Source organism: Ambystoma mexicanum, chromosome 3q (assembly GCF_040938575.1).
Source record: "Ambystoma mexicanum isolate Mex_15411 chromosome 3q, UKY_AmexF1_1, whole genome shotgun sequence".
Lineage (NCBI taxonomy): Eukaryota > Metazoa > Chordata > Amphibia > Caudata > Ambystomatidae > Ambystoma > Ambystoma mexicanum.
This window is the reverse complement of record NC_090926.1, coordinates 988,085,478-988,373,835: the sequence shown is the minus strand read 5'-3', so window position 1 is coordinate 988,373,835 and position 288,358 is coordinate 988,085,478. Positions and strand designations below refer to the sequence as shown.

General features: G+C 46.6%; 1 protein-coding gene across 1 annotated transcript; it reads right to left on the bottom strand.

Moving 5' to 3' along the window:
• Window positions 1-118,185: 118,185 nt before the first annotated feature.
• GPRC5C (G protein-coupled receptor class C group 5 member C) lies at window positions 118,186-240,664 on the bottom strand. The gene is made up of 5 exons (XM_069655135.1): window positions 240,099-240,664; window positions 202,616-203,657; window positions 166,048-166,142; window positions 124,339-124,458; window positions 118,186-121,292 (listed from the first exon to the last, which is right to left on the bottom strand). Exons 2-5 carry the CDS (start codon window positions 203,622-203,624, stop codon window positions 121,260-121,262), a joined length of 1,257 nt encoding a protein of 418 aa, XP_069511236.1. The 5' UTR covers window positions 203,625-203,657; window positions 240,099-240,664; the 3' UTR covers window positions 118,186-121,259.
• Window positions 240,665-288,358: the final 47,694 nt, after the last annotated feature.

Genomic DNA, 288,358 nt, shown 5'->3' with positions numbered 1-288,358 from the left:
GGAAAAGTTCCATGCAATCTCCTTCTGCTTTTTCCGGAAGACCCAGTATGCAGACATTGTTACGTCTCGATCTGCCCTCACTCTCATCTGCTCTTGATTCCAGGAGCTTTATGCGTGCCAACATGCCAGACATCTGTCGGTTCACCCCGCGAAGGTTGTCCTCGGTTTCGGAGATCCGCATCTCCGCTTCCCCGGTACGTGAGGTCAGCTTCTGCAGATCATGTCTTAGCAAGGATACATCCGCACCAATACTGTCCATCTTTTTCTCCATGGAAGTTCTAGAACTGGCAATAGCACCCATAATGTCTCTGAGGGAGATATTATCCTCCATGCAGTCTGAGTCTTGTTGCGTTGGCCTTTCCGGGGAGCGAGTGAGTGGTGTGGTTGTGTATTGTTCAATCCTGCTTTGTGTGGAGGTCTTCCTGGGCCTATCCTTCCCCATTGCAGGTGTGGTAGGGAGGTGGTGGTAGAGGTTCACCCGGGGGGGTGTTCGTTGGAGGGCAGGAGGGTGGGCGTTATTATTCGGGGGGGGGGTTCGGTTATGGTAGCTCCGCACTTACGGCTCTTCGAAAGAGGAGCTTCTACAGTCCATGTGCACGCATCTGGGTGCGTGTTGGGGGAAGACTCCAGAGTTGGGTCTGGTCCGGCCGAGGGATCGAAGTCCTGTGCACCGCGACTGAGTGGGTGCTTCTCCCTGTATCGCTCGTGACGATGTGTGGGTGCGCCTCGAGTGCGCCGAGGGAAGTTGGCGCCGATTGTTTCCGAGGATGTATATGGCGGGTGGTTAGACGCAGTTCTGGGTAGGCTTGGGGGCTCAAGGGTGGTGGGCACACATGGCCCGGCAGGAGTGGCGTGGATTGATCAATGCCCTTTTCTGTGCAGCTAGAGGGCCTAAAATCACTCGCCGGCAGGAGTATCTCTCCGGGGTCCGGAGCTTCGCCTAGGAGATGCCACACTTACGTTTGGGCCCAGAGTGTGGTGTCAGGGTCCAATCCCCCGTCTCCCCCTCTCCTTACCGCTAGTCCGGGTCGCCAGCGGCGTTGTTTCAGTAATCTTCTGATGGATCTCACAGGCTGAATACTGGGTTGGTAGGGCCCGTTCTGGGCCGTGCGTGTGCCACGTGTCAGGAGGCGAGGACCACCTCCCTACTCCCTCGCCTCCTACCTCGGCGCTTCGGCGGGGGAGGGCGCCTTCGTATTGCTGGAGTTGCCGGCGATCCGGAGGGGGGGAGGATAGTTCTCGTTGATCCTCTGCCCTTCGAGCGAGGTGGCGGTGTCGGTGTGGTTCACCCCAGGTTCTCCCCCATGATCTGGGTACTGGGTCTCGTGCTCTATGTGTCCGCCCGCAGCCGTCCGGATGTGTTTTTGCGGCGGTTGGGACTCCCCGTGGGAGCACCCGTTGCCGCGTCGTTCAGTCGGCGCGGACTTGTCCCCGGGAGGCGAGTGGACGAAGGCTCCTGGCGGTCGCCTCGCACTTCGCGGCCAGTGCGTGGGTAACCACGCGCACTTCGTAGTTTCCCCGGGGTGGCTGCAATTCAGGGATTCTCTGTCTCTCTCTCGGTCTCTCCCTCGCTCGTCCTCAGGCGGCCATCTTGGTTGGTGATTGCGGTCCGCGGCTTGTATGCATTGAGGGCGATATTTCACGAAGCCCGCACCGATTCGGGTCCGTGATGTTCCGACTCGAAGCGGCAGGATTTCAGACGTCGCTGTAGTATTTTAAAGCTTAATATTTATATTTCTAAAGGCAGGATGGATGTAGGATTAGGCTGGCGGCCGGGAGCAGCGAGGAATCACGTCCTCATCCTACGCCTGCTGGCCACGCCCACCCACACTTGCATTTTTAACCGAAAGGCCCTATCATACTTAAGCCAGCCTTCACCTCCCTTCTTTAAATAAATATCCTGAATGTAATGACAGTAGGCTTACATAGCTGAAGCATCCTGGGGGTGCTTTTCAATCATTATAGAGGTATAAATCAAAAATGCTTTAATCCAATTATGAATGGACGCCTCAGTTTTGGGTGTCTCCTTCTCCCTCTTCTCCTTCTCTTTTTCAGATAATTCTTTTAACCCGTTACCCAGAGGCTCCATCCCAACAAATTCCAGGATTTCCACAAATTCTTTCCTCCATACCCGTTCTTTTACTGACATTGGAATATGCCATGACAGAGAGTTCACTGACACCCTAACTGGTGCAAAACCGGGCATAGTTCTCCCATACTGTGTCATAATGCCCACTGTTCCCCCCTGACCAATGACGCCAGTTTGAGGTAGCCCCAGGTTAGCTAAACCCTGGCCCCACCAAGCGGCTGGCTGTGTTGCACCGCCGGCTGCTGCATCCCATTGATTCCCTGTGCTGTTCCCTCCCACTGGGATCCCAGCACTGGTAGGTAAAGGAGGCTGTTCAAGAGGAGCCTGAATTGCGGCGAGATTAGCCATGACCCCAGTACCCACACTTTGGCCCATGACTTGTTGACTCCCCCCACTAAAAGTAGGCGTATTCGGCCAACCTCCTGGCCATTGTACCCCTGGACCTGGCAACACACCCGCCGGGAAGCCACCCCCTATTTGACCAGTCCCCGTGGCCCCTGTCGCCGGGACAGGCGTCACTTCCTTCTGTTGATTTACATTTGCCCCATTGCCCACTTGATTAAAAGCATTAACATTCCCACTTAGCATTGTGCCATTGCCCCCCTTCCCCCATGCTTGCATACACTGTAGCACCATACCTTTCACCACCTCCATGCAAGGTGGTCCATTCTCCATCACTGCCGCCGTTCTGGCTTCAGGCGTGCTGGGTGCTACCTGGGACGTGGAGGCTGGCATAATTGTAGGTGCCGGTACGGCTTCAACCTCTTGCGCCTGCACTTTGCTTCTAGCGGGCGCTGCCTTCTCCTTTCTGCTGCCCGCTGCTTGCTCCCTGCTTGCCTTCGCCCTCTGAGTCATCACCCTCTTTCTCTTCCTTGTAGGTTCTTCCTCTTCCTCCAGCAACCTTTCCACCTCCTGTTCCTGTAATTCTTCATCCTCTGCGAACATCAATGGCGATTCTGGCCTGTTGCTGGTGCTAGGGTGATTTCCCCTTGGCTGGCTCACCAGGGAGTGCATCCAGTCGCTGCCATGCTTAGCCACGACCACCTTGGCCATAGCCAGGAATGCCTCCATGTCCATGCTTGCTCTGGTTTCCCCTTTGCAGCACACCTCTTGTCCCAGAAGGCTTTAAGTCCCTCAAGCTGCTCACAAGACTTGGCTGGGACACGTGTAGTTTCTTCAATTCCTAACACTGCTAGCGTGTTTTGCTGTACCCCACCGAAGTCTCCCCAAGTTTACAGTGCTGCTCTCAGGCTCTTTGTTCAGCTTTCTTTTGGCAGTTTGATGGTGGCCCACATGCAGTTCCTACCGCTCCCGTACTGATCGTGTGCTGTGACCCCTGAACACAGTTCGCTGCGTGGTTGCCTGCAGTTCGTGTGTGCCCCAGATGTACACGAAACGGTGCCTGCTCACAGCTGAGAGCGCACCGTAGGACAGCCTTCAGGCGGAGCCGCCCTCCTGCAGCAGCTCACCGTCGACGATGCTTCCGGGTATGAAAAACAGCTGATCCGGTCACCTCCGGGGGGCCCGCTCTGCGATGACGCACCGCCTTCCCGCAGCCGCTCACCGCCGTCGATGCGTCCGGGTGGAAACAGCTGATCCGGTCACCTCCGGGTCCACGCTGCGCCGAAGCACCGCCTTTCTGCAGCCGCTCACCGTCGTTGATGCTTCCGGTGGAAGCAGCTGATCCGGTCACCTCCGGGCCCGCGCTGCGATGAAGCACCGCCTTCCTGCAGCCGCTCCCCGACCGTCTGGGCGAGAGGCTCCAGCAGCTGATCCCCGCACTCTCTAGGAAGTTCTTCCAGCTCCGTCGGCAAAGGTAAGTGAGCCTGTAATCTTCTCCAGCTGGCGCCACAACGGTTTGCGAAAACTGCAGCCGCTCGTGTAGCACGCCGTAACGTAGTCCTTCCCAACGAAGTTCTCCTGGCAGCAACGAAGTCCTCGAACCAAATGAAACCTTCCGTAGTCCACGAGCGGGGGTCCATAATTGCAGCTGGATGCTGCCTTCTGTGAGAGCCCCCGCTCCCTATAAAGGGGGAAACCCCTCCCCTTTCTTTTGTTTGCCCTTTCGCAGGCTTTCCCCAATAGCTGCCACGCTTACTGGTTTCGCAGGCTTTTCCCGCTTTTGGCGCTCTCCTTTTCGCGGGCTTCTGCCCGTTTTGCCGCCTTGTCCCCGCGCCTCCCCCATTCCGCTGAAGGGAAGGGGGAGGGCGAGGGACCCACCAAGGAGACACTGCCCAGGTTATCGGGGGTGCCTCCTCCATTTTGCAGGGCTTTTGTCGTCGGCCCTTGCATCTCCCACCGTTAGTTGCAGATACTTGAACACTGTAGTACTGGGGGAGGCCGCTTGGATAATGGACCTGGCAGTGAACCTGCTCATTTTTGCAAGTATGATTGAGAATACGCTGCACTACTTAAATTGCATGCAAGTTCTGGCACTGCATGTGCGGGTCCCTGCTTGTGCATATCATTTATTTAAATGCACCTTGCTCTGTTGGAACCATCCCTTACCTACTTGCAGAGCAATAAAACAACACTCTGCACAGGAATCCAGTCAGGACCGAACAGAGGGAACGTGCCATCATCCACCTCCAGGGTGCAGTGCTGAACAGGAAACCACCACAACCACAGCAGGGAGTCATTTGCTCTACAACAACTACTATGGGCCCAGTGCCCAGACTGCACATCCAAAGGAAAAGGGAAGGACCAAACACGTGGTATACAGGCCCTAAAGCCATCCAGCATATTTATAATGCGCTTAATAAAGTCTCCAAGTGCGTACCCGGGGATCTAACCTGTGTTGCTCTGAGTCGTGTTGTTTCCAAGGCAAGCACAATGCCGTGAGCTATCCTCCTGAGCCAATGAAAGACCATGAAATGAAAATGAAGGACATGCTGGCACGCACTGCACAAAAGTGTGTGCCAGTCCAAAACACTCCTTTGGAGAATCTGCGGCGCCCTGTTTTTGACCTGCAGGCTGTAGTCATCAACAAGAATCACAATTCACAAGTACATATTTTGCACCTGATCTAGCAACATGGCGGCTGAGCATAATGAAGCAGACCTCACATACCACACAAAAAACGCCACAAATGGGAAGGCACACTTGATGTAAGGTAGCCATATTTTGCATTTAGCCTAATTGTGTAAGGTAGCCATACCTTGCTTTTAGCACAACTGTGTTAGTCAGCACTTTTTGCATTTAGCCTAATTGTGTATGGTAGCCATATTCTTGCACAGCTAACCCATTCACTCCCCTCGCACACCGCACCTTCGTAACGTATCAGAAGGCACGGGCTCATAACACAAACACACCTGCACAACACCTCTGCCATTTGAATGAAGCTACCTTCAATGTCAAAGATTGGAACTGTAGCTTCTCACATAATTCTCAATCTCCTCAAAAACAACCCATCCCTGTTTAGGTAATAGTTTACCTCTGCGGCGCCCATCCACACACCGTTCAGACATGGGTGACTAGCATGGTCTTGGCCACCCTCTCATAACTTTAATGGCTGAAATGCGCACACACATAGTAGCACCTCCCAACTTCTCCAAAACGGCCTGCCAATGACTGGTCCCACTGGGGGCGTTCAACCAACATCGCTTTGGGATCATAATTATGGTGAAAGGTGCAACAAATGACAAAATAAATGAGGAAGTCAGAAACTCGGTCACATGAGATTCCACTCACAAATTAGCAGCATCATATGTAACATCCTATGCTAACAACATGTAATAACATGCTAACAACATATAAAGATGAATGAACTATTTGCTATAACTGGTAAGGTTTGTCCTAACTAACTACTTATCTAACTACTACTCATAAATCCCGCAAAAAAGAATGCTGGCAACATACATAAGCAATACATGTAACATTTGAAATAGCATGAAAGCAGATGAGATGGCCACCATAGGTAACTACGCGTATAATACAATGTCCCAGACACAAATATGGGGACAGCATGGCCACTACACACTAACTAAGGCGGCACCATACCAGGAGCCACATCACACACCTAAGGACCCCGCAAAATAAAACCAACCCTCCACCTAGTGCACCGCAGAGAATGGCTAGAGTAGATCAGTACCAGGCCCACTAAGACATTCACCTGTGAAGCACACACTACAATGAAACACAGCTTTAATCTATGTGCCTCCACATGTCACCTAGGAGTTTGTCATTATATAGTGTTTCCAGAAGCACGGGCACATTGCCAGTTCCGGTTTAGACAATCACTTGCTCAACTGAATAAATGATTTGTAATGTTTGTCACACTTTTGCCAGTTGAGCACGTTAGACTGGTAAAATGTAATTTCTACAGCAGCTAATGTTTTACTGTCATGTGCACTCACTTTATTGCGGCCCTCATAATTTTCATATACAGAATTGCTGGCAGTTAAGTATCTTCAGGAACAGACCCCTTACTCTTTGAGGCAAATGTCAGGAAAGAAGGTTGGAACACGCTTCTTTTAAGTTGTTCCACTCCTTAATGTTGCACATCTCTCCACCCATATTCACTATTTTGGCTCTAGTGAGCCAGGCTTAACAAAGTGTTAATTCCTATGAAGTAGCCTGGTCTTTCAACTCCAGAGCCTCATCTACGTTTTTCTGAGGATTGAGACCCACAGCAGTAATGTCGTGACCTAAGTAATTAGGCTTAGTCCAACACCACTGCTCCTTTCTTCTGGAGATCTCGGCCTTTGCATCGCGTTAGCACATATATGATTTCTAATGTGTTCCTCCACAGATTCACTATTAAAAGGACAATATCTACACAAGTGAAGGAGCCTCTTTCCATCATCAAACATACACTAACCTGAACATCCAGTGGGGAATGCAGGGATCGAGGTAATTGGAGGAAATCCCCATCACCATCAGGCCCACGAGATCATGTGGCCAAAGGGAAAACCTCAGTTCAACGGAGAAAAAACCCTTGCGCGCCGAGGTGAAGGCTTCGGTGTGTGGCCGGTAAGCAGCGGGCATCTCTTGATGCACGGCACGATACAGTGTCTCCTGATCCCGGACAGCTGAAGTCTGGACGGTCAAGGCACAAATAGTGCTGTAGGTTAGCTGACACGCAGGCGAGTAGCCGGAGGAACCAGCAAAGGGGGAATTGCGCAGTCTATGAACCAGGCGGAAAGTAAGCAGGATAGATGGCTGGATACAGGAGCGAGGTACAAGGCACGGGCAAAGAAGAAAGGCGAAATAAGCAAGAATGGTAGGTGCGAAAGCTAGCATGGTATAGAGAGATAGCACGTGCCGTCCTACCTTCACGGTATCCTTTTCTCCATGTCAGCGTGTCCTGTGAGTAGCGCCGCGGAACCCAAGCAGGCTTCAAAGGTATTGCTGAATATTTCCTCCTTAGTTGAAGACACAAGATGATTCGGGCACCGTCTTGTGGAAATCCTGTACAATAGCAGTGATGTTCACCTTGTGGAACAGGTCCCCAGTTGACTTGTTCCAAAAGGTCCAGGAGGTATGATGGATCCTGACACTTTCCTTGTCATAAAACATTGCCTCACAACCGCTATTTACTTCACCAACAATGTTGTTGATTTTGAAATGTAAGATGGTGACACCCATTATCCAGAAGTAGAGGTCGATACATTTGACCCTTGGATCTGTGTCATCCCTTCCACAATGGTGGGCAGAGTCCACCTTGACAAATGTACCCTCTTGTTGAGTTTCCTGAGCTTTATACACACTTTAGAAAAAAGCTGTTTATAGGTGCACTCCTTAGGTGTAGAAACGATGTATTTAGGATGGACTTAAGAGTGTGGGAGGGTGCAGGGGAGAGGTGAACAACCCTGGCACTTGAAGGACCGATTAGATCACCACGGCAACTAGAACTGTTAAGGTAAGCGTTGCGCTCATAAGCCCCGCAACATACATTTGAGATGAATGGACCTCCTGGTCTATTTATACTATTACGTCTTGTGTTCTAGAGGTGCATATCGCTATCTATTCACTCCTACTCCTTACTGATAAGGAAGCGTACTAGAGCTCGGATCGCATGTAGCGGAACAAGACATCTGCAACTAATGCCAAATTCTATTTATGATCGGGCTGAGCAAGCAATACATTGAAAGCTCTCTGCTGTTTGTCATCTTTTCTTAGAGAACCTGTTGTACGCCTAGTGACCCCTATCCCTGCCACTTTCAATCCGGAGGAAGAAGAAATAGATTTCCTAGTCCCCTAATCACACAAAGTCAGGTGCGTTGTCATTCCTCCCACGTTGATCACACATCCATTCCGTAGTTTTAGATACATTGTAATCTATCCCTTATTGATACTTTAGGTCCCATCACCAGCCTCCTGCCACTATTTGAATAGAGGTTATCCTCCCCAGTGCATCTACTGCAGATTTGTACCAGATGAATATCTGATCTGGTCACATGACAGCCATTGTAGACATAGAAACATGATGTTTAGTAAACTGCGAATCATCAGATTAGCTAATATGTTTACCTTTTATCTCACACTATAGCTCACTGGGAATTTTTGATTTAAGTAGGATAGTGGAAATTGTGCTCCTGATTTAGGGAATGTTGTCCTGAAACACGTTGGGCAACCATCTGTATATGAAAATATTTGTATTTGATGAAATGCAATGAATTAACTGTAATGCGATTTAACCATATATGGACAAACTTTATATTAGATTTACACTTACAAAAACATTGCTTTTCCTATGAAAATTGCATGATTGAGTTTTCTACCTAAATTGTGTGCCATTAATCAATCGTAACTACCGTTTATTTATACAAACGTACTTGGTGTGCAGTGGATGCGAGTGTTCCACAGCTTGTGGACTTTGGTATATACACACATTTGCCACAGATCATTTATTTTGAGAAGGAACAAGAATAGGTTGCTGCAGGTTCAGAGATTCTGATGCATGAGCCATCAAGATTCTACATTATTTGTCATTGTGGATCATGATTCAAGAATACCAAGTGTAACCAATCGTGTCGCACATTGGGGCATGGGGGCATTGTGGCAGTTTACAACTGGTGACTGTGTCCACAGTTAGAGAAATATCTTGCTAAGACCCCCAGAACATCTGTGAATATTTGTCACAGTTACTGTCTCTCAGCCTCTCGGTTGAGTTTGCACCATGAAAATCTGGAAGAACCTATGGAAAGCTTCTGGCTGGGATGTTTCGGAGTCCTATTGTTTTATGACATGGAATCTCATAATTCACCTGGACTATTATGGATTCTTCCCTCTGGATTGGATAAATGGCCTCATGCGTCTTTCCGTCTTCATTGATGAAGCCTTCTTGAAACCTGCCTAGAATAGGGATGACCAGATCATGTCTGTCGTATTGGTTTCTGACTGCCATTCCATAGTAGCCACTTTTGCAAAATGGATATTGTAGGGACCAAAATTGTATAGTAAAATACAAAGAGACTTATCATTAGCCCTTACCATGGGTTTGGGATAGAGGACTAGGCCTTGCTGCTTCAGGCTTTTCTTTATAGTAATAACAGCATCTGCCACAGCAATATTATGACCTTTTCTGATGAGTAGGTTTTGGGGAAACTGACTAGAATAGGCATAACATGGCAAGCTCTTTTCTGAAATGCACCTCAGCAACACATAGAGATATTTGAACAGTTTTGAGATCATGTTTTGTTGTCTTGGAAGATTGCAGGATTCTCTCCAAGGCCAAGGCCATTGTCTCGGGAGGATAGCTCAGCTACAACGTGCTCGCCATGGAAGCAAGAAGACACCGAGCATCAAAGGTTTGATCCCCGGGTCCGCGCTTAGAAACCTCTGGGTATTAAGCACATTATAAATAACCTGTCCTATCATATCGCAGCTGATTGTTGACACAATCAATTGTAGCAGCCTCATTTGTGACACAATTCCGCTTAGAGTTGTGGATAATCCGTATATTTTAATAGATAGTCATATTTCTAGTGTTTCAGTATGCAGAACCTAAATTGGGCTCATTTACATGGATCACCCGTTCATTTCCCAATGCAAAATAAAGCAAGACAATGTTTCATTAATAAATCTCTCTAGTTTTTCTGCAGTTTTCTGCAATTGAAGGTTGTTGGTATTTTCCAGCACCGGCAGAAACCTGTTTAGCCATGATCTTGAGATATCAAAATATGTAGAAAATATACATAAAAGTAGGTTTCACTTAACCCATGTAGAAACCGGCAGTAACCAGAGATTTGCAGAATGAATGACCCACCACATGCCAGGCTCCTGGTGACCTCATTTGATGAACCACCGTTTGATACTTGAATCGTTCGACGTCTGCTTGGATTCACAGTAATTTAGTGTACTTAGGACCAATGCTATTTGATGCTACTTATTGTTTTGTCAAGGGGTGAAAGGTCAGTATGTTTCCTAATCTATCAGCATTATCTCCCGATAGACGTAAAAATTAGTATTGTAACACCGAGCGCTGCTGAACTGTAATATTGAAGCGTGTTAGCTATTTTATGAGCATTAGGTAGCTTGCCAACATATTTCAGAAAGTAAGCAGTTTCTTATTGCGACACGTTTATTTTCTTGTAAACAGCACTAAACTTCGGGGGCAAGCCAACCTTCACCGGTCCTCGCTGTGACTCGACTGCAAGGCCTCTCTCGCTCTTCAAGTCCTATACCGACTCGAAAGTACAATCCTAGATAGGCATAATGATAACACAACAGAGAAAGGAGGCTTAAGTGGACATTTTTCTCCCATCACGCCCCACGAGGAGCCAAAAATAGGAATGAAAGAGACCCTCCCGTACAGGAGGAAACGGCCAGGAGACCTATGCCAGCCCCAACCACAGATGCCCCTGACAACAGAGTGTCTACACTGCCCTATAAAAAAGCCCAACATGACATTAGTTTGTCACATACCCAGGAAGGGGCAACTCCAAATGTACTCAAAATTGCCCTTATTAATACCCGTTCCCTGGTCAAACAAGCACAATACATCCATGATTGCACAGAGTACAGCAAAACAGACATCCTATTGGTGACAGAGACCTGGCTTCAGGAGACCAGTGGCCTTTAATCTCTCTAGCCTCACCCTTAGGTTATACATTTTATAATGTGGTTCACAAAGAGGAACATGGAGGAGGGGTGGCCATTATAGCTATATCCAAATTAGGCCTTTTCCCTGCAACAATGACCTGCACCGATTGTGAGATTTTGCATCTCAAAATGACCCCTTATGATCACCAATGTGTGAATATTGTACAAGTGTATCGCCCTCCCTGCAATATGCCAGGCTTTAACGATGAAATACTGGGACTAATTAACAACCTTAGTAGTCCAAATTCATCTACTCTTCTCCTGGGTGATTTTAATCGATGGAAGGGAGGCATAGGTGACAAGGAGGCAATACTCCTGGAAGCAACATTGGTAGATAGTGGCCACAAAATCATAAACAATGACCCCACACTAGGAGACTCTCGCATCCTGGATTGGGTGGTCACTAGAAATCTTAAAACCAAAGGCATTGACACCACAGCATGCATTGGGTCAGACCAATCCATGGTCAGTTTTACCCTGCACATCCCAAAGCCAATTGTCATACCTTTAAACACAATGAAATGTGTTAAAGGCCATAACTTCAAAAAAGTGAGCACTATTGATATTCAGTATTGAATTGAAGCCATCATGGCCAACTCTAAACTGACTGACCTTGTTGATCACATGCTGAATAATTTTACTAACACGTTCACAGAAATACTAGACAAAATAGCTCCAGTGCAAACATAAACAGTTAAAGAGAACCCCAGACATCAAAGATGGTTCACTCCAGAAATAGACAAGTTGAAAATGGAAAAAAGGGTGCTAGAACTTACATGGATCAAACATCCTTCTGACACCACTTGGCGGGAATGGAAGAGGTGCAACAAAGCATATACAGCCTTAATCATGGAAACCAAGAAACGCTTCTATAATACACAGGCGGAAATATCTTCCAGTTCCATGAGAAAACTTTTCAGTATTTTAAAATCACTGGAAAAACCCAAAACCTCAGAGCTCCTTATCTTAATCACTGATCAAGATTGGGCGCAAATAGTGCAAGTCTTTGAAGAGAAAAGCAAGGGACAAAATCCTAGCAACATAGAGCCCAGCAATGGTATTAGCAGCTATCAACAATCAGAATGAAATCTCTTTGATAGAGATGACCTCTTTACTGTCCTCTATGAACCCCACCTCTTGTCCTTTAAACCTTTTAGCTTCCAAACACATATTGAAAAATGCTAACTTATTCGTACCGTTCTTAACACAGTTTGTAAACACATCTTTCAGAGACCAACAGGTACCTGCAGACATCAAGAAAGTCACCAATACGCCAATTCCCAAGAAATTGAATTTGGACGACACTGACCCTAGCAACCATAGTCTCATAACAAACAGCCAATTCCTATTAAAAACACTTGATAAGGCGGCCACTCACCAAATGCAAGCCTTCATAGAGAATAACAACAATCTACACAGCTGGCAATCAGGCTTAAGGCCTCCTTACACTGAGACCACATTAGTCGATCTCAAAACCCATATGCTTGATATCATCGACAGAGGGAAAGCTGAGATGCTGATCCCGATAGACCTGTCTGCGACATTTGATCTTGTCAATCACGAATGCATCCTGGAATGGTTACAAAAGCAAGGAGCCTGCTCGGAGAAGGTGGTCAATTGGGTTAAGTCCTTCTTATCCAATCATGAATACCATATACAATTGGGCTCAGCCATCAGTGGTCTCTTCGATAAAATGTGGTGTCCTCCAAGGAGCTTCAATATCGCCACTACTTTTTAATCTGTATATGCGTTTGCTTTGCACCCCACTGGAAAGGTAGGGGTCTTCTTTACCAACTATGCCAATAACATGCAGCTTGTCATCTAGCTAGGCAGTGATTACCAACAAGACACATTAACATTAAAGACCCTTACAATGACATCGAAAGCCGGTTGTCCTCTAATTAGCTCTGCATGAACGGCAATAAGACTGGGCTAATGATGTCTGGCTCCTCCCAAGCTCATGCTAAATTAGACCCCACATATGCTAACTTCATGTTGCAAGGCAACAAGATTCTGACCCAATCTAAAGTGAAGACCGTAGGGGTTGTACTAGAGGCCTCCCTGAATTCAGACGCTCAGGTACAAAATATCTGCAAGACATGCAAATATCACCTGAAGCTTCTTCGAACTAGCCAAACTTTTACAAACTGTCGGGGTGATTATCCCTGGGTCGGCTGAGCCGTCCGCGGACCTCCGGGCTGGGAGGCCCCAACTCCTCCCGTGTTCCCCAAAAAATGAGTATGAGACAACCACAAGAAGCAAGGCGGTTCTGCTGTTTATTAAAACAACGGCAGGGATGGGTCTAGGATCGTACGCGTCCGTCCAGACTCTCAAAATTCGTGGGGCTCGTAGGCCCTTTTTGCCTCAGTATGACGCGCTACTTGCGTCACCTGGGAAAGTTAGCGAAAAATCTATTGCCACTCTGGATTGGTTCCTCGAGTGGTAGGGTTAGTATAGCATACATATAGAGAGCAATATTAGTGGTTGAGGATGAGTCAGGTGGTATACTTGGGTTGTCCCTTCTATTAGATAGTTGAAAATTGTTACACAAAGACCCCTGATGATTGGCTAATGTTAGTGGCGTCAGTGATGAGTGCCCCCATGTTCTGATTGGTCCTCCCGCGAGCCCCCCAGTCTGGGACCATCGTTGTTCCCAGCTCGCGGTGTACCTGTCACTAGCAACAATGTGTAACTATGTGTTTGTGCGGACAATGTGCGGATTTGCTCATAGGCTTGAGAGCAGGCCATTACCATCGCTGTAGGTGTCCATCTGGTCATTTCATTGTTGCAACCTGTGTTCCAGACGTGGGACCCAGGCGACTTCTCCCTCGTGGGTCTGGCACCTTGTCAGGTTGGCTTGGTCACGTGTGGAGAAACCGTGGCTGGGGCAGAATTCTGCACATTTAAAGTTGTATTTTGCTTCTGTGTGCTTGGCTTTGCTTACAGGTGTGACCTTGGCGCCGGCTGGTAGCATACGAGTTGCAACATTGCCCCCTTGGCTGTGAGCTCTTGCTGGGCTCGTTCTGCGGGATCAGCACTTGTACTCTCGCTCATTCAGTGTTCATGGCGGTACTTGCTTGCGGCCTACTTGGGCCTGGTTCATGGGTGGGGTTGTGTTGTAATGCACGGCACCTGTGTTGCGGTGTGACATGGCTTCATAGGCAGTATTACGTCTTCGTTATATTCTCATCACGATGCGAGGGGTGGGAGAAGCGTCAGCAAGCGTATACGCGAGTGCTTTATGCGTCTTGCGTTTCTGCATTACGGAAAAACCTATGTGAAAAATAATAAAGATGCGCGTCAGTGGGAGTATCTGTCACCTACGTCATAGCACTGAATATATTCTTTGTGTGGGTTGGTGCGTGAGTGACCAGTGTGCATGGTGGCACGTGTGTTCTTGGCAGTTGGCTAGGTCGTCATGGCATCTCTAACGATGTGGGTGCTTGTTGTTGAGGTCTTAGTCGAGTTCATCCATGCCGCAGGTGTCGGCTTGAGTAGGGCAGGCTGGTGGGCATATCCTTATGTTCTTGAACCAGGGTATTTGGTCGTCTGGTAGATAGACGAATTCATCTTGTGGTGGGGTTCTGGGCCGCGATCCTCTAGGCCATGGTCGCGAGGAGATTTGGGGGAGCTTTTTCTCCCATTCTCCCACTTCAGTCCCCCCTCTGGTCGACTTGTCGACCACAAACATATCTTTTTCTTTATCTCCTCTTACTCTCCATATTTTGGTCACTCCTCCCAGGTGTCCATAGTGGTTGACATGGTCTTCAAATGACCAGTACATATATACACAGCTCCCTCCCGGCTTGCAGTATACCCATCTTCCGATATAGCTCCTCGGGTTTCTTGGGTTCTCAAGCTTTACGGATGGTGAGTCTAAGTGATTGGTGATGATCTGTTTGCGCAGTTTCTCTCTTTCCTTTATTATCACGTCGGTGTGCTGGTCATCGTCAGTTGGCATCAAGGGGTGCATGCCGACCATTTCGATCATTTCGTCTGTAGTGCGTGCCTTCCTGGCCTTCCAAAACATTATCACAATCAATACAGCTGCAGCCAGTATTATGCATCCAACTAATATCTTCCGCCCGTCCGACAGCCATAATGGCATCCATGACCATAATAATGAAAACCAGCTATCATCCTTTTTTACTCCTTTACTTTCTTCCATCATCTTGGAGTGCATCTGGGCCAGTTGTGATACTGCTTCGGTAAGTGTACCATTATCTGCATCGCTAGCAGGAATAAATGTGCAGCATGATTGTCCTATTTTTGCACAAACTCCTCCTTCCATCGCTGTGAGAAGATCCAGTACATATCTGTTCTGTAGTGCTACCATTCTTACCGCTTGCAGTTCCTCTTTTATTGCATTGAATCCGTTTACTGTTGAATTAATCGTCATCATTAGTTCCCATCGGGTGATCTGGAGCCATTTAGCGTTTGCATAAGCTTGCAGTCCAGGGTGTATTATCGACGAGAAGAACATTGCAGCCCTGCTGAATAATCTATGTTCTGGTGGAATAGAAGTGAGTGCTGTTTCCGACCTTCCCCACAGGTAGTTTCCTTTCAGGGGTTCTCCTTGTCTCTTTATCCTTGTTAGGATCTTATTGTTGTTGTTGTTCTCTCCCTCCTGTGATTGTATGGATCTCTTCTTCCTCTTGTTCCCTTCATCCATTTTGGGGAAGTTGGCCATGTTGACATGTTTTGGGGCACCACTAGTGATGGTACGTTGATGTGTACCATTGTGCATATACCATTCCACAACGGGGGCAGGGTGTGATATGCCTTATTTCCGCAGGCCCAATAGTGATCCATTATCACTGCCGTTCCAGCACCCCCCTCTGGTAATTCTAACACACTTCCACAGTTGGTGTTGTATCCCACCTCCACATCTCCTCTGTGTTGGTAGCATAACTTGGGAGCGGTCAGCGGTAGTATGCTTATTGGGTCTTCATCCTTCTCCATCCATGTCAGCATGGGTACGTATTTTCCCCATGTCGTCCAACATCTGTTGTTGTGTTCCTGTATGGTGGTAATATTCTCTCTTCTTATCATGTTGCTACCGAACACTCCTATTTCCCATTCATTGTTCATGTATACCTTCCCTGTTATTGTTATCAGTGGCCTTTCCCAACATCCTTGTATACCAGGAACTTCAGTGGCGTACCAATCACATGGTAGGTATTGTAGTGTTATTTTCTTCGTTTCTCCCTTTTCAGGGCCACTCGTCATGTATCTGAACGCTTCAGCGTGTAAACTGCTCTTATGGTAACTCAAATATGACTTGAGGAAATTGTTTTCGTATGGGTATGTGTCTCTTGTTTCCCACTGCATTCTCACCACCATTCCTTGAAATCGTCCTCTCGTTTGAAATAGTGCCAGATATACTATACATCGAGCCATCTTTTCCTGTATTTCTGTGGCGACGAATGTTCGCGAAGCGCTCATGGCGTATGGGATCAATGAGCACACATAACAGCTATCTTCTGTTGTCTGCTTACCAATTTGGGTCATGTGCTGGTACCACATGTTATTTGAGACCTGTGCTGAATCTGTTATGTAATTATCAATACCCTTGTTATCTGTATATGTGCTGCGTTTAACTCTACTTCCCTTATGCGTAGGGTTGCTAGTACCACCTGACGTGTTGCAGCCGTGGGAGGTGGCATGTTAGTTTTGGGTACAGCTATAATATTGATAGCATAACTTTTCTGCCATACAGAGGCAGCCAACAGACCAGTGATGACCAATACTCCTATCATTTTTATTACAAGAGCTAGTCTCACCGGCATTTTGCTCTTACCTTGCTGCAGTCCAGCAGCTTATTCTTGCGACGTTAAAGGTGCCCGCCTGAAAATCCTCAATACGCTTGTTATTATTGGTAGTCGTTGTTATTAAGCTCTCCCTATCAAGTAATCGTTCAGTGCCCAGGCGAAGAGCTGTTCCCACGCTAATCTTAGTGATCTATCTCTTAGAGCCGGTAAGTGCTTGTGAAGATGGGGAAATGATTGTTCTATGGCCAAAACAAATGCAGTGTAATATACGCGTACCCTCCTTCTTTTTAGGTACTTTGGCCTTCTTATATGATATACAAATTGGTGTGATAGGGCTTCAGGGGTATTATCATCCGTGGGCAGCATCTACTCCTGGGCAGAGTACACTGTTAGTTACTTATTTTCTTAACAATACAATTATACACGGTACCTGCATGTGCGAGAGAAGAAAAAGAGAAAACATACACGTGTTTTATATGTGTGTGTGTGTGCAATACCCAAGTTTGTTATACAACGTCCTTCAATCAGGGGTGACCTTAGGGGGAAGGGGGCTGGGGCTCAATTGGCGGAAGTTTGTTTACTTTGTGATCTCGTGACCATGGGATGGGCTGTGGGCAAGCGTCCAATGTCTATCTCAGTAGTTGCCTCTGGGGAATCTGGGGGGTGATCAGGTGTAGTGACACTACCGTCATCAGCTGTGGTCGACGTCTCCTTCTCTGTAGCCGATGCTGTTGCTGTCGTTGCTCTTCCAATGGCCCTGTCGTTAACGCTAGGGCGAGTCTGGAGTTTGTAGATCTTCACATCGTGTAGGTGATTCCAGGCACGCGTATCCTGCAATTTCACCGCTCTGGTAGCTACCGCCTCTACCAAATGAGGACCAGTAAAGCGTGGGCCGTTCCACTTTCTATTAAAGTTGCGGAGTAGCACATGGTCACCTTTAGCAATATTGCATAGTCCTTCCTTTCCCAGTTCCTTGTTGGTGTCTTCTTGTTGAGAACTCTTCGACCCGCCCCGCGTGCCCTCGAGCTGTTGAGATACAAATGCTACACTAGTAATCAAAGAAGACACATATTGATACATTTCGTCACCAAGAACAGTTGCAGTGTTTTCATGGTCTGTGAATGCTCTTGATGTAGGCGTTAGAGGAAGGTGCATTTGACGTCCTGTCACCACCTCGTGAGGAGTGAGGTGGTGATCAGACCCTGGCCTATTCCTTAGCTCAAATAGTGCTAGCCGAAGACAGTACAACCAGCTCTTCTTGGTTGTTTGCTGAATTTGTGCTATTTCTTCTTTCAATAGGTAATTCAGGCGTTCACATATACCTAATTCGTTGGCCTGCGGGTGATATGCACATGCAAATTTATGCTTAATACCCAGCAAGGACGTGATGTGCTGAAGCATTTCATTAGCCAAGTGTGGGCCGTTATCTGACCGCAGCACTTCGCACACACCCCACCTGGGGAAAACCTCTCTCACTAAAAATGTAGCTGCTCTGAACGCATCCGCGTGTGAGCAGGGTCCGGCCTCGATCCACCTGGAGAATGGGCATGCCACTACAATCATATACCTATGTCCTTGACATACATTGATCATATCAACGTAATCAATATGAATGTGCAGGAAGGGTCCCTCTGGCCGGGGTATAGTACCTTTTATCACTTGCAGCGTGTGACCGGCCGTAAACTGTTGGCATGTGAGGCAATTGCTGATGAAGTTTGTTACATGAGAATTTAACTAGGGGCAGAACCAATCTTCCCTAATTCGTGCTGCAATTACTTCCTTTCCTGTATGTGCTGGGTGAAGGAGCTGGGCTAGGGCGGTGTTCAACAGTGCCAACGGCATGACCACCTTTCCAGTGTTATTTTGACGCCACAGTGCGTCAGTTGGGGACATCGTACATCCTCTTTTTACCCATAGTTCCTTTTCTGCCATTGGTGCGGCTGCCTGTAATTCCATTATCTGTGTTGCGGGGAGATGGGTGTACCCTTCTTTCATCATCATCTGTTTTGCCATCCCCCTCCCCCTCCCTCTCTCTGACTCTGGGGGTTTCCATATTTCACCAAAGTATGCCGCATGCTTGGCATGTGCGTCTGCTGTTTCATTCCCTTTCGAGATATGGTCGTCTCCATTAGTGTGTGCCAGGCATTTTACCAAAGCTATCTCTTGGTCATCATTAAACACTTCAATTAATTCTGCTAACAAGAGAGAATGTTGCACTGGGGTGCCATCAGCTCTCCTAAACCCTCTTCTCAGCCATTTTATCAGCCCCGAGTGGACAGTTGATGTGACATATGCGTTATCAGAATATATAGTAACTCTTTTGTCAACGCTTTCCTTCAACGCCAAGATCAGTGCAACCAATTCCGCTGCTTGAGCCGAATAATGCTGTGGTAACTGCACGCATTTCACCGGGACATACATCAAATCTTCTGTCATTTTTACAACTGCTGCCCCAGTTCTCCTTATCCCATCACTTTGGTCTATTGTTGATGACCCATCAATGTACAAAATCTCCCACCCTTAAGTGCATCCTCTTCAACTTTTCTAGTGCATGAGTACCTTTCGATAGTCTGTGTACAATCGTGAGCATAATCACCTTCCTCAATAACTTCCGCTATAAATCTGGCTGGGTTAACTGTACTGCATCTGACAATTGACAGTTTGGGTCTAGACAAGATGATCTCATAACCTGACGCCCTCTGTGTGGTTAGTGTGGACTTAGGCTTATTCAATATTACAAATAGCGCATGCTCCACAAATAGTGTGGTTGGGCACCCCATTGTAATCGATGATGATTTCTCTACCGCAAATGCAGCCGCGGCGAGACTCTGTTCGTAAGGGAAATGTCCTAGCATGACAGGGTCCAAGTGACTGCTGTAGAACGCTATTGGCTTGTGTCCCATGCTGGTTTTCTGAGTCAATACTGCTTTCATTACTGCTGAGTCGCAATGCGAAAAGATAAAGAACTGTCGTTCATAATCTGGGGTGGCTAGTACCGGAGCAGTGGATATGGCGTGCTTCAACTCGTCAAATGCCTCCTTCATTTCCCTTGACCATCCCAATGTTTTGTCCCCTTTGTGTGCTTCTCTCAATGCCTCACGTAGGGGTCCTATGTATGAGCTGTAGTCAAAATCCCATGCTCTACAGTAGTTGCATAATCCCAAGAACTGCTGCAGCTCCCTCACTGTTTGTGGTAGTGGCGTGTTGGATATAGCTTGTGCTCTTTGTGGTGCAATCTGTCTTCCGTGTTGAGATATTAGTTGACCAATGTATAGTACCTGTTCCTGACAGTACTGTAACTTTTCTTTGTCTACCTTGTAACCCTTTTCAGCCAACACTGTCAGCATTTTCAATGAGTCCTCCCTGCACCTTTTCTCGCTTGTGCTGCAAATTATTATATCGTCAACATATTGCAGCACCGTACTTTCCAATTCAATGTTTCCCAAGTACATCTGTATTACTCTGTTGAAAATTGAGGGTGACTCGCAATACCCTTGTGGTAACCTGGTGTGTTTCCATGTTCCTGTATGTGAAGCTTGTCAAGTCTTGTGAATCTGGGTGCAGGGGTATTGAGAAAAAGGCATTTTTGAGGTCAATCACGGTGAACCGTGAGGCCTCTGCCGGAATTCCACATAATATTGTGGCTGGGTTTGCTGCTATGGGGTATTCTGCTTCTACAATGTTATTTAAGGGTCTGGGGTCCTGGATAAATTGCAAAGACCCTCCTTTAGCTTTGCGCGGCCGTGTTACATGGTGATTCTGATGGTACCAATATGCCATTATTTATTAGGGCCGTTATGGTTTCGTATATGCCCTCATCTGCCTCTTTTGATAGTGGGTATTGTTTCACTCTAGGTAGTATTGCACCCTTCTTCAGCTTTATCCTTACTTCCCCGATACTCTTTATGCAGCCCACGTCATAGGGACTGGTGGTCCACAGTGATGCTGGAACTTTAGCCATATCTTCCTCGTAGAATGGAACTGGGGTAGATGCGGGTGCCTCAAGTGCCATGGCCATTTTCTGTGCCACTTGCTTATATGTCACTCTTAGCCATATATCTACACTCATCATAAATACCATCTCACCTTCTTCCCTGTCTTCTGAAAAGAGCTCTTCATCGGGCACCTGGGTGAGCCTGCATCCCTCATCCAGGGCTATCACTGCCCTCCATGCTTTCCCTTCCCGGTCTTGGGCATGTACTACGATATAATCTGCAGTTGCTATAATACTCACGATGCTCACCGAAATCACCTTCCCTTCTGGTTCATTGGCTGGTGTCTCAGGCCTGAACAAATATGCTGCTGGCCCCCTCCAGATCTTTCCTTCTATTCCTGGCATCCAGGCCAATGCCATGTCTGTTCCGTACTGGGACAGTTCGTCATCCACTGGCTCAGCCCGAGCTACTGTCTGGCTACAGTACGCTTGCAGTATTTGTCGTGCAGTAAGCATGTTTATTCCTGGAATGGAGCAAATTATGCCATCCTCCGTGAAGGAGATTGTCATATTTAGCCTGCTCATTATGTCCCTCCCAAGTATGTTCACTGGCGACTCCCTTGAATACAGGAGCGGGACAGACATGTCATAATCTCCAATAGATAAGGAGATGTTATCAGTAAAGGGAACCAACCCCCTACCCCAGAGAATCCTTGGGTGTTCATGGCCTCACCTGACATTTTAAATCTACCCTCCCTTATGCAAGACCGGGTTGCCCCAGTGTCAACAAGGAATGATAATTTTTTGTCACCTATCGTTACCTCAATGCGTGGTTCCTCCGCACTATTAGGTGTTATCGACAGGATGGGACACATCAAGGACGTCTGTGGGCTGTCCTATTGTGGGTATAATGACTGACCACTTCCTGTGTAAGGGTTGTGTCCCAGGATAGTCACCCTTCCCAATTGTGTTTGTTGTAGCTGTGTATCGGTGGAGGTTACCTTATGGTCCTGTATTTGAGTGGGCTGCTGCACTGGCTGCACTTGGTGTTGTTGTGTTATTGCTACCTGTTGTTGCGGTAGTGAATATGTCTGCAGCTGTTGTTGCGTTGCTAATTGTTGCTGTGTGCTGCTCTGTGGTAGCCCCTGTGGTTGTTGGTAACCCTGCTGCTCCCTCATAGGCCCTTGTTGTCCTTGTTCCCCCCATGCTGGTGGGGAGCGTCTCATTCTACACGTATGTGACATGTGTCCTAACATCCCACAAACCCAGCATACAGGTGGTTCCCTGGTCTGCCATGGGAAACTTCCTGCATTATCTTGGTACACTGGTTGTCCAGTGGGGAAGAAGCTCCGCAATCCTCCCCCTTGCTGTTGTGCAGGTTGGCCATATCCCCTCCCCCTCATCATTCCTCCCCTTCCCCTGATGTTATTATAATATCCATTTCCTGGTACCATGTACCCTCCTCCCATGTTAGCCGTGTATGGTGGGGGTGGTGGCAGCTGTTGTGTTATAAGTCGTGGTGATTGTGGTAGTGGTGGTATTTGTAGTTGTGAGGGATCCTGTGCGGCCACTACTTGCTTGGGATTTGGTGTCATTGTTGTTGGTGTAGTTATTAGTGCTCCTTCCATGGTGTATTTAGTCAGTTTTTTCTGCACTAATTTAGCCTCTTCCGCTTTTCTATCTTCTTCCTTTTGTTTCATCTTTTCTTGTCACATCCTACAATGGTGTACTATTGTCAATTGTATTTCCGGCCAAGCCTTGGCTTCCATCCCCACTACATTCTTCAATTGTTTTTGTACTGCCTCCGGGAGCCCTTGTATTAGTGTGTGGTAAAATAATGCCGGTGCCTTGTCCCATTGCTCTCTAGTTTCCATACGCCACTTCTCCTGAATCTCCTGGATATAATCAACAGGATCTTCGTTCTCACGCATCTTGCGTGGCGTAATTGCTCCTATATCTGAGGTGTCTGGGTATTGTACCCTCAGAGCTTGCCATAATGCATGCCTGCAATTCGCAAATGGCGCCCCGTCATGTGATGTGTTCGTTAATGTGACCCCGGGGAAACCCGCTCTCTTCCAGATGTCATTTGCCGCATCCCCTAATATTGATATTAATAGGCCCTTCACGTCTCCTACTGCTAGTTTCTGTCCTGCAGTGTGCTTTTCCATCTCGTATATCCATTTTCCCGCTCCTCCACTTAGTGATGGGAGCCTACACTTTATATTTTCCTTATCGGCATGCTTCCAAGGGACGTATTGTGGTCTAACCCCCCCTCTCCAGTAGCGGCATTAGATTGTGTCCCATCTGTCCCCCCAGTTGTCGCGGTGTGGAGTCCGCATACCCCTCCTCTTCTTCTGTGTCGTCTAGATCATCTGTCATGTCCATATTACCGCCGCTCGTTGCAGCTTCCCCTTCATCTCTTCCCCTTCTCTTATTATTTTCTTTATTTAATGTGGGTGTGTGTGTCCGTTCTTCCTGCCTACGTCCGGGGAGATCTCTAAGCCTGCCGGCGTAGGGAGTGTGCTCAGGAGTGGGTGTGGGCGGACATGTTGGACGGGATGTTGCGGGTGTAGCTGCACGTGTTTGCCTTCCCGCCACTTCTCGTTCTTTCTCCTCACTTCCCCCCAGTTCTTCCTTCTTTCTGCATGCCCATGGTGATTCCCGGTTGGTGCGGGTGATGTACAATTTGTCTAAGCTTTCCCTATCGCCGCTTCTTCCTTCTCCCCCCATTCCTTCTTCTTCTTCGCTGCAAAATTCATCCAGGAGCGACAACCCTCAATCTGTCTTTTTCCCCCTAATCGTCACTGTTTTTAAGTCTATTAAATCCGTTCCTTCCGCTTCTTCTTTACAAATTGCTCCCCTTTGCGCTGATGTTGTGGCTACTTCTGCATCCCGACGTACATATGTCCTTACCCCACTCTCCCCTTTCCTCTCTCTTTTTTCCCCTTCTCTCTTCTCCACTATTTCACCACCTATTTCCTCCCTTTTCTTTTTCAATTCCTCCATCACCTCACTACTCACCTTCTCTAATATCCTTTCTTCCTCTCTCCTCCTTTCCCATCTCTCTCTCTCCCTTTCTAATATGCTTTCTATTACTTTACCTTCCTCATATTTCTTGGTGGTTTCTGATTGTATTTTCTTCTTCCATATTTCCATTTCCTTTTCTTTCTCTTCTTCCTCTCTTTTCCTGTCACGTTGTGCTGCTCGAGATACCCTTTCTGCTATCACCTTCATCCTTTCAGCTTCCCGCTTCCGTTCTTCAGTTCGTTCCCTCATTTTTTCTAACTCATCCTTACTTTCCTTCCTTTCCCTCCTTCTCTCTCGTTCCTCTTTCTCGAGCTGTTTGATCAGGGCGTTTTGCTCATTCCTTAATTCTGCCAATCGTTCCTCCAACATCTCCTCCTCTGCTCGTAACAGCTCCCCTTCTTTCCTTTTATCTTCCTCCCCTCTTATTTCACTGCTACCCTCATTGTCCTGGTTCAGTTTTCGTACTACCTCCTTTTCTTCTCCCGTTAGTGTCCCTCGCAATTTTAACAGCACCTGCGCGGCTACCCACTCGTCGTGTCCTATGGTTGGGATTGGTTCTTCACTATTCTTCCCTTTCTTTGCATGCATCTTCGTATAAGTTGGGCCTACCATACTTGTCACCCCCCCTGTGTAGCTACCTGTAGCTGTATATGGTGGTGGGCTGTACGCGGGGTTCGAATACCCCTCAGCCGCCGTTAGTTGTTGCCTTACCGCTTCTCGTAGTTCCGTCACAGGATATAACCCCCCTTCTTCCTTCTTCACTACTTTCGCTAAGGGCATGTCGTCGGTCCTTTCCTTTTTTATTTCTATTTCATTTGCGATACTAAGCTTTTCCTCCCCCTCTCGGTCTCTTCCCGCGCACTGTGCACTGTCAACCTCCTTTTCCCCATTTCCCTCTTCCTCCTTAATCTTCTTCCCCTCTTTTGTTTCCTCCACAGTGAACATCCCGGTTGGTCCTGGTCGGGATCCCTGGAACATCCTCCATAAGTTAAACACCTCCACGTGATGCGCCAACCTCTTCCCCTTGTATGTGTTATGTATATGTGTCAGTAGTGAGTGTTGGACATACGGGTCGAAACTGCCGTTAGGCGGCCAGGGTGTCGTCATTTTGTTGTCTGTTGCTTGTGTCCATTCTATGCTGTATTTGATCATTTTTTCCCTATGGGGTGATAGTGTTTTACACATATGCTGCAGTGGGGTAGTGAGGGTATTCCCCCACCCTCCCGATCCTAACCCGTATGACATGGTTACACCGTGTTGTTAGCTCCCTTCAGTATAGTTGTCGTTACCTGGCCCCGTAGTTTGGGGACTTGCGACCGTCCGCTAAAAGAAAACCAGTCAAATATGACAATTGCAGATATGTTACCTGGCCCCGTAGTTTGGGGACTTGCGACCGTCCGCTAAAAGGACAGTCAAATATAACAATTGCAAATATGCTGCCTTTTCCTATATTTGTTTTTCTTCCTTAATACCGTTACGGCCCCCTGCGGCCACGGCGCACGAAGCCCCCTGCGGCTGCGTGACCTGTGTGACGTGCTTATACAGCCGTCCCACTTTTTCTCCTCCCCTCCTCCTCCTACCTCACTCGGCGTGGCGGCGTTCTCCGTGCACGGTCCCTTCCCACCTGTCCCGTATTTGGGGTGGCCGACAACCTCCGTGCACACCCCCTGTCCTCTATTCTCTTCCCCACCACCCTTCAACAATGCTGTGTGGTCAAGGTATCCTATGAAAGCCCTACGGGTGACGTCACCGACCTCTTCCAAAAACTACCGGTAAGATCTTTTACACTTCAGAAAGCTTGCAATAAGTTTTTGCTGTTTGTCCCTATTAACCCCACAGCTGTCCTCTTGTTACGCCTGGAACAAGGTAACCAACCGGAGGGCTTAACCAGCCAATTATCTTCCGTATCAGGCAACCAGTTAGCTAACACCTACAGGAAAACGTCATCTATCTATCGAGTTTCACTGCTCGATCAATAGGGATCCTGATCTACTCATTGATCAATAACCGCCAATTCGTAGGAAGCCACACACACACCCCCCTTACAGGTGGCCACGACCTAGGCCAATCAGTGCTTACGAGCAACCGCACGTGATGTTTTCTTGCTCCACCCACCCTTCTCCGTGACGTGGTAGCGGACGGCTCTCGCGCCTGTCCTGCTACTATTCACTTCTCCGTCAACACTAATTGATCAAATCTTCGCCGCATACCTTAGTAGCACCTCCCACCGCCCTTATTTCACTCCTCCCCCCTCCCTCACAATCTCACATTGCTTGTTGGGTGTGACATACTCACCAAGTTCTCTTGATGCGGGCCGCTTGACTCCGTGCACCCCTCCAAGCGGCTCGCCACCTCCCCTCGTCTGGACCACATCTGGACACTCGCCAACCGCGGACGGGATATTCTCAACCGGCTCCCGAGGGCCAATATCCGGATTGCGCTCTCCGGTCTTCTCGCAGTTCCGCGATGGTCCTGTAGTCCTCAAAAGGGGGGCAGCGGCAGAGGGGCCCCGCGCCGCCGGGCCTCCTCGCAACGAGAGGCCTTGGAAAAATAAAAAGGTAGATCGTAAACAGATCTCAGCAGTGCCTCCAACTTGTCGGGGTGATTATCCAGGGGTCGGCTGAGCCGTCCGCGGACCTCCGGGCTGGGAGGCCCCAACTCCTCACGTGTTCCCCAAAAAATGAGTATGAGACACAAACAAGAAGCAAGGCGGTTCTGCTGTTTATTAAAACAACGGCAGGGATGGGCCTAGGATCGTACGCGTCCGTCCAGACTCTCAAAATTCGTGGGGCTCGCAGGCCCTTTTTGCCTCAGTATGACGCGCTACTTGCGTCACCTGGGAAAGTTAGCGAAAAACCTATTGCCACTCCGGGTTGGTTCCTCGAGTGGTAGGGTTAGTATAGCATACATATAGAGAGCAATATTAGTGGCTGAGGATGAGTCAGGTGGTATACTTGGGTTGTCCCTTCTATTAGATAGTTGAAAATTGTTACACAAAGACCCCTGATGATTGGCTAATGTTAGTGGCGTCAGTGATGAGTGCCCCCATGTTCTGATTGGTCCTCCCGCGAGCCCCCCAGTCTGGGACCATCGTTGTTCCCAGCTCGCGGTGTACCTGTCACTAGCAACAATGTGTAACTATGTGTTCATGCAGACAATGTGCGGATTTGCTCATAGGCTTGAGAGCAGGCCATTACCATCGCTGTAGGTGTCCATCTGGTCATTTCATTGTTGCAACCTGTGTCCCAGACGTGGGACCCAGGCGACTTCTCCCTCGTGGGTCTGGCACCTTGTCAGGTTGGCTTGGTCACGTGTGGAGAAACCGTGGCTGGGGCAGAATTCTGCACATTTAAAGTTGTATTTTGCTTCTGTGTGCTTGGCTTTGCTTACAGGTCTGACCTTGGCGCCGGCTGGTAGCATACGAGTTGCAACATCGCCCCCTTGGCTGTGAACTTTCGCTGGGCTCGTTCTGCGGGATCAGCACTTGTACTCTCGCTCATTCAGTGTTCATGGCGGTTCTTGCTTGCGGCCTTCTTGGGCCTGGTTCATGGGTGGAGTTGTGTAATGCACGGCACCTGTGTTGCGGTGTGACATGGCTTCATAGGCAGTATTACGTCTTCGTTATATTCTCATCACGATGCGAGGGGTGGGAGAAGCGTCAGCAAGCGTATACGCGAGTGCTTTATGCGTCTTGCGTTTCTGCATTACAGAAAAACCTATGTGAAAAATAATAAAGATGCGCATCAGTGGGTGTATCCGTCACCTACGTCATAGCATAGGTTGGTGCGTGAGTGACCAGTGTGCATGGTGGCACGTGTGTTCTTGGCAGTTGGCTAGGTTGTCATGGCATCTCTAACGATGTGGGTGCTTGTTGTTGAGGTCTTAGTCGAGTTCATCCATGCCGCAGGTGTCGGCTTGAGTAGGGCAGGCTGGTGGGCATATCCTTATGTTCTTGAACCAGGGTATTTGGTCGTCTGGTAGATAGAGGAATTAATCTCGTGGTGGGTGTCTGGGCCGCGATCCTCTAGGCCATGGTCGCGAGGAGATTGGGGGGAGCTTTTTCTCCCTTTCTCCCACTTCACAACAAAAAGAATTCAGTGACCATCGCCCGAGCCATGATTTCATCGACGTTAGACTATTGCAACATGTTGATGTGCGGAACCTCAAAGTCTAATCTTAGGACATGCTTGATCATGCAAAATGACGCTGTCCATATCACCATGCCCATTCCTAGGAGAGCTCATATCTCCAATACTAGGCGAGAGCTGCACTGGCTACCACTGCGGTAATGCATTGAGTTAATAATGGGCCTAATAATTCATTGCTCTCTATTGAAAAGCAACGGAGTACCTTAAAAGATTATCAAGCCCTATTAGCCAGCCAGAGAACTGCGATCTTCTCCCCTCTTTCTACTACAGGGAGTAAGAATTAAAAGAACAAGAGGCTTTGGCAGATCTTTCCGGGCATTGGCTCCATCTTTCTGGAATTCCCTACCCCCATCCATCAGAGAGACCTCCAGTTTGAGTCAATTCAGAAAAGCTTTGAAGACTCATCTCTTTAGTTAATTTCTCATGATGTTTAGAATGTTCCTATTCTCAGTAAGGACATATTAGCCTTGTTCTTTGTCTTGTTCTCTATGTTGGTTACTTTTGGTTCTGTGTCAGCGCCCCGATGCCTGCGGGCTTTCAGCGCTATATAAATACATTTTAAAATTAAAATAAAAAAGAGCAGGCTAGTCTGTGTTTTGTTCTCTGCACAGCGGTGCCTACTTCTTAAAATTCAGATTAACTCAGGCCTAAACCAACTAATTGAAAAGGCACGGATAACCTTTAGGCAAGCTATTTAACACAAGGCACACAGAAAGACTTTCCTTTACTTTTCAAAACTGCTTCAACAATTATTGTGGACTCAAATAAAAGCATCAATTCAATTCCTCTACTTCAAAACTGAACTGCACTTGTTTTTTTTTGGACCTCGGGACAAAGGAATCTCATTCCCTTAATTCAGATTTAGGATACACAGAATCATATGATATGGCTTTAATGCAGACTTGGGAACAACAAAATGATGTGCTATGCCCTTCATTCACACTCAGCACGAACAGAATCCTTCGCTATTGCCTTTGCAAAAAAACATTATTTAATGATTGATTATTAGGGTATTAATTGAGTGCGGACCTAGCAAGGGGAAGCGGTTTAGGACATTTTGCCCGCATGCAAAATTTCGCATGGTCAAAAAGTCCTAAAAATGCTACCACCAAAGGTTTGGTTCGAACCTTTGGTGGTAGCATTATAGGTAAGTATAAAAAATAAAAAAAAGACTGCGGGTGCTGCGGGGGTGTCCCCTGTAACACCCCGCTCACTATACTTTATAGTATAGTGAGCGGGTTGCGGGGGAAACCCCTGCAGCCCCCATAGCATGTAAATGTGTTCGCATGAGAAATGTGCAAACGTTTGGTAGTTCGCATCTTTCTCATGCGAACGATTTGCCCACCGTAATTTCAGCCGCGGGCAAATCACTTGGATTCAGGGGACGCAATGTAGCTCTTTACAATCACAGGGGGAATAACACAGTGAGGGAAGTAGAGAAAAAAGGAGCTAGGAGCTAACAGGAGAGGGTGGGCATGGGGGAACATAGTGGGGAGCAGGTCACCAAGTCTCAGGTAGGGTGGGGAGTGCAGGGTGTGTGGACCTAGGTGTTAAGGAGGAGACATTACTTGAAGAGGAAGGTCTTGAGCTCTTTTCTAAACTGGACAAGTGTTGAGGCAAGTCTGGTGTTGACAGGGAGGAGGTTACAGAGTCTTGGAGTATAGACAGAGAAGGCCTGTCTTCTGGTCCTTTTTTTCCTGCACTGTCGTAATTCAAGTCTGTACATTTCCTTCCTTCTGGTCGATCGGAAGCCTCCGGAGATGCTGAGTTCCTCAGTGAAGTAGCTTGGAGGCTTCAGAATGACAGCCTTGTAGATGATGCATTACGATTTGAAGATGATACAGGCTTGCAGTGGGAGAATGTGCAGCTCGATGAGGTGATGTGGACGAATTTAAGGAGTCTGTCGGGAGGCAGATGTATACATCATCCATAGCTCCAGCCCCGCCCCAATCCAATATTGAACAGGCGTGAAGCGTTACTCACTAAGACAAATGTACCGTCCTTACCCCAGACAGGTAAAACAAGACATAGGGCCTCATTCCAAGTTGGGCGGTAAGGGATACCGGGCACCGGTAAGGAGACTGGTGCCGGTAATCCCTTACCGCCCAAATCCGAGGTCCCTTGGCAGGAACCGTAAAGGACGTGTGGTCTGACCACACGTTTGTTACGGGACCTGTTAAGGGACCTTGGAGCTAATAACGGGCCCGCAATTAGCGAGCCCATTATTAGTGCCTTCTCCCGTCCCATTGAGCCCTATAGGGGCTCAAATGGGAATGGGGAATGGCATTTGGAATGGGGATTTACAGGGTCCGCCTAGGGCGGAATGTCTCAGTAAGTCCCCACTCCACCAGATCGGACCCGGACACGATTTTAGAGGTAGCCATGGTGCTAATCGCGCCATGGCTACCTCCAAAGGCATAATGAGGCCCTTAGAGACAATCTAAGTTGAAGATGACAAAAGCAATCGAGCTAACATTGCAACATTAGTAGGCTCATGCATTAGACATGAAGTACATATGCACTCTGCATGAAGAACAAGTACACTATGTGAAATATGCATTTATACATGAAAAATATTAACATAGCATCCACAAGACATGAACAACACTAACATAACCAATGTATACGTTGAACGCAACATGAACGGCACACAAGTACAGCTCACTAACATAGAAACCGGGGTATAATTGGGAAGCCATCTTTTGTAAAATGGACACCACAGCATGCTTTTAAATAGGCCAAGGCCTCAAGACTTTGATAGAACTCGAAGTGCTGAATCCACAGAAATATATAGCTGTGCAGAAATCAGATGGTAGCTGGCAATTAGAGCAAAGGTTAAAGAAAGATAGGCAGGATGGAACCGGCAGAGCGAACACACAACATAGTAGTTTCCCAGACGCTAGCAGGATACTCCAAACTTCATTAATGGTTTATACAAATACAATTGTCCTTTGTTTACCAGGTGCACTAGAATAACAAGCCAACAAACGTCACTAAGAATAACTTAAGGGTGTCCCTAGTGCAAACAGAAAACACAACACACACATAAAAATTAGCTGAAATTCCAATAAATAGGAGCTAATTCAATTTTTTTCAGCGTCCTCTTACACGTGACTCATCATCGGAGAACACTGGCTGTTCACCAGCTGTCAGCAATATAGGACACCTGCAAGACTCCCTAAAAGTACACACAGATATACACAGACTGCCTTGTCAAGTACAAAGTAATTGCTCAGTCTCATGGCCTGAGGATGAGGGATGGTATCTTCTTTAAATGAACAAAGGGCAGTCCATGGCCCTCTTTTCCCCGCACCCTGCCTGGCACATATCTTGACGAACTGCCAAGGGTCCAAATTTGGTTAACATGATGCCAAACTATTGAAATCCGTAGTATCATGCCACCCATTGAGTCATAAACCAGGCAATCCCCTAATGAAGAGATGATGTAGTTTTACCTTTATCAAAATAATGGTGGTCTCGGGTGGAGCCATCAGATATGATTTACCGAAAGAAAGGTAAATGCATTGACTTTCTATGTAGACTCCATTCAAAACTAAAATAAATACATTGAATACAAACATTGAATACAAATTTCACTAAAGATCTAAATGGAAGTTGGATTAAATTATTAGCTTTCGTCACATATACACAGAATTGTGATTATTAGCTTGCGTCACATCTTGACAAAAATGTGCATGTCAGCTTGCATCACATATACACAGATTTGTGATTATTAGCTTGTGTCACATCTACACAGAAATTTGAATGTTAGCCTGTGGCACACAAAGATTGAATTGTGTATATTTGCTTACATCATATCTAGACTTGAATGTGAATATTAGATGTCGCCACATCTAGACAGGAATGTGAATATTAGCTTGCGTCACATCTGTCCGGAATTGTACATATAATTATGTGTCACATCTAGAGAGTAATGTCTATAACCAACCCTTCTAATAAAAAAGCTCATCCATCTAAATACAGCTCTCAAACCCTGAACTAAACACAACCATACCTGCAAAGCACAACAAACAGCACGCACTTCACTACACTACAACAGCATAACAAACCACACAGAATCTCGCAAAACAGCACATGAAGGCTTCCAACCGAAAAATACATCTAAGCTCAGCGAATGGTGTAAACCAAACTGAAGCTGCCAACAGCACATCACAGCTCTCTTGCTCTTTCTCCAACTCTGTCCTACTAACTTACCCTACCCTCTTGCCTTTCAGAGCTGCCAGAGTGCCAGGGGACCACTGCGGTGGTGAAGGTGTGCTGTATAAATATCCTTTAACATTAACATTAACAATTGTGGATTAGATTGTTACTCAGTGTGAGTACTTGGGCCTAAAGTTTGACTGTTACTTACATTGGGATTCTCATGTGTCAGTACAACTATTACAAACAAAGAACACAGCAGGATTGATTCTACTTTTAATTCATCTTTTGTAATGCATTGAGTACCAGAGACCAGTCTCTAAGCACGTGTAGCTCTGTGTTGTCTTGCTTCAAACGTGTTGCCCCTGAGCTCTCCTCCCTGCCCACCACTAAGTAGCAGACAATCGGTCAAAAGATCCACATATCTACATAAAGCAACGTTTTGACTTTTCCAACCTATGCAATCCCATTTTGGAGATGTGGTCATTTAGAAAAATTAATTGAATTTTAAGAAGGCTTTTAGAGAAGTGGCTTGGCCTGGTGAGGGGAACCCACTTGCTTTGATTCTGCTGGAATTTTGCTTCATCATTATTAAACTACGGGTCACTGAACAATTTATAACACGCTGGCACACGATAGGATGGCAAGTCTAGTATCCCTTGAGTACATTAGTTCACCAAGAATAACTCATCCCTAGGTTTAACTAAACAAGTTTTAGGATTACATAAATGCGGCCTCGCATGGGAGGATCAGTTACACTTGGGTAAATATATTTAAAAAAACACTGGTAAGAGATTTTAATGTAAGTAAAAACATTGATGGTCTAAAAATTAAGCATTTGACTTCCTTGGAATATATAATTTATACATATATAAATCTAATCTTCTGTACTCTCCACAAAATGGCATGCATTTCTTCTCCGGGAGGAAATACATGAACTTAAGATTTGGACAGACCAAATTTGGCGAGAGGACAAGACCATGGAATGATCTTCCCAATGAAAAGAGTGAACGTGGAAGTGGTGTGATGTGGACAAAAGAGCATTTGCTATTTGATGTTGTTTTATCAAGCTTTTGTATGAACTGTGATAAAAGAATTTCCCGTATTACTATATGGAATTGAGGAAAAACCTCTTTTATGGTCTATAGACTGGCAAAAACTAGAAAGTTATATTTGGAAACAGGTATTAGGTTTGCCCAAAGGACTACATACGGCAACGCTTAGATATGAATTGGGTTTAAAATCTCTCAAGTCTGCAGTTGAGTGGAAACTCCTCTCCCTATATAGATCTATTTTGGTGCCAATGACCAACACATTATTCGAAAATCTTCTGGATCATATGAATTTAGATACCTCACTAACCTGAGAGAACTTAGACAGGTGGCAGAAAACCTGTTGATTTATTGTGAATTAGACAAATCCATATTGATTACAAACCCTTTGAAGGTTAAGAAAGCCTTGATTTTGAGAGATTGGATCTCTACAATGGACATGGTGAGATTGCCTTCCATCCCTACATCTTTTTTTAAGTATGGGAAAAACAGGGTTATGTTCCGAGGTATTTGACAAAGTTCCCAGATACCAAAGGAAGGCAGAACTTTATGAGAGTACGCTTGAATTTGATCAAGCCAGGTGCAGTATTGGTTAAATGGGGTATCACAGAAGGAATTCGGAGTTTATGCATGGAATGTTAAGACCCAAGCAAGCAAACTCTCGAGCATTTGTTAAGATTCTGTAAAGGTACTTGGGACATAAGGGTTGAATATCTGTGGAACTTAGTTGGATCACTTGATCGGTTGCCTTCTAGTGCTTTTTGGGAAAGAATGATCGCTGGTCACGAAATCAAATTGACTTTAAATGTATTAAGAGTATTGCAATTTACAGGTTTTATTCCACAAAAATACTGGTAATTTAACTATTCCAATGGATTGGTAAAGTTCTTTTATGATTATTGCACTTCGTACAGTCATTGTTTAACCTTAGTTTATTATTATTTTTTTTTAAATCATGTCAGAATTGTAGGAATGTGATGAAAGGTTTTAATGGTATCTGAATTATATTTTGTATTTTGTGCTGTTTATATATTGTATATGTTTATTTTCAAATGAATAATGTGTAAAAAAAAGAAAAAATAAGATAAAAGAATCAGGCCAAGCCATGAATTTCCTACTACAATTAATTTTGATATAGTGTTGATTGACACGTTTTTAAATTTTCATGGTTGAAAACAAATTATTTGTATCAGGATGTTTTTTAAGTACTTAAATAAATAACAAATAAATACAATAAATAATATAATTTAAAGAAATAATCTATGCATATGTTAGGGAGAATTCTCAAAAATGTGCTAATTCCTCTCTACCCTAGAAACCCCCAACTTTTTTGCTGAACTTTGGGACTTTGCACTTTTAATTTTATTTGTTTTCTGTCTTTGTTTTTTTTTTTGTTACGGAGTCTGACAAACTCCATAGTCATCATCTTTTACAATTGTGTCACACATCACCTTCAGTGCAGTGGCACAGGGAAGTCTTTTAGATTTCCCCAGGTTTAAATACCTTCTCTGGGCTATACTACTGTTTCCCAGAACAGTAAAGTGAAATTGAATTCACTTAGCATTGTACTTGCTAGACCAAGCCACCCTATTTTACAATAGAGTGCTGGAGGGGTTACTTAGTATCCCCTGCGTCTAAATGCTCATGTAACATTTTTTATGTTACCCTTTACTCAATTGACTGGCTGGTGCCTGTGGATTCATTTTGAACTACCTTGGTTTACATTTACCGCGGCTCTGGCAATGTAACCGCGGGAGCCATCTTTTTCAAAATGGCGTCCAGCCTTCTTTGCTAAAATGGTGCCTGGTCTTCTTTTTTTGCCAGGTCTTTGTGGGAAGGTCCTTCTAGAGAGTTTCTCTGTGCGCCAAACCAGATTTGGTCTGTTTGTTCATTTCGCCTTTGGAAGGGTTTCTGAGAGAAACCCGCCTCTGGTGCCCGAGTGTCTGGGGTAGGCAGGAAGTGAGGGAGGTGCCCGAAACTCCCTGTGCTTAGTCTCCTAGAAGACCCAAATGCACTCTGGTGATTGACTGGCTCACTGTCTGGCAAGGACAGCCACCCTGCTGGGGAAGTGACAGCTAGGCTGGAATGATTGGGAGAGAACTGAATAAAAGGCGAGTCTTTTGGCTTGGAAGGCGGAGTCGACCACTGGGTGAAGGAACTGAAGAAGAGCTTGAAGAGGACGCCTGCTGCAACTCCTGGGCCATTGATTTGCCCGGTGAAGCCCTGCTGCAGTGACTACTTGGCAAGTTTGCATCGACAGAGAAGCCCCTGCAAGGACAACTTCTCCCTTTGAGTTGGTGAGACCAATCACCTCCAAAGTAAGCCACCTGGACATCCATCTCGGAGCTGGTTGAATTTCCTCAGAGTTGCTGCAGGAACCGTATAGTCGGGAGAGGGACACCAGATTGTGTGCGTTACTTTTAAGCTGGCCAAAAGCTTTTGGAAGATCCTCCAGACTCCCACGAAGCAGGACTGACCAAACCTGAGCCTCCTTAGCAGAGTGCGGGACCCCAGAAGTAAGGATAGTCCACCTTGACAGCCAGGAACCACCCTTATTGCTATTTGCTGTACCGCAAGGAGCTGAAACGTGAAACATCCACTGAAAGTGAAGTTTGCTGGTTGCCAATTTTGACAGTCCCAGTGCAGTGCAGGAGTCCCCCGACATCCTCCCTCTTGTCCCCACAACTGAAGCCCAGGAACAGTGAGATCAGCAGAGCCGCACAGGAACAGAAGTCATCAGCTGCATCTTTTCTTCTTTACCAAGGTACTGTAAAACAAGTCTACGAGAACTTACCTCTTACTGTAGTGCTTCCACAACTCACAAGTGTAATCAGCTTGTGGCCCTACATTTGATTCTTCTTTTCATCAAAGACTCCTAAGAACTTGTGCAAAGACTTTTCCATTTACTTACCTGAAGTGCTGTACCCTATACAAAGACTTTTGCCCATTGTCTTTGGCTTAGACTATTTGAATTGAAGACTCTTCTAAGTGCTATCTGAAAGTATTTGCCCTGCTTATGAATATTTGTAATTTCTTTTGTATTAATAATTCTTGCCTTTTACCAACTTTTAAATAGTATTCTGAATGCCAACAGTAAGGTATTAATTTCTCCAGCACCCTTGTTACTGAAGTCACCTGTGGGTGTAGGTTGTGTCTGTGGGCCATCCCAAAAGGGCCTTGTCTGATCCAGAAACTCAAAGTGTACAGTATTGAAGTATATTTGTGTGTTACTATTCTATTGCCCCTTATGAAGAAGGCTTTAAAACGGACTAATAAATACAGTATTCATTGTTTATGCAAGAAACCTTGAGTGTAAGAGTCTATTTGAATACCTGTAACTGTGAATCTTTGTGTAACTCCACTACCGTTCACATTTCCCCTCTTGAGATAAGCCTGGCTGCTCAACACGCTACCAAAACTGTGTAGTACAAGCTTATACCAAAGATTGGGTTGCCTATACCCGTAGTCATAGTTGTTTGTAGTGTTCCCAGAGGGTACTGCATTCAAACTTTGCCTAACAGCATATGCCTCAGGGACCGGAAGGGTTCTCTTGTCAAGGTGCCATTGGTCAATAGGTTGCATTGAAGTGATCTCTAACGAGTTTGCAGGCAGCATTGTCTCGTCAAAGATACACGACAATGCTCGAAGAAGCACTGCACATGAGCAGCTCCTGCCACGTCACAGCTGAACAATTTTCAATCAAGAGGAGCCTTTCTTTACATTGCAAACAGGGGGCACAAGATACAGGAGAACATCTGATCTTTTGGCTACATGTACAGTAGCAATCCCATCATAGAGTGCTTTCTACTATTGGAGAAATCCTGCTATAGTGCATCTGTCATATAATATGTAGCTTTACTGGAATTGGCAATGACAAGTGTGAGATCCTCATTGACGGCATGGGCATATCCTCCGATAGCACTTCAGAGCACCATTAGGATTTTGCCTTCACAGGTCAGCAGTACAAACCTGTGCTTTAAGTGGGTGTGAACGACCTTAAAGCTGGTCATTTGACGCATTCTATTGCAGTGACTCTTCACTTGGTATGTGTGCGTTTTCCCAGGCACTGCCTTCATTTTATGCAAAGGTCCTGGGCCTTCATTCATGACAGGCAAAGGGTTGCTTCCCGACCTTTGGAAATGAAGGGAAATCAAGATGAAGAATTCCCTTGAGCCACATGCTGGGACTTCTTGTTAATACGATGTGCCCCAGAAATCACAGAACAATAATGCAGGCAATGCGTGCAATGCGAACACCTCATGGAGCCATAGGGACAATCATGACACAGTGCGGAGTGGAAGGAAACACAGGTGTGCCTTCATCTGGCATCAAGGTTTAGTAGCCTGCTGTGATAGTTATTTTAGAGAGAAATCACTGTGGAAAACTGATGGTCTCACTGACATGTGGATGTGCACATTAACAGTGATAAGTCTAAGAGTGTTCTCGAGCACGAGAGGTATGTTCCGACCCACACAGTCCTTTACAGCACATCCCACATGGATTGAGGAAGGTGTGTGTAATCAGACATGTCACGAATGGCAGGGACATACTTAAAATCACACAGGAATCAGAACTGAATTTAGCACTTTACTAGAGGAGCCCTGGGGAGGAGTTACAGGTGTACATTGGCGCTGGGAAGCAACAGCCCTGGGGAGGAATAGGTGTACATTGCGCTAGGAAGCAAGCGCCCTGGGGAGGAGTTAGACGTGTACATTGCGCTGGGAAGCGAGCGCCTTGGGGAGGAGCTAGAGGTGTACATTGCACTGGGAAGCAAGCGCCCTGGGGAGGAGTTAAAGGTGTACATTGAGCTGGGAAGCAAGAGCCTTGGGGAGGTTTTAGAGGTGTACATTGCGCTGGGAAGCCAGTGCCCTGGGGAGGAGTTAGAGGTGTACATTGCGCTGGGAAGCATGCGCCCTGGGGAGGTGTTAACGGTGTACCTTGCACTGGGAAGCAAGCGCCCTGGGGAGGAGTTAGAGGTGTACATTGCGCTGGGAAGCAAGCGCCTTGGGGAGGTTTTAGAGTTCTACATTAAGCTGGGAAGCAAGAGCCCTGGGGAGGAGTTAGAGGTGTACATTGCGCTGGGAAGCAAGCGGCTTGGGGAGGTTTTAGAGTTCTACATTAAGCTGGGAAGCAAGAGCCCTGGGGAGGAGCTAGAGGTGTACATTGCACTGGGAAGCAAGCGCCCTGGGGAGGAGTTAAAGGTGTACATTGAGCTGGGAAGCAAGTGCCTTGGGGAGGAATTAGAGGTGTACATTGCGCTGGGAAGCAAGCGTCCTGGGGAGGAGTTAGACGTGTACATTGCGCTGGGAAGCAAGCGCCCTGGGGAGGAGCTAGAGGTGTACATTGCACTGGGAAGCAAGCGCCCTGGGGAGGAGTTAAAGGTGTACATTGAGCTGGGAAGCAAGCGCCCTGGGGAGGAGTTAGAGGTGTACATTGCGCTGGGAAGCAAGCGCCTTGGGGAGGAATTAGAGGTGTACATTGCGCTGGGAAGCCAGTGCCCTGGGGAGGAGTTAGAGGTGTACATTGCGCTGGGAAGCAAGCGCCTTGGGGAGGTTTTAGAGTTCTACATTAAGCTGGGAAGCAAGAGCCCTGGGGAGGAGCTAGAGGTGTACATTGCACTGGGAAGCAAGCGCCCTGGGGAGGAGTTAAAGGTGTACATTGAGCTGGGAAGCAAGCGCCCTGGGGAGGAGTTAGAGGTGTACATTGTGCTGGGAAGCATGCGCCCTGGGGAGGTGTTAAAGGTGTACATTGCACTGGGAAGCAAGCGCCCTGGGGAGGAGTTAGAGGTGTACATTGCGCTGGGAAGCAAGCGCCTTGGGGAGGTTTTAGAGTTCTACATTAAGCTGGGAAGCAAGAGCCCTGGGGAGGAGTTAGAGGTGTACATTGTGCTGGGAAGCCAGCGCCCTGGGGAGGAGGTAAAGGTGTACATTGAGCTGGGAAGCAAGAGCCTTGGGGAGGTTTTAGAGGTGTACATTGCGCTGGGAAGACAGTGCCCTGGGGAGGAGTTAGAGGTGTACATTGCGCTGGGAAGCATGCGCCCTGGGGAGGTGTTAACGGTGTACATTGCACTGGGAAGCAAGCGCCCTGGGGAGGGGTTAGAGGTGTACATTGCGCTGGGAAGCAAGCGCCTTGGGGAGGTTTTAGAGTTCTACATTAAGCTGGGAAGCAAGAGCCCTGGGGAGGAGCTAGAGGTGTACATTGCACTGGGAAGCAAGCGCCCTGGGGAGGAGTTAAAGGTGTACATTGAGCTGGGAAGCAAGTGCCTTGGGGAGGAATTAGAGGTGTACATTGCGCTGGGAAGCAAGCGTCCTGGGGAGGAGTTAGACGTGTACATTGCGCTGGGAAGCAAGCGCCCTGGGGAGGAGCTAGAGGTGTACATTGCACTGGGAAGCAAGCGCCCTGGGGAGGAGTTAAAGGTGTACATTGAGCTGGGAAGCAAGCGCCCTGGGGAGGCGTTAGAGGTGTACATGCGCTGGGAAGCAAGCGCCTTGGGGAGGAATTAGAGGTGTACATTGCGCTGGGAAGCCAGTGCCCTGGGGAGGAGTTAGAGGTGTACATTGTGCTGGGAAGCATGCGCCCTGGGGAGGTGTTAAAGGTGTACATTGCACTGGGAAGCAAGCGCCCTGGGGAGGAGTTAGAGGTGTACATTGCGCTGGGAAGAAAGCGCCTTGGGGAGGTTTTAGAGTTCTACATTAAGCTGGGAAGCAAGAGCCCTGGGGAGGAGTTGGAGGTGTACATTGTGCTGGGAAGCCAGCGCCCTGGGGAGGAGTTAAAGGTGTACATTGCGCCTGGAAGGAAGCGCCCTGGGGAGGAGTTGTAGGTGTACATTGCGCTGGGAAGCAAGCGCCCTGGGGAGCAGTTAGAGGTGTACATTGCGCTGGAAAGCATGCGCCCTGGGGAGTAGTTAAAGGTGTACATTGCACTGGGAAGCAAGCGTCCTGGGGAGGAGTTAGAGGTGTACATTGCGCTGGGAAGCAAGCGCATTGGGGAGGTTTTAGAGTTCTACATTAAGCTGGGAACCAAGAGCCCTGGGGAGGAGTTAGAGGTGTACATTGCGCTGGGAAGGAACAGCCCTGGGGAGGAGTTAGAGATGTACATTGCACTGGGAAACAAGAGCCCTGGGGAGGAGTTAGCTGTGTACATTGAGCTGTGAAGCAAGAGCCATGGGGAGTAGTTAAAGGTGTACATTGCGCTGGGAAGCAAGAGATTCGGGGAGGAGTTAGAGGTGTACATTGTGCTGGTAAGCAATGCAAAACCTAGAGTACGTTTAGGCGAAGTGTGAGTGATGTAGAGAGAAGCAAAGTAGAACGGAACTGAAGTGACACAAAGTTTCAAGCAGTGGTGAGTATAATAGAGAAAATGGAACAGTAGTGGTGTGTAGTATTCTACTACAGGAAGCAAGTGAACCGTGGAGCATGCAAAACTACATAATAATAATAGGATGTACTGTGAGGGTCTCAGGCAACTAGAATGGAAAGTAAAGTAAGTAAGCACCCTCTAAATGTGAAGCACTCTAAGTCCTTCAGTGCTGGTATATGATGGTACATATACAGCTATTGGGGTCAAACACATAGGGGCTAGCATGAAAACACTAGTGAAGTGGGATCAAAAATTACACCATGGCAAGGAAACTGCCCAGTAGAAAATGAAGGGACAAATACCCTTTGCGCTGATGTTGTGGCTACTTCTGCATCCCGACGTACATATGTCCTTACCCCACTCTCCCCTTTCCTCTCTCTTTTTTCCCCTTCTCTCTTCTCCACTATTTCACCACCTATTTCCTCCCTTTTCTTTTTCAATTCCTCCATCACCTCACTACTCACCTTCTCTAATATCCTTTCTTCCTCTCTCCTCCTTTCCCATCTCTCTCTCTCCCTTTCTAATATGCTTTCTATTACTTTACCTTCCTCATATTTCTTGGTGGTTTCTGATAGTATTTTCTTCCATATTTCCATTTCCTTTTTTTCTCTTCTTCCTCTCTTTTCCTGTCACGTTGTGCTGCTTACTTTCCTTTCTTTCCTTCCTTTCCCTCCTTCTCTCTCGTTCCTCTTTCTCAAGCTGTTTGATCAGGGCGTTTTGCTCATTCCTTAATTCTGCCAATCGTTCCTCCAACATCTCCTCCTCTGCTCGTAACAGCTCCCCTTCTTTCCTTTTATCTTCCTCCCCTCTTATTTCACTGATACCCTCATTGTCCTGGTTCAGTTTTCGTACTACCTCCTTTTCTTCTCCCGTTAGTGTCCCTCGCAATTTTAACAGCACCTGCGCGGCTACCCACTCGTCATGTCCTATGGTTGGGATTGGTTCTTCACTATTCTTCCCTTCCTTTGCGTGCATCTTCGTATAAGTTGGGCCTACCATACTTGTCACCCCCCCTGTGTAGCTACCTGTAGCTGTATATGGTGGTGGGCTGTACGTGGGTTCGAATACCCCTCAGCCGCCGTTAGTTGTTGCCTTACCGCTTCTCGTAGTTCCGTCACAGGATATAACCCCCCTTCTTCCTTCTTCACTACTTTCGCTAAGGGCATGTCGTCGGTCCTTTCCTTTTTTATTTCTATTTCATTTGCGATGCTAAGCTTTTCCTCCCCCTCTCGGTCTCTTCCCGCGCACTGTGCGCTGTCAACCTCCTTTTCCCCATTTCCCTCTTCCTCCTTAATCTTCTTCCCCTCTTTTGTTTCCTCCACAGTGAACATCCCGGTTGGTCCTGGTCGGGATCCCTGGAACATCCTCCATAAGTTAAACACCTCCACGTGATGCGCCAACCTCTTCCCCTTGTATGTGTTATGTATATGTGTCAGTAGTGAGTGTTGGACGTACGGGTCGAAACTGCCGTTAGGCGGCCAGGGTGTCGTCATTTTGTTGTCTGTTGCTTGTGTCCATTCTATGCTGTATTTGATCATTTTTTCCCTATGTGGTGATAGTGTTTTACACATATGCTGCAGTGGGGTAGTGAGGGTATTCCCCCACCCCCCCGATCCTAACCCGTATGACATGGTTACACTGTGTTGTTAGCTCCCTTCAGTATAGTTGTCGTAACCTGGCCCCGTAGTTTGGGGACTTGCGACCGTCCGCTAAAAGAAAACCTGTCAAATATGACAATTGCAGATATGTTACCTGGCCCCGTAGGTTGGGGACTTGCGACCGTCCGCTAAAAGGAAAACAGTCAAATATAACAATTGCAAATATGCTGCCTTTTCCTATATTTGTTTTTCTTCCTTAATACCGTTACGGCCCCCTGCGGCCACGGCGCACGAAGCCCCCTGCGGCTGCGTGCCCTGTGTGACGTGCTTATACAGCCGTCCCACTTTTTCTCCTCCCCTCCTCCTCCTACCTCACTCGGCGTGGCCGGCGTTCTCCGTGCACGGTCCCTTCCCACCTGTCCCGTATTTGTGGTGGCCGACAACCTCCGTGCACACCCCCTGTCCTCTATTCTCTTCCCCACCACCCTTCAAAATTGCTGTGTGGTCAAGGTATCCTATGAAAGCCCTACGGGTGACGTCACCGACCTCTTCCAAAAACTACCGGTAAGATCTTTTACACTTCAGAAAGCTTGCAATAAGTTTTTGCTGTTTGTCCCTGTTAACCCCACAGCTGTCCTCTTGTTACGCCTGGAACAAGGTAACCAACAATATAATCGGACTGCGCACGCTGCGTCGCCTCGCGTGTGATACGCCCCTCAACCGGAGGGCTTAACCAGCCAATTATCTTCCGTATTAGGCAACCAGTTAGCTAACACCTACAGGAAAACGTCATCTATCTATCGAGTTTCACTGCTCGATCAATAGGGATCCTCATCTACTCATTGATCAATAACCGCCAATTCGTAGGAAGCCACACACACACCCCCCTTACAGGTGGCCACGACCTAGGCCAATCAGTGTTTACGAGCAACCGCACGTGATGTTTTCTTGCTCCACCCACCCTTCTCCATGACGTGGTAGCGGACGGCTCTCGCGCCTGTCCTGCTACTATTCACTTCACCGTCAACACTAATTGATCAAATCTTCGCCGCATACCTTAGTAGCACCTCCCACCGCCCTTATTTCACTCCTCCCCCCTCCCTCACAATCTCACATTGCTTGTTGGGTGTGACATACTCACCAAGTTCTCTTGATGCGGGGCCGCTTGACTCCGTGCACCCCTCCAAGCGGCTCGCCACCTCCCCTCGTGTGGACCACGTCTGGACACTCGCCAACCGCGGACGGGATATTCTCAACCGGCTCCCGAGGGCCAATATCCGGATTGCGCTGTCCGGTCTTCTCGCAGTTCCGCGATGGTCCTGTAGTCCTCAAAAAGGGGGCAGCGGCAGAGGGGGCCCGCGCCGCCGGGCCTCCTCGCAACGAGAGGCCTTGGAAAAATAAAAAGGTAGATCGTAAACAGATCTCAGCAGTGCCTCCAACTTGTCGGGTGATTATCCAGGGGTCGGCTGAGCCGTCCGCGGACCTCCGGGCTGGGAGGCCCCAACTCCTCCCGTGTTCCCCAAAAAATGAGTATGAGACACAAACAAGAAGCAAGGCGGTTCTGCTGTTTATTAAAACAACGGCAGGGATGGGCCTAGGATCGTATGCGTCCGTCCAGACTCTCAAAATTCGTGGGGCTCGCAGGCCCTTTTTGCCTCAGTATGACGCGCTACTTGCGTCACCTGGGAAAGTTAGCGAAAAACCTATTGCCACTCCGGGTTGGTTCCTCGAGTGGTAGGGTTAGTATAGCATACATATAGAGAGCAATATTAGTGGCTGAGGATGAGTCAGGTGGTATACTTGGGTTGTCCCTTCTATTAGATAGTTGAAAATTGTTACACAAAGACCCCTGATGATTGGCTAATGTTAGTGGCGTCAGTGATGAGTGCCCCCATGTTCTGATTGGTCCTCCCGCGAGCCCCCCAGTCTGGGACCATCGTTGTTCCCAGCTCGCGGTGTACCTGTCACTAGCAACAGTGTGTAACTGTGTGTTCATGCAGACAATGTGCGGATTTGCTCATAGGCTTGAGAGCAGGCCATTCCCATCGCTGTAGGTGTCCATCTGGTCATTTCATTGTTGCAACCTGTGTCCCAGACGTGGGACCCAGGCGACTTCTCCCTCGTGGGTCTGGCACCTTGTCAGGTTGGCTTGGTCACGTGTGGAGAAACCGTGACTGGGGCAGAATTCTGCACATTTAAAGTTGTATTTTGCTTCTGTGTGCTTGGCTTTGCTTACAGGTGTGACCTTGGCGCCGGCTGGTAGCATACGAGTTGCAACATCGCCCCCTTGGCTGTGAGCTTTCGCTGGGCTCGTTCTGCGGGATCAGCACTTGTACTCTCGCTCATTCAGTGTTCATGGCGGTTCTTGCTTGCGGCCTTCTTGGGCCTGGTTCATGGGTGGAGTTGTGTAATGCACGGCACCTGTGTTGCGGTGTGACATGGCTTCATAGGCAGTATTACGTCTTCGTTATATTCTCATCACGATGCGAGGGGTGAGAGAAGCGTAAGCAAGCGTATACGCGAGTGCTTTATGCGTCTTGTGTTTCTGCATTACGGAAAAACCTATGTGAAAAATAATAAAGATGCGCATCAGTGGGTGTATCCGTCACCTACGTTATAGCACTGAATATATTCTTTTTGTGGGTTGGTGCGTGAGTGACCAGTGTGCATGGTGGCACGTGTGTTCTTGGCAGTTGGCTAGGTCGTCATGGCATCTCTAACGATGTGGGTGCTTGTTGTTGAGGTCTTAGTCGAGTTCATCCATGCCGCAGGTGTCGGCTTGAGTAGGGCAGGCTGGTGGGCATATCCTTATGTTCTTGAACCAGGGTATTTGGTTGTCTGGTAGATAGAGGAATTAATCTTGTGGTGGGTGTCTGGGCCGCGATCCTCTAGGCCATGGTCGCGAGAAGATTGGGGGAAGCTTTTTCTCCCTTTCTCCCACTTCACAACAAAAAGAATTCAGTGACCATCGCCCGAGCCATGATTTCATCGACGTTAGACTATTGCAACATGTTGATGTGCGGAACCTCAAAGTCCAATCTTAGGACATGCTTGATCATGCAAAATGACGCTGTCCATATCACCATGCCCATTCCTAGGAGAGCTCATATCTCCAATACTAGGCGAGAGCTGCACTGGCTACCACTGCGGCAATGCATTGAGTTAATAATGGGCCTAATAATTCATTGCTCTCTATTGAAAAGCAAAGGAGTACCTTAAAAGATTATCAAGCCCTATTAGCCAGCCAGAGAACTGCGATCTTCTGCCCTCTTTCTACTACAGGGAGTAAGAATTAAAAGAACAAGAGGCTTTGGCAGATCTTTCCGGGCATTGGCTCCATCTTTCTGGAATTCCCTACCCCCATCCATCAGAGAGACCTCCAGTTTGAGTGAATTCAGAAAAGCTTTGAAGACTCATCTCTTTAGTTAATTTCTCATGATGTTTAGAATGTTCCTATTCTCAGTAAGGACATATTAGCCTTGTTCTTTGTCTTGTTCTCTATGTTGGTTACTTTTGGTTCTGTGTCAGCGCCCCGATGCCTGCGGGCTTTCAGCGCTATATAAATACATTTTAAAATTAAAATAAAAAAGAGCAGGCTAGTCTGTGTTTTGTTCTCTGCACAGCGGTGCCTACTTCTTAAAATTTAGATTAACTCAGGCCTAAACCAACTAATTGAAAAGGCACGGATAACCTTTAGGCAAGCTATTTAACACAAGGCACACAGAAAGACTTTCCTGTACTTTTCAAAACTGCTCCAACAATTATTGTGGACTCAAATAAAAGCATCAATTCAATTCCTCTACTTCAAAACTGAACTGCACTTGGTTTTTTTTGGACCTCGGGAGAAAGGAATCTCATTCCCTTAATTCAGATTTAGAATACACAGAATCATATGATATGGCTTTAATGCAGACTTGGGAACAACAAAATGATGTGCTATGCCCTTCATTCACACTCAGCACGAACAGAATCCTTCGCTATTGCCTTTGCAAAAAAACATTATTTAATGATTGATTATTAGGGTATTAATTGAGTGCGGACCTAGCAAGGGGAAGCGGTTTAGGACATTTTGCCCGCATGCAAAATTTCGCATGGTCAAAAAGTCCTAAAAATGCTACCTCCAAAGGTTTGGTTCGAACCTTTGGTGGTAGCATTATAGGTAAGTATAAAAAATAAAAAAAAGACTGTGGGTGCTGCGGGGGTGTCCCCTGCAACACCCCGCTCACTATACTTTATAGTATAGTGAGCGGGGTTGCGGGGGAAACCCCTGCAGCCCCCATAGCATGTAAATGTGTTCGCATGAGAAATGTGCAAACGTTTGGTAGTTCGCAACTTTCTCATGCGAACGATTTGCCCACGGTAATTTCAGCCGCGGGCAAATCACTTGGATTCAGGGGACGCAATGTAGCTCTTTACAATCACAGGGGGAATAACACAGTGAGGGAAGTAGAGAAAAAAGGAGCTAGGAGCTAACAGGAGAGGGTGGGCATGGGGGAACATAGTGGGGAGCAGGTCACCAAGTCTCAGGTAGGGTGGGGAGTGCAGGGTGTGTGGACCTAGGTGTTAAGGAGGAGACATTACTTGAAGAGGAAGGTCTTGAGCTCTTTTCTAAACTGGAGAAGTGTTGAGGCAAGTCTGATGTTGACAGGGAGGAGGTTACAGAGTCTTGGAGCATAGACAGAGAAGGCCTGTCTTCTGGTCCTTTTTTTCCTGCACTGTCGTAATTCAAGGCTGTACATTTCCTTCCTTCTGGTCGATCGGAAGCCTCCGGAGATGCTGAGTTCCTCAGTGAAGTAACTTGGAGGCTTCAGAATGACAGCCTTGTAGATGATGCATTACGATTTGAAGATGATACAGGCTTGCAGTGGGAGAATGTGCAGCTCGATGAGGTGATGTGGACGAATTTAAGGAGTCTGTCGGGAGGCAGATGTATACATCATCCATAGCTCCAGCCCCACCCCAATCCAATATTGAACAGGCGTGAAGCGTTACTCACTAAGACAAATGTACCGTCCTTACCCCAGACAGGTAAAACAAGACATAGGGCCTCATTCCAAGTTGGGCGGTAAGGGATACCGGGCACCGGTAAGGAGACTGGTGCCGGTAATCCCTTACCGCCCAAATCCGAGGTCCCTTGGCAGGAACCGTAAAGGACGTGTGGTCTGACCACACGTTTGTTACGGGACCTGTTAAGGGACCTTGGAGCTAATAACGGGCCCGCAATTAGCGGGCCCATTATTAGCGCCTTCTCCCTTCCCATTGAGCCCTATAGGGGCTCAAATGGGAATGGGAATGGCATATGGAATGGGGACTTACAGGGTCCGCCTAGGGCGGAATGTCTCAGTAAGTCCCCACTCCACCAGATCGGACCCGGACACGATTTTAGAGATAGCCATGGTGCTAATAGCGCCATGGCTACCTCCAAAGGCATAATGAGGCCCTTAGAGACAATCTAAGTTGAAGATGACAAAAGCAATCGAGCTAACATTGCAACATTAGTAGGCTCATGCATTAGACATGAAGTACATATGCACTCTGCATGAAGAACAAGTACACTATGTGAAATATGCATTTATACATGAAAAATATTAACATAGCATCCACAAGACATGAACAACACTAACATAACCAATGTATACGTTGAACGCAACATGAACGGCACACAAGTACAGCTCACTAACATAGAAACCGGGGTATAATTGGGAAGCCATCTTTTGTAAAATGGACACCACAGCATGCTTTTAAATAGGCCAAGGCCTCAAGACTTTGATAGAACTCGAAGTGCTGAATCCACAGAAATATATAGCTGTGCAGAAATCAGATGGTAGCTGGCAATTAGAGCAAAGGTTAAAGAAAGATAGGCAGGATGGAACCGGCAGAGCGAACACACAACATAGTAGTTTCCCAGACGCTAGCAGGATACTCCAAACTTCATTAATGGTTTATACAAATACAATTGTCCTTTGTTTACCAGGTGCACTAGAATAACAAGCCAACAAACGTCACTAAGAATAACTTAAGGGTGTCCCTAGTGCAAACAGAAAACACAACACACACATAAAAATTAGCTGAAATTCCAATAAATAGGAGCTAATTCAATTTTTTTCAGCGTCCTCTTACACGTGACTCATCATCGGAGAACACTGGCTGTTCACCAGCTGTCAGCAATATAGGACACCTGCAAGACTCCCTAAAAGTACACACAGATATACACAGACTGCCTTGTCAAGTACAAAGTAATTGCTCAGTCTCATGGCCTGAGGATGAGGGATGGTATCTTCTTTAAATGAACAAAGGGCAGTCCATGGCCCTCTTTTCCCCGCACCCTGCCTGGCACATATCTTGACGAACTGCCAAGGGTCCAAATTTGGTTAACATGATGCCAAACTATTGAAATCCGTAGTATCATGCCACCCATTGAGTCATAAACCAGGCAATCCCCTAATGAAGAGATGATGTAGTTTTACCTTTACCAAAATAATGGTGGTCTCGGGTGGAGCCATCAGATATGATTTACCAAAAGAAAGGTAAATGCATTGACTTTCTATGTAGACTCCATTCAAAACTAAAATAAATACATTGAATACAAACATTGAATACAAATTTCACTAAAGATCTAAATGGAAGTTGGATTAAATTATTAGCTTTCGTCACATATACACAGAATTGTGATTATTAGCTTGCGTCACATCTTGACAAAAATGTGCATGTCAGCTTGCATCACATATACACAGATTTGTGATTATTAGCTTGTGTCACATCTACACAGAAATTTGGATGTTAGCCTGCGGCACACAAAGATTGAATTGTGTATATTTTCTTACATCATATCTAGACTTGAATGTGAATATTAGATGTCGCCACATCTAAACAGGAATGTGAATATTAGTTTGCGTCACATCTGTCCGGAATTGTACATATAATTATGTGTCACATCTAGAGAGTAATGTCTATAACCAACCCTTCTAATAAAAAAGCTCATCCATCTAAATACAGCTCTCAAACCCTGAACTAAACACAACCATACCTGCAAAGCACAACAAACAGCACGCACTTCACTACACTACAACAGCATAACAAACCACACAGAATCTCGCAAAACAGCACATGAAGGCTTCCAACCGAAAAATACATCTAAGCTCAGCGAATGGTGTAAACCAAACTGAAGCTGCCAACAGCACATCACAGCTCTCTTGCTCTTTCTCCAACTCTGTCCTACTTACTTACCCTACCCTCTTGCCTTTCAGAGCTGCCAGAGTGCCAGGGGACCACTGCGGTGGTGAAGGTGTGCTGTATAAATATCCTTTAACATTAACATTAACAATTGTGGATTAGATTGTTACTCAGTATGAGGACTTGGGCCTAAAGTTTGACTGTCACTTACATTGGGATTCTCATGTGTCAGTACAACTATCACAAACAAAGAACACAGCAGGATTGATTCTACTTTTAATTAATCTTTTGTAATGCATTGAGTACCAGAGACCAGTCTCTAAGCACGTGTAGCTCTGTGTCGTCTTGCTTCAAACGTGTTGCCCCTGAGCTCTCCTCCCTGCCCACCACTAAATAGCAGACAATCGGTCAAAAGATCCACATATCTACATGAAGCAACGTTTTGACTTTTCCAACCTATGCAATCCCATTTTGGAGATGTGGTCATTTAGAAAAATTAATTGAATTTTAAGAAGGCTTTTAGAGAAGTGGCTTGGCCTGGTGAGGGGAACCCACTTGCTTTGATTCTGCTGGAATTTTGCTTCATCATTATTAAACTACGGGTCAGTGAACAATTTATAACACGCTGGCACACGATAGGATGGCAAGTCTAGTATCCCTTGAGTACATTAGTTCACCAAGAATAACTCATCCCTAGGTTTAACTAAACAAGTTTTAGGATTACATAAATGCGGCCTCACATGGGAGGATCAGTTACACTTGGGTAAACATATTTAAAAAAACACTGGTAAGAGATTTTAATGTAAGTAAAAACAATGATGGTCTAAAAATTAAGCATTTGACTTCCTTGGAATATATAATTTATACATATATAAATCTAATCTTCTGTACTCTCCACAAAATGGCATGCATTTCTTCTCCGGGAGGAAATACATGAACTTAAGAGTTGGGCAGACCAAATTTGGAGAGAGGACAAGACCATGGAATGATCTTCCCAATGAAAAGAGTGAGCGTGGAAGTGGTGTGATGTGGACACAAGAGCATTTGCTATTTGATGTTGTTTTATCAAGCTTTTGTATGAACTGTGATAAAAGAATTTCCCGTATTACTATATGGAATTGAGGAAAAACCTCTTTTATGGTCTATAGACTGGCAAAAACTAGAAAGTTATATTTGGAAACAGGTATTAGGTTTGCCCAAAGGACTACATACGGCAACGCTTAGATATGAATTGGGTTTAAAATCTCTCATGTCTGCAGTTGAGTGGAAACTCCTCTCCCTATATAGATCTATTTTGGTGCCAATGACCAACACATTGTTCGAAAATCTTCTGGATAATATGAATTTAGATACCTCACTAACCCTGAGAGAACTTAGACAGGTGGCAGAAAACCTGTTGATTTATTGTGAATTAGACAAATCCATATTGATTACAAACCCTTTGAACGTTAAGAAAGCCTTGATTTTGAGAGATTGGATCTCTACAATGGACATGGTGAGATTGCCTTCCATCCCTACATCTTTTTTAAGTATGGGAAAAACAGGGTTATGTTCCGAGGTATTTGACAAAGTTCCCAGATACCAAAGGAAGGCAGAACTTTATGAGAGTACGCTTGAATTTGATCAAGCCAGGTGCAGTATTGGTTAAATGGGGTATCACAGAAGAAATTCAGAGTTTATGCATGGAATGTTCAGACCCAAGCAAGCAAACTCTCGAGCATTTGTTAAGATTCTGTAAAGGTACTTGGGACATAAGGGTTGAATATCTGGGGAACTTAGTTGGATCACTTGATCGGTTGCCTTCTAGTGATTTTTGGGAAAGAATGATCGCTGGTCACGAAATCAAATTGACTTTAAATGTATTAAGAGTATTGCAATTTACAGGTTTTATTCCACAAAAATACTGGTAATTTAACTATTCCAATGGATTGGTAAAGTTCTTTTATGATTATTGCACTTCGGACAGTCATTGTTTAACCTTAGTTTATTATTATTTTTTTTTTTAAATCATGTCAGAATTGTAGGAATGTAATGAAAGGTTTTAATGGTATCTGAATTATATTTTGTATTTTGTGCTGTTTATATATTTTATATGTTTATTTTCAAATGAATAATGTGTAAAAAACCCAAAATGTGGTTATATCACAATAAAAAAAAAGAAAAAAAAAGATAAAAGAATCAGGCCAAGCCATGAATTTCCTACTACAATTAATTTTGATATAGTGTTGATTGACACGTTTTTAAATTTTCATGGTTGAAAACAAATTATTTGTATCAGGATGTTTTTTAAGTACTTAAATAAATAACAAATAAATACAATAAATAATATCATTTAAAGAAATAATGTATGCATATGTTAGGAAGAATTCTCAAAAATGTGCTAATTCCTCTCTACCCTAGAAACCCCCAACTTCTTTGCTGAACTTTGGGACTTTGCACTTTTAATTTTATTTGTTTTCTGTCTTTGTTTTTATTTTTGTTACAGAGTCTGACAAACTCCATAGTCATCATCTTTTACAATTGTGTCACACATCACCTTCAGTGCAGTGACACAGGGGACTCTTTTAGATTTCCCCAGGTTTAAATACCTTCTCTGGGCTAAACTACTGTTTTCCAGAACAGTAAAGTGAAATTGACTTCACTTAGCATTGTACTTGCTAGACCAAGCCACCCTATTTTACAATAGAGTGCTGGAGGGGTTACTTAGTATCCCCTGCGTCTAAATGCTCATGTAACATTTTTTATGTTACCCTTTACTCAATTGACTGGCTGGTGCCTGTGGATTCATTTTGAACTACCTTGGTTTACATTTACCGCGGATCTGGCAATGTAACCGCGGGAGCCATCTTTTTCAAAATGGCGTCCAGCCTTCTTTGCTAAAATGGTGCCTGGTCTTCTTTTTTTGCCAGGTCTTTGTGGGAAGGTCCTTCTAGAGAGTTTCTCTGTGCGCCAAACCAGATTTGGTCTGTTTGTTCATTTCGCCTTTGGAAGGGTTTCTGAGAGAAACCCGCCTCTGGTGCCCGAGTGTCTGGGGTAGGCAGGAAGTGAGGGAGGTGCCCGAAACTCTCTGTGCTTAGTCTCCTAGAAAACCCAAATGCACTCTGGTGATTGACTGGCTCACTGTCTGGCAAGGACAGCCACCCTGCTGGGGAAGTGACAGCTAGGCTGGAATGATTGGGAGAGAACTGAATAAAAGGCGAGTCTTTTGGCTTGGAAGGCGGAGTCGACCACTGGGTGAAGGAACTGAAGAAGAGCTTGAAGAGGACGCCTGCTGCAACTCCTGGGCTATTGGTTTGCCCGGTGAAGCCCTGCTGCAGTGACTACTTGGCAAGTTTGCATCGACAGAGAAGCCCCTGCAAGGACAACTTCTCCCTTTGAGTTGGTGAGACCAATCACCTCCAAAGTAAGCCACCTGGACATCCATCTCGGAGCTGGTTGAATTTCCTCAGAGTTGCTGTATAGTCGGGAGAGGGACACCAGATTGTGTGTGTTACTTTTAAGCTGGCCAAAAGCTTTTGGAAGATCCTCCAGACTCCCACGAAGCAGGACTGACCAAACCTGAGCCTCCTTAGCAGAGTGCGGGACCCCAGAAGTAAGAATAGTCCACCTTGACAGCCAGGAACCATGCTTATTGCTATTTGCTGTACCGCAAGGAGCTGAAACGTGAAACATCCACTGAAAGTGAAGTTTGCTGGTTGCCAATTTTGACAGTCCCAGTGCAGTGCAGGAGTCCCCCGACATCCTCCCTCTTGTCCCCACAACTGAAGCCCAGGAACAGTGATATCAGCAGAGCCGCACAGGAACAGAAGTCATCAGCTGCATCTTTTCTTCTTTACCAAGGAACTGTAAAACAAGTCTACGAGAACTTACCTCTTACTGTAGTGCTTCCACAACTCACAAGTGTAATCAGCTTGTGGCCCTACATTTGATTCTTCTTTTCATCAAAGACTCCTAAGAACTTGTGCAAAGACTTTTCCATTTACTTACCTGAAGTGCTGTACCCTATACAAAGACTTTTGCCCATTGTCTTTGGCTTAGACTATTTGAATTGAAGACTCTTCTAAGTGCTATCTGAAAGTATTTGCCCTGCTTATGAATATTTGTAATTTCTTGTGTATTAATAATTCTTGCCTTTTACCAACTTTTAAAGAGTATTCTGAATGCCAACAGTAAGGTATTAATGTCTCCAGCACCCTTGTTACTGAAGTCACCTGTGGGTGTAGGTTGTGTCTGTGGGCCATCCCAAAAGGGCCTTGTCTGATCCAGAAACTCAAAGTGTACAGTATTGAAGTATATTTGTGTGTTACTATTCTATTGCCCCTTATGAAGAAGGCTTTAAAACTGACTAATAAATACAGTATTCATTGTTTATGCAAGAAACCTTGAGTGTAAGAGTCTATTTGAATACCTGTAACTGTGAATCTATGTGTAACTCCACTACCGTTCACATTTCCCCTCTTGAGATAAGCCTGGCTGCTCAACACGCTACCAAAACTGTGTAGTACAAGCTTATACCAAAGATTGGGTTGCCTATACCCGTAGTCATAGTTGTTTGTAGTGTTCCCAGAGGGTACTGCATTCAAACTTTGCCTAACAGCATATGCCTCAGGGACCGGAAGGGTCCTCTTGTCAAGGTGCCATTGGTCAATAGGTGGCATTGAAGTGATCTCTAACGAGTTTGCAGGCAGCATTGTCTCGTCAAAGATACACGACAATGCTCGAAGAAGCACTGCACATGATCAGCTCCTGCCACGTCACAGCTGAACAATTTTCAATCAAGAGGAGCCTTTCTTTACATTGCAAACAGGGGGCACAAGATACAGGAGAACATCTGATATGGTGGCTACATGTACAGTAGCAATCCCATCATGGAGTGCTTTCTACTATTGGAGAAATCCTGCTACAGTGCATCTGTCATATAATATGTAGCTTTACTGGAATTGGCAATGACAAGTGTGAGATCCTCATTGACGGCATGGGCATATCCTCCGATAGCACTTCAGAGCACCATTAGGATTTTGCCTTCACAGGTCAGCAGTACAAACCTGTGCTTTAAGTGGGTGTGAACGACCTTAAAGCTGGTCATTTGACGCGTTCTATTGCAGTGACTCTTCACTTGGTATGTGTGTGTTTTCCCGGGCACTGCCTTCATTTCATGCAAAGGTCCTGGGCCTTCATTCATGACAGGCAAAGGGTTGCTTCCCGACCTTTGGAAATGAAGGGAAATCAAGATGAAGAATTCCCTTGAGCCACATGCTGGGACTTCTTCTTAATACGATGTGCCCCAGAAATCACAGAACAATAATGCAGGCAATGCGTGCAATGCGAACACCTCATGGAGCCATAGGGACAATCATGACACAGTGCAGAGTGGAAGGAAACACAGGTGTGCCTTCATCTGGCATCAAGGTTTAGTAGCCAGCTGTGATAGTTATTTTAGAGAGAAATCACTGTGGAAAACTGATGGTCTCACTGACATGTGGATGTGCACATTAACAGTGATAAGTCTAAGAGTGTTCTCGAGCACGAGAGGTATGTTCCGACCCACACAGTCCTTTACAGCACATCCCACATGGATTGAGGAAGGTGTGTGTAATCAGACATGTCACGAATGGCAGAGACATACTTAAAATCACACAGGAATCAGAACTGAATTTAGCAGTTTACTAGAGGAGCCCTGGGGAGGAGTTACAGGTGTACATTGGCGCTGGGAAGCAACAGCCCTGCGGAGGAATAGGTGTACATTGCGCTGGGAAGCAAGCGCCCTGGGGAGGAGTTAGACGTGTACATTGCGCTGGGAAGCGAGCGCCCTGGGGAGGAGCTAGAGGTGTACATTGCACTGGGAAGCAAGCGCCCTGGGGAGGAGTTAAAGGTGTACATTGAGCTGGGAAGCAAGAGCCTTGGGGAGGTTTTAGAGGTGTACATTGCGCTGGGAAGCCAGTGCCCTGGGGAGGAGTTAGAGGTGTACATTGCGCTGGGAAGCATGCGCCCTGGGGAGGTGTTAACGGTGTACATTGCACTGGGAAGCCAGTGCCCTGGGGAGGAGTTAGAGGTGTACATTGCGCTGGGAACCATGCGCCCTGGGGAGGTGTTAACGGTGTACATTGCACTGGGAAGCAAGCGCCCTGGGGAGGAGTTAGAGGTGTACATTGCGCTGGGAAGCATGCGCCTTGGGGAGGTTTTAGAGTTCTACATTAAGCTGGGAAGCAAGAGCCCTGGGGAGGAGTTAGAGGTGTACATTGCGCTGGGAAGCAAGCGCCTTGGGGAGGTTTTAGAGTTCTACATTAAGCTGGGAAGCAAGAGCCCTGGGGAGGAGCTAGAGGTGTACATTGCACTGGGAAGCAAGTGCCTTGGGGAGGAATTAGAGGTGTACATTGCGCTGGGAAGCAAGCGTCCTGGGGAGGAGTTAGACGTGTACATTGCGCTGGGAAGCAAGCGCCCTGGGGAGGAGCTAGAGGTGTACATTGCACTTGGAAGCAAGCGCCCTGGGGAGGAGTTAAAGGTGTACATTGAGCTGGGAAGCAAGCGCCCTGGGGAGGAGTTAGAGGTGTACATTGCGCTGGGAAGCAAGCGCCTTGGGGAGGAATTAGAGGTGTACATTGCGCTGGGAAGCCAGTGCCCTGGGGAGGAGTTAGAGGTGTACATTGTGCTGGGAAGCATGCGCCCTGGGGAGGTGTTAAAGGTGTACATTGCACTGGGAAGCAAGCGCCCTGGGGAGGAGTTAGAGGTGTACATTGATCTGGGAAGCAAGCGCCTTGGGGAGGTTTTAGAGTTCTACATTAAGCTGGGAAGCAAGAGCCCTTGGGAGGAGTTAGAGGTGTACATTGTGCTGGGAAGCCAGCGCCCTGGGGAGGAGTTAAAGGTGTACATTGCGCTGGGAAGGAAGCGCCCTGGGGAGGAGTTGTAGGTGTACATTGCGCTGGGAAGCAAGCGCCCTGGGGAATAGTTAGAGGTGTACATTGCGCTGGAAAGCATGCGCCCTGGGGAGTAGTTAAAGGTGTACATTGCACTGGGAAGCAAGCGCCCTGGGGAGGAGTTAGAGGTGTACATTGCACTGGGAAGCAAGCGCCTTGGGGAGGTTTTAGAGTTCTACATTAAGCTGGGAACAAAGAGCCCTGGGGAGGAGTTAGAGGTGTACATTGCGCTTGGAAGGAACAGCCCTGGGGAGGAGTTAGAGATGTACATTGCACTGGGAAACAAGAGCCCTGGGGAGGAGTTAGCTGTGTAAATTGAGCTGTGAAGCAAGAGCCATGGGGAGTAGTTAAAGGTGTACGTTGCGCTGGGAAGCAAGAGATTCGGGGAGGAGTTAGAGGTGTACATTGTGCTGGTAAGCAATGCAAAACCTAGAGTACGTTTAGGCGAAGTGTGAGTGATGTAGAGAGAAGCAAAGTAGAACGGAACTGAAGTGACACAAAGTTTCAAGCAGTGGTGAGTATAATAGAGAAAATGGAACAGTAGTGGTGTGTAGTATTCTACTACAGGAAGCAAGTGAACCGTGGAGCATGCAAAACTACATAATAATAATAGGATGTACTGTGAGGGTCTCAGGCAACTAGAATGGAAAGTAAAGTAAGCAAGCACCCTCTAAATGTGAAGCACTCTAAGTCCTTCAGTGCTGGTATATGATGGTACATATACAGCTATTGGGGTCAAACACATAGGGACTAGCATAAAGTGGGATCAAAAATTACACCATGGCAAGGAAACTGCCCAGTAGAAAATGAAGGGACAAATACTGCAGGGAAAGTAATGCAGCCTTCTACCAAACAGAATACAACAATTAAGTAGAAGCTGCCAATGTCATTTTGGCAAAAGGGACATGGAGGAACTGGCAGTGCCATGAGGGCACATATTAGGGCATAATGAAACAGGGAAAACAAGCAGAAACTGACAGCTCCCTGATGGCATATGGAGCGTACAGAAACAGACATCACCCATATATCACAAAGAGCAAGCCGAGAAAGACAGCATCCTCATTCGGCATGTGTGAAATAGTGTGGGCAAAGCTCAAACCTCCAATTTTGAACGGTCCAAACAGGATGACATTTTCAATGATCTTTTCAGGCTGGCACAATGAGGATCATTGAGGATCAACCAAACATGTATATAATGGCACCCGAGTTAAAGCTCAGAGCATTCAGTGGAAGGCAGTGGATAGGACCTAGATAGAGGTATGAAATGAGGGTAGAATGATTGGGGTTGGTTAGGGGAACATGATTTGTTTATTGAGAGGGAGAGCACCAAACCAGCGAGGAACAAGCTATGTTAGTCACACAACTATTCTGTAGGCGGAAGACAGAGCCAATGTTTGTAGGCAGAGGAGAACACCAAAGCAGTGATAGGTAGGTACACATGTGTTTTGTAGGTGCAGGAGAATATCAAAACAGTAATAAGTAGGAACAAGTCCAAACAGTGAGAACTCCACATGTATTTTGTAGGCAAGAACATCACATTTCTTTTTTATTTGGGGAGAATGCTAAATCAGGTATAGATGGACACGTGTGTCTCTTTAGTAGGCATAGAAAAAGTTGAAAGCAGTGAAAACACATCTGTGTTATATAGGCGGTGGAGAATGCCAAAACAGTGAGAACATTGCGTGCATTTTGTAGGTGGAGGAAAATGCCATAGCGGTAATAGGCACATGTTTTTTGTAGGTTGAGGACAAGGCCACGACGGTGAGAACCCCTTTTGAATTTTGGAAACAGAGAGGCCAAAGCAGCGAGAAACTCACGTGCATTTTGTAGGACGAGAAGAATATTGTCAGTGTTATACTCAACTGTGTTTTTTAGTCATGGAGAATGACACACCGTGCTATTCATCCATGTGCTTTTAGGTAGAGAAGGCGAGTGGTCGAAGTGACCAGCAGCGGTCAGGAGCGGTGCTCCTCTACTTTTTAAAATTACGTTTTAAAGCTCCTATTTCATTTTAAAATATCTTTATTGGCATTTATAATACGTACAACAGCAGTGTTTTAAAAAGAAACCGTTCCAGAATGGTTCTGTTTTAAAATGAAAGAATACGAAGAAGTTGAAACGTGCACTTTCAGTGCTCTGCACTAAACGTTCCCTCACACAGCAGGTGCAAGTGTTTGGGGGTTTGTATTGTGTGTGGGAAGGGGTGTGGTGATGGGGTTTGTCCGGAGCCGGGTCAAGCCAGCAGGGAACATAGTTCCACTACTTCTTTTCATACACTTCGACCACTGGAGAAGGCAAAATCAGTCAGAAACCCAGGTACAATTGGTATGTGGAGGAGCATGTGTTATAAATCCATGTGTGTTTTGTAGGTGGAGTGGAAAGTAAAAACAGTGTTGGTGCATACATCTGTAGGCAAAAAGAACACAATGGCCCTCATTACAACTCAGGCGTTAAGGGTTTAACGGTGCCGTCGGCGCCATTAACCCTTAACGCCTGATTACATGTGTCCCTTTGCGGGTTGGTGTTTAACGCCTGCTTTTAGCAGGCGTTAAAAATCCAACCCGCAAAGGGACTTTGGAGCTACTTACGGCACCGTAATTTACGGTGCCGTAATTAGCGCCTTCCCAATTCCCATTATGCCCTATGGGGGCAAAAATGGGAATGGGGAAGGGCAAATGGTGAATGGGGAATTACCACCCCACTCACCTTGGAATGGGGCAGTAATTCCGCCATCCACCATGGCGGAATCGTAACCTTAGCGGCATGGACCATGGTGCTAATAGCACCATGGTCCTCCGCCAAGGTTGTAATGAGGGCCAATATGACTGTTGAGTAAACGTATGCCTTAAAGGCGAAGGCAGAGGCCAAAGCAGTTAGAAACCCGTCATGCCTTTTGTCGGCAGAGGAGAATTTCAACACACTGTTAAGTACATGTGTGTTCTGTAGGTGGGGAGAAGTACATGCAGTGTGATACACACAATTGATTTTTAAGCAGAGGAGTCCATATGCAATTTGTACATGAAGAACACCAAAACAGTGAGACCCCATGTGTTCTGCAGGTAGAGTAGAATGTCAAAGCTATGAGAACCTCATGCCTATTTTGTAGAAAGAGTAGAACCCCAGCGCATTTGTTTGTGGTAAGAATGCCAAAGCAGTGCTAGTGACACATGTTTTGTAGGCAGAGGAGAAGGCAAAAGCAATAAGAACCCCATATGCGTTTTGTAGGGGAGGACATGACAGTGCGGTGCATTAAGAAACCCACATGTGTTTTGTAGTTGTAGAACGCCTCTTCAATGAGAACCCCACGTACATTTGTAAAGGCAGAGAACAATGCTAAAACATTGTTAGGCACATGTGTGTTTTAGAGGCGGATAGAAGGACTAAGAAGTGAGATCCTGGTGTGTATTTTTCACACGTTGGAGAACCCCAATGCAGTGAAAGGTAGGCACAAATGTGTTTGGTAGGGGTTAGAGAAGGCCAAAGGTGATAGGTTTTGGTTGGCATGGGTTGGCATTGGATATGGCAATGCAGTGAAAACCCATGTGTGTTTTGCAGGTGGAGCAGAATGCCAAACCAGTGCCAAGCCACATGTGTTTTTTAGGTGCAGCAGAATGACAAAGCAGTCTTAAGCACCCAAGTGCTTGTAGGTGGCAGAGAATACAAAAGGAGCAAGAATTTGACACACATTTTGCATGTGGAGAAGATGGCCAACAGTGAGAACTGTGAGAAACCTGAAGGTGTCTCCCTGTGTAGTACTCTGGGATCTCTCATTCAGGTGGCCAGGACACGGCCATTGCTTTTGGATCCAGTTCCTGGGGGTGGACTAGTGTGTTAGCATCACCTGGATGGGGGTCCTTGGGGAGTGGGAGTGGGAGTGGGACACCAATGGGTGAGATGCAGTATCCCCCTCCTTTAAACACATTTGCCTGTCCTACCACGTAGGATATTCCAAAACACTGCCCCCACCCCACACCTTTTCTTACATGAACCCTTTCCCACAGCACGAAAGACAACAGACTAAAACCAGAGCCGTTTACCTGATGTGTCCCAATACAAGGGTCAGGCAAAGTCAGGCAATTGATCTTAATCACACACAACTGATGGCCCTATCCCCACAGGGATAAAAGGTGGAGCACGACAGCACACTACAAGCAAGGCAGACCGCATGACGTGGGAGCTAACTCAGGACGGCAGTTCAGAGAAGGAGAAAGATGGCCCGAGTCGAGAGGATTTCAGGAGAAGTGACCTTGCCCTTATTGGCATAGGCCCGTGAAGTCTCAAGAGAAGGAAATGTAAGATCACAGACAATAGCTAGCGTGTGTTTCAGCAGATGTCAATGGTTCCCGGGGACTTCCTCCGCTGACAGCCAAGCCGGGGAGAGACGCATGGCCCAATCCGAATTTCTTCTGTCCATGAGCTCCAGCATTTGAGTCTGCAGGTCGACGGCGGTCTCTGTGCTAAAAGTATGTCGAAAACCTGATTGCTGTTTGTGTAGAATACAATTAGACTCCACAACAGATTGTAATTGGGAGGTAGCGTATTTGTTAAGGATTGTGTGTGCTGAAGCAGTGATGGGCAAGTGTATATGCATGTTTTAGGTGGTGTAGACCACCTAAACACAGAGAACCTCACATGCATTTTGTAGGTGGAGGAGAATGCCAAAGCGTCGAGAACCTACATGCATTTATAGGTGGCGGGGAAGGCCAAAGCAGTGAGAATCCATTTGCTTTTTTTATGGTTGTGAAGGTTAAAGCAGTGTTGGGCCGTCTGCTTATTTTAAGGTAGAGGTGACTTAAATGAACTGCAATACCCAAACGTGGTAGGGAACAGGATAGGGGCTGGAGGAGGAAGGCATCTGTTCGGCATTTTTCACAGGCTTGCAGCAGCAATTGAAATCATTTATTGATTGTATATATGCATTAAATAGTAAGGACAACATTCCAACAGAAATAATTAACAAAGGGAGCAATGCAGATGACAGAGGGGTTGGGTGCCAATACAATAAAGGGTGGATGTCAAACCTGTTGATGTAAAGTCAACCCCACCATACGACCGTAAGGCAGCCTCCCACTCACCCCTATTCCCTTTTACAGTACAAGCAGATTCTGATGGGTATGATCATTCTTTCCCGGTTCCAAGTGACCGCCTGTTTGGCCAGTTGACACCTCGTGCATATAATAATATCTGACAACTACATCATATTTTTGGAAGGACAGTCCCTAAAATGCAATATATTATGCAAACCCTCTTTTGCCCCATTTCATTACTTAGATCTTGCACAAAGGATTCCAGGAATGTGTATAGACATCAGTACCTACTAAGGGTCTAGAGGTACCACAACTTGCAGTGTTATTGGCCTTCCTATCCTTCGTTCATTGTGAAGAACCACTTCCCGGGTTTCAGCATCATTCTGAAACTGAAACAAGTCCTTTAGAATCCGGTTTAGTTGCGCCTTATGTTTAGTTTAATTTGTCAATGATGTATGATTGAGGATGATGTCACCTCAATTACCATTGTTTACTCGTCATTCAGGTGTTTACAAATACTTGCTCTTCGGAAATGTTTGTAAACTGAATCCTAATCATTCAATGGCATTCCTTTTGAAGTGCTTTCAATAACGTTCCTTTGTAGATGCTTTGGCTGTCCCAAAATAATTTTGACTTATTTCCTAAAATTGGTGCTTGCGTTCCATTTGGGGTTTTAATTGTTTGACAATTGAATTATGTTCATTCAATGGTTACTTTTTCTCAAATGTCGGTATTTGTTTTTCTTTGGACTTACTCCTCGATTTCAATTGTTTGCCAATTGAATTATGTTCATTGAATGGTTACTTTATCTCAAATTTTGTTACTTGTTTTTCACTGTACTTGCTCCTCAACACGTGTTTCCCTGTCTTTTTGTCTGACGGTTCATCGGGAGGTGCAATTTTACTCTTGCCTGTATGTTTATGACTTAAAACAAACCAGATGGTATAGTTTGTTATTTGTACTTTTAAAGAAAAAGTATTATTTGTACCAGTTATGGTGCTTATACTTAGAGATATGTCTACTTTTAGTTGTAACAATCAGGCTTCATTTTTGCTTCTGAAGGTGAATTGGTTGTGGCATCATCATTGTTTTAGTCCTTCCTATGGGAGCATAAAAGTTGGGCCATAATGTTATAAGTTTCCCTTTCTGTTTACATATTTTTATAGACTGTGGTAATTACAAAATAGCCTTTGCTGTACTTATTATTTAGCTCTTTACCTGTATGGCTTCAGATTTCTGTGCGTCTTCGTCCTCGCAGACTTATTGCCGTGCATTTTTGTGAAAGGATTCCTAGCTTCTATTGTACTCGATGACGCAATCGCGTACGTATACACAATGACATTACACGTCATTCTTACGTGGCCGCCATTTTGTATAGGGAAACTTGAGATATGCTGAACCTTATCGTCGCTAGTTTATAGTTTTGCAAGTGTATTTGGGGGATTACAAATTTCTATTTGTGAAAATGTTTTGCCTGGTTTGTCTTATTTGATTTATGACTCTTTTGGTACTGGAGTCTTAAATGTTATATTAGTAATTGCCGGAGTTGCAAGTATAAGCTTGTGCAATTATGCTAATATTTTTCTTAGGTTCTGGTTTTGTTTTAGAGGCTGAATTATTTATCTATATAATGCTTGATTGATGCTTGGAGTAGGAGAAACATGCATTGTACAATGATACACATTATGCCCTAATTTTACCTAATACATAAGATGGTGCCCATTGAGCAAAATAGTACATACATTTTATAATTATACACATTATCAGGGTCTTCACGAGTTTGGCGGTAACCCTTAAATGCTGCGGTAATGCCATTACTGCCGCATTTAAGGGTCTGCCAAATCACGGGATTACCGGATTTGCCCCAGCCAATAGCTGGGGGCAAATCTGCTGCAATTCTGCTGATTTTCAGCACTATTACTGCTGGCGCTAAAACCGCCGGCGGTAATTGCACCAAATATTCCCCATTGGGCCCAATGGGGAATGGGAAATTCCTGAATGGGCCCAATGGGGAATGGGGACTAACCATTACGCCAAACCTTGTCTGTAATGCCTCCTAATGTATTGCATAATATACATTCAAGAAAATGATACATTTCCTGGCTTCCCTTTGTAATTGTTCCATTTTATGCTGTTCATGAAAGTGAGATGCCAGTGGTGATCTAAAGTCCTTGTTGGTTATTGATCTTATGTGTGCCCCAATGCGTGTCTTCAGTGTCCTGATGGTACTTCCTATGTAGTGTTTGTTGCATATACATTGTATCCCATATATGATATTCTTACTGATGCAATTTATTGGATCTCTAATGTGTTTGCATGTCCCATTTGGCATTATGATGCTTTTTTTGCAACTTCCACATTTGAAATTGGCTGATGTAGGTGACTTAAGCCACATTTTAAGCCACATTGTTGCTGGAACAGTCTGTTTGTTTCTTTGCTTGTTAAAAATGTAACAAACTGAGTATTTGTTTAAGATTTTGGGTTTTGCAAAATGTTATGCTCGGTTGGTTATCCAATACATGTTGGAAATCAGTGTCCACTTTAAGTATATTCCAATTCTTCATTAGTATTTTTTTGATTGTGTTGTTGTTGGTGCTGTATGTAGTAATACATAGTACCATGTCATATTGCGATGATGTTTGCTATTTTGGTTTGTTTTGAAGGAGGTTGTGTCTACTTCGCAGTTTGGTTTTTTGGTACGTTTTGTTTAAATGCTTTTGTTTATATCATAGCTGTTTAAATTTGAAGATGGTATTGCTAGCGTATTTTTCAAATTCCTCCAGTGTTGTGCAGTTCCGCTTACCTCAAAGCAGTTCTCCATATGGTATATTAAGGATGTCTTGGTTCAGATGGTTGCTGGATGCATGCAATATGCTGTTGACTGCTGTTGGTTTGATGAAAAGTGTAGTATGTACTGTATTGTCCTTAATATATAAATGGAGATCCAAAAAATGTATTTCATTTTTGCTATATTGTATAGTTAGTTGTACATTTTATGAATTGGTGTTGAGATGGTTGTACTAGTCCAATAATTGTTCTTCAGTTCCATTCCAAATCATGATAATGTCATATATGTATCTGCCCCAATAGGCCACGTTATTGTGTGTGGTGAATGCTTGGTGTTGCCCGGCGTGCTGCTCAACCTCATAATGTCCCATGTATAAGTTGGCATAGGCGGGTGAAAATTTTGCCCCCATAGCAGTTCCTTGTACTTGTTTGTATAGTTGCTGGTTAAAAGTAAAGATGTTATTGTATAGATAGGGTGAAGTTCAACATTTCCATGATCATCAGGTTTTGTTGGTATAATTACACAGATCTTGTTTTAAGGAAATAGTTGGTTTTTTGGAGTCCTTTTTCGTGAAGAATACTTGTGTACAAAGCAAAGACATCTAATGTGACCAACCACTAGTTGGGTTTCCATTGAATTGTTTTAAGTTGTTGTATGACGTGCTTAGTGTCTTTAATATATGAGTATAGTCCAGCTGCCAGTGGTTGGAGGTGTTTATCAATGTATTTAGAGATTCTTTCAGTCAGTGATCCCATACTGTTTATGATGGGCCTACTTGGGGGCAGTTCTGTGAAAGGTTTATGGATTTACACAATTACATCTCTTTAAATTATCATACATTTTTAGGGAAATGCCATCTGCTGTTAAAGGCTGAACTTTGTTTATGGTCATTCTGAAACTGAAATAATGTGGCTGCCTCAAAACCAGGTGAGTGGTGACTGGTGGGGTTTCGAGGGAATAGCATTTTGACATGTGGCTGTGTGCACATGTTGAGAAGCATTTGAGGCTTGTGGGAGACACTGATAATGACTTTGGGAAGAAATTAAATGGGATTCTGGCCCTTGCTCCAATCGCCTGGCTAATTCTTGACCAATGCCCTTGCTGCCCTAACAGGCTTTACCTAAAAATGCAAATGTCCCAGCTGTCCACTGAGCGCAGCACTGAAGCAAGTTAAAATAAGGTTTGATGTGACTCTCAGTAAGCAAACCAACATTCGATGAGAGTTGAAATCAGTGCATGGCGTCCTCATATCTCAAGCAGCCCTTTTACTTAACCAAACGTTATTGCCTTGCATAAACCTGAGTCTGTAGCTTATGGTAATGATTGGAATGTTGAGACTGACTCCTGCACTCATCTGCCAATTCCCAGATACTTACTGCAGACAGGGAAAAACGTATCTATTTGAGTGAGAGAAACAGGGAGAGAGAGAGAGAGAGTGAGAGAGAGAGAGGAGAGAGAGAGAGAGAGAGAGAGAGAGAAAAAGACAGAGAGAGAGAGAGAGAGAGAGAGAGAGAGAGAAAGAGAGAGAAAGAGAGGAAGAGATTGACAGCAGCAATGTGAGAAAGTGAAATGGGACCTGCACGCTGCAAGAGACCTGTGGTAGGACTAGGAGTGCAGAGAGGGCCCCAGTTTGTTTTGCTTGATCTACTACCCTCTTTCCAAGACTAACCGACTCCCCCTAGTTGTAAGCACCTATACACTAATCGAGCAATTTTTAAGATCTCCTGTTTAGTTCAATTACACTCTGCCACTTCATCTGGAAACCACACATAGAGCACTTCCCCAGCTGATCTTGGACGTTCTGCTATGGATAACATATTTCCAAGTGCCTCTGCAAAGCCATGGAAACAGATTGGCACTCTGGACCCGGGTACTTCCGACCACCACTCATCGGTATATCGTCTTTATAACAAATGAAAAAATAACAACAGCATTTTCAATATTTTCATTCTTTTATTTAAATGCACTATCCAACACTTTCTCCAAATATTCGAGGACTGGAGTTTGCATATAAAAGTACTCGAGTCCTAAAATATGTTGGGGAGGGTGTTTCATGCATTTAAATAAAATAATGAAAATATCGACAACACTTGTTATTTTTTCATTCGTTATCAACACTGCTGTAAATGTTCACATTTCTTTTATTTATTTTTTTAATGTTTATTGGTTTCACACATTAAAACCTATTACATTTATAACAACCTCCCTCCTCACAGAGGTGCAACCTAGTCAATTCTTCCCATCCAAGAATGTCAATTTACACACATTTTCACATAAAAACATTGACCTTCAATGATTGAGAGTGGAATTCTAATAGAGGGTAATTCTCACCTGCGACATATCAACTTCAATCCAAGTCTTTGGGCCTCAATCTAACCTTGCCGGTCTGGAAACAACTGTGCCAGTATGGTCACCGGCACAGTTGTTTCCGGACCGGCAAAGTACAAGTGTGCCTGGCGGTTGTCCTCCCGCCCGGCCGGTCTGACCTGCCGGGCTGACCAGCACCCACCTACAGAGTTTCACAGAAGCACTGGCACCGTTATTACTGGTGCCGGTGTTTACGTGGTCCCCATTCCCATAGAATGTCCAGCCTCGCTTTCCTGTGCAGCGCCAAGATCTTCCATAGCACTATCGAGGTTAAAGATTGCAATTGAAATTCATACCTGATAGTAGCCATTGAGAGGGAAGATGGTAGCCTCAAGACCTTTACCCAAAAGAGAACTTCCAGGAATGCCCAGATTTCCCAAGAAAGGTTCAGCATTGCTCCCCCCCAAAATGTAAGCGACGTTCAGTCAGTAGAAGGTTATGAGCAGAATCATAGAATATCTTCCGTATTTCCTATGCAATGCCGCACCCTGCACTCTGCACTGAGAGTTTTTTAGCTTTTTCTCACAATAGTATACAATGACACCGCTCATCAATGTTCTTATTAATTATCACACAAAGATAGGTGATGGCGTCAACTATCTCTAATTCGATGTTTTCCACCCTCCATACAAACCAGGATTTATGTTTCCTATGCATGGACGACTGAGCCAAGATCTTGGACTTCTTGACTTTCATTTTCATGTCATTGTCCTTCAAGAATTCATTAAAGGGTTCAAGATGCCTTTGAAGGCCTTTGAAGGTCAATGTGTGTTTTATCCATGAAAACTACATCGTCGGCATACAGGATCCAAGGTACGTCACTCGTATTTATCTTAGGCAGGAAAGCTTGCACCACTTTTTTGTGCGTCATTGAGATCAGACATGTAGAGGCTAAAAAGCAGAGGTGCCAAGGCACACCGCTGATTTAATCCTTGATGAGTGTCAAAGTTCCTCAAGAGTAAGCCCCTTGCGGATGTATTGGCGTACAAGACCCCAAGCAGGTGCCATGGGCAATTCCAGGTCTCTAGCTTTGTCCATAAGCGTTCCCTGTTTACCCAGTCAAAGGCCTGCTCAAGGTTCACATACATGACTTTGACTCCAGTGCATTTTGATTTACAATGTTAATCAGGAACAAGTTCAAGGATGTCCCCACTCCTTTCACAAATCCTGTTTGTCGGGGGTCCAGCCTACCAGAGTCTATTGCCCATATGGTAAAATCTCGCAATAGTAGCGATGCAAACAACTTCCCCACAGAGTCCAAAAGGGCGATCGGGTGATAGTTTCTCGGATTGCCACGATCGCCCTTCTTAGAAATGGGGACTATAATAGACTACTGCCATGGGAGAATAGCTCAGGGGAAACCTGATCTCCTTGGAAGCAAGACGACACGGACAACACAGGTTCGATCCCCGGGTCCACGCTTAGAAACTCCTGGGTATTAACTGCGTTATAAATAACCTATCAAATCATATCATGTGGATGGAATTTGTCTAGTAAGCATTATTTATTTAAAGATTGAATAGACAAATCTCCCCATACCTCTATGTTCTCCTTTAGAATCTGATTAGAAATCCCATCGGGGCCTGCTGGTCTTGATGCTCTAAGTCTTCTAATCATTAGCCCAATCTCCTGCTCCTCACACACAAAGGACCATCTCCCACCATCAGCATCCTCTCCTTTGCACAATTCGTCATCCGGTTGCCAAACGATGTGTAATGAGATACTCACTTTGCCTCACTTACTTGGCCCATAATATGTGATGACCTAAATGAGCCTCCATTATTAAGGAGATCCCATAAATCTCTTGTGTTTTTTTTACAAACAGTTTTAAGCATCCTTTCAGAGTCCTTTTGCATTCTTAGCGCCCTAGATGCATGGAGCCAGTTACGATATTTTTGTTTATGAAGACGTATCAGCTCAAATGTGTTCACACATGTCTCCCATTTAAGCCTTCTTATATCACTTCACAACTGTCTCCGCTCTACCACAAGCGTGTGATCATAAGCATGTTTAGGGGCCTCCCTTGTGTTACTTTTGTTACTACTCTTATACATTTGCATCTTCTGCTACCCCCATAATAATTCAGTCCCAATCTTTCTTACAGAATCACGCGCAACAAGGCCAACAAAAATAGCAGAAGGGCGCTATACAAGACCACTTTACATTACATTGCTTGTTGTGAAGTTGCAAAATTTGTTTATAGAAGATAAGAAATAGAGAGGAAGACTATTGATTAGTCTCAATCAGTAGTTGAGTTTAATGAGCACAAGGAAAGAGATTTGAGTGGTGGTTGGTGGAAGGTAAGTTAGGGCTGAGCACAAGGAAAGAGATTTGAGTGGTGGTTGGTGGAAGGTAAGTTAGGGCTGAGCACAAGGAAAGAGATTTGAGTGGTGGTTGGTGGAAGGTAAGTTAGGGCAGATTTTCATTGTATTTTTGGAGGTTAATCCTGGCAGCAATTGCAGTTGCCATAATGAACTGCTGAAGTCTTAGGTAGTTGTCAAAGAGGACCAGAAGGTTGCAAACCTTGCATGGCAGAGAGAGGAGGGAAGGAGCTGGGAGATGGGATGTGGGGTTCTCGCTGGAGTAAAGCAGATTAATGACTTCCGTTGAGGATGGAGTTCAATTTCAGGTGGCCTATATCCATTCAGTGACGGGCGGCAGTGAGGAAGCTCATTATTCATTTAGTGAGGGCAGGGATGAAGGAGGAAAAGGAGAAAAAGGTCTAGGTGGCATCGGCAAAGTGGTGATAGTGCAAGGTTCACGATGAACTGAGTTTGCCCAGAAACGATGATGTGTAAAGATTCAAGAGGAAGGGGTCCAGCGCGGACCCTTATGAGATGAAGAAGGAGTGGTCAGGGCGGTAGGAGGCTACCCAAGTGATGCTGTGCAGTTAAAGCCCACGGAGGCTATGGTTATAAGTTGGTAGGAATGGCCAACAGTGCCAAAGGCGTGGTAAAGATCAGGTAGGATGAGTATGAAGGAGATGTTAGAGTGGTGAATAGTGGTTATAAAGTTGGAGAAATGTGTCAGAGCAGTTTCCGTAAAGCCTCATTGGAAGGGGTTGTACAGTGAGTGCCCCTTGAGGAAGACGGAAATACTCTCATGAGGATTGCAGTGTGGTGAGGGAAGGGAGAGGTAGATCTATAGAAAGAAGATTGTTAGGGTCATTGTCAAGTTTCTTAATTATTGGGATTATAGTGGTTATTTTGTAGTAGGCAAAGAAGACACCCAATGAGTGGGCAAAGTGGTAAAGGGAGCTAAGCAGGGCAAGCGCTTTAAATTTTGTTGTGTGAAGAGCTTGATGGGATCACAGGTTGAGTTAGCTGAGGGGAATATGGGTGAGCGCTCTGTGGGGGATCAAGGAGGGAAATTGAGGCGAAGCTGGGGCGGTAAGTGATGGAGTGAAGGAGGGAGAGGAGGTAGAGATGAGAGGTTGGCCAGGGTGTTGCATATATTTGTGATCCTGGAGGAGGAGAAGAGAGCACAGTCTTCATTAGAGAGAGAGTAAGATGGAGGCAATGTTTAGGGTGGAAGGCATAGCCTGGAGGATCATTAAGAGTTTGCTAGAGTGTGAGCAGGGAGAAGACATGAGATCAGCAGAATAAAAGGATTTGCCTGCATCAAGAATATTATTCACAGTAAGGATAGAGTTTTTGCAAGCTTTGAGAAGAGCACAGCAGCAATTGCTCCCACATGGTTGAAGGTGCAACCTCATGCTTGTCTTAGAATGTTGGATGGCTAGACGGATCTATGGTTGTGGTTCTGGGCTCAAAAGGGATGAAGGAGGAAGCAGGATATTGGTGTATAAGGAGTTAGCAGGAACATTATTGAACTCGGCAAGGGCAAGTTCAGTGGAGTGACTGAGAGGGGACAGAGGGCTTGGTGGGAGGGTTTGACTTGGTCAAGGTATCAGGCCCAGAAGTCAGGTTTGAATTTCCTCTTGGTGATAGATGGGTGGTTGTGAGTGTAAGTGAATACGTGATTTATCAGAAGGGGTGTGGTAGGAAAGAAAACAGAGCAGTTGAGTGCGGAAGATAGGAAGATGAGTTCAAAGGATTTCCCACTTGTGTGGGCTGGAAGGTTATGTTGATTGACCCGGGGAGTTGTTGGAGTGAGTAGAATCAATCTGCAATTGGTGGGCCTTGATAATATTGGAGAGACTAAGGACACCTAGTAAAACCAATGGGACATCCACTTGCGTAGCGTCAAGTAGTAGGTCTGTTTCTGAGAAGAAGAGATTAAGGATGCCAGTTGTGCAGTAGGCGAGGAGCATCGTAAGAGGGATCGGAATAAGAAGTTGGACAGCGACAGCGATGTGCTCGTTTGAACAGGGCTTGTGTCCTTACAAATTATTTGACAAACACAACTGCCTTTTTTAGTAAGTCAAGAGGAGTGGGAAAGAGGAAATGTATGGAGAGAGACTTAGTGGCAGTGTTGAGGGGAGATTGTGTTTCAGTGATTGCCATCACAGGATCTCGAGGTCATTGAGTCTGAGTGGTCTGTGAGTAAAGAACGTTTATTGTAGTATGGATGGGCCTCCCAGAGGCCTACAGTGCGGTCAGTAGTGGTGGCAGAGATCGAAGCGATGGCTCTGGTAACGGTTGAGGGAAGACGGACAGGAGGAATGAGGGAGGCAGAGAAGCAACCAGGGTCCTGTTTAGAGGGAGAGTGGAGGATGGATGAGGAGGGAGAAAGAGGGGGGCAGAGTGATGCGACAGACCATGGGGTCGGCAGACACACTGAGAGAGAGAGGGAGAAAGGACCGTTAGGAGGAGAAGAAGCAGAGAGAGAAGCGTGCTGATGTGAGAGCAGCATGAGCATGCTGGGGGCCTGGCTATGGATCACATGATGTCCGGGGAGGTGATAGTTTCATTACCGTGAAGACGAAGGTGCGGCAGCAACCAACATCAATAATAAAAAGAGATTAGGTGCAACAAGGACGGCAGAAAAACATAAAAACAAACAAGTCATTTATTTATAGGGACATGTCGTAATGCTGTGTCCTCATATGTAAAAAGGGAAGGCAGTAGGAACCTGCACATTATCATCTCCAATCTATAATTGACTGCATGGGCGAAATCTATGGCACGGCTTTGTGCCACCATTGGGAAGAATGGTGCCAAGAAAATCAGGTGTTCTTACACCACCAAGCAGGGCTCCCCCAAAGGGTAGGGTTCGTTGACCATTCCAGCTACATTTAATCCTGCAAAACGTTGATTTGACCAACAGGGACGTTATGTACCTCTCATTTATAGACTTGCAAACAGCCTTTGACTGTGTCCATCTTCCCTCGCTATCTTCCCTGAAAGTCCCAGGCTCCCTGTTGGTGCCAACGAAAGACCTGTACAGCAGTAACCAGGCAGCTGTAACATGGTGATGGAGAGGCGACAAAGCTCAACCTTTTCCAGTGGGTAACGGCATACACAATGCTGCCTGTTGGCCGCTTTGCTTTTTTCTTTTTATGAACAGCTTGGCCCATGAGGTGACTTCCCTGAGTGCAGATGCCCCGAGGCTGAAGGGTGTCAGTATCAGAATCCTATTGTTTGCTGGTGATTGTGCTCTGCTTTCAAATATAAGGACAGTGCTTCAAAAACACACGGAAAGGTTTGTAGGATCTGCAAGTGCTCTGCTCACAATGGTGGCAGGTGGGTTAAGTTACAAAGATGTCTTCATAAGTAGTTACAAAGTTCATCAATAGGCCTTAAAGTACATTTAAGGACAGGAGACACACACCAGCCATCTGATTCATTCCAGCTCAGCCGCCAAATGAGCTGTGCACGCACCATCACACACAGGGCTCAAAGTGGGTTAGGAAATCGAGGGGGAGGGGCTCGTTTGGGGGCGTGGCTTGCGGTATGGGTGTGGCCTAAAAAGTACACAAACCATAGTAAAGTAGCAAACACATATATAAATGCATGTAAGCATTTATATATTTTTCTTTGCATACCTTACTACGTACGGTGTGTGTACTATGCCAGCCATCTTTTATAAACAGACATATGTTACATATTTCTATGTTTATAAAAGATCGCTTGAAAAGTACACAACCCATAGTAAGGTACGCACACAAATATATAAGATTTATATATTTGTGTGCTTATCTTATGGTTTGCGTACCATTCAAGCCAGCTTTTTTAAACATTTCTATGTTTATAAAAGATGGCTTAAAAAGGACAGAATTCAATCCATCTTTTATTAAGCTTTGATGACGCACAAAGACGCCTTTGTCAGTAGTCAAAGCTTTATAAAAGATGGCTTGAATTGTGTAATTTTCAAGCCATCTTTTATAAACATAGAAATTAGCACGTGTCTCGGTGACCTGGGGAGGGGGCGGGGAAACAAAAGGACAGTAACTTCCTCTTGTGAATCCTCGCGCCAGGGGTCACAAGAGGAAATCACAGTGACTGACAGAAGTGCCAGCCAGCCACAGCTGTGGCTGGCTGGCACATCTGTCAGCTTGCCTGACTCAAAAATGGCGGGCACAACTCCCGCCATGGCTGCGGCCGCGGCAGGATAATGTGTCCTGCCAATGTTGTGGTGGGACTGGGGTGCCCCAGCAGGGCCCCACTTTTTGGAAACTGTCGGGCCCAGCCCCGGCTGGCCCCTACCTACTTAAATCACTGATCACACATCAACATTCTAAGCCTCAGAGTGGCCAGTGGGACAAGCAGATCAGGGACAAGTCATTACATGACACAGTCACTCATGCCAGACTCAAGAAGCAATCATGCTCTCACACATCCAGTCCCAACACAGTTTAATATGATTTGTAAAACAAAGGAGGGTGACAATTGATTTAAAGAAAACTCAGGCAATCGCTGGAAACCTGCCCACGACACTGGAGCTCATTTTGGCAGGGCAAGAATAGAAACACCCGTGTGTTTTGATTCCCGAGGGCTCTGTTTCAACTATAAAATCTCATAGAATGACACAGGTAAGCATAAGCGATTAGATACTGAACAGGTAGGGGGCACCGCTCCCAATTTTTTCCAAATGATCTGGCAGTTAGGGCATTTCTCCGACATTAGAAAGCTCAAAGTTCGAGCAAACCAACAGCTCTGTAAGTGGAACCATGTGGCATGCAAATGCTGACCTATAGGGGCGAATGAGAATTACTTTAAAACATAAAACTGCTTGTTTTACCAAATAATACACCCAGTTTACTGCTCGGTCTGGAGCTGGGGCGTTTGGGTATTTTCCATGTAGTTACCCTGAAATGATTGCTCTATTCTGTTCGGGTGGAGTTCTCCAAGTCTCCAGGATTATGGGAATGCTTTAATGGATGATATGATTTCCGGGGGCTCCATCTTGGCTATAGCTACGATGCACGAGGCCCTCTCTTAGAGAACTAGGCTTGGACTACTTGTGAGGCGACCCATCTGAGATAAAGCAAGCAGGTAGGACAATAGTTCAAATGGCTTTTCTGGATGCGTCTCTGTGATATAGGGTACAACGTGTGGCCATAATATAGGGTAGAACGTGCGGGGGTGGGGGAAGGGAGTCCCCGAGTGCATGTTTATCTGGCAAGTAAATCCGAGTTTGCAGTAAAGGGTTATTTATATATGGAGAAAACCTTCTATTAATGTCCCCTTACTTAAAGTTCTGCTTGAGTATTTTACCCATTGCGATGGTTTGCACAAACATAGAACAGGGGTTCTAGTACAAGCTCTTATTTTGTATTGACACAAGAGGATATTCCATACTTCCTCTTCCTGTGCAAGACAATATTCTGACTACTCTAAGCTATTGGAGTAAGAACGTGGAGTGATGCAACAGTCCTTGTAAAGCAGCTGATCAAATCCATATTGCCTGTGCAGTGCCCAGTTATAACAAGACGGCTTGGACACAGCCAATCAAACACATTGCTATAAATAGCTAATTCACCATATTCTAGACAATCTCCCCAGCTGCAAAAAATGGCCATTATTGATTTTGTCTTTAATGTCTAGGTATACTGAACTTTGGCTTCGTGTCACTATTTGGCCGAAGTTCGTCTGCATTTCAGCCATTCGTCTTTCTATGATTAAAGTGCAGGCAAAAGCTTCAGACTGCAGGTGGAAAATAAGCTCTTTGCTTATTGGCTACTGCAGCTTGAACAAAGAATAACACCTCTGGTCCTGCGTTACCATCCCTTCATTCTGGTGGAAAGGGGTGCTTGGCACCTTTCAGACACATGTTTTGATGAGCAAGACATTGCATGAGTGCATGTGAAAATGTCACTGTGTGGAGGATTCAGTGTGATAAGGTCCACTGGGAAAAAGTCGCCAGGTAGGTGATTTGTTTCCCTGCACCCCTAAACCCCTGCGCCCGCATATTCTAGATGGGTACCACTTCCTATTCTAACTCCAGTCCTAGAATATTTGGAGAATGTGCTTCCCCCCAGGCAACATTTCCCAGGCAACCTTATCACTGGATACCGTAGGTGGATGAAGGCAAACCCCAAGATTTGTATTCTGAATTTGTATTTGTAGTCTTTTGTTGAGAGAAGAAGGTGTTTGCCAGAAAAACGTACAATAGAAAAACAACGTTCAGTAGGGCTGTCCTGAATCAGGTGCTGTGGATATGACGGACGGGTTGTGAGCAAATAACCAGAAGGTTTGAGGGAACACATGGTTCAGAAACTGGTGACGGGACAGGCACATGACAGACTGGGTATGTGCCGGATGGAATATACAAAGGAGTTAGGTACTTCGGTAGTCACGGAGGGTGTATAATGTGAGATTAGGTAGAGCGAGCCCCTTCTGGGTTGAGGAGGTGGAGCTTTTGTGCAGATTTAATGGAGCAGCGGGTAGGAAAGCTTTTAACAAGCAGAGGAAGGGCATTTCAGTGGTTCAGGGAAAGGAGGGAGAAGGAGCAAAAGCAAGGGGAGGTGTAGATTAGTCAGAGAGTGGAAAGATTAGGGAGGTTACTGGACCAGGGGTTGCGTGTAGTAGAGTAGTCACAATATTGTCTTAGCTACTTAAACTTGAAAGAGAGCAGCAAGTCAACCAGCATGGAGGTGGTGTTTGGAGGTGGGTGAGGTGAGGGGATGCTTAAAGAAAGTTTATGTGGTGACCTTGAGTACTTAGTCAAATCCCAGAAGAGGTCTGACACACTAGTCAAGGCGAATGGGTACCATGGTCAGTATGAGGATTTTTTGGTGCACTGTCAATTGAGGAGGGGATGTTGAGCAGGCTAATCTTGGCCTCTGTAGCAATGTCAGTGATGAAGAGCTGTAAACTGGGTTTGCTATCCAAAAGAACCCCCAGGTTGTGTGAAGGGCGTAGAGTAAATCACATGGAAGTTAGATGTTAGAAGTATGGGAGGGACATTTGAGGCAAGAAGGCGATAACTTTGGTATTGTAAGAGTTAAGCATTAGACTGCAAAGAATCAGCCAGATTACAGAGAGACAAGCAGTAATGCCTTTGGAAAAATCAGGAATAAGAGTCGGGAAGGAGACTAAGATTTGCATTTTATCCACAAAGAGGTGATGAGAGAATTCAAAGGAGATCATCAGATAGAGAGGTAGGATCAGAGGAAGTAGGACCCACTCAAGGGGTGGTAGGATTTACAGACCAGAACAATGTCCCGGATTCCAAGGTTGAAAAGGGTCAAAAGAAGAGCCCACCACATCAACGTTGGCTGAGAGGTCCAAGAAGATTAGAATAAAGTAACATTTTAGGTGGTAATGAGCAGAAGTCAAAGGTTGGAGATGTGGGTGAGGACTGTTTCCATAGAGTGACGGCTCAAGAATCCAAATTGGAGAGGGTAACAGAGACCATTACGGTCTAGGCAGGAGGAGAATCTGTCAAAGATTATCCCTTCAAGTAATGAGGGAGGAGTGATAAGACGAATGGTTGAGCAGGATTATTGGGGGCCAGCTTTGGGTCTCATAGAGATTAGTAGAACAGTTACTACCTTGAAGCAGGCAGGAAAGATCCCAATGGAAAGAGAGAGGAGAGATAGATGAAGGGAAACAGTGGAAATTCTTTCAACATCTATGGGGCAAATGGGTAAATGGGAGAGCAGGGGTTTGACAGCCCTTAGGATGGGTGGGTGCTTTAGGGATTGTGGAGCTATGTTGGTGGGAGAGAATCCAGGGGAGGGAATGAGACAAGGGTAGTGAGGGTGCAGTGAATGTTTACAATCTTAGATGAGAAGTAGTTTGCAAAGTCATTAGCGCCCAGGTAAGAAGAGATTGCACGAGGACAAAGATAGGCCAGCATGAAGAGAAGTGTCTGGGGTGGGCATTAAGAATAGTAATTATATTGATGAAGTATGATGACTTAGTGTAGTCAAGGGTCTTTGTGAAGGAGATGAGGGCATTCTTGTAGTGAGGAGAAGAGGGGGGTATAGGGTTAGAGGTGAGAATTAGAAAGGGTGAATATATGAGAAGGATAGTGGTGATCAAAGTGAAGCAGACAGCCAGGTTGAAGTCTGAGAAAGTCTATATGATAGAGGAGATTTGGGGAAGAACAAGAGAGAAAAGGGAGACATTGACTTCAACTAAGCAGGAGGCCAAGATGTCAAGTTAGAATTTCCATTTAGAGAAGGAGGAAGTGGAAGGAGATGGAGTTGCAGAGGGACTGTGGCATTAAGTCAATGGAGAGATTAGCTGACGGGAGTGAAGAGGAGAGGTCAGTTCAAGAGTGTTTTCCTGGGCATGGCTGGCTGGATTGAGAATTGAGGTCGGGGTGTGGTCAGAGAAAGGGAGCCGAGTTTGAATTGATTCGTCTGAAAGATGGTGGGGATGTTGAAGTCTCCATGAGTCCTACTGGGCCCGCAGTGGACATGGAGTTAGGGAGGCAGTCCAGATCAGAGAAGAAGGGATTCAAAGGGCAAAACAATTGGTAAATCATAAGGATGTTGTGATGGGTTGCATAAAGTGGAAATCAAAGGAAAGTGGTTGTAAGTTGGGAGGGAGCAGATGGGTGTGCCATGTTATTCATTAGGTCAATCCTACTGACTCTTTTGTAAAAGTAGGAGGACTGGGATACAGCAGTGTGCAGGGCAGCAGGGTTGGTGGAGTCATGTGGGAATATAAACATCTCACTGGTGCCCATGGCTGAAAGATGGGGGTAGTGAGAATCAAATTGAAGTGGGAGAATGGAAGAACAGGCTCCCGCCAATCCCCTCTCGCGCTTGGCCTAGAGGATCACGGCCTAGACACCCGCCACGAGAGGAGTTTGCCTATCTACCAGACGACCAAATACCCTGGTACAGGAACATACGGATGTGCCCACCCACCTGCCCAGCAGCCCGCCCTGCCCATGCCGACACCTGAGGCATAGATCAACTCGACTAAACCAACACATCGTTAGAGATGCCATGACGACCTAGCCAACGGTCAGCACGCCTGTGCAAAACATACACACCGGACACTCCCACACCAATCCACACGAAGAACATACTCAGTGCTATGACGTAGGCGACGGACACACCCACGGACGTGCATCTTTATTATTTTCCACATAGGCTCTCAAAATGCAGAAACGCAAGACGCATAATGAACTTATCTAAAAAGGCTTGCTCACGCTTCTTCTAAAACCATGTACCATAATGAAGAATATAACGAAGACACGATACTGGGGATAGAGCAATATGATACCGTAACCTAAAGCGCTCTGCATCAAACGGTTCCACCTATGCACCAGGCCCAAGTAGGCCGCAAGCAAAAGCTTCCATGAACATTGAATGAGCAAGAGCTCGGTTGCTGACCCTGCAGAATGAGCCAGGCGAAAGCACACAGCCAAGGGTACAATGTTGCAATCTCGCACGCCGCAAGCCGACGTCAAGGTCGCACCTGCAAATTAAACCAGGCACACAGTGGAAAAAACAATATTAATTGTGCAGAATTCTGCCTCAAACACGGTCCCACCTCACGTGACAAAGCCAAACCTGACAGGATGCCAAGCCCAGGAGGAAGAAGGCGCCTGAATCCCACGTTTCAAAACACAAGCAGATACAATTAAAAGACTCAATGGACATCTGCGACAGTGGGAGTAGTCGGCCTTCCAGCATATGAATAAATCCTCACATTGTCTGCACCTACCCATAGTGAAACATTGTTGCAAATGACAGGTGCACCGCGAGCTGGGAACAGCGATGGTCCCAGACTGGGAGGCTCGCGAGCGGACCAATCAGAACATGGGGCTCTTATCACTGACGCCATTAATATTGACCAATCCTCAGGGGTCTTCATGTAACAATTTTCATGTATCAAATTGAAGGGACAACCCAAGTATATCACCTGACTTACCCTCAACCACTAACACCGTTCTCTATACGTATGCTATACTAACCCTACCAATCGAGTAACCAATCCAGAGTGGAGATAGGTTTTTTGCTAAACTTTCTAAGGTGACGCAAGTAGCGCGTCATACTAAGGTAAAAAGGGCCTGCGAGCCCCACGATTGAGTGTGTGTCAGGACGGACGCGTACGATCCTTGACTCATCCCTGCCGTTTTGTCTAATAAACAGCAGAATCACCTTGCTTCTTGCGTGTGTCTCATACTCTATCTCTTTTGGGATATACGGGAGGAGTTGGGGCCTCCCTGCCCGGAGGTCTGCGGACGGCCCGGCCGACCCCGGCAGAATTTCCCCCCGACAAGTTGGAGGCACTGCTGAGATCTGTTTAAGATCTGCTTTTTATTTTTATTTTTCCAGGTACTCCCGTTGCGAGGAGGCCCGGCGGCACGGCCCCCTCTGCCGCTGCCCCGTTCTGAGGACTACAGGACCATCGCGGAACTGCGAGAAGACCGGACAGCGCAATCCGGATATTGGCCTTCGGGAGCCGGTTGAGAAGTATCCCGCCCGCGGTTGGCGAGTGTCCAGACGTGGTCCAGACGAGGGGAGGTGGCGAGCCGCTTGGAGGGGTGCACGCAGTCGAGCGGCCCCGCATAAAGAGAACTTGGTGAGCATGCCACGCACAACAAGCAATGTGAAATTGTGAGGGAGGGGGGAGGAATTAAATACGGGAGGTGGGAGGTGTTGCACAGGTGCGCGGCGAAGGTTTGACAATTTAGTGTTGGCAATGAAATGAATGGTAGCCGAACGAGTGCGAGAGCAGTCGGCTACGTTACGCGAGAGAGGGGGGCGGAGCACGAAAACATCACGTGCGGCCGCTCGTAGACACTGATTGGCCTAGGTCGCGACTAAGTGTAAGGGTGTGTGTGTGGTTTCCTACGATTTGGCATTTATTGATCAATGAGTAGATGAGGATCCCTATTGTTCGAGCAAGAAACTCGATAGGTAGATGACGTTTCCCTGTAGGCGGTAGCTAGCTAGTTGCCCAATACGGAATATAATTGGCTGGTTAAGCCCTCCTGTCGAGGGGCGTATCACACGCGAGGCGACGCAGTGTGCGCAGTCCGATTATATTATTGATTACCTTGTTCCAGGCGAGACAGGAAGACAGTGGTGGGGTTAAGGGGGGTAGATTGCAAGTGTATTAAGAACTTATCAGTAGTTTTGAAGAGATCGGTGACGTCACCAGTAGGGCTTTCATAGGATATCCCGAGCACAAGGCATCTTTCTTTCTGAGAGTGGTGGGGAAGAGAATTGTGGTAAGGGAGTGGAAACGGAGATAAACGGTAATGAGTTGATCGGGGGAAGGCGAAACGGGGGACGTGGCTGCGCACGGAGAACGCCGGCCACGCCAAGTGTAGAAGAGGGAGGAGGAGCAAATGAAAATAGGACGGCTATATAAGAATGTCACAAGGGGTACGCAGCCGCACGGGGCTACGTGCGCCTCGGCCGCAGGGGGCCGTAAGGGTGTTCTGTAAAGGAAGAAAAGAAAGAAAAGAATATACAAATGTAAATACTATATTTTAAATAATTTTCCTTAGCGGACTATCGCAAGTCCCCAAACTCACGGGGCCAGGTAAAGGTATAAGGCTGTGTATCGTAAGTGTTAGTAAGATAATAGCTACCAGATAGGGGAAAGATAACAAGTGGAGCGCTACTATGTCATACGGTGCAGGATCGGGAGGGTGGGGGAACACCCTCACTACCCCACTACAACACATATGTAAAACACTGTCACCCCATAGGGAGAAACTGATCAAGTATAGCATAGAATGGACACAGGGGACGGACAACAAAATGATAACACCATGGCCGCCTAATGGTAGCTTCGATCCATATACCCAACATTCACTATTAAACCATCTGCATAACACATACAAGGGGAAGAAGTTGACACACCACGTGGAGGTGTTTAACTTATGGAGGATGTTCCAAGGGTCCCGACCAGGACCAAATGGTATGTTCACTGTGGGGGAAACACCGGAAGAAAAAGAGATTAAGAAGGAAGGAGAGAATGGGGAAAAGGAGAGTGAAGGCCCAAAGAACACGGGGAACGGACAAGAGGGAGGAGAAAAGAATAATAACTCAAAAGAAAATTAAATAAAAAAGGAACAGGGTGACGATATGCCCCTAGCGAAGGTAGTGAAAACAGAGGGAGGGGGGTTGTACCCTTTAAGAGAACTAGGAGAAATAGAAAGAGAACGGTTAAGGGCGGCTGAGGGGTATTCGAACCCGGCATACAGCCCGCCACCATATGCAGCTCATAGGAAGATGCCAACAGGGGAGGGGAGGACTGGAGAAGAGCAAACTGCAGAAATAGGACATGATGAGTGGGTAGCTGCGCAGATACTATTAAAGTTACGAGGTTCATTAACGGGAGAAGAGAAGGAGGTAGTAAGGAAAGTGGACGAGGATAATACCAGGGAGAGTGAAATGAAAGGGGAAGAGCTGTTACGACAAAAGGAAGAGATTTTGGAGGAGCGACTAGCAGACTTAAGGAATGAGCAGAATGAACTGATCAAACAGCTCGAGAGGGAGGAAAGAGAGAGGGCGAGGGCAAGGAAGGAAGGTAAGAACGAGTTCGAAAAAATAAGGGAACGAACTGAGGAGCAAAGGAGAGAAGCCGAAAGGGTAAAAGCAGCAGCAGAAAGGATATCAAGAGCAGTACTACGAGAGAGGAAAAAGGAAGAAGAAGAGAAAGAAAAAGAAATGGCAATGTGGAAGAAGAGATTACTATCAGAAACGACTAGGAAATACGAAGAAGGAAGGGTGATAGAGAGTATATTAGAACGGGAGAGGGTGAGATGGGAAAGGAAGAAAGAGGATGAAAGGATATTGGAAAAGATGAGTAGTGAAGTAATGGAGGAATTAAAAAGGAAAAGGGAGGAAATTGGTAGAGAGGTGGAAGAGAGAAATGAAGGGGAAAGAGAAGATAGGAGAGGGGAGAGTGAAGTAAGAAGGTATGTATATAGAGACACAGAAGTAGCAACAAGGGGATCGGTTGATAAAGGAGAAAAGGGAGAACCGGACCTAATAGACTTAAAAACAGTAACGATCAAGGGGAAAAAGACAGAGTGGGGGCCGCCATTTACAAATGACTTTTGTAGTGAGGAAGAAGAAGGAATGGAAAAGGAAGGAAGAAATAGTGAAAGAGAAAGCCTAGATAAACTATACCCCACCCGGACCAATATAGACTCACCATGGATCTGTAGGAGAAAGGATGAACTGGAGGGAAGTGAGGAGGAAGAACAAGGAATAGCGGAAAGACAGACACATGAAGCCACACCGTCACCATCCCACCCTACATGCTCAACCACCTCACGCCCATTACGAACAACCAAACTCGCGCCCTTCACAAACGAATTGACACCCTATGCAGGTAGGCTTAGAGACCTCCCTAGACGCAGGCAGGAAGGACGAATACACACGCCCACGTTAAATACAGGAAATGATGAAAGAAGGGGAAAAGATGGAGAAGAAAGAGTTACGAGCAGGGGAAATACGGACAAAATTTATGATGTAGGAGAGACGGGAGAAGAGGAGGGGTGTGGGGACTCGATTTCATGGAACCCAAGGGGTAAAACGAGACACAATGTAATGCCACTTCTGGAGAGGGGAGGGGTTAGACCACAATACGTCCCTTGGAAGCATGCAGACAAAGAAAATATAAAGTGCAGGCTCCCATCATTAAGTGGAGGTGCGGGTAAATGGATATATGAAATGGAAAAACACACCGCAGGACAGAAACTGGCAGTGGGAGATGTAAAGGGCCTTCTAATATCCATATTAGGGGATGCAGCGGATGACATCTGGAAGAGAGCGGGATTCACTGGGGTAACAATAACAAACACATCGCACGATGGGGCACCATTCGCAAACTGCAGACATGCACTATGGCAGGCACTGAGGGTACAGTACCCAGACACATCAGACATAGGAGCAATTACCTCACGCAAGATGCGTGAGAACGAAGATCCTGTTGATTATATCCAGGAAATACAAGAGAAGTGGCGCATGGAAACTAGAGAACAATGGGACAAAACACCAGCAATATTCTATCATATACTAGTACAAGGGCTCCCAGAAGGAGTTCAGAAACAACTGAAGAAAGTAGTGGGAATGGAAGCAAAAGCATGGCCGGAAATACAACTGACAATAGTGCATCATTGTAGGACATGGCAAGGAAAAATGAAACAAAAGGAAGAGGACAGGAAAACGGAAGAGGCTAAACTAGTACAGAAAAAACTTACTAAATACACAATGGAAGGGGCACTAATAACTACACCTACAACAATGACCCAAAGCCCCACACAAGTAGTGGCTGCACAAGATCCCTCCCAAATACCATCCTCACAGACTATAACACAACAGGTGCCGCCACTCCAACCATACACGACCAACATGGGAGGAGGATACTCAATGCCAGGAGCTGGGTATTATAATTACAACAGGGGAAGAGGAGGAATAATGAGAGGGAGAGGATACGGATATAACACACAACAGCAGGTGGGAGGACTTAGAAATTCCTACCCCACCGGGCAACCAGTATACCAGGACAACACAGGAAGCTTTCCATGGCAGAGTAGGGAACCACCGGTGTGTTGGAGTTGTGGATTAGTAGGGCACATGTCACGCACGTGTAGAGTAAGACCAGGAACACCATCATGGGGCGAACAGGTACAACTAAGGCCAACACAGGAACAGCAGGGCATACAGCAACAGCAGACGTTGCAACAGGGAAATGAACAGCAACAACTAGTAACACAACAACAGCCACAGACATATTCACTGCCACAACAACAGGTAGCGATAACACAACAACCCCAAGTACAACAAACACACCTGGGAAGGGTGACGGTTATGGGACATAACCCTTACACAGGAAATGGTCAATCATTGTACCCTCAATAGGACAGCCCACAGACGGCCTTGGTGTGTCCCATCCTGTCAGTAACACCTAATAGTGCGGAGGAACCACGCATAGAGGTAACGATAGGTGACAAAAAATTATCATTCCTTGTTGACACCGGGGCGACCCGGTCCTGCATAAGGGAAGGTAAATTTAAGATGTCAGGCGAAGCCATGAACACCCAAGGATTCTCTGGGGCTAGAGGGTTGGTTCCCTTTACTGATAACATTCCCTTATCAATAGGGGATTACGACATGTCAGTCCCTCTTTTATATTCTAGTGCCTCACCAGTAAATATACTGGGGAGAGACATCATGAACAGGTTGAATATGACGATCTCCTTTACGGAGGACGGCATAATTTGCTCTACTCCAGGAATTAACATGCTCACAGCACGACAGATTATGCAAGCATACTGCGGACAGACAGCGATTAGGGCTGAGCCAGTAGATGGTGAACTATTCCAGTACGGGACAGACATGGCATTTCCATGGATGCCAGGGATAGAAGGAAAGATCTGGAGGAGGCCAGCAGCCTATTTGTTCAGACCAGAAACACCAGCCAATGAACCAGAGGGAAAGGTGATTTCAGTGGACATAGAGAGCATTATAGCAACAGCTGATCACATTGCGGTACATGCCCAAGACAGAGAAGGAAGAGCATGGAGGGCAGTGATAGCACTAGCAGAGGGATGTAGACTCACCCAGGTGTCAGAAGAGGAGCTGTTCTCTGAAGAAAAGGAGGAAGGTGAAATGGTGTTTATGATGAGTGTGGAAATATGGCTAAGAGTAGCGTACAAACAAGTGGCACAGAAAATTGCAATGGCACTTGAGGCACCCACATCCACCCCAGTTCCCTTCTTTAAGGAGGATATGACAAAAGTACCCACATCATTATGGACTACCAGCCCCTATGACGTGGGGTGCATAAAAAGTATAGGGGGAGTAAGGATAAAATTGAAAAAAGGTGCAATACTCCCCAGAGTGAAGCAGTACCCACTATCAAAAGAGGCAGATGAGGGCATATATGAAACAATAACGGCCCTTATAAATAATGGCATATTGGTCCCCTCAGAATCACCATGTAACACGGCTGTATACCCAGTGTGCAAGGCTAAAGGGGGGTCTTGGCACTTCATACAGGACCTCAGGCCCTTAAACAACATAGTGGAAGCAGAATACCCCATAGCCGCAAACCCGGCCACAATATTGTGTGGCATTCCAGCAGAAGCATCACGATTTACAGTGATCGACCTTAAAAATGCTTTTTTCTCAATACCATTGCACCCAGACTCACAAGATCTGACAAGCTTTACTTACAGAAACACAAAGTGGAAACACACCAGATTGCCACAAGGGTACTGCGAATCACCCTCAATCTTCAACAGAGTAATACAGATGGATTTGGGTAACATTGAAGTGGAAAGCACAGTGTTGCAGTATGTCGACGACATAATAATTTGCAGCACAAACGAAAGAACATGCAGAAAGGACTCATTAAAGATGCTGACAATATTGGCTGAAAAAGGTTACAAGGTAGACATGGAAAAGTTACAGTACTGTCAGGAACAGGTACTTTACATTGGTCAGCTGTTATCCCAACATGGAAGAAAGATTGCACCACAAAGGGCACAGGCCATTTCAAAAACGCCAGTGCCACAAACAGTGAGGGAACTGCAGCAGTTCCTAGGTTTGTGTAACTACTGTAGAGCATGGGTATTTGATTACAGCTCATACATAGGACCCCTGCTTGAGGCGCTAAAGGAAGCTAACAAAAGGGAGAAAAAGTTGGGATGGACAATGGAAATGAAAGAGGCTTTTGATGAACTAAAAGATGCGATATCAACTGCTCCGGTACTGGCAACCCCAGACTATGAGCGACAATTCTTTATATTTTTACATTGCGACTCAGCAGTAATGAAAGCAGTGTTGGCTCAAAAAACAAGCATGGGCTACAAACCAGTTGCATTTTACAGCGGCCACTTAGATCCTGTGATGTTAGGTCATTTCCCTTGCGAACAAGGTCTCGCCGCAGCTGCTTTTGCGGTAGAAAAAGCATCAGCAATCACCATGGGGTGCCCAACCACACTATTTGTGGAACATGCACTATTTGCAATATTGAATAAACCTAAGTCCACCCTAACCACGCAGAGGGAATCAGGATATGAGATCATCTTATCCAGAGCTGAACTATCAATTGTTAGATGTAGCACGGTCAACCCTGCAAGGTTCTTAGCAGAAGTAATTGAGGAAGGAGATTATGCACACGATTGTACGCAAATTACTGAAATGTACTCATGTACTAGAAAGGTTGAAGAGAACGCACTAGAGGGAGGTGAGCTCCTGTTCATTGATGGGTCGTCAACTATCGCCCAAAGGGATGGCATAAGGAGGACTGGGACAGCGGTGGTAAAAATGATGGAGGTACCGGTATGTGTGGCAATGAAATGTGTACAACTACCACAGCATTATTCTGCTCAAGCAGCAGAATTGGTTGCACTGATCTTGGCGTTGAAGGAAAGCTTTGACAAACGAGTGACCATATATTCTGACAGCGCATATGTTACTTCCACTGTCCACTCAGGGCTGTCGAAATGGAGAAGAAGAGAGTTTAGGAGAGCTGACGGCACTCCAGTGCAACATGCCCTCCTATTGGCTGAACTAATTGAAGTAATAAATGACCCCCAAGAATTAGCCTTGGTCTAATGCACCGCACACACTAATGGTGAAGACCACATTTCAAAAGGGAATGCAGCAGCAGACGCACATGCGAAGTATGCTGCATATTTAGGTGAGATATGGAACCCCCCAGAGTCAGAGGGAGGGAGAGGGAGGGGAATGGCTAAGGAGAGGTTGATAAAAGAAGGGTACACCCATCTCCCAGCCACACAGATAATGGAGCTACAAGCGGCTGCATCAATGGCAGAAAAAGAAACATGGGTAAAAAGAGGATGCACAATGTCACCAACTGACGCACTATGGCGCCAGGGTAACACTGGAAAGATTGTAATGCCACTGGCACTATTGAACACCGCCCTGAGCCAACTACACCACCCAGCCCACACAGGCAAGGAAGTAATTGCAGCACGAATTAGAGAAGATTGGTTCTGCCCCGAGTTAAATTCCCATGTGTCAAATTTTATCAGCAATTGTCTCACATGCCAACAGTTCACGGCCGGTCACACGCTGAAGGTGATAAAAGGTACTATACCCCGGCCAGAGGGACCCTTCCGACATCTCCATATTCACTATGTTGATATGGTCAACGTATGTCAAGGAAATAGGTATATGATTGTAGTAGTCTGCCCATTCTCGAGGTGGATTGAAGCAGGGCCCTGTTCACACCCAGATGCATTCAGAGCAGCTAAATTCCTAGTGAGGGAGGTCTTCCCCAGGTGGGGAGTGTGCGAGGTACTGCGGTCAGATAATGGCCCACATTTCGCAAACGAAATGTTCCAGCACATCACATCCTTGCTGAACATCAAACATAAATTTGCATGTGCATACCACCCACAGGCCAACGGTATATGCGAACGCCTGAATGGCCTACTAAAGGAGGCAATTGCAAAAATACAGCAAACAACAAAGAAGAGTTGGTTGTATTGCCTTCCGCTAGCCCTATTTGAGCTAAGGAATAGACCAGGTTCCGACCTGGCTTCCGAGGGCCAATATCCGGATTGCGCTGTCCGGTCTTCTCGCAGTTCCGCGATGGTCCTGTAGTCCTCAGAAGGGGGCAGCGGCAGAGGGGGCCGCGCCGCCGGACCTCCTCGCAACGGGAGTACCTGGAAAAATAAAAATAAAAGCAGATCTTAAACAGATCTCAGCAGTGCCTCCAACTTGTCGGGGGGAAATTCTGCCGGGGTCGGCCGGGCCGTCCGCAGACCTCCAGGCAGGGAGGCCCCAACTCCTCCCGTATATCCCAAAAGAGATAGAGTATGAGACACACGCAAGAAGCAAGGTGATTCTGCTGTTTATTAGACAAAACGGCAGGGATGGGTCAAGGATCGTACACGTCCATCCTGACACACAAACAATCGTGGGGCTCGCAGGCCCTTTTTACCTTAGTATGACGCACTACTTGCGTCACCTTAGAAAGTTTAGCAAAAAACCTATCTCCACTCTGGATTGGTTACTCGAGTGGTAGGGTTAGTATAGCATACGTATAGAGAACGGTGTTAGTGGTTGAGGGTTAGTCAGGTGATATACTTGGGTTGTCCCTTCAGTTTGATACATGAAAATTGTTACATGAAGACCCCTGAGGATTGGTCAATATTAATGGCGTCAGTGACAAGAGCCCCATGTTCTGATTGGTCCGCTCGCGAGCCTCCCAGTCTGGGACCATCGCTGTTCCCAGCTCGCGGTGCACCTGTCATTTGCAACAATGTTTCACTATGGGTAGGTGGAGACAATGTGAGGATTTATTCATATGCTGGAAGGCCGACTACTCCCACTGTCGCAGATGTCCATTGAGTCTTTTAATTGTATCTGCCTGTGTCTTGAAACGTGGGATTCAGGCGTCTCCTTCCCCCTGGCCTTGGCATCCTGTCAGGTTTGGCTTTGTCACGTGAGGTGGGACTGTGTTTGAGGCAGAATTCTGCACAATTAATATTGTTTTTTCCGACAAAATGTATCAGTGAGGAAGGAGGATTGGACATTCCAGAGCCTGAAAGTGAGAGATATGGGAGGGAGTGGTTGAGATAAGAGTAGGTAGGTCCACCAGGAGGACATTTGTAGATGGATCAAAAGGCAGGGACACAATAAGATGTAGGGGAGAATAGGTAGGAAGCGATGAAGAATGGGAAAGCAGTGATACAGTTAAAGCAGGGCCACAAGCAACCAAAATGCAGTGCTCAGTTTAAAGCAGGGCCACAAGTGACCTAAATGCAGTGATCAGTTTAAAAAAGGGATACAATTGGCCATATTTTCGATGGTGCAGCAACTCTTGGGAGAACACAACCAGACAGAGAAAACAAACTGGACAGGAACATTCCCCATCCTCATCCTCACAGACCCATCCCAGTACAGGGCGACTTCGGAGCTGATTACACTGTTGCCTGTGCAGGCAACTGAGAACGGACCACCAATTACCCATTGTCATGGGTGGACTTGCGTATGGGGAACTCTGGAGATTTCCTTGTGGGCCTCTGCACCCTGGGCCCCTTGTGTGTGGTAATCCTATTTTCTTTTCAAATGTTCACATAGGAAAGGAGTTACGCTTGCTTAAAATGTGTAATATGAGTGTGAGGAATTCGACCATCTGCACGGGGAGTGTGTGCTCGTCTGGGCTTTTTTGAAATTTTGCAATTAAAATGAATGATGGGAGATTAACCTTGCAAAAAGTGTGAGGCTAATACGCACATATTTTCCTTTGCTCACCTCGCAACAAACCCATCAAGTGTACTCTGGGGGGACACAGCCTATAGGCGCAGTCCGCCTGTCATGTTCACCTGGAATGTGAATGCCACAGGAAGGGGGAAGGGAACACCTTTCTCTGGCCATGGACAGCCTAATTAAAATATCAAAGGCCCCATGGATCTGCCCTCTCTATAAAGTTCTGCTGGTGGCAGTACATACTGATGAGAGTTAATTGAAACAGATCTGCGATAGGCCTGAGTACAGAACTGACAGAAGGGGGCAGGGCACTAATACCTCTTTGATATGCAATGAGTCAACCTGAAGCTAGCTCCCACCCCTCTGTATGAAGGCCAGTGAATGGCATGTCTGGGAAAAATATTTAGTGCAGGTACCCCCTTTCAGGGGGAAGAAGTATGTGATTTGAGGGAGACAGAAGTCTGTTCTCACAACAGACTTCAAGGTAGACCTGTGCTTTGATCAAGGGTCACAGAGAGCCAATTAACCATAGAGACACTTTGATCCACAACAGACAGGAAGATGGGCGGGACTTAGTAATACTTGTAGTCACCCCTTACCTTTCCTGTTGCAAAGTACTCTGGTTATGACCTCATGCATAACAGAAGATTGTTGGTGGGCTCCGAGAATTGGCTCCTTAAGGTAGGCTTAGCCTGCACCACTAACTGGGGCTCATTTGGCTTTAAAATAGGACTGAGCCCCTCACTTAGCAGATCATCTGATGACTTCAAAAGGAGTAAGAAGAAGGACTCATTTGGAAAGTGGCTGAAAGTGCAACCTGCCTTACAGCTTCTGCCAGTGAAGGAAGGCCACGATTTCCAAAAGGGAAGCAAGACCCCTCCCTAAACATTTCCAGAGGGAGATACCGAACTAACAACTCCAGAATCTCTACCCAGCCAGCACACAGATTGCCCTGCTAGGTTCTGCCAGCAAGCTTCTAAGGTGGGAAGTGCCAGAGAGTCTCTGAACAAAAGACAAGGCTGTTGCCTGCAAACACTCTCTTCAGCTTTGGGCTGTCCACCTTAAAGGATGCACGAGCCCTGCGATGAAGCTAGGAGGAGTGCCACAACAAGCATCAGCCAGCCATCTTTTAAGGACATTGTAAGTGACTCCAATCAAGCAATCCCACTGAGCCAGTACCTTGTCTGGGATGCCCAAGGGAAGCCCTTATTTATATATTTTTATGGCAAGTTATAATCTGGATGATGAACCCTTGTATAACACCCCTCTCTTAGAATCCCCCTGACCCCACTGAGCCAAGAAGTAGATTTGTTTTGCAAATTTAAAAGGTTTATTTGAAAAATTAAACAATATATACATATATATCACACTTCTATAAATAAATTGATAATGGATAGCACACTGGTGAATATGAGCAGTAATCAGCAATAGGTAATCCTACAGTAGCACAGTTCTTGGTTACTTAAGAATAGGAAAAGAAAAATAAGGTGGTAGAGAATGCCTTTATGGCTTCAAGGACAATACAATGATGAATGAAATGCAGTACAGAAAATAACTGGATATGGCTTCAACAAAAGACAATGTAATCACTTTTCCTTGACAATTGACTCCCCCCCTTTATGCAATATAAGGAGATGGAAAGGAGAGCACAAAGTTCTCAGGAATGTAATCAAATACAATATGAAATTCAGTCCCCCCCTAGCAAGCTTAGAGAAAAACAGGTATGATTTTAAAACACAGGCCCAAAATGCTTTGAATGTGGTGGCAATGAAGTGAAATGATGCTAAAATTGATTGTAATTCCCTGTAGAGGTTCAGGGTGAGTGATAGATAGTTGGTATTAGTTCAGGCTCACTTTAGCAATGCTCTATGAGTAATTAGCAAGTTAAAAACGAATTTCAAGGATGAAAGCAAAGGCAAATATTTTCACACGTGGCTGGAATGATTGCAAATGTCAAATCACAGCAAATTAGTCGCGCGCGTCGAGCGTAATTACGGAGGCACTATAAGGAGTAGGAAGTCGGTTCTAGGTTCGTTGGAAACTTTAGATTCTAAGCTTTAAAATGACAGTTAAAAAATGGTTCCGGAGATACGGACGATTTTGAGAAGGTAGTTTTTCAGATTTGAAATTTAAAAGTTCAAAATGACAGGTGACAGTTTTCAGCTTTAAAAAGGACAGAATGACAAACACGATTCCTATGAGGTAGTTCTAAATAGGTTAAAATAGTTGTATCTCTCCACTGCTCCAGAAGAAGCTGGCCTGTAAGCAATATGTAGCTTCCTTTTGACCCCCAGAATCTCCCACATCTTTGTCATTACTTCACTGGTGAAGTGGCTGCCCCTGTCTGACTCAATCCTTTGAGGTAGATCAAAACGGGAAAGGATGTGGTTAATCATCAGGGCAGCTGCTGTTTCTGCCTTGCAGTTTGGGGCTGGGAGACATTCCACCCACTTGGTAAACAAGCATGTAATGGTCAACATGTACTTGTTTCCTCTAGACGAGCGGATTACAGGGCCTACAAAGTCGATTTGCAAATCTGACAATGGCAGTGCCACCCCCCTCTTTTGGAGAGGCGCACGGTGTGTGAGAGATGATAGCTGAAATTGTGCACACACAAGACACCCCTTCAAGTATTGGTCAAGGTCCTGCCCCATGTGTGGCCAGTATGCAACCTCTCTTAAGATCTCAAGTGTTGTGTGAAACCCCCTATGACCGGCGGTGGCCGCATCATGGGCGTGACTTAACATCAGGCTTCGGAATGAGGTAGGAACCACCCACTGATCATGGCCAGCTTGGGATTTCCTTACCAACAAACCGTCTTGGATTCGGAACATCTTTGGACATTTCATCAACACTCTAAGGTCCTCCTTCCCAATGTAATCGGTATCCGTCAGGGGAAAGTTCTCAGGGTCCTCAATGTGTTGGTAAAACTTACCAATTATTGGATCCCCCTTCTGGGCCGTAATTAAATCAGCATCAGGGGCCTCCTTACTCCATTGTGCAGTTGAAAGATCATTATGAGCATTTGTCTGGGGCCTAGTGATAGCAGTGACCTGGATTTCCCCCAACAGGGACTCTATTTCTATTAGATCCCCTTGGATGGCCCCGGTTTTGGCCAGCTGATCAGCTAAGTCAATTCCAGTTTTGTCTGGTCCCTCTACTTTGGAATGACCCTTGATCCTTTTCCAGTAGATGGTCATCCCATTCGAGGTGACCAGGTCATCAATGTTTTGAATTAACTTCCCATGTTTCAAAGGTTTGTTATTAGCACATAGCATGCCTCTGGTTTTCCAGTTAACCAGGTGCTCCACAAACCCGTTCCGTACATAATCCGAACCTGTGATTATGACCAGTTTGTGGAGTTGATGTTGGACAGCAGTGAAGATGGCTTGATGCATAGCCATCAATTCTGCCACCTGACTACTTCGGGGACAAATTTTGTATCCAGCGGAGGGTTCTGGGGACTCATTCACCCCTGCGTTCCCTACGCTGGCCACGAGTTCTTTTTCCCCGTTGTTGTCAACATGGTAAGAGCATCCATCCACATAGACAGTGGGCATTCCCTCACACTTGTCTTCTTCAAAGACTTTGTGTGGGGAATTAAGGTATGCCTCCATGTTGTCCTTGATTTTTAGACTTTCGTCCTCGAGACAGTTTTCTCTGGCACAATCATGCAAGTCTGCCAGACCTTGTGCGAGGGGACTCTTCTTGTTTTGGCCATATCTGACCTCCACAGGAAAGCCTTGCATTGACAGAATCCAGGAAGTAATTTGGGAATGACTCACACGTCCGGCCCGGATTCTGTCACTTTGGAGATATTGCAGAGGCTGGTGTGGAGTCTCCACTATGATGTGTTCCCCCTGGATAAACTGGCGGTAATTCTTCAATGCCCACACCGTTGCGAGGAGTGCCTTCTCACAATCGTTGAATTTTTCCTCCACAGAGGATAAAGTTTTGCTCGCATAGGAGATTACTATATTCACCTTGTCATGCTTTTGGTATAATACTGCCGTCAAGCACGTATTAGAGAACCCTGTCTCCAGAAAGAACTCCTTGTTTCTGACAGGGTAAGCTAGGCAAGGCGCTTGTGAGAGGCTTCTCTTGAGTTGTCTTACTGCCTCGGATTGTTCTGGACCCCATTCCCACTTGACCCCCCCTTCAAGAGATGAATCGGGGGTCTAGTGATCTCTGCGTAGCCCTCAATGAACTTTCTGCTATAATTAGTCAGTCCAAGGAGGCTCCTTAGTTCCCGCAGAGTGGTGGGGTCTTTCAGTTTTTGAAGTGCTTCCACTTTCTTTTCCTGGGGACAGAGACCCTGAGGAGTAATCTCATGCCCTAAGAAATTAACACGGGTTCTACACCACTGTGCTTTCTGAAAGGAAAGTTTTGCTCCGGCGGCCCTCAACTGTGTCAGAACATAACGGATCTCCGCTATGTGTTCCTCCACAGATGAACCTTTGACGAGGACATCATCTACATAAACCAGGTTACCCCTCGCACCCAGGTCGGGCATGGCCTTGTGTAGGAAAATGTTGAATTCATTGCCGGAGTTGAGGTATCCGAAGGGAGTCCGGGTCCATGTGTACTGCTGGCCCCCAAAGGTAAAAGCCAGTTTGTATTGGTCCTCCCTACTGACAGGCACGGTCCAGTATCCATTGGTCAGGTCTATTGCTGTGAATACCTGTGACCCCTGGATCTGGGCCAGCCCTTGGTCAATGTAGGGCGAGGCCATGGACCCGTTTGTTGAGCTCCCTAAGGTCGGTGCAGAATCTCCAATGGCCGTTTAGCTTCCCAGCACCGGATTATTGAAAGTGCTGTGGACTGGACAGATTATTCCCCGGGACTCAAGGTTCTTAATTATTTCAGTAAGGGACTCCATGGATGCGAGAGACAAGTGATATTGCTTCACAAACACTGGAGTCATGCCAACACTGGAGTCATGCCAGGGTCCGTGGGAATTGTTGTTGTGTGGATGTCGGTGCGACCACAGTTATATGAGTCTACCGCTAAGAGATCTTGGAAATCCAAGAAAACTTGTTTCAACTTTTGCTTCTGTTCCAGAGTCACACAGGCATCACCTAGGTGGACTCTCTCTTCCACCATCTGCCTGAAGCCTGGAAAGACTTCTGATTTGGCTATCTCAGCGGCCTCCTCCAGCTGGGTGGAGAAGTCCCTGGTCAGAGTGCTGATTTGGACTGGAGGCTTCAGGTGGGAAAGGCAGCCCTCATGGACCTGGAAAATCACCTCATCCCTCCTGAAGTCACAAGTCACATCTTCCTTACTATAAGGGCAAGAAGTGTACACCAGGAAGTTCCCCCCATGCCGGGTAAAGATCCTGTCTGGTGTTGTAATGTCATCACTGTCACTGTCAAAACAGTCCTTGGGGATTGGTCCTAACAGTTCATTTCCTAAATCAATGGAGAAATGTTGGTCATCAACCGCCATTCCTATAATGGTGCCTGCGGCTAGAGTAATACGCTTTAAGTCGGTGTTATCCACCTCTATTGGAATGGTGTCATGTTCTATGTTGACTAATGGTGTTGGGTTTACCCCCAACCCTTGCTGTTGGAGAGAAGCATTTAGATGAATATAAGCATCAGGGTTTTTCAATTTTTGTCCTCTTGTAACTTTCACCTCCAGGGAGAATTGTCGGGTCCTTTCTGGGATGGTGACTTCCTCTTTAATCTGAATTTCAACTGCATAAGGTAGCAATTGAGCTGACCTAAAAATGCTTTTTCTGGATCATCAAAGCCCATGGGATTATCCGCTAACCGGGACCAAGCTTTGAAGTTTATTAGGTCCAAACTAATGGCAAAGCGATTGAGAATGTCACTGCCTAAGTAAAAGGCGGCAGTGACGTCTCGCACAACCCAACAATTATGGACTATGCTCTTGTTGCCAATGGAGATTTTGAGCATACACCTGCTTGGTAGGAGATGTTTGGAATTAGGTGCTTCCAGGTCCATTTCCTTTGTCTATCAGTTTGAATGTGGGAATGGCTGGATCTTTTGGGAGTTGACGGAACATGGCTTCGCTGATGAAGCTCTTACCGTTGTTCACACACACTCGAGCGAGAACAGAGTCCTTCCCATCAATTAACTGAACAGGGATGAACAACTGCTCTCCAATTTGCTGAATATCACCCAGGCTCTGAGCTGATTTCACATCTTTCTGGACTATAGGAGTGGGAGTGTCTGATTGTGGATTGGTAAAGAATTTCAGAGTATTTCCTTCCAGTGTGGAATACCACCTTAAACTGGAAGGAAGGTTGATTTTCAGAAATAGAGAGGACCAGTCTGTTGTCCTACTGCTATTACTCTCACATCTGGAATTTGGTTGTTCTGGAAGTGAACTTTTACTTGGTCAGATTTTTGTTCAACCATGTGGCAGGTGCCATTTAAACTAACATGGTTGACACTCTGTTTTAATTTTATTGGTCGGCTAGTCTGGGTCCAGAGGACCTTGTTTACGCAATCGATTAGGGGTGACAACTTCTCAGGAGGTAATTCCCTAGTAAACAAGGGGTGCCCTCTGGAGTCACTACTATGACCGGGTGTTTCACCTTGTATCGCCCAATTTTGATGTCCAAATCTGCAGTCCCCTCGACAGGAATTTCCTTCCCGTCAAAGTTCTGCAGTTGTCCAGGAAGAGAGGTGAGAGGAATACGGTAATTCTCCCCCCTTCCTGCGTTTAGTTCATCAAAGGCCCTTTTGGACAGAAGGGTAGCTTGGGATCCAGTGTCCACCAGCGCCAAGATTGTACCCTGCCCCTGTACTTGTACCGGGGCATAATATCTTCCCTCCTTCTCCTCAAGGGGGCACAGATAATGAACATTTTTGGACAACTGGTGGGCTAATTTTCTCGTTTTGGACATGGCGAGAGAAGAGATTTGGGCAGAATTCTGTGGAGAGCCTGGGGAATCTGAAAGCAAAAGTTGGCAACTGGAAATGGTTTCGGGTTCTGGGCTGCCCCCCACTTTTTGGAGGCAGTCACCAGGATGGGTTTGACCCATGGGATTTTGGTATTGTTGGTTCTGGGAAAGAATGATGGGCGGCGACAGCTCAACCCCCACATCTACCCAGTCTGTTGATTCGGTTTTAGGTTCCCCTGGCTCCGGTTCTTGGCCGCCCCAGCCTTTTGGGAGGCAGTCACCAGGATGGGTTTGAACCAGGGTTTTTTGGTTTTGTTGGTTCTGGGATAGGATGATGGGCGGCAACAGCTCAATCCCCACATCTACCCAGTCTGGATTGGAATCTCTTGGGACCCATTTTTCCTTGGGAGGAGTTCCCCCATCTCTGAAGGAGAAGATCCTTTCCCCAGGATCCTCTGAGGACCCCTCTCCCTCAAATTGGAAGACCTGTACCTCCACCACAAAGTAGGTCTGTTTGGGTCCTTTGTTTCTCCTACCTCCTCTATGCTCCATGGGTGGCAGACTTTCGGGGGTAGGAGATTTTGTTTCCGGTTCCTGGTTTTCCAGGGGCTGTTTACAAGTTGGGAATGAAGCTTCCTCCAAGGCTTTACACCCCCCTTCCCCTTGTGCCTCCTCCCGGGGAACCGGTGGGTTATCGGGGTGCTGCCCCGTCATTGTTCTGGAGCACCAGGTCCAGAGTTTGGTGCATTCTGTGTCGGCAGGCTCGTCTGAGGGTTCTGTTGCGCCCTCAGCATGTGACCCAGATCCCGTGCCATGTTTTGGACCTGGCGCTCAAGTTGTGAAACCCGCTCAGGCTGATACGGGGTTCTATTTTCTCCCCTGGGCTGATCCTGGGAAGGGTAGCTATCCCTTCTCTGGTAGGACCCCTGGTTGGGAAGATTTGGGTACCCCTGCACCCTTGGCCTCCCCTCTCCCGGATTAGGTGGTCTGGGCTCAGGGAATTGGGGAAAGAAGGATGGATGGTTTTGGGGTTGGAAATTGGGTGGATACCTGGGAAAAAAGTTCTGCCCAGTGTTTGGGGAATTTCTGCCCTCCTGTGGGAAGTTGGGAGGGAAGTTCCCTGGGTCAGGTGCTTGGCTGGATCCCCCCCTTGGGCTGGAGGAGTCCACACATAACCCAGGATTGGTCGGTTTCCCTTGTAGCGGGGACTTACATAGTCAGGGGAGCGAGGGACCCCATTTGTGGGACTACCTCCTTGACTCCATGTCTGTGACTGGCCCGAGGGCCTTCTGGTGTTAGAGTTATTCTGTGCAGGCAGGTTTTTAGGCCCCCCCATCTCCAAATCTAAAACGGGGCAACCTTTACCTCTGCCACCTTGGCAGCAGCAAGGGTGCTGTTGGTTTTGGGGGTTTTCTGCGCATTGCTTTTATTTTCTATGGGCTTCTGCACCTCATAGATCCGGGTAGCCTGTTCAATGACCCAGTCTAAAGATCTTTTCTCATGAAAATCTCTCACGAGCTGGGTCATTATGTACTTGGGAAGAGCATGGAAAAAAGTATTGACAAATTCTCTGCTGTCCGTGCGAACCCTTCTGGTGGTCTGCGCAAAGGCATGCTTCAATTCTTGCACGAATTCTTGTGGGGCCTGATCCTCCCCACATTACAAATTGTAGGCTGCCTTGCGAGCCTCTTGAGGATTTCTATGAACAGAAAAATGTTTCAAGATGGCCACCCTATATGCGGACCATCTTGAATGGTTTTGGTCCTCCAGCCCTGCAAAGAAACTGGAGTATTCTGGGGAGAATGTCCATTTGACGTACTGGATGCAGCTACTGCTGTCCTTCAAATGGAAAGTCTCCATCATTTGCTCATAGAGCTCCAAGTGTTCCCAAACAGAATACTTAGCGTTCTTATGATAAGGCATGATGACACTCCTTATTGCCTTTATTTGTTTCAATGGGTCCTTAAGCAAGACCCTTTTTGCCTTATTGGCCTTTTGGTTCGGGTAACCCTGGTCCATTCATCCTCTGACTCCGAAGCACTGCTCCCAGAGGTGCCCGTCTGATCTTCCAGGTTTTCCCGGATTCTGCGAGCCTGGGAATGGCTGGCAGAATGTGGGGACCTGGTCTCCTGTGTCCTCTAACGCTCAGAGGAGTCTTCAGATCCCTCCTTGATGCCAGGATTTGATGGGTACCCCCCCAGTGACCTAACTGGGCAGAGGTTTTTAGGATGCCCTTAGGAGGCCTAATTTCCTGGGGTTCCCCACTAAGTTGCACTGTGCCCATACCCAGGTGCCCGCCCATCCACTCCTGGGTGGTACTGGCCTATGAGCCCCATACTTTTGGCTGGATAGTAATCTGCCATTCCTGTGGCCCTGTGCTCATGCGCGCCAGGGTACATGGGGGTGGCAGAGTCAAGGGACTGAGAGAGATGAAGGCCTCTGGTACTAGGGCTTCTGAGGTTATGCTCAGGTGTTTCCCTTTCCCAGCGAACTTCATCTCTGTCAGCCCCTGCTCCCTGTTGCAATGCAAGAGCCTGCGCTTTCAGTTCCTCAGTTAAGGCCTTACTAGACTCTATCAGTCTCTCCTGCATGGCTACCTGTTGCTGCAGCCTATCATTGTGCTGGCAGAGAGCCTCATTTTCTCTCTGTGCCTCCTGATTGGTCCTGGAGTACTGGGCCAGTCTCTGCTGCAGGAGGGTTACCTCCCATCCCTACTGGCCTGCTCCTTTCTTGCCAGAGCCTCCTCCACTCTCCTGGTGTGATCTAGCAAGCCCTGATGCTCTTTTTGGAGGTCACCCAGCCCCTGGAGGGCCAAGTGATTTTCTTCAATTTTTCTTTTACAATGGCAGACTTCCTGGCCTAAGGTATCCCTTTCCTGACCAAGAGCCTGCATTTGTGATGCCAGGTCGTCCCTCTGCGTTTTGAAAGGCCCCAGCTTTCTGGCGTTCTTCATCAAACTCTGCCTGGGTATCCAGGTCCTGCAAAATCAATGTATTGCTTTCCTCTTTCTCTCTGTCTAGTTGGATTTGCAGGGTGGCTACCTGCTCTGTGCATGCCCTGTTGAAATTGATCTGTTGCTCCAGCTTTTTCTGGCACTGCAGTAAGGAGTCCAAACTGTCTTGGTGTTCCTTCTGCAAAGCCAGAATTTTGGTATCCTCGTCAGCCTTTTCCTGTTGCAGGACATCCATATCCTCCTTTATTTTAATGATGTACTGTCTACTATAATTTTCTGACTCCTGGCTCCTGTGCAGCCTCTGCTCAGAAGAGTCCAGGTCAGATTGGGCAATGAAGTGAAATGATGCTAAAATTGATTTTCATTCCCTGTAGAGGTTCAGGGTGAGTGATAGCTAGTTGGTATTAGTTCAGGCACACTTTAGCAATGCTCTATGAGTAATTAGCAAGTTAAAAACGAATTTCAAGGATGAAAGCAAAGGCAAATATTTTCACACGTGGCTGGAATGATTGCAAATGTCAAATCGCGGCAAATTAGTTGCGCGCGTCGAGCGTAATTACGGAGGCACTATACGGAGTAGGAAGTCGGTTCTAGGTTCGTTGGAAAGCTTAGATTCTAAGCTTTAACATGACAGTTAAATTTCGTTCGAGATACGGACGATTCTGTGAAGGTAGTTTTTCAGATTTGAAATTTAAAAGTTCAAAATGACAGGTGACAGTTTTCAGCTTTAAAAAGGACGGAATGACACACACGATTCCTATGAGGTAGTTCTAAATAGGTTAAAATAGTTTTAATTTGATTATTTTACACTAAGAGATTGGTTTTGGCACAGTACTAGCTGGGTACTCACACTAGATTTTGGACAGGAATGGGCCTTGTCACGGATCTGGTCAACAGGTTGAATGGGACTTCTGGCAGTTCTGCTCACAGCGTCTGGTCTCTGGTTCTCTCTGGTTCCGGATACAGCACTGCTTTCTGGATACTGCTACAGGTTCTTGCAAAAGTTCTTGGCAAAGAATTCAAACAGCTCGCCTGGCTGTTGAATAGTTTGGTTGGTTTTGAGGCCTGCTGAAAAGGATTCAGCTTGTGGATTCAGGCCTCTCTGCTACAAATTCTGGAGTTAATTTCTGGTCTCTGGAGATTTATGGATTTGAAGTCTGGATCTCTGGATGTGAAGTCTGAAGTCTCCCGGCAAAGCGTCCCGCAAGAAAGTGGAAAGTGAATGTCCCTACCTGGGTTTCAATGTTCCTTTTTATGTGTTTTGAAAATGGGTGTGTGCCTGGGCCCAGCTAAGCCTGCCCCTCTCACTTATCATTGGCCAGTTCCTCCTCTCTTCCTGTATTGGGGAAAAGAAATGGAGTGTCAGAGTGATGCTGTAGGTTTTATGGTCAGAGGAACCCCCCCTTGTCAAATTGCACACAAATCTATTTCTGATCCAAATACATATTTCCCAGATACACAATTTGTTGAAATTACATGTACACATTATATGTCACATAGGGTAGTCTCTGTTCCAACTCTGATGTTCCTGGCGGCTTGCATTCAAAAATGACAACATTTTGCGCTGTTTGACTGGTTTTGCAATATTGGATTTTCATTAAAATTACACAAATGTACACCCCCCTTCTACACATATCCCAGTAGATTTCCATGTCTCTAGCATAAACACAGTGTCTGGAATATTGATAAATACTGGGGTTCGGTCCTAGAACACCGTAGAAATTGGAGTTTGGACTCAAATCGTGAGGGCATTTTTCATACTAAGGATCTCAAAGTTGTACATTTCTGTCATTTGGTTACAATAAGTTATCTATAAAATATATATTTGCTGCAATAGGAATCCACACTCAAGTCTGGCCCGCCCCTCAAAGCTGGGTGGGTCAGGGATCACATGTCTCTGCTACCAGGCAGAGCTCAGTTTACAGTCAACATTCAAAATTAACATACCCCATTCAACTGAAAGGGGCTATTGTCTCTCTCCTCCAGGCTGAAGGGGAAACCCCCTCCATCTCACTCAGAAGGGCCATGTGATATCCTGCCTCCTGTTGTGAGCCTCTGGGGTGTTAAGGTTTCCCAGCCTCTTGGCCTCTGGGAACAGCAGGTGGCTAAGATTTTTAATTAACCAACAGGCTTTGAAGTCCCTGCCCCTCTTGCAACTCCTAAATACAGTTTCCCTGTCAGAGTTTAGACCGCTAGCGCCGGTTTGTGGACAAAGCTGGTACTGCACCCATTTTTGGGATCTGTCTTGAATTAATGCATTTCAATAGAGTGGTATTTTGCTTGATAGTATAGGACCCTTGCTTAACACTGTTTTGATGGCATCCTTACAGTAGAGTGGTGATGTGGAACCCCCCATAAGAAGGTTGTATCTTTAGAGTGGTCTTGCAACTTTTTGACATAAAAAAACGGATTTTGAACAGAACCACCTTTCTTTGCACTGGTGGGTGGCAGATTAGGTGACCATTTTGGTGTGCGCAAACTGCGCAGTTCTCCTGGATTCTGGCGTGAATGTGCGCGGCGACAGCTCATCCCCACATCCACCCAGTCTATTGATTTAGTTTGTTCTGGGATAGAATAATGGGCGGCGACAGCTCATCCCCAAATCTACCCAGTCTATTGATTCAACATGGGTCAAAACCCTTGACAACATTTTCAAGACAGTCGAGCCCTCGAACCGCGACCTGCTGCACCACTGACCGTTGTCATGCTGCAGTCACTAAAGCCGTCTGAGACACCTTGACCAGTGCTCCAGGTCTGCTAACCAGCACAGAGACAACAATTCTTGACCCTGAGACTCTGTGTAGGCCAGCCTGCAGCCGTCCATCCAGCCTCGCTTGCCGAACTGCCTGCTGCCTGATACCCGCAGCTGTCTTCCATCTAGAACTCTGTCGCAGTAGCTGCAAAGCATCCTGGAACCAACTTGACACTGTCAAGCAACAAGACCATCTCAAGCACCAGGTACATTGTGGTTCTGTTGTTAGACAGAATTGCATGCAGTACCCTCTGGGACCACCACATACAATTAGGACTACAGGTGTAAGCCAAACCAACCTTTGGTATAAGTCTCTACCACACAGTTTTTGGTAGCGAGCTGAGCAGCCAGGCTTATCTCAAGAGTGAATGTGAGCAGTACAAGAGGTTACACAGAGGTCTTTCAGTCACAGTGGTTCAAGTAGACACTTATACTCAAGGTTTCTTGGTAAAACACGTATTAATGTATTACACAGTCATTTAGAAAACATTCACTAGAAGGAGGCAACTTAATATTATACACAAACACACTTCAGTACTGAACCAATACGTTTCTGAACAAGTTAGGCTCCCCTGAAGTAGGAGTAAAATGGCACTACAGTTACTTCCTATGGTAGTAAAAGGCACAAGTTAAGTAGAATAGATCATAAATACTTTCTTAGGCATTGCAAATAGTTTCAGTTCACAAGAGGACTCAATTCAGTTCAATAGGTATAGGCCAAGGTCAATGGATTAGTGTCTTGGATAGGAAAGAGCAGTTCTTGTAGTAAACGGTAAAGTCTTTGCAAAAGTTCTCAGAGGTAGTTTAGATGAAAAAGAATCATATGTTGGGTCACAAGCTGATTAGGCCTGCAAATTGGGAAAGTTACACAAACTTTCACCGCAAGAGTGGCGTTCTCTCAATCGGGTTGGCACAGTACCTTAATATGAAGAACAAAACTGCAGCTGAAGTCGTTGGGTCCTGGCAGGTCCTGCAGATCTTACTGTTCCTGAGCCTCAGTCGTGGGGACAAGAGGGAGGACGTAGGGGGACTCCTGCACTGCACACAATTGTCAGAAAACTCTGACAAGATGGAGTCACTTCAGTTCCAGTAGCTGGAATTCAAGCACACAAGCTGGTGTCCCTCTCCCTGGTTAATCCTAACCAGCCTTGCGAATGGTATCCAGGTGGTTTACGAGTTGATTGGTCCCACCAACTCAAAAGAAGAAGTCATCCTTGAAGGGGCTTCTCTATCGAGATAAACTTGGCAATTCGGACATGCAGGAGGGCTTCACCGGGCAAACCAAGGGTCCAGGAGTTGCAGCAGCCGTCCTCTTCCAGCTCTTCTTCGGTTCTTTCGTTCCAGTGGTCGACTCTGCTTTCCAGTCCAAGAGACTCGCCTTTTAAACAGTTCGATCCCTTTCATTCCAGCCTAGCTGTCACTCACCCAGCAGGGCGGCTTCCTTGCCGAACAGTCAGCCAGCCAATCACGCCAGAGTGCATTTGGGTCTCCTAGGATACTAAGCATAGGGAGTTTCGGGCACCTCCCTCACTTCCTGCCCACCCCAGACACTCAGACTCCAGAGGCGGGCTTCAGTCCTGAAGCCCGCCAAAAGCACACAAACAAAGGGACCAAACCTGTTTTGGCCTGCAGAGACAAACTCTAGAAGGACCTTTCCAAAAAGAAACGCAGAAAAAAAAGAAAACGGGGACCTGTTTAAACAAAGGGGCTTAAGGCGTCATCTTGAAAAACATGGCTCCCGTGATTTTTAGCTACCAGTGTTCATGGTCGGCAAAAATCATGGTAGTTCATTGTAAAACCACTGCCATCAGCTTTTTAAATAGGAAAGGGTAGCATTTGACTGCTACATGAGTATTTAGACACAGGGGATACTATGTAACCCCTCCAGCACTCCATTGTAGGAGGGTGTGTGCTGGGTCTAGGGATTTGGAAAGACTAGTAAAGTCAATTTCACTTCACATTCTCTGGGAAACAGTAGTTCATCCCAGAGAAGGTATTTAAACTTTTGGGTAGTCTAAAAGACATCCCTGTGTCACTGCACTGAAGGTGCTGTGTAACACACATGAAAAGGTAATACCTATAGAGTTGTCTAAAACTCCATAATCAAAGAACACAAGTGTAAAACACACATCAAAATACATGAAAGAGTGGGAAAAAAGGCTCACACTCTTTCCAGGTAAAAAGATCAAGTCCTCAAATTCCATCTAAATTGCTGGGGGTCTCTAAGGTGAAGGGAATTAGCACATTTATGAGAATTCTCCCTAACATCTGTCCCCCCTGATCCTTCTTCTAAGGCCCCTTGTGACATTTACCACCCCTTGCTGCCTTGGTGCAGAAACCAAATAACTTTGAACAGTTAAGACTGATTGCTTTACCGACCACCCTCCTGTCAGTATCCAGAGTGCACCCCTTTCCTTTGTGAAACTGTCTGTTCTCTGTGTTCCTTTACAGGGTTGGTTGTATTTCATAGTGTGCTAGAACTGTCTGTTGTAATAACAATAAAGTACATATTTTTATACAACCTTGACTGGACAGTCCCCTTTATCATTGGGTAATAATTGTATTTTCGCTGTGTTGCAACTAACCAACGATCCATGAACTTGCAGAGATAAGCCTGCCATTCCATCCACGTTACCAAATATTGGACAAGGAGGTTTATAATTTACTTGTTTTCCAATCTGTTGGGAACCTTCTGGTGTAGTAGAGGTGTGGGGCTCTATTGATGGTTTAGAAACCGATATTCATCTCTGGACCACTGGTGCCCAGGAAGCTGATTCATCACAATGGGGCCACAATGAAACTGGTTTCCAAGGCCTCTTTCAGTTCCCAGTGCACCCCTACCCATTGCATCCTCTCCCACTCCGCTCCCGTCAGGTGTGTGCTGTAGGGCATACATCTTTTTGATAATTCTCTATCACCCCTTACAGTAGGATCAAGTAATTAAGAAAGAACTGGAGCCAGGTGATGTCTTTTTCTAACCAAAGTAATACCAGAGAACAGTGATTTGATGTTGTTTTCTCTTCTGGAAATGTTTCTGCTGCTTCTGCTAACGTTTGACATGTTAAAAACGGTTGTTATCCTCTGCTTCTCAATATAGTAGTCATAGCCGGCCTTTTAAAAGCCATCTCCAGATTGCTGAGCAGGTTGTGAGTTAACAGGCACAATACAATTCAGAAAGTTACATGTGTTGCCTAATTTCCTGCTTTGCATTATGGGAAAGAGCTTGTGAGACGTTGGTCTTACATACGTGGGCTAGTTCTCTATTGTGTTACTTCACTAGCGTGTTTCAATATGGCTGCAACGTTTGCTTCCAAGGCTCAGAGCGGAATCCTCTCACTCCAAATCCAAACTGCTTTGAAAACTCATATCTCATACATGCCACAGGATGCCCCGGTGCTATGGCGTTTTCCATAAGTGAAAGAAGCTATGCGCTACAGACATGAGGTAGGTTAAGCGTAAACGATATATCTGTACTTCTAGTCCCTTGCTCAAACACAGGTTTTGTTTGTTCGAGCCTCTTATGATGGGTGGCGTCACTGCATGTGTTTCTCTTGTTTTAGTGTTCCTAAAGTAAACCCACGCCCACACAACCCTATTGAAAAGAACTCAGGTCACTGTCACCCTCAGGGGGCAGGGGCCTCGTCTGCCAGGTGGCTTAAGCAGTCTGCTTGTCAGCTGCCCCCGGTGAGGGAAGTTGTCTGTGAGTGATTTCAGCCTCCACTATACCTTGTTACCAGTGGTCGAAGTGTGCAGGAGCGGTCGGGAGAGGTGCTCCTCTACTACTTTTAATTAAGTTTTACCGCTCCTATTCTTTTATTTTAAAAAATAAACCGTTCTGGAACCATTTCGTTTTAAAATAAAAGTGTAGGAAGAAGTTGAAAATTGCACTTTCAGTGCACTGCCCTGGACGTTCCCTTAAACAGCAGGGACATGTGTTTTGGGGTGTGTATTGTGCATTGGAGGAGGTGTGGCGATGGGGTTTGTGGGGAGCGGTGCAGACCAGTAGGGAACATAGTTCTACTCCTTTTTTTCGTACACTTCGACCACTGCTTGTTACCAACAACATTCAGCCCTTGCACGTCGTGCTCTATGATGAAGCTGCTATCTGTGCTGCCATGGCAACCAGTGAGTTACACAGCAGGTATTCTAAGCCTACATATCTACCGGGATTGCCTGAATGCACCCAACACTATTCATCTCTACCTTTATTACCCATAACATGCCTTGGAATCTGTTGCAGTTGAATCCCCTGCCTATAATGATGTAAGCAGGGTTTCCATGTTCGAGTTCTGCTAACGGTTGGTGGGGCTCCAGTGTGGAGGTGAGCAACGGGGTCTGTAGGTGAAATAAACATCATTTCACCCTGCTTACCTGTCTCCCCGCCCTTGATTCACTGTCGATGAGGCGGTGGACCACAACACGCCCATATGTGCGGTAGCTGGACTTTCGGCCAACTGCCGGCAGGCAGATGTCCGTAGTAGGCCGCATTCACCCAAGCATGTTCGGCCGTAGGGCAGTGTACTACAAGTAAGGAGAGGTGTGCAGTAGGGTGATGGCAGCTCCCACTCCATCCCATCGAGTGAGGCTGGTGCCCAGGATCAACTCCTAGATTGGGGAGCATTGGGTGCGTGTATGCCAGAGTTAGAGGAAAGAACCCTTGCCGAGCGGCATAGGTCAACATGCCTAAGCATTGCCATGGAAATTGCTCACTGTTGAAGGAGCTGGGCAACAGAGTGAAGGTTTCTCCATTGCAGACATGGAGCACAGAGTGCCGAAACACTTGTCTGGCTGTGCTGAGTGCTGGAAATAAGACTGGTGGCACAGAGCGTGGTCCATGTGGTGCAAGAGAGAGGCAATAAAATAAAAAGAGAAAAAACAAAAGAGAGTTTAGAAACATTTTGGCATAGACAACATGCCGCAGAATTACACCAAGCCCCCACTGGCATTTCTTTGGGAGAACCATCCATGCTTTGGGACTTGTTGTAGGACGCCTTTAAAGTCTACTTGAGGGTTGCTGGCCGAGAGCCATACAGTGATGACCAGAAGGGGGCAGCTTTTTTTAACTGCTTGGGCACTGAGAGACTCAAGAGTATTCATGCACCTGCCTGGTGAGTAGATGCGCTTGGTAGACCCTAGTGGTAGTGAGGGAGACACTTTGATGAGCTTATCTGAAACTGCCCTCAAGAGGTTTTAGGCATATTTTGGTAAAAGGCCCGATGTGGTGCCCAAACGCTATCATTTCTTTTCTAGGGCACAAGATATGGGAGAGTCTATTGATGCATATTTCACGGCTATGAGGACTCTCATAGCTACGTGTAAGTTTACTGGTGTACAGGACCAGGACATTAGAGACCAGATAATGATGAAGACAAGCAACGCCAGGGTCCAAGAAAGGTTGTGGATTGACCGGGATCCTCCTTTGGACAAGGTTACAGACATTGCAAGGACTATTGAGGAGTACAGGGGGCCACCGAAAAAACAGACACATTCCCAGAGGGTGAGCCGATACAAGCAGTATTGACAACCAAGAAAGGCAGCAGTGGCACTAAATACCATAGTAATAATAAAGCAAGAGCAAAAATGTTTACACCAAGGCTATATGGACAATCTACCAGATGCAATATAGCATCAGCAAGTGGGGGAAATGTGCAAAAAGTATCGGGTGGCCGAGTCTGCCTCCAAAGAGTGCCCGGCTTTGGAGGTAGAATTCAAGCGTTGTACCGGCAAAGGGCATTTTGCGAGGGTGTGCAGGCTGAACTGTGGTGTTGGAGGAAATGTGCAGTTAAGGCAAAGTGTCAGGATGGTCAAGGTCAAGGAAAAGGAGTATGCATGCAGTGTGGTGGGGGAGGGATACCTCCTACAAATTCAGAGGGTGGAGTAGAAGGGGCCAAGGGAAATGCTGACTGTAAACAGGGTGCGAATTGAGATGTTGGTAGACTCCGGTTCGCCCTATAACATGATTTCACCGGAAATATATAAGGAAGGTTATAGGAAAGACTTCTCTGTGCTCAAGGCAGCGAACATCAACCCCAGTGCATATGGCCCAGTGCCCATAAAAGTGTTGGGATATCAATGGGCCAAGATTGAATTCAAGGGGTGGAGTACCGAATGGAAACTATACGTGGCACATAAAGGTGCCAGTGTGCTTGGATGGAATGCGCAGGCATCATTGGGTATATAAATTCGCCAGGGAGAAAGGTGCCTTGCCTGGGTTGTGTGTGATGGAAGAGGAGCAGAATCAGCAGACAACTTAAGGGGTAGGTACCCAGCAGTCTTTGCAGAGAAGTTAGGTGTGCTGCATGGAAATGATTGCGCTCAAGAGTGGGGCTGTGCTGAAGACCCACAAGGTCAGGAATGTTCCAGGGCTAGTCAGAGGTGAGCTCGGCAAGTGAAAGGAGGCTGGGATAATTAAAGAAATTGAGTCTTCCAAGTGGTTGTCACTGGTGGTTTCGGCGTATAAGTGGGATGGGGTTTGAGGATGTGTGTCGACATTAGGGAGTTGGACGCAAGCATTTGGGTGGACCGGCCCCTTTGCAGAACATTAATGAGCCTTTGGCAAGCATGAGTCAGATGGTGTGGTTTTCCACTTTCATTCTCTCACCAGATAAACCTTCATGAGGAGTGTCGTCCCCTCATGTCATTCATGACCCCATTCAGTGCGTATAGGTTTTGTCGCATGCCATTTGGTTTGGCATTAGCATCTGTCATTTTCCAACGTTTGATGCAGGCATTGTTTGGGGAGGTGTCTGGGGTCAGCTACTTCCAGGATGACATCTTAGTCTGGGGAAAGAATGAACAGGAACATGACAGGAGGGTGCATTGGATCGATGCAGATGTTGGAGGAGAGTGGTTTTGCTGTGCAGTAGGCCAAGTGTCAGGAGGGTGTCCCATGTGACACCTATTTGGGGCACACCATTGATGTCAATGGTATAAGGTGCAAGGAGGGGCTGGAAAGGATGATGAAGGAAGCACTGTCCCCTGTAAACAATGAACAACTCAAGTCTTTTTGGGGAATCACTGAGTAGTATGTCAATTTCATTCCGTGTTATGTGGGGAAGAAAGTGAGCATGCATGCTTTGCTTAATAAGAATGCTGCGTTTTTATGGACGTCTGGTGGCAGGGGGAGTTTGACCAGTTGAAGGGTAATGTAATTACTGCCTCGTCCTTATGTTTGATTCCCAGAGTAGGACGGTGCTCACGGTTGATGCAAGCGATGTTGGTTTTGGCATGGTTTTGGCGCAATGGCAAGGCGGGCAGTATAGACCCATCGTGTTCATGTCTAGGGCACTCATGGATGCTGAAAAGCACAACGCCATAATTGAGAGTTCAATTTTGTAGCGGAGTATACTCCAGGGTCAAGCAATGTTATAGCAGAGTGTTTGTCCTGATTGTCCATTCCTGCCCGGGTGCAGTGGGTACCCAAGTTGCCAGTGTACTTCCAGCAGTGGACAAAAGTAAAAGGAAGAAAGAGTGTCCCAAGGATACTGAGTTGTCTTGGATCAAGGATGGGTTGTAAGGTGGCTGGGAAACCGTGAGTTTCAAGGAAGAAGGGAATGCTTTTGTGCATGTTTTAAATGAGTTGACGGAGGGTCCATGGGGCATCACCAGAGGTGGCAGGTTGGTCCCGCCAGTTAGTTTGAGAGCGAGGCTGGTAGACTTGGTGGATGAGAGGCATCTGGGTAGGTCTTTCACTAAGAGGAGGCTGCGGGAGTCGAACAGGTGGCCAGGGATTGATGAAGAGATGGAGCTTGTAGTAAAGGAGTGTATAGCATGTGCCATCGGTGTCAAAAGCAGAGTTTTGCGCCTGCAACCAGTGTATTATGTGGAGAACCTCGGTGAGGTGTGGTCTAAGCTGGCATTGGATATCATGGGTCCAATTGGATGCTCTCAGCAGGGATTTTAATTTTGAGGTGGTCCTGGTGGACTACACGTCGCTGTGGGTGGCAGCCACCACCATGGAATTGGTGACAACAGAAAAGATCACTGAGTTTTTTCAGGGAGTCTATGACATAGAGGGTGAACCTGCGAGCATTGTTACTGATAAAAGTGTTCAGTTTGCTTCCGATCGCATGCAGGAATTTTTGTGCGAGTTTGGGAACAGGCATCAGAGGACTGCCTTGTACAATCTTTCTGAAAATGGTCTGGTGGAAAGGATGAAAAGGTTTATAAAGGGGGCCATCCAATTGGCCATGGCCAGTGGGCTGTGTTGACATAGTGTGGTGTCAGAGGCATTGACGGTATATAGATGCAAACCATCCTCTCTCACAGGGCGTTCTTCGCTCAAACTCATGAGGGGGAGGAAAGCAGATTCTAAACTTAGAAAGGCCGTTCTTGGTGGAGAGGTGCTCACGGAAGTGAGCATCGCTTATGTTTTGAAAAAGAGTGCTGACTCGCCAGTAGCAGGTGAGGTTACAACAGGCAAACAGATGGACGACTTAGGCGAAAGTTGGTGATTGTGTGTGGGTAAAGCATCCTAGATTAGTGCCAGGGGGGCGGGGAGCATGTACATGTACATGCCCACATGATTAGTGGCGAAAGTGGGGGCATGGTACGTGGGGCCAGATGATGGTTCACGTTGGCACAAAGGGAGGATAGGGGTACAGAACGGTGTGCCGGTTGTGCCACATGGCATGTGTGAATCTGATGTTTGGGCTCATTGGAGTTCGGTAGAGAGGAGTGGGCGTGGTGCAAGCGGTGGTAGTGCGCGAGGTCTTGTGGTGCGGGAGAGTGTGAATGTGAGTGGAGATGCTAGTGAGGATGTGTGCAGTGAGGGAGTGGTTTCTTCTGGTGCGATTGGTGGCACTGCTGTGGAGCAAGGTACCTGTGTCCTGGGTTGTACACCAAGGCTGCGGGTGCTGCCAGTTAAGTTGAGAGATTACGTGTGTAAGGGGCCTTGAGAAATGTTCTGTGTGGATTTCATTTGTGTTATTCTTTCACTGAGAAATGATATTGTGACCTTCCACCTTTGTTCATCCTTTACCATTCCCATTTGCCAAGTGCATTATTTTATGGCTTTTATACTATATGATTGTGTTGTTATGTTGCATTGTAAGGGTGGGAGAAGTGTTGTAGTACAATCCCCAGCATATAATGATGTAAGCAGGGATTTCACGTTTGAGTTCTGCTGACGGTTGGTGGGGCTCCGGTGTGGTGGTGCAGCCATGGTATCTGTCTGTGAAATAAACTTCCTTTCACCTGGCTTACTTGTCTCTGGCCACTTGCTTCAGAATCCCGGTGCTTACATTAGCTCAACAAATACCCTTCTGTGTCACCTCTACTTTGACGAAAGTCCATGCATAATGGACAAACACACATCCATACTAATAGAAGCATTTAGCCCTGGCTAACCCAATGCCTGCAAACTCCTTTCCTACATTCCTGCCCTCTTAGTTCACCCATGCCCATGCCAATTCTCCCCATCATACTAAGGTCTGGATACCCTGAGTAGGGGCATAATATGCCCCAGATGAGGATTTGGCACCTTGCAACTACTACGTTGCTGATTCGGTGCCATACAATAACATAGTAACATAACCTAGCTTTCAATGAAACGTTTGAACATCAGAAATACAAGATTCAAAGAACAATATGACTGGCAGAGCAGGGATTTCGATGAAGTTAACTGGGATGGGGAAAAGTGGACATAAGGGGCTAGATTACAGAACCATTCACGATAGTAACACTAAGTTTGCCCTATTTCTAAAAACAGTGGGACACATTAGAAAACCTTTGCACCATGACAAGTGCACTTTGGCACGTTATAAACACCAGGGCAAAAATTGCCCTTGTTCAAAAAAGATACATTTTCACTGCATTTTGGGCCAGGGCAAAGTTTGCCCCAGTGCTAATACGGTATGGTATTAACACCAGGGACATCATTCAGGGGTCGCCAGAGGAGGAGGGGGGCGTGGCCAAAGCTACCAAGTGCCTGGTTCCTCCATTTTGTCCGAGCAGCAGCACGTGTGGTTTCTCTGATGCTTTTGTCCTCTGCGTGGTGAAAGCCTGAAAAACACGGTGAGGTTGGGGTGTGTGCTCTGTGCTACTGGTTTGGGGACGGTTGCTAATGCTTGCCACGGTGGGTCAGGGCGGGTCTGTGTGGTGTGCTCTGTATGGTAAACGTACTGGGAAGAGACACAGTGGCATATATCTCGCCTGCGGCCACGGCTCCACCGCAAGCCCAGGCTGAGGTGCCTGCTTAGGCATTCCATACATATGGTACAAGTGCTCAAGTCGACGCCGTCCTCCCTGGCTGTGCCGCGTATACCAACTCGCCTGCGGCCGCGGTGCCACCGCAGGCTCAGACTGAGGTGTGTGCTGCTCTGCTGATCACCAGCTCGCCTGCGGCACGGGCGGCCACGGCAGGACTTCTAGTTAGGCTGCATTCCAAACATATGGCACAAGTGCTACTCAGGTGGACGCCAGCGTCCTCCCTGGCTGTGCCGCGTATACCAACTCGCCTGCGGCCGCGGTGCCACTGCAGGCTCAGACTGGGGTGTGTGCTGCTCTGCTGATCGATCACCAGCTCGCCTGCGGCACGGGCGGCCACGGCAGGACTTCTAGTTAGGCTGCATTCCAAACATATGGCACAAGTGCTACTCAGGTGGACGCCAGCGTCCTCCCTGGCTGTGCCGCGTATACCAACTCGCCTGCGGCCGCGGTGCCACCGCAGGCTCAGACTGAGGTGTGTGCTGCTCTGCTGATCACCAGCTCGCCTGCGGCACGGGCGGCCACGGCAGGACTTCTAGTTAGGCTGCATTCCAAACATATGGCACAAGTGCTACTCAGGAGGACGCCAGCGTCCTCCCTGGCTGTGCCGCGTATACCAACTCGCCTGCGGCCGCGGTGCCACCGCAGGCTCAGACTGAGGTGTGTGCTGCACTGCTGATCACCAGCTCGCCTGCGGCACGGGCGGCCACGGCAGGACTTCTAGTTAGGCTGCATTCCAAACATATGGCACAAGTGCTACTCAGGTGGACGCCAGCGTCCTCCCTGGCTGTGCCGCGTATACCAACTCGCCTGCGGCCGCGGTGCCACCGCAGGCTCAGACTGAGGTGTGCGCTGCACTGCTGATCGATCACCAGCTCGCCTGTGGCACGGGCGGCCACGGCAGGACTTCTAGTTAGGCTGCATTCCAAACATATGGCACAAGTGCTACTCAGGAGGACGCCAGCGTCCTCCCTGGCTGTGCCGCGTATACCAACTCGCCTGCGGCCGCGGTGCCACCGCAGGCTCAGACTGAGGTGTGTGCTGCTCTGCTGATCACCAGCTCGCCTGCGGCACGGGCGGCCACGGCAGGACTTCTAGTTAGGCTGCATTCCAAACATATGGCACAAGTGCTACTCAGGTGGACGCCAGCGTCCTCCCTGGCTGTGCCGCGTATACCAACTCGCCTGCGGCCGCGGTGCCACCGCAGGCTCGGACTGAGGTGTGTGCTGCACTGCTGATCGATCACCAGCTCGCCTGCGGCACGGGCGGCCACGGCAGGACTTCTAGTTAGGCTGCATTCCAAACATATGGCACAAGTGCTACTCAGGAGGACGCCAGCGTCCTCCCTGGCTGTGCCGCGTATACCAACTCGCCTGCGGCCGCGGTGCCACCGCAGGCTCAGACTGAGGTGTGTGCTGCACTGCTGATCGATCACCAGCTCGCCTGCGGCACGGGCGGCCACGGCAGGACTTCTAGTTAGGCTGCATTCCAAACATATGGCACAAGTGCTACTCAGGTGGACGCCAGCGTCCTCCCTGGCTGTGCCGCGTATACCAACTCGCCTGCGGCCGCGGTGCCACCGCAGGCTCAGACTGAGGTGTGTGCTGCTCTGCTGATCACCAGCTCGCCTGCGGCACGGGCGGCCACGGCAGGACTTCTAGTTAGGCTGCATTCCAAACATATGGCACAAGTGCTACTCAGGTGGACGCCAGCGTCCTCCCTGGCTGTGCCGCGTATACCAACTCGCCTGCGGCCGCGGTGCCACCGCAGGCTCAGACTGAGGTGTGTGCTGCACTGCTGATCGATCACCAGCTCGCCTGCGGCACGGGCGGCCACGGCAGGACTTCTAGTTAGGCTGCATTCCAAACATATGGCACAAGTGCTACTCAGGAGGACGCCAGCGTCCTCCCTGGCTGTGCCGCGTATACCAACTCGCCTGCGGCCGCGGTGCCACCGCAGGCTCAGACTGAGGTGTGTGCTGCACTGCTGATCGATCACCAGCTCGCCTGCGGCACGGGCGGCCACGGCAGGACTTCTAGTTAGGCTGCATTCCAAACATATGGCACAAGTGCTACTCAGGTGGACGCCAGCGTCCTCCCTGGCTGTGCGTTTTAAATTAATTATAACTATTTTTAAAAAGTGCTGCACTGAAGCCACTTGATAATGAGAGCAGCGTCTGGGATTTATTCGACCAGGGCGCATGGGTTGGGATTTATTTGACCCAGCTCGTGTGGTTGTGAAAGGAAATGTAGCCTTGAGACCACAAGAATAAAACACCTATTGACTCTTTTCTGTTCAGGAACATTTTCTTACACATTTATTTTTCGACAAACATTGCATTACGCACCTTCTATTTAGCAAGGAATGTGCACTTCCTTGAGTTGGGCAAGAAAGACACCCTAAAACTAGATACACACATTTCTTTGATGTATGCAGTGGGGACGTGACATCACCTGCAGTTTACACAAGAGTCCCCCACTTTTAGGACACAACTCATCTTGAGCAGCTTCCACGGAAACCAACCAGCAAATTCCGAAGAGTGCAAACGCAGAGAGGCCCATGTGCATGAGAGATGACTGTGAGAACGAGAGGCATGAGAGCGGTCCAGGTGCATGAGAGATGACTGTGAGAACGAGAGGCATGAGAGCGGTCCAGGTGCATGAGAGATGACTGTGAGAACGAGAGGCATGAGAGCGGTCCATTTGCATGAGAGATGACTGTGAGAACGAGAGGCATGAGAGCGGTCCATGTGCATGAGAGATGACTGTGAGAACGAGAGGCATGAGAGAGGCCATGTGCATGAGAGATGACTGTGAGAACGAGAGGCATGAGAGCGGTCCATGTGCATGAGAGATGACTGTGAGAAAGAGAGGCATGAGAGCGGTCCATGTGCATGAGAGATGACTGTGAGAACGAGAGGCATGAGAGAGGCCATGTGCATGAGAGATGACTGTGAGAACGAGAGGCATGAGAGAGGCCATGTGCATGAGAGATGACTGTGAGAACGAGAGGCATGAGAGAGGCCATGTGCATGAGAGATGACTGTGAGAACGAGAGGCATGAGAGCGGTCCATGTGCATGAGAGATGACTGTGAGAACGAGAGGGTTGAGAGCGGTCCATATGCATGAGAGATGACTGTGAGAACGAGAGGCATGAGAGAGGCCATGTGCATGAGAGATGACTGTGAGAACGAGAGGCATGAGAGAGGCCATGTGCATGAGAGATGACTGTGAGAACGAGAGGCATGAGAGCGGTCCATGTGCATGAGAGATGACTGTGAGAACGAGAGGCATGAGAGCGGTCCATGTGCATGAGAGATGACTGTGAGAACGAGAGGCATGAGAGAGGCCATGTGCATGAGAGATGACTGTGAGAACGAGAGGCATGAGAGCGGTCCATGTGCATGAGAGATGACTGTGAGAACGAGAGGCATGAGAGAGGCCATGTGCATGAGAGATGACTGTGAGAACGAGAGGCATGAGAGCGGTCCATGTGCATGAGAGATGACTGTGAGAACGAGAGGCATGAGAGAGGCCATATGCATGAGAGATGACTGTGAGAACGAGAGGCATGAGAGAGGCCATGTGCATGAGAGATGACTGTGAGAACGAGAGGCATGAGAGCGGTCCATGTGCATGAGAGATGACTGTGAGAACGAGAGGCATGAGAGAGGCCATGTGCATGAGAGATGACTGTGAGAACGAGAGGCATGAGAGCGGTCCATGTGCATGAGAGATGACTGTGAGAACGAGGGCATGAGAGAGGCCATATGGATGAGAGATATCTGAGAACGAGAGGCATGAGAGCGGTCCATGTGCATGAGAGATGACTGTGAGAACGAGAGGCATGAGAGAGGCCATATGCATGAGAGATGTCTGAGAATGAGAGGCATGAGGGAGGCCCGTGTGCATGAGAGATGACTGTGAGAATGAGAGGCATGAGAGCGGTCCATGTGCATGAGAGATGACTGTGAGAACGAGGGCATGAGAGAGGCCATATGCATGAGAGATGTCTGAGAATGAGAGGCATGAGAGAGGCCATATGCATGAGAGATGACTGTGAGAACGAGAAGCATGAGAGCGGTCCATGTGCATGAGAGATGACTGTGAGAACGAGAGGCATGAGAGAGGTCATATGCATGAGAGATGACTGTGAGAACGAGAGGCATGAGAGCGGTCCATGTGCATGAGAGATGACTGTGAGAACGAGAGGCATGAGAGAGGCCATATGCATGAGAGATGTCTGAGAATGAGAGGCATGAGAGAGGCCCGTGTGCATGAGAGATGACTGTGAGAATGAGAGGCATGAGAGCGGTCCATGTGCATGAGAGATGACTGTGAGAACGAGGGCATGAGAGAGGCCATATGCATGAGAGATGTCTGAGAATGAGAGGCATGAGAGAGGCCATATGCATGAGAGATGACTGTGAGAACGAGAGGCATGAGAGAGTCCCATGTGCATGAGAGATGTCTGAGAATGAGAGGCATGAGAGAGGCCCATGTGCATGAGAGATGACTGTGAGAGCGAGAGGCATGAGAGCGGTCCATGTGCATGAGAGATGACTGTAAGAATGAGAGGCATGAGAGAGGCCCATGTGCATGAGAGATGTCTGAGAATAAGAGGCATGAGAGAGGCCTGTGTGCATGAGAGATGACTGAGAATGGGAGGCATGCGAGAGGCCCATGTGCATGAGAGATGACTGTGAGAACAAGAGCCATGAGAGAGAGAGACTCATGTGCATGAGAGATGACTGTGAGAACGAGATGCATGAGAGATGACTGTGAGAACGAGAGGCATGAGAGAGGCCATATGCATGAGAGATGTCTGTGAGAACGAGAGGCATGTGCGAGGCCCATGTGCATGAGAGAAGTCGGTGAATGAGAGGCATGAGAGAGGCCCATGTGCATGAGAGATGACTGTGAGAACAAGAGCCATGAGAGAGAGAGAGACGTGCATGAGAGATGACTGTGAGAACGAGAGGCATGAGAGAGGCCCGTGTGCATGAGAGATGACTGTGAGAGTGAGACACATGAGAGAGGTCCATGTGCATGAGAGATGACTGTGGAACGAGAGGCATGAGAGAGGCCATATGCATGAGAGATGACTGTGAGAATGAGAGGCATGTGAGAGGCCCATGTGCATGAAAGATGTCTGAGAATGAGAGGCATGAGAGAGGCCTGTGTGCATGAGAGATGACTGAGAACAAGAGGCATGCGAGAGGCCCATGTGCATGAGAGATGACTGTGAGAACAAGAGCCATGAGAGAGAGACACACATGTGCATGAGAGATGACTGTGAGAACAAGAGGCATGAGAGAGGCCCGTTTGCATGAGAGATGACTGTGAGAACGAGAGGCATGAGAGAGGTCCATGTGAATGAGAGATGACTGTGAGAACGATAGTATTTGCCAATGGTCTAATCAAACTCATTTTAAACTTAGCTCTAGGTTCTGAAGGAGATGAAAATCTGAGACGTCTGGCTGTTTTGTGCAGGAGTAATGAAGTCTGTGAAACAACTGCAAACAGTCCAACACAAAACTGAAGGTAACTTGTTGAATCAGAAGAAAATGGGAAAAGTGCCAAAATCATGACTGTGGATACCATCGACTAGAAGAATACATGTTCTCTGGTGAAATATTCTCCCTCTCCCCTTTTATCCTGGCTTTCCCCTATCCCTATATCCGCCTATCTGCCCCTGTCCCCCCAGAATGTGATTTGGCTCTGTAGTCCTGTTGAAATAACAGGGCGGATCCACATAAATAGGGGATTTGGGTTCATCCCCTTCCCATGGCAAAATGGGCCTTGACACACTGCTACATATGATTATCCATTCTTGTATGAAATGTCACAATACAGTGATATCGTAACCATATTTTTCTTAGTGGATAATGCATTATGATGCCACGTCCTGGGATGTCCCGTGAAGGTGTGGTCAAATGACATCTCTTCCTGTGATGTCACATGGGGGTGATCTCAAGTGACATCACTTCCAGTGTTGTCACTCTTGGGGGCGTGGCATTGTGATGTCACTTCTGCTGCCCAGGCATTTTGGTGAAATGACGTCCCTGATTAGCACTAGGGCAAACTTTGCCCTGGTGCAAACATTTATCAAAAATGCATCTTTTATGCACTGGGGGCAATTATTGCCCTGGTGCTTACAACATGCCACACTTCACTTGTCATGATGCAATCGTTTTGTAATATGTCCCAGTGTTTTTTAGAAATAGGGCAGACTTTGTCCTAGTGCTAATATCGTGCAACCTTGCACTTGCACCAGTGCAAAGTTTCTGTAATCTGGCCCAAGATCTGTACACACATATGAAGCTCAATTATAGGGATAAATCCCTCAGAAAGTGTTCCTATAAAAAATGGTAGAGGAGAACCCACCCACTGTTTTCAAAGAGGAAATAAGACAGCTCAACACATTTAGTTTTAAATAACAGTTTATTCATCTGTACAAATTCACGCATAAACACACGCTATCCCTTTCTCCCTGTGCTGTAAAAATAATAATAATATATACATCATGTACTCTAAAAACAATTGACACAAAGAATCATGGTGTGCATGTTCTGCATGATTGGCAGCTATAAAGGCCACTTTATTGGAGGTAATTTGCATACAGTGTATAATAAATACATTCATGTCTGTGTATCTACAAAGGCACTCCTTTGGAATTCCAGTGACGTGACAACGGTGCCAGGACAGATGGGAGCCGAGCAGTAGAGAGAGTAACAACTCGTGCACCCTGATATTAGGATCTCGCTCAATCTACCTGAACATTAACATCAGACTTGAGCTGATGCGGATTAATGACCTCAGCAACAGTTCTGGGTCAGCTATGGTGCGATTCTCGCTCTCCTCCATTCCTTTGTATCAGAGGTCTGCAACCTGCAATTCTCCAAATATTTTGGACTATGCCTCCCTTGATCTCTCATCGTTGTATATGCTGGCTAGGCCTGATGGGTGTTGTAGTACAAAACACCTGTAGAGGCAAAGATTGCAGATCTCTGGTTTATACCAACTCTTTAGCAGGGACATGATAGGAATCGAGTATGCTGGGGGAACACATCATTCTGTCCATTCCTACCTTAGACCACTTGAGCAAACCCTACAACCCTCGTCTACGCTCTCGCGCGCTCACAGCGCAGGCTAGATTCTGTTCCTTGGAATCTACTGGGAATTTTATATTTTTCTGTTAAATTGTAACATCTCTTTCAAGCCTTTCAACGCCACCTCCATTTTAAGAGCCCTCGCCTAGACATCTCAGTAAGCCATGACAGAGGAGGTCTGGCGCCTCTCCTGCATTGTTGACAGTGTGGGGATGGGAGTGTACCTCTCATTGTATGGAACTTCCTGCAGCCACAGGAGTCTGGAGAACACTTCCCTACTGTTTCTGAGTCTGGATGTTCGTCCAATAGCGCAGGGGTGCATGTATTTTTTAAAGAAATAATCAACTGTAATTTATGTAGGATGACTGAGGCGTTATGGAAAAGAAAATTCACGTCCCAAACAAGCACATTGATACCATATTTTTGCGTGTTTCTGTCTCACCCGGGATTACATGAATCTACATGATCTCAGGGCGTCCATTTTGCTAGCGCATTTTGTCTGCGTCACCATATCTGGAGGTAACTTTTACAAGTGAAACCATGCGCACAGCAATGACGAGTAAAAAGCTAGTAAGTGTACCTCCATGGGAGTTGGCTCTCCATAGTTGCTCATAACTGGTTTTCTTTGTTTTTACTTTATCTATTTAAAGGGAAGTATGTATCAGACAGTCCGTTTTTGGCTGTAGAGCCTTGGCCCGTTTTTCCTTCCTACACAGCTACCTAACGTCAGAAAGTGCAGATGACACTGCCTTTACTGTGTGGGTTGGGTACTCAGGTGTGACGTCAGAGGTAAACACATATTTCGACAGAGATTAACGTTTGTGATGTTTTAACGCAGAGGTGAGCCGGCCTACGAAGATATCCAGAGTTTATCCGACAATTCAGCGCTTCTGAAAAGGAGGTAGGCTTGGGGCACGGGCAGTCATATCATTCCTCAACCATGTACAGCTTGTGTGCAGCAGGTACAGACCCGACAAGACCCTTCGATTAGGGAAGGGCACTGGAGCGCTGGTTTCAACTCAAAGCATTATTTCTTGCCAGAAATGATGTCCAAAAATCAAGAGCAAGGGAATATAATATCTGAAGGGCGTTGGTTGTAGGCATCTCTTTTTCGTCAGCCAAGCAATGCAGGTGGCTATTTCACCTATCCTAGCAAAGTTTCATGGAGACGTGTGTGCAAATTGACATGAAAGGCACCATCCTGCTCTAGTGTACGTTCAGATTATCATATTTCTTTAAACATGTATTTTACTCATTGTATAAAAAAGGAATCTCTTGAACATAGTTTGAAAATCATTCCTTATGGAGGTATTTTTCTTAGAGTTCAAAATGCCCGCCATGTTTGCATAAGAATACACCTGCCATTATTGCTTACATAGGGATTCAGAGAAACAATGATTATTGATTGGGCCAGGAGAATGGGAAGGAGCTGAAGGATTTTCACTCTTGCAGAACGCTCTAGAAAATAAAAGCTTTGAGTAGCCTCATCATGTAACAGGCAGAATGTGCAGTGGTGGTGGAATTTACTGTTGAGGAAATGGCGGCGCTCCGTGTCCCTTTGTTGCCCATTGCATGGGAAGGGAGGAAAGGCCATTGACTCTCCCACTCATAGCATGATGAAAAGACATCATCCACATCTTCATGGAGGGAAAAGGCCTTTAGTTCAGGAAAGTTCTACCAGGCCTTGCTGATTTGTATGAAAAAATAGGAAGCTGCTCTCGTCACAGCCAACTTTTTCAGTCTGTCCATGTTCAGGAAAGTTTTGTAAAGGCAATAGACTGGGGGTTTAACACCACAGCAGGTGGTACCTCATCAAATTCAGATGGATCTAAAAAATTACACAGCCACATATCAGAAGAACAGGTTGGTACTCCGTGAGAGTGGTGTGCCACAGTGTGCCTTTTCAGAGTCAGCTCATGTTCAGGAATGTTCTGCAGAGGCAATTGGCTGGGAAGGTAGTGCTTAAATTGTTCCAAACAACATGGAGGTGCACAGGTTGGAACAACCCATTGTTGCTGCACAAGGGGGTCCAGGTGGAGGAGGCGCACATCAGACATTGATGAAAAGCGCTCCAAACAAATTTGACCTCTGGTTGCTGTGGGACGGGTCCAGGTGAAGGGGGCCCACATCATCAGACATTGATGGAAAACACTCTGATCAAATTTTAACAAGACAGAGAGTTCAGCTGTTCTTTCGCAGCAGGTCTTGTCCGGATATGCCGTGACCTTTTCGGTTTGAGCTGTGCTGTAGTCTTTGCCCACACCCTCGTTTCTCTGGAAATACCTGCTTGAAGTCTGACCAGTCTTTACATTGCTGTGTGCAGGGTGGAATGGACGAACGAGCTGCACAGCAATGTCCTAGGAATGCCCAGCAGGGGGCGCTGTCCCTCACCACCGGGCATTGGTGTAAGGTGATTGGTTCTGTAGAAAAAAAGGAAGTGGAAGTGCAATTTAGAAGAAAAAAGTCATCAGCACACATGTATATTACAAACTCCATCACTGTGGATTTCTACATTGAGCATGAGGGAATTTTACTTAAATTCGACCGATCACTGATGAGTGGACGGGGAACCAAGAGACTTCCTGCCCAAAAGGTGGGTTAGAAAAGCAACACAACCTCCCCATGCACCTCCCCATCTTCTGCATGGCTCAAATGTGGCTGTGGCCATCCTGTGACAGGGCTGGGTACCAAAAAAAGAATGAAAGGTTAACAGTGGAGGGAGGTGCGGCTGGAATGGTTGGCAGTGGCAGGAGGTACAGCTGGGATGGTGGGTAGTGAAGGAAGGAACATCTGAGAAGGGATAGTTGGTAGTGGAGTTAGGCACATCTGGTATGGTTGGTGGTGCCGTGATGCCCTGATTTGGTGGGGTGTAGTTGGTAGAAGAGGGAGCACGGATGGGAAGGGATGTGTGGCAGTGGAGGCAGGGATGACTGAGGTGACGTTGTTAGTGGAAGGAAGAACAGCTGGAGTGGAATTGTTGGTAGTGGAAGGAGGCGCAGCTGGGATGGATGGTAGTGCAGAGATGCATGGCTGGTCTGGGCTGGTTGGAGATAGTTGGTAGAGGAGGGTAGCATGGCTGGAAAGGGGTAGATGGCAGTGGAAGGCTGAGAAGCTGGCATAGCTGGTATTGCATGGATGCAAGCTGGGAGGGAATCGTTTGTCATGGCTGGGTTAGGTGGTAGTGGAGGTATGACTGCTGGGGTGACAGTTTGTAATAGAGGGAGGCACTGCTGGGGTGTCATAGGCCTACCACACAACGGTGCGCAATGGAAAGTGCCACCGCCCTCCCGCTAGATTGTTCCTGGCTGAACCTCACCTGGAGGCGCCAAACCCTGACAGGGAGGGGATGTTTGCTGGTGGAGGCTGGCATGACAGGGAGGGGATATTTGCTGGTGGAGGCTTGCATGACAGGGAGGGGATATTTGCTGTTGGAGGCTGGCATGACAGGGGATGGGATATTTGCCGGTGGAGGCTGGCATGACAGGGAGGGGATATTTGCCGGTGGAGGCTGGCATGACAGGGAGGGGATGTTTGCTGGTGGAGACTGGCATGACAGGGAGGGGATGTTTGCCGGTGAAGACTGGCATGACAGGGTTGGGATGTTTGCTGTTGGAGACTGGCATGACAGGGAGGGGATGTTTGCTGGTGGATGCTGGCATGACAGGGAGGGGATATTTGCTGTTGGAGGCTGGCATGACATGGAGGGGATGTTTACTGGTGGAGGATGGCATGACAGGGAGTGGATATTTGCTGTTGGAGGCTGGCATGACAGGGAGGGGATGTTTGCTGGTGGAGGCTGGCATGACAGGGAGTGGATATTTGCTGTTGGAGGCTGGCATGACAGGGGATGGGTTATTTGCTGGTGGAGGCTGGCATGACCGAGAGGGGATATTTGCTGGTGGAGGCTGGCATGACAGGGAGGGGATGTTTGCCGGTGGAGGCTGGCATGACAGGGAGGGGATATTTGCTGGTGGAGGCTGGCATGACTGGGAGGGGATGTTTGCCGGTGGAGGCTGGCATGACAGGGAATGGGATATTTGCTGGTGGAGACTGACATGACTGGGAGGGGATGTTTGCCGGTGGAGGCTGGCATGGCAGCGAGGGGATGTTTGCCAGTGGATTTTGGCATGGCAGGGAGGAGATATTTGCCGGTGGAGGCTGGCATGACAGGGAGGGGATGTTTGCTGGTGGAGGCTGGCATGACAGGGAGGGGATGTTTGTGGTGGAGGCTGGCATGACAGGGAGGAGATATTTGCTGTTGGAGGCTGGCATGACAGGGAGGGGATGTTTGCTGGTGGAGGCTGGCATGACAGGGAGGGGATATTTGCTGTTGGAGGCTGGCACGACAGGGGATGGGATATTTGCTGTTGGAGGCTGGCATGACAGGGAGGTGATATTTGTCAGTGGAGACTGGCATGGCTGGGAGGGGATGTTTGCTGGTGGAGGCTGGCATGACAGGGAGGGGAAATTTGCCAGTGGAGGCTGGCATGACAGGGAGGGCATATTTGCAAGTGGAGGGAGGGGTTAGTTGGCAGTCGAGGGAGTCACTGGTGGGAGGTAATAATTGATCCATCCACCTTTTCCAGTGATTCTTCATAGAGTAGAGACAATCCAGATGAAAGTGTTCAAGGCAGTGCAAGGCTTGAAGCAGAAATCAAATGGCGAGGGATAGGAGCGGTGACAGAGATATGATTACACATGAGGGAACAAAGGTGGGCAGGTGCACATTTCCAAGTAGAGATCTGGTTCTAGAAGAAGGGGTAATGAGCTACAATTTGCCACGGTTGGGGGATCTTAGGTAGCTAAGTACTTCCCGTAAATTGAAGGCCTGGGACCAACTCTCACCAGGAGTGGTGGGAGCAAGGACAGAAACATAATTTGTAAAACCCTGGAGTAAACACAGTTGAGCAGTCATAGTATGTGAGCAAACAAAGAGATGGACAATAGGTAGTCTGTGCGGTGTAGAATCAGACAGTAAAAGAGGAAGGCGTCGAGGGGCTGAAGGCCTTTATCTGCCATCAACATCTATGCCTTTTGAACAGACACCTTCAATGGTGTGGCGGTCATGGAAGCAACGTGTGCCTGCTCAGCAATCAGCACCCTGCGATATAGGTAGCTAACATCAGTGCCAGCTCAGAACCTGGCACTGGCTTTAAGCATGTGGACAGATGCCAGCTGGCAACTGGATGGAGAACTCGCAATTGTCTCTTATAATTTAGTAGCGCCTGTAATCAATATCAACTTCCGCAAGGTCTAAGCTGCAACACAGTGGCTATCTGTGACCTTGCGTGAGGTATGTTATTTAAAGGATAACAGTCACCGGTTGCATAGCATCAGTCATGGCACTGGACTCTGGCCTACCACACAACGGTGCGCAATGGAAAGTGCCACCGCCCTCCCGCTAGATTGTTCCTGGCTGAACCTCACCTGGAGGCTCCAAACCCCGTGCCCTTGAGTCTCACTTACGTGCCCGCTCCTGCTGTTCTGTGCCGCGTAGACGTCCTCCGCGCGGATTGTCGAGTTGTTACTGCTCGCTTGAGTGTTTGCCGTAGCTCGTGGGATTATGACATCATAGGGAGTTTCCGCCTGGTGAGGTAAAATGAAATTAGGTTTTGAAAATAAAATAACATTATCCAGGAGTCAACAATTCGGCAACATATTTATCAGCGTGTAGGGAGTAGGCTAAGAAGTCTGGGGGGGAGGAGGACCATGTGCCCCAGCTCCTCACGTTTCCTGCCCGTGCGCCTCAGGCTCCTGAAACTGTCTGTTCGCCTGCCTCAAGCTCCTCCCACTGCCTCCAACGTACTGCGTGGAATTTGGCAAGAAGATACGTATATAAAGAATCCTATTGTCCACTGTCCGGTAGAGAGTAGTGCAAGTCATCACACTTGCCTTCTCCCAGGAAAGAGTAGTGGAAGCTTTCACACTATCATCGCTTGGGAGAAATTCCCAGAGTCCATGTTCCTACCCCACTTTCCCTGAGAGAGTGCTGGAGGCATCGTTGTTGCTCTCCAAGGTGGAGAGAGTAGGAGAAGCCACTCTACTCGTCTGGTGAGAATAGTGAACGCTAGCCTGCCGTTCATCATGCCAGAGAAACTAGGGAAGGCACTATCCCACACCAGGCGAGCGTGTAGACTCATTCATCCTGCACTCCACCGAGGAAAGAGTAGTCAACCCAATAGTCTTCAAGAACAACCTGGAGAAGGCACTGACACCCAGCTACTGTCCCATACCTCAGGTGCTGGCAAGCATTAGGTCATGATATCTGATGTTACCAGATTTTGCCGTAAAGGCATGTTTTTCCATATGCATCGGCTCTTGGCACGTTGGGTCCTGCAAGTAAAGCAGTGGAGTGAATGACATCCTATTCTCCAATGCCTCTCTGGGAGTCTGAAGAGAGTAGTGAAATCCATCCTTCTATCCCTGACTCTGCCTGCTGGAGAGAGTAGTGAAAGCAATGCTACTATCCCTTTTCCAGAGTCTGGAGAGAAAAGTGAAAGACACCATTGTATCCCTTACACCACAGTCTAGTGAGAGTTGAGAAAACCATCCTACTATCACATGCCCCAGAGCCTGGAGAGAAGGGTGAAAGCCAGCGTACTACATCCTATCCCTCAGTCTGAAGAGAGTATTCTTTTCTAGTGAGAGTAGTAAACATTTCTAATATTCCCTACTCTGGAGTCTGGAGAAAGTAGGGAAAGCAATTTTACTATTCCCTGCCCTAAAGTCTGAAGAGAGTGGTAAATGCCACCCTGGTGACACCATGTCCTGGAGTCTGAACACAGAAGTGAAAGCCATTAAACTACCCTCTACTCCACATTCCGGAGAGTGTAGTAAAAACCAGCCCACTATCCTCTACCATAACGTCCATAGAGAGTATTTAAAGCTATCCTACTACCCCCTACCATACAGTCTGGATGGAGTAGTGAAGACATCTTAGTCCAACAGCTTGGAGGAAGTGGTGCAAGACAACAAACTGTACCCTACCCCATAGTATGAAAAGAGTAGTGAAAGCCACCCGGCAGCCCTCTACACAAGAGATTAATGGAAGCCTTCCTACTCACCTAAAGCATGAAGAAAGAAGTGAACGTCATCTATTGTAGGAGGAAAGGAGTGCCAGAGGACTGTGGGATGAGGGACTTTTGGAAATGTATCAGGTGGCCAAAAATGGGGTAGCCTGTAGGTCCGGGTTTTGGGGTTGAGGTCTGGCCAGGATCAGGGGTGTAAAGTGGGAGTTTCCCAAGGGAGGATCAAGGCAAGATGGCAGGGTGGCAAAGGGGGCAGTGGGTTTAGGGTGCAGCAGGAAGGGGAGAGGTGAAGAAGTCGGTGGAAGGGCTAGGGGTTTGGGCACCCTAGTCTTCAGGAGGTGAGGAATGGAGGGGGCAGAGGCCACCCCAGAGAGGTGGGGTGGAGGGGCTGACGGGATGTCATCGGTCAGCAGTGATCAGGTAAGGGCTAGGGACACTCCTCTAAGTCCAGCAGCAGAGGGTGTGCAGTGTCCCCTAAACAAGGTGGTGGAAAAGGAGGAGGGGGCTGGATGCCCTCACCTGGAGGTGCAGCGGGAAGGGGCCGGGAGAGCGTCAGGTCATGGAGGTGGACGCCCCTCCACCGGTGGAGCTGGCCTACCTGGAACTGCAAAGGTACAGCGCTGGGGGGGATGAAGGGACGGACGTGGGCAGTGATGGGGTGAATGATGGGCAGGTGTGTAGGGAGGAAGGGCATGGCGCCAGGAAAATGGTACCGGGCCCACATGGGGTAGGGTCGAAAGGCGGGAGCTGTCATGGGAAGAGGGGGATGCTCAGTGCCCGGAACAGTGGTGCAATGTCACTGTGGAGGAAGCTCTGGGAAATGAGGGTATGGGGTGCGGCCCTAGCATTTAAAGCGGGTGGGGGGGGGTTAGGCCGGGAGGAGAGGATACAGGTTGCTGGAGGGGGTTAAAGAAAGGGGGACATGACGGAGGCAGGTTTCAAGGTGGAGAGATTAAGATTCAGGATGGTAGAAAGAGGTTCAGAGCACTATCTCAACTGTACATGTTACAACTTTATTATAAGTAGAGATTTCTTTCATAGAACAGTTTCTAGATGAGGTTCAGATCACGGAGAACACTGCATTTGGGGAAAGAACAAATGATGACAGTATAAGGTCAAAGAAACCCTTGCCAAGGTTGCAGCAGTTATCAGGATATAGGGGGTTGGACAGTAATGGAAATGTATTTCTGCTGTTAGGAGGCATTTAAAGGGTGGCGGGAATGACCATGGATGGAATGTGTCAGAGGTGTGAAATACTGCATGTTGAGCCTGTAAAAGCAGGTCAGAGTTGTTGCCACATGTATGCAATTTGCTTCTGCACATGTTAGAAACGCTCCCACGCAGAAGTGGTAGATTCTCCCAATTGGAGTTAACAGAGGTAGGGTAAACTAGTAAGGAGGGGATTAATACGTGTGTGGGTATAAATGGAAGTTTCGTTTGGAAGATGGAGGGGTGTTGGACTTCGATGATTTAGTAACTTTCTGGGACATGTCTGGATGGGGATGCAAGAGCACTGTCATTGGTGATACTAGGATGGACAAGGAATTGCATAATGATCTGATGGAGGTCAATGATGGACGGCGAGGCTGGCAGGTAGGGGGCACCAACCTAGAGCAGGGGAGGAATGATAGCGTGGTGTCAATACAGGTAGGGGTGCGGTGAGAGCACGGGACAGCACCCAGGTATGGGGGCCGGCAGTTGCTTCTGTAGGGTCATGGGAGGAAAGGGTCAAAGCTGTGGGCAGAACGAAGGCAGAAGGTGCGGGGGATGGCACCTGGTTCTGAGGTGGCAGGAGCTGTGGCATCTGGATCGTGTAACAACATGGGGTTGAGGCAGAGTGCAAAGTTTGGGATGAGTGTGGCTGGTGCATGGAGCGGTGCCCAGTTAAGAGGAAGGATGCTATGGTTGGTATGCTCAGCAACGGGGTGATTTTGCTTCAGATGGGTTAGGCAGAGACGGAGCGGGTCTCCCGGGGGATATTGAGAGTTGTCTCAGCCAGAAGGTGCAGAGGGTTATGACCAGACAGTGTCGGTATGGTTCGGGGCTGGGGGGCTTTCGGGGTACTAGAGTTGGCTTTGAGGACGGTGCATGTAGGAGGAGATGAGCATGGCTGGCAATGGAAGGGAGTCGGAGTATGATGGACGGAGCGGGGGACTAAGAGGAGGGTATAGTTGGCAATATAAGGATATGTGGAGTGTCCATGACTAGCATTTGGGTCAGGGTTTCTTTTGTTTACACTGTATAGGCCGGGGGGTGGGTTGAGTGGAAGGAATGGTCCGTAGCTCCGGAAAGGTTGTTGGGGAAAGGGTACTATTGGGAGCCGGGTATGGTGGATTGAGATTGGGCTGCTGAGAGGGGTGGTGTTGGGGCACGCTTCACGTGAATGTTTCTTTTGGGGATTTCAGGTTGTCGGGTGGGGTTTGTCGGAGGCGGTGGCAGTTGTAACTTGTGTCAGATTTTTGGGGTCGCATTGGTTTTGAACAGGGGCAGCATCAAGGGAGAGGAGCTGGGGGATGAAGGGGAGCAGGAGGGTAAAAGGGGGGACAGTGGAAGTGTGAGGGATAAGGGGTATATTAGAAAATGGAGATGGGGCGGGAGCTTGCGCAAGGGTGGGAATCCCATGAACAAGGAGGAGGGCTCACAGTTGTGTTCTTTTCACACCTGCTGGCAGAGAGTGGGGATGGAAGGATTATGCATTTTGCAGACACTGCCTAGTGAAATTGGCAGGCCGGCAAGGAGGAATAGACCTTCAGAATGGAAGGGAGTGTATTGACAATGACATATGGGTGAAGGGGTTTCCGTTAAGAAGTCAAAGATGGACTGAGCTATGGTCAATTCTGTTCATAATAAGGAGGGGCATGTGATGCCGGTGGTGATGTCCGGCGAAGTGGGCAGGAATGCAAGAAGGGAGCAGGATGTTCATAACACAGCCGGGGTGCATGAAGATGCCTATGAAGATATATTGGTGAAGTTTGTTTGTTTGTTTGTTTATTTGGTATAGCGCAAAACCAAACCCAAAGGGTAGCTGGGCGCAGACAATACAAGGATACTTGAGAACTTGGTTACAGGAAAATACAGTTATACAGTTCAAATTAGAAACAAGGTGCATGTACAAGCAAGTACGAAAATACAGTTAAAGCTAGTTAACTGGGGGCTCGGATGGGACCAACTTCTACCAATGCTGGCTAGGATGCACGAGTGGCACAGTGTGCCGGTGGCAATATTTATACCTGTTGGGGAGAACGTATTAGTAAAAGAACTGGAGGTAGCCCTCATCCCGAGGATGAAGAGGGCCATTATGATTGTGTGCAGGGTTGGCCAGGGCTTGTTTGTGTTACTGGTCAGAGTTGTTGCTGTGAAGGGAAGTGAGGGATGCAGAGAAGGAGGGTGTTGTGGAGAGGATCAGTAAAAAGATAAATAAGGGAAGGAGGGCGTTGGGCATGGTGTGGGGGGAGATACTAGTAAAACACCTCCATATTTGGTACGAGGAAATAAACTTGTTCAGGGAGGACGGAGTACACCGCTAGGGATGAGGAATGAGTACTATATCTTGGAGGTCAGGATGGCGGTGCAGAAGGTCATGGAGAGGATAAAGGTGAAGGATAGGGTGGGGCAGAAGGAATACCTCTATGGGGTTTTTTTTCTGGGCGCCGGGGTACACCCATTTAAATGAAAGGTTGGTTGGTTGAAGCTGAAGGGTTATGTCATTAAGGAGAGTGGTTAGTGCTGTTCTGACAGACAGTCCCGCCCAAGGATGCAAAGAAGGCGAGGAGGTGATGAAGAAGGAAGGGCGTTATGTCTGGGAGAGTAGACAGAAAAAGTAAGAAAACATGTTGGTAGTTGAAGGGGAAGGAATATGTTCAGGGAGAGAACGGGGAGGGGGAGTATGGGTGGAGGCCTATCTGGGTTACTTGTTTGGTTATTCTGTAAGGCCATGGAGCCAGGTTAGCAATGCTTGTAAGCGTGGGCCTGACACATTAAAGCAACCTTTTTGACTTATGGTGAGACTGGGTGTTTTGCCCAAAGTGATCCCGGTGTGCACATGGGAGATGTTGCCCCTAGGAGGGTTTTGGGTGCTGCACATTGGTCAGTGAGCCCCTCAGCAGTGTGCCCCCCAGGCTATTTGAATGTGGCTGTTGAAGGTTTGAGAACTGCTGGCAGTTGCTGTTGAACATGATTCCTGCACACCCACCCTCCTAAAAAAGGTTGTCAGGTTTGCTGGGGACAATTAAGATGGTGGTTTTGCGTGACAGGCGTGGGCAGTAAGGGGTCTGGCTTATTATAGTTGTATGTTCTATGTTGCTGATATAGCAGGTCAGCCTTGTTTCAAGACGATGATGAAGGGGATATTGGGAGCGATGAGTAATGGTGAATGCATCAGGGAATGTGGGGGACATGGAAGCCGAGGGTACTGCCATTTAAAGGAATGGTTGGTTTTAAAGCTGAAGGAGGAATATTTAGTTAAAGATGGTGGTTAGTGATATTCAGACAGACAGGCTCACCCGGACATACAAGGAATGGGTGGTGGTAATGAAGAAGGACGGACGTTGGCTTTGGGAGGGGAGATGGAAAAAGTTGAAAAACATGTTGGGAGTTGAAGTGGAATGGAATATTTAAAGGGAGAAATATTGAAAGTGGTTGGGGGTGGGCGGAGGCCTACCTGGGTGTATTGGTTAGCTTGTAAGGCAGAAGAGCCAGGTTAGTGATGTTTGTAACCTGTGGCATGTCACGTTAAAACAAACCTTTCCACTTATTGCGAATCTGGTTGTTTTTGTGCGGTCCCCAGTGTGTACCCTTCAATTTCACAGGGAGGATGTGTGCAGGGAGCAGCATAGAACTGACACAACACTGATATTTTGTGAGTGTTTTGCAACATTGATTATGTGTACACTCATAACTGTGTGCGAAAAGGGTTCTTAAAGAAGGCTCTGCTCTTCAGCTGGGAAGCTTTATACGTTGACCTTTCGGAGTGCCTCCCTTTGTGCAAATGGATCAATGCTTCTGGAGATATCAGTTATCAGCATTCCACTGGAAGGTGTGAATCCGGTGAGCTCGTCATCAGAGAGTACCTGGCAGAGCGACCAAGGCCACCTTTGGCTGTCAGCCCTGATCCACATCCAAGGTGTTCAGAGATTTGAGGTTTCTGTTTCTCAACAATGCGTAGAGGCCACTAGACTGATAACAGGTTACGAATGGGACATAGGCCCAGCATGGGGCCCAGAATCACCTGTGGGACCTCTATGCAGTGAGCATGCACCAGGGGGTCCCAGGTGCAGACATTACTTAAAATGCTCAAAGATGTGTACACGTTCTGCATTCAAAATTAGTACCCGGCGAGGGTCAACCAGAATGCAACAAGCATTTTGATTGGCCCTCGCCGGGGAATCACCAGGCCAGGAATCCCTTGCACGCACTACGTGCCTTTTGTTCCCGGCGGGGGGCGTGGTGCCCCTTAGCCAATGAGGAGGCTCGAAATGGTGCCTCACCCCCTCCCCTACAAACTCTCCTCTCCCCGCCCTCCCAACCCCACTTACCTTCTTCTTTCTTCTGTTCCCAGCGCGTCCGCTCCCGATGGCCACCATGGAAAGGGAAAACGGACTACGTTTTCCCTTTTCTGGTGGGCCATTTTATTTGACTTTTATTTTATTTTTCTGTTTCAAACGCAGCAGCGTTTCGGAGCAGAAAAATGCTATTAGTACCCCTGTCTAACCGGCCGGGGTACTAATGGCTATAAGCCCCTCAACAGCCTGCCAATACCGCCCTTGGTAATGCCCCCAGGGCCTCGTTAAGGCCCTCGCTGGGCTCAGGCCAGTAACTAAGGGCCCCGGGGGGGTATTACCTGGGGCGGTATTGGCCCGCTGTCTCGGGGCTTATTGCCACAACAAACTTTCTGTGGTAGTTTCTGTAGAACAAATACTGTGTGTTACTTAATGTGAAATTGGGAATGGAGATTCTGTAAAAACCTCATTAGAAAGAAAAATGTGGGATGCAAAATTTGCATGCATCAACTCTTCCACAAAGATAATGGTTTGTTAGTTATATAGTGCTTTCGCCAAAGTGCTGTACATAGATCATTGGTCTGCTAAAAGAGTGGATTTGACTGGGTGACAGGATAACATTATGGCTGCACAAATTCTTCCAGAGGTTGGTAGAGAGAAAAACTTGGCTGTCAAGGTATATGGTCCCCCTGGTGTCGTGCACACTGAGAAACTATTTGATACCCTTCCGGAGCTACTGGTGGATTGAAATACTGAGGATAGTAAAGACGAAATTGTCGTAGCGGGCGACTTTAATGCAAGATGCATTTGTAAAAAAGCATGTACAGAGTCTGATGCTATTAGAAGTAATTGTGAGATGCTTCAGAATATGACAAATAAGCAGAGAAGGATGTGGCTCACTTTCTTGGACGAGTGGGATTTATGCATGGTCGCACAAAGGGGGGATTTGCTTGGTAATTACGCACGATATAGTGGGTGTAAAAAGGCCACGTGGATTATTTTTTTGGGACTGAAAATATGTTATCCATAGTATGTTTCTTAGCTATACAGCAAACCCCTTTCATGACCATGCGCTACTCACTCTTTCCAGCCATTCGAAAAAAGCTGTAAAGTGGCCCGATAAAGCCAGGGCGGTTGAATTGAACTAAGGGCGGAGTAGAAGCATTTGGAACACAAGGAGCTTGAGTGGTAGAAATAAATATATGTATGAGAGGACATGGAAAATAGGTCCCTTCCTGCAGGATTTACATTCTGCTGAAATTGAGGATTGGGTTGCTAGGTTAGTGGTCGACAATGCTTCCCAAAGTTCTGATTATGTAGTATTAATGAGTTGCAAATCCCCCCATGCGTTTGATTTAGAAATACCTAATGCCAAGCGGTGTATGCTTAAAAGCTTGTGTACATTAAGGAAGAGTAAACTAGACCTCATAACCATTAGAGAAAATACAAAAGAAATGTAAGATTCCTATTGTAATTGGGTGAAGTGCTGGAAAGGGTCATCCAGAAATGTAGTTTGGCATACTTTTTACTCTTATCTGGTAAAGGGCAACACCAGAGATGTTTGGCACTTATTAAGCGGTTATAAGGGGGTTAAGGATAAAGGCTTCATTAATCCTTTAAGTGCCTCCCAGCGGTGTGAATATATAGAGTCACTTCTTTTAAAGTGAAGCAGCATGCGATTGGCAACACGAGAATGCTGCTACATGTGGCATGGACATATAGAGAGAGTGTAATCAAGAAAATCAAGAAGCTACAGGGATCCCGGGGCCCAACGGACTATCTAATTTAGTTTCACAACATAATCCTGATATTTGGGCGGATGTACTGGTGATTCTTTTTAAGAAAGTTCTTAGTGAGAGGCCTATTGCTTCTTCATGGAAAAGATCCATTTTGGTTCTGGTGCATAAATAGGGAGCCCGTGATGGCCCCTCGAATGTGCAGGTGATTATCCGTGCTGGATGTAACTGGCAACATATTTGCTTCTTTTCTCCTGGATAAATTTATTACATGGGCAGGAGCCTCATCTCTCTGGGATGTGTTCCAGACAGGGTTTGGAAAGTGGCCATCTACCACGTGTAGTTTGAGATGAATGGATGTATTAACAAGGAGGGCAATGAAGCCGGGTAATCCGGGATTGTGTGCAATTTTTGTAGATTTCCGTGCAGCTTTTGACGCGGTGGGCAGAGGGAGACAGTGGTATAAACTTGAAAGATATGGGTGCCCTGAAAGATTGATCTACTTTTTAAAACTCTTTCACAAAGAAAACATAGTACAGGTTAGGATCAATGTTGCTGGGGCCACTACTAAGCCCATTTTGATTAATAGGGGTGTAAAGCAGGGCTGTGCTCGGGTCCCCCCTACTTTTTCATTTATACTTAGCTGACCTGCCTGTAAGACTGGAATTGATAGATAATTGCCCGCCTATTATTGGTGACGCCCATGCCAATGGTTGTCTTATGCGGATGACCTTGTGCTTTTAGATTATACATTCAGCAGAATTAAAAGAACATTTTAAGAATTGTGTCGCTGTGCTGACGAAAACAAATTAGGGATGAATATGGAGAAGACAAAGATCATGTTATTCTGTGATAAGAACCACCTGCAATCTGCTTTAAAAACAGGGGACGGTGAGATTGAGTATGTTGCAACGTAGACATATTTGGGGGTTGAATTTTCAGCTAAGGGTGGGTACGAAACAATGTGTGCAGGTCGGAAAAGAAAAGCTCACCAAATGACTACATTATTTGCAAAGTTCTCCAAAAAGACTTCAAGTTCCAGTTTATTGGGCATCATTAGATGATTTGAACAATGTTTTTGTCCCGTTATTCTCTATGGAGTTGATGCACTACACTTGAAAAACAGGGAATGGTTTGACATTATGGAAGGCAGATTATGGAAGAAGATCTTAGGCCTTCCTATGTCTGTACCTATTGAAATTCTAAGGCTCGAATTGAGATGACCACTTTTGTATGGGAGCGCAATTAAGAGACAGGCAATCCTATATATTAAAACTATTTCCAACCCAAAATGTGCTTTATTATCGCTAATTGGTACAGCAGAAAAAGCTCTTATATAAATGAAATGTGTATGCATGTAAACTGACAACCCAAATGGCCAAAGGACTATACCTTGGAGAAAGCATTTATGATGAGGCTTGACAAATGGGACTGGTACAACTACCAACACCTGTCTCAACCTCAGAGCTATGGGGGAATCACTGTTTGCCGGGCATATCTATAAGAAAACCCAATCTTATCTTCTACAATTTCCTTTGCTGGTGGTCCGTAGAATTGTACTATTAATACGGATTGATAGGTTGCCTGTTCTTAGTTATTGGCCCAGACTTAAGATATCTGTGGACGAAAGATATTGCTCCATTTGCAAAAAGAGATACAAGATGGAAACAGTCAAGCATGTAGTGACTGAATGCAGTGAGCTTGGAAATGTATATATGACCATGGGCCTCATGCCGCCGACCTAGACACACTGAATCTGCTGTCTGACTTCCTGGTGCCACCAGGACATTACAAGTCCCAGCAGCGCGGGAAGTCAAGCGGCAGATTCGGTAACTCCCCATTCCCCATTCCCGTGGAGTCCCATAGGAGTGGGGAGACGGAAGCACCGGCACTGTTGCTAGTGGTGCCGGTGCTTCTGTGAAAAGACTGCCTGCAGGGGCCGTTGCGTCCGGCAGGTCGGCCCCTGCAGGCAGATACGTAGTGTGGCGGCTCGAAACCTTGTTTCCAGACCGCCACACTTGGAATGAGGCCCCTTGTTTGCTGGTTTTGTACATTATTACGATGCTGTAAAAGGAAAAGCATTTTGGACATTCTGTTGAAATACTAACAACAAATCTATGCACATTGCACGTTACGGGGTCTGACAGAGAGTGTGAGGATACTAAGAAAAAATTACAGATGATTGTTTCACTATGCCCTAAGGTATGCATGACAAGTTCATTATAACAAAAGGGTTGTAGGAAAATGAGACGATGGATGCTTAGTTGCACCAATTACTAAGTGTATTGTGTACATTTTAATAGGATACAAATTTTATTGAATTAAATGATATTAACCACGTTATGTATAGGAGCCGCGAAATGAAATGTTACTAGGTATTGTTGTATGTTAAAACAATGAGTTGTTTAATACGTATCTATTTGTAAAGTGTTTTTATAAACTAAACCACATTAAATAAATAAATAACATTTACATACAATTATCACCCAACTGAAGTGGCTACTCATTTATCGACCTTAGAAGGACGAAAGACTGAGTTGACTTTTACAAGGAATTGAACCTGCAGATCACACACAAATGTCTGCAGCAGTTATTGAACCTGGTGGGCTATATTCCTGACTATACTCAGTAATGTCATCAAGTGGGCCCGTCCTCCACCCAATCCCCTCCACATCCCTTACATGTATTAACTGCATAGAGGTCCCACAGGCGAGTCTACCCCCACTCCCTGCTGTGTTTAAGCCCCATTACATGGGTCTTGCACACATCCTTAGATCTTGCAACACCTTGGATGACTCGAGCGTGACCTTGGTCACTTCCCAGGAACTCTCCATACAAAAGCTGAACCGATTCACACCTTCCCATGGAATTTGTATTTGTATTTATTTCTGACAAGCAGTGCTTTAAGGGGGATACAAAATCGAGGGGGACTCTGAAGAGGGGACATGGGCTAAAGGAGGGATATGGGGGCTACAATTGCATGGAATGCATAGGGAAAGCCACAGCTCAAGGGCAGTTTTTGGAGACTGCCGGGTCTCCCCCCCAGCTAGCCACAGCCCAGTTAAAGCCCTGCAGATAAGGGCTATTGTTAATACATTGATCCAGTTGTACAAAAGGCCCCAATGGGGATTGGTTAACTTCCAAGTAGGTAGGCGTAAATACCTGGCACAGACAGAAACATTCCTGATCCCACGGCCCCCAGGAAATGGTGCATATTACAGCAGGTGCTAAAGAAGGAATTGAATAAAAAGCCAAATGAATGACACATAGTTCTGACGTGAAACAAATAAGCTGTTCCAATAGTTGCATTGCACGATCAGAAGCAGTCCATGGGCAATATGATATGTGTGTCTGATAGAAAGGCCAGCCAAACTGTTCCACATCACAGAAGCAGTGGCTGGTATCATGTGCCAGCCCGTAGGAGGACACAGGGCAATATATGCTAGTAGAAAGAACACCAGTGGCACATATTGTGGCAGGAGATAGACGTGGTCCCGTTTTCCATATCATGTCCAGTGATATAATGCACATCACTGCACCAGCATTAGTGAAAACAGGGAGACACATAAAATAAAGTGTAACCAGTCTGGTTAGTTGCTGAGAAGCTACCGTGACCACATGGCACGATATTTAACACGTCCACCTGAGACTTTCTGCAATATTCCGAGGTACTGCTAATGGGCTGGTTTTTCAGGGTGCTTAAATACACCCCGCTGCCCTCAAATAGCCCCACGTGGTGGTCAATGCACTGCTCTTTCAGTTCTAACATTGCCCTCGTTCTGAACATTGCCATGCTAACTTCTGCACTGTCTCCAGAAAGGAATATCTACCAGAGTCAATAAGGGCCATGGCAGCTTTGCCCTGAAAACACAGTTGTCTGGGCCGTGGCAAGAGGCGGGGCTGTAGATGCGCCGTGTCGCATCTGTGCTGTTTACACCTGCCCTAGCGTTACTTATAGCCGGCCTATGCGAAAAGCACCTCGGGGAGCAATCCGGTGGCAACAACAGCAGGGCTGCGGGCTAGGGAGGGTGTCTTTGCCCTTTCTACTCTCTTCTAAGGCAATTAAAACTGGATTTGCAGGGCCTGCCAGCGATTGGGAAGGTTGTCAAGGGGCGTATTCTCTTTCCCCTTGAGCCTTTGCGGCCTCGTGCAGGGTTCAGTGAACCCCTGTGCTTTTCCAAAAACTCACGGCTCGCTGCCCCTCCTCTCGCGAGTTTTTAGCGTACACCGAAGAGCCCAGGCTAAGCACCGTCAATGAAACTCGCCACAAAGTCCTCTCCTTTCTTGGTGGCTTTAATGATTGTGCTCTACATGTTCTCTATTTTATCGTTTCTAGGGGCATCGTGGCGCTGGAGACAAGGTACTGCAATTCTCCCAAGGCCCTGTCACTGCTTATGGCTAGAGTAGAATCCTCCAGCACTCTCTTCAGAGGACTGTCCACCCCCGTCGCTCCCCTTAGGCTACAATGCAGCCTCTTCCCACTTCACAGGATTGCTTGGATGTAGATAGCATGTTGCGTGGAGCGTTGGGATATTATTTTTACTTTTCCCCGGGGGCATCGAGGCGTTGTTACAGGAGAATTTTTTTTTTGTCTTAGTTTCGTATTTATAACGCACTTAATACCCAGAGTTTTCTTAGCATGGACCTGGGGATCGAACCTGTGTTGCTTCCAAGGCGAGCACGTTGCCACTGAGCTATCCTCCCTGGACAAGATGTTGACAGTTTCTAGGGTGACTGCATGGCATCAGACATGAAGAGCGGGTTCTTTTAGTACTTCCTGGGTGGCTATTCAAGTCATACAGTTTTCCTGCACAAAACACATGTTTCCAGTTCGGGATTTATTTACTTAAAAATGAAGCATTGGTAGTTAGCATGCCCTGTGATGGATCCCAAATGTGGCTGGCGAGACGAGAAAAGTCAGCGGCTTCTCTGTAGGCCAACCGGAAATTTTATTCTAGTAAGTAGAAAAAATGACCAAGGTAAACCATCCAACCTGTCAGCTGATAGGAATTTATCTGGATCTGGAGGAAGTGACGTCTGCCTAGCAGGGAGTACTATGCACATGTCTAACAGGAAGTCCTGTTCATCTGGTCAACCTGATGTACTCGACTTCCTGTTGGACAAGTGCATAGTCGAGTAGATCTGCTTGACAGGAAGTGATGTAAATCTGGTTGACAGGAAGTCAATTAAACGTGGTTAATAAGAAAGTCACCTAGACCTGGCTAAAGAGGAAGTTGTGTAAATCAGGCTAACAGGAAGCGAGACAATACTATCCAATAAGGAGTCGCATAAACACAGCTAACAGGCAGTCCTTGGAACTACTGTATCGCAGGCACTTTAAACCGGCTAATAGAACGTCTTACACACCTGGCTATTGGAAATGATGTTAAACCTGTGTATAATACAGCATAGTGGGCGTGTCTAGCAGGAAGCTGTGAGCATTTCATGCACTATAAAAGCATTTCAAACTACCATAGCATTACAGGAAGTCACCTAAACGTGGTTAATCAGACGTCATGTAGGCTTGGATAGAAAGTAAACCCGGTAAATCTGGCAAGCAGGAAGTAACCTGAATCTGCCTCGAAGTCACATGACCCTCACATGACCCTCCTTGGCTGGGAGTACAACATCTAGTCCAGTTTAATACCAAGTCAATAAAACAGGAACTAAAATGAACTGGAAGTCATGTAAACAGCTGAACAGGACGCTGCATATTAATGACTAAGGAGAAGTTGCAATCACTGAGGCGCAGGACACTCCATGGCACTAGTAACTTAACAGGGAGTAATGCCCATCTGGCTACAGGATGTGACAAAGATCAGGCTAATGGGAAATTACACAGAACTGCTTGATAAACAGATGTGAAACCTGGCAGTGCCAATCATGAAACAGGTGTGCTGTCTATTTAAAACAGCAATGGAATGGTGTTTGTTATCTCTGTACTGGTACTTTCACAGTCTCCCCCCGGTGGGGGCGTGCCGGTGTGCTCTGCCCGGGTTGTGCTTCTGCCTTGTCTCTCTGCGGGTGGGTCAGGACTCTGTCTGTTCTTCTGTTCAGTCTGGCTCCTGGCGGGGAGTGTTGTTGGCCTGGGGTCTATCAACTGGGGTCTGCCTCTGTGTAGCCTCAGGGCAGCCTTGTTTTCTGCTCTTAGTTCCTCTTGGTTGGTCTGGCATTCTCTTGCGGGTGCTGGAGTTGGTGGGCCTTCTCATTGTGGCCTTGGATTCCTCCTGGCCTCGCCGGTTTTGGGTGTAAATCCTTGGGGCCTGTCCCTTGGTTTACAGTTCTGCTGTCTGCATCCATGAGCCTTTTTGTCGGGGTTGTTTTTTAGCGCATTGTTCTGCAGCTCTTGGGTGCTGTTCTTCCCTTTAGCTTGGCGGGGTTGTCTGCCTTCCACTGTTTCTCAGGCTCTCCCGTTTGGTTGGTCCTGCGTTGTGGTCCCCAATTGTTGTCTGCTGTGCCTTTCTACATTCTTTGTTTTGGTGTGGGGACTCTTCTGTCCCTAGCTTTGTCTGTTCTCTCTGCAGCTTCCCTGGCCTCTGGGTTTGCCAGTTGCTTGGCTGGCCCGCTGTCAGTCTGACGGTGGTGTGGCAGCCTTCTGGACTGCCGTTCTCAGTGTTCTTCTGCACTTTCCGTGCTGAGTGGCTTCCTGGGCAGTTCTCTGTCCTTTGTCACTAGCTGCAGGTTCCTTGTTGGTTACCCATGGTTGGTTTCCCTAGGTTGGGGGTGCGCAGTGGTGCTTCTGTGACTGTCTCTTTGTTCCTTTGTGGTTCCTTGGGGTGTTGCTTTGTTTGCTCCCTTGGGACCTTCCACTTCTTTTGGTTTAGGTATTCCTCATGCGTGAGTACTGGAACGAGGAAGAGGGATGAGGAGGTAATGCTACGATATCTTACCGGTGATCTTCATTACTCCTGGTCCTTCTTTTCCTCGTCACAGTACTGTGACCCAGTGTGCCCTCACGTGGTTTGGACAGTCCCATGATCTGTCTGAGCTTGCTATGAAATCTGGATTGTGGGTGAGAGGTATATAACTCCAGAAACAAACAGTTCCTGTATTGGAGACGGAGCCTCATAGGTGAGTATTGTGACGAGGAAGAGTAGGACTAGGGGTAATGAAAATTGCGGCAAGTAATCAGAGTATTAGTGCCAGTGCAAGGTGCGTAAATTGCTCTCGTGACCTCTGTGCGCAAGCAGTGTCACACGGAAGACACATGACTGGGGTCGGTGATAAGTCACGCCTGCCGCGTGCAACCATGCATGCCACCGATCCAGCGTCAACCAAATACTTGCAACCAAACCAGCGTCAGTACGTCCACTGTGAACATGTTCCCGAAAGCTACCTGCGTGAACAGTCAAGATACCTAGCCCCACAAGGGTCTGAGCTTCAGTACAACGGCATGGGCGGCGCCAAGCTTGGGCTTGGGAGGGGGGCTGAAGCCCTCCCACTTTGATGCAGCAGTCATTAATATGCTGTGAGGCGCAGCCCGGGCTCACACGGCAAAAATTTGTCACATTTGTCACCTCGGAGAGCAGTGTTTTTACTTACTTTTATACATACTTTTAGACTTTAAAAGTAAGTAAATAGACCGGCCCTTTATGTATACATACATGCATGTGAAGGTGAGTGTAAGTGTGTAAGTGTGTGTATGTATGTTTGCATGTGAGGGGGTGTATAAGAGAATGCATATGAATTCATGCAGTGTGAATGGTGTAAATGGGTGCAAGTGTGCATGTGAATAAGAATGCAGTGTGAATTAAAGAAACAGAATGGGTGTGTGTGTGTGTGTGTGCATTGGAGCATGAACATTTTTGGAGCATGCATTGGATCATCATATGTTTTACTGGCATTTTTGGGCAAAACAAAGCTAAATTGAGTGTTATTTTGTGAAGGAGGGGTTGCAGTAGGGGAAGGGTACCGAAATGGGGCTCACTGGGTCTTACTGTGCATTGAATTTTGTACTTGCATTAAGGATAAAGTCAGCTTTGTGAATATTCTTACATGGGGAGGGCATGTTTCCTTACTGTGGTATGGCATTGTTTTAATGTTGTTAAGGTCAAAGTGAACATGATAAGTGTCCTTACACAGGCGGCGGATGCGGGGGAGCATATGTGCAGCCCTCAAGGCAATGTTTTCTTACTGTTGCATGACATTTTTTACTGACATTAGGTGGCAAATACAACATGAAGAGGGTTCTTATATGGGGGGTTTCTGCAATGATAATGATTTGTTCTTTGTATAGAGCTTTCGTCAAAGCACTGTACAGAGAACATATTTATATAAAGTGATCACCCAGCTGAAGTTGGTACTCATTCATTGACCTCATAAGGATGAAAGGCTGAGACCTGCAGATCACACTCTGGTTACATCAGCGAGGGTTCAACCCGCTGAGCTATCATACCAGCTTGCCAGCAAGGATAAGTTTTCTTACTGTGGCATGTCTTTTTTTAAAAACTGGCATTAAGGCAAAACCAACAAGAGCATGTTCTTACGTGGGGAAACGGCATACATTGCCAGAGCCAACATGAACATGTTTTGTTATAGTATGATTACTGGCATCATGGGCAAAGCAAACATGAGTATTTACTGATGTGGGAATACTGGCATATATAGGAGCACCAGAATGGACGTGTTTGAGCACAATCAGTCTGAAAATGTTTTTTACACTTTCAGGGCACTGGCATGCAGTGGGCAAAGGCATTATGAACATGTGTTTGAAAAAGCTCCTGTGCATTGTTGATGACTTAGTATCTAAAGGCATCTAATGGACTTGTTTCATGCATTACCCTACAAAACCGATTGTAAACTGTGTGGCTTTTTTCTTAATGTATCACAGAAAGTGTACTGTAAAATTCACCATTTCAACCTCTTATTTAAACATTTCTCTCTTGCAGAGAACTCCCTCTGTACCCATCTGGGTTGGTTCGCTCTCTCTCGCTACGCTTGGAGGCTCCTACAGATTTGGTAAGGGGCAGAACAAGCCCCCTCTTTGGACTCCCCTTAGGGTGAGCTCTTCTACATTAGCTCCAGGTCCCACTTGTTACACAATCTTGGCTACAACTCTGGTGAGGTGGGGGTGAAAGATGCATTTAATGGGCCAGAGGAAGGCATAATATCTACTTGGCCTACTGGGCTCCGATTGGGGATCAACAGCAAAATAGGTGTAATGGCCCCACTCACTAACAGCTTTCAAAACTGCTATCCAGTCCCCCAAAATCGTGTCGCTGGCTCCGACACTGTACCCTGGGGATTAAGAAAAGCACAGCCTAAAGCTAATCCTTTGCGAATGTTATCATCAATTTGACCCACATCCAACAGTGTGTATCCCCCTCATGCTGCACACGTGCACTAATCCCGAGTAGCCAAGCAGCTTATCATGCCCAGGCCTCTTAGGGTTGGAAAACTGAAATAAATAAGAAAAGGCGATCGTGGAAACCGTTCATTTGCTAGATTCAAAGAGTCGTATGGAAAAAATAGTATTTTATCGTGAAAATAATCAAATCAAGAGACTGAACAGCATCCTACTAAACTTGCATTGCTAAGCAGCCTGCTCAATGTAACCATGAGCAAAGTAATCTTCCTGTAACTAAGACACTTTCCTGGAACAGCGCCTCGATGCCTACGGGCTGCTAGTGTGCTTTACAAATCCAAATAAATAAATAAATTAAAATGAAAAGGAGGCGGGCCTTTGCCACTGAATAACAGCCTGCTTAAAGGCAAAGAGTGTCGAAAAGTTGACTCCACCAAACCCGTGTGGGTCCTCACCAGAAGGCAGAGTGAAAGGAGAGCTTCTGAGAGAGGAAAGTCCCATGTCTCACTATCTGGAATTCCTCCTCTAATTCAATATCCTCCTTCCTCCTCTAATTCAATATCCTCCTTCGTCCTCTAATTCTTCTCCTCCTTTAGTAAATGACAAACAATGATGACTGCAATAGTTTGGTGAGGTACCTTTAGGCATCTTAACATAGGATTTTTGCACAGGATAGTTTGCTGAGGATATAAACCAAACACTCCGAAATAATTCAATATACTAATTAAAAGCAAACCACTCCAAACATCATTTAAAAAATATACTTTCATTTTTTAGCCCAAGAAATAAAAAGAAAGGCTGGAAATCACATTCATAAGAGCCTCAATCGTGGCACTGGATGTGGTGGGAGGGACTTGGGGAGACGTTCAAGGTAGACAACAGTCTATAAGCACGGTTCAGATTGCTCGCCACAGCAGCTGCTGCGGGACATATTTTCCACAGATTTAAGTCTATTGACTTTTTTCACTCCTCAGTTTCTATTGTTTGGAAGATTGTTTACCTTAAAAATATCCAAAATGGACTAAACTGGAGCATTGACATCACCACTGCAAGGCCAATTCCAAATGAAATCACATCTCTCATTGTGAGGGCATAACAACCGTAACACACATCCTTGTGATCTCATAACCACCAAACTTTAGCCAGTTCCGAGCCATAACCACACTGCGGGATGATGGCATTGCCAGTTTCAACGCCATGTCAAAGACAACACCTGGCACATTATGATGGCATCACATAAAATTCCCACCAGGCATCACACCGCTATTGCATTGTGATGATATCACAAATGGCCAGCTCATAATACACCACACAACATGTTGCATTCTGGTGATGTCATATATCTACATGCCACTTCAGACCAGAACACATATCTAATTGTAATGGTATAGCAATCAAAGCCCCACTCACTCCAAGCCACAACACACATTGCATAGTGAGACATTACACCCAATCCACAGCATGCCCAAATCCACAGCATATATCACCACCACACTTGCCCAAGCACAAACTCATGACATATAGCAATGATTTCACCTTCAAAGACCAACCCACTTTCGATCACCCTACTTAATCACAATATGTGTAACAGCCTCCCTTAAAACACACCACTCCACAACCACCACTGAGTTGCAGCCACCTGCAAACTAGAATGTGTCGTTGTCTAGTTTATGACCATTGTATCATGCTTCTCCCAACTATATAGTCCACGTCAGACTACCACAAAACCCAACTACCTGGGTGTCACTGGTCAGGCTCTAGTGTCGCTGACTTCTTTCCTCTCTGACCGACCCTCCCAGGTCCAACTTGGGTCCTTCCTCTCTGCTACCTTTTTCTCTACCTTTGGTGTCTCCCAGGGGTCTAACCTCTCTCCCTGGTTGTTCAACCAATACCTGGCACTCCTTGCCCACCACATCGCCGCTCTGTGCCCCAACTTTCAGTGCTATGTGGATGATACCCAGCTCATTTTCAGGCTACCCTCTACCTCCTCCTCTCCTTCCCTCATCTCTGACTGTCTGTCTGCTATCCAGGAGTGGTGTGCCGCCAATGACCTCTGCCTTAATGCCAGTAAGACTGAGATTCTACTCATCGGCACACCCACTCCCTCCTTTCCTGTTGCTCTCCGGCCAGCCTCTCTTGGTCCTCTTCCCTCTACCACCTGCAAAGCCAAAAACCTCTGGGTCATCTTCGACTCCACACTCTCCTTCTCTCCTCACATCTCTGACGTCTCCAAGAAGTCACACTACCAGCTGCACCTCCTCAGAGGTTTTCTGCCTTTCCTCTCCTTTCCCCAGAAACCCACTGTCTCCAGAGCTCTGGTTCTCTCTAGGCTGGACTATTGCAACAGCCTCTTTCTAAATCTGACTGCTTCTACTCTCCGCCCTCTGCAACTCATCCAGAACATGACTGCAAGACTTGTCCTTGGCCTCTAGCCCAGGGATTGTATCTCTCCAGGACTGAAATCTCTGCACTGGCTCCCAGTGGCTGCGAGGATTAAGTTCAAAACCCTCTGCTTCGTCCACAAGGCCTTGTGGGGTCTGGGGCCTCAATACCTCCAACTCGTTCTTCCTAAATATCTTTCTTCTCGAGCTCTTCGCTCAACTGCCTCCAACTCCCTCAGGGTCAGTCGCTTCTCCAAGCAACGAGTTGGTGGTAGATCTCTCTCCTTGGCTGGTGCCTCCCTCTGGAACAGCCTCCCTGCCTCCCTTAAACTTGAGGAGTACCATCTCCGGTTCCGGAAGCACCTTAAAACCTTTCTCTTTGCTTTTGCTTTCTCTCCTCCTCTCCTCTGCTGACCTACCGGCTGAAACCGGTACTGCACTGGCTACCTGGACACCCTTCTGTTCCCAGGCCCAGGTCCCTCCCATGCCAGCGTCACACACCTGCACTGCCCACCTGGCAACACTTGCACTCGTGGACTGTTCTGTATCCCTACAGTCCCCCCACTAGACCTCGATAGCTGATGTCCGCACTTACCCTTGCACTTGCCACATGCTGGCCGCTATTTTATTAATTATTATCTATTCCCATGTACTGCACTTTCCTTTCCTCCCTTCCCACGCACTTGCACAATCTGAATGACACCTGGCCTAGTAGGATCGTTGTATGTCCCCCTGCGCCCCTCCCTTACCTCATCACGCCTTGAAACACTTGTGTATAAGCGCTTTATATATGCCACATCATATCAAATATCATATCAAATATCTACAGCCAATTCCAAACATGGCTGCACAATGCATAGTGAGATGCTCACAACAAACCTCGGTCTTCACTAAGGACAAGTCATGGAATGGGACGGGCCCGAGTAGCAAGCATACCATACAAAAAAAAGTTGTCATATATGAACATTTTGGCGGGGAAATTGTGAGTCGGGAGAGTTGGTCAGTAGGTATAAAGCCATGGTTCCCTATAAACAAGCAACACTGTCCCACAGTAATGACGTCACCAAGCAACTAGCCAGAGGTCGTCGCCACCAGACGATAGCGCAGTCCTAATATCCAGCAAATAGTGGAACCTGCCAATACCATCAACAATACATCAAGCACTGCTTAACGAGTAAAACTGCAGCAAGGTGAAGATCTGCCAAACAAACCACAAACTATATATATACACTGCTGCTGACGCCCCTCCAGCCACCCGCCCAAAATAAGGAAAGCAAGCCACTGATGTCCCAATTATTAAAACTTTTCCTCACTGTGGTTGGGTTCATTTTTATTTTCGAGGCAAGACTGATATTTAAACAAACAGGAGATGTGGTGAGCGTGGATGTTTGATTTGTGAAAGAAGGCGTGAGAGCGCACCTTTAATTAAAGGTAAACACGCCCACGGGCAACGCTCTGTTTGCTTTTGTAGGCTGCGAAGGGCGCCATTAAACATCGTTGTGCTTCGGGGGCAGAGCACATAGACGGAACATGGCGGGTCACGGGGGTAAACACGAGCATAATAAGATTACGCTGGTGACGAGTGCCATAGATACCGACGACTCCTTTACTACCGGCCCGCTAAAGCCGTGCATGCTGCCATTGCGTGTCTGCAGGTAACAGCGTCATCTAAATTCCAGAGCAAAAAAGTGCGCACTGTCGTAAAAAGACCATTGTTAAAGGCGAGGCCGGAGGGCAAAGGGGTGTCACACACGATGGCATTGGCAGTTGTTAAGACGTGCACGGCTAGCTGCCTAAAACGGATCTGTAATTATCGGTGTGTGCATGCAGTCATGCAAAGGGTGAGAACAGGTTGCCTAAAACGGGTTATATAATTCAACATGTACAAATATGTAGTGGGAGGAAAAGGGTAGGGTCTGTAAACCATTGGCTCCCCAGATGTTTTGGACTACAACTACCATCAGCCCTACCCAAAAGGACCGGCCTTAGGCCACAGCGGCCCCGTGCAGTGAAACGAAAACTTGGCAACCCCTCTGGCGCGCCTCTGGTAAATGCCAGGGCGAGGGAAGGGGGGCGATGAAGTGAAAAGAGGGGAAGAAAGAGGAAATGAAAGGCATGGGCAGTTTGCTAAAAAGGCTGGACACGCCCACATTCCTGCTGTTAAATTCAATACAAAACGGAAATAAAAAGGGGAAGCAAAGGGAAAACAAGAGCTGGTTGATGCAAAAAGGCATGAACGCATGCAAAAATAATGAGTACAAAAGGCAAATGCCACAATTAGTTAAAGACATCAGGCATAATGTGAAACTGCAACAGGCTAACAAAGGGGGGTTTGTCACAATGTGTCACATCCTGGGTGTTGCCCTGATTGACACCTTAAAGGCTCCTGAAACAGGCTATCGAAGGACAGGTTAGCGCGCTACTGCACATCCATTGGAGGTTAGGGCAAGATGGGCTGCTGCCTGGCCAACATCTCGAAGTTCACAAGGGTCAGTGCTGAGCCGGCTGCACTTCCAGACAGTACTATGCAGTGTGACTCTGACGCATCCAGATGCTGTCATCGGCGTCAATGACGTTGAACAGAATGGCGCTGTGTGCCATATATTTACTGCAATCCTGGTGCACTGCATGGCGCCCTGGCACGGGCCAGTCTCAGACACAATAGTCGGAGCCTTCCATGGCTTAGCCCCAGCCAGCCCCGGGCGCACTTAAAGCCCTGGCTATACGAATGCATGAACCTGGCCTGCTAAGACGTCATTGCAACCCTGCAAGAGTTTCCGTGGTGCCTGACTGTCTAAGATGCTCTGAGTTTCCATAGAGCAAAGCATTCCTAAACCTACCCCATTTTAGAACAGACTATAATGCACCTGTGACCACTCCATTCAGTTTTGTCCAACAGCATTTTTGAATCTGGGACTTTAGTTTCACTTTTCCTGTTCTTGGTAAATGGGTCAAAGCACTAAACACTGTAAGCTAAAAAGCCAGGCCTGGCTGAAGTTGTCATACATGGATGTAATTTGGGAGTCGCCAGGGGTCGTATCTGCTACCCCTGAGCTCTCTCCTGCTACCCCTGTGGTCTCTCTTGCTACCCCTGAAAAAAGAAGAAAAATAACGTTTTAAAAAAAGTAAATGGAAGTTCCTGGGCTGTGGCCAATGCCATGTGGCTCTTTGTTTCTGGAGTGGCTGGCTTTCTTTCTTCAGGCCTCTTTAAAAAAAGGGGGTTCCACAAGTGTAATACTTTGCACCAGACCTGCAGATATACTGGCCTGCTGTTAAATCTCAGTTACCAGTTTAATGATGTCCACTACAGAGTGTAATTTGCTTTCTGACTTTGAGAACATTCAGACATATAATTGCTCATGTTACTAGAGCCGGTATGGTAGCTATAGCTGGTAAGATTGCTCAGTGGGTTGAGCACTCACTGCTGTGATATGTGTGTAGTCCGCAGGTTGCAGGTCTGAATCCCGGCATGGTCAATTCAGCCTTTCATCCTTCTGAGGTCGATAAATGAGTACCAACACAGGTTGGGTGATATTGTATGTATATTTGTTCTATATAAAGCGCTTAAGCATAAGTGCTATATAATAACACATGATTATCATTTGCCCTTGGACGTCTACTTGTATTCACAGTAATTTGGTAATACAGGCCTATACACACTGATATTAACGATACATATGGTGATCCATTCTTATATGAAATGTATATCACGTAAATAACCTATCATAGTGATATCTTAACCATATTTTTCATGGTGTACTTAGGAACAATGCTATGTGATGCCACTTCCTGTTTTGTCAAGGGGTGAAAGGTTGTGTTCCATCGCCTCCTATGATGTCACTTCGGGGTGGGGTCAAATGACATCATGTGATGTAACCAGAGGTCAAAGGTCATGTGGTGTCACTTCCGTTACCCCTGGCATTTTGGGAAATGACGTCCCTTTTGTCATACATGACATTGGGCAACTTAGCAGCTAGATGTGCGCCAGAACCGTGCCACCGTACGCAGCTCCTAATCATCTGCTCAAAATCTCCACTCGCTGAAGTAGGTCCCGACCTGTGGAACCCAGACAGTGTTAATCATTCACAATTGAGAGACGGAGTAGGAGTCTATTTCATCAATAATTGACTCGCCCTCTGCGAGCGCCTTGTATTAATGTGTTTGCCTTTGGCATGTCTATGTCCTGCAGGCTGTGTTGTGTTTCTACTCGAGCGCCCTTAGCGCGCTACAGTACTAGAGATGATTGTGTATCTTGAGCCACCTACTGGCGAGCCAAGGCTAGAAGGACCCGGATTGAAGAATGAGAGAGGGCCTCCTATTACCAGCATTTCAGAAGATCTGGTCAACTGTCTAAATTCTCGAGCCAGGAGGACTGATCCCACCTCCCAAGTCAGAAAATTGCGATTCAGGGTAAATAACTTGTCCCCTGGTTGTCATGTGCTACATCTGCACAAAATGGGAGCACTTTGTGTCCCCCTTTTGTATTTGCCATTCTGCTGCTGCATGGGAATGGGGGTTACATGTAATAATAACTAATGAAAAAATAACAAACACAAAATAACCAATTCTCCCAAAGTCCTCCCCCTTCTTAAAATAATAATACTTCCCCCCACCGACCAAAACCACTATTCCCTCTCACAATGCGATTTTGAGTTTTTTTCAAAATGATTTATTTTGAAGTTAGTTATTTTTCCATTCGTTATTTTTTCATAAGTTGTTTTGGATACGATATAATCACTGCATACCGGAATGGGACCCTTTCTTACCTGGGAAGCTAGTCCTGTTAAATAAATCACAAAGTGCCAGTGGGAACACTTCTAACTCTTTATTTTCCTGCTGAGAGCGGTAAAACCCTTTTGCACATAAGCGAGAATCACGCATCCCCATTGGTCCATTCTGCGTGTGAGGAGTGCTTCGTCACACACACGCAGAGCGTCATTCAGGACACAACATCTTCCTTTTGTGGCATACAGTTTTTTTTTCTACTCACAGTTCTTTTTTTATTTTTTCACATATCCTCAATCAGTCTTACTGGTCTCCTGATACATCTTTTGGGGTTGAGTGTACACCTCAGTAACTGGCTCTGGACTCTCGTCTCTTGATCTCTCCTCCGTGCTGATACATCTTTGGGGTCGAGTGTACACCTCAGTCACTGGCTCCGGACTCTCGTCTCTTGATCTCTCCTCCGTGCTGATGCATCTTTGGGGTCGAGTGTACACCTCAGTCACTGGCTCCGGACTCTCGTCTCTTTATCTCTCCTCTGTACTGATGCATCTTTGGGGTCGAATATACACCTCAGTCACTGGCTCCTGACTCTCATTTCTTGATCTCCCTTCCCTTCCACCTTCTGTACCTTCTTCATCCTGCTCTTCCTCTTCACCATCCCGGTATAATTTGAACTGTGACATATTTCATGTAATCACCCTCCCAGGGGATCGGGCTGCCACCATGGATCCCTTTATTTGTGACACAATCAAGTGTTGGGTGTCAAAATTGGATTCCGACTTTCTCTCTTGTCTTCTACAGACAAGGACATTTTCTCCTGGTTTCAGCGTTGATGCCTTTGCATTTCGCTTCTCGTTTGCATATCTTTTCATCTCCACTTTCTTGTACGCATCTATGTCCTGTGGAGTCGCAACATCATATTTTCGAGGACTCTCTATGTGAGGAAGTCTTGTGTTCACCTTCCTTTGGAATAATAGCCCTGATGGACACCTCCCTATTGTTCCATGCAGCGAGTTCCTGTAGTCCTCGAGCATGTTTCACGCTGCTCGTTTCAGGGACATTTCACTCAGCTCAGTCTGTTGTAACACTTTCTTGAGACTCCCCATGAATTACTCGACCATTCTGTTGGCCTGAGGCCATACAGGTGTTATTTTCCTATGATGTATCCCCATGTTCTCCATGAATTTGGCAAGCTCCCAACTGCTGAAAGGTGGCCCATTGTCCGATTTCAGTATTTCCGCGATGCCCCACGCTGAGAAAATGTTATCTAACTTGTGAATTACTGTGTTAGCTGCTGTGGGTGAGCTCTTTTGTACAAGAGGGAACCAGGAGAATTCATCCATTAAAACCATCCAGTACTTTCTGCCCCCAAACGGTCCAAAGAAATCCACTACTACATGCATCCCGGGAGCTTCTGGCAATTCAGACATCCTGAGGGGTACTGGTGTATTTGGTTTCAATGCACACTGACACAAGTAACACCTTCTAACCGTATTCTCTACCATTATATTGATACCAAGGAACCACATGGGGTCTCTTATTTGTCGTTTGGTGGCGACCATTCTTCGATAGTCCTCATGCACCAGGTCTACCAGCTGCTGTCAAAGTCCAGTGGGTATTATTATGCGTCCTCCCCGCATAACAAGACGGTCTGTAGTTATTGACCACTCATCCTTGACATGCCTGAACGCTTACATATCTTGCAGAGACCACCCTTGATTCCTGATGTCCTGCAGTCCTAATACTTTCTACCTTCTGGATATGATAAGTTCTCTTACTTTCCTTAGGGTGTTGTCCTTCACGCTATGTTCACGCACTATGTCCTTTGTGAGGAGCTTTGGGGGTCCTTGCTGTGCAAGAAAATTGATGTATTCTTCCGCTAATCATGAGTCTTCAGCTTGATGGAGACGCGGGTGACGATACATGAAGTCTGCTGGGTTGTACTATTTTCCTGGCTTGTAAATAATGGTGAATCCCCCTTTTCATAGTTGTGAATGCTTGCTCGCAGTCGTGGTTCCATTGGAACTTCCTTCCTTGTCTGGTGAGCTCTCGGAATGGCGCTCTCATGGTCGCAAAGTGTTTCAGATACCGACTACAGTAGCAGGCCGTCCCTAGAAATGACCACATGCGACTCAAGTCTTGTGGGGATGATATTTTCATTTTTGCTGTCACTTTCCATGGATCTGGGCTCACATGAGAGAAGATATGACTGAACGATTTTAGATGTCTCTTGTGAATGGCACACTTCTCCAAATTGAGTGTCAATCCTACCTCAGACAGCAGAGCACACACCTGGTGTAGTGCAGCATCATGTTATTCATGATTCACTCCAAAGACCAAAATGTCATTGCTGTAGTTGAAACAGTTCTTTTTGTGATGGATCACTTTCCTAATGCTCTCCTAAAAGATCTCAGCTGCAGATGAGATGTCGAAGCTGAGCCTCTTGTACCTAAATAGCCCTACATGAGTGGTGAATGTCGTTATGTATCCTGACTGTTCATCCAGCTGGATTCGATGGTATCCTTTATACAGATCGAGCTTGGTGAATATCTTCGCTCCGTTTAACAGGCAAATCATGTCGTCCAGGTGCATGCCGGGGTGTCGTTCTTGACCGATTGTTTTGTTTGCCTGCCTCATGTCCACAGAGAGATGGATTTTGTCAAAAGACCCCTGCATCGGAACCGCCACCACGTGGGATACCCATGGGGTGGGGCCATGCACTGGTTCAATGATGTCTTCTCTCAGCAGGCATTTGATTTCCTGTTCTACTTGTGGTTGCAAGTGGATAGGTATCCTTCTGGGATGCTGGGCTACTGGAGTCGCAGACGTTTCAATGTGAAGAGTAACTGGGTCGACCTTTTAGGCATCCAATTCCTCTAAATAGTTCTGGAAATGTCTGCTTAACTGATCCCTTGTGGTGCATGGCGTACGTCACAGGCGTAATCTTCATCTCCAGGGCAGTAAGGTGACCCAGCAGATTACTTCCCGGTACCTCCCCTTGGAGGACATGCATTTCAGCTATGGCATGTCATCCCTTGTAGTGGAGCATCATCGAGAACTTCCCATGGTTTTTGACCGGTCCTTTGGCAGCCCACTGGAATACCTTTAATTCTGAGAGTGGTAATCGCAGAGACTCCACCATCTTTAAGAATTTCCGAGATGCACATAATATTTAGCATGGACCCTGTGTCGATAACGACTTTGGCTGGGTGCTCTCCCACCTGAATGTCAATGTCTCCTTCAGGAGCGGTCAACACATCGGTCATCATGTAGACATAGTCATGTTGGTTGCTTTGATAGGCTGGAGGGGGTGAGGGAGACCATCCTGTTATCTACCTCACATGACTCACCAATCCTTTTCTTGTGTTTGCATCTCTCCTTGTCATTGTGGGGCGTAGACTCTGGTCTGACCTGGCACCAGTCCTGCTGCTTCCTTGAGGATGAATTAGCAGCGGGTTACATACCCTTGCCATGTGGTTTTCTATCCCACAGCTGGTCCATCTGTGTCCAAAGGCAGGGCACCTCGTTCCTTCCTCATGTGGGAACGGTATTCCACATCGGTAGCATCGTATCGTCGAGGTATATCTTCTTAAAGGACTGCTGCCAGGGTGGTGTCCTCTTTTTTGGGTGATGTGGTATGCTAGCTCTTTCGCCAGACTCTGGTTAGTTTCTATCCGCGCTGCCTGCAAGTCTGCTCTGGCTTCTGTCCTAGCAATTTGAAGAATGGTTGTGCGAGTAAGAGCCTCACGTAGCAGTTATTTTCTGAACGCAGACGACAAGCAGCCTCCAATAATTCTTAGTCTAATAAGTTCTTCGTTTGTGAATTTATGGAACTCGCAGTGAGCTACCAATTTACGTAGTCAGGTCGCACAAGCGTCCATGGACTCACCCGTTCCCTGGCATGCAGTGTTGAACGTGTGTCTCTCATGATCCTCATTGCACTGAGGGTAAAAATAGGTACTGGGTTCTTCTTTGAGTACCTCATACGTCTTAGCCTCCTTGGGCAGGAAGGTAGGGATGAGGTCCTCGACGCCGTCTTCTACTAGATTTATTAGTAGCCTCCTAGCAAACTTGTTTGGGGCCCTTTCATCATATGCAGCCATGTAGTTTTCAAATCTCTGAAGACATCTTTCCCATCGCTGTCCCAGAGCCTCCTGATCCTCCATGTGAAAGGGTCCTGGTCGATGAAATGCCGCTGCACTGGGTCCTTCCTCATCCGACTCATTCTGCCTTTGTCTCCCATTCTCCTGAGTCTCGCTGCCAGACATCTCAGGGGTGACTGTCGTCGGGAAGATGCCGTCTGGATTTCAGCTCCGCGTGGGGAACCACTAATGGTCCGTCTTTTACATCAAAAACTTACCGTGGTCCTTCCACCTTTGCCGCCAGTTTGTGTCCCGCTTTTGTATCCGCCCTTCTGCTGCTGCAGGGGAATGGGACTCTTTCTTACTCGGGAAGACAGGTCTGTTAAATAAATCACACGGAGCCAGAGGGAACACTTCTAACTCTTTATTTCCCCGCTGGTGAACTGCCGAGCGCATTCGCGAGCATCGTGCATCCCCATTGGTCCATTCTGCATGTGATGAGTGCTTCGTCCCATGCACGCAGAGTGTCCTTCAGGACACGACAGATTAAACTCAGTATTAAATCTTATGTTAAAAACTGGACACGTGCATATCATTTCAGGATCCAGGGGTGCACGAAACACAAAACTATGTCATCAACCAGTGCCCCCATCTAAGGATTTTCTGACTACCTTTGATCACACAACTCATGATGGCCATCGTCTGGGCTGATAAAGTTATGAATAAAATAGAGATGCTTAATGAGGCCTCATTTGGAGTACGGCAGTGTGGGTATAAACAGCGGTAAAACAGTCCCATATTACCACATCATCGTACTACACATTTTGGTTGTAAAGTATAGGAATTACCTCTAACAAAAAGCTTGGCATAAAATATCTACTTCATTGACAAAAATTCACAGAATTATCACAGCAGAATAACCGCCTTCGGTAATTGTGAAAAATCCCCATGGAGTTCTATGGACTGCAAAAATGGGGAATTAATCCACCTTTCCATCACTCATGACCCTGTGGTAATTCCATGGGACAGAGTGACAGTAACGATTGATTTCCATCCGAATTACCACCAAACATTTAATGATACCCAATGACATCTATCTCATATGGTGAAAAAGTGCAAGCCTTTGATGTAAGGTCTGCATAGCCATAGTGATTTGGATCTGTTTGGAGGCAAGCTTATAGAGATGACTACTAGGTTTTGGTGTTACATGGGTCGCTTGTTAACGCTGACATTATATGGTAGAATATTTTTCTTGCATGCATTATTTAAACCTACCATTATATTGTTACACATGTGTATGCCATCTAACAGTATGTTTTTCTGTTGACTCGAACCCTCTAAAGTTGTAATGAATCTCAGAATTCAGATGAACAATGAGCTAACACTGGAACCTCAACTGAACGCACCAGTAAAGACATGTTTCTTCCACCTACATTCTATCAGAACTCTTGCCATTATCTTACTTGTCATGTCAAGAATTGACTATGCCAACAGCATCTACCTGGGCCACCCCAAATACCTCACCAAAAAATACAACTCCTTCTAAGACTCAGCAATGTAGAACACATCATGCTAGCACTAAGATCACTACATTGGTTACCAGTCAAGAAAGAGTTGGTGAGCAGTTGCAAGTGGATCTAGGTCACCTGGCCTAAACCGCACCCACCTGTCAATCACCTTAATCTGTTGGCGCCTTCTAGTTTTCCTGCTTTTTTCGCCCTCCAGCCTCTTTCATTTGCAGTTGGTGAGCAGGTGCAGGGGGATCTAGATCACCTGGCCTAAGCCACACCAACCTTCTCAGCCCTGCCTCTTCCTTTCTGCTCGTTACTCTTAGATAAAGGGCATCTCTTGCCCGGACATCTGAAGTGAAGGACAGACGAATAAAATGGCAATTCCTGTTTGGACCTGTTCATACCAGGAGGACTCTTACTCAGTCAACACACACCGACATATGTTTTCTCCCTCTATTCCCACAGGCCATCCCCGCCATCAACAGGCAATGCCAATGACATTGCGCCTCCTCTAAGGCCTGGACTCTGCAATGCAGAAACCTCACCCACCTCAGCCTCAAGCCCATCAAAACCCCCTCATCGTCCACAACACGGAACTTGATGCTCGCCAACATCCGTTCAGCTATCACCTTTTCAGCAGACATCGCTGACCTCATCACTACACACAACCTTGACAACCTCTTTATCACGAGACCTGGATGACACCCACAACCACCCACATCCTAGACGTCCTTGTTCCTGACGGCTACAGCATCCAACACAGAGACTGTCCAAACAAGACAGGTGGGGGCCTTGCAGACGTACACATGACCTTGAGGCCCTGCACCAGACTTGACGTCGACAACAGTGGCACCTTGAAAGTCCTCTCCAGCCACTTATGGCTCTCTCCGACTGCCACAGTCACCTTCCATCTCATTTACAGAGCATCCAAACCCAACACCTCCTTCATCAGAGATTTCACCGACCTGATCAAAACCATGTCCCTCACGCACGTCAACAACATTGCCCTAGCATCACTTTATTCCACAGGCCACTTGTCTTAATCAGGCCAATATTCTGTGTCGCTAGTAACTCTACAAACTGTTCTCATCATGCTGTTCAGAATATATGCTGTGCGTGCCGTGGCACCTGATAAACTGTGACATCTTGATTATCCTTATGCTTATGTGCTCAAGCGTTTATCTTGCCACACTGTTACCCGCCTTAGTTCACATGCCTTGGCCTGTTATTCCGATGAATGGCCAAATCCTCCTCGACCACTGTACTATTGTGACATGTGTAAATTTTGTATTGGGTGCGATCAAAAGTCTTTCTAGCTAATACTGTTTACTCAGCATAGTATTTTGGTCCTACACTACGTAGCCTGCCTTGCAGCGATGCCTCTCACCTGCGCGCCCCTGCGCCTGTTCTAGCTAGAAGTACTGGTACATGAATGTTTCCTCTACTCCAGACCCTAGCCTCACCTGCAACACTACTCCACAACATATGATTACACTATAATCCCCCAACCACCCTACTATCCTCACAGTTAACCTCCCAGCCAATTCAATTACAAATAATTACAAAGCGGCTATAATAACAACCAAAAGTAACACCAAACTCCAAGACCCTTTGTCTAAACCCTGCGGCCTCTTCGAATTCTCACCTGTCACAATCAAGGATGTAGAGGGTTTCATAGCCAGCTTAAAGCCTTCTAGATGTCAAGGGGACAACTGCCCCGCTTCAGTCGTAAAAGAAGGGGCTAAGGAATATGCTCCTTTTAGTGCCTCCTTTATTAACACTTAGTTTGAAACCTGCACAGTTCCCAACAATCTTAAAGATTCGTGGGTCATGCCTCTTCTCAATTAACTGAATCTGGACCCAAATATCCTGTCTAATTCCAGGCCTATAACAACAGTGCCTTTTCTCTTGAAGTATCTAGACAGAGCGGCATACCTTCAAATCCCAAACCACCTAGAAATCAATAACCTTTTAGGCTTACGACAATCAGGGTTTAGACCAAAACATGGTACCGAAACAGCCCTGATTGATCTAAAAATTCAGATGGATGAATTGAAAGATAAAGGAAATTTGACCCTCCTCCTCCTACTTGACCTATCAGTGGCCTTTGATCTGGTCGACCACAAAATCCTCACTAGACACCTCACTTCAGCAGCCGCCTTCTCTTCGAAAGCTGCTGTCTGGATTCCGTCCTTTCAAGCAGAAAGGACTATGAGGGTTTTCGCACCATTAGCCTCTGCCGACCCTGCCCCAATCTCTTGCGGAGTCCCACAAGGGTCATGCGTGTCCCCAACACTTTACAATATTTTCATGAAGCTCCTATTCGACAACCTGGATGATTTTGTTGTCCTTTACATGAAATATGCAGATGACACGCAAATTCTCATCAGATTGTCAGGATCTTACGATAAAGACTCTAAACTGTTGAATTAAATCTTCCAAAACATTCAGGCATTGATGGCCACTCATGGCCTCTGCCTGAACGACAAAACCGAGCTACTGCTCATTGGTTCACAATCTCGTCTTAACAAACTGGAAAGCCAATACACCACCTTTAACATTGATGGCAACAATATCAAAGTTTGGATCTACTTGGATTCCACCCTCTCCTTCACCAGACAGATAAATGCCACAGCCTCTGCCACAGCATCGACATCGACAACCAAATTGATTAATACCTGCAAGCCTTTCTTGTACACCAACAGTTGCACATTGTTGTGATTCAGTCTTCTGTGGACCCTGTCTGGAATGCATGGAATGTTGGAGTGATTTATGTGGAATGCAGGCTGAGAGAATGTTATTGTATGAGTGTGTTCTATGTGAGGCAGTTGGAGAATGAGACCCCCTGAGAGAGGATGCCGGTGAATGATGTCCCTATCTTATGTGTACCTGACCTGATGAACTTAAAGTAAAGTACATGGAACTGATTAAAGAAGTTACCAGTACACTCCGAGATGTCAGAGTCATCATTGGCCAGAAAACCCTTCTTTACACACATCCTTAGCCAGGCACTTATTCTTTCAAAACGGGTCTATTGTAATGCTATGTATCTAGGCACCAACAAACGTAACCTTAAGAAATTACAAGTACTCCAAAATAATGCACTCAGAGCTGCGCTCAACATCCTGAGAGCCAACCACATTTCTGCAGCAAGACGGAGCGCAAACTGGCTCTCCGTGCAAGATAGAATAAACTTCAAAACTCTAGCGATCAGGCATAAATGCCTATCGAATTCTGCTCCGAAATACTTCTTTGACAAATTCACCAAAAGCCAATCAAGCAAGCCCACCAGGTCCCAATACAGACACTGTCTAAACATCCCCAGATATGATCTACAGAAATCTGGTGGAACCAGCTTCCCAGTGCCCGTGCTAAGCTTTGGAACACACTGCCCACAACAATACGAGCTGAACCATCTTTTGGGATATTCAGGAAAAATGTAAAATCTTGGCTCTATGCCCAGCAGGTCTAATCTTGACAAGCTCATCTGTCACAACTTGTCACTCTGTTTTTTGTATAAATACCTACATCTGTAACACTAGGCATTCGACTTGTATGCTCAACCAATGTATGTAACTTAAGTAACACTCATATCCCCAACGTAGCCTGAACTGTAACACAAAGCTAGTGCCTACTGTATTTTCACTATACCTCATCAAGCTAAAGCACCCAGATATCTTCGTGTTTGGTGCACTCTATAAATAAATAAACGAAACTAAACTAAACTAGTTGACTCCAACATCCCAGGCAACAATGCCACCAAACCACCTCAGCTTTCTCGACACCCACAGCCTCACACAGGACACAAAAGACCCAACACACGAGAAAGGTAACATCCTCAACCTAATCATCACCACACTGTCTTCCCTTCACTACAGCTCTCCTCTCCCGTTTGACTGGTCTGACCACCTAGCTGTGCCTTTCAACATCCTCCACACCACCCCAGTGAAGCACTCCCAGTAGAAACCCGTCAAACAAACTTTCAGGTCCTTCAAGACCTTCCCAATGGAAGCCCTTACAGAAGACGTTGCCAACCTACACCTTACATTGACTAAACATCCCCAACCAAACTGCAAATCTCTACTGGCAGCACTCTACGCCACCCTCTCAGCCTTCATCAACCAACAAGCGCCTCTAAAATAACACACCCTGCAAACCGGAAGTATCAGCACCTTGGTACATGCAAGAACTCAACCCTAGCAAAAGAGACATCAGGAAACAAGAAGAAACCTGACGTCGAGCTGGTGCTCCTCAAGGAATACTGAACAACCCGCAGACAACTTATCGACACAGCCATGGCCTCCTACTATCAGAATAGCATAGCAGAAACAAACAACAAAAGTACAGCCCTCTTCAACTGGTCAAGCACTGCGTCAATCCACTACCCAAACCTGCCATATCACACTCCATCGAAAAATCCACTGTCATCAACACCTTCTTCATCAACAAAATCATCAAGATTTGCCCGCACATAGATGCCAGCTCTGCATCATCAGACCCACCTCAACTCCCTCCTCGCAATATCTTCACACCCTGGACAACATTCAAGACACACTTGACAGAGGATTTGGTAGAAACCCTGGCTGCCCTCAAAGCCACATTGTATACAGATGACATTCTGCCAGCATCCATCCTCAAGACCCTCCCCACAGACGTTCTCCTTCCCTACCTGGAGTTCATCAACAGCTCCCTAACTCAAGGCTCCTTCCCATCGACCCTAATAACAGGACAAATCCTCCCTCTACTAAACAAACCCACTCTGGATCCTGACAACCTTGGTAATTATCGCCCATCACCCATCTTCCCTTCCTAGGGAAGATCATCGAGAAAGCGGTAGCCGCACAACTGCAGCCACACATTGGCCCCAACAATCTCCTCCAAACCTACCAAGTCCAGATTCAGACCCAGATGCAGCATGGAGACAGCAACCATACAGGTGGTCCACGACGCCCTCAAAATCCTTGACAACAGCCACCCCTGTTTCCTGATTCTACTCGACTTCTCAGCCGCTTTCGACACAGTAGACCACCAGGCACTTATGGACACCCTACCTTGTTGTACACTGGTTCAAGTCCTACCTTGCCAACCACAAGCTGTTTGTTCAGATGGACTCCTCTAGAACGCCATTGCTACCCATCACCTGTGGTGTCCCACAGGGTTCCATCCTGTCCCCAGTGATCTTCAATCTATACTGGGGGCCCTCCTAGCCACACACAACATCCACCAATACACTGACAACAAACAGCTATAGCTCAGGATCGACTCCATCAAGGACATCCATAGGCTCAAAAGCTGCCTCTCCCTGATCCAGTCTTGGATGTCCAGTGTATACTTGAAGCTCAACCCCTACAAGACCAAATTCCTACTCCTCACCAACAACACTGACCATCCAGACATACAGACCTGGCTATTAACCATGAACTCCGAAGGCTTCACACACAAGCTCATCTCCTGCGCCAAGTCCTTCGGGTTCCACATCGACAAGCACCTCTCCTTCAAGACACACATAGCTAAGAAAACTCAGACAGCTTGGTGTCAGCTCTCCCACGTGCGAAAAGTCAAGCCCTCCCTCCTTCCAAACAGCTTTAGATCCACCGTTCAAGCACTGGTCCTATCCCATCTGGATTGGGGCAATGCACTCCTCGAAGGCCTCCCGTCATCCTCCCTAGTGCCCCTGAGAAGTGTCTTAAATGCAGCCGCACACCTCATCAAGGGTCTACGCAGATGCCACCACATCACCCCGGCCCTCATCGACCTTCACTGGCTCCCACTGCACGCATCAATCATCTTTAAGTCTTGCTGCATCATCTATAAGGCAGTCAACCTCAAGTCACCAAGGTACTTTGTGGTGAAACACTGCATCTCCGGTGGACAGCGCATCACCAGAAGCCAGGACACGTGCAGACTTGAAATACGCTGCTGCAAAAAGGAAAGGACTAGAAAACAAGCCTTCTCTGCCTACAGCCCAAGACTATAGAACCTCCTCCCCATCGGCAACAGACTTACCCCCACGCTCCAACAATTCAGAAAAGAACTCAAGACCCACCTCGTCAGAGAGTCTCTCCTCAACACCTAGGCCATCACGTTGCTCCTCTCCTTCCCACCACCTGGTACAGCTGTACCCATCCTATGTCTCTCTCTGTATCCTACTCCCCCCCCGCTGTATATCTGTTCTGTTGTTACCAATGAAAAGCACTCCATTATGCATCTGTAATATTGTACACCTCTGTAAAGCGCTCCATTTTGTATCTGTATTGGTGTATACCTCTGTAAAGTGCTCCGTTGCTTCGTAAAGCTAGGTCTGCCCTCAATACATACAATAATACTAATAATAATGATAATAATAAAAGAAAAGGATCTATTTCAAAATGCTGTGTATTATTCCAGATGTTAGAGGAGCTGTACAATTCTGACCGTGCCTGTGACATTGTAACTATGTTATATCAATCCGATTGAAGCTTTTGGCTTACCTCTCTCCCTCTGTGGTGCTTCCTTCCTGTATTTTTGTATAAATAACTATTCTATTTTATCTTTATCTTTTGATTTTTAAAGTTTCCTTCTTCTCTTTCTTTCAGAGTAGAAGGGGATGTATTCATTTTGTTTGTGTTTAATATTATTGATTTATGATTATTTCATTTTGAAAATGAACTTGATGTATTCTTTATACGATATATGTATATATGTAAGAATGAAGATGATTTGTATGTGTTTTCTATGTGTAAACGTTTTTTATACTGTATACACAATAAAATGAAATTCCAACTATATTATGCATCCTTGCACCACAGGCACTGAAGTCCCCCCATAGTGACTCAAGTGCCTGCACGTCCACCAACCCATACAACGTAGAAGCAAACCCACAAACAGTCACCGGTCTTTCTCAACTGCAACTATCAACACTACAGCAAAAGCGCCTGGAGACCATGCAAACGATAACGGTGCGCGGTTTAAATCCCAGTCGCATAACATACAGTTTGGCATCCAGTTGTGTGTTCCCCAAATTATTTGCCTCAGGCAGGGCTTGCGCAACGATTCTCAGTCTCCCTGAAATGAATTCCAACTCTCCCCCACCACAGTAAACAAATCCAATCTCGGCTGTCCGCAGCTCTTCATTTGGAATGGTAATGCTCAAATCACATTGCATTGCAACACACAAGAATCCTAAATCCCCTCGGGTCCTGTGGCTGTTTCCTTAACGCACTGCAAGGCCGGGCACTCAGCAGCATATACTATGCTTTGCGGCGGCATTGAGCACAACATGCAAAGAGCTGTAACATACTTAACATACTCGGGAGAATAGCTCAGCGGCAACGTGCTCGCCTTGGAGGCAAAGCCGACACCGAGCAACACAGGTCCGATTCCCGGGTCCGAAAAACCTATCAGATCACATCATATACTTCCACTGTCCAGCTGTGCTCGGAGAACAATGCATGCCCCAAATTAAGAAGCTTTGGGTTTTTACCCTAAGTTACTAGGGTAATCCAGACGTGGAACCTTTGCTCACTGTGCTTAGAGAGGCACAGCTCCACCTCACTGATGAGGCCCAACCAGGCCGAAAACACGTGTCTGGGGTTGCTGTTGGTACTCTTGTTCAGAGGAGAATTGCAAGACATTTCGGTGCTGGATTGCCCTTGGGCAGGACAAAGACTGATATGTAGTGGAAATTTCTCTTCTGTGAAAGGTTGGTGAGCTAAAGACTCTGGTTAAGACTCTAACCCGGGATATAGGCCGGTAGTAGAGAAACTCCCAGAACCCCCCTTGTTTTTTGCATTCTCCAAATCAAGCCCTCTCCCAGTGCTTCTTTTCACATTTTGGGCGAGGAAGTCATACAACTCCATGTCTAAACATCTGGAATTCATTTAATTTTTATGGAAGTCAAAACAATGCCATGCTTACAATTTTGGTAGTGAGTGACTTCCATGACTAAACAAGCATTTTCAAAGCTCTGCAAAAATGTACAGTCTGGTCATACAATGACACAGCTGCAAAATGGTGCAAGTACCTGGGCATATGATAGCAGCGCTTGGCAAATGTGGAATTAATACCTATACACAAGCCAAAACGATTGGCTTTGTCAGTGATTGGTTCCATCGGGACTTCAGTGCAAGGATTCAGACATTTTTATTACACCAGTAGCACCAGTGGTTAAGTCACTGACTCCAGGCAGAATTCTTCGAAATGACAGTGGCAGACCAGAGTTTGATGTTACTGCTTAATAAGGCTAGCTCAGATAAATCCCAGGAGGATGTGTTTTGGGTAGGAAAGAGCAGGTAGGCAGTGGGAATGGATATATAGATTAGGATGACCCCCGGAAAATCAATGGGTGAGTAAATAACCGAACACCACGCTCAAGTAGAGGTGTGACAGCCAAGCGGGGCTCGAGCCATCTCGGGTCAAGTTGCTCCTTGGAACTCGAACCGAAGTACAAGCCAATGGGCCCTCGGGACCGGGCTGCCAGCAGCCTGGGACCCACCTGCTTTCCAAAAAAAAAGAAATTCACAAGAAAATCTGTCTTGCTGATTCTAGTCGCAGGCAGCATCTCTGTGATGTCCTGCCTGGCCATCCGCAGAGGTTCATTCTGCCATTGACCCAGTCGCACACCTGATCCCACTGGCCCCCCTTTCCACTGACAGGAGGAAGCAGGCAGCGCTTAAATGCAGTGCTCCGCAGCTGAGCTCACTTTCTCGTCTTCTGCGTGAAAAGAGGCCTGGCACGGCCTTAAGCACCTCATGGGCTTTGCTTTTGCTTCAGGGATTAAGACAACAAAGCACAACATTGATAGCAGTGTAGGGTGAGACAGGAAAGATGCCTGCCCATCATCCGTGACCCCTGCAGTGAACTACTCTCAGCCAACTGGAGAAACATGTGGAACCCAAGAGCTAAAATACAGCACGATGTCAAAAACCCTGAGCTTTTCATTTATTAGAAACATATTTAAGCACATTTTAATATTTTAAATCACGGCTATTAATTTCACTCACACTAGATTATATATTAATATTGTATATGGTATGAAGATTCATATTGACAAAGTGTGGACAGATTGAAACTAAATTAAAATGAAGACTTTTTGTGACACTACATCATTGAAATATTTTAGATTGTGTCTCTAATGGTGGGCAGGCATCCCGACCCATTCACATGTTTTGGCATGATGGCATGACGAAAGTTAGCAGGTGTGCGTATCCCGCAGAGAGGTTGTACATCCGGTGTGACTTCTACATGGGCCTTTCTTACTATAGGAACTCATACATGAGTTTTTCTAAAAACTTTGCTTCAACAGTGAGATCAAAAGATTTGCCCTGGATCACACACCTTGGCTAAAACCAGAGTGTTGGCTCTGTCTGCGAGTTGGACACTTTTTCACATGTCTTTTCAGCACCAGGTCTAGTTTGTACAAATGAGTGTGTGATTGGTAAAATAGTGCACTGGTTTTGTGCTGCCATTTTCCTGGCTCGGCCCGTGTTTGGCCCTTAGAAGCAGGCCAGACTCCCTCATTCGGCCTTAGCTCGGCCCGCCTCATGAATTCCCTGGCTCTGCCAGCTCTACCCACACGCTGTCCCCCTCCTCAGATGCTATTTCTCGCCTAGCTGTAACCCAATTAAAATTGTGCTAGAACTAAACATGTCTTGGTCAAGAGCCTCTTTCCAAGCCTGAGACAAAAGGTCGGATTTGCAATAGAACCAATGTAGGGACCAGGAGTGATGGGCAGGACTCAGGGATACTGGTGTAGCCAGATAATCTTGACAGAGGGTGCCTAGGACAGGGGTCATTCTGTGTTGTGACAGGTAAGAAAGGCCTGTTGGGCCAAAGTGAAGAGGGTGGCCTATGCCCCTCATGCCACGTCCTCTCTATGCCACGGCTCAGGGGTAAAAAACGACCCATTACCAGCTACCCATTGAATGGGGATTGTGAGAGGCAGAATGGGAAGAACATCCAGTAGTGCAGTTTGCCCAGAATAAGTGAGTTATTGGTTGAGCAGTTCAGCGTATACAAACCCTAGTTGATGACGGACGTAAGAGGCTAACAGCACAAGCCAATGCTTGCAGGACTCGCGCGACAAGTCCCACGAAGCAAGGTTACTTTAAGAGAGTACATCTTAAGAGAGTACCTCTGGCCTATGTTTTAAACAAACGAGGCAATCATAAACGTAGAAAAGCTGAGCCTACAATTCACAAACTGGTATTTTTCCAAAAAGACAACACTGAAAATGTCATGTTGAACTGCAAATACATTACGTCCCTTGGGCTTTGTTATCCGTCTTTCTAAAATTATAACTGTCTCTTTGTGTAATATACAGGCAGTCGTGCATTTGACTGGATCTACGCACAATGGGAGTAACTATTTTTCCAACACATTTTATCAGCAACATTTGAATGAAAGGCTAAGACAACTCATCTGCATTCGAGCCATGGATCTTTTGTAGAGAGAAGCTGTTTAGTTAACACCTGAGCTTTTTTCATATTAGCAAAATTCCAACAGTGGAACGGGATCAGGGTCCACAAGAAATCCTTCAGGTGAGATGTTTGTCCCTTACGTCATGGGAATCATGATAATGTTATTCAAGGTGGGCCACTGGATTTTAAAAGTAGGCCGATCCCCTTCTGTAGTGTTTTATCTGTGACCTTTACCTGTTTCAATCCATGCTGGGCTCACATATAATTTTTCCTTGCAGGGCCAATTAAATGCTCCCACTGAGTTGGGCAATAGCTATGACCTGGTATTAAAGTGCCAACAGTTCATTCAGTGTGTGGTCTTCTCTGTGTACGTGGTTGATTTTATTCATAATGACTACACTTTTACACATTGATAATGTTTGAACAGCGCCTTGAGATCATACCAATGGTACATAAGGCACTATATAAATGCAAAATAACATAACTTAACTTTCAAAAAGTGCAGTTACTTACTGGGCCTTTATTCATGAGGGCCATCTCCGTGGGCTGATACACGCTGGAGCGGAGCTGCCCATTGTAGTTGCTATAAGGGGAGATGGGCTTCTTGGCTGTGAAGAAAGAGGACATGTTATAGAACTAGGATTAGCATCCAGCAAAGAGAATGCATGTAAGAAAGTAAAGCAATAAAAAAGAACACAAACAAGTAAAGTTATCACCCTTTAGTGCTTAGAAGCCTGATACCAGCACCCTATAGTTACTAGAATCCACAAACCAGTCTCCTCCAGCACTTAATTTCAAACACCAGAAACACTGACTCCTTTTAAAGCAAGATGCCAGTGTCCTCCAGTACCAAGACATCAGGTACCAATGCCATCTATTACTTAAGAAGCGAATACCAGTATCCCGAAGCACTCTACAAAAGGAAACCAAAGTCCTCCCAGTAAATAGATTTCAGATACCCGTATCTATCAGTGCTTAGAAGCCGGATATCTGCATCCTCATACTGTTAGAAGCCTCATGCTAGTATAGTTGTACACTAGGTAGCCAGCTACAGGGTACAACCCAGGGCTGAGAAAACCCAATGCCGATGTCCTCCAGTACAAAAAGGCCAGTCACCAGTGCCCTGTGGTGCTTAGAAGCCAGATCCGATAATCCCTCAGCACTTAGCAGTCCAATAACACAGTCGTCCAGTGCATAGAACGCAGAAGCCAGGAACTTTCAATGGCTGGGAGACAGATAACAGAACCCGTAAATGCTGAGCGGCCTTGTACCAGTGAAAGGCAGATGAAGCCAGTCCTCTGGTGCCTAGAATACAGATACCAGCACCCATTGGCACCCAGAGGCCGAACCAACATCCTGTAGCGATTGGAAATCAGATGCAGGATTCCTTCAAGTCTAGGAGGCTGCATATCAAAATCTTGCTAAAGGATTCCTCCAGCACCTGGAAGCCTGTTACCAGGATCCTCCAGAATAAGCACATCTGGGTCAGATTAAGCAGGCCCTGGGATGAGCCCTAACAGTTGCTCCAGGAGCAGCACGAGGCTTTCCACCGTGGAAGCAAGACAACACGAGCAACACGGGTTCGATCCCCGGGTCCGTGCTTAGAAACCTCTGGGTATTAAGTGCGTTATAGATATCATCATATGATATCAAACTGATGCTTCTGAGCGCAGTGGCCATGCTGGAGAGAGTTGCAGCACGTGCTGTATGCTCCTGAGCAGCATTGACCATCACTAATTCTGCTCTGACAGCATTAAGGAGGGCCAAAGCAGGGTGCACGTCGGAAGGGGAGCACGCCCCCACACAGGGCAATGCAACCTAGAACAGAACGTCTCGAGGGTGGAGAACCCTGAGGGACCCCACAATGCGCTAGTTCACTTTCACACTCATGCTGCACAATTCCTGCGCACTGCCTCCCGCACCATGAACATACACAGACCTTGATTCAATGCACAAACTCCTTGTTTTCCTTATTACAGATCACCAGTCAACGAAAGATCGCCCCCTGCAGGATGCACATATTCAATGGCATGCTCGTATTCAGTATAACAGGAGGGGCCTTCCTGCCCCCCACATTCTCCCAGCAGCACTACCTGGTTTTGTTACGAGTGATAACTCACAGTCTCAGGGGCCGGTTCTGAGCTCATGATCCAATGAGTGGGGAAATACGACAAGCTCCCCTCTAGTTTCCAGCACCACCATTCTGAAGTGGATGGAAGTATTGGAGGGGAGATGTACTTTCCAGCAGCAAAAGCTGCTAAAATCACTCATTGTGGTGGGAACATGTGCTCCAGTGGCATTGCAAGCATTTCTTAAAAGACTGACACTTTTCTAATTTAAGAAAGTTTTCTCCAACTTTCATTAAACTAGAAAGGTTGTGCTTTGGACTAAGAAAAGCTATATTTAAATGGGGAAAAGTGTGCACTGCAGTATTTTAACTCCTTTTTTATACGTGCTAAGCCAGTGCTGCTGGGAGGAGAATCCCCTCCATGTGACTGCCCTGCATTCCTTTTGGTTGCTAGGGCTGTTGTCAAGCCGTAAATTAGGCACATGCTAAAGCCCAGGCTTTCATGTCCCTGCACCACATTCATTCTTTATCAGAATATGGTGTTTGTAAGGAAAGTGTTCCTCCTTCAAGGACAAAAACTTTTATACGTTTGCATGAACCTCAGAATTGCGCCCTAAAACAGATGTATTCAAACTGTGGGGCACGGCTGCATTCCCAGGGGGGCATGGAGCCCCAGCCTGAAATGTTTTTAAAGAGAGGACATCAAAAGCAAAGCAGTGGAGCCCTGGCAGGTGCAGCTCATCCATAATGGACAAGGGGGCATCGACCCAGTGGCCCCTTCACCCATTATGGAGGAGCCAAGAAGCCAGCCCAGTGAAACACTGAGCACTCCCTCAGCTGCTTTTTCTTTCTGAATGAGTGCTGCTGGGATGGCTGAACTGTCAACGTGAAACACTATTTCGCTTTGGCAGTTCAGTTCCCCAGCCGCATATGCTCAATGAGCCATGATAGGCTGGGGGTGCTTTGCTTTTCCAGCCTTGCATAGCTCATTGGAAATGCTGGCTGGGGAACTGCATGTCGGTAAGTGTGAGGGGGAGCCCCTGCGCCTCCTCTCATATACAGAGAGAGCAGGCTGGAGCATGGCATTTCAGCACCCATTCTCAGGCCCCTGCATGCAGGAACCAGGAAGCTCTTACTTCCCAATTCCTGTTGAATGATTCAGTAGCTGGATCGCTGGGGAGGAAACATCAGGGCAGAGCAAGAAGATACATTTATGATCATTTCTTTTTATTAATTTATGTGTATGGATGCGTGTATGCTTGTGTTATGAGTGAGTGTATGATGATGGGTGCTCATGTGAATTATAGAGTGCTTGCTTTGTGAATGCTGTGTGAATGTGTGTATGTTTGTGTAGATCATGGAGCAGATTTTGACGAGCCGAGGCGGGATGGTTGTACAAGAAAGGCATTTAAAAATGCTTTTGTTGCACAATCCCCCTTCCCACCTGCCAAAATCAGTTCTCCTTCTGAGGGGCTGTGGGGCCCAGGGGACAGGGATGGTATTTTTTTACTGGACGTCTATCATAGAAGTGCAGTAAAAAATACCATTCTTTCTCCCTGGGCCCCCCCAGTGCCTTGCATACACACATAATCACATTAATTGCGTGAGTGTCTTAGGCACTGTGGGGCCCAGGAGACAGGGATGGCTTCTTTCTACTGGACATCTATTATAGGATGTCCAGTAAAAAAAGAGCATGCCTGCCCCCTGCCTCCCCCAGCGACAATTGCAAACTGTATGGCTTTTTACCCAATGTTTTTTAAAAGTATACCATAAAATGCAACATTTTAACCGATTATTTAGAGAAATTCCTGGTGAGAGAACCCCACGAAACCCCTTGATTGGCTCGGGCTCTCTCGTTAGGCTCAATTGCTATGGCATATCTGGGAGACATACTTATGCCCCTCCACTTCAAAAATTCACCAGCCGCCACTGGCTCTGGGACTGTATTCTGGGTGCGGGATGGGGGGAGCCCAGGGATTGTGGTGGGAGCAATGGCATAGTGGTGGGAGTAGCGGGTGGAGAGCCCAGGGGCAAAGTTGGAAGCAGAGTGGGTAGATCCCAGGGTCTGTGATGGGGTGGGGAGAGCCCAGGGACTGGGTAGGAGTGGGATGAGGGAGCCCAGAGACTGATGGGAGCAGGTGGGGGAGCCCAAGCAGTATATTGGGAGTAGGGTGCGGTGACGGCGCACAATAGTTCATAACCATTTGGATTTATGGTGCATTTTGGTATTTTTGAGGAGCAGGCAAGTCCACATTTTGCTCAGGGGGCGCCCAGGTCAAAAAAGTTTTCAGACCACTGCCCTAAGAGGAGATGTCTCTCCGGAAACTGAAACAGGCCCTAGAAACCCATTACTCCACCTACTGGAAATTCAGCCAAAAGAACATATCAAATGTAGTCAACATCACTGAATAACCATGGACATAAACTAGATGCACTAAGTGACCACAGCCTAGAAATAGAGACCGGCCACAAAGAGGCACCAGAACCCATCTTCAGTATCACCTGGACGAAGTCACTGCACCATTCTATGTAAAATGGCGTCAGAACCACAGTTAATGGATAGGCTACTGTTGACTGTCTGTCCTGCCCAGTGGCACAGGCCATTACAAACCTATTCTCACTCAAATACAATGCTCGGAATGCAGTTCACAATGTGGCATTAACCAGCCATACCAAGGGTTGTAACGGGTTGTAATGGCCCGGTGTCCCATGTTAAAGGCCCAAGTGAAGCAAAAGCATTTAATGAGGGCCCCGGGCCGTTACCACCTGTTCCAGCACTTGGGATGGGTTCTTAACACCATTAGCACCCGTCCAATGGGCTGGTATGAAATTATATGATATTTTATTTGTGTTGCGCTCGTACACAAGTGTTTCAGAGCGCGACTAGGCAAGGGATGGCAACAGGGGAGAACACAACACAACAACGGTCTTACTTGGCCCAGTGACATTGAGAACGCTCAAGTGCAAGGGAAAGGGGAAAAAGTGCATGGAAGGGGGAGAGTGGAAAGTGCAGAGCAGAGGAGAGCAGATAAATAATATTAAATAAAAATAAATAGAAAATGGAGGCAATAAATAGTGGTAGTGCAGCCAGCAAGTGGCAAGTGCTGTGTTTAAGGCAGCAGACTGGGTAAGTCTGATAAGTGCAGAAAAAGAAGAAAAATGGGGAGTGGGCTGTATGGGTACAGATACAGTTCCAAGTGCAAGGGGTGGCCAGGAGGCAGTGCAGGAGGGTAGCAGGGTGAGCAGGTACCTGGGCACAGGGGACAGAGGGTGACCAGGTGCACAGTGCCAAGAGAGAGCAATCAGCAGGGGAGAGGGGGAGCGAAGGCAGAGCAAAGAGGAAGGTCTTGAGGTGCTTCCGGAACCGGAGATGGTTCTCCTAAAGTTTTAGACTGGCAGGGAGGCTGTTCCAGAGGGAGGCCCCAGCCGAAGATAGAGATGTACCCCCAGCTCGTTTCTTTGAAAATCTATTGACCCGGAGGGAGCTAGAGGTAGAGGAGTGAAGAGCTCAAGAGGGGAGGTATTTGAGGAGGGATAGCTGAAGTTATTTTGGACCCAGGCCCCAGAAAGGCTTGTGGACAATGCAGAGGGATTTGAATTTAATCCTTGCATCCACTGGGAGCCTTTTGAGAGGTTTCAGAGCTGGCGAGATACTATCCCAGGGCTTGAGGCCAAGGACAAGTCTTGCAGTCCTGTTCTGGATAAGTTGTAGAGGGCAGAGAGTAGAGGCCTTGCTTGCGCTTCATAAAAACTGTTAATACTAAATAAATAAAAACTTGGGGGTAGATCAGTTGGAGCCTTAAATCTGCAGGCTCAGCCAACGAACAGTGGTCTGGGGTGAGTACGATGAATGATGCATAAATGATGTAAAATTGCTTGGTTGATATTATAAAAAAAAACAAAAAACAAAAAAAAACTTGGGAGTAGGTCAGTATGCCACACGTATTTTCCCACAAATATGATTGCTGCTATCTTACTTAATTGTACAGTGGGCCAGAGTCTGCCTCGATGTGACCGGAATAGTGACTGCAGTTTGCACAGAGAGAGCTGATGCATGTTCTTAACTCACTGAGTTTTTTTGTTGGACTACATTATTCCCTCCAGCGCTGCCCAGGTGCCAATAATAATAATAATAACACCCGTTATTTACCCGTTAACACCCGTTAAAAGAGTCCTATCTTCAGCGAATGCCTTGCCATCAGCAGCTACTCTGGGGATGAGCCTTTGTTCATGCGCCACAGCAGATGGGCCCCAGGTCACACTAGCCTCACACGAAGCACCTTGCTGCTTTTACTTCATAGGTTTCTAACAGCACAACAGCCAGTCGGCCCTGGATAACGCATTGACTCCCATATGCTTCCTTTGCTTCTAGGGCCACCTTCACCCCCTCACTGTTACCTGGAAGTCACGTCAAGCACTTAACCAATGAATGCCTTCTGTGGAGTAGTAGAGTTGCTCGCCCACTCCAGGTGACGAATCCTCACCAAACTTTGCAAAAAAAGTATATGGCCCACTCTGAATTATTTTGCAAAGTTTGGTGAGGATTCGTCCAGGGGGGGAAAAGTTATAGGGGGGTCCCAAAACTTGTGTTTTTTCCTATAGGCATAATGGGAAAAAACTTTGCGCACGGCCACAAGCCAAACCGCTGGGCGGATTTACACCAAATTTGCGGCAGGAGCGGGGGCTTGGTCCCGAAAGCGTGCTTTTGCAAATTTGGTGTAAATCCGTCCAGTAGTTTTTTATAAAATGACCAAAACATAAGGCAAAAAAATGAGTGATATCTGTGTTCGCTTCGCGGACGGACTTCCCTGTTCGCTCCGCGGACAGCACCCCGATTGGCCCATGGCCTTGCGTCATGTCCGCGGACATGCGACGTGTTCGCTGATTGGACGGCGAGGGGCATGGAGCGCGTTAGATTTTCTGTGGCACCCGCCATCTTGTATTCGCCGTCGACCGCGTACAGTGCGGTGAAACATGGATAAAAAATTGTATTTAGTGCCGTGTGTTGGTGTGTAAGAGTGTTTGGGGAGGGTGGGGGAGTATGAGAGAGGTTCGATGTTTTGTTTTTTTATGTGCTAGACGTTTTTGCTGCGTACGATTTGTCCGCGGAGAATACGGCTGTTCTGACATTTTGTAAATAAACTAAATGGTGGGGTGTTTAGAGGACGGAGTATGTGTCATTTTTGTTCGCAAGGAAGGTAAAAATGAGCTATGAACACTCGCGGTGTACTTAATTGTTCGTAAATACACAAACTGGGGGTGTCCTCAGGACGCTGTCCGTATTGTAATCTGTCTAGTTGAATGTGTTCTAAGAACACTTGCGGTGTCCCGAAATGGTTGCAATTACACAAAATGGGGGTGTTCTGAGAACGTTGTTTGTATTGTTCGTTGTCAGGGTGAAAGTGTTTTAAGACCACTCCTTTTGTCCGCTAATAGTACAATTTCCTATGGGCGTCAACCGACTTTTTTTACACTAAAGAAACGATAAATCCGGCTGGTGTGTGCGAACATTATGTGATAATCCATTGACTGGCGCTATTGACCTGGCTGACTTGCTTTTGCGACACTAAATCATATCTCACGCCCCTAAGCCTGATATAATCAAAGCATTCATATTCCCCGCCTCTCTCCGTGACGTTACAGGGTGCGTCATCAAACGCGCCCAGTCCTCTGCAGTCCGAAGTGACTTTACACAGAACCCGGAAGACAACACATATTATGTCACAACACAGCGCGCCACAATTCGGAATATGAAACAAGTGATTTAAAAGCAAACAGCAAGATTGCAAATTTTGTAAAGTACATTTGTTTGACATCAAATGTTTAGAGAATATTCAGCAATTTGCATTTGTCTTTGTTGTCGATCCGCAAAAGTTCATGTTGAGGCACGCGATGTTCCTTTGCGGTACAGAGGGTGTTAGATCAGCTTACAACTCAGTGCGCCACAATTCGGAATATGAGACTGTGGTTTAAAAGTAAACAGCAGGATTGTACATTTGGTAAAGTACATTTATTTCACATGAAATGTTTAGTGAATATTCAGCGATTTGCTATTGTCTCTGCTGTCGATCAGCAAAAGTTTATTTTGAGCCACGCGTTGTTCCTTTGCGGTAGATAGGCTGTTGGTTTATGATAAAAGCAGTAAATGGTCGCTCTGATAATCGGATGGTTGCTCCAACAACGAGCCATTAGACCACCCTATTGGTTGGTATGTTGTTTGTAGCCGCTAGTACTGCGTAAGGGCATATTGGTCCTTGGCGATTGTCCCATAAAATGGTGAGGGTCATGAAGTTGCATATTTGGACCTGCACCTTGCAGTTGAAGACCCCATCCGCTGGAGTCTGTAAATCGTGACATAGGCAAAATTGGGCCACATACCTGTTTTAAAAAACATAAATTAGTCTCACCAGCCGATCTTCATTAAAAATCATCATTTTATTTATTAGGGCGTGAAACTATTTGCTATTGAAGATAGTGCAACGGAGTATGTCAATAATAAAATAATAATATTTTCCCATTCATATAGCGCTAAGAACCGTGAGGTATCTAAGCGGTGCTTATTATTAACCACGGTGTGTGGTGCTCATTTATCGACCACGGAAGTATGAAAGGCTGAGTTTGGCCTTGCCGGGATTCAAACTTGCGTTAGAAAGCTGTACACGGATGGCAAAGCGAGCGTTGTACTCGCTGTGCCACTTGACAGGTACAGTGAAGTGGCACAGCGAGTAGAGCGCTTGACCGCCTATAGACCGGTTAAATTATTTCTATTAACCCACCCTGTGTCGTCTGCCTTTTTCAGAGGCCTCTAAACGACAGGGGATCAATTCGGCTGTGATAGTGCGCGGTAGAAAACATTATGCCACTTTCAACAAACAAGTTCAACTTGAGCGTTCTTTAATGCTACGCTATTGTAATTATATTTGGTATAAAATAATCTAAAGGGTTACTTACAGTACAATTGCAATTTCCATTGTCTACGAGTAGTGCAGTCCCAAAATACGACTCTGCGTGTGCGAACGATCTTTCGCATAGTGATATAATATATAAAAGTGCTTTCGTTTCAGAAATTTCATCCTTATCTTCTCTTACGTTTTAGCAACACTCCTTCAAGAGAAGTCTTTCATCACAATCTCTGTCTGTCAAGGTCAAAACACAATACAACCTTATAGTCCGCTTCGTGAGCCTCTCCGGGGCCCGAGAAAAAAATGGAAGCAGCTGACCTTCACTGTGAACGAGCACAAATTCTTACTTTGCAACATTCTGTGTAAAGCCATCTGTGAGATGTTGGTTTTTGCACGCCATGTTTGTATATTGTTTGCGTGATATTAAAAAAAGTTTGTTTGAGGGACGTTATGGTTCTAAGTACAGCCAAAAGACCCCAGAAAATTGCAAGTTATGGGAAGCTATGAAAAATAACTCGCGCCACCACCGTGCACTGCTAAGACTAACACCCAGGACATCAAAGATGACATCGCAAATGAACGATGCATTGATATAAATAGCATTGTATTAAGGGATTCTATCTAGTATACTGAGCTACTAATGGAGAAACAAAGCATTGTGTGCAGAGTACAAGATGAAAGTATAATATTTGTAATGTTAATATGTTGAATAATGAAATGATAATTGTCCTGAAATGTTCGAAAATTCACAAAATGGGGGTGTTCTGAGGACGTTATTCGTATTGTGTGATTGCTTAGCTGTATGCAATGAGGGATTGGCACAGAGAGTAAAGTGAACGCCGTCCGCGGACACCGCGTCTGTGCGTGGACAGGGCGTGCAACATCCGGGTTTTTCCAGGAAATCCAACATGGAAAGAAGACTGTACGGATCAGCCAATCAAATGTCGAGGTTGTGGATTTGTGTTGAAAGAGACTGTGTGTGGTGAAGATGGCAGAAGTAGAGAAAGTCAGGGTGTTGGTGCTTGGGGATATGTTTGTGTATGGTTTACAACAGTACGCTCAATGCAGGCATGTTGCAAAGAACTTTGATGTGGAAGGAGTGGAGGTGGTGTGGAGCACTGTGCCTGATTGCAATGTACAGGGAATTGTACAAGTTTGTGAGGATATGGCCACGATGAACAGTCCGCATGTGGTAGTTTTGCACTATGGTGCTTTCCATTTGGGCTACGTCAGTGCCCCTACTTTGTTGGCTGATTTGGAACGCTTGGTTCAAGCCGTAATGAAGATCCTTCCAAATAGGAAAGTAATTTTTTATGGATTACTACCTAGGGCAATATGGGACAATAGTTCAGTTTTTTGTCCTCAGCAAAACATTGCTAGGTGTGTCATCAACCGAGGCATGTGTGCCTTCATGCTTAGAGCTGGTATGTTCTTCTGTAATAATGAGAATATTGATGCCAGTAATGCTGTTAATTTTAAAGAAGATGGCATTTCTTTATCTTTTACGGGAAATGCCTTTCTATTTTGGAATGTAAGGGTTGCTTTGGAGAAGGTTATGTGAAGATTTTAGGAGTAAAGTAAGAAAAAAACAAGAAAAAAAATACAAAATAACAGGTGTCTGTCAAACATCTGTAAAAAAAAACGGCTCTTTTCAGAGCAAACTTCAAAGGGGAAATGGGGCACACTGTTTAAATTTACATTCACCACGCTCAGATTTTCGATATGTCCGCGGACTCCGCGGACATGAAAATCATTACGTGGGGGTTAGTATGTTCTATGTTACTTGTATATGAAGTCAGGGATATTATGGTTAAGTTGTGCTACTAAAAACCTATGAAATTCAGTGAAAAAACTTTGTTAAAGGGACATTATGGTTAAGTTGCGCTACTAAAAACCTATGAAATAAAGTGAAAAAACTTTGTTAAAGGGACGTTATGGTTCAAAGTAAAACCAAAAAACCCCTGAAATTCGGCAGTTGTGGTAACATAAGCAACCATAACTCGCACCACCGTGCCCAGGACATCAAAGATGACATCACAAATCAACGCCTGGCCTTTAAACGTGTATAGAATTACGAAAATGTTAATCGAAAGTCTTTATTTGGGGGTGGGGGCTTACCCCCCAAACATCCCCTCCCCCACCAATTTTTACATATTCCCTAGCCCTGCCAACCACCTATCTTCCCTTTCCCACCACTCTATAAAAAGTTCCTTCAGCATTTTTGTAATTCTGTGCACGTTTAAAAGCCAGGCGTTGAAATTACTGGAAATGAAAGGACGTTATACCCTTCAGGTCCAATGGCTAGCCAATGTCAGAAAACATAACATAAGGGCTAAAAATAGGAATTAATTTCCCTCTCAAGCCATCTCCATGGATGCTGGCCCGTTTCTCACATCAGCAGTGAAGGATCTTCGCTTGATGTGCAACTCAAAGTGTCCGATCATTGGATTATTGTTGCCACTGCTCGGTCTGGCTGATTGACTGCCACACTGCAAGTGCGGTAATGGTAGAGTTAATCTCCATTCCTGGAGCCTACAGGACTCCCTGAGGGATTTGGAGGAAATAACCCAGACAGTAATTCTGTCTTCTGTCCTCCACTTTAACTAAAAACTCACAACTTGCAGTTGTAGAAGAGCAAAGATATGATATGATATGGCATTTATAACGCGCCTACACATAAGTGTTTCAAGGCACGACGCGGCAAGGGAGGGGGTACAGAGGGAAGACAGAGACAGCGATCCTACTAGGCTGTCATTCAGATCGCGCAAGTGCAGGGGAAAAGTGCGGAATGGGAGGGGGTGGGGACAGTGCAGTACATGGGATAAATACAATAAATAAAAACAATAAGAGAAATAGAGCCAGCTGGTGGCAAGTGCAAGGGTAAGTGCAGACATCAGGTGTCAAGTGCTGGTGGGGGACTGTATGGGTGCAGAAACAGTCCCCAAGTGCGGGGGTTGCCAGGGAGACAGTGCAGGTGTGTAACTGGTAGGGGAGGGGACCTGGGCCAGAGATCAGAGGGTGGACAGGTAACCAGTACAGTTTCAGCCAGGAATTCAACAGGGGAGAGCAGGAGAGAAAGAAGAAGCAAAGAGGAAGGTTTTGAGGTGCTTCCAGAACTGGAGATGGTTCTCCTCAAGTTTTTGGGATGCAGGGAGGCTGTTCCATAGGGAGGCCCCAGACGAAGAAAGAGATCTACCACCAACTCATTGCTTGGAGAAGAAACTGACCCTGAGGGAGTTGGAGGCGGATGAGCGAAGAGCTCGAGAAGGAAAATATGTAGGAAGAGAGAGTTGAAGGTATTGAGGCTCCAGGCCCCAGAAGGCCTTGTGGGCAATGCAGAGGGTTTTGAACGTAATCCTCGCAGCCACTGGGAGCCAGTGCAGAGATTTCAGTCCTGGAGAGATACGATCCCTGGGCTTGAGGCCAAGGACAAACCTTGCAGTCCTGTTCTGGGTGAGTTGCAGAGGGCCAAGAGTAGAGTCAGGCAGATTTAGAAAGAGGCTGTTGCAATAGTCCAGCCTAGAGAAAAACAGAACTCTGGAGACAGTGAGCTTCTGGGGGAAGGAGAGGAAAGAAAGAATACCTCTGAGGAGGTGCAGTTGGTAATGTGGCTTCTTAGAGACGTCAGAGATGTGAGGAGAGAAGGAGAGTGTGGAGTCGAAAATGACCCCAAGGTTTTTAGCCTTGCAGGTGGGAGCAGGAAGAGGGCCAAGACAGGCCAGCCAGAGAGTGACAGGAAAGAAGGGCGAGGGTGTGCCGATGAGGAGAATCTCAGTCTTACTGGCATTAAGGCAGAGATCATTGGCAGCACACCACTCCTGGATAGCAGGCAGACAGTCAGAGATGAGAGAAGGAGAAGAGGTGGCTGAAGGTAAAGTGACCCACCACCATCCATTACCACTACTTCCATCTCCATAACCGCAACTTTACCTAAACATGTTACTGCTCTGCTAATCTCGTAATGTAGCCGGCATTCTCTTCAGCGAGCTGAAGCCTCCTCTAAGCAGGACTTGTGACCCACAGCAAAACTGTAAAAAGAAAACTATGGACAGGCATTTGTATACTGCCGGCTTGTATGTGTGATATTAACCAGAGATGTGTTTCAAATGGTACTTGACTACGTGAAATAAAACAATAAAAAATACATAGCATCTTTTGCAAAAATATACTGAAGAGTCCAAGGCAAAAAAAGGGTCCTGCTCAATCAATATCTATATACAGGCTCTTAACCTATGTGCTTCACCACAGCGTGTACTATGTAACAAAAAGAACTCACATTCCCGGATTAAAAAAACTCCAAATGAGGCAGATAGAGTATATATCTAACACCAGCAAAGTTATGGCGTGTCTACAAATGCTTAAATAAACCCTTTCACCTGAAATGTGTAATTAGAATATTCAATTGCAGCCAAGTTATACATGTCACAACGCCACCTAGTAACCATTGCTGGAAGTTCACCTTCAGTTCAGAGCTACATCAGCAAGGCATTGTGGGTATGCACATTAGCTCAAATGCAAGCCTATTTCTCCAGAAAATTGCCTTTGTCTTACAGTGCAGTGCTACGTTATACATATCATAATCAACCCCAAACAGACATTTGTCAAGACTGCAAACAACTACATACCTGGTTTCATTCTTATTACAGATCATCATTGCAGTATAGTCTGACAGTCTTGTGGCTGGAGCATTGGGGCATGTTTATCAAACACCAGCCAATTTATGGTGGGTTAGAAAGGCTTGGAAAACCCCCACTTACCGGCATCCACTTAGTCTCAGCCTTTGTTGGCTGTGGGTCGTCGCCGGAAGGAGTGCACTGCCACCAGATCGAGTGCGCCAGCTGTCGTGTTGGAAAAGAAAACACTTTTTTGGCACTCTGTGTTTTTCAATAAGCTCTTCACCCAGACGGTTGTGCCAGAGGGAGTTTGCTCAATAAATATTTTCCAGCAGGGGGTAAACCGCTTTGTGTCTAGGTCCTCTGCCAGGGAACCTCGGGAGTGGTTTAGTTTATTAAAGTGGAAAGTAATTGCTGTCATCGAGTGGAAAGTCATCAGTGTCAATACATTTCTCGCCCCCTCTATTGATCGTCAAATTCATTCTAATGACCGGGGGGGGGGGGTTTATTTATTTATTTGCATTTTTTTAAAGTGCTCACACAGCCCGGCGGCATCGAGGTGCTGTTACATGAATATGTCTTAGCTGCATATTTATAACGCGCTTAAATACCCAGAGGTTTCTTAATGCGGACCTGGGGCTCGAACCTGTGTTGCTTCGTGTCGTCTTGTTTCCAAGGTGAGCACTTTGCCGCTCAGCTATCCTCCTGGGATATTTTTGTGTGCTTTTGCTGAAGTGTCACACTGCTGTAAAATCGAGAAGTGATTTACACTGCTTCTGTAAACTGTTTATAGAGAACAGGTGGACTTTTAAAGGTTTTCCGATATTATTCTCCGAGTTAGTGCAAGATGCGCGTATTTCACCCCCGCTGCATACGAAAGTGTGCATAATGCAATATTCTGTCCAGGGTGGGACTAGCCTATCCGGAGCTCTGGAGTTTTCTCGGGAGGCCTCTTTTGTGTGGTTACCTATTTCATTTCCAAATGTTCTCCTAGGAAAAGGGTGGGGCTTGCTGAAAATGTGTAATATGGGGCCACTTTGAAAATGTTCACCCGGGCCTCTTTGGGTTCCGAGTCCGCCCTCGGTTCTGTCTGGGTGCTATACAGATGGGGTCTGTGTATTTATGAGATTATGAGTGTATGTAGTCATTAATAAGATTTCGGAGTGGGAATCCGGACACTATAACGTTTTAGGAGTGAGAGACTGGGCAGGATTAGAACACTGAGTGCAGCTAGGTGTTACAAAGAGCTCTGAGTGACAGTGTAGCCATTAGAGATCTCAGATTGAACCTGGGTATTAGAGTGAATTTTGATTCAGGCTCCACAAAGGAGTTCTGGGCAATATAAAGAGTGTGGAGCAAGAGCCTGGCCATTATACCTAACCTGGATTTGTGAAGCTCTCAGGGTGACAATGTATTCATTATAAAGACCTCTGATTGATCCAGGCTGGGTATTACAAGGTGCTCTGAGTAACACTCTAGGCATTCTCAAGGTCTCTTGTTGAGCTTGGGCATTAGAATGACCTCTGATTGACTGTGTGCCTTATAGCGTGGTCTGAGTGACAATGGAGCAATGTTAGTGGCCTCTTGCTGAGCCTGGGCGTTAGAAAGAGCTCTGACTGATCCAGGCCGGGAATTATAGGGTGCTCTGGGGGACAATGTAGCACTTTTAGAGGTATCCTGTTGGGCCTGGGCATTAGAAAGAGCTCTGGTTGATCCAGACTGGGCATTATAAAGTGTTCTGGGGACAATGTAGCAATTTTAGAGGTCTCTTGTTGGGCCTGGGCATTGTAAAGACCTCTGATTGGTTGTATACGAATTGTTCGTTTTACAACTGTTCGAATTACAATTGACCTTTTCACAATTGACCGAATTGTGAAGGTCAATTGTAACATATATGTGGGGGGAAAACCCCCACAACCCCCCACCCAACGCCAAACCCCCCAAAACCCCTAAATATATATATATATATATATATATATATATATATATATATATATTTACGGTCAATTGTGAAAAGGTCAATTGTGACCCTTTAAATTCGGTCAATTGTTCATTCGAACAATTGTAAACTAACAATTTGGCTAATACCCTCTGATTGGTCTAGACTGGGCATATAAAGTGCTCTGGGGGGCAATGTAGCAATTCTAGGGGTCGCTTGTTGATCCTGGGCACTAGAAAGAGCTCCAATTGATCCAGACTGGGCATTATAAAGTGCTCTGGGGGCAATGTAGCAATTTTAGAGGAAGCTTGTTGAGCCTGAGCACTAGAAAGAAATCAATAAAAGAAGTGGGCACATTCTGTTATTTGAGCTTCACCATTTCAAACAAAAACATCTTAAATATTCAGAAAGACAAGATGCTTAATAAAGATAGAGCAAGTATCCCGCTGATGAAATCCATAAAAATGAGACTTTATGCATATTCATGGAAACCACTAATTGAATTCTACCGTTTGAAAGTAACATCTCCGATACTTTATGAAACAGACATTTTCCCGCTTTCAAGTGGCAAATATTCAAATATTTTAGAAGGTCGCATTTGGAGGGAGGTGCTAAAGTTGCCTAGGTCAGTTCGTATAAGTGTCAGACGGTTGGAGTTTGCAATAGTGGTGGACAGTTCACATTAGTAAATGTATTTTTCTATATACAAAGTTAAATAATATGGACGATTCCACTTTAGTTGGCAGGTGAGGAGAGGCTATGAAAGGCAACTCTAATAGATACGTATGGGATTTTAGCAAAAGCTGTACTGGGTTCATACAAATGGTTGATCTAAATGACGATGACTCCTACGGGGTCATCAAACACAAAGTACAAAATTGGGATTAAATAATGAACACAGACGTTCTGCAATGACTTAAGTTGTACATGGCAAAGTCTGTGTGGTATGTAACCAAAAGCAACATTAGACCATATTTTCAGAAGTGCCACTCCCATTTGTTCAGAATCTGATAAATGAAATGTTGCCTTAGCAGCCTCCCTACGTTGGAGGTTATTGGCCTCAAACGTAACATTCCAAGAGATTTAAGATTATGCATACTATGTACAAACCAGTGCACTGCAGCCTTGTATCATACAGTTATTGAATGCTCTGTGTTACTGTTGATTGGGATAAAAAGCTTAGGCCCGTTTGTATCTTCGGTTTCCAATGTTATATCTGAAGCTCTTTGGGAACACCTGATGAATGGGACACAAGCCTCCTTAATACTAGCGTTAGTAAGGTTCTTAATAGAAGGTCTTACATGAATAGATCAAATAGCACAATAGGCAAGTGCCGTGTTCTTCTTCTCTTTTGCTTTTAAAAGAAAATATTTAAATGAAATATGTATTAATATGAGTGATAATGACAATGTTTATCGTATTTTATGGTTGAGATTTTTTTTTAAATGTTGCACATTTTACCCACTGATGTTTATGAATTAACTTTGTCTCCCTTTTTATATGTGCTGCATTGATAACAGTTGTTTATTGTGAATGGTATGATGTACACCTAAAACACACACACAAATAACAAAACAAAACGAAAGACCTCTGACGGATCCAGGCTGGGCATTATAAAGTGCTCTGGGGGACAATGTAGCAATGCTAGAGGTCTCTTGTTGGGCCTGGGTATTAGAAAGACCTCTGACTGGTCCAGGCTGGGCATTATAAAGTGCTCTGGGGGACAATGTAGAAATGCTAGAGGTCTCTTGTTGGGCCTGGGCATTAGAAAGACCTCTGACTGAACCAAGCTGGGCATTATAAAGAGCTCTGGGGGACAGTGTAGCAATGCTAGAGGTCTCTTGTTGGGCCTCGGCATTAGAAAGACCTCTGATTGATCCAGGCTGAGAAATACAAAGTGCTCTGGAGGACAATGTAGCAATGCTAGAGGTCTCTTGTTGGGCCTGGGCATTAGAAAGACCTCTGACTGATCCAGGCTGGGAATTATAAAGTGCTCTGGGGGACAATGTAGCAATGCTAGAGGTATCTTGTTGGGCCTGGGCATTAGAAAGACCTCTGACTGATCCAGGCTGGGAATTATAAAGTGCTCTGGGGGACAATGTAGCAATGCTAGAGGTCTCTTGTTGGGCCTGGCATTAGAAAGACCTCTGGCTGATCCAGGCTGGGCATTATAAAGAGCTCTGGGGGACAATGTAGCAATGTTAGAGGTCTCTTGTTGTGCCTGGGCATTATAAAGACCTCTGACTGATCCAGGCTGGGAATTATAAAGTGCTCTGGGGGGACAATGTAGCAATGCTAGAGGTCTCTTGTTGGGCCTGGGCATTAGAAAGACCTCTGATTGATCCAGGCTGGGCATTATAAAGTGCTCTTGGGGACAATGTAGCAATGCTAGAGGTCTCTTTTTGGGCCTGGGCATTAGAAAGACCTCTGGCTGATCCAAGCTGGGTATTATAATGTGCTCTGGGGGACAATGTAGCAATGCCAGAGGTCTCTTGTTGGGCCTGGGCATTAGAAAGTTCTCGACTGATCCAGGCTGGGCATTATAAAATGCTCTGGGGGACAATGTAGCAATGCTAGAGGTCTCTTGTTGGGCCAGGGCATTAGAAAGACCTCTGACTGATCTAAGTTGGGCATTATAAAGAGCTCTGGGGGACTATGTAGCAATGCTAGAGGTCTCTTGTTGGGCCTGGGCATTAGAAAGACCTCTGACTGATCCAGGCTGAGAAATATAAAGTGCTCTGGAGGACAATGTAGCAATGCTAGAGGTCTCTTGTTGGGCCTGGGCATTAGAAAGACCTCTGACTGATCCAGGCTGGGAATTATAAAGTGCTCTGGAGGACAATGTAGCAATGATAGAGGTCTCTTGTTGGGCCTGGGCATTAGAAAGACCTCTGACTGATCCAGGCTGGGCATTATAAAGTGCTCTGGGGGACAATGTCGCAATGCTAGAGGTCTCTTGCTGGGCCTGGGAATTAGAAAGACCTCTGACTGATCCAGGCTGGGAATTATAAAGTGCTCAGGGGGACAATGTAGCAATGCTAGAGGTCTCTTGTTGGGCCTGGGCATTAGAAAGACCTCTGATTGACCCAGGCTGGGCATTATAAAGTGCTCTGGGGGACAATGTAGCAATGTTAGAGGTCTGTTGTTGGGCCTGGGCATTACAAAGACCTCTGGGTGATCCAAGCTGGGCATTATAATGTGCTCTGGGGGACAATGTAGCAATGCTAGAGGTCTCTTGTTGGGCCTGGGCATTAGAAAGACCTCTGACTGATCCAGGCTGGGGATTATAATGGGCTCTGGGGGACAATTTAGCAATGCTAGAGGTCTCTTGTTGGGCCTGGGCATTAGAAAGACCTCTGACTGATCCAGGCTGGGCATTACAATGTGCTCTGGGGGACAATGTAGCAATGCTAGAGGTCTCTTGTTGGGCCTGGGCATTAGAACGACCTCTGACTGATCCAAGCTGGGCATTATAATGTGCTCTGGGGGACAATGTAGCAATGCTAGAGGTCTCTTGTTGGGCCTGGGCATTAGAAAGACCTCTGGCTGATCCAAGCTGGGCATTATAATGTGCTCTGGAGGACAATGTAGCAATGCTAGAGGTCTCTTGTTGGGCCTGGGCATTAGAAAGACCTCTGACTGATCCAGGCTGGGTATTATAATGTGCTCTGGGGGACAATTTAGCAATGCTAGAGGTCTCTTGTTGGGCCTGGGCATTAGAAAGACCTCTGACTGATCCAGGCTGGGCATTATAATGTGCTCAGGGGGACAATGTAGCAATGCTAGAGGTCTGTTGTTGGGCCTGGGCATTAGAAAGACCTCTGGCTGATCCAAGCTGGGCATTATAAAGTGCTCTGGGGGACAATGTAGCAATGCTAGAGGTCTCTTGTTGGGCCTGGGCATTAGAAAGACCTCTGACTGGTCCAGGCTGGGCATTATAAAGTGCTCTGGGGGACAATGTAGAACGCTAGAGGTCTCTTGTTGGGCCTGGGCATTAGAAAGACCGCTGCTGATCCAGACTGGGCATTATAAAGTTCTCTCTGGGACACTGTAGCAATGCTAGAGGTCTCTTGTTGGGCCTGGGCATTAGAAAGACCTCTGGCTGATCCAAGCTGGGCATTATAATGTGCTCTGGGGGACAATGTAGCAGTGCTAGAGGTCTCTTGTTGGGCCTGGGCATTAGAAAGACCTCTGACTGATCCAGGCTGGGCATTATAAAGTGCTCTGTGGGACAATGTAGCAATGCTAGAGGTATCTTGTTGGGCCTGGGCATTAGAAAGACCTCTGACTGATCCAGGCTGGGAATTATAAAGTGCTCTGGGGACAATGTAGCAATGCTAGAGGTCTCTTGTTGGGCCTGGCATTAGAAAGACCTCTGGCTGATCCAGGCTGGGCATTATAAAGAGCTCTGGGGGACAATGTAGCAATGCTAGAGGTCTCTTGTTGTGCCTGGGCATTATAAAGACCTCTGACTGATCCAGGCTGGGAATTATAAAGTGCTCTGGGGGGACAATGTAGCAATGCTAGAGGTCTCTTGTTGGGCCTGGGCATTAGAAAGACCTCTGATTGATCCAGGCTGGGCATTATAAAGTGCTCTTGGGGACAATGTAGCAATGCTAGAGGTCTCTTGTTGGGCCTGGGCATTAGAAAGACCTCTGGCTGATCCAAGCTGGGTATTATAATGTGCTCTGGGGGACAATGTAGCTATGCTAGAGGTCTCTTGTTGGGCCTGGGCATTAGAAAGTTCTCGACTGATCCAGGCTGGGCATTATAAAATGCTCTGGGGGACAATGTAGCAATGCTAGAGGTATCTTGTTGGGCCAGGGCATTAGAAAGACCTCTGACTGATCCAAGTTGGGCATTATAAAGAGCTCTGGGGGACAATGTAGCAATGCTAGAGGTCTCTTGTTGGGCCTGGGCATTAGAAAGACCTCTGACTGATCCAGGCTGAGAAATATAAAGTGCTCTGGAGGACAATGTAGGAATGCTAGAGGTCTCTTGTTGGGCCTGGGCATTAGAAAGACCTCTAAATGATCCAGGCTGAGAATTATAAAGTGCTCTGGGGGACAATGTAGCAATGATAGAGGTCTCTTGTTGGGCCTGGGCATTAAAAAGACCTCTGACATGATCCAGGCTGGGAATTATAAAGTGCTCTGGGGGACAATGTAGCAATGCTAGAGGTCTCTTGTTGGGCCTGGCATTATAAAGACCTCTGACTGATCCAGGCTGGGCATTATAAAGTGCTCTGGGGGACAATGTAGCAATGCTAGAGGTCTCTTGCTGGGCCTGGGCATTAGAAAGACCTCTGACTGATCCAGGCTGGGAATTATAAAGTGCTCAGGGGGACAATGTAGCAATGCTAGAAGTCTCTTGTTGGGCCTGGGCATTAGAAAGACCTCTGACTGATCCAGGCTGGGGATTACAATGTGCTCTGGGGGACAATGTAGCAATGCTAGAGGTCTCTTGTTTGGCCTGGGCATTAGAAAGACCTCTGACTGATCCAAGCTGGGCATTATAATGTGCTCTGGGGAACAATGTAGCAATGCTAGAGGTCTCTTGTTGGGCCTGGGCATTAGAAAGACCTCTGGCTGATCCAAGCTGGGCATTATAATGTGCTCTGGGGGACAATGTAGCAATGCTACAGGTCTCTTGTTGGGCCTGGGCATTAGAAAGACCTCTGACTGATCCAGGCTGGGTATTATAATGTGCTCTGGGGGACAATTTAGCAATGCTAGAGGTCTCTTGTTGGGCCTGGGCATTAGAAAGACCTCTGACTGATCCAGGCTGGGCATTATAATGTGCTCAGGGGGACAATGTAGCAATGCTAGAGGTATTTTGTTGGGCCTGGGCATTAGAAAGACCTCTGGCTGATCCAAGCTGGGCATTATAATGTGCTCTGGGGGACAATGTAGCAATGCTAGAGGTCTCTTGTTGGGCCTGGGCATTAGAAAGACCTCTGACTGATCCAGGCTGGGCATTATAAAGTGCTCTGGGGGACAATGTAGCAATGCTAGAGGTCTCTTGTTGGGCCTGGGCATTAGAAAGACCTCTGATTGATCCAGGCTGGGCATTATAAAGTGCTCTGGGGGACAATGTAGCAATGCTAGAGGTCTCTTGTTGGGCCTGGGCATTAGAAATACCTCTGGCTGATCCAGGATGGGCATTATAAAGTGCTCTGGGGGACAATGTAGCAATGCTAGAGGTCTCTTGTTGGGCCTGGGCATTAGAAAGACCTCTGGCTGATCCAAGCTGGGCATTATAAAGTGCTCTGGGGGGGACAATGTAGCAATGCTAGAGGTCTCTTGTTGGGCCTGGGCATTAGAAAGACCTCTGACTGATCCAGGTTGGGCATTATAAAGTGCTCTGGGGGACAATGTAGCAATGCTAGAGGTCTGTTGTTGGGCCTGGGCATTAGAAAGACCTCTGACTGATCCAAGCTGGGCATTAAAAAGAGCTCTGCGGGACAGTGTAGCAATGCTAGAGGTCTCTTGTTGGGCCTCGGCATTAGAAAGGCCTCTGATTGATACAGGCTGAGAAATATAAAGTGCTCTGGAGGACAATGTAGCAATGCTAGAGGTCTCTTGTTGGGCCTGGGCATTAGAAAGACCTCTGACTGGTCCAGGCTGGGCATTATAAAGTGCTCTGGGGGACAATGTAGCAATGTTAGAGGTCTCTTGTTGGGCCTGGGCATTAGAAAGACCTCTGACTGATCCAGGCTGGGCATTATAAAGTTCTCTGTGGGACAATGTAGCAATGCTAGAGGTCTCTTGTTGGGCCTGGGCATTAGAAAGACCTCTGACTGATCCAGGCTGGGCATTATAAAGTGCTCTGTGGGACAATGTAGCAATGCTAGAGGTCTCTTGTTGGGCCTGGGCATTAGAAAGACCTCTGACTGATCCAGGCAGGGCAACATAAAGTGCTCTGGGGGACAATGTAGCAATGCTAGAGGTCTCTTGTTGGGCCTGGGCATTAGAAAGTCCTCTGATTGATCCAGGCTGGCAACATAAAGTGCTCTGGGGGACAATGTAGCCATCACAGAGATCTCAGATTGAGCCTGGGCATTATAAAGAACTCCAATTGAGTCTCAATGTTACAAACCATTCTAAGTGAGTGCCTGGAAATCATGGAGAGCTAAGGACGAGGTTGCGAATAATAACTAAATCTTATTGAGTATTTGCATATTATTAAAGACTATGAAGACTTTGGCTATTGCACTGAGTGGGACAGAGCCTTAACCAAGAGCTCCAAACGAAGCTAAATGTTAAAAAGAAATGCGTCTGCGTGAGGTGTGTGCATTATAAATGAAAAGTAACACACACCCCCACATAGATCACCGCACATTTGTATATTACTGAGTCGTCAAACAGCGACTCTGTAGTAATAGATACTTATTTATCTATTTTGTGCTTTTACAGCATAGGGATGCTGAGAAAACTGCTTCAGAGTGGTAGAGAGGGAGAAGACAGGGGAGGGGGTTTGGGAAGAGGCGAGTGCATTCCACTGAACATAAGCCTCGAGGCCAAAGTGGAGGTTTCCCTTAATGAAGGGTGAGGGATCCAATGTCTACAATACTCTTCTGGCAAATCTGGCTGATGCTAGGTTCAAAGCCCTGGTCTCCTCCAGGGATAATCGGTGCAGTGAGTGGAAGCTGGGAGGGTGTTCAGACAGGAGATACCTCCCAGGTGAATTGGAAGGTGGCAAGAAGCCCACATAGATCCAGAGTGGCAGGTGGATCAGTTGGAAGGCATCCCTAATTGAGGGGATTTGGGAAAGCCTTCCAAAAGAGAGGAGATTTTAGGGTTTTCCAAGAGAGGCAATGGTTTCCCTGTAGCCTTAAATATGGTGGTGTACTGTTTCATGGTTAAGTTGTGGTTTCTCTTAAAAGGTCAATCTTGAGATGCTTCTAGCTTTTACATTGCAACCTGCCAGAAACCTTTAATTGGAGGGACTGACAAGCATTTCACACTCAATTTCACTATAGAGAAATTAAATGACTATTCTACCCTCGTGACCCCCTCAATTATGCTTTTAAATCCAATGAATTTCAATTGCAACTTCTGTCAGACGACACTCATTAACATTTTAAATAGTTGGGGGCAATGATGTTGCCCACAAATGTAACTCTTTGGCGAAATCCCCAACAGAAACTATGTGGACAGATTAATGGATAATACAGTTAGAAGAATCCTTCCAGGTGTCTGGTGGATAGCTCAGGGGCAACGCGCTCGACTTGGAAACAAGACGACACAGAGCAACAAAGGTTCGATCCCCAGGTCCACGCTTAGAAACCTCTGAGTATTAAGTGCATTATAAATAACTTATCATATCACACATGATGCATTGCCAACCAATAAGATTCAAGGCCTGCAAGTCCTGTATCGTCTAAGCTGATAGTACACTAGTAAGGAATTGGTCCAGTGACTTTTGGAAAGGATCAGTCACCTCTCAGAGACCATAGTGCAACTGCCTGGGCCTGAGTAGCACAGTCCGTCCCACACAGCTCAATCCCAACCATGAATACAACCACCATATGCCCAGACCAACCACATGTGTTCAGTGCCTAGAGCTACACACATGAACACAGTGAACAATGGCAACCATGGAATCATCAGTCACTCCAATCAAACTAGTACTGCATGCATGGGTCCCTAGTGGCAAAAGGGTTCCTAAAGGGCACAAAAGGAATTCAAGAATGCTTTCCTTCTTAATAAACCAAAACACCAGTCACTGATTAGGCCTAAAACAGAAGATATGTGGAACATTATGAGGGTGCAGGGTATCAATTGCTTTAGCAGGGCCCAGCCACGATACACAATCAGCCATTTGACATGGGTAAAGATGTTGTTCCAGCCATTAGAGGAAGTCTGGAGCAGTGTGAGGAATGATAACGATGAGTCACGTAAATCCAGAATGAACATGGACACAGTGAGAGCCCAAAACCAAGCCCCAGAACCAATTCAGTATCAATCGGCTAACTGCACCATCCACCAGGGCTGGCCTTAGAGCAGGGCAGGCCGGGCGACCGCACGGGCGCCATATCCACCAGGGCGCCATTAGCCCCCCACCACGCTAGTTCCGGGGAGTCTTTCAAGGGCTCCCCTGAGCTGGCATAGTGAGAGAGGGCGTGGCAGGCACCCTTTTGTTATTAAATGTGCCCACAGCCTCACCGCTCCGACGTGGGTGCAAGCTTTCATTGGAATAGGGTGCTCATGCATTGGCATGAGCACCGTATTCCAGTGACTAACTCCCTTCCAGGTGCCTGAGAAGGGAGTTAGAAAATAATATTTGCCCCCCTCACACATTGACTAGGGCCACTAAGGCCAGCCCTGCCAGCCACAAACACACACACGCGCGCGCACACACGCACGCACACACATGCGCACACACGCACACACATGCACATATGCACACACACACGCGCACAAACACACGCATGCACACACGCACACTCACACATGCGCACAGACACACACACACACATGCACACAAACACACGCGCACACACGAACACACACGCACACACAAACATACACACACACACATGCACACAAACACACACGCGCACACATGCACACACGCCCACAAACATGCAATATGAGATTGAAACAGGCTAAAGCTCCTTTGCTAAGACATTTTGAAAAGCAAAGACATACCCTGGCATTATGCGTTCCTTGATTTTGCAACAGGTATCCAGACAAAAAAGATGCAGTGGTGGTCAGTGAAATAATCTAAAGAATTGTGAGTGGTATTAGATGCAGACAAGGAGCAGCCTGTATCTAGGAGGTTGATATAATCAGTTTGAATGTTGCTTTTCTCATAAGGTTATGGATGCTTGGAAATACTACCGCTGGGGGAGTAAGCAAAGAGTAACGCTCTTGCTGGACGTTTCAGGAATTGAAGTCCTTTTTAGGATTAACACAGAAGAAAGACTGGAGCGAAGATGTATATTAAAAAAAGGATGAACAACTGACAGCAAGGAACGTTGTCCACTAGGGAACATGCTGTACTGAGAGTTGCACAGACGATTCTCGTGTTTCATAAGAAGAAAGGCTTTTTAAGGGTCGAATAAAGGTGAGATGAGGTTTTCTTTATATTAGAAAGCTTAACTGAAATAGATAATGTAACAAAATATCCCGTTGGGTCGGGAGCATACCTCGGGGGCAATGTGATTGTCATGGAAGCAAGTAAACGGCAGAGTCTGGTCTGCGATGTTAAGTGCGTAAAAAAATATATAATTAATTCATTCATTCATTAAAATAGTTCTTTGCAAATTCGTGTTCTTTTGAAAAGAGTAAGGAGTAAACCAAAAGGTTATTTCGTTTTTCATGAGAATTATGGATTCTGCACATGAATAAACTCTCAGCAAGAACAGAGGGGTTGGAGTGGTGTGTGGCGACTCATGGCATGAGTTCTGATAACGAGGGAGCAGTGGCGGCTGGTGACTGTGAAAGGTGCTGGGGCATCACATTTGGAGGCTGAATTTGCGAGCGAGCGCAGCCCGCTGAGGCAGGTTCAGGGGGGCTCCTGAGAACATTTTTGAGAAATGGGTCCCAAACTGCGCAATTTCGTTTCACAATTTCCAACAAACGTTGCCTCACAATCAGTCAGCCTTTTACTAATGTGGACTTTTATCCATTATCTGAAAGAGCCGAAACTATAAGTCAAAATATCAATCGCGTATCACTTACTTACGATGTTCTTCCTGTCTCTAATGCAAGGTCGCCACACCATTGTCTCGGGTGCTCGAATTGGATATCAGAGAGAGAGAGACAATACATGCGTGACTAAGCAGATCGCTCATACAACAGGGCATTCAGGAAAAGGACATTATGAGTTTCAAGAAAGAGTGGGATCAAAAGTCTTAAAAGTACACTGCAAACATCAGAGATTATTTAGGCTAAGATCATTTTGCTTTCTCATACTTCTAGTTTTCTCTTCATAATGGGGACACAACGGAGATAAGGATGTATATATTGATCTGTGTAATTCCATAAAAGTGGGCCTTTTTTGAGCCCTTGAAAGCCAAACAAACACATGTGAACACGCTAGAGGTGACAAGATGGTCAAAGGCCTAAATTGCAGACTTGTATCAAATCCCAGCTCCGCTAAAATATGCGCTCCTAGGTACATCATCTTCCCTCACAACGGTGGAAGGGGTCAGGGTCCCTTTGATCATCGGCCCCCTCTGCATTGCAGCAGGAGGTCTGTCACTGGGCCCAGGCAACATGCGGGAACAATGAGAAGCATCAGAACGTGCTGGGTTCCCTGCGTGCACTAGTGAGCATATGAGTGTATTTGAATCTAATGGGAGCCGCAGGTTCAACTTTAAACTCTGATATCCCCTGCCACAAGTCATCCTCAGGGTGTGTTTTGGCTTTCGCTAATGTGCTGTATCCACACAGGTACTGCTGGAGAGAGTACTCTGTCCATACAGGACCAGCAGACCTGACACCCTTGGCCCAGAGCTGTCTTCGTATCTAGACTCAGAGTATGAGGTATATCATATAATGCATTCCAAAACAATGCATTATTTGATGTTACTGTGGCCTAGAGCTTGATGCGTCACATTGTGATGCCTGACTCCTGCTGCTTGTAGCCACTGTAACGATGGCTGTTGTTGTTACCAAAAGTAGCCCAGAAGGATGGAACCCGATTTGGCCTTGCCGAGATTTGAACGTGGATAGTGCATTCTGCCACACGTCCTGCGGAGCTGCTTTGCGTGGCTTGGACATCAGCAAAAGAATAGTGTGGAGGCCACGTCCACCCCCATAATAGTGTCTACTAGGAAGACCTCTACGAACCTTGCTGCTAAGGAGTATGGTATCTTTTCAGGCGAAAAAACTCGCAGTGGCTGCCTCAATGTCTCTCTCCCTGAAAAGGTAACATACGTTTTGACAGCAATCAGATTTGTTGATCTTTTCATAGTACACGTTATCATGGCAGGCGTCCACATCCCCCCTCTGGACCTCACTTTCTCATTGTGCCCTGCCCTAGCTTGGAAGGGCTCGTCCAGTCGAATGCTCAATGTACCTCGAGATAGTTGATTCAGCTGCTTGTGGCTCCTCCCTGCAGTGCCTGTGCCACTAGGCCCGCCCACCCCAAAGATACACATTTCATTGGCTGTAAAACAGCCAATTAAATGTATGCAGGACTCAATATCAAAACAGACTGCACTGTTTGAGCATTAAATACTGCTAGCAGGGCAAAAGCTCTGCCGCGCCTCCAGCAGACTAATCGCTCGAGATTTACGCTATCTGCGTGGAGCTCAAAGACTCTGTGCAGATAAGACAAGAGAATTGCGTGGCACATGACAGCGCTCCTGCGCCTGTGCGTCATGCCACTATGCAAGGGCTGGGCCAGCATAAAAATGTATTCATTTATTTTATTACATTTATTGAGTACTCCTTCACTACTCCACATAACTGGCATGCTGGTGATTGATGAGTTTACACTGTCTGTGGAGAGGAGGCGGTGCCCCCACGCCCAAAGTAACCAGCTGCTTCTGCGAGGGAGGAATCACAAACCCAATCTCCAAAACTAACCATACTAAGTCGAACAAAAACCAGGACATTATTTCACCAAAACCTCTTCAACTATTGTTCAATACTCTAAACCTTGACCCTGAGGGTAACAGTTACATGTTGGTGACCTTACTTAATAGAAGACTACAGCTCAGTGAGCAGCCACAATCCCTAAAGAGCGATGGAATGTTGAAATTAGCTCAAGGCATGCATAAATGTTGGCAAGAACAACCTTTAACAAAAGTCCCAAATCTATATCATCAGCAGCAAGAACTGCCTAAGAAAGATCCATGCCCACAAAACTCAAGTCATGAGTTTTCCTGTGCCCCGAGGTAGCTGGGAGTTTCTTCCTCTACAACCTCCACAGCAAAGCAGATGATGGTATATACAGCACACCATTGCCAAACAATGGAAGTAGGCAACCCAAAACACCAAGGCCATGTCTAAAATAATGGAGACTGATAGCCAAAAATATATAACAATACAGGCTTGGATGTCTATCCACGGCCTATGTTGTTAACTATGATAAAACGGAGTTACTCCTTATCGGTTCGTAAAACCGTTTGAATAAGCTAGACAAACAATTTAAATCCTTCGACATTGACAGTATTACTATTAAAGTAACTAAAGAAGTGAAAACCTCAGGTGTCCACCTTGACTCCTCCCTTACGCTAACTAGACAAGTTAATGCAACAGCATCGACGACTGCGTACACTTCAAACCGTATCAATGCCTGCAGACCCTTCCTCTCAACAGACAGCTGTATCACCTTGGCCAGAGCCCTCATATTATCCAGACTCGACTATAGTAATGCATTGTATGTCCGCACAAACAGTCGTAAACCTGCACAAACTCCAGGTGATACAAAACAATGCATTAAGAGCAGTCCTGGACATCCCCAGAGATAATCACATTATCTCGCCAAGACGGAATGCTCATTGGCTTCCACTGCAGGATAGAATCTCCTTCAAAACCCTATCACTTACACCTAAGTGCCTCTCAAACTCAGCCCCTAAATATCTAACAAACAAATTCACAAAAAACGTGACCAATAGACCTACTCGGTCCACCCAAGCACATCGGCTTACTATACCGAGACACAAAAGCAGGGGGTAACATGTTCCCTGTATTAGCAGCCACATTTTGGAACTCCTTGCCTTTGGCATTAAGAGCTGAACCATCCTTTTGGACCTTTAGAAAAAATCTGAAAACCTTGCTCTTCACCCACGAGCGGTAATGTACTATTACCTTGGTCTTCCACAATCACGTGTGCCACCTCAGGTTTGACTGTTGAGTGTCTACTAACTGCTATTTATCACTATCGCAAGCCGACATTACACGCCTGCTTGTCAACTAATATGTAAGTGTACTGTAATGTAATGTCTATGATTATGGTAACCACTCTGTAATATTTAAGAATTGCGCCTAAATACCTCTGGGTTAGGTGCACTATATGAATGCAAAAATAAATAAATAAATAAATAAATAAATAAATAACTTCTCTGAATGAGCCACCCCTTTCACGGTCCCGTTCAAAGCTCAAACTTCAAATTTGCCAAGTTAAAGCCTTCTCTCTGCGACTTTATCAAATATTGCTAATTTCTCCTGCTGTGACACGAATACATGTCGTCCTCTGACGCCCGATCACCATCATAGACAAGCTAGGATTCTGGTGGCCGCCCGAGGGTGCGTGAATACTGCCTGTGTGTGGTCGCCTAGAAGAGCTTTTGAGCGCCTCGCGTGTGGCTGGCATTGTGGATGTCTCCGGTGCTGAAGATTCTTGTGTGGAGCAGTGCACTCTTCTAGGGTAAGCAAAACAACTTGCAAAAAATCCCTCCCCGATTCTGAGCGTACGCACACAACTTTACTGTTTGAAGATATTTCTCCCATGCTTCCATGCGTTAGTGCTCAGTTGTACATTCAGTAGCAGGTTTCACATGGATACTAGTGGATTATAGGTGCCAAGGTGTGCATTTCGCAGAATGATGTGCTCTTTCTCAAGGCGTGTAGCAAAGCTAGTGAATCGATATTAGATTTATACCAGCATAATGGCTTTGAAGAGTGAAGCGTGAAAGTGGGAGTCAAACGCATGGAGAAAAGGGAAAAAGCCGACGTGACAGACGGCTCAAGAGAGCTTAATCAGAATAGGATTTCGCTGACGCTAATTGATCTTTTTTTAAAGAAAAGAATTGGGAAGTGTGGCCAGATGTTACTGTTAACATACATATAATAAGGTATTCTAGACATTTAGTTTATAAAATACACTGAATTCAATAACGTTAGGGTGTGTGAAGCAATTAGTCCATGGATTATTGAAAATTATCATAAATAAATGGCATAGTGCCAGCTCACATGGTTGACATACCTCTTTGTGCAGTTGTTTAGCCAATTTGTGAACAACTCATACAATTCTGGGCTGTAAGTAGGTCATTCAATTGGGAGATAAGGGCTGTCTAATGTGGCAGCCATCTTAGAAATGACCCACCATCATTCTTTAACTAGAGTGGTAGAAACACTTGTGTACAGGCAGGTTATAAATGTCATATCACATTCGGGAAATGCATTTCTAAAACAACCTAGCCACAATTAAAGACAAGCTGCTGCTACCAAACTACAAAGGCCCTTTCTAAACTAGGCAAAAGAGAAGAGGCAGAGCGGTACCTGCATTTAAAGTGAAGGGTTTCCTTCTGCTAAACGTAACATTCCCATGGTCATTTCCTCTCAGCACTCGATTCTGTGTTGCTTGATTAATATCAACAATTAATTGATTCTGGCGGTCAACTACATCCAAACAAGCACAGCCCCACCTCTTAAAGAATTGTCCAGATTGGCCACCTTCTTTAAGCCATTGCCAAAGGACTAATCTTCCTGGAGCCTTCATACTGTGAGTTCACAACAAGAACAAGATTCAAGCAACAGACATTTTAAAGACTATGCCTCATTACGAGGTTGGAGGTAGCCTTGCCCGTTCTACGGGCAAGGCTACCTCCAAACTCCCATCCGGGTCCGGCACCCACGAATGGGCAATTACCGGGCTATTCCGGCCCAGCCGGACCCGGTAATTGCCCTTTCGCGGGTGCCGGCCTGGTACATCCCCATTGAGCCTGATAGGACTCAATGGGAATGGGGAGGGTGGTAGCACTGGTACCGTTAATAACGGTACCGATGCTACCATCATATGCGGCTCGCGGGTGCCGGTACGGCCACCAGGTCAGACCTGGTGGCTCCAAGGGCACCCGCAAGCAGAACTCCTAGTATGGCTGTATGGTAGCAATGGTGCCGGTAGCGATACCAGCGCCGTTGTTGCCTTACCGCCACACTCGTAATGAGGCCTAGCCTCTACCGTGGTTGAATCCATTCATGAAATGGCCCAATCTTCTCTTACACAGCCCACCTCCTTATAAAAAAGCCATCAACCAAGGTGGCGTGGTGCACAGATCGAGCTTATTTCAAGAAGAGTCTTAAAGTGAAGTAACTCATTCAGCGTGTGATGGAACATGTCAGTGTGCATGTACCCCGTCCCGGAGTAGAGCTGACTGACTCCATCTATTGGAAAATCCAAATAGCAACATCACAGCAGGGCTGGGTGTGAATGGTCCCAACCAACTGCAAATCAAACATTCAGACACCAAAATGAACATGTGGTTCCATTAACACCTGCCAGTGCTTAGATGCAACCGCCACAACATAGAGCCAAAAGAGCAGAAGTCCATCTCAAGCAGGCAGGATACAATGAAAGATTCTCAGGCAGGGATATCACTCTCACACGGGGATATCCTTCTCATGCAGGGATATCGTTCACATGCAGGGATATCATTCGCATGCAGGGATATCATTCACATGCACGGATATCACTGATACATCAATTGAGCTAAGACTGTATTCTTTACAAGCTCATTCACTAATAGACAGACACTAAGTGGCACACACTCAAGAACTTGATGTTTGTAATTGCATTTGCTTTACATTTTTGGTACTTTAACTCCAGCGCCTCTACAGTTCTTAAAACCTCCAATATGCAGAGCATCTTTCCAGTCTTAAGGCTTAAAGTATGATGGTCCCTATTCTGTTTGAGTTACTATTTGGAATCTTCGCATGAGTGAGAATCATCACCCCAACCAATATTTTTGTACACAACTGCAAGAAAGTACAGTCCTGATCAAGGCCTGGCTTCAAATGTTCTGCTTAAAAAGCCAAACGTACGTCCTTGAGTCGACTATGTCTGTAATAAATGAAATTAAATGCTTGTATGTATTATAACTATCATAGAGGATTTGTCTCCTTGAAATTTCGTATGATTGTATGTATGGTCATTGCACCTAATTGTATATGGGAATCTTTTTATCCACAAAGTTTACAATTCATTAAATATTTTATATATTTTCCATTATTTGTTAATGTCACTGTAAACATTTGTTTTCTATTGGTATGGTTCATGTGGGATACTTACTTGATACTTCAGTGATGCTCACAGCACTTGTGCAATGTCATCTGCATTTAGTTATTTGAATGTATGTGTCACAGAGAGATTTTCATTGCATTCATGCTGATGGCCATGGACAGAGACTTTATTAAGTCTAGACACAATGGAATCGCCTTTGCCTTTGACACAATACATCATTGTGGGTGTTTGCCCACCTCCCAGACTCTCTTATTCCAGCAGGTTAGGATGCAGCAGATCAGCATGGCTTCCTATGTTTCACCAGTGGATGGCGCCCCTCTAGGCTCAGCAAATAGTGACCCTCATCCCTCTATTGTTTTTCAGGCCACTGGGACATTTGATCCGGAGGCACGTCCTGAACCTTAATCATTCCAAGATAGTGCCAAGATGGCCTTAGTAACCCTGACAACTTGTCTGGTCGACAGTGCCATTTGGATGGCCCAAATTGGAAGAACTGAGAAGATGTCACAGAAATAATGATTGTGGGCTGGCAGAAAATGCATGTGGTTAGGCCACGGAGAGAGTGATCTTCCATCTTCTAACTTTCATTGTTATGCGGATGACACTCGGCTCTCCTTCAGTCTCCCCTCTGCCTCTTCTCCTCTCTCGCTCACTCCTGATTGTCTATCCGCGATTCAGGAATGGTGCGCCTGCAATGATCGCTGCCTCAATGCCAGCAAGACGGAGATCCTCCTCATTGGGACCCCGGATCCTGCCGTCCCGCTTTCAGTCTGGGTGCCCTCCTTGGGTCCTCTCCCTGCGCCTTCCTGTGAGACAGAAAACCTGGAGGTCATCTTCGACTCCACTCTCTCCTTTTCTCCTCACATCACTGACCTCTCAAAGAAGTCCCACTACCAGCTACACCTCCTCAGAGGTATTCTTCCTTTTCTCACTTTCCCCCAGAAGTTCAACGTCTCCAGAGCCCTGGTTCTCGCTAGGCTGGACTACTGCAACAGCCTATTTCTCAACCTGCCTGCCTCTACTCTGCGCCCTATGCAACTAATCCAGAACAGGACTGCGAGACTTGTCCTTGGCCTCAAGCCCAGGGATCGTAGCTATCCAGCCCATTAGACTGTCTGAAGTCGGGACCCACACTACATCCAACTTTCTTTTCCACAATACCTTCCTTCCAGATCCCTTCGCTCAGCTACCTCTAACTCTCTGATGGTCAGACGCTTCTCCAGGCAGAGAGTGGGGGTAGATGTCTCTCCTCTGCAGGGGCCTCCCTCTGGAATCGTCTCCCTGCCCCTCTCAAACTCGAGCATGAGCATCTTAGGTTCCGGAAGCAGCTCAAAACCTACCTTTTCACGTTTGCTTTCTCTTTCTCTCCCTTTTTGATTAATCTGTCTGCTGCGCTGACTGGTCACCTGGCTACCTTCTGAACCCTATGGGCACCAGGCTCCTCCTCGACCTACAAGCACCTGCACTACCTCTGGGCCTCTGTGTACTTAGGGGCTGTATCTGTTATCCTTCAGTCCCCCCCTGCACTACCCAGAGCTGGCTCCCCGGCTGCACTTGCTCAGAGCAATCCATAACCAGCCTGCATAATTACGCTATTGCACTGTAACCATAGCAAAGCATTATACTTGACCCGTTCTGTTTTCTACTACCTGTCATTCTCAATGCTGCACTCAGAGTATGTAATCTGTATGTAATCTGCTATACTACTATGTCTTAAATATGACCTTTGTGAAGTTTGAGCTCGCTGTAACAGCGCCACGATGCCTCTGGGCAGTTTTTGTGCGCTTTATAAATGCAAATAAATAAATAAATAAATCACTGGCTGACCACACTTCCCCCTTCTCTCCCCCTGGCACTTCTCTTCTCCATCTCCCCTCTGCACTTGCACAATCTGAATGACACAAGGCCTAGTAAGACTGTTGTTTCATCCCATATGTCCCACCATGTCTTGTCACGCCTAGAAACACTTGTATACAGGCGTTTTATAAACAATTTATCATATCATCAATTAATAGTTTTCAACTGCTCCCCGTAACCTAGGTGAGCAAATTCTGCATGCTCTTTTGACAGTATCCTTAAGATGCCAGCACAGAGACATGTATGCCCATACGTATGTCCCAGGCCTGCCGGGCCTAGAGACCCAAGCTACTACTCACTGATACCCCAACAAGGCCGAAACATGTTTGGGGATGCTTGTGTTCTCGTGCAGAAGGGATGTGACTAGGCCGTTAGGGCTGGACTGCCCCTTTTGGGTTGGGACCAAGACTGATTTGCATATGGTCTTTCCCCTTTTGGAATGGCTTGGCAGGTGAAGAACGATGGAGGATTGCCCAGAGTAATGTCAGAGGATCATTACCTTCCAGCCATCACCTCTTTTGTTTTACACAGAGGCTACGCCTAGGGATTTTCATGCCTGCATTGTCAGAAGTGTGTACCCCAGGCTGCCATCTACAGATATTAATTAATCCATGCTTTTGTGTAATCACAGCATGGGATTGAGAAAGAGCGGTAGCAAAGCTTCCGGTGTGTCTACCATGAATCTCCAGCTAGTGAAGAAAACTACTATTTAAACTCCATAGTGTCTTTCATTCTTTAAGCGCAGTACTCTTCATTCTTTTCGATCTGCGCTGGCTATTGATTGTTTTCTAGGTGAAATACAAGTTGCCCGTTATGGCACTGGCCCACCGCAGAATCCTTGTTGGTCTCCTGTGCTAGTCACAGGGCAACCTTGCACAACCCAACCAAATCCAGGGGTCTTTCGCCCAGCAGTATGATTCTGCGCCTTCACAGACACAGTGTGGTAAGGACGTGCTCCGGCATTGGCCAATGCCTGATAAGACCGCTTGAGACCGGTCCGTGATAATGCTGATTTTTTAGTTTGAGATATTGGGTGGAAGCGCCACCTGTAAGCCAAAACGATTGCATTTAAGTACAGATAGCTTGACATGGCATATGAGGAGGCACACAAAGCTTGGAGGTGTTGTTTGGTCATTTGCCCACCCATTGACTGCCTATGGTTATGCTAATCAATATACCCAGTTCCTGCCCCACCCTGCCCAAAAAAACTCCCCCTGGGAACTCTTTGAGCTTGCTCTATTCAAGCCTTACCATCAAACTTTGCACTCAAAGTGCCCGCCAGTGTATTTTTAAACCATTCTCCTGAGAGTTAATGATTTAATAAATGCGGTAAACATACTGGTGTAATAAAATGTCTTAACCAGGTCTGCCTTCAGCCACTCGATTTATACGCAGTATGCATGTCCTTCTGTGAAGTCCTGTTAAAAACAAGCATTGGCAAAGCCAACAGTGATGGCTTGTATATAAGTATAAGGCATTTGCCAGGCATTGCTATTAGACACCCAGGTACTTAAACCATTTCCACCTGCTACCATCAGACCAGTTATTACCACTACGGCAGTGCCTGGCAAGTGCCTTTCCCATACCTACACACACGCCCTAACTGTTGGCACTGCCAATGCTTGTTTTTCTTCTGTTTAGCCTTCAACTCTTGTTGTGGTTCTTGTGTATGTGTTTATACGCTGCTATCAAATGCGTGTACACTATTCTGTTGCTCTAATACATAAAGTATCAAGTTACCAAGGTCGAGTATGCCATTGTGTAATTTCGTGTGATATTATCGATTATGTTCATTTGTCATTTAAAAAAAGTCGTTTAAAAGCAAGATTTGGAATAGAATGAAGCTCGCGCAGAGCCTGCAGGGAGCTAGAGGTACGTTTTGGAGCGTGAGGCAGGAAAGTGGTCATGTTTTGAGGGGCCCCTGAAGAGTGTCGTTTCAGGGGTCCTATCTCTCCTTTCTATTTCTCGCCTCCTCCTCTCAGCTCGTCCTCTTTCTATGTCCTTCTCCGTGCAGTGTTTATACTTTGTGCCTGACTGTGCTAAACATATGTGTTAGAAACATACGTATGTGTTTAGTGTCAGACATATTAAAAAACAAGAAACAATCAGACCAAATGACTTCCTCCGTATTGGTACAAAGCATCGAATCCAAACACTGCAAATGGGATTTTTTCATCGCATTTCAGAAAAAATATAGATGGGGTGGGGTTAAGTTCTTAATTGAGGTGGGGACGGGCTGTGGGGGGTCTCCCCCGCATATAATTGAGGTAAAATGGGGTAAAATAAAAATAAAATCGAAGTTATGGGATTCGCGGGAATGGATTCGATGTCATGTAGTAGGTTCCCTTCATCGTGGTTGTTTCTTGGTGTGCTTGATTTCGTTCCAGTAAAAGGGAAAACAGGGTTTTGGAATAGGGTTCATATAAATGGAAGAAACAGCACATGCAATGCATGTCGGAATGGATGGAGGGCTAAGGGGGTGTTGTTTTCAAATTCCCAGCATGTTGGTTTTTCATAAGCAGCCAATCAAATATTGTTGCCAGTGGACCAAATAACTGTCTGAGATTTATAGGGTGTTTATTGCTAAATCTGATCGAATAATTTATGGGAAGTACTGTTGCTTTCAAGATTGTTATTATAGGAGAAATATATTTGGATCATATTTAGTTCAATGGGATATACATATAATACACTGCCGTGGAGCCCTCTTTCCGTGTTGGAACATATGGTTTTTATAAGACCACCCTTCCACATTTCTGTCACTGAGGCCCTTTCTTACCTGCCGAAGGCTCGTCCATCGAAAAGGCCTTATTTTCCACAAACATATTCTGGGACTTCTGCTGCTCCTTCAGAATGGTCTCGTAGCCCACTCCCCTGGTAGGATACACGTCTTCTTCGAAAGCCTGCTGGAGACCGGGCTTCGTGATTTGGGAGATCTCGGGAATGATGTAGAAGAAGAGGAAGGTCCAGGCATTGGAGACTAAGGCAATAGACAATGTTGGATCATCCCACAATCGAGAACCTGCCTGAGCATTTCCGTAGACGTACATTACAATCCAGACAATCCAGATGGCGATGGACATGGTGGTGGTGAGAATGATGAAGATGCTGTGCTTGTTCCAGTGCGTGTATTTTCCAATCAGAGAGGGCCACGCGGTTAGGAACGAGGCTAAGATGAGGAACATGACGTAGATGAGGGCCATCACGAAGTCCATGTTCAGGATGCTGCATGGATCAGAATAGGGAGGCCGTGCTATGGTGATGATCAACCACTCTGTGTTGATGATAACCTCAACCATGGCAAGTCCAACGGCAATGGCGAAGATCCAGCAGCCCCTGGGCCCAGAATTCTTTCTCACCAGGAAGTTCAGGCCGATGGCGTGGGCCCATAGGCATGAGAAGCAGATGCCAAAAAGGACCCCGAAAAGGAATCTTCTGGAGGCACAGGTGGAGAAGTAGGGCATCACAATGAAATCAAAGACAATGCAGAAGAGACCAAGGGTGGCCAAGAGGAAGAGGACCTGGGTACCAAGCAAACTCTTCTTCTTGGAGTCCTGGATGAATGGGATGCTGGCCACAAGTATAATGATGAGGATGAAGCTGGAGACGATGCCAGCGCTGGCTATGGCTTCCAGCACAATGCCCCATGCCGCATTCAGGTCACAAAGGTTGAAGTACTTGTACCACAGATCCGAGGCGCATCCAGCGGGGGCGGTTGATTGACCCATGCTTGTGGCAAACATCACGAGAAGCCACAAGCCTGACAGCAGGACCTCAAATTTCCCCATCCTGGGCAATGGAAGGATGAGACTCTTCACCACCTAAACACAAACAAGAAGCACAGTTAAACACCCTGGGAAAAATGTGCAGACATTATATTTTAGAAACGTGGTGGTATTTCCAAACATGAAGATCAAAAATAACATGAGGAGGTCAAAAATATGTTAATGTCTACATTTCAATTTCAGCTTTCACCCTGAAAATCGCCCTTTGGCAGCACGTAGCTCTCTATAATCTGACTTAACACATCATAGCTTAACATGGCATGACATGAAACCACACAGCATAACAAGGCAAAGCATAACAAGAATAGGCTGGTGGACACCACACTTCTTTCTGACATGGTCTCAAAGTGTAGGTACTGTTCAAACTAGTGGCTTCTTGAATGAAAGAATGCAGAAGCCATTTGATCTTACAGGTACATTTGATAAGCCAGGTGACATACTCCTCATGGACGTCATTCACACTAATCATGAGAGCATCCTCTTAGTCAATGTTTCCATTATCTTGGACAGGCTGCGTAATTTAGTGGGCGTTGTTATCTTATGTGAACTCCTACAAGCAAACCATCCAGGCAGAGGACAGCAAATGGGCTGCCCCAGGGGCACAGCCATTGAGCACTGGAGAACTGGGCCGGTGACGTGTTCAGCATTCATGGCCATAGAGTCCGTGGAACCGAAAGAAAAGAAGCGAATGTTCTGGGCCTCAGCTGTGATGTTCTGTCCACTGAGCAGGGAGGTGCAGTTGCAGTCCATTGGGCTAATTCAAGTTTGCAAACAAAATAATTCCCCAATGATGATCCCTTTCCCGGGAGAACGGCCAGAGTGACTAGGGGTTTGAAGCAAAAGCCCCAGTTTACAAGGTTGTCCAAAGGAGTAAAGCTGCCAAAAATCGGTGACAAAAAACCCTGTCGAAGAATGAACGCTGTACCGGGATTAGACAGGGTGGACTGAGTTTCTGCAGACATGCAATGGGATGTCATTGTGGAGGGGGGTGAGGATACCGTTAATACAAAGCATTTGTACACAGATGATCTGAAAAGTGGCTACAGCCCACAAATTCAAGCAAAGCACAGCCACAACGGGGGGTAAAGTCAAGGATCTCTTCTTCTTCTTGGGACTTCCAACTAAATGACCAAAGCAGAGCGCTGGTGGGCCAAGTGCCAGGGCACAGGCAGGGAACCTTCCCTACCCTTCTCAGCGGTGTTCTTCACAAACAGAAAAATGGTTGCAGGGTACAGAATCTTTCAGGATAGCAAAGGTCCCAGTCCTACCCCTTCTATGATCGGCTTACCACCTACTCATGACTTGGCCCAACTCTTTTTAAAATAATGTTCCAGTGAAGCCAGGTGCTGGTGCCCCTTTATGCTGGCAAAGGCTTTGCCTCCATAGTCTCTAGCCAATCACAGAATTGTGCATGTGGGGTCCTCAGGGAAAACTGGTGTTAAGGCTATATTTTTTGGGAGGCACTGAGAGGATAGTGGGTCTCCATGGCAGCCTCAACTAGTCCTCCATCTGGGTCTAATTAGATGCAGGGACGATTGGGGGTGTGCTCTCCTTTGAGTGAAGGATAGAACAGGATTCATAGTAAACCCCAGCAGCATGGCGGGTGGCATTGTTAGGTGGTGGGCCTTCGGGGCCCCTGGCTCATGTGGTTGGTACTTGGCAGTGTGATCATCGGGATGCACCTCTGACAATTGCTGGTCATGCCTAAGCGAGTGCAGATTCTTGGGCATGCCAGGAATGGGGGCACATAAAAGAAGACTGAAGAGGATACTCCCTCTCTTGCATCCCACTGGCTCGAGATGTAGAGCGATCCCTTCACCATACCATAAGGTCTTCATGTTCCGGCTGTTGTCCGCGGGCTCCCTTTGTCCGGCCCTGGCTTGTTGGTTGCCACTGTTTTGTGGATGATTGAGGGTCCTGCTGCTGATGTCATCCATGGAAGCCGTGTGGGGTCTTCTGGGGTTGCATGGGTGGTCATCCCCTTTGGCTGTTGGGAAGCAGGTATGGGTGGCTTTGGTGGTGGAGAGAGGGAGTGGGTAGCAGTAGGGCACAGAGGGATGAATCAATTATAGGGGGAGTAGGCCTTGGGTGGGTGGGAGGATACAAAGGAGTGGGATTGCTTTCTTTTTGGTAGCAGTGTTTGAATGTGTGTTATTAAATGAACCAGAGTAAAAGAATTCCCATAAAAACATATGAAGTGGCCTGGGGGAGAGGCTGAGGGCTTAATAAGTCATGTGTGCTGCCTCTAGGGCATAGCAAATTGGATTTAGTCCATAATAATAATGGAGACATGTGGGTGTCTTTTTGGGTGATTGAATGGTTTGATGCTCACAACAGAACAAAGGTTTTTGTTGCCACACACTTACTATGAGTAAGGATAATTATCAAGAGCTGCATTTGGCCATTTTGAGAACTTGCGATGGGCGAGGTTGGTGATAGTAATTCCTGCTAAAAGAAGCGATGAGGAGACTAAAGAATCACGTGATTCCTTGATCGCAGCAGAGGAGCTGTGCAGGCGTTGGATAAATGCAAGGCTTCCCGTTCACCCGAAGCCCCGGAAGGGGCGGGCTGTGGAGCAGCGAGGCTGTCGCGCCTCCCAATGAAGCACAGTGAAAGCGCCTCTAAAGAAGACGTAGAAACACTTCTCTGTCTTGTGGAATCAAGGGACCTAGAGGTGGCAATTGTTGAGGTTCCACTGGATCTCCTCTGGTGCTGGGGATTCAGGAGGAGCGCCTATAGTGGGGACAAATAGCAAGGGCCCACAATGATAGATCTTTATCTAAAGGGCGTCTGCCACTCATGCCTTATTCGGCAGGGCCTTTTCTGCAACAAACGCCGCCACAGACCCCGTGGATCCATCCGTGATGGGGCCATATAACGAAAAGACCGAGCCTGGTTAAGAACAATGAGTATATTTAGTCTAAGGGTCATCTGTGTTTTGGACAAGGGTCCAGCAGGTGATGAGATGAGATGAGATGGCCATGATGGACCTTCACTAAGACAACCTGCTCCAGGACTGCCTCAGCTTGGAGGTGCAAGCAAAGTCTGTTCTTTCTATGGTTTTGAGATCCCACCCCTAAACAAAGTGCCATGAAAAAGCAAAAGAAATTGAGCAGAAATAAGAGAACAAGGGACGCACATCATTGCTGCAAGAGGGGGTTCAGAGGCGAGATATATATCAAGATTCCAGTCCCAGTAAAATGTGAGGTCCTTTCGTATTGGTTGTCACCTTATCCGGCATGGAAGCTTTGAGATTTTTGTAAAAACAATTTAAGGAAAGTTGTAACAATGGACACATCAAACAACCAAGCACCATTAATGAAAAATCCAGAAGCAGCAACTAAAAAGACTAAGAAAGAGTTGTTAGGAGGTAGGTGGCTGGTCCATTCTTGGTGCCACCCATGCAGCACTTAATACTCTTGCCAATAGGGTTAATTAATACATTATTATTTTATAATACACTTAATACCCGAGAGCAGTCTCTAAGCGGAGGACCGGAATTCAAACCTGTGTTGCTCTGCCTTGTCTTGCTCTGCCTTGTCTTGGTTTCAAGACAAACGCATTGTCCCTTAGCTTTCCTCCTGGACCTTTTTTGAGTTAGTACCCAAAAAAAAGCAGTGGCAACATCAACTGACTCAGAACGTGTCATACTCCGATGGAACTTCAGTCAATGACGCTATTGATCCGGGAAGAAGTTCAGTAAAGTACTTTCCCTTGGATCAGGCCATTGAGAAACTGGGGGTTTAGGGTCAGGGTTTCTGCTGGAAAAGGTGGACACAGAGGCCACTTCAGACTATTTTCAGTGCATCTTGGTGATTATTGACTGTTTGGGTTTAACATTAACACAAAACATTTCTTTGACCAAAGTGTGCTACTGGGTTGTTAGGGGTCCGGTTCATCATTCTTTTGAGAACTTCAGCATGTTCCCAAAATCGGTGATAAATAAGATATCAGGGTCCTCCAGATATCACAATAAATCGATGATATTCTGTTCTATGGTACCCCTTATTCACAGGATTGTGGGGTAGTCCTGCAGCATTTGGTGAACACAATGGGGCTTCCTCTGGCAGATGATGAGACAGAAGGACATAGGATGTGGATCCCTTTTCTGAGGATCGAGTTAGGTTTGGTGGCCGGGCGGGGGGTAGGAGGATCATGCTGTCTGATGAAAATGTACAGGATTTCAAGGCATTGAGAGAGAGCTGAGACATAGCTAGGAAGGGACTGGTGGCAGGGTCGGACTGTGACAAGAAATAGGCCTGGTCTCCCAAAAAAAAGTGTCCCGCCCCTCGCCTCAAAAAAGTGGTCCACCCCTCGCCTCATGACCCTTTACCCCAGATGACATCACCGGAAGTGATGCCATTTGACCCCACCCCAAAATGACATCCTGCGAAGCGATGAAACACGACCTTTCACCCCTTGACAAAACAAGAAGTGGCATCAAATAGCATTGTACCTAAGTACACTAAATTACTGTGAATCCAAGCAGACGTCCAAGGCCAAATGATATGTTATTGTATATGCGTAAGTGTATGCTTAAGCTCTTTTTTATAGAACAAATATGCATACAATATCACCCAACCTGTGTTGGTACTCATTTATCGACCTAAGAAGGATGAAAGGCTTTTTGAAAAAAAAAATATGTGAAAAAATATATATATTTGTGTTCATTTTTTTTCCCCCAAACCGGCCCAGGCATGGCCAGAAACCGGCCCCTACTCCCCAGGGACGATTTCGTCCCGGCCACAGGCCGAAAGGCCGAGGGACCAATCCGACACTGACTGGTGGTGGTGCAGTTGGACTTTGTATTGAGGAAAGTACCAAAGGGGCGCTTCTTCTGGAGATCAATTATCTGCTCCAGGCCAGTCCCGAAGGAGAAGCATCACAAGACACACTTGTCAATAAGAATATGGACAGTTTTCCTGATGGAATGTAACTGCTATGTGGTCTGGCTGCCACGTGCCACATAATGTGTGGGCTGTTGAGTCTGCATAGAGATACAGCAGGTAGCGGAGGCTTTAGAGAAATATTGGGTACATTATGGTGCATATAGTTATGACAACAGAGTGGAAAGCATCTGCCCTGGTAAGCAACAAAACCATTTAGGAATTGTTCCCATCATTGTTGTGCTGAATTCCAGAACAGGATCTTTACCGTTTGATCAAACAGCATGTCAGTGGGTTAGAAGATGAGCATCAGAGGGCCTCTGGCAAGATGGCATTCAGGTTGCTGAAGGAATTGGTGGTTGCATGTTGTGACAAATTAACTTCCAGGGCACCAGTTGTCCAAGGATGAATATCGGTTTCTAAACCATCAATCAGCCCCACACCTCTAGTAGACCAGAAGGGATCCGAACAGATTGGAAACACAAGTAGATTTTAAACTTGCTTGTCCAATTCTGGTAATGTGGACGGAATGGCAGGCTTATCTTCGCAAGGTTGTGTATCATTGGTTAGTTGCAATACAGCAAAAATACCAGTATTACCCAATGATAAAAGGGACTGTCCATTCAAGGGTGTTTAAAAATATTTACTTTCTTATTTTTACAACAGACAGTTCTAGCACACTACAAAATACAGATCATCCTGTAAAGGGACACAGAGGACAGACAGTTTCGCGAAGGAAAGGGATGCACTCTGGATACTGACAGGAGGGGAGTCGGTGAAGAAATCAGTCTTAACTGTTCAAGGTTATTTGGTTTCAGCACCAAGGGTCAAGTATTGTAAATGTCATTAGGCCCCTTGATAATTATCCTTATTCATAGTAATTGAGATGATCCTGATGCTCAACAGCGTCAAGTCGGTTACAGGATGGTTTGCAGCTCCTACGACTGAGTTCAAGAAGGGAGACAGCTGCAGGTATCAGGCAGCAGGCAGTTCGACAAGCGAAGCTGAATGGACGGCTGCAGGCTGGCCTACACAGAATATCGGTGCCAAGAGTCATTGTCTCTGTGCTGGTTGGCGGATCTGGAACGTTGGTCGAGGCGTCTCGCATGGGTTTAGTGACTGCAGCGGGATAACACAGTGGCTCAGCCTGTAGCAGTTCGAGGACTGGACTGCCTTGAAAATGTCCTTAAAAGATGGACACTTGTTGATGCTTGTTGTGGCACTCCTCATAGCTTCTTTGATGGGCTTGTGTCATCCTTTAAGGCAGACAGCCCAAAGCTGAGGAGAGTATTTGGAGGCAACGGCCTTGTCCTTTATTCAGAGACTCTCTGGCACTTCCCACCTAGGAATCTTGCTGGCAGAACCAATCAGGACATGCTCTGTGCTGGCTGGGTATCGGTTCTTGAGCTGCTGAATGGGTCCTCTGAGGTTGGTATCTCTCTCTGTTCCATGGGAGATGTTTAGGGGAGGGATATTGCTTCCCTCTTGGAAATCCTGGCCTTCCTTCACTGGCGGAAGCTGTGAGGCAGACTGTATCTTCAGGCAGGGTCCAAATGAGTCCTTCTTCTTACTCCTTTCAAAGGTATTGTATGATCTGCTAAGTGAGGGGCTCAGCCCTCCTTTAAGGACAAATGGCCCCAGTGATTGGTGCAGGCTAAGCCTACCTAAATTAACCAATACTGGTTCCCTGCCAACAATCCTCTGTTATGAGTGAGGTCATAACCAGAGTGCTTTTTCCACAGGAAAGGTAAGGGGTGACAACATGTACTACTAAGTCCCACCCATCTTCCTGTCTGTTGTGGAAAAAAATGTCTCTGTGGTTAATAGAGCTTTCTGTGACTCCTGATCAAAGCTCAGGTCTCCCTTGAAGTTTGTGGTGAGAACAGACTTTCTGGCTCCATCAAATCACATACTTCTTCCTTCTGAAAGGGGGTTCCCTACTGGGGTTGCCTACTGAAAACAGTTGTCCCAGATATGACATTCACTGCCCTTCATACAGAGGGGTGGGAGCTAGCTTCAAGTTAACACATTGCATATCAAAGATGTGTTTGTTTCCTGTCCCTTGTGTTAGTTCTGTGACCAGGCCTCTTTGCAGGCCTGCCTCTATTAATTCTCATCAGTATGCACTGCCACCACACAGAACTTTGACAATAGAACAGGGCAGATCCATGGAGTCATTGATATTTAATTAAGCTGGCCATGGCAGTAGGAAGGTGTTGCCTTCGCCCTTCCTGAAATGCTTTGATGTTCCCGTGGCTGTCACATTCCAGCTGAATGTGACAGGGAGAACTGCGCCTGTAGTCTGTGCCCGCCTGAAGTACACTTGAATATGTGTTTGTTGTGAGGCGATAATAGGAAAATGTGTGCAGATTAGCCCCACACATTTTCTGAGGTTGATCTCCCATCATACTATTTCTTACAAAAAATGTTACAAAGCCTAGGTTAGCGCACACTCCCTGTGCGGATAGTCAAATTCCTCACACATGGCTAAAAGGCAATCCAGTTTTAAAGCAAAGTATGTCCAGGAGTCAGGAATAATGTGGCAGATGCAATATCTTTTTCTAGGATGCAGGGGTTAAGAGGGCCACACCTGGTGGCAGACATGAGCATGTAATGTTTGCCAGTGGCTATGTGGAGTCTTGGCACCCAGCATTCCCACAGTTAATAGCCTCATCAATGGGGCAGAGGACTATGTTAGCTTGGAAGAGAGCTTCTATTGACTGGGAAGGTGGTCTGGAGACAACTGTCAGCAGTAGCATTCTATGGAAATGTAAGAAGGTGGAGCGCAGATGTGGAGTAATAATTTTCTAATGAAGAAACCCTTGGAAGGGCGTGGAGAGGTGACAAAGGTACAACTTGACATAAAAATGTGGTTAAAATTGCAGATTCTCTAGCAAAAAGGTTGAAAGTCTCTTCTTTAGGGCAGTTTCTCTCACTGTCATTCTGCAGCGCATTTAGGATTGGAGAACGGGACCCACGCCCCATAAAAGAGCATTGCGTGAGCATTACACTAGGGGAGGAGATAAGGGCCCAGAGAGGACTTTAGTAGATAGGGTGAAGCAGGTCAAAAATTGATCACAAGGAAAGGGCGTTCTCATGAAATGGCTTCAGGCCAGCGGACCTGCCCATACTTGGCTGTATCTGAATAATTAAAGGCAAGACCGCTGGGAGTGGAGGGCTCTTGATTGGTGCATCTTAAGTGCTCACCTTTGTCAAGATCCCAGTTTCACAGGCTATGGGAAGGGCTCTGGAGCAGGAGATGTTCTCTTCTCACTCTTTTCAGATACCAACATGAACAGACAGAGGGATCGGGGGAGAGCAGGCAAGAGGATTGCTCATTGCAAATCTAACTGTTTTGAGTGGAATGCAAGGCCCAACTTAGTGTGACTTGGAATATTTAAAGCTGTATATGACTGCCTGCTCTGGGATGCGTCTCACATTTCCTTGAACTACTGAGATGATACCCTGTGGAAGAAACAAACATTATATTAATTCAATACTCAAGGAGTGATAAGGGGTTTGTGGCAGGCAAATCCTCAATAACAATTCATTTATTAATATCGTTTTCATTAAAAGTTTTTCAATTTAAACAAATCACAATTCATATAAAATCCTCCAATGGCTCGCGGTTGCTGCATGGATCAAATTCAAATCCCTCTGCATCATCCATAAGGCTGTCTGAGGCCATTGGACCTCACTATCTGAAACTCTCGCTACCAAATGCTCTCCTTATAGAGCTCTTCGCTCCTCTGGCACCAACTCTCTGTGTGTAATGTGTTTTGCTAAATAGAGAGCAGGAGGCTGCTCGCTTTCCTCAGATGCATCCCTCCTCTAGAACAGCCTCCCCCTGCCTCTGCGTCTTGAGCAGGTCCTTCTGAAGTTCCGAAAGCACCTCAAGACTCTCCTCTTTTCCTCTCCTTCCCTTCTTCCTTCCTCTGCTAATCCCCCAGTTGCTGTGATAGGTGTTTTGGACCCTTATGCATCCTCAGGGCCTCGGACCATTCACACCCAATCTCCACAGCATCTGTCTTCGTCGGCACTTGCCTCGGCACACCCTCCACACTGGAGACTGGCACTTTTCCACCCAACGTGGCTCCTGGCTGCATAGCACTTACCATACCTTGCACTTCTTCTATGGCTCACCTCGGGCACTGACACCACAGCACCTCCCCATTGCCCTCTTCCTTCCTGCACTTGCACCTTCTGAATACTCACAAGGCATAGTAGGTTCGGCCGTCCATTCCCCTCTTTATTTCTTGTATTTAATTGTACTACTATACCATGGTCCCTCCCTGCTGCCCTGTGGGCGGTTTGAAACAGAATGTGTTTCAGGAACGCGCCTAACAAGCAAACAATAAATAAATAAATAACCAATGTATTCAAAATCACAAACAATGTGTGCAGACCGGCATATATTAGCATATTGTGTAAAGAATGCAATACAGATGGTGAAAATCCGCAAATATAAATTGTCCAAATTCGCAAAATCTATGCCATCAGACCTAAACATAGGAAGCATAAACGACACTGTACCAACAAACAAGCACTATTATAAACAGCGCTCTTTATAAAACACTTCATCCAAAGTACAAACAAAACCCACTCTTGGTATTCGCCTAACATGTCTTTGCTATTCATTTTAGAAGATGGTACGTTGCTGTGTGGTGTGGATCGTGGCACTGTGCTGGAACAGCGACACGCGAAAGAAGAGTGGCTGACCGTTTTTTTTTGGATTGGGGTAATGAGACTGCACCAACTACGGGGCATGTAGGTTGTCATTGTGTCTTGGTCTATTGAGGAGTGGACATCATGGACTGATCAAGGGCCAGCAGAGGTGCCGCAAGGATGGCGTGCATTTGGAATGAGCAAATTCGTCCAACAAATATCGTTTGTAAAGCTGACATTCCCAAGAACAGATGCCATGATGTGTGCCATATATATCCACGTTTAGGACCTTACACACTGTCCGGTCTGCTTACCCCATTGAACAATATTGTGAGCTGGCGGCCATTTTGCTCCTAGTGGTCAGTAGTCAGTGCGGGCCGTTGAAGTTTCCATGGCGTCGCTCTCACCAGCTGCTGCTCGTCCGGTGGGTTTGGGAGGGGGTTGGGGGAGATGGGTACTGTGGTTTTGTAGGTTCGTGGGGCCACCTTATTTCCCCCCTTGTAGGGGTTGATAGCTGCAACTTGATTAAATGTGATTAAATGTGCATCATTCGTTTGATTAGAACGTTTAGCCGCGATTTCTTACAACTTCTCATTCTTTGGTGTTACATGTTCGGTAATAAACGTAGACAAACCTCAGTCCGATAAGACTTGCGTTGGGTATATCTCCCTTGAACCCTGGGCTCCCCACGGGGCGCACTCTCCGGAACCTCCATCTAAGCCTTTTCTCCCGTGTACTGAGCACAAACATCAACACAAACCTAAGGATCTTATGAAGTCAAAGAAAGTACCGCCTCAGACTGATATCTTTAAAAGGACAAACGCCCCCCAAAGGAATACAATGGTCCTGCTCGTTTTAACACCATACGATTACAGAGTCTTGTACACAAACATTGGGAGTGTGTTTACCAACAGAGGGGTCCCAACTGGTGAAACTGTAGGCACAATTGAGGTACAAGCTGACGGTTTACCCTCTGTAGGCTGTGCTTCAGATCATGCGCTTCCAAGCGGTTCTGTGTCCATGCCAACCAAATGGGCTCCCCTAACAAACCCCTTACTGGGATCAAGGGAAACGTGTAATTAATGACGGGGAACTGGCTACTGGCTAGTCAGCTCGTTAATGGCCATTATTACTCAGCGAGGGTGAAAGGTGGAGTCAAAACACATATCTCTGCAACACACGTATGGCGCACTATCTGCCCGGCTCACAGAGCAATACTTTGACCGATATGAGTGACGTGAATGTGCATGGGTAACTTATTTTCCTGTGGTTTGCCTACGCTACGTCCTCCACTGTCGTCTCCAGCTGAGCTATCGTTATCGGATATATAAGCAAATGCTTGTTCACATAATGTTCCGAACAGTGTCTGCAATTCAGACCATGACATGGAACGCACACACAGTTACACCTGCAGTATGCAAAGCGTACACATGCATTCAATGGTGTGAAAAGGGCCAGGGTGGCACCATTAACTCCAGAGCCGGGAGAAGTCTCCAGTTCATGTAGCTGAGCCGGCTGTGCGCCTGCTGCAGAGATGCGCGTATCATCAATGAAATCTAGGTTTGAACCCTTGCAGGTTTCAGTCAACATTTATGACTGTCTATAAACTCTTGTCTAGCGCCCAGATACCCAGGGGTTAGGCACGATTTACAAATGCTAAATAAATAAAGAAAAAAATGTAATCTCTAGATGAAGGTTTTGAATTAATTGGAACCACTGGCATTGCTTTGGGAACCCTCCAGACCATCTTTCTTCGACTGCCAAGCCATCACAAAAGGGGAAAGAACATATACAAATCAGACTTGGTCCGACCCCTAAAAGGGGAAGTCCAGCCGAACTGCTAGGTCACATCCCTTCGCACAAGCATCATCAGACGTGTTTTGGCTTTGTTGGGCTTCATCAGTGAGGAGTAGCTTGGGTCTCTAGTAGTGGTGTCGCTAGAGGAGGTCTGCAGGGCAGGGGGGCGCCCAGACCCTACTCTGAAATCCTGCCGCCCCAACTCCTTGTGCCTCCCCTACCTCAGCTGGCCTGCTTTCTCTGCACTGCTGCGGTGTGTCCACCAGCAAAGCACACACACAGGGCCTCAATCAATGCTGCTGCACATCAATGAAGAGCTGTTAAGTCACCCTGCAACCAAAAGCAGCCCCTGCAATCAGAATGTAGTGCATGAAACCCCTAATGATGGGTCATTAGTGACTTAATGGTTTAGTGCTTACATGCTGATGGGAGGGGAGGTGCAGTGGGGTGTGGTAGTTGGTGTGCACAAAATCTTCTCTGCAGGAGTGCTTCTGACATCACACATTGCCCTTTTATATGTGCCCCCCTTCCTTTGTCTGTGGCCCCCTCTGTGCCCCTTCTAAATTTGATTCAAGGGGACACCACTGGTCTCTATGCCCAGCAGGTACAGGGCCCACATCTGGGCATACCAGTCCCAAGCAGGGTGACTAAAGCAAAACAAAAGAGGTGATGGCTGGAAAGTTTTCAATTAATGGTAATCTCCGGCATTGCTCTGCACAACCCTCCAGACCATTGTTCTTTGCATGCCATGTGATACATGAGTAGTGCTGACATTTAACTGCCTCTGCCCCAGCCCTACCAGGATTCCAGAGTAACGACTGGCATTTAATTGGCCCCATCCCAGCCCTACCAGGATTCCAGAGTAATGGCTGGCATTTAACTGGACTTGGTCCAGCCCTACCAGGATTCCAGAGTAACGGTTGGCATTTAACTGGCATCACCCCAGCCCTACCAGAATTCCAGAATAACAGCTGGCATTTAATTGGCCCCATCCCAGCCCTGCCAGGATTCCAGAGTAACAAATGGCATTTAACTGGCCCTGCCCCAGCCTTACCAGGATTCCAGAGTAATGGCTGGCATTTAACTGGCCCTGCCCCAGCCCTACCAGGATTCCAGAGTAGGGGCTGGCATTTAACTGGCCCTGACCCAGCCCTACCAGGATTCCAGAGTAGGGACTGGCATTTAACTGGCCCTGCCCCAGCCCTATCAGGATTCCAGAGTAATGGCTGGCATTTAAATGGCCCTGCCCCAGCCCTACCAGGATTCCAGAGTAGGGGCTGGCATTTAATTGGCCCCATCCCAGCCCTACCAGGATTCCAGAGTAACAAATGGCATTTAACTGGCCCTGCCCCAGCCTTACCAGGATTCCAGAGTAATGGCTGGCATTTAACTGGCCCTGCCCCAGCCCTACCAGGATTCCAGAGTAGGGGCTGGCATTTAACTGGTCCTGCCCCAGCCCTACCAGGATTCCATAGTAACAAATGGCATTTAAGTGGCCCTGCCCCAGCCCTACCAGGATTCCAGAGTAGGGGCTGGCATTTAACTGGACCTGCCCTAGCCCTACCAGGATTCCAGAGCAGCGACTGGCATTTAACTGGCCCTGCCCCAGCCTTACCAGTATTCCAGAGTAGCGGCTGGCATTTAACTGGACCTGTCCCACCCCAACCAGGATTCCAGAGTAGCGGCTGGCATTTAACTGACCCTGTCCCAGCCCTACCAGGATTCCAGAGTAGCGCCTGGCATTCACTGGCCCCACCCCAGCCCTATCAGGATTACAGAGTAGCGGCTGGTATTTAACTGCCCCTGCCCCAACCCTACTAGGATTCCAGAGTAACGGCTGGTATTTAACTGCCCCTGCCCCACTCCTACTAGGATTACAGATTAACGGCTGGTATTTAACTGCCCCTGCCCCAGCCCTACCAGAATTCCAGAGTAACAAATGACATTTAAATGGCCTTGCACCAGCCCTATCAGGATTCCGGAGTAGCAGCTGGCATTTAACTGGCCCCACCCCTACCAGGATTCCAGAGTAACGTCTGGTATTTAACTGGCCCTGCCCCAGCCCTACCAGGATACTAGAGTAATGGCTGGCATTTAAATGGCCCTGCCCCAGACCTACTTCGAACCCAGTGTAGCGGCTGGCATTTAACTGGCCGTGCCCCAGTCCTACTAGGATTCCAGAGTATAGACTGGCATTTAACTGGCTCTGACCCAGCCCTACCACGAACCCAGAGTAACGGCTAGCATTTAACTGGCCCGGCCGTAGCCCTACCAGGATTCCATAGTAGCGGTTAGTATTTAACTGGCACCACCCCAGCCCTACCAGGATTGCCAGAGTAGGGGCTGGCATTTAACTGGCCCTGCCCCAGCCCTACCAGGAATCTAGAACAGGGGCTGGCATTTAACTGGCCCTGCCCCAGCCCTACCAGGATTCAGCAGTGATGGCGGCCATTTCACTGACTCTGCCCCAGCTCTACCAGGATTCCAGAATCCCGGTTGGCATTTAACTGCCCCTACCCACAGCCCTACCAGAATTCCAGAGTACGGACTGGCACTTAACTGGCCCCACCCCAGCCCTAACTGGATGGCTGGCATTTAACTGTCCCCATCCAGCCCAAACAAGATTCCATAGTAGCGGCTGGCATTTCACTAGCCCTGCCCCAGCCCTACCAGGGTTCTACGGGGGTAGCGGCTGGCTTTTGAATGTCCCTACGCCAGGCCCAGGTCTATCGGAATTTCCGTGGTACCGGCCTACCGAGCCTAGCATTTGACTGAGCCCCCCTGTCCTTTAGAGGAATTGGCCCGTAGAGTTATTATGGGACTGACTTTGGCCCAATCTTACACACGTTTCACGAGGTGGCAGCATGACAAGTACTGGCCCTGCCAGGGTTACAGAGCAGAGGCTATCAGGTGACGCGCCCTTAGCCCTACCAGGCTTTCAGAGGCGCGCTCTCCCGAGCATAGACTGACTGACTCTGTCCCGGCCTTTCCGGCTTTTGCGGGTACCTACCTGTCAGTTGGCGATCTGCCCCCCCCCCCCCCTCCGCAGCAGTTGAGAAGTAGATGTGGCGTGCCCCCCGCCCATCCCCCGCGGTGTTCTTTCAAGGTGACCCCTGGGAGCAGGAAGTCAGCTAATGGGCCCAGAATACCAGGATGGGAAAATTACAGCTCAGCAAAACACTGAAATCCACCCAAGAGCCTTCCCCGGGCTACACTGCCTCACTGTGCTCAGCAACCACGGGGCCTGGGGGAGATGGAGGCGGCGGGGCCTTCTGGAAGACTCTCCAGATTAAAGGATAGGGAAGACGACTGGGCGGGGTGATGGCAGACGCGTTCCTACTAATCAATGGGTGACTTGCAACCCTGTAGAAATTGGGGGGTTAAAAGTGGTACAGCAGCACTCTGTGTCCGGTGATAGGTTGTGCGGTGCAGTGCATTTGCAGGGTACGCGAGGAAGGAGGGAGGGAAGGGGGGCAGGAGGCGGCTATATGCGGCCAAGACAGGTATAGGGGTCAGTGGAGCACTAGAATGTTGCAAAAGACATTACACGATTAGTTATGGTACAAGGCGAGTTTACGTCCAGGGAGTATGGCTACACGAGCTGAATTATAGTTACATTAGAAAGCATTTTTTAAAGCAATGTTATTGGACCTTATAAAGCACGAGCTCTGCGTTTTTCTTTCCATTTACTTTGCTGGTAACATAGCATGGTGGGTTGAGAGCTCACTGCTGTGATATGTGTTTGATCTGCAGGTCTAAGCGATTCACAATTTCGAAACCGGGCAAGGACAACGCCGTCTTTCATTCTTGATAAGGTGGCCAGATTTTCAAGACAAAAATCCGGGACAGCCAACAACAGAAAGGAAGGTTATCCCACTCTCCCTTTTCTTCTCCCACTTAAACCGACCTTGCTGCCTGGCCCCATCGCCCACCCCACAGTATCTGAATAACAATTGTGCTGTTTTGATTGTTGATAAAAACACATAAATAGCGAGCATGATATATTTTGAGAAATGCAGATTGAATGATCTATTTTCACGTTATATGTATACAAGGAACTTTAGCGTTATTGGTATTCAGTGTGCAAAGTTGAGCATCTCAACAACACACTCATTTTTTTGTTTAAAGGCACCTAAATAAGAAAGGAGCGTTGGCCCTGCTTGACAATACAAGCCTTGCTATTTAGGTGTTTCTCACCCTGTCTTTGAGGTGCAAGCAGTGAATACATTCAGTTGGAAGGTGGGGGGTTTGAACTCACCCTCGGACCGCAAAATTCGAAACATCTAAGAATGTTTATTCAATTTACATTTACAATTGTTTAGCTTTTCCTTTCCTTTTCCCAAAAAACATATGGGGGTTTTAAATTAAAAGTGGATAGAGGGCCCAATTCCAGGACAGTCCAGGCAAAACAGCAACACCTGGTCAATGAGTACCAGCTATGACTGGGTAATAATTGTATTTAGAAATGTTCCCTGAAGCGCCATATATATAAGCAATGCTAATTTTCATGATCTCTTTGCACTTGGGGAAATGCAAAAGATGGAGTAACGCGTGTGGGAAAATGAGCTAAAAAACATTGCGCTTGTGTGCGGCCATTTTGGATATGAATTTCCAAAACTGAAATGGAAGTCTACGTTTCTGTGAGCTCAGTTAGCAGACATGGGTTCTGCCACGGCTGCGATATGTATATTGGGAAGCAGATGAGCTCATTATGGAGGATAGCTGGCGTATTGTTCGATCAAAGATACACCAAGAAGGGAATCAGAGTTGTACAGGTGCAGTGATAAGGGATGCTGGGAACGAGGGCGCAGGAGACAAACTGGGTTTTTGCACTATTAAGTGGATTTTTCTGCTCTGTGCTCCCCATGCTTGCTTTTTTTCTTTCGGTCGGGGACGGTTGGCAAACTGAGCTGGGTGGGATTTCTCAGTCTCACTGAGAGGGAGGACGCTCTGCTCCAGACCCCGTTAGCACATGTGATCTCTCTGCCCACCTGCCTTGGGACTGGATAGTTTTGTAGTAGCCGAGATGAAGCTTTCTCATTCGACTGCACTAACAGTGATGTAACTTGTCTATTTTCACTTACGTATATGTCTATGTATAACCAGATTTAATCATTTTCAGAGTCGTTTGTATGCTTATTTCTTACATGAATAAAGGGCCTGTAAAGAGCCAATTACGTTCTAACTATTGGTCTAAGAGTGTGTGTTATTGCCTCCCTGTCCAAGAACTTTTGGTCCATGTAATAAGGTGACTGGTTCTGAATCCCTTACACGTGACAGAAAAGCAAAACATTTTGGCGCTGTGAGAAGGATCTTTTTGCTGCTTTTGAAGCCAAAGAACCCGACAAATTCAGAGTTTGTACTCGGATAGACAATTTTCTTTGTGGCTTGTGGAAGACAGTGGGTGTGTTTTGAGCTATTGGTTATAGGAACGTGAAACATTCATTGACACCATGAATTCCCTCTTTAGGAAAAAAGGAAGCTCTGCAGGCGGAGACTGTCTTGAGGTGACGATCTCAGGGTGGACAAAGGATCCATATGATAAATTGGCTCGGGATTCAGCGTATGGCGCAGGTTTGAGTGAGACCTGGGATACGGGTATAGGAGAGGCAAGTCCGGTGCAAGTGGCGGGCTGTTTGCAACAGGTACCTGTGGGAAAATGAAAGGAGTGTTCTGCTTTAGGTAGACGAGGGGGATTTTGTTATATGCATTCAGAAGTGTGCATCAACAGAAGGCAGAGTTGCAGGCAAGTGTCCTCAGATTGGAAAAGGAGCTGGCTGCAGAGAAACAGATTGCGTTAATGCAGCAGCCTCAAATGAAATTGTATCATGACAAGGCGGACAAATATCAAGCAGTGGCCGAACAAGCTGCTGTGAGGGTCACCCGCTACAAATATCAGAAGAGAAGGGGGAGGGTGAATACCGGAAAGGTAGCAACAGTAATTGCCTCCAGATGGGTTGATTGGGACCCCGATCAATGGGACAGAGATGTATCCGACAGTACTAGTTCAGAGAGTGGGTCGGAAAGGGAAGTGTCGTCCAAACTAGACCCTAGTCAGAAAGAAGTGACGGTCAACCCAATCATGCATAGGCGAGCTGGGTCAAATCCAAATAATCACGTAGGTGGGTTAGTGGATTTGACAACATTAGAGGATTACTCTCAGATGGAGGTTGGGGAGATCATCAACCGATTAAAACAGAGGGCTAGTGAGCCTCTGTTGACATGGATGGTCCAATTATTCGATAGAGGTGCAGCGGGTCTTCTTGTGGATGTGACAGATGCCGCAAGGTTTCTGCCATTGTCACAGGAAACTCATATTCAGGAGGTATTGCGTGCAGGACCACCTCATGATGAGGATGGGAGAGAACTGCAAGTGTCACTTTTACAGTTAGCTTCACAAGGGTGTAATCGCAAGTATACGATTACATCAGATTGGCCTATTGAGGAGAAGAAATGGTATACATTGAGGGAGGCAATTCACAAGCTTAGAGAGCATGCCATGAAGAAAGCCATCCATGTTGAGACTCACGACCACAAGGGGTTTGTTGCATTATCGGTCTCAGCCCGGAACACAGTCATTCAAACTGCTCTTCCGGCATAAAAAAATGTCATCATGCCCTACTGGTGGGAATTACTGGTAAAATAACGGACGAGGTGGTGGATGCTATCAGGCAGTTGGCTGACCTAGGGGAATGGGATAAGGCAGAAGAAAGACCCAGAGAAAGAGAAACAGAAACAGAAAGAGAAAGGGAGGGGCGCAGTGATAAACAAACTTCTGGAAGGAGGTTCGATAGCCGAGATTCTCGTGTATCGAGAAAAGACATGTTTTTGGCGCAACTAAAAGATGGAGTGCCGCGGGAACACATTGATGAAATTGAAACCCGAGACATGTATCAGCTCTATAAAAAGAGAGAGCTAGAAGGAAAAAAGCGATACAAGCAAGTGAAAAGGCAAGATGTGAATAAATCCAATGGGGGAAAGGTTCCCTCTGTACCGCCTGAGGAGGAGGAAGATGAGGAGTCCATGGGGATGCCTTTATCATATCAGCCGAGCTATGCTGAGTTACGGAAAGTTGTGCATGCAATGTTGGATACAGAATCCAAATACGCTCATTCAAAATACGAATAGGAATGTGGTCAAACTCCGGTAGCGACTGGCTTACTAAAGGTGAACAGACAGACTCATGTAAATGTAAAGTTATTCTGACAATCAGGAAATATGCAAGAGGTCTGTGCCTTAATTGATACCGGGGCAGAGGCCTCATTGATTCACGGGAATCCTTCAAGGTTTAATGGCAAGCATTTCACCATTACGGAATTGGGAGGTAAAGAGACTCCCACCGTCCAAACCATAGTTGACATGAAGATTAGTAATCGGAAAAGGAACAAGACCTTTTTGATTGTTCCCATACCAGAATACATTATTGGATCCGATATTCTGGAAGGATTGACACTGGGGTTGAAAGGTAAAACCTACCAATTTGGGATGAGTGTTTGACGTGTACTCCTGTCCTTGTTGGAACATTGAAAATGCCCCCAGTACAGGTTCCCTTAGCCACAAAGCAGGTATCTGTAAAACAATATAGTGTTCAAGGGGGGCTATTGGAGATTTCAGACACAATAAAAGGATATGTTCAAACTGGTGTGCTATGACTTGTGACCACGGCTTGGAACAATCCGGTCTGGCTGGTCAAGAAGCTGGACGGAAGCTATAGGATCACTGTGGATTATCGTCAGTTGAATAAGTACACTCCTCTGTTAGTCCACGCAGTCCCAGATTCAGGTACCTTTATTGAAAATGTGCAAAAGTTCAAAGGAACATGGTATGCAGTAATCGACCTGGTGAATGCATTTTTCACAGTGCTGATTGCAGAAGAATGCTAAGAGCAGTTTGCATTCTCTTGGAATGGGAGCAATATACGTTTCAACGTTTGCCTATGGGGTATATGCATAGTCCGACCATCTGTCACTGGCTGGTGGCAGAACATTTATATAAGATTCTGTGCAAACCTGATCTGCAGAACTCGCACTATGTCGATGATATTTTGATACTGGCAAAGGTTGAGCAGAGTGTGCGGATGCACCTAGACCTCATTAGTGAGGGACTGAGAAAGGAGGATAGGAAATGAATGAAACAAAAACACAAGGTCCCGCAGAAACTGTGATTTTTCTGGGAATACAGTGGCATAATGGGCATCGTGAAATGTTGCCAAAGGCTAAACAAAAGATTCTTGAGTTCTCCACACCCATGAAAAAGAAACAAGCTCAACAGTTCATAGGGTTGTTTGGATTCTGGAGACAGCATATACCAAATTTGGGGCAGATTCTTGCACCCTTCTACAAAGTGACACGAAAGAAGTCCAACTTCGAGTGAGGAAAGGAAAAAAAGAAAGCATTTCAGTAAGCAAAAGACACCATACAAAGAGTGCTGGATTTATGGCCCTTGAGGGCAGGAGAGGTGAGGTTAATGTGTTAGTACAGGAAAACTATGCAAACTGGAGTTTGTGGCAGAAGCAGGACCAGAAGCGTGTTCCCTTAAGATTCTGGAGTCGTAAGTTACCCAACGCTTATGACCGATATACTCCTTTTGAAAAACAGTTGTTGGGCTATCATTGGGCTCTCATGGATACAGAACAAATGACGGTGGGTCATGATGTACTGATCCAACCAGAAATTCCGATCATGCAGTGGGTGAGAGTTCATGAGAGAACAAACTGAACATGCATGGTTCACTGATGGTTCCACCAAATATGTGGGGACTGAGCGACATTGGAAGGCAGTGGCATAGAATCCCAAAATGAAGACAGTGAGCTTCTGGGGGAAGGAGAGGAAAGGAAGAATATCTCGGAGGAGGTGCATCTGGTAGTGTGACTTCTTAGAGACGTCAGAGATGTGAGGAGAGAAGGAGAGTGTGGAGTCGAAGATGACCCTGAGGTTTTTAGCCTCAAAGGTGGGAGCAGGAAGAGGGCCAAGAGAGACCGGCCAGAGAGCTGCAGGGAAGGAGGGAGTGGGCGTGCTGATGAGGAGAATCTCAGTCTTACTGGCATTAAGGCAGAGATAATTGGCGGCACACCACTCCTGGATGGTGGACAGTCAGAGATGAGAAAGGGCGAAGAGGTGGCTGGGGGTAGCCTGAAGATGAGCTGGGTGTCATCCGCATAGCACTGGAAGTTGGGGCAGAGTGCGGCAATGTGGTGGGCAAGAAGTGCCAGGTATTGGTTGAACAGCTAGGAGAGAGGTTAGACCCCTGGGGAACCCCACAGGTAGAGATAGAGATAGAGATAGAGGAGAGGAATGACCCAAGTTGAACCTGGGAGGGTCGATCAGAGAGGAAAGAAGTCAGCCACACCAGGGCCTGGCTGGTGATAACCAGGTTATCATGGAGACGGTTGAGCAGGATGGCGTGGTTGACCATCTCAAAGGCAGAAGAGAGATCAAGTAAGATGAGGACACAGGGGTGTTGGAATCAAGGTTGGAAAGCAGGTCTTCACGGGTGTTCACGAGAGCAGTTTCCGTGCTTCTGGCAGCTCTGAAGCCAGACTGATAATCATGGAGCCAACCAGCTGGGAGATGGCCAGTTTTTCCAAGATTTTGCCCAGGAAAGGAGTGATGGAGATTGGGCGATAGTTGGGCAGGCAGGACTGGTCGGCAGAGGGATTCTTGAGAAGAGGGTGCACAAGGGAGCGTTTCAGAGTGGAAGGGAAGACTCCAGTTGCAAAGGAGTGGTTGCAGAAGTCGGCCAGAGCAGGAGCCAGGGAGTCAATGTGGTCCTTAATGGTTTTTGAGGAACAGGGATGATCCTGTTTTGATGAGACTTTCATAGATCAGACTTGTCTAGAAACCTCATCTGGTGAGAACAGAGGAAAGGTGGAGAAGGTGGGGCGAGAGGTGGCCGAAGAAGGGCCAGAGGAAGAGCAGGGAGTAGAGGGCGGAAGGGGAGAGGAGGAGAGCGAGGACAGGATGTCCTGAGTTTTAGAGATGAAATGAGAAGCCAGTGCCGTGCAGAGGGCCTGGGAAGGGACAGTAGAGGTAGAGACTGCAGCAGGATTGGCCAGTTCCTTGCAGATTTTAAAGAGTTCAGCCGAGTTGTTAGATGCCGCAGACACACGGGCTTGGATGTGAGCTCTCTTCTTGGTGAGAACAGAGAGCCGGTATTGCCTTTGGAGCAGGTGGAAAACCAGTTTGTCAGAGGATGTACATGAAGCACGCCATTTCCTCTCAGCCACCCTGCACTTGCGTTTAAGGGTGACAAGGTCTGAATCTTACCACGAGTTTCACTTGGCTTTGGGCTTCAGACGGATCCTCGGGACAGGGGCAAGAACGTCAAGAGTTTCAGATTTAGCAGACTGGAGCATGGAAAGGGCTGTGTCAGGATTTGAGTCAGCCAAAGGGGCAGGGGGATGAGAAAGCGGCAGCAAAAGCCTCTACTGACACACACTTCATGGGTCGGATGACCAAGAAGGTGGGTGGAAGTGCTGGAAATGGCTGGGCCTGAGGGGTAGAGAGGGTGAGCTGGGAGGAAAGGAAAAAGTGATCACTCCAGGAGAGAGGAGTGGTGAGAGGGATAGAAAGAGGAATGTCTGAGGAGATCAGAACATCCAGAGTGTGCCCATCAGAGTGAGTCAGGCCAGAGGGGAGAATAGAGAGTGAGAGAGAGTTGCAAAGGTCACAGAAGAGTCCAGAGGAAGGACAGGAAGCATAAAGGTGGATGTTGAAGTCTCCAAGAAGAAGGAGTTGAGTGGTCGAAACCAGGAGGGAAGAGGAGAGGTCCGCCCACTCAGAGAGGAAGGAGGATATCTGACCAGGTGGTCGATAGATAGTAGCCAAAGTAAGGGAATGGCTAGGAGAGAGAGAGAGCCTGCAGATGAGGCATTCAAAAGAGGACTAGGCCTGCATAGGAATGAAAGAGGCAGGAATCCACTCTGGGAAGATCAGGGCTACACCACCTCTGGAGCAGTTGGATCTGGGCGCAGAGAGGATCTTGTAGCTGTCAGGGAGGAGAGTGTCAAAGCTTGTGACAGAGCTGGCCATGAACCATGTCTCGGTGAGACCGAGGACATAGAGGTCAAGTTCCTCCAGAAGGCGGCAGATGACGGAGGAGTGTTTGACTCCTGGTCAGTGGCAAATGGGCTAGCCGTTTGGCTGCCAACATGGCAGAAGAATGGATGGAAGATTCATGCTAAAGAAGTATGGGGGAAGAATTGTTGCAAGATATTGCTGAAATGTTGATGCATAGTACAGTAACTGTGTATCATGTAGACGCACATTGCGCAACCGACTCATTGGAAAGTTGGTTCAATTCTGTTGCAGATGAACATGCCAAAATTTCAGTCATGGACACGAGGTCTGAGGAAGATGATCTGGAAGGGCTTACTAAGTAGGCACACAGGAAAAGTGGGCATCTCTGAGATAAAACCTACTATTGGGTGGGCACAAGATTGAGGAATTAGCCTTCCATTAGGGATTGTGAAAACTGTGATTTTATAATGCCGGGTGTGCCAACATAACAAACATAGGTTTGTCCCACATATCATTCAGGGTACATTGATACGAGGTAAATTACCTGGACAAATCTGGCAGATCGATTATATCGGTCCAGTGCCGATTAGCAGAGGATGTCAATATGTGTGCACAATTGTAGACACATATTCCGGATACTTGATGGCAATGCTATGCAAGAGAGCTACCTAATTTGAATATGATTACAGTGTTAGATCAAGTGGCATTGTATTATGTAGACCATTGCAAATTCCAAGTGACAATGGGTCACATTTTAAAGGAAAGCGGATTCAAGACTATTGCCATGTGCTATATCACCCTGAGGCTGCGGGGTTGATTGAAAGAATGAATGGGTGGTTGAAAGAACAGTGGCAAAAATCTAGTGAGGGAAGTCTGAAAGGGTGGCATGAGCATGTTGTGGATGCGGTACAGATATTAAATAACAGACCAATCGGCAATGGCAAAACTCCATGAATGTGTATGTTGACGCCAGCCTTACAAATGAAGCCGAACAGGGCATGTGAAACTTTAATGTACTGGCAAAAGTCACCTGAAGCACTAGCTCCGTATCGAGTCACACCATAATCTGCAGGGGTGGATTTACATGGCTGGGAGGAGATTAGGCTCGAGCCCAGAGGAATCATTATTATTGACATCGGGATTGGAGTTCATATCTGCTCAGAACACATGTGATTAATTGCCCCTAAATATGGATTAGCATTATAGTGAATCTAAGTCTTGGGAGGGATTGTGGAGGCCGACTACCAAGGAGAGATAAAGATCATCGTCATTAATAGCAGGGAGAGCATGTTACCCATCCATAATGGGGATACCGTGGCGCAGTTAATTATTGTACCTGTAAAATTGTCCACGGTGAAAAAGGAAGAGTCACTCATTGTAGAAACTACACATGGGGACTGAGGTTTTGGCTCCTCAGACAGAATGGTTCTAGGAGCGAAAGTCTGGGTTGAGAAGCCTAGTGGTCCGCCGGTTACCTTGATGTAAATGCAGCAGGAGAGGATCAGGAGGTTCTTGTAATGGAACCAGGGAAAAGGAAATGGACCCATGTTCCCGCTGACAAATGTTATTTACTTCAGTGATGTATTCCACTGATATCATGTTTTTTCTGAATTGTTTTTTTAGACCCTGGTCATGATATTTGCACTTGTGGATTTGTGTGGAGTGCATTCGGGAGGATCCAGGGACATGCAAGAAGGGGCAGCAAATGTCTCCATCCTACAAATGGAATTGAGGATTTGGATGATGACTAACAAATTCGATACTAAAACGGCACCGGAGGACGCCTCAATTGCGGTGTATGGTGGCTTTTTTAGAAAATGCTGTGGGTATAGGCGTGATGTCTTGCCCCCTTCTGCAGTTTCCATGTTGTATGTGCAGCATGGCTATCTGCCATTGTTCAGCAATCCAAGACTATATGGGACTTTCTGGCTCATCGTGTGCTAAACATTTCACACTTCCTCTTGGCTGGTATTCATGATTCCACAAATTTGATTTCAACGTGCCTCGTGGCTGTGCGAACACTGGCCCTCTCTCCTTTTTTCAGAGGCTCTCTTGCACTTCCCACCTATGAAGCTTGCTGGCAGAACCTAGCAGGGCACACTGTGTGCTGACTGGGTACCGGTTCTGGAGCTGCTGGATGGATCCTCTGAGTCCAGTATCTCCCTCTGTTCCCTGGGAGATATTCAGTCGAGGGATCTCGCTTCCCTCTTGGAAGTTCTGGCCTTCCTTTACTGGCGGAAGATGTAAGGCAGACTGTACCTTCAGCCAGGGTCCAAATGAGTCGATCTTCTTACTTCTTTCAAAGTTGTCGAATGATCTGTTAAGTGAGGGGTTCAGCCCTCTTTTAAAGCCAAAAATGCTCCAGTGATTGGTGCAGGCTAAGCCTACCTTAATGAACCAATCCTGGGTCCCCACCAAGAATCTTCTGTTATGAGTGACGTCAGGACCAGAGTGCTTTGCAACAGGAAAGGTCAGGGGTGACAACATACACTCCTAAATCCCACCCATCTTCCTTTCTTTTGTAGATCAAAGTGTCTCTCTGGTTGACTGAGCCCTCTGTGACTCTTGATCAAAGCGCAGGTCTCCCTTGAAGTTTGTGATGAGAGCAGACTTCCGGTCTCCCTTAAATCACATACTTCTCCCCTCTGAAAGGGGTCCGCTCTGCAGGGGTTGCCTACAGTAAATAATGGACCCAGACATGCCATTCACTCTCCTTCATACAGAGGGGTAGGTACTAGCTTCAAGTTGACACATTGCATATCAAAGAGGTGTTAGCCCCATCTTCCTGTTGTCTGTTCTCCGAACAAGTCCCTTCACAGGCTTGCCTTAATTATTTTGCATTAGTATGCACTACCACCAGCCGGACTAGACAATATAAATGCAGATCTATGAAGGCTTTGATAATTAGGCTGCCCATGGGTGGAGGAAGGTGTGTCTTTCCCCTTCTTGAGATGCTTTGATGTACCCAGGGCTGTGCCATTCCAGCTGAACATGACAGGGGAGGACGGCGCCTGTATGCTGTGTCCTCCCGGAGTACACGTGACTATGCATTTTGTACAGTGAGCAGAGAAAATGTGTGTGGAATGGCCTCACACATTTTCGGAGGTTGATCTCCCATCATTCATTTTTATTACCAAAAAATCAAAAATGCCTAGGCGAGCGCACAGTCTCCATGCGGATGGTTCAATTCCTCACACAAGCGCAGGAAGTGCTTGTGTTATGTTATATTGGTGTTTAGAACACACACCACTGCCATTTGTATGGTCTTCATGTGCTCTCTTGGACCTGAAATATAAAGGAGTGGATTGGGTTAGTAGGAAAAGAGATAAAATGCATGGTAGCTTTGCCCTGAGCCATGCTGTAAGTTCGCTTGCAAGTGTCATGGGATAGAGCACAGAAGCATTTCTGTCCAGAGCGTAAACTTGCGTGGCCATGGTGCTAGAATGCATTAGCCGAGACTGTGATGTGTAAATTGATTGTAGAGGTGTATCATTGCTTGTTTGAGACCTCTGGGAAGGGTTATTCTAGTTCCTCAAAGTGACTGTGATTCACAGTTTGGCACCTTAAAAATCTACTATTAACAAATGCATATTATTCAATTACTGTGTGTAAGTAGTTTAATGCATATGCGTAAAGCGTGTTTGAGTGAACAGTTGCCGAATCATAGTGCAAGGAGGTTAGTGGAAGGATTGGTGGGCAACCTGGAACATTCATATGGAGTGGCCATGGTGAAGTCTCACTAGCGGTGCACCTTGAGTGACCTCTCTCTAATGGTACCATTTGGATAGGATACTTGTGTTGTGCGGCCCGCTTGAGTGGGCTGATATCTCTGGCAGTGGACTTTGGGCAGTGGGTGTTCTTGGAGTAGATTGGAAGAACACGTGGAGGGGTAGAACCAATAGGGCGCATGCAGAGGTGGGTACATCGGGTGAGAATAGTTACTGCATGAAATTCAGGGTAGGTATTTTGTATTTGTTTATTATTTGTATCGCGCACCAAACCCTGAGGTAGCTGGGCGCTTGAGAAACTTATAGGCAATGTACAAGGTATGGGCATAGATATTCGTGATGAATCAACTTCCAGGGCACCAGTGGCTCAATGGTGAATATCGGTTTCTAAACCATCAATCAGCCCAACACTTCTAATACACCAGAAGAAATCCGAACAGATTGTAATAACAGGCAAATTATAAACTTCCTTGTCCAATTTTGGTAACATGGACGGAATGGCAGGCCTATATCCGAAAGGTCTTGTATCGTTGTCTAGTTGCAACACAGTGAAAATACAATTATTACCCAATGAGGAAAGGAGTGCCTAGTGAAGGTTTTGTATTACAAATATCTGCTTTATTAATCACTACAGACAGTCAACAACATTACGAAATACAACCCACCCTGTAAAGGAATGCAAAAGACAGACAGTTTCAAAGAAGGAAAAGTGATGCACTCGGGATAAGGACAGAAGAGACGGTATGGTTAATAACCACAACAGTTTGTAGCACAAAGGGAGCAATGGGTCATAAAATGTCTCTAGGGGCCTTCTGAGAAGGACCAGGGGAACCACAATGTACCTTGTGCTGTTGATGTTCTAGGTGCTCCACAGGGTTGAGTTAGCTTCGGGGCACTCTGCAGGCTTCTGTGACAGAGTTCGAGATGGGTGTCGCTGCGGGAATCAGGCGGCACAACATTTAGGCGAGCAAAACTCGATAAAAATGGCTGCAGACTGGCCTTCATGTGGGCTCGGTGTCAGGAATCATTGTCTCAGTGCTGACTGGCGGTTCTGAAGCACTGGTCGAGATCTCTAGATGTATTTACGCGACACCGGCTTGACAATGGTCAGTGTTGCCGTCGGTTGCCGTTTGTGGAACTCGACTGGCTCGCAAATGTCCTTTAAGGTGGACTGCAGTAGGGGCTTGTCGAGGCACTTCTCCCATCTTCTTCAATGGGCTTGTACTGTCCTTTAAGTCGGACGGCCTAAAGATGAGGAGTGTGTTGCAGGCAGCTGCCTTGTCCTTGGTTGTTGGTTCGGAGACCTTCTGGCACTTCCTATCCAAGAAGCTTGCTGTAGTGCCTAGCACGGCATGCTTTGTGCTGTCTGGGTACTGGAGCAGCTAGAGGCTTTTCTGAGTTCTGTATCTCCCTCTGTTCCCAGGGAAATGTTTAGGGGAGGGATATAGCTTCCCTCTTTGGATAGCCTGGCTTTCCTTCAATGGCCGAAGATTTAAGGCAGACTGTAACTTCAGCCAGGGTCCAAGGATGAATTCTTCTTTCTTACTTCTTGTGAAGTCTTCAGATGAGCTCCAGCCCTCTTTTAAAGCCAAATGAGCCACATTGATTGGTGTAGGCTAAACATCCCTTAGTGAACCAATGCTGGGGTCCTTGCCAACAATGTTCTATATGCGTGAGGTCAGGACCAGCGTGCTTTGAAAAAGAGAAGGCAAAGGGGTGAAAACAGGAACCAGGGGTGTCCCAGAAACCTTCTCTCAACAGAAAGAACTCTGTGCCCAATCCCTTGTGATACTAAGTCCCACCCATCTTCCTGTCTGTTGTTGATCAAAGAGTCTCTGGTTAATGAATCTCTCTGTGGTTCCTGAAAAAAGCAGCAGGTTTCCCTTGAAGCTGCGGTGAGGCCAGACTGTCGGCCTCCTGCAAACCACATTCCTGTACTGTGTGAGTGGGGTCCCCCAGCCGGGTGACCTAATGTAAACAACAGGCCCAGACATGACAGTTCACTGTCATTGATACTGAGGGCGGGAGCTGTCTTCTTGTTGACATAGTTACATAAGAAAGGTTGTTGGGTTTGCTGTCATATGGGCCTGTTTGAAGTATCCTATATTGGTATGTTGATTGCTGCCACCAGCTACAGGGCGTCACAAAAGAGGACAGCGGATCCATGGAGCCTTTGTCAGCTAATCAGGCGGACCATGGCAGGGGGAAAGTTGGTCCTCCCCTTTCCGGAGATGACATTGTGCACTCCAGGCTGTCAAATTCAAACTGAATATGACTTGGGCAGACTGCGCCTGGAGGCTTTGTCCACGCTAGAGTACACAGGTCTATGCTTTTGTCATGGTGTGAGCATAAAAAATGTGTGTGGATTAGCCCCAGACGTTTTCATGAAGTTGATCTACCATCATGCCATATAATTAGACATTTCGAAAAGCCCAGATGAGTACACACCCACAATGCGAATGGTCAAATACCTCACAGTATTCCAGAAAGGGCAGAGTCTTGGTGGTGTCAATAAGAACAGCTCAGCATGCTAAGAGGTCAGGGTGTGATATCTAGCAGCCAGTCACAAGACACCAGGGGGTCAAACCTGAGAGGGACATCAGGAAGCAAAACCTCAGAGGGGAGACATTATAGTGGAACACACAGAAGCAACATTACAGTGGGACACAATGGAGCAAAATCCAGAGGTCTGTGTAATAGTAAGGTGCCTGGGCACAGTACAGTAAAAGGTAGATAATAGAATGTTGAGGAGGTTAGCGAGAAGACTGGGGTAAAAAGGGGTCAATGGGAGCACAGGATGGGTTTTCCCAGCTAAGGGCAAGGTGGGCCTCAGACAGCAGTTTGAAATGGCCCCACTTAGATTCCATTTTATTAGAACCCAAATGAAGGACGGAAGGCTGCTTCATATTGTTGGGCTGGCTCATCGATCTACGAACCAGTGCTGAATATTTGCAAACACGCTGTGTGTGTTGATTTACGCTTGGTCTGTGAGTTGTAAAACTGTTACTGTGTGTTGAGGTGGTGAGATTTTGATTACTTGTCCTTTCAAGAGAGAAAAAGCACTCTCAACGAACGGAGCACTGTTTCCTTAGCTCCACCTGTAGACTACATTTCCCATCTGCCCCGGCGGCTTTATCCCAAAATGTTAAGCACTTCAGCGCTGGTGCTTCTGGGACAAGCCGGTCATCGCTGATCCGTGCCACGACGGCTGGGCGGTAGACCTCTCCACCTACCATTATGTGCAGGTCAAGCCACTGGTAGGAAATCTATTGCTTGACACAAGTAACTGCTTAATGCCCATTTGTACTAGAACATGGGTTATCTTGACAGCATAAATCTACTGCTGGCCGCCAAAAAAGCAAGACGTAAGGCCATTGTTGACAGATATCTCTTAATTCAACTTGACACTACCGTCAGTACTCAAGTTGAACGATCACCACTGGCCCCAACCAAACGGCTCTGTGAACATATTCCAGTAAAGACATGTTCTGTGAGAAAGGTAGCTGGGGCACATATACATCCACCCCACACTGAGACAGCATACGGCCATATGTCTCTCATATCCCCGCAATTTGATGCTGCTCCTTCAGCAGTTACACTGACGGTGGAAAGTCTTGAACAAAACCCTAATGAGGAAAGTACATAATTATTACCCAATACATCGGACCCTGAGATAAATCTTATTTCCCCCACACCACTGCACAATATTTCTCACTCAAGCATACAATTGAAATGCGCTCTATTAAATACTTGTTCTCGTGTGAAACATGCCACAAATATCCACAACTACATTCTTGAACTGGACTTAGATGTGATATGTCTCACAGAGACATGGGCCACAGAGGCAAGAGGCCCGATGATTGCTCTCGCCATCCCAGAAGGATACAATATCACCTGTCAAAACCAAGCATTGGGCTAGAGGGTGCTGTGGAATCATTGCAAAAAAACACCTGAAACTGTTCCGTGCACTTTGTGACTATTCTAACAGGGAATTCTTTCATATGAAAATGACTCCCACAGCCCATAGTTGTATCAATCTTGTATTAGTCTACCGTCCTACAACGGACACACCAACCTTTAATGAAGAACTCACACACATCCTCAAAAGACTGCATGGCCCAAATTGCTCTACTTTATTGGTTGGAGATTTTAATCGGTGGCATAATAACAGCTCCGATAAAGAAGCCACGATATTAGAAGCTCCCCTGAATAATATTGACTACCATGTCATTAATAACTCGCCAGCCCATATTAAAGGTCACATCCTTGATTGGGTAGTGGTCAGGAACCTGACTGCACATATTGAAAACACAGCTTGTATCTGGTCAGACCACTCCTGCATAGTCTTTCAAATTCTCCTACAAACTCCCCCCCCTAAAAGGAAAGAATCCAGCCAAGTTCATTAAAAACAGGAATCTAAAAAAAGTTACGACTTGAAACCTAAATGAATGCTTGAACCGTATCATGGCCTCAACTACAGATTCAGATCTTAATTTTCTAACCCCCCCAAAAAAATTTGCTGCAATTTTTTTCGTTACAAAATTTGCGATAAAAAAACCTAGCAAAAAAACATCCCGTGATGAAAGCACATTGTACCGGGGCATCAGAGGTCCTGACTCCGCAAAACAGTCACACACACCGTCAGGGTCGGACTGGTCTATAGGGCAGTAGGCGCATGGCTGAACCAAAAATACAAAATGCAGATGTGGGACAGTTTTTTGGGTCAAAGTGAGCCACTTTATTGGCCAATGTGGGCCAGTTTGATGAGTTACTTCACTATGCGGCTAGTAGTTTTGACCAGTGTTGCTGAATAAATATTCTTTAAAATGCACAATTTGTATCACATTTTATCAAAAAACCTCCCCTTGGGTACTACTCTAACAGACTGTCACAAAAGGAATGAATTGCCATTTCCGTCGGTGGCCCACTTTTTCATTGGTGCCCGTGACTATTTTATGGCACTGTCGAACCGTGCACAACATCACTTGTCCTGACCGTTGCGAAAAGTGCGCAGTGTGTTGTCCTACATTGCTAGCACGTGCTCCACAATGATTTGTGGAGCAGTATTACTGCCTCTCTCAGACCTTCCAGATCCCTTTACTCCAACCTCCTAGCTGTCCCTAGAACCCGCAAGACCCGAGCAGGCGGCTCCAGCTTCCCTGCAGTCGCCCCCTCCCCCCCCTGACTCTGGAACTCCTTAATGCCTCACATCAGATCCATTGAATCCCACTCTGCCTTTCGCAAAGCCATCAAAAGTAACCTCTTTGACTTCAACCTGGACCTTAGGACTATCTGCACCTGCGTGTACTCTGTGTTACGTTGTAAACACTATCTCTGAACTTTTCTGTAACAAGTCAAACTGGGCGGCTTCTTTGTAACCCTTAATCAAGCCTTCTTAAACTCTGACATAGCGCCTCGATGCCTGCGGGCTGCCGTGCGCTCTACAAATTTAAATAAATAAATAAATAAATAAATTAGCGACCTTGAAAGGGGTAAAGCGAAAGGAAAGTCTTCTAACAATATACAACAGTAAATGATAATCGGGGGTAATACCGCCAGGGAAGAGGTGGTGGGGTGAGAGTGAGATGAGTCGGGATACACTGAGGGAACTGAGTATGAGGGTGAAGGAGGAATCGGGGCGACCGAGAACGTCGGGTGTAACGTGAAAGACAAATACATCAATGGGTGACAGTGAAAGAAATGAGGTGGCGACAGACACGAAATGAGGGCGTGACTGTGAAAGAAATCGTGAGGCGTTGCTAGGGAGAGGCTGGGAGGGCTGTAGCCCGGGTCTTTCGGTTGTAGCCCCAGGTCCCAACAGCCTCGACATGAACAGCCTCGCCCTCGACATTAGTGTAGTCCCGCATCTTTTCCAGGCCTGGCAACAGCCGGAGCGAGCCTTTGGTTGGGGCAGTGTCTGCCATAACTACTGTATCCAACCTTTGCAGAGTAGAGAATACATGTAAATAATGGCTAATCACGTTGGCATCAGCCTCCCAAAACACGGGCATGTGATGTGACCTCCACAAGACGCGCTGCCACACCTGTTTGTGAAAAACAGGCGCCCAAACAACACGCACAGCGTTCCTTAGATACCGTCCAGCGCACCCTCAGAATCGACCCCCACGACTCACTCCAACTTCCCATATTACCCCCTCCCTCTGCTCTGCTTGCACTGCCACCTCTGCCACCCCGTCAGTGCAAACAGGATGTGCTGAAGTGATAGTACTGTCACCTCAACACAAATTGCCTCTGCTTACACTGTCACCTTTTCCCAGCCTGCTTGCACGATCACCATAACCTCTCCTGTTTGCATGCTCTCTCCCTCTATCTTGCTTACACTAGCACCCTTCAGTGCACTGTTTCGATTATCACCTCAGTCAGGGCTCATGTCCTAAAATGAAACTGGGTTCACTGCCACTTGCCCAACGGGAAGTGACGTCACAGGAAGTGAACATCACCTAAAGTGAAATTGACACATTTCTTTCAGTTTGTCTTTCCCAACTGAAGAAAGTGTGCAGGACAAAAAAAGCTATTTTAAAGAGAACACATGTTCCTATTATATTGCTGGCTGTGTATAAAAGGTGTGCACCTTTCATGTCAATGAATCTGTAGCAAAACATGTCCTGTACAGCAGAATATCAATGGAATGCATTTTGCAAAACATGCCAAGCAATCCGTGTGGTCTGGGCTAAGTGTCCTGCCTCCCAACTGCGTGACCTGGGTTCACATCCCACTGCTCTGCTTAACAGGGGTCTGAGGGATTACGCCGTCCACCCTCTGTAAATGGTGGGCATACGCCGTCCTCCCAAATAAAATGCCTACGGCCTACAAATTTTCTATACACACAAAGTTGTCTGTAACTTATTATTAGGTAGGGTTCTGGTAAGAGCAGCAAGGTGAACCCACACTACTCAGCCTATCACCTTTCTGTGCTTTCCTTGCATTGCTGCATCTACTCATCCTGCTTGCACTATCGCCTCTGCCTTTCCTGCATTCTCCCTCTGTACCGTACACTATCACCTTTCTGTGCTTTCCTTGCATTGCTGCATCTACTCATCCTGCTTGCACTATCGCCTCTGCCTTTCCTGCATTCTCCCTCTGTACCGTACACTATCACCTTTCTGTGCTTTCCTTGCATTGCTACATCTACTCATCCTGCTTGCCCTATCGCCTCTGCCTTTCCTGCATTCTCCCTCTGTACCGTACACTATCACCTTTCTGTGCTTTCCTTGCATTGCTGCATCTACTCATCCTGCTTGCACTATCGCCTCTGCCTTTCCTGCATTCTCCCTCTGTACCGTACACTATCACCTTTCTGTGCTTTCCTTGCATTGCTGCATCTACTCATCCTGCTTGCCCTATCGCCTCTGCCTTTCCTGCATTCTCCCTCTGTACCGTACACTATCACCTTTCTGTGCTTTCCTTGCATTGCTGCATCTACTCATCCTGCTTGCCCTATCGCCTCTGCCTTTCCTGCATTCTCCCTCTGTACCGTACACTATCACCTTTCTGTGCTTTCCTTGCATTGCTGCATCTACTCATCCTGCTTGCACTATCGCCTCTGCCTTTCCTGCATTCTCCCTCTGTACCGTCCTTTCTGTGCTTTCCTTGCATTGCTGCATCTACTCATCCTGCTTGCACTATCGCCTCTGCCTTTCCTGCATTCTCCCTCTGTACCGTCCTTTCTGTGCTTTCCTTGCATTGCTGCATCTACTCATCCTGCTTGCACTATCGCCTCTGCCTTTCCTGCATTCTCCCTCTGTACCGTACACTATCACCTTTCTGTGCTTTCCTTGCATTGATACATCTACTCATCTTCCTTGCACTATCACCTCTTCCTGTCCTGTTTGCACTGTCACCTCTGCTAACCCGTGTTGCACTATCCCCCTCTCTATCTTACACCATCACCCGTCTGTACTTTGTGAAGAATAAAAGGTGCAGACATTTAATCTCTCACTTAGAGAGAAACATATAGCGTCGGGGAATGCAACCCCGATCTGTAACAAATAAACAGTGGAAACGGGAACCTAACCGAGCTATAAAATAACTAAGACCTAGAAGCATCCTGCAGCCCTGGCAGGAGACCCTGAGCAGCACCCTCAACTGCGGAAAATGTTTCCCTGATGAAGCCCAGCAACTCGACCACATACCCTCAGAAGCACACTTATTTCTGACAGAAGAGCCGGATAAACCTCCTCAGCTGCGAAATACTGTTCTCTAATGCACCCTGGCACCTGGGCAGCATACCCTCGAAGACCACTGACACTCTGACAGGAGACCCCGAGAAACACGCAAGGCTGTCATCGACTGTGCCATCATGTCCTCTGACGCAGCTTGCTACCCCTTGGCCATTGGACAGAATATCGTCAGAAGCACCCAGACCCTGCGGACCGGAGACATCAAGAAGTACCCCCAGTCGCAGCGTCATGCCCTCTGAAGAACCCTAGCCCAGAAGCACACGAGCACTCCGAGGAGCACCCCAGCAGCGGTGTTATAACCTCTGAAGCACCATGGACTGCATACCCTGAGAGGCACACGGACACTCGTGACAGAATACCCTGAGGAGCACCCCAGCCGCGGCGTTATGCCCTCTGAAGGAACTAGCCCAGCCGCGGTGACATGCCTCCTGAAGAACCCTAGCTGCATACCCTCAGAAGCACACGGACACTGGGGGGCAAATACCCCGACGAACACTCCAACCACGGCGTTAAGCCCTCTGAAGAACACTAGGCTGCATACCATCAGAAGCACACGGGCACTGGGGGCCGAATATCCCGAGGAGATCCCCAGCCGGGCGTTAAGCCCTCTGAAGAACCCTAGCTGCATACCCCCAGAAGCACACGAGCACTCGGGACAGTAAACCCCGAGGAGCACCCCAGCAGCGGTGTTATAACCTCTGAAGAACCCTAGACTGCATACCCTCAGAGGCACACGGACACTCGTGACAGAAGACCCTGAGGAGCACCCCAGCCGCGACGACATGCCTCCTGAAGAACCCTAGGCTGCATACCCTCAGAAGCACACGGACATTCGGGACAGAATACCCCGAGGAGCACCCCAGCCGCGGGGTCATGCCCTCTGAAGAGAACCACCCCAGCTGCGGGTTCGTGACAGAATACCCCGTGGAGTGCTCAACGCTGCGGCGTCATGCCCCCTGAAACACCCTGGCACTCTGAGCAACATGCCCTTAGCAGTACTGTTGGCAGCAGGCCCTCAGTATTATTCCGGGCACCATAACCGCAGCAGCACCGTGGGTCTTCTTGGCAGCACACTGGGCAGCATTCCATCCGCAGTACTGTGGGCAGCAGACCCTCAGCAGTACGATGGGCAGCAAAGTGGGCAGTAGACCGCCAGCAGCACTCGGCCCATCAGCAACACTCTGGGAAGAAGACGCTCAGCAACACAGACAGCAGTAGACCCCGAGCAGCACTTTGGTCAGCACAGTGGGCAGTAAACCCTCAGCAGCACAGTGGGAGGTAGGACCTGAGCAGCACAGTGGGCAGTATACACTCAGAAGAAGAGTAGGCAGTAGGACCTCAGCAGCACAGTGGGCAGTGAGCCCTCACAAGCACAGTGGGCAGTAGACCCTCATCAGCACAGAGGGCAGTAGACCCTCAGCAGCACAGTGGGCAGTAGGCCCTCAGCAGCACAGAGGGCAGTAGACCCTCACAAGCACAGTGGGCAGTAGGCCCTCAGCAGCACAGTGGGCAATAGGCCATCAGCAGCACAGTGGGCACTATGCCCTCAGCAGCACAGTCAGCAGTAGACCCTCAGCAGCAAAGTGGGCAGTGGACCATCAGCAGCACAGAGGGCAGTGGACTCTCAGCAGCAGAGCAGACAGTAGACCCTCAGCAGCACAGTGGGCAGTAGACCCTCAGCAGCACAGAGGGCAGTGGACCCTCAGCAGCACAGTGGGCAGTAGACCCTCAGCAGCACAGAGGGCAGTGGGCCCTCAGCAGCACAGTGGGCAATAGGCCCTCAGCAGCACAGTGGGCAGTGGACCCTCAGCAGCACAGCGGGCAGTAGACCCTCAGCAGCACAGTGGGCAGTAGACCCTCAGCAGCACAGAGGGCAATAGGCCCTTGGCAGCACAGTGGGCAGTAGACCCTCAGCAGCACAGTGGGCAGTAGACCCTCAGCAGCACAGTGGGCAGTAGACCCTCAGCAGCACAGTGGGCAATAGGCCATCAGCAGCACAGTGGGCACTATGCCCTCAGCAGCACAGTCAGCAGTAGACCCTCAGCAGCACAGTGGGCAGTAGACCCTCAGCAGCACAGAGGGCAGTGGACCCTCAGCAGCACAGTGGCAGTAGACCCTCAGCAGCACAATGGGCAATAGGCCCTCAGCAGCACTCTGGGAATGGGTAGCAGTACTGTCTTACCTGAGATCTTCGAGGAGAGTTGGTCCGGTGTGAGATGAGCAGAAGCTCTCCGTAGGAAACACAACCAGGCTCCAGGAAGAGAAGCACACCCTCGGGGCACGGGGTGTTATGGGACTGGGAAGGGGCTTAGTCCAGAGTAAAGGGGACCACCTTGGATGTTAAAGCGGAGTCTGGGCTTGGACAAATGGAACCGAGCATGGGCACAGGGTTGGAGAGTGTCCTTAGGTTAATGAGCTGCCCTGATTTACGAAGACAAGTGGGGAAAATGGCAAAAGAGGCTTTGCTGGTACTGTTTAGCGGCAGGCGGAGTCTACAGCTGAGCGGCGCTACATCTACGAGTCTGGACTGATACGGGGCCGCGGCGGTATGTTCTGACTGCAAGTGGCTGAGCAGGTACTGAGGGTGCTGGGGTGCAACTAGGGGAGTGTACCCTGGACTAGGGCGAGCTACACGTTGCACGCGGGAGACCTGCCCGTGCACCAGTCCAGATGCCCGTGTCTACCCCTGGCAGGATGGCTCTCTCCGGCACGGCTCCGTGCTGCCTCTGCTCCTCTCCTCAGCTCGGTGTGTGCCGCTCGGCTCCCTCCTCCCACAGGTGGCTCCTGCACGGCCCACTCACTGACATCAGCATGACATCACATGCCTTTCAGTCCCTTATCTGGAGCTGCACACACCCTGCCCGCCCCAGGTGCTGCACCCCCTGCTTTGGCATGGCCCGCACTGACCCCCGCCCCACACCCCCAAGCGAACTGATTTATAGGAGCTTATCTATAGCAAGTCACAGCTTCTCCGAATCAGAAGTGATATATTTATTTGCCCTTTTAATAAATCCTGCTTTTTTCTGTGGTTATCTACCGGCAATACTTACTCCTATTCAGCAACATCCTTCCCTTCCTTTCCTCCCTCCCTCCTTTCCTTCCTTCCTTCCTTCCTTCCTTCCTTCCTTCCTTCCTTCCTTCCTTCCTTCCTTCCTTCCTTCCTTCCTTCCTTCCTTCCTTCCTTCCTTCCTTCCTTCCTTCCTTCCTTCCTTCCTTCCTTCCCTCCCTCCCTCCCTCCCTCCCTCCCTCCCTCCCTCCCTCCCTCCCTCCCTCCCTCCCTCCCTCCCTCCCTCCCTCCCTCCCTCCCTCCCTTCCTTCCTTCCTTCCTTCCTTCCTTCCTTCCTTCCTTCCTTCCTTCCTTCCTTCCTTCCTTCCCTCCCTCCCTCCCTCCCTCTCTTTCTTTCTTTCTTTCTTTCTTTCTTTCTTTCTTTCTTTCTTTCTTTCTTTCTTTCTTTCCTACTTTCCTTTCCTTTCCCTTCCTTCCTTCCCTTTCCTTTCCTACTTTCCTTTCCTTTCCTTTGCTTCCCTGCTTTCCTTTCTTTTCCTTTTCTTCCCTGCTTTCCTTCACTCTTCCAGTGGATGGGCTGGCGGTGACATGAAGAGCCAGTCGGAAATGGGAGACCTCACAGTTACGTCAACGGAAATAGGCAATATATCAACGTGAAAAGACGTGTTTACTCAATGTCGTCTTTATCGCGCAAAGCTGTTGCGTTGGCCGGAAATCTAGCCATCTGGAGGACGTATACAGGGAAGCACAGATTTGGCGTGCCGCCTGTAAAGGGCCACCAGCTGTACCCCCTCATTACTCTTACACAGACACCCTCTCTCCCTGCTTCCCTCTGCCCCCTCTGCATCACCTCGCTCTGTTGCTCTCTTCGCTTCTGTTTGTTTCTCCTCTTCCTGTCGTTTCATTGTAAATCTTCTCTCTTCTCCCTCATTCTCTCCCTCATCACGTCCTTCTTTCTCTGGCCCGCTTCTCTCTTCTGCAGTCTCCTGCATGGCTGTCTCTCTCTCTGTCTCTTCTTCTACAGGACTCTGCCTTTGGCTTCTTTTCTCGCTGCTCTCCCTCTTCCTCTTGCTTGCTGTTCCCTTCTGTCGTTCCATCGCGCCCGATCTTTGTTTCTCTCTTCTTTTGCCTTATTATTATTATTAGGGTAGTTAATGCGCGCGGACCCAGCTCCGGGGAGCAAGGGAGCGCTTTACACACAGTGAAGGCAGCAGAGAAACAGGGAGCGCGGGCACTGTCTTCCTCTCTGTTCCTTTATCTCTTAACTCTCTGACACTCTTCCTCAGTCGTTTGTTGTCTTCCTCCATTGCTTTAGCTCTCGCCTCTGTTAGTCCGTCTCTCTCTCACTCTCTCCCCCTCTGTCCTTCTCTCTCTTCTTTAATGTCCTCTGCCTATCTTTCTCGTCACCCTCTCTGTGTTTCTCGCCGGTTCCTATGTCCATCTGTTTCTCTTGCTTCTGCCTCAAGTCTTTCTCTCTCGCCTCTTTTTCTCTACCACCCTGTATTCATCTCTCTCTCCTCTATTCTGTAAAGTAGTGCTTTAAGTGTTTGCAAAATCCAGGAAGTGGGTTCTGGAAAAGAGGAGTGGTACATTGTTCTGGGCTTTGCCTAAAGGAGGGGCGGGCGGTTTAGGCAAGCGACAAACAACATAAGCAAGGCCCTGCAAACATGTACTTTGAGCCGACCTGCATGGGGTGGTCTTGTCTGCATCCTGTTTGCATAATGTAAATTAAACTTCCTTTGGTTCATTTTCTAAATGCAATGCTGTCTGTAAATAAATCCCTTTCTGACACAGGGATGAAAACAATTTGATCAGTGAACACATCCAGTGCATTCTGTAAATAAATCACACAGGCCCACTGTGCTTAATAGCTCCTCTTAGGGTTTGCTTATGCTGGTTAAAGAGACACCTCAAGGTGTTAAATTATCCCTGACATATTGAGCCTGGACTGAAATCACCAGAAGAGCACCCATGAGAACGGTGAGGAGGACAAATAGCAGCAAATGGTGACTTCCCTTACCACCAATCACCCAAACCACATTGGGGTTTATTTATGCGGTCTTGGGGTTGCCTGTAATGGTTTATTGAGAAGTCACCCTCAACACGGGGAGTTCCCTCCCTCCCCACTCACATGGTATTGCAGCAAAACTGAATAACAGATTATTTTCTTTAGCCCTATCGCAGACAGATATCCTGGGGGCGTGGCCAAGCGGCAACGTAGATGGCCACGTAGTTCGGGAACTCCAGGGGCTGGAGAGACTTTAATATGCTGAATTACAGATTATACTTTTATTTAACGTTACGCGACAACAAATTCTTGAAGTACAGCATACAGGCACTCGCAGCGTGTTGTAATTATCCGGCTTTTCAATTTACTGTGACTTTGCTGCAGCTCTCATGGCGCCAAACCACCTCAGAAGGTACCCCTACAAAATATCCCCACCAAAAATATCGCCATACATATGGCCGTTTGTCTCGCCATAGGCGATATTTTTGGGGAGGATATTTTGTGGGAGTGGGGCTTGCGGGGGTGTCCCCCGCAGGGTCCATGTGTCAATATCGCTGCAAAAATATGGCAATATTTTTGTATCAGCATATTTCTGCGGGGATATTAGCACATTGAACCCCTCAGAAAGCTAGTTTGCCATGCCGGAGCGGTTCAGGTGCTGGTTCACCCCTACATTTCATCCGTGCAGCGCCGCTTGGAGCATGGTGCTCTCCTTGCCCCCCAGTGGTGTCCTCTGATTGTACGTGGTGTGGTAGAGCCGGTGATTTACTCCGGAAACTGCTCAGCTGAGTCAGCGGACGGGCATACGTGTGTAGGAGATTCTGCCTGCTCCTGGAAACACGCCTTTTACACCACAAAGGTCGCAAGTCTTTTATTCATTTTTGGAGGATTGTGCCCATGACTGCTCATACGGACTGCAAACAAAGTGCAGTTTACCTCACCAAACATTCCTCAGATTTGGGCCAGTTAAATGAATATTATTGCAAATGGGATTCCTGAACCACCATGCACAGTGTTCCACAACTTCTCTTAATCTATGTGGTACTCATCCCCAGTGTTTTTTCAAGAGTAAGTAGAAATACTTATTTTAGTTATCATTTTACTGTCACAGACAGCAGTAACTCTTATTTTGTCGGAATATACACAGACACAAGTAGTACAATTTGTACACTGGTATTACAGTGCTCTCGTCCTATAATTAAGAAACAAATCCCCTTGATACTTAAGTGTGTGGGACTAGTGTACTGGAGGACGGAGCGACCTCTGAACGGGCCCCTGAGATTCAGAGCTCGCCCTCTGGCACCTTAAAACGAGATAGCTGCACCTTGAGGAGGGTGGGGTGCAGGGTTCACTTACTCCAACACAAATCAATAAGGACAAGTCAATGGTTTGGCAAAGGGAAGTCCGTTTAATGACAGGTACCAAAAAACGGGGAAACAAATGGAAATCATCAGAACTGCGATCGCCTGTCTCGCTTCAGCTACCACATTCTTCATTCAGACAGTAACTTTTATAGCAAATTCTCATCATCACTGACGTGTAAAACTTCCAAATTGTCATGCAATTCTATTGGTTGGGAAAGGTAACTTAACTATAGTTTCTATATGTGTATATGGTAACATAGCGTGAAGATTGGATAACTCTTATCGGGTGGGCGTCTACGCCCTTCCCTCTACATCACTCGTGATAGACGTCACCACAAGTACGATGTCTCATTGGTTCTAGTAGCTATAGGACTCTAGATTATTTGGTCCATTGTGATTGGGTGGGTTACACCCCTAGGCCTAAATCTCCACTTTAATTAGCAGCGTTGCAGAATGGACACCCAGATGCGTTGTGCCCAAGATTCACCCTGCCTCCCTTCCATGAATCAGTACTTTAGGGCTATGTGTCAATCAGTTGGCTGAGGATGGCCTCAAAACTGTAGCTTCTTATCAGGAAAAGTGATGGCATCCTCAGGATCTGGGTGACATCAGACGTCGGTACCTCTTCACGCTTGGCTGGTCACGTGTCAGTACACTGTCAAGCAGTTTCATTTTCCATCTTTTTGCGTATTTGATTCTTTGTTCGGCCTCGCCACCTGCCTGGGGCCTCCTTATCTCGACCTTCACTGGCTGGCTGCTATACTCTTAAGTTTCGTTTCTTCGGAGTAGCCGCTCTCCTCCCTTCCTGGAGTTGACTTCGAATTCCTAGCCGTGAGTTGCTTCTTGCTAAGTTTTGATTCTGCTCTTTCCTTCTGGCTTTAGCTGGAATATGAGTCTCGGCCCGGTTGGCCCATTGTAGCCTGGGCTTAATTCTGCTTTTACAAAATGGAGTTGCACTTGCATAATGTGCTTCATTGAGGTAGATATATAATTGTATATAGTTGGCGCTCACTGCTCTATTCTTCTACTAAGCTTTGCAAGCGGTACCGTTTCCTTAGCTTCTTGCGTTCCAAGCCTATTTACAGACATTAGTTGCATATTTCATCTCACTTCATAGTCACGTTTCTTTATATATCAACATCGTTTCTTCTTACAAGTCCATTACGTCATTACTCTTCACATTTCATCCTTATGTGTCATCTTTCGATTGGCGTTTATGTTCATCTGTACGTCTGTCCGGGCCCTTGGATCATCACCACTCGCCTTCCATTAAGGTTCTTTGGGTCTCTTCGGGGACAGTTTGCACGCAGTCTTCATTTCATGTTAACTGCTGGTATGGTTGTCTCAATGGGTACCTGCAGCCCACGGTTGTCTGGTTATTGGCGCTTCAATAGGTATAAATGTCCTTTTGATGGATACTGGACAGAGCCCCACCGTGGCTCTCTGTTGGTTCATTTGCTCTGTATACGTCACATATCTTGGCGAGTATGCTTCTGGCATCTCGACATGGGTGACTGGAGTGCAGACCATATTTGGGACCTCCTCTACACACCCCCCTCTGGTCGGTTTATCGACCACCTTTTCTTCTTCCTTTAGATTACTTTTACTTGGTTCTTCTATATCCAATTCTTCGTCTTCTGGGTTTGTACATGATGGTGTGAATGTGTGTTTCTTTGGAGTCTATATTTTTATCACTCCTTTCAGGCTTCCTGCTGTTTTTACATGTTCGTCTTTGTTCCAGGTCATAAGCTGACATTGTCAATTTGGGCTGCAATAGATCCATTTTCCTCCATAATGTCTACGTCGCCTGGGATACTCAAATTTTGTTCCTTCTGACGCAAATTTGCTGGCCTTCACAAATTCTCTTATTTCTTCATCATTCAGGTCTCTCGGCTTCCATCCTGGTTTGACATCGATCATGATCTTCATCCCTATTGCTTTCTTTGCAGTTTTCTGGCATTGTGTGATGATTATCTTGATAACACAAAATCCTAGTAGTATCATCAATAGTAGGGCTCCCCGAAACTTGAATATGTCCGCCATCCATTGTGGGACCCATGAGAATAGAATTCTGACCCAGCTGTCATCATCAACTTCGTCAGTTTCATCAATCATCTGGTTCCCTAGGTTTGTCAGCATAATTATGGTTTCTGTTAAAGTTCCATTTTCTTTGTCATGCGAAGGTAAAAATGTGCAATATGATTCTCCAATTTTTGTGCAAACACCTCCATCCATCGCTGTGATCATGTCAAGTACATATCTGTTCTGGAGGGTCATCAGTCGGATTGCTCTTAGTTCTTCTTAATAGCATTGAATCCTTTTATGGTAGTGTTAATGGTCTGCAATAACTCCCATCTGGTTATCTGCAACCATTTCGTATTTGCTCCAACCTGGAATCTTGGCATGAGGATTGTTGCGAACACTGATGAGGTGAGACTAAACAACCTTTGATCGTATGGGACTGCATTAAATGCTTCTTCTAATTTAGCAGAAAAGTAATTCTCTCTCTTTCTTCGGGATACCAGTTCCACAGATCTCCTTTTCCTCAGGTGAGCATCTGCTTTCGGGAAACGGGTCACTTTTTTTCAGGCTCACTAGTGCAGGAACGTGGACGTTCACTATTGTGCATATGCCTCTCCAGTTTTTCGGTAGTCTTATATATGCCTTGGATCCACAAGCCCAGTAATGATCCATAATTACTGCGGTCCCGTGAGTCATTGCTGGAGCTTCAAAGATTTGTCTGCAGTTTTGATTCTCTCCCATCTTCCTCATGCCATTGTTCCTGAAGCACAATTTCGGGCTTTCCAGTGGCACTATTTGCAAGGGTCCCCCTCTGTCTTCGACCCATGTCAGTAATCTTGTGAGTTTCGGCCATAAAGGTTTTCACAACCTCTCCAAGTTCTCTACTACTTCCTTCTATGCTCCATAGACCATCCATGCTCGGCAAATCACCACTCCATGTTTCCAATCCGTTTGGGGAGAGTACTGTTCCCCAAATCTGCATTTGGCCTCTGTTCTTCCAATTTTTCGCCTCTTCTGGAGTTTTTCCTTGGACATTTTGCTTTGGGTTTACTTCCCATCTGATTGCTGTTCCTTTATCTCCAGGCGTCTCGTACCTGATCACATGATTCCTTGTATGGGATCTGTTTCTCATTTTAATGTCCTGTATATAATCATCTTCATCGGGGTAATTTGTCTCGGTTGCCCATATCAATGAGGCATCCCTTCCCATGAACTGTCTTCTGGTGTTATACATCGCTACGTGCGAAAGACAGTGTGCTGTCAGGATGTCAATTTCTACAGCCACGAAGATCTTGGATTTCACCATGCTGTACGGAAGAAGTGCACAAACAAAGCATTCTCCTTCTGATTTCCTTCTTCCGACCTCTTTCATGTGTTGGTACCAAATGTTGTTTCCTAGATGTGCTGTGCTGTCTAGTTAGTCGTTCAATTCACTGTTATCTTCATGTAGGCTGCTTCTCTTGGTTCTTAGTGTCTTTCTGTAGTTAGCTATAACTACATCTCTAAATGCATCTGTGTGACTTTTCCTTGCTGGAGGACTCTCGGCATTCTGGTCGGTTGAGCGGTTTTCATTATCTGCATCAATGTGGTAGGTGGAGGTTTTGCAATTCTCTCCTTCTCTTCTTGCATCCTTTTCCTGCCCTCTACAAGTGTCTTAATTAGCCACCAGCCTGTCACCGGCCCCGTGTATGGCTGCATCATGGGCCTGGTATTTGTTCCTTGTGTTGGAACTTGTGTGATTGTCACTACAGTCTCTGCAGTTCTATTTTTCAATTCCTCATGTAGCTTCCCTCGCTCTAGCTACGAATGGGAATAAATGATCTATCAACATTTGTGTTCTTGCAGTGAATTCTCTCATAGCCGCTTCTGTCTTCTTGAGGGCTTTTGTTATGTTTCTTTCGTTGGCGTTTCTCTTGATTCTTCTTAGTTTCTCTCATTGTATTCTGAGGCTGATTGTTCGGCAGGCAGTCTTGTGCTCTGTACTGCCTTTGCTTGAGGTTCCGTAGCCATTGACACTTGCCCTAGTTCGTGTGCGTTTAGTGTGTGGGTGCATGTAGTGGTCAGTGCTATGTTTTCATTCGTTCCGAGCTGACCCTGTCTCCAGATTTTCTCTTCATTCATTACCTCAAGTGTGTATGAATCGCTACTAATTACATTCAATTTTAGTTTGTTTACTTTATCATCAGATTTTCTTGGAACTGGAATAACTATATAGGGTCTGGGTGCTTTCGTGGGTCTCATGTGTACATTATCTGGTGGGTGCACTGCAATTGGACCGTTTCGTGTACCAATAAAGAATGCAGTTCTGATTGTTAATGACAAAAAGACAATGATAATCACCATGCATATACATATAATCATGTGGTATGACAATTGGCAGCATTTCCTTCCAGGGAAGCGGGGGCGCCCCTCTGCTGGCGGGATGACCAGGTTACTGTTCTGTGCCCCCAATTTAATCATCACAAAATGTCAATGTTTATTCCTTTCCCCCAATTCTCTTGTCCTCGAACAGTTTGTAACGCAAAGTGTCTGGTGCTTCACAAGTGTCCCCCCTCTTGCGGGTGACGATTGTCTCTGGTTATGGGATACAGTTCCCTTGCTAGACTATGGAAAAAGATTAGACTGATTGTTAATGACAAAAAGACAATGATAATCACCATGCATATACATATAATCATTCGGTATGACAATTGGCAGCATTTCCTTCCAGGGAAGCGGGGGCGCCCCTCTGCTGGCGGGATAACCAGGTTACTGTTCTGTGCCCCCATTTTAATCATCACAAAATGTCAATGTTTATTCCTTTCCCCCAATTCACTTGTCCTCGAACAGTTTGTAACGCAAAGTGTCTGGTGCTTCACAAGTGTCCCCCCTCTTGCGGGTGACGATTGTCTCTGGTTATGGGATACTGTTCCCTTGCTAGACTATGGAAAAAGATTAGACTAACACCTTTGGTGAGTCGCTTTCATTGTGCATACTTAAAATAGGTCAGATCCCAGTCCACCCCCCGAATTTGCTTCAGTTCTGTGGACATGCTGGAACCTGTTCAATGTGATGCAAAAATAGAAAAAATGGAAAATCAAAAATCAAAAATAACAGCCGAAGTTCTTGTCTCCTCTCCCTCGATCTGTCCCACAGCTGACGATGAAGTGATTTCACTCTGTCTCCTTGATCTGTCCCTCGTCGGAAGGTTTCACTGGAATCTCCTCAGATACTCTCTTTGGAAGTTGGACAGTTCCACTTGGAGCATAATGCCATGTAGGAGTGTTCCCATATGCGCGGCATTAGCTGGATCTCTGATGAAGGTGATGACGTCAACCTCGGCATGTCTCCCCACCATTTCTGAAAAGTCAGTGACCAGGCGAAACAGGACATTGTGCGCCAGTCGGCTGTCCTCGGGAGACAGGGACATTTGTACGGCTTTGCTGGGCTCTGGATCACAGGCCTTTCTTTTGACGTGAACATTCTTTGCACTTTGCTGCTGCGTGAATTGCGACCAGATAGTTCAGTTTGACCCACAGCTGGTTCAAATGTTCAGTGTTCGTTGGATCTCTGATGAATGTAAGTGTGCCAGTGGTTCTTCCGACAATGGCTGGGCACTCCTCTATGATGTGAAAGAAGAGCGTATTTGTGAGTTAATTTACTATTGCCTGTGGTGGAAGCATTTGTGTTCTTATCACTGTATTCTGGCAACACAGCAAAGGCTTCTGCGATGACAGTAAGCAATTGCCGGATTACTTTCTTGTTGGCAGGATCTTGAATAAAGTCTGTGACACTGGTGACTCTCCCTACAAGTGACGGATATGATATTACTACTAACTGGAAATAGGTGAGAACATCCCTTGTGAGATTTCTGCTGGGAGTCACCATACGTTCTGCAAGATGACGTCTTGATCTTTGATGATTCAGGATACTGTGTTAATCTCCTTTGGGCAAAAGTCCTTGATCACAGGTGTAAAGACTGGAGGGGGGTGTCTGTACTTCTGCTCTCTATATGGTAGAGGAGAGGCGCAGAGGACCCCAGCCAAGATTCTCTATTATTGGTACGTGGTCGAGCAATCAAGGCCTAGCTTCTCAGGAGGTGATGCAGGCTGGTTCTTAAGTACAGTGTAGTCCCCAAGCCCCCACAAAGTAATGTCCACACACTGTATTAGTTAAAACACAGTCTTTATATAATTAATATTCAAGGTTATGTACACTATCACAATAACTCACTTTGTGCTCAGATAATCAACAATGATAAACATATACAGTTCTAAAGTGGTACCACAAATTTTATCAGATCCCATTAAAGTGCATCAACTATACTGTCAAAATGTCACACAGATCAATAAAGAGGAAACCAGCATTATTGAGAGGAAGGAAAGCAAGACGGTTAACAATTAGCAGAATACTGGTTGCTACCGGTAAACACAGCTCTGTGTGGAGATCCCCGCACCTGGGCAACCTGTAGAATAAAGATATAGCACAAGCCCAGTCCATATATTGTTCTATGAGTCTTATTTCCCTGTACAATAGGTCTACAGCCCCAATGTACCTGGAATTGTAGCGTTCCTCAACGGGAAATCGACAGCTCTTTTTTAGTGCCCTCCCTTTAAGGCAAGAGTCACGGGTCGTCGAACGTCCGACGGACAACAGGGTGAACTACGGCGGTGAAGTGGCAGCTTCTTTCCTAGCGGTGCTCGTCGACGATGGAGCATTGGCGTCCTGCAAGGAGGAGGCGTGCGGGGCACCTTGGTGATCATAGTTCTGGATCGCAAAGAGATGATGAAGAACTGTGGCCCAGCAAGGGCATCGAGTCATCAGCGTCTCTGTGGTCTTTAAGTGGTGGGATATCCACCGGCGGATTCTCCTCGGCACATCGATGGTTGGGCCTTCTCCAGCGGGATAAAGCGGGTGGCGATGTAGACAAGAGCTTCCTTGGATCAAATGAAGTTCTTAGGCAAACGGGAGCACGGCGGCTCCAGTCAGCGACGGCGATCGTCGACAGTGGCGGACAACAGTCCGGGCACTTCTCTTTGGGATTCCGTGGCAGTCCCCGTCTCCGGTCGGCAGTCTGTCATAGGTCTGTCTACCAGGGAGCTTTTGGAAAAGGTCAGCTGGTGCACAATGGTCCTTCGTAGCTCGGGAAGAGGGCGCCTTACCAGGTCCTCTCTGGGTCAGTCCTTGGAGACACAGCAGCTTTCAGATTGATTAAGGAGAACAACAGCAATTCTTCTCTTCCAGCAGGGCTTCAAGGTTAAGCTTCAGTTTTACTCCAGTTACTCTTCGTAGTGGACTTCAGCTTCTGAGCACGAATTCTAGAAGTGAGAAGCCCCCAGATATACTAGTTGATCTCCCATTCATTCTGCTGGATCACACTCAGGCAACCAATCGGTCAGAAGGGTATTCATGCAGGCAGGCAGCCAATCAGGTACATAGTGCATTGAGGCCATTCACTTCTCTCCAGGCAGTTATGTGTATTGGGACAAGTACCCAGCCATTCAACACTCCACACTGCATTTATACCAGTTTCGGGCAGGGCTGTCTCAGTAATTGTGTCAAACACCAGATACTAGACACCCACAACACAGAATGCATATTCGTCACACACTCCATTCACCCAGGTCCCACCCACAGGGCGTACCCACAACATGCAGTCACTGGGAAGGCTCCAGCCAGTCTGGCCTGGACTTCACAACAACACCATATATGGAACTTCCACCCAACAGCCGGTCAGGGGGAAGGGACAGAGTCAGGGCTTCCCAGGACCTTGGGAAAACAAGGTAACAGGCAATAGGAAGCAAGAGGCCACAGGGGCCATCTTGTTTCCTATCAGGAATCAACTGATTCCAATGGCAGGGCCTGGGTATCCCAAAATGGATATATAACTGAGGGGGTTGGTAGCCGCCGGAAGGATTAAACCATTCTCAAGTTGTGGAATGTTATATTATTTATAAGGAACTGTAGTGGTGTTGGAATTAATCACCTTAACCCCAGCATACAAGTATTCAGATTATCTCCACATTTTCGAGACATAACCAATGTTGTTCGAGTAAATCATAACAACTTTTCTAAATCCCTTAATTTAGGGGACATGTATTTATTTACATGTATTATAAGTAAGAATCAAATAAACAACATATAAACATAAATCAAATCAAAAAAGATCATTGACATTGTATATGGTCAAGGAATGGAGACATTGTTTAGAACCAGGTTTACCCATATCTAAGACAAAACATAGAATCTGAAAATGGAAAACAATGCTAAATTTAACAGTAGATTCTTTTCTGTGTGGAAACCATTCTAGAAGATCAATTGGTTCCCAGTATTCAAAACAAAAACAACAAATAAACAAAAATAGTTTTTGCTAACATGGTAGTCTTCTAGTAAAGCAATCCTGGATTATAATACATCCAATGTTAACACAACAGATTTATGATGCAATATTACCAAAACAGTAATAGCCAAGGTTCAGTACATTCAAGGTATGTGGCCTAACTTTTTTTCTAAGGGCTATTAAGTCAGGCAAAGTTCTGTTTATGATGGAATCTTGCGCATTAGTAGGGTAGTTGCCAATCCAAAATGGAGGCTACTCAGAGCACCTGTCAAATTCAGCATGGAGCTGCCACCAGCCCATACCCTGCTCTGTGAGCCACACACAGGTGCCCAAAAACATACACTAGGGGCACAGGGTTGTACCCACACCCATGGGTTCCATAAGGGTATCCCATGGGTCTGTTCACCAAGCCAAAAGAGAGAGCTGCACCGCCAGGAGTCCCACATGAACTCCTGCACAGAAAAAACAACAAAACACACGATAAAAAGCAGTATACAAGGATACGGAGGCCATGTCCCTCCGATGCATTTCCAGCATCACAACAGTCTATTTTGGTTTTGTTGTTCAACAATGCTTAAGTGTGGCTTGGTTCAAAAGTTCGTGTCAACAAATGTGTTGTGGCTTTAGATGCGCAATTGTCTTCTTCGCCCTACAACTGAGATGCATAGAGTGTCCATTATGTCTTTATCCCCTTTTTGCTTAGAGGAACTGTCCAGTTTAAGCCACAATTTGCAAACAGGTTTTTTGTCTTGGATTTTTTGCTCATGCGTCCTTCTTCTTCGTCATGGATCTTGTCTGCACGTGCTGAGGTTCTTCCCCATAGTCTGTAGTTTATTCGCGGTGGGGTGCAGCTAGTGGGCTTTCTCCGATATAGGGCTTAATGTCATTGTGAAAGATCCATGGCCTTCAGCCTTGCAGTTTGACAGCTGAAGGAGTGCAGTCCTCTACGATAAAAGGGCCGTTGAATCTTGGCTCGTCCCACCTTTTCCTTGTGTGGTTTGTAACCAACACAGGGTCTCCAGGGAAGACGAGAGGCACACGTAGACCTTGAACTGCGTCTGCCTCAGTGCCTCCTGCTGTGTTTTATGCTGTGCTGCACCCTTTTTGTCGTCGCTGTAGTTGGTCTGAAATAACAGTGAGACTGGATGTCATGCGTTTCAAGTATTGTGACAATTCGGTTCCCAGACCGTCTTTGGTTGGCTGGGCATCACATCTAGCTCTATTTTGTGGGGTGAGAGGGGTGTTCATTCTCCTTCCCGTGACTATCTCATGGGGCGTAAGATGATGGTCGGAGTCTGGTTGGTTCCGAAGAGCATACAATGCCAGTGGAACGCAGTGCAACCATCCCCTTTTTAGAGTAAGCTTCAAATTGGCTATCCTTTCATTTAACAAGCCATTGAGCCTCTCACAAATACCATTACCTTCCGGATGATACGCCGACGAGAACTTGTGCTTTATACCAAGCAGCAAGCTGATCTGTTCAAAGACTGAGTTAACAAAATGAGCCCCGTAGTCTGACCTCATCACCTCACACACCCCCCATCTAGGGAACACTTACCTCACCAGGAATTTGGCACAGGTTGAGTCTGGGTGTGTACAGGGACCTGCTTCTATCCATCTAGAGAATGGACACACCACTACAATTAAGTACCTGTACCTGTTACACACTTGGATCATGTCGACGTAGTCGATATGTAAGTGCTGAAAAGGGCCATTTGGCTGCGGGAGGACTCCTCTTACTACTTTTAATGTGTGCCCAGCGGTGAATTGCTGGCAGATTATGCAGTTCATCATAAAGAATGAAACATGCTCTGCTAAATTCAGTATGTTATATTATGTTATATTATGTTACTTTGCATTTATATAGCGCCTTATATACCATTGGTATGGTCTGAAGGCGCTGGTAGGTTGAACGCCCTTGGGAACCGAAGTTCAAGTCAGTAGAGAGAGTAGAGAGAGTGAAAGGTGCGTGTGAGCACCGAATATGTGTGCAGCTGGTGTGGCATTCGTGTAATAGCTGCTTGTTAGCGGTAGATGTGGTGGTTGAGAGGTCAATAGTATGTGTTCATTCTGGCAGGAATTATCTAGACCGATCATGGCTGCGTTAGGCCTGAGGAGAACGCCTGGCTGGGGGGTGTGTAACCAGCAGTGTTTAGTTAGAGTGATGGGGAGTATGAGGCAGGTGTTGTTATGAGAACAGCTATACCGAATGGTGTCATAGTATTGCTGTGTTCTATTTGAGTAGTGGTGTAAAGAAGAGAGTAAGCATGGAGATGTGAATATGGTGGTTTACTGTAGGTGCTTGAGATCGCGCCCACTCCAATAGTTCCATGAACTTCATCCGTTCCATGTACTACGACTGTTCCGTGCATTACGACCGTTTCAAGGACTCACACCGTTCCTTTCAATGCTCTTTCAGACGTTCCATGTCCTCCAAACCATTTCATGTACGTCCTGCCATTCTGTGCACTCCAATCCGCTCCGTGCACTCCCATCCGCTCCATGCACTCCCATCCGCTGCATGCACTCCCATCCGTTCCATGCACTCCCATCCATTCCATGCACTCCCATCCGTTCCATGTAGTTCAATCATTTTATGCACTCCACCATTTTATGCACTACTCCTTTCATTCGTTCTACCCACATTATCCTTTCTCCATGCATCATCCATCCACATACATCATCTTGACACGTTCCATTCACTTAACTAATTGCACCCACTTCACTCGTTCCACCCACTTCACTAGTTCCCCCCACTTTGCCGGTTCCAAGCACATCACCCGTTCATTCACCTACTTCATCCGTTCTACCATTTCACCCGTTCCACCTACTTCACCCATTCTACATCAGTTCATCCATTCCATCCACACACTTCACCCGTTCCATCCACACTCTACACCCGTTTCATCCACACCCTTCACCCGTTCCATCCACACCCTTCACCCGTCCCATCCAGATACTTCACCCGTTCCATCCACATACTTCACCCGTTCCATCCAAATACTTCACCCGTTCCATCCAAACACTTCACTCGTTCCATCCAATTACTTCACCCGATATAGGGCATCCACTTCACCCGCTCACCCTATATAGGGTAGACTTTCAAGACTTTGGCACAGTGACGTTATTAGGGACACTGTCAAATCCTGCTATGCCAGAGTGGTGTTGTTATATACACTTTTAGAATCAACTTTGTACCGAGAGGATATTAGGCACACTTCTAAAATTAGCCAAGGCACGCTAATAGGCGCACTTCTAAGTACAACTTTGCAGAAAGAGGATAATAGGCAAACAAAAACATTTTGCAGTGGGGATGATATTAGGCAACCAAATTTAAATTTGCACAGTGAGGATATTCAACTAAGGTGCGCTAATGGGCACACTTCTAGGTAAACCATGGGCACGCTATCAGGCACACTTCTAAATTCAACCAGGGCACGATATTAGGCACCCTTCTAAAATTCAGCTTTGCACGGAGAGGCTATTAGGCGCACTTCTAAATTCAACCAAGGCGCACTAATAGGTACATTCCTAAATTTAACTTTGGACAGAGGCGCACTTCTAAATTCAACCAACACGCGCTAATAGGTACATTCCTAAATTCAACTTTGGGCAGAGAGGATATTAGGCAACCCAATTCAACTCTGCACAGAGAAGATATCAGGCACACTTCTAAATTCTACCAGGGCGTGTTATTTGGCACACTTCTAAAATCAGGCAAGGCACGTTATTAGGCACACTTCTAAATTCAATTTTGTACAGAGAGGATATTATGTGTACTTCTAAATTCAACCAAGGCACGCTAATAGGCACACTTCTAAATTCAAATTTGCATCGGGAGGATATTAGGCACACTTCTAAATTCAGCCACGGCGTTCTAATAGGAATACTTCTAAATTCAACTTTGCACAGAGAGGATGTTAGGTGCACTTCTAAATTCAACCAAGGCATGCTCATAGGCACACTTCTAACTTCAACTTTGCACAGAATAGGATATTAGGCGTACTTCTAAATTCAACCAAGGCACGCTAATCGGCACACTTCTAAATTCAACTTTGCACAGAGAGTGTATTAGGCACTCTTCAAAATTCAACTAGGGAACGCTATTAGGCACACTTCTAAAGTCAACCAGGGCACGTTAATAGGCACACTTCTAAAGTCAACCAGGCAATGTTAATAGGCACACTTCTAAATTCAACTTTGCACATAGAGGATATTAGGCGCACTTCTAAATTCAACCAAAGCACGCTAATAGGCACACTTCTAGATTCAACTTTGCACAGAGAGGATAATAGACACATTTCTAAAGTCAACCGGGGCACGCTATTAGGCACACTTCTAAATTCAACTTTACACAGAGAGGAAATTAGACACAGTTAATGTTAATGTTAATGTTAAAGAACATTTGTACCGCGCATTATCACCACCGAGGTGGTCCCCCGGCGCTCTGGCAGCTCTGAAAAAGCGACGCAAGCTAGGGTTCAGAATTCTAAGTGTGGTGCATGTTAAGAATCACATTTCTATCTGCACGCAACACGAGCCAAAGTTCAGAATTCCATACAAGTGTGGCACACGCTAACAATCCCATTTCAATCTAGATGCGGCGCGAGCTAAAGTTAAGAATCCTGAGTGAGGCACATGCTAACAGTCACATTTATATCTAGATGCAGTGAAAGCTAAATTTCAGTTACCTAGATGTGTGGCACTAGCATATGCATCACAAAGGCAGCCTTTACAATCCATTTACAGTGGTCAAAAGTCTTCCTAAGTATGTATTATTTAAGTCTATGGCAGCCTACACTATGGAAAGTAAGGTAGAGTGACAGGGACTTTCTGGAGTAGAGTAATTGCTCTACACCCCACCTATGCCACACTGACAGTTTTGTTGGTGTCTGCTGGCTTTCTTGGCTTCCCCTGTGTACACCTGCTGACACGTCCTGGAGCCGCCTCTGTTGGAGCTGCCCTTGGCCTTGGGGCCCTTAGCCGCAGAGGGCTGCCGGGCAGAGGTCTGCCCTGGGGGGACCATTGATGAAGGTTGAGAGGACCAATGAGCATGGGCCTGGGCGGGCCAGGAGGCGGGAGGGGAGGGGAGGCAGGAATAGGGTGCGGGGTGGGAGCGGGCTGCTGGGAGATCTAGAAAGGCCTCGGGGCCTGCAAAATTAAACTATAGGGCTCTCCTGGAAGGGTCTTGGCACTCACCGTGTTCCTGTGCAAATGGAGCCGGTGACTACCACGCGTTTCTGGGTCTGCATTAGCAAGGTCCTAAGGACCAATGAGGACGGGCCTGGGCGGGTCGGGAGGCGGGAGTGAAGGGGAGGCAAGAAGAGGGTGCGGGGTGGGAGCGGGCTGCTGGGGGGATCTAGAAAGGTCTCGAGGCCTGCAAAATTAAACAATAGGGCTCTCCTGGAGGGGTCTTGGCACTCACTGTGTTCCTGTGCAAATGGAGCCGGTGACTACCACGCGTTGCTGGGTCTGCACTAGCAAGGTCCTAAGGACCAATGAGGACGGGCCTGGGCGAGTCGGGAGGCGGGAGGGAAGGGGAGGCAGGAAGATGGTGCGGCGTCGGAGCGGGCTGCTGGGGGATCTAGAAAGGCCTCAGGGCCTGCAAAATTAAACTATAGGGCTCTCTTGGAGGGGTCAAGGCACTCATCGTGTTCCTGTGCAAATATTGTGTGAACCAATCTTCTGCGAGCGTTGCAGCTAGATTCACTTTCGACATATGTAATGGGTAATGTAATTACTCCAATGCTATTTTCAGTAGGGCTACAGGCATGACTGGTTTACCATTGCTGTCTTGCCGCCACTATCCATCAGATGGGGTTAAAAGAACACCCTCAATGTTTCCATAGGTTCTTTTCGTCCTGAGGGGCCTCCCCTTGAAGCTCCATCAGTTGTGTCTGTCCTATGTTACTATAGACTTCGGGTGTGGTTCGTGTCACCATCATTCGTTCATGGGTGCACGCCACTTCTACTTCCATGATCGTCTCACTTTTGGAGGCCATACGGCCATACTTCAATGTCTGCTGCTTGATTTCCGCACGACACAAAATCTGTCCCGTGAGCATGGGGGGTGCATTTCACGACCGCTATGCCCCCTGAGAGCTGTAGTGCCTTAATCTGTAACGCTCACCTGATTCCCGCAGAGGCGCCGTTCTTGACTGGGTGAATGCCGTATCTTCAAAAGTGATGCGTAACACACGGTGGGCTCTTTGGGCTGGACCTCTGTGCACTGTATGTCTGACTCGAAGAGTAAGATGTCTGCAGATAGAAAATATGGGATTAATGAACTGGGGTTATTGGGTGCCTCTCTCCTCTTCCCTTTCTCTTCTCCTGTAGAACCCCAAAGGTTAACACCCTCACCTTAGGTAAGTGAACGCCGAGCTCTCCATCTGCCTCGGGGCAGGGTGCCGTAACCAGTTTCTTCACTGGATAAGGGTGCAGGCCTCTTGACCTCAGAGGACTGCTGTCCGTCGTTAACTGCACGAACGGTAAGTTCTGGGCACTTCAAATGTCTTAAAAGTCTTTTGTAATGATATCTCTTGTTTTGCAGGGTTCCCGCGATGGCGGATGGCGGGCTGATGAGAGTTGAGGATCGAACCCGCGTGTGGAATAGAAGCGCCTGGAAGCACGTAAGTAAGCGCTTGTAGCCTGCTTCACGATGCGCACTAACTGTCCCTTTTATCTTGCAGGTACAAGTTCGGAGCTTTAGAGAAGCTGAAGGGTGCTGGAATACCCACTGGATTCGGCGTGGGAAGGAGTAATGGCACGTGAGTAATAAAGTTGCCCAATGTCTTTAAACGCACCTTCTTTTGTCTTTCAGATGCGGGATGCAGCGCCGAAGGCCTCCGGAGCGTGCGAAGAGCTGGTAAGCTTTTGTCTTTCAGATGCCGGAATGCAGTGCAAAGACCTCCGGAGCATGCGAAGAGTAGGTAAGCCTTTGTCTTTCAGATGCCGGAATGCAGCGCAAGGCGTTGGTGACAGCCGATGGACCAGGTAAGAGATGAGCTGCCACTGAAGACCGTAGTGCTAACCTGTTCTTTCTCTGTCTTTACAGGTGCTGCTGAAGACTGGATTCCAGGATGGTAAGCCTTTGTTCCCTTAGGCCCAGGATCAGAAGCAGAAGACACGATGAGCTTTCTGCTGCAGAGAATGCAGAATAACGCAAAGCAAGATTCATCCATCGGGTGTGGTTTAAATAGCCTCCTGTAGTGCTTAGGTGTCTCCTTCCACAGCCACGCCTAGGTAAGAAAAGAGTTCCGACTTTCCAGAAGAGTTCCAGTGTTCTGAACCTAGGGAGTGGCTCCTGCCCCACCCAACAGGAAATGTAGTCCCAAACAGAAGCGGATCAGGGGTTCAACTGGCAGGTAAGTAAGCAGCATGGTCTGCTGCAGGTAAGTCCACCCAAGCATTATGAGCCCGGTGCTTCCAGCGCTGGGACTGGGCATCTTTATGAGCCTGGTGCCACTGGCGCCAGGACAGGGTCCAAAAGGTCCCAATTGGGACTGGCTGGCACTCGGAACCGGGGTTATGGGTCTGCTTCCAAGGGAGTCGGGCAAGTCCTGATCTTTTGGAAGCAGAGATCATGACATAATCAGCCTGTCCAATAAGGCTGAGTGCTGCACTGGTGTGCCGTCCTCTCGGAGGTAGCCCCTCCTTTTCCATCGTGCTAGGCCTGCATGCACTGTAGACGTCACAAAGGCGAAGTCACTGTACACCGTTACTTCCTGGTCTGCTTGATTCTCAATGGCAAGTATCAATGCCAATAACTCTGCAGCCTGTGCTGAGAAATGAGATGGTATTCGTGCACTGACGAGTACTTGCAATTCTCCGTTTGCTATGTGTTTCATCACGGTAACGCCTGAATATCTTTGTCCATCTTCTTGGTCGATTCTTGAAGAACCGTCAATGAAAACGATCTCTCCTCCTGCTAGGGCATTTTCTTTTACCCTTGGGATTTCATCATAGAATTCCTCATAGTTTGCAGAGTCATGTATCGGTTCTCCTTCAGTGACTGGCTCGGCTATGAATGTAGCTGGGTTTACTGTTTTACATCGAAGTATTTTGATCGATGGGTTAGATATAATCACCTCATAGGCAGAAGCTCTTTGAGCTGTCAGTGTACCCTTCGGTTTCTCTAAAATGGCAAATAATGAGTGCTCGACGTATAACGTCTTGGAGCATCCCATTACAATGGTTGTCGCCTTCTCTATGGCGAACGCTGCGTAGCTAAGCTTTGTTCGCATGGGAATTGGCCTCTCATGACTGGGTCCAGATTCCCACTGTAATATGCCATGGGCTTGTACCCCAACAAGGTTTTTGAGCGAGCACTGCCGTCATAATGCTGCCATTCGTGTGCGAAAACAGGTAGAATTCTTCTGCATAATTAGGAATCCTGAGGACTGGAGCCGTAAAAATCACTCTCTTGAGATCTGTAAACCCTTTTTCCATTGTCTCAGTCCATTCAGTCTTTTCCTTTGTCGCCTGGGCCTTCTTTAGGGCCTGGAGTAAGGGCTTGGTATACAAGCTGTAATCGAAGACCCATGCTCTAACATAATTGCACAGACCTAAAAAGCTCTGCATTTGCTTTACCGTGAGTGGCTTTGCGGTGTTCATGATAGCTTTAGCCCTTTCTGGGGTTACCTTTTTCCCCTCATGTGAAATCAACCAGCCTATGTACAGCACCTCCTGTTGACAATATTGCAGTTTTTCCTTGTCGACCTTACAACCCATCTCAGCCAGTATAGTCAGTAGCTGAACTGAATCGCTCCTGCATTGTTCTTCTGTTGTGCTGCAGATCAGAATGTCATCCATATACTGCAAGACAACGCTTTCTACTGAAATATTGCTCAGGTCCATCTGGAGGACTCTGTTAAAGATGGAAGTGACTCACAGTACCCCTGTGGCAACCTTGTGCTTTTCAGATGCATTTGTCTGAATGTGAACAACATCAGATCTTGTGAATCACGGTGCAACGCGATTGAGAAAAAAGCATTTTTCAAGTCAATCACCGTGAAATATTTTGCCTCGACGGGTATATTACATAAAATCGTCAAAGGATTAGGGACTAGAGGGAACTCGGCTTCTACAATATCGTTTAATGCTCTTAAATCTTGGATTAAACACCAAGACCCTCCCTTTGATTTCTTGATAGGATAAATCACCGTATTACAGAGTGATTCTGACGTCACCAGGATGCCCTGATCCATCATGGCGCGAATTGTCTTTGCGATCCCTTCATCCGCTTCTCTGGACATGGGATATTGTCGCGCTCTTGGTAAAATTGCTCCTGGTTTCAGTTTAATTTTCACTTATCCCACCCCCTTCAGGAGGCCTACGTCATAAGGTCCTGTAGTCCATACGGAGACAGGCACCTGGCCATGTCGTCATCAAAGTATTCTGGACGTATCAGTGCCAATATCATTCTCTGGGGCACTTCTCTTTTGATCATTTTTACCCAAAATATGAAACTCACTTCCACCCTCGTCTCTTCTGAGTCAGGTTGTTCTTCAAACAGATCATCATCGGTGACGTCCGTCACTCGATATCCTTCTTCAATGGCGATAATCGCGCACCATTGTCTGCCTTCATCATTGTATCCTTCGACCAATGCTACTTTCCCTTGCACTGCTGCAATTTGTATCGTCAAGGGAAATACTTGTCCCTCTTCTTCATGCATAGGTATTCTTGGTCTGAATAGGAACTAATCTGGGGTTCTCATAGGTTTATCTGTGAGGCCTGGCAATCCTGCCATAAGCATACGCATGCCATATGCGAAGACCTCTGGTTTTAATGGTATAGCTCTCATGGCTATGCATCCTGAGTATGCTCTGATCATTTTGCATACCGTTGAATAATGCATTCCTGGAGTGGAGAATATTATGCCCTCCTCCGTGAACGAGATGGTCATATTCAACTTTGTCATTAAATCTCGACACAAGATGTTTACAGGGGTCTGACACGAATACAGCAAAGGTACATTATATTCACAGTCCCCTATGGAGACTGGGAGTGCGTCTGTAAAGGGAACTTGACTGTGAGCTCCTGTAAAACTCTGAGTATCTATAGCCTTGCCAGACAAGGAAAATTTGCCTTCTCGTATGCACAAGCGTGTTTCCCCTGTGTCAACTAAGAAGGAATATTCTTTACCCCCTATTGCGACATTCACCCTAGGTTCCCTATTAGGTTCTGGTGTCACTGATAGGATAGAGCAAATCAGGGTTCCCAGTGAGCTGTCCTATTTCATATATAAGTTTGGTCCACTGTACTCTTGTGGATTTTCTCCATTCCCAGGTTTGCCTCCCCTTCCAGAGTTTGTGCCCTGAGGCATTTGCAGTGGTACCTGTTGGAATTGCCCTTGTGGCAAGTTCCCCATGCTCAGGGGTTGAACCCCCTGCTGTGCATCCTGCTGCATGCGTGGTGCTTGCTGCTGCACTTTGTGATTCTGTGCACCACCCTGTTGGTAGATTTCAGGTGGATTCACTGTGCCTGCTCCCAATCCTTGGCTATTTTGCCACCCGCCTTGGCTTTTACACATGCGCTAGGTGCCCCGTCATTCCACACAGCCAACACACCGGCGGTGGTCGGGCGATTTGTCCGTTTGACATGGACTGCCCATCTGCACGTTTTGAAAGCTTCCTTGATTACTCTGGAAACCTCCCTGATTACTCTGCCATCCTCTACCTCTAAATCCCCTTCCCCGTGCGTATTGTCCTACAAAACCCTGGTTATTCAGCTGTGGGGAGCCACCTGTTGTGCGTTCTGTTCAGCTTGGCTAGTTAGCATGGCTCCTTTGAGAGCATACTTGGATAATTTCTTTTGCACCAGCCTCGCTTCCTCACCTTTACGAGTTGCCTCCTTTTTCCGATTCTTTTCTTGCAACAGTCTGCAGTAATATGCAATCGTCAACTGTATTTTGGCCCAAGGTTTAGCCTCAACTCCTACCAATTTCTTAAGCTGTTTTTGTACAGGCTCTGGTAACCCTTGGCATAAAATGTGGTAAAAAACAGGTATAGATTTCGTCCAAGATTCATGTGTTTCGAGCACCCACGCGTCTTGGAAATTCTGGATATAAATTAACAGATGTTCTGACTCCTTCATTTTGCGAGTCATTATAGCTCCCATATCAGAAGTATCTGGGTAAAGCACTCATAGCGCTTTCCATACTGCTGCTCTACAATTGTTGAATGGTGCTCCGTCGTGAGCAGTGTTAATTATGGTAACACCAGGGTACCCAGCCCGTGCCCATACATCGTCTGCTCTTTCACCGATTATGGCAATCAGAAGACCTTTAATGTCCCCTATAGCTAACGTGACACCCCTATCATCTTTTCTAACTCGTGTATCCACTTCCCAGCTCCCGATGTCAGCATTGGAAGCTTATTCTTCAGGTTTTATCGATCCATGTGTGGCCATGGAATATATTGCGCTCGTGCTCCCCCCTTTTCTAGTAGCAGAAATTTGAATGCGCAGACTCCCTTCTCTTTCCCCACAGCTCTCCTGTCTACCGCTGGGGTAACATTCCCACATCGCCGTCTACCTGGCAATGTCCTCAATCTGTCTGCATAGGCGGGCACCGGCACCCCCCTCTGACCATGGGGTGTTCCTTCGTGTCGGTCAGACTACGCAGCAGACTCTGATGTCCTAGGTGCGGACTCACTAGCGTCTGACCGTCGTACCCCTTTGTCCCTTAAGAGCCGCTTTTCGCGCTGTCTACCGTCTTCATTTGCCACGCAGTCCATCTCCTCTCCGGAGTCGGACATTGATTGTTCCCAATTCATGAACTCCTTGCGTCATCTTCATTCTTATTGATTTCCAGCCTATCCAGGGACAGTCTCCTGCTCCCACTACTTCAGGTGACATCCTCAGCGTCATACAGCTGAGTGCTTTCTAAGCGCTCGTCTTCCCTTTCCCCTTGGGATACTCGTTGTAACCCCATTTCATCATACATTTTATCGATCGTTTCCCTGATGCTTCTGGTGTCGAAGTCATCCTCAATATTCGTCCCGCTATTGCCTGGTACTGAATCGTACTCAGGGGAAAATTCTTCAATGTCTTTCCATTCTACAACAGGATTGGGTTTTTTAACTTCCCACTCCAGATATTTGAGATCGCGTGCCCTCTGTCTACGCTTACGTTCAATATCATCATCGGATTCTTTGCGCTTCCTCACCTCTTCTCTGCCCTTATCTTCTTCCCTTCTCCTTTGATTTCTCCGTTCATTTACCTTTCTAACTTCCTCTTCCTCCTGTCTCTTTACTCTTTTCTCATGTACTCTTTGCTCTTCTTCCATCCTTTGCAGGTTCTGCCTGTACTTGTCATAGGCTGCGCACTGCTTGCGACTGAGCGGCTTTCCTTGCACTTCGCGATATAGCTGTTCTCGCCTCAGCCTATCTTTCCTCTTTATTCTTTCATCCTTTACTTCCTTTTCCTTCTCTTTCTCCCTTCTCTGTGCCTCATCAGACCTCCATCTGAGTCTCACATCATCACTTTACCATTGAGTTTTAACAATATCTGTCCTCCCATCCATTCATCTTTCGCGAATGCTATCTCATCAGTTCTGTCTTCACTTCCTTTCCATTTCATTCCCTCTCACTCTTTATCGAGAGTTGCACTTGTCTGTGCCTGATCCTTCTTTTCATCATCGCGTCTCTCCTTGTCCCTAGGGACTGCGGAAGTGAGATTCTTATCCTGATCCTTCCCTTTATTTTCATCACTACTGTACGTAGGTGACCCATATGCGGGGTTGCTGAACCGTGTAGCTGCCTTAAGCTCTCTTAATGGGTAGAGTCCCTCTGACTTACTTCCCTCGATTATTTGCTCAGGCGGGGCTGGTGGCACGGTTGGCGTCTCACCCCCCTCTGTGTATACATTTAATATCCAATCTGCAGGTGGCTCTTCCTCTTTCGCTTGTTCGAACATTTTCCAAAGTTCTAGAACGGCGAGGTGTTTCTCTAGTTTCTTGCCTGTATACGTGGCCTGAAAATAAGTCATCATATGTTGTAAGACGGCTTAATATAAGGACCCATTAATATAAGGACCCATTCTGTGGCCACAGCATAAACATCTTGTGGGCGGTGCCCTTAACCCACTCTGTACTGTATTTCTTAAGCTTGGGTGCATGTTTAGGCAATTGTTTACACAAGTGAGCTAGCGGAGTAATATCTTCCATGCTCAAATCTGGTTTAGCAATACTTTCATGCAATTTCACGGCACCCGACAATATGAGCGAGCACCACACACTGCAAGCTCCAATACAATCTTTTCCCGCCAACATTTTTTATATCACCAACTAATAAAAAAGTTAATCCTTCTTGATCTATCGCCTCGTGATACCTGTCATGTCTCACGTTTCTCCCCTTTCCCCGAGGTACCGTGATTTCTATGGTTAAAGGTCCTGGCGGTTACCATGGCGCCTTGGTCAACACCGTTTCCGTCCCATTCTGAAACAACGCTGACTAGCAGCCACAACGCACGGTGTAGTCATGGAACGCAAGCCTTTGTGCGTTCCATACCTCACCAGGAAACAAGCTGCCTACATAACATCCCATTCATTGCCTGCATGCTGCTCCTAAACCGTCTCGTGTGGTGAAGCAGCATTTCCTGATCTTTGGTTTTCTGTGTTTCTTGGCATTCTGACCCGGCTACTGCTTACCTGGACTATGACTTTTCTGCTGTTTTGAGTCTGCCATTTTTGGTCCTTTCTGACTGCCTTGCTATCCTTGCACCCAGACTGTGTAATGGCCTGCTCCTGCCTGGCCCCTGTGTTTTGGTGCTTACGGTTCCCTCTTTCCCCCCTGTTGCAGTTCCACTTATTTCGCTGTTCCCCCTCGATTTGGCCCCTTTGTGTCTCCATTGTGTCCTCGCAGCATGGACGCTTTGCTGCTCATCCGCGTGGACACTACTGCTCTCACAGTACGGACACTCTCCTGTGAACTGTGAGGACTCATCATCGCTCTCACACACGGACGCTCTGCTGTGAACAATGACAGGTTTATTTTGTTTCCACGTTGGTTAGATTCTTAAGGACGCTTTGCTGTTTCTCATGTGGATTACACCCTGCTTCAACTCTGGACTGTTCCACTCCCTCCTCTCCAGGTCTACTATTCTTTGGTAACTACACTTATCCACCATACCTGCCACACCCTTGTAAACAGATATCCTTGCCTGGACCTGGATCAAACACGTCGAAACATGCCTCATTACCAACATACCTTGCGGTTCTCACAAGTAGTTGTTTTCGGCTTACAAGGGTGACCTACAGGTAAGGCTGTGGGCATTCGGGGCAGTTGGTGGGGGTTCTATGGTGAGAAGGGAGGATTGGACTCATCTGATTTACCTTCTGTGTACCCCCCTTTTAGCTCTGCCATGTTCTCCTGCCTTTTTGCCTGATCCCTCAGCCTGACAGGTTTTATTACCCTGCAAGCTGTGCTCTCAGGAAGAAAGTCTAATTTCTTTGGCAGGAGTGGTTCCACAAGTTCCTACGGCCCCGTACTGAGTGCGACAATACCCCTATTTCTATTACTGAAATTAAACAAGCCATACTTGTTCACAAACCTAATAAAGCTCCAGGCCCTGATGGTTTCACCTCAGTCTTTCATTACATTTTCATTGACTCTATTGCATCAAAACTTTTTGATCTTTATTACCACTTCACAGACATGGGACAAAGCCCTGGTTCTTTTGGTGAGGCTCTTTTAGTTCTATTTCCCAAACCAGACACAGACCCCTCTTTAATTAAAAACTATCAGCCCATTTCTCTTATTAATTCCGACTCAAAAATGTTCGCTAAGATCCTCACAAAACATCTCAAATCACACCTTCCCAAACTCATTCACCCTGATCAATCTGATTTTATCAAAAATTGCTACACCTCTTCTAAATCCAGACTTCTTTTCACTATACTTTCTCACTCACAAAATTCTCAAGAACCTCTAGCCCTACTTGCCATTGATGCTGAGAAAGCATTTTACCATGTCTCCAGGCCCATAATGTTCCAATCCTTATCCTGGCATGGCCTCCTTCCTTATTTCATACATTTTATACAAATTCTTTACTGTTCTCCCACCACCCGTATCCTTATCAATAATTCCCTCTCCTCCTCTTTTCGAATCGAAAGAGGAACACGTCATGGTTGCCCCCCATCTCCCCTTTTATTCAATCTTGCTTTAGAACCTCTTCTTCAGAATATTAGTTTGAACATTAACATCAAAAGCATCTGTACAAATAATATTGAAATTAAACTTTCTGCTTATGCAGATGACAATTTACTCTATCTTATCCCGCCTCCTCTATCCAACATTTAATATCTACTCTAAATAATTATTCCCCAGTCTCCGGCTACAAATTGAATTTTGATAAGTCTGAAATTATGCCTCTAGCGATCTTGTGTAATCTCTCTAATACCCCTCTATCTGGATTGTCATGGCAACTGTCATGATGCATACCCCCGGAGATCCAGATCAAGTCCAGCAGCCCCAGAAGCAGGCATCAAGTTTTAAAAAAATAATATTTTTATTTTATTTTATAAAATCAAACAAACACACTACAACTGTTTCAAAACATAGAAAGCATCATATTCCAACACATTTTCAAACTCCCCAACTCCCCCCTGCCCCCTTAAATTAGAGCCGGTTCTCACATGTCGTTTACGGGAACATCATTGGGTGGCACAATACTTAGGCAGCCATCATCCGGGTCCTCTGTTCCGTTGTCACCCTGGTGAGGGTTTGCCAACGAGGCCACCAATTGCCGCCAGGCCAGCAAGGGCCCTACTTCCTCCTCAGCCCCCTTAGTTACCGCTTCAAACCAGACTACGGATTCAGCTTCCGCCCACCTAAAGAGGTCTGTCCACCATAACTCCACCTTAGGTCTGTGGGCCGCCTTCCAGCCCATGGCAATCCTACGTTTGGCCAAGACATAAGCCAGGTCCTTTATCTTGCTTATGTGTTTCAAATGCCGTGGTCTAGGGAAAAGCCCAAGCATGCATGACTAGGCCGATTCTACATCCAGCACCACCCCCCCGCCGGCCAGTTTCGTCTTGACCTCGTCCCAAAATCTATGCACCTCCGGGCAAGCCCAGAACATGTGTAGCAATCCAGCATTCACCTCCCCACACCTGGGGCATTGCTGCATAGCTGATCCCCCAAACTTTGCAATCTTCCCGGGGGTTAAATAAGCCCTGTGGGTAACATACAGTTGAAGCTGTTGGAATCTCGCGCCCCGGGACACCTTTTTGTGGTACCTCTGAGCCCGTTCCCACTGCCCATCCGTCATGGGTCCTCCCACCTCCTCCTCCCAATCTTGTCTCAATTGGAGCAACTCCTTCCCTGCCCTTACTCGCAGGAGCTAATATATCCTCGATATTTCGTGCCCGCCCTCCGATACATCATACATGGTTTCCAGGGAGGCGTCTGGGTCTTCCGCTAGAACTGTCTCAGGCCATCTTTCTCTAGTCTTTTTCACAAGCTTAGTGTAGGTTATATATTGGCCACCATGTACTCCCGTCTCTTCCTGCATCCTCTGAAAGTCCACTGCCTCCCCTTCCTGCCATATGTCCCCGAGGGTGGCTACACCTACCTGTTCCCAGTATCCGCGGACCGATTCAAGTAGTTGGGGGTCGCTCCCGCACAGCGCCGCCAAAGGGGCCTACTGGGAGTACGGCTCCGAGTCCCCCCCAATCTTCCATGTCCTGTGACGGATCTCCCAGCCCAGCCTCAGTAGCCGCCCCTTGCCCACCAGTTTGTCTCTGCCCAACCACACCACTTCCATCAGAAAGTATGGGGCTGTATCTCCACGCAGGAGCCTGGCTTCCGCCGAGTCTTCAGCCGAGAGCCACCTGGCCACGTACTGCAGCTGCCCCGCCAGGTAATAGAGTTCGAAATTAGGCAGGCCTATCCCCCCCTGTCACACGGGTTCTGGAGCTTCCACAGAGCCACCCTATTCCTAGAGCTGCCCCACACAAAACCCCTACACACGCTGTGAAGTTTCGCGAATAGGCTCCTGGGTATCAGAAACGGGACGTTTACGAAGAAGTGCAAAAGTCTAGGCAGGACCACCATCTTGAGCAAGACTGCCCTCCCCATCATGGTCAGGGGCAATCTTGACCAGAATACCATGCTGTTCTTGATCCCCTCAATCGCCGTTTCCGTGTTGTGCTTGTGTTCTGCCTCGACCTTGTGGTAAATATTTATTCCCAAATACCTAAATGTCACGGGCTGCCATGGTATTGGCAGGACAGGCAGCCTCTGCACCGGGACATTCCTATATTTGCCCAAGGGGAACAGACTGGACTTTCCAGGGTTCACCGATATTCCCGAGAGGATGGCGTACCGTTCTATTACCTCTAGCACGTACTGTAGGTTTTCCTCTGGGTAGCGCAAATAAAGGAGCATATCATCCGCATATAATGATATCAGATGCTCTCCACTGGCAGTGTTTATGCCCACCTCCCCATATTGTTGTTGCAGGCATATTGCCAGCAGCTCCAGTGCCAGTATATATAGCATGGGTGACCAGGGGCATCCCTATCTGGTCCCCCTGCCTAGTTGCCAAGAATCTGAGACTATGGACCCTGTCTTGACCCTCGCCATCGGGGTGCTATAAAACAACTGGACCCATCTGAGGTATCCAGGTCCCATTCCGTATCCCTTCAGGACCGCTTTCAGCCAGGGCCATCGTACCGAGTCGAAGGCCTTGACCGTGTATAACGACACTATAGCCAGCTCGCCCGTGTCTTCCTCAGTTTGGTCTATGACATGGTGTAGCCTCCTGTGGTTATCGGTGATGTTCCTACCTGGAACATATCCCGTCTGATCTGGGTGTATCAGTTTCTTAATCACCCTCTTCAGTCTATTAGCCAGCACCGCCGTGAGTATTTTGCTGTCCTCGTTAAGCATAGACAACGGTCTGTAATACCCGCGCTCCACGGCCAGTTTGCCTGGTTTCAGGAGTGGGATGATTACAGCCTCACGGAGGGACAACGGGAGTTGTCCCTGCTCATAGGCCTCGTTGAAAGTAGCAAGCAGTGGCAGAAGCAACTCTTGCTGGTATGTTTTGTAGAACTCGCTGGGCAGCCCATCCGAACCCGGCGCCTTGCAAGTGGGCAAGTTCCGAATCACTACCTCCAGCTCGTCCGAGGTGACGGGTGCGTCTAACTCAGAACGTTCTAGATCAAGCAGGCATCAAGTTATTCCAAGCAAGCCAAACAACCCCTGCTAAGGGCCATTTGGGTGCAGTCCTGGCGTCTATGGCGCAAGGCTCATATGGAGAGTCAGTCCTGGCACCATAGGCGTCAGGCTCATAGATTAAAACTTACCTGATGCAGACCATGCTGCAAGAGCTCCAAGCCAAAAGAGGCTTGAAAGGGTCTACTTTACCTTGGGACTATTTTCTACTCGGGTGGGGTCGGGGAGGAATACTTACCTCGGACTACTTTGGAGGCTATTTAAACCACGCCCAAAGAGCAGCACACGCTTCGCGTTATTCTGCATCCAGCAGCGTAACACTCACCGTGCCTGCAGTCAGCATCCAGTCTTCTGCCACGCCCGCCTCGAGTCTGGAGATCCTAGAAAAAGGGAGAAAGAAGGAGAAAAGGTTAGAACAAGAGCAATACCTTTGATCCTTACCTGAATTCCCGATCCACGCGCCTTCGAGCTGGAAGAAAGAAGTTATTTTATGCACATCGCCTCACCTGCTGCAGCGCCGCGCTGAACTCACCGGCCTTCGCAACATCTTCATTACCCACCGCATCCTTCTGCATGTTCCCGCCGCACTCCGGCACCTAAGGGGAACACAAGAACAGCAAGTTGAGCCAAGGGAATAAACAGAGGCAATATTAGTTACCCCCATAGTCTTACCTGATTTTACCACCGGGGGGAACTATTCCTCTTCACGGGTCAGCGCAGCTTCACCACATCCTCACTGTACCCCAGCCCCTAAGGGGAACAAAAGGACAGCAAGGTGAAACAAAGGGAAAAACAAGGGGAAACCTCCTCGCCACAATAGACTTACCTAATTTTACCGCTGGAGGCATTATTCCCTGAGACCTCATACTTTCTCTCAGCGCCTGAATAAGGGAGAAAGCAACAGGTTACATACTGACATTATTTCATCAAACTGTGTTGGATAATACACATCCTTACCTGAAAATTACCGGTTGCCACTTGGAAATCTTCGCTAGGGTCAAGCTGCAACCTGCAAGGAATTGGACAAGAGTGAAAGTCAGACATTGGAACTCTTACGAACTACATACTTACGGCGTCTTGCCGGAAATCTCATGTTCTGGAACTCACCAATTCCTTCGAACCAGTGAAGCAACTGGTTATCTACGCGCCCCTGCGCTCAATGCAGGATGGGGAGCTCATCTTTCCAAACCATTAGGTGAGACTATAAGAGGGGACATCAAAGGTGATCAGTAGGGAGAACAGCGGGGGGTGGGGGGTTTATGCTCAACTCCACGGGTGGTTAATTCCCTTTCTCCAATGCAGAAGAATATTCCTACGGGCCAAGCAAATGAAGCTAGGTTGGCCTGTCCAGTCCGTCATCTCGGCACTACGCGTCATATTGGTGGAGACCAGAGCTGTCCAGTCCAGATCGACGCCCCTGTGGGAGCCAGGTGAGCGTAACAGCAACCTTCTCATATTACTTATTTAGGGCTTTTAATTACCAAAGATATTTACTCCACTATTAACCAAAATACTGATCTTCTAATTGATAAAGTTACAAAAATGACTTCAAAATGGTTCCCTCTTTTCCTATCCTGGTGGGGATGCCTTGATACTATTAAAATGATGATCAGTCCCATAGTTCTATATACAATATCCATGATTCCTACTGCTATCCATGCCTCCTTTTTAAAAAAACTTGATTCCCTCCTTCTTAAATTTTTATGGAACCACAAAGTACAGCGTATTGCCATTAATAAATGAAGACTCCCCAAACCCTCAGGAGGAGTTAAATTCACAAATGTTCAATTATATCACAAAGCTTTTATTCTAAAACAACTATCTTTACATTTTACGAATCTCACCTTGATAGCACGCCCCCTGGGTTAATATTGAAGGTAGTCTTATTGTTCCACTCTCCCTCTCGCACTTTTTAATGATATCTTCATGGCTTAAAATGACTTCCTTTCCCACAATTACATTTCCTTAAAATTGTCTGGAATAAGCTTCCATCTAATTCCTTCACTAGAATCAATCCTGATGATATTTTTGTCTGGTTCAACCATCAAAACTCCACCAAGTCAAACCTCACCACTATCTTTAGCTGGTACTCAGCTGGCATCAAATTTGTTAAACAACTATATTATAACTCCAAATGTATTCCCTTTTCCCAGATATGTTCACAATTCAAAGTCCCAACGTCAGATCTTCCCTTTCACACTTCCCTCATCAAATCTATTACTAAATTCATGCCCACTGTTAATCAAAAATGCCCCTCCCCGTTCTTGAACCTCTTGATTAGCAGTCATTCAACTAATGCTTCTAAACGTTATGCTTTTCTGAATGATCTTCCATCTCCCAACTCACTCAATAATAGTACTGTCAGACAATAAGAAATCGATTGGGGTCTGCAACCCTCCCAGGACCACTGCACTAAAATATGGAAATTGTGTCATTCAACTTCTTTTGACGCCAATGTTATCCAAACACGTTTTTAATTTTTTATTGTGCTTTTCTTACTCCACTGTGCATTGCCAAAGCTTTAGACAAGGTACCTAATAATTGCTGGTCTTGTGCTGAACCTAACACAGACTTTATTCATTTAATCTTCAAATGTAAACATGTGCAAGCTTTTTAGTCTTCGATTTGGTCTCGATTACAAGCTTTCATATATCAGAACCCTTAACTCTTGCCAATCTAATGATTCGATCTATTGTTAATACAGCTATTAGTCAAATTGATTCCCCTTCTCTGTTTAATTTGTTCATAAGTATTGCATTTCAAAATATTGCTTATAATTGTAAAAATACAACCAACCTATCATGTAGTATTTGGCGGAAATCTTTTTGCTCCATCCATCGAATAGAAAAATGCCATGCCCTTTCTTTTGATGTTATGCAGAAGTTTAACAAAACATTGAATAATTTTGTTCAGTACCTTAACTCTTACAATTACATTTTACTAACATTCTGTTTCTTTATCCTAACCCTCTCCTTTCCTTTTGTTTCCCATCATGTCCCTGTGTCTTTGTCCTTCCCTGTTTTTATATTGATATTGTACAATAAATGAGACAAAAACAGGGAGTGAAATTTGCAGAAAGTGAAGAATCTGTGACTCCTAACTTGAATAATATGTTCCTGATCAACTGTATTATTCAGTTTTTGTAATTTCTCAGATATCCGTTGTTCAATAATTGTACACCATTTTGTTTTGTGTTAAACTAATAAAAATCTTTAAACAGGAGACAGATATCCTCATTGGATCCCTCTCCCCTAAGTTAACAATGAGCCAAGAACCAGGCCGGTGAACAGGAAATATATTTTCATTTCCTTAAGTTAAAAGTAACAGTAATTAGGATGAAAATGTCAAAACACTACTTTATCCGTGGCACAACACAATCAACTTCTCTCAGCATAAATAAATCACAAAACTGAGTTAAAAAGAACACAATCACAATTCTTCACTTTCTGCAAATTTCACTTCATGAAATAATTACACTGATCAAAAGCAAAGGCACATATGTAAAGTTGTGTGATTTTGATTTTCCTGCAGGTGTAAGAGGCTAGCAGTAGGATTTCAAGATTGGTAAAAATACATACGGCAATTATAATTTCGCCCACACTTTTGGTTTCAAATAAACACAGGGTGATTTATCGCTTTGGTTTTCATACACCCCTTGCTTTGGTCTATGTTGGGAAGTCATACAGAAAAATTGGAATATTTTGGGGAGTTTTGGATTTCAGACCCCCTTTATTGAAAGACCTGTGTTGGGGATGCTGGATAAAAAGGTTGGACTGATTTAAGAACAAAGACACCCCTTTTCCTTAACAAGTCAGGGTCAGCTAGAAAACAAGGATTACCCCATCAATTTATAGGCTATAGTTTTCATCACACTCTGCGAAGTGAGCTTTGTTAATTTCGAATTTTAACAAAAGTCACCCTGTAGTGTTCTGCCAAATGCGGAATTAATTAATTATTATTTTTGGTTAAATAAGCTAAGGATCTACAAAGTGTTGCCCCCTCCCACCCAATATAACGGGTAAGAATTCAAGGCAAGAAGACTCCCCCACCTTTTGGTTTCTCAGGGCTTAGTTCTGCTTACATAGTAAGCCTCTGTTTAAGATTCAGGAAAGGCAGCTGCATCTCAGGACATTCTGAAAAGAAAGGGCAGGGGTCTGGTCTCTCCACTCTCAAATATGGCCTCCCGTTCTCCACCCCGCCAGCTTTGAGGCCTACCCCGCCAGCTTTGAGGCCTACCTAGAAATAGACAGCTCCACCCAGATGCACTCTCAGCAATCTTCTCTGATGTCTCTTTACAGCTGTCAGATGGTAAGGTTCAGAAGCCTTCTTGATGGTCTGTCTCCTCTCTGTCCTGTCTTTCTGTCTGTCCGGTTTTTATGTGTGTCCCTGTCAAAGTGCAGTACCCCTTATATAGCAGCGATGACACCACCAATTTTACAATCTTGGGGAAATACTCTGCAATAATCCCTGCCACTAGGATTGGACAGTTACCCTTCTCTCTCCTTCTAAACTCAGCCTCCAAGTCAGGATTGGTTTAGGCATCTGGAGCAAAATATTGCAATTCCCATTTGTCATGGCTCCTTTGTTCTCCTTTCAACTTTTTGGCGAAAACTAGTTGTGTATCACAACTTCATAAATTTACTAGCAACTGCCATACTAAACATATTTTCTGTTTCAGCTAATCATGGAGAATTAGATCAGCCAACCTCCAAATCCATATCATGTAGCATGGCCTTGTGGCATCTTTCTGCCATGTCCATAAAAAACACAACAATTATGAATATTTAAGTTACTAAGCATATCCCCAATTTCATTTTCCACCCGCTCACCAACTCTCACATATGGAACATGTTCAGATAAGCCAGAAACACATCTTAGATAGCCACTACAGTTCCATGAGTCACACGTGGATGAATATAAAATCTCCAAAATCGCCTGGAAATTACATAAATAATGGTACATAGATGAAATCCAATACGCCTTATGGTGGCTGAGAAAAAGGCCAAAATGATAATAGTCCTTTAACATTAATTGTGAATCTTCATGTGGGAGAAATGGCCCTGACTCCTGCCATCCGCCCATTTGTTTTCACTGGTCTGCCTGTGCACACCATTTGTTTGGGATCAATTTCCTTTGTGTTGGAAGCATGTTCTTTGAAGTGGGTCCCCCCATTTTCATACACATTAGTCGTGCTCCAGCCAAGGATGACTTTTTCTTGAAGTCAATGCTTTCAGAGCCAGCAGGTCTGGAGAACACTGAATTGTGACACCTTTTCTAGGGCATTCTATTGTGATTGGACATTAGATGGGTGATGTGACATCCAGGCTGTGAGTGGGAGTTTTCCTTGCAAAGTTTTGCCCACAGCCAACAAGTGGGTCTGCTTTGGGCTGACAATTTCTATGAAGACAAAGTGGCTCTTCAAATGTCACTGGAATTTTATGATATATGATATGGTAGGTTATTTATAACAGGCTTAATACCCAGAGGTTTCTAGGTTTGGACCCGCGGATCAACACTGTGGTGCTCCATGTCGTCTTGCTTCCAAGGCGAGCACGTTGCCTTGGAAACATAATATACATTGCATTTGGTCAACCCGCACATCATGTTTTGTTTTCCAGACATTTTTCTGTGAGCAGTGATATTTTTTCTCACTTTTACTTTTTAATCTTTTTCACTTTTACTTTTTAAAACCATTTTTATTTGCTCACACATGTGCAGGCAATTTTTGTTTTCAATGTTTAAAAATCCTGTTTTCTATGTGACAGGGACATTTGATTCCTCCTTCCTTTGTAAATTAAAATGCTGTTTATCAATTGATAGTGACAGGTAAGCCCCTTTCCACATGGCTCTTTAATTTCTCTTGAAAAACAACAACAAAGTCCAAGCCGTTTTCATTTCAGTGTTAAACTGCCTGGCATTCATGTGGAAGGGACTTTGGTTTGAGCCTTTAAATGTACCACCCCCCCCCCATTCTTGCATGACTGTTTGTTGGGGAAGAGCAGGGCAGAGTGGGGTTTCATTAGGTGTCATTTCCTTCATCAGGGAGTGTGCACTCCAGTCTCCTCTTCCACCCCCTTCCCAAAGATTGGGTTGGGGGGTATGGCATGGCACCCACTTTTCTTCCTTCTTTTGGGAGTGGGCACTCCAGCCTTCCCTTCCATCTTTGGGTTGGAGGGCGTGGCACGGCACTCCCTTCTTCCTTCCTTTCCAGGTCCCTCGGGTTCTCACCGGACTCCGCTCTCACCTCTAGACTGGAAGTTAAGGAGGTTAGTTCTCTAATAAAAGATAGAAAAAGAGTTTCTGTACTTTTTACACACAGTTTACCCCTGGAAGATTTACATAGAATTGTAGAATTTACAACAACACCAACATATAGTTATAACATGACATTTCTGTTTATCAAAACACATGTTATTTATTTTCTTCATTTGCACTCCTCTGCCACAAAAATGCACAAAATCACAGGAATCCAATCCTTTGGCAGCACACAGTCCTTTATTGTGGGTCCCTCAGCAGGTACATAAAAAGTCAGTATTACGCGTTTCGCAACAACTTGATCACATACAATGACAAACAATGTGGAAAATGTCTTTATGCATAGAAGTGTTCTCTATGGTCAGACTGGATAGAAGGACATGCGCCTTTCTCTATGTTGGTTACACATAGGAAAACCTCTAGAGGCATGCAAAAACTGTCGGCCATATTGGTATGTCCAAAGTGATGTTATCATTAAGGAACCTAAATCCGTAGATTTCCAGTAGCAAGAAGCTAGACTAATATCCAACTAGTGCGTTATCATTAAAACATGCAGACAACCATAAAGTGCTTAGTGCATTAACATGTCACATGAAAAATGAAAATTGGATTTACCATTTGGTAATAAATACACAGACATATGGAAATCCATAAAAACAGACTCATGAACCAATTGCAATTCCTCATAAAAAGGCAAACCTGTACTACACTGATTCACATTAACCAGGATTCCTCATATGTCAAAATGAACAATGTCACAGAGTTCCATGTAAAGTTCTGACACAAGCTGTTATCAGACTCGGAAACCTCCAGGGAATTTAAAGTGCATAGTACTTGCCTCTGAGTCGCGACCCAATTTAAAGTGCATGGTGCTCTAGAAAGAGCAGCTCATAAAGTGCAATCAGTATTCTCTGAATCAGATCTAAAGGTGCATGGTGCATTAAAGTGGCACGTGCATCAGGGAGGCCAGATAATACAAGGTGCAATTACGCAAAATCAAATAAGCACTGATTCATTGATAATCATCCATGGTTAAAAAATCGCTGAGTTATTGCCTGGTCAGAAAACTGCGAAACGTGAACCATCAGTGTTCATGGTCAGAACCTCATCATATTCCGTAAAGAATGGACACATATAGTTATGACCTACTAGCCTCTAGCGCCAGCCTTAGGGAACACAATGTTATTGCATTAAGCAGTCATGCTGCTCTCCCAAACAACCAAGACTCTCACCAATTGCTGCTGGTGAGTCCACATTAAACAAATAACAAAGTACAGTAAACAATACAATTATACAATTTATCCTGTGGCTGGTCGCCAATGTGTAGGACGGCCCAAATGTTCCTATAATCCCAAATGTTTTTCACAAATACCTGAATGAGGGTCTCAACCTCCATTCAAATACTCGAATAATCCATTGAAAATGTGTGTCAAAACATCAATGAACCAGCAACCCAAACCCATGTAAACCCTCAAACCTTTGTCAGTGACAATGCACTGGACAAATGATAATAACTGAAGCTAGAAATCAAGTGATAAGAGTATCAAAGTAATTTACAATAATACCCAAATGATGAAATCTAAAAATGAAAATAAAAATGAAAGTGAATATGAATAAAAAGGAAAGGCAAACAAATTGAGAGGAAGTACTCCAGAAAAAGCCCTTGATCAGATCAGCACTGGTAAATGTCCATATTACAGTAAAGTGTACAACTCTTTGTCTATGTTATCACCAGATGGTAATTGTGTTTCAAAGTCCAGTATGATCTTGGGCTCTAACTGGGGCAAAGTCTATTCTCGATTCCCCCCTCTAGGAGCTGGCAGTATTGTTGCAATGCTGAAAAACTTGAAACCTGTCAAAACATTGTGATATGTATCTTTAAAATGTTTCGCCATGGGGTATGATAATTCATTGTTTCTAATGGCTCGTACATGCTGTAATATGCACATGTTCAATTTACAGACCGTACTTCCTACATAGCACTTGTCACATGGGCACATGAATACATAGACAACAAATTCAGTCCTGCAAGAAATGGTGTCCTTAATTTGAACGGACTGTTTTAATATTGGATGTTCAAAAGAGGTGCAGTTTTGTGCAAACATGCATCCTTGCAATTGGTGCATTTGCGAAAGCCATTAGCATTGCCAGAGTGCCATTGCCCCTTGTGTTCTGTGGGCTTTCTTTTCATAAAATGTTGCACTGAAAGGTCTTTGACTGAAGTAGAACGTCTAAAGGTAGTGCTAGGATTATTAGCCAAAGCTGGGCCCAGATTCTTGTCAAGCCTGAACACATGTCAATGACGATTAATAATGGTCCCGATGGTCCTGGATGCTGTGTCATAAGTGATGATCAGTTTAGAATCATACAGTTCTTTTTCTTTCCTGGATAAAGATTCAATATTGGTAAATAAATTCTCTCTAGGCATGTCTCGAACTTTGGCAAATGCACGTTCAATTACCAGTTTAGGATACCCCTGATTTTTATAGCCCTGTGGAGTGACTCTACTTTGCTGATTGAAATAAGCCAATGTGGGCAATTCCTCTGTAATCTGAGGAATTCCCCATAGGGTATTCTCCATATTAGGCTCTTTGGATGATTGCTGGTGGCATGCAAGGAGGTGTTGGAACTGATTGGTTTCCTGTACTAGTTAGTTTCAATTTTACCCAGATTCTGTTCCACAAGCACATCCAAGAATATTACTTCTTGGTGACTGTGGGATTCAGTAAATCTCAAATTCAACATATGTTGACTCAATACCTTCACAAAGAACAACCACTCTTTTTCTGTATCATTCTAAATAATGAACAAGTTGTCTATAAACCTGAGCCACAAAACTATCATGTCAGTGAATTGCACATCACCCTCGGACCAAACAATGAACTTCTAAAACCATCCCATTATAAGATTAGCATAAGCTGGCACGAATGTTGAACCCATGATGGTTCCCTGTACTTGACTATAGAAATGACCATCAAATAAAAAAGCATTATATTTTAGGCATCATTCCATCATTCTTTAAATCATCTCTGTGTGCTTGAAATAATTGAGTATTTAAATAATACTGACAGATTTTGAGGCCTATACCATGCTGAATCGAGGTGTAAAGTGAAACAACATCCATGGTGGCAAACAAATATGCATTCTCGCATGGAATCTCATTAATCCTTCCCAGAAAACCTTTGGTATCTCTAAAAAATGAGGGAATGCTGGGAACAAATCAGAGCATCACCTCATCAATCAGTTTGGACATATTTTCATACAGAGAACCCACTAAAGTGACAATGGGTCTACCTGGTGATTTTTTGCAATTATTATACATTTTTAGGAGAAAATAAATGGTGGGTATGACCAAATGTTTGGTGAATAAAAACTTGCATATATCTTCATCTAGGAGTCCTGCTGTCTTCCATTGATTCTGAAAAGTCTCTAGATTTGTCTCCATTGCCTCCATTGGATTACCCCTCAAGACCTCATAGCACCATTTATCTTGCAGTTGTCCTTTGGCTTCTTTTACGTAATCAGTGGTGTTCATTATAACAACATTTCTGCCCTTATCAGATGCTTTTATGATGCAGGTGAGGAGATCTTGTAATTCCTTGAGGGCTTTCTGGGATTTCGGACTTATATTTTCAGTCTTATTAGAATTGGACTTCCGCATCCTCTTAAGATCACTGATCAGGAGGTTCTGAGGGAGTCAGGGGGTTGAATTTAGAATTGCATTTCAATTTGGAAAGTTTCCACCAGTCAGTGCTGATGCCCCATTCAACCCAATCTAATGGAGCCTATGTATCTTCGGGATTGAGTTGGTTTCCCAAGCTAAAGAGACTAGAAAGTGTGTCCAAATCTTCAATGGGAATATCAGTCTGAGCTGTTTAGTTATTTTCTTTTTGGGGTGAGGGTTTGTGGGAAAAAAAACTTCTGAGTCGGATCTTGTGAGTGTATTGAAAGAAATGTATCCGTGCCTGGACATAATCAAATATCGCTGTGGGAAAAAAATCCAGACCCAGACCTAACACCTTCTCTTGTTCAGATTTGAGAATATGGTCTGATAAATTAATTATTTTGGTTGAGTCACATTGCATTATTGTTTGTTATTCCACTTGCCAGAGCGTGTTCACTGATGCAGACTGCCATTTGTTGTCTTTATGCCCATGCCAGCCTCTCCTTGCTTTTTTCTAGCCATACCTCCTGTCTTTCCTCTTCCTCTTGATGTCTTGTTGGTCCTGCTCTCCTTACACAAGAGGCACATTTCATCTAAAAAATGTAATTTGACTGCTGACTCATCTCTATTGCTGGTAGAAATGTCAGATTCTGAGGTGATGTGCAACTTCCATCTGATTTTTCATCCTTCCTTTTCATTCTTCAGATGGTTCCTCTGCTCGAATTTCTTTTGGCTATTCAATCAGTTGTACAGTATGTCTGGGATGACAGCTTTTCAACTAGTTGATGTGGACCCATTTTTCTTCTGTCAGTTCTCTTTTCGGGGCGCAGATTTTGTAAGCAACAGGTGATATTTTATCTACAATTACAAAGGCACCACGCCAAGATGGGAGGAATTTCCACTCCTTGGCCTGATTCCTTGGAAATTGTACTGGTAAACCTTGTCACCTATTTCATACCCTTTCTTGGTGGTATTTAGATCATAGTAGGCCCTCGTTCCTTCAGCTGACTTTTCTAAATTGCGCTGAGCATAAGCAAAAGCATGCTGGAGGTGCTTCCTTAAATTTTCAATATGAGTAGTGGATGCATTTATCGGTGTCTCCTCCTGAGTCCTATATAGCAGATGCTGTGACAACACAATTTTTCATCAGGTCATGCGCTCAAATGGAGACATCTTTGTTGCAGAAGATGGTGTAGACCTAATAGCCATCAGGACAAGAAGCAATCGGATGTCCCAACTGGGTCCAGAGTCTGCCACAAACCTCTTTAAGATACTCAAAATTGTTTTGTTGTAGCTCTCCACCTCCCTGCTTGGGGCCAAGCACTAGGCAATGTGGAGTTTTATTTTACCCCTAGAAGCTCCCACATCTTCGCCATCACCTAACTGGTAAAATGGCTTCCTCTGTCTGACTCACTCCTTTGTGGGAGGCCAAAATGAGACAAAATGTGGTTGATCATTAGTGCAGCAGCTGTCTCTGCCTTACAATTCAGGGCTGGAAGACATTCAACCCACTTCGTGAACAAGCATGTCACAGTCAAAATGTACTTGTTTTCTCTAGAGGAGTGAATCACTGGCCCTATGAAATCGTCTTGCAAATCTGACCAAGGCAGTGCCATATCCCTTTTTTGTATGGGAGCTCTGTGTGTGAGTGAACTGGGTTGGAATTGAGCACACACAAGACACCCCGTTATGTAAGTGTCGAGGTCCTGCCAAAGTGTGGCCAGTAGGCAACCTTGCGCAAGATTTCCAGTGGCCACGTCATGGGCGTAGTTCAGAATCAGGCATCTGAATGAGTAGGTACCACCCACTGGTCACAGCCAGATAGGGCTCTCCTTACAAACAAAACGTCTTGGATCCAGATCATCTTGGAAAACTTCATCAACACCCTGAGATCCTCTTTACCTGCATACTCCGACTATGTTAGAGGAAAGCTTCCGAGGTCTTCAAAGTGTCGATAAAATTTCCCAATGATCGGGTACTCTTTTGTGCAGTGATCAAATCTGCATTTGGGATTTCTTTACTCCACTGGGCTGTTGAGAGTTTGCTGTTAGCCCGAGTTTGTGACCTGGTGACAGCTGCCATTTGGATTTCACCCAGCAGGGATAACATTTCTACGCAATCCCCCTACAGAGCTCTGGTATTAGCCAGCTGGTTAGCCTGGTCATTCCCAGTCTTATATGGCCCCTCTATCTTGGAATAATCTCTTATCTTCTTCCAATAAATGGCCATCTCATTGCAGGCCACCATGTCATCGATTGACTGGATCCGTTTAGCATTCGTTAGGGGTTTGTTGTTGGCACAAAGCATGCCTCAATTCTTCCAGTTAATCAGGTGCTCCATAAACCCATTCATGTCATAATTAAAGTCACTGATTATGACCAGTTCTTTGAGTTGGCGGCACACTGCAGTGAGGATGGCTTGATGAACAGCCATCAAATCTGCAACCTGACTACTTTGGGATCCTGTTGTATAACCAGCAGAGGGTTCCGGGGTATCATTCACCCAGGCATTCCCAATGCCAGTAAACAGTTCTTTTTGACCGTTATCAACATAGTACAAGCACCCATCTCAATAAACTGTGGGTAACCCCTGACATGTGTCTTCTTCATAGACCTTGTGTGGGGAAGTTAAGTATGCCTCCATATTGTTGTTGTTCATTAGACTTTCATCCTCGAGACAGTTTTCTTGAACACAATCTTCCAAGTCCGCCAACCCTTGCGCTAGGGGTCTCTTCTTGTTTTAGCCATATCTGACCTCCACAGGAAGGTATTGCATGGACAGAATCCAGGAAGTAATTCTGGAATTACTATCATTCCCTGCCCGGATTCTGTCACTTTGTAGATACTGCAAGGGTTGGTGAGGAGTCCGACAATGATGTGCTCCCCCTGTATGAATGGGCGGTAATCTTTCAGCACCCAAACCATTGCCAGGAGTGCCTTCTCACAGTCATTGAATTTTTCCTCCGCAGAGGACAAAGTCTTGCTCGCGTATGAGATGACTTTGTTGACCTTGTCATGTTTTTGGTACAATACCGCTGTTAGGCAAGTATCTGAGAACCCCGTCTCCAACAGGAACTACTTGTTCTTTATGGGGTAAGCCAAACAAGGAGATGGGGAAAAGCTTCTTTTCAGTTGTTTTACTGCCTCTGATTGTTCTGGACACCACTCCCACTTGACTCCGGCCTTTAATAAATGGACCATGGGTCGAGTGACCTCTGCATAGTTTTCAGTGAACATTCGACTATAATTAGTAAGTCCAAGAAGTCTTCTTAATTCTTGCACAGTGGTAGAGTTTTTTTAATTTCAATAAGGCTTCCACCTTCTTCGCCTGGGGATTAAGACCCTCACCTGTGATCTCGTGCCCTAAGAATTTCACTCCGGTCTTACACCACTGTGCCTTCTGAAAGGACAGTTCTGCTCCAACCTTCTGCACCTGCATAAGAACATAGCAGATTTCTACTATATGTTCCTCCACAGTTCAGCACCTGATCAAAACACTGTCCACATAGGCCAGGTATCACCTTTCGTCCAAATCGGGCATGGCCTTACATAGGAAGATATTAAACTCATTGCCGGAGTTTATGTATCCAAAGGGGGTTCGGGTACATGTGTACTGCTGCCCCCCGAAGTAAAGTCAAGCATATAGTGGTCTTTCCTAGTCATGAGTACTGTCCTGGAACCGTTGGTCAGGTCAATGGTCGTGTACACCTTTGACCCTTGCAACTAGGCCAGTCCCTGATCAATGTAGGGAAGGGGCCATCTTGCCATGTGGACCTGTTTGTTCAACTCCCTCAGGTCCCCATTGGCCGTTTGGTTTGAGGATCCCCAGTACAGGGTTGCTGAAGGTACTGTGGATCAGACAAATTATCCCAAGGAATTCTAAATTCGTAATCATCTCTGTGAGTGACCCCATGGATGCGAGAGGTAACCAGTATTGTTTCACAAATACGGGAGCCATCTCGGGGTCTGTGGGAATGGTGGTTGAATGAATGGATGTGCGTCCGCAGTCATATGAGTCCACTGAAAAGATATCTTGGCATTCCAGGAAGACCTGTTTTAGCTTTTGTCTTTGTTCCTCTATCTCACAGGCATCAGCAAGTTTGATCCTTTCCTCAACCATCTGCTTGAAACCTGGAATGACCTCGGGTGTGGCAATGTCAGCGGTATTCTCCAGTTGGGTGGAGAGATCTCTTTTGAAGGTGTTGATCTGGACATGGGATGCGAGGTAGTGGTCCCTGACTCTGAACACTACCTCCTTCCTCCTAATGTCACAGGTCACCTCTTTCACACCGTACGGGCAGAAATAGTAGACCAGGACATTCCTACCATGCCTAGTAAAAATCTTTTCTGGAGGAATACCATAGCTGATGTCAAAACAGTCGTTTGGGATTGGTCCCATGATTTCATGACCTAAATAAATCGAATAGTGTTGGGCATCAACCGCCATTCCAATAAAGGTGTCTGAGCGCAAAGTGATACTTCAAGGGTCGCTGTTATCCACCAATAATCAAATGGTGTTTGGTATATAGTGCCTGTCTGTGCATGCTGTAGCCCGTGATGTCATATGGAAAAAAGTTTGTGTGACTGGTAGAATGTTTATGGTGAAGGTTCCTTATTGAGGCAGTTAGATCCTCCTTGCCTGGATGATGGGAACCGGTGTTTTATGTCCTTATGTCCTATTGTAACTGTAACTTAAGAACTGGTAATAAACCTAACAGAAGTAATTTAAGTGAGCCTGGAACATGCATCTTTACATTGGCAACGAGGTGGTCTCAAAGAATAAGAACCCAAGCACAAGAAAAGGAAGGCAGCTGAAACAAACCTGTTGTGTCGGGTGCAGGAGAGCAAAGGACTGGGAGAAGGACAACACTGCCCCCCAAAGAAAAGTAAGACCCATCACCCAGGGCATAAAGGGGGATGAAGAGAGCCCCATATCAAGTGGGATCAGCGGCCCAGAAGCAGGAGGGAGTCCTGGGTCCCAAGGGGCTGGAGAAGGAGCTGGACCAGAAAGTTAAGGGGCGGGAGTTTACTGTTGGCCTGAAAGAGAGGCTTGCATATAGACTGATGTCTCCTGCACTGAGAACTTAAGAAGGAAGGGGGAGACTGATCCCAGGGGTCTTGCAGGAACATGTTGGAGGACCATATGCATGGTAAATGGTGTTCATGCTTGCTGATGCGCATTTCAATTGCATAATTTGAAGTTGGGGGGTCCCGTTGCAAGGCAGAGTGCTCCGGATGGTAAGGAGCATATGTCATTTTGAATGGTGTAAATACAGTAAGCTGTCGAGCAGCGGTCGACGGTTGGACACGGAGAGATCCTTGCTGCCCTGTGTCTAGTAAGCTAATGATGACGTAGCAGGACAGTGACGGGGGTTAGCGATTCTATGGAACCCACATGATGTTCAAAGGCAAGGAGTTCACCACTCTGTTAACGCACTTGAAGCTACAGTGCATGTTGATGTAATGGCTAGTGGCACTTCGGCATATGAGGAAGGGACCTCAGTACGTACCTAGCGTGATCACGAAGGATGCGGCAGGGAATCCAGGGCTTTGTTATATGTATAGCAGACAAGGAGAAGAGCAGCCGAGTTACGTGAAGCAAAATGAAAGTTGGGTGCTTTGATGCAAATTCATAGCTCATGAGCCAGTGAGGAGGGGCGGTACATCTATGCAGAGGATGTCGGGGCCTGGTGAATCATACAAGTCTGAGCTGGAAAAAATGTACATGTGGACAGGAATTGCTTTGGGCAAATAAACTTACTGTAGTCATACGCAGGACATGAGTCGTGGATCACGTAAGTAGTCAAGCATGTTAGTAAAAGCAAATGATGCGCATGCATGAAGAATGAGCATGAGCATCGTCAAGTACAGTGGGGTATCGTTGAGCATGCTGCATGGAATCCGTGAAGCTGCATCAGAAGTGGTTGTAGCAAAGGATTAAAATACAGGATGTCGGAAGTGTTACATTGCAATATATCCTTTACTTGAGGGGATGGACTTCACTATCGTAAAAAGTGTCATATTAGAAAGGTTTTAGTATTTTTAAAGCATTTTCAGGGTTAGTGGACTCTGGATTTATAGGTAATATATGGTAATGCCAGGGTGATAATCGCCTTGTAAACCCGTATTTCACACAATACTGCCTGATAATGAACATTGGCCCAAGAACATTTGCCTCGCACTGAAAACCACGTCCGAATAAACCTGAATAAATCTGACTTCATAACCATTTTAGAATCATCTGCCATTTTGATTAGACTCCTGTTTTCTGTCTCATGTCAAACCGTGTTTTCGGCTCCAGCAGAGAAAAATGAACTTTGCACTGTGTCAACATGATAAGGCTGCTGAAGCAGAATGTTAATGTTTGTCCTGAACTAAGAAACCTTGGAGCTGAACTGAACCTCGTTTTAGATGTTGTCTGTACCAATGGTATAATCCTCGTTCAAACACTGGAACAGAATGGTGAATAGCTAAAACTATGTGCCTTTGCAGAAATCCATTGTGTTTGTTCTTGAAACTGGACTGACTTTAAGCTCGAAAAACAGATGTTACCATTGTATTCTGTGTGCAGGAGAACATGTCAAGTGTTTAAAGAAAACATCAAACAATGTACAACTATTTGAGTCTATATTAGCAATGTGAACTGGGTATGAACCCTGGTAAATTGTTAACTTGGAGAAGGGCTGGACGATGTAACCGGGATTGTGTATAAAAAACGCATGCTTTGTAATGTCCAGCACTCTCTCCCCTCACAGTGTCTGCTGGTACACACTGCGAGGTGTTGGGAGCCAGATAGCTATCTGTATCTGCATATTAAAATTGTACATGTACCTCTGAACTCGTGACTGGTGTATTTCATTTTTGGTGGTACTAAGCCTTGATATTTCCTTTGGTCTTTCAGATGGCGCATGAATAGGGACCCTCAAGATTTATGTCACATCGCTGACAAAGAGACAAGGCTACCGGACTCAGATCGGAGAGTGAAGGGGCCCCTGCAAAACGAGACGTGAGTGCTCAGCAGTACTGCATGATCCGATCCCTGGACGGTGAGCAAGCAGTTCAGGCGGACATCTTGACGAGGGTCCCCATATCGAGGCAGGCTCTTTGCCGAAATCGCCAGCCACGACAATCCTTTGAAATATGATTGGACATTTTTTGCATCTGAAATCAGGTGAGTCGTGCCCCGATTCCTAAGAATCCTGATATTGGTTGCAGATTTTAATTCACGAATACAAACGGCGCCAGGTAACACCAGTAATCTGATATGCCTGGGAAATTGTCATCCTGTTTCAGGGTATTATTCCGCAGAGATAGCCAATCTTCGGGATGAGGGCAAGCGGCACCACTCATTGGGTCGCCGGCTTGTTTAATGTACTGTAAGTACGGCCGAGGAGTTATTGTATTTAATGATATTTAGCACAGACAAACTAGACATGTTTCCGAACTTAAGTGGCCAATCTATTGAAGTTTTGAAATTGCCCGCCTAGAGTATTTAGAATCTATATTGTTGAAGAAAAAGGCTAGGCCTGCAGCATTTGATGCAGTTAAAGAGTGGAGAAAGGAAGCTATGCAGCAACTTAAAAGTAAGGAAAAGCACAAATGTAGACACATGCCAAATACTG

Coding starts and splice junctions, on each gene's coding strand:
- GPRC5C (XM_069655135.1), bottom strand. CDS start 203,624: ATGGGGAAATTTGAGGTCCTGCTGTCAGGCTTGTGGCTTCTCGTGATG. Junction 166,143..202,615: donor GATGGACGAGCCTTCGGCAG/GTAAGAAAGGGC, acceptor CTTTCTTCACAG/CCAAGAAGCCCATCTCCCCT. Junction 124,459..166,047: donor CCCTCATGAATAAAGGCCCA/GTAAGTAACTGC, acceptor TTACCTCACCAG/GCGGAAACTCCCTATGATGT.